The sequence below is a fragment of the Amborella trichopoda genome, chromosome 1 (genome assembly GCF_054954075.1).
Source record: "Amborella trichopoda isolate Santa Cruz 75 chromosome 1, AtrichopodaSantaCruz75HAP2 v2.0, whole genome shotgun sequence".
Taxonomy (NCBI): domain Eukaryota; kingdom Viridiplantae; phylum Streptophyta; class Magnoliopsida; order Amborellales; family Amborellaceae; genus Amborella; species Amborella trichopoda.
The window spans coordinates 27,079,145-27,367,502 of record NC_142336.1 but is presented as its reverse complement, the minus strand read 5'-3'; the positions used below and the strand labels follow the sequence as shown (position 1 = coordinate 27,367,502).

The window sequence follows — 288,358 nt, the reverse complement described above, 5'->3', positions numbered from 1 at the left end:
TACACGTCCGTAGTTCACGGATGGGTGCGAGCTTCCGTGTGGATGGGGTCACTTGTGCGGAAGTGGAAGGATGAGAGAGAGAGAGAGATAGAGAAGGAATGACTCAGTTTCGGAGAAATGGGATGACCCACGCGATTGGGATGTCCGCAGGACCTCACACTCAGGGGTACCCTCCTTCTTTGGCGCAAGGGCACTGTACCGAGGTCACTAGGCTAGAGGCTTTATTTTTCGGCACAATCTTGGCCTGCGAGTGTTTCGTGAACCCGTGAGACCTGACTATTGCCAGCTTTCTCCTTATTCGCATGGGCTCATGGAGGTACGTCAAAAATGATGTACAACAATGTCATCTATAAAGGCCACCACAAAATCTTCCAGAAAGGGTCTAAAATCTCTATTCATTACGTCCATGAAGATAGCCGAAGCATTAGTCAACCCAAACGACATTACTAAGAACTCATAGTGGCTATATCGGGTCTTGAATGCAGTATTAGGGACATCTTCTTCCTTGACCCGCAGTTGATGATAGCTCGATCGGAGATCAATCTTGGAAAATACTTGAAGCTAGTAAAAAAGGTCGTCAATTCTAGGCAGGGGTACTTGGTCTTTATCGTGACCTGATTCAGCTGTCTATAATCTATACAAAGCCTTAAAGATCCATCTTTCTTTTTCACAAATAAGACCGGTGCACCCCAAGGTGACAAACTGGGTCGGATGAACCCTTTCTCCAACAATTCATGTAATTTCTCTTTCAACTCCTTTAATTCAGCTGGGGCCTTTTGTAAGGGGCTTTGGAAATGGGAGCAGTACCTAGGACCACATATATCTCAAATTCTATCTCCCTGAGTAGAGGCAAGGAGGTCAACTCCTCAGGGAAGACTTATGGGTATTCTCTTACCACTGGTATCTCCTCTAACTTGGACTGGACGTCCCGATTCTCTACAACATAGGCCAAGTACCCAACACATCTTTTGGTTAGCAGATGGGAAGCTCGAAGGATAGAGATAAGGTGTAGAGGGAGAACATCCTTAATGTCAACAAAGTTCAACTCAGGCTGGTTTGGGTGTCTAAACATTACAGTTTTATCATAATAATTTACTGTAGCATGATGTGTGGACAACCAGTCCATGCCCAAAATAACATCAACATCTTGAATGTCTAAAAGTATCAAGTCTATAGGTAGAACACACCCTTCAAGCAGAACCCCATAGTGTTTATAAACCATATCAGTTTCTATAGATTCCCCCATACGTGTGCATACTACCAATGTCCAGTTAAAAAGTGCAGGTCTAGCATTCATGTGGCATGTAAAGCGAGGGGCAACAAAAAAGTGAGAAGATCTAGGGTCAATCAGAATTTTAGCTTCCATGCTACAAAAAAAGAGCGTACCTCGGATTATAGAGGCAAACGCCTTGGCTTCTTGTTCTGTGAGCACAAAGACCCGATCTTGAGCCTTTGATCGATTTTCTGGCCCCTTTACCCGACAGTCTTTGACCAAGTGGCCAGGCTTGCCACATCAGAAACAGGACTTTGTCTTCTTATAGCACTCAATGACGAGTTGCTTAACCCACAGTAAGGGCAAGCCAGGCCTCGATTATCCCTTATGTCGCTTGGGAAGGTCTTCTGAATCTTCATATTTCCCTAATTGTTTCTTCCCCCAAAACGTCTCCTTGGGGGTGGTCGAACCTTCCTCTCAAGCTTCCTAGATTGAGTTAGCCCCATGCTTCCCTCTTTCCTGAACCGTGACTCTTCACAGTTCCTCTCAATCTTCATGGCAAGGTCTACTAAAGGGGAGAAGGTCTTGAGGTTTGCTGATATTATTCTTCCCCTTATATCGGGCTTGGGGTCTCTCTTTAACTTGTTTGCCTTTCACGCCTCTGTGTTGATGATGTGCGGTGCATAACGTGAAGGCTCAGCAAACTTTACTACATACTGTTCTACTGATAATCTTCCTTGCTGTAGCTCAATAAATTCTACCTCCATCTATCGCATTGAGTCAGGGAAATACTTCTCATTAAATGCTTCTAAAAAATTCTCCCAAGTTGCTACTGTCCTCGACTCTTCCCAAGATTGCTTTACTGATCCCCACCCGTGCTCAGCATCCCCTTCTAACATGAAGGTTACCAACCTAACCATCTATTCATCTGTACAATGCGGAACATCGAATATCTTTTCCACCTGTCTCCTCCACCGCTCAGCTTTCTCCACTCTAACCTCTTAAATCTTTCTATTTGCCCACTATCAGTCTGATTTGAGGCAGGGGTATCTGGGGCTGGCATGTTATCCTTCATCATCTAAGTCATGGCCCCTAAAGTCTTGAAAAATTCACCGAGGGCCTCTGTATGCTCATTGCTGGAACTCGCATTATTGGCACGAGTCCTCGTCATCTGTGGCCAAAAAACAGGAGTACTCAGTTACCGGCCTATTCAAAACAATTCTAGAGACACTCCTACGACTCTCTAGGCCAAGAATCCTATCATGGCTGCTCTGATACCATAACTGTCATGACCTTGCCCCCTGCTGTACTTGGCAGAGGCTGATAGAGTGTGGGATCACGACAGAAGGTGGCCAATGCCACTCAAGTGGGAGTGGTTCAACGCGTTTAGAAATACAAAATCAAAGAAATCCACGAAAGAAAATAAAATGCATTCATCAAGCTCCACAAAATTGAATAGATTATAAAACCATAAAACCATTTTATATAGATACATTCTTCAAAAACATTCTTTTACAATTACGTTCAAGGCACTACAGGCCTGAAAACAAGATTACAACACTTCATTAAGACAACTCTGTGGCACTGCCACCAAACACCTACTATCAAAAAGTTCCTTTATCCAACACTGAGCTTCAGTCGCCTGCCACAAATGTTCAACTGCTCGGTCTCAAGAGTCGGAGGTTATCACTCTACATAGATGAAAATAAAAGGGATGAGCTAAAAGCCCAGTAAGGACATCTACACTAATGCATTCCGGCCTATATGTAATGACATTTATAGACATTTCCCCCAATTATACAATAGTCACAACGTGGAGTCATGAATCACAAATCTTTAGTACTATACGAAGAAGTATAATTCAGATATTAGGTCATCACATATTGCATAATCTCGTCTTTACTACATCTCTTATCACGATAACGAAATAAAAACTCAGACGAAATGCACAATGCACATAGGCAAAGACTATAGTTGCTTACTCCCTAAGTAGAAGTCCTATCGATCAGGCCAAGCTAGTCTTGTAACTTGGAACCTCTACCCTCACTCAGGAGGGAGAACAATAACAAATGGGAGTCCCATTTCGTAATGTCCTCACACACACACACAATCCCCAACATGCTTTGGGGTTTTCAAAAGGCAGTTGCAAGGAGCAAATTTCACGCAGCTATGGAAATAACTAATCTAGCTATAGTTTCTGGCCGCACTGACCGAGTCAACCAATGGTTGACGGCCTCGATGATAGGTTTGTAACTTTGCCTTACATTTTCCCTTTCTTCTTTTGATTGGTTAGCGCACTCCTACACATCTCCACCACACGCATGGCATAGGTTTGTAGCCGATCAGGACCATGAAATTTGAGGTCACGTTGTGCATGGGACTAGCCTTGAGCTGAACTAGTCAAACAATTCTAATCGCCTTGTCGATCGGTTTTTGCCAACTGAGTACTAAATGCGGGCAACATCCAACCATTCCCTTTGAAACCGATCCTAGTTTTCTACATTCTCATTTCATCCCCAATTTGGAAATCTAAATTTTTGATATTTTCAAATCGTAACTCGCCACCTTTCCTTTATTTATTTGACTTTTATTCAATAAACGGGTATGGGTCCATGTAAAACCCCTCACCCCCTCTGGGTGGCTGAATCAGCTTCGTTCAAACCCATATTGTGACTAGCATTTGCCACTGCAGAATAAACCAATTTGAAAATGGGATAACATACTCCATAAGACACGACCCTCTCCGTATGCCTTTCAGAATAGAGGGCGTTACACTACCATAGGGTAACCCAGTGCGTAGTGCCCATATAGATTAGGGGGGCACGACTCTCCCAAATATTCACATTCACATCTCGACCTATGGGGGTCAAGGTAAGATCTCAGTTGTTGGCATTGATTCCTAGTCATAACAGTACATATCACACCACCAACCGGTGACCCGTTGCATAGTGCCTCATATCGGAAGTTTCACAGTATTATACCACACTATCAATGGGTGTCCCATTGTGTAGCGGTCCATATCTCAATCGCATCATAACAGTATACCATTATTAATGGGTGTCCCATTGTGTAGTGGTCTATATAACAGTCACATCATAACCGTATCCCACGACTAATGGGTATCCCATTACGTAGAGGCTTATATCACATCACATCATAACAATATCACACTACCAATGGGTGTCTCATTGCATAGTGGTCCATATCATGGTCATATCATAACAGTATCTCACTACTAATGGGTGTCCCATTATGTAGTGGTCCATATCACAGTCACATCATAACAGTATCCCACTACGAATGGGTGTCTCACTGCGTAGCGGTCCATATCACAGTCACATCATAATAGTATCCCACTACCAATGGGTGTCCCATTGCATAGTGGTCTATATCATAGTCACATTATAACAGTATCCCACTACCAATGGGTGTCCCATTGTGTAGTGGTCCATATCACAGTCACATCATAATAGTATCCCACTGTCAATGGGTATCCCATTACGTAGTGGTCCTTATCACAGTCACATCATACCTAATTGCAACTGTGTACATGCATACTCAAGCATTCATTCACTCATGCTTTGCTATTTTTCAGGAATTCAAGAGCTTTCACAATATCATAAGCATGCATGTTCAGTGCCTCATGATAGATGATTTCAATATCTTTATGAAGGGTTTAATCTTTATTCAGAAACATATAAAGCAGTGCACCACTTTTCATGAATCATACAACAATTTGGGATCCACTATCATTTCCATCGGTGATACACATATACAAAAGAAAGCATGGTATCCAATTCATAAGAAATTTCAACTCAATTTCGACATCAACTTGAAATAAATATATATATCTTTCAATCAAGGGTAATTTGAGCATCATTTGATCAGTCAAGACCTCAATGCAAAATGGACTACAGTTCTGAAATTTATGCAATTCCTTACAGTAACATGTACCCACTAACCAGGGGATAACTCCCAATTTAGGAGGAAGTTTTATATGGTTTCAAAACGAACTTCTAAGTAAACACATATCTATTTCAATTGGAGTGGCTTGAAAGCATTTGGACCCAGTTTGACCAGTCAAAAGCTCAGTACAATAGGAATGACATTTTTGAAATCTGTTGTAATCTGATAACAGTGACATGTCCCCATAAACAGAGACTGAACTTCTAATCTATAACAAATTTTGGGATGATTTAAAAAACAAAGTTTAATTAAAAACACATATCTTTCAAATAAAAGTTATTTGAAGCCATTTGGATATCATTTAGTCAAACGTTCATTACTAGAACATGTAAGTTCCCCAGAAATTCACAGTATGGTCGTGGCATACCTTAAGAACAATCAATAACTTCTAATTTATGATAGATATTTACATGAGACCTCTTTCATCTTAAATTAGACTCACATAAATATCATTTCGCAAATTTTCATGGTCGACAAGAGGAATTCTAGTGCCCAAATTATCATGCAAATGAAGTCCTAATTTCCTGGAAAAACATGACATATCCAAGGATACATGCAACCTTTCCTCTTCATAATTCATACTAGCTCTTGCTTAATTTCATACTTTCATAACTAAAAACATACAAGGTGCTTGATCCACTTACTTTTGTGCACTAGTGCCCCCAAAATCCCTCACATAGTCCACTTCAAGCTCTTCAATAGTGGGCACATAAAGGGGCTGAGAACTCTAAGTGTTTTGCTTCTCAAGAGTAAGAGAATGAACATGGCGTGAGGGAAAGAGAGAGAGGCTTATGTGTCTCAAAAATGGGAGGTGGCAGATTGGGTTCGCCAAGTGGCAGTCTCAGTGGAATGCTGCTTGACAGGTGGAATTCATGACAACATGCAACAGGCAGGTGGCACCCTGGGTCATGTGCAGGCTCAGCAGTGTCACGTGTGGCGGCATCGCGCACGACAGGATCACTCTCGGCAGTGCCCTCGTCATGCACGGTGACTTCCTCATGCACGCACGTCAGCTTTCCCATACATGCATGGCAGCTTTCTCCTTGCACGCACGATAGCATTCCCATGCACGCACGAAGACTGACCCTGTTTCACGCATGGCGGCTTTCTCTCTCTTTTCTTCTCCCTGCCGCCGCACACATTCTTCTTCTTACCATCCTTCTTTCGCCGTGCACTTCACTATGCCGGGAAAATCTTGGTCCTTGCATTTTTCTTTTCCATGGCGATCTTCTCTCTTCTATTTCTCTCAGCTTAGGCTACGTCATTAGGCAAGCCATACATCAAAACAGTTGGGCCGACGAGACGAATATCCTCTCAAAGTTTGGGCTCATTCTGACTCAGGATGAGGGAGATACGATCATGGAAAGTTAAGCCCGAAATTGGAAACATAGTTTCCATAAGTGGAAGCTGGTTCTCTGAGGGTGCACCACGTGCGGCCTACCCATTTTTAGTAAGTTGGCCGCAGATGGGTCTACGAGCATCCGAATGACTCAAAACTTGGTCCTCGCGAGTTTTCAAACTTTCTGAATCCAATGGACACGATTCAGTGATCATTTGAAGCTTGTAAAACTAGGGCTGTAGTTGTAGGGTCTCTTTTTAACATGATAGAGGCTGAATTCTGAAAACGGATTTAGCATCTGATCCACCTTAATCTCTCCAAATTGTGATGAGACTTAGCGAACATTCTTAAGGGACCCTTAGACATGTTTTTTATCTTTTTGGGGCCATTCTGGGACCATCAGGAATTATACTCAAAATCATGGCTTATTGGTCTACTGCTTCCGTAGTCCACATGCATTTTTGTTCATGTGGTCTTAGATCATAAACTGATCTCTCCTTATGCGAATTGAGGATAACAAGTGTTGAAAAATACACTTCAATAGTGTCCAATGTCTTGAGAGCTGCATGGGCAGTAGCAGGTTTGGGGAGAATGGTGTGGTGGTAACTGATGCATTTATTGTGTGTCTGTGTTGGTTAGTGCAAAGGGTTAGATTTGTTTGGTCGGGGTCTAATTTTTGCTTCAGTCCTCACACTGGTTGGGAGGTGCACGTGGGGGAGAAAATCCTCTCTCAAACAACCGGGGAGGGTCCATGTGCATCACACGGTCGTGGGAAAACAAGCGTGACGCCTCTATTTGAGTGATAAATGATCCGCCCTTTCACTTGTAAAAGGGCGGATTATTCATCACTCAAATAGAGGCATCACACTTGTTTTCACCCAGCTGGTTTAAACAAGTGATTTAAGCTTGTTTATATAGAGAATTCACCAAACAGGGGTGAATGCTAAAAAACTACGCTTAATTACAATTAAAAGAAATTAAAATAAAATCCCAAAATTAAGTATAATGACCAAAACGCTCCTAAAACCTTTTGTGTTAATGATAAAACCATCCCTCTCTGAGAGGCCTCACACCATTGTCAAATCTTAGAAGCTTCTTCAAAAAATTACAGCTATGGTTCAAATGATTTGCCATTATATCTTCAATGCTTGTTCAATTGTGAGCATTTTGATGCCCTTTAAGAGTGCTGAGGCTGCCATTTTCCACAGGGTAGGAGTCTGGCAAGATTCATGAACTTTGGTCACCAATGTTATTCTACCTATGATGCTCTGAGTCTTTATTTTATTTGCAGATGAAAGAGGCTTGCATCAAGTTTGGTTTGTTTTTCTCTTCATTTGCAGCATTTCCTAATTTGGGAGGTCACCAGAAAAAGGGATTCCGGCGACTAAGTGGACCTGCTTTTCTTGTAACCTTGATATTTGTGCTTATTGGACCTTGGATCAAGTACATCAGTTGATACCAGTTTGAAGCTCTTTGCTAGGTGGTTGCATTCAACTCGTTTTTGTGATGATCCGATGCACGGATCTGGAGCTGTGCTTCACTAGGTTCAAGGTGTCTTCTTCTCGAAACCCTGATTTTTATGGTTTCATGCTCACCTTCTTTCTAGCAAAGATTGGACTTTGGGTCACGCCATGATGCATGCCCTAAGTCAAAATGACAGGGTCGTCATGATCTATAATATATCCAAGTTTGAGCTTTTTCTAATTCCAGACGAAGGTTCTGCAAGTCATTGAAGTCCATCTCGAAACGTGAAGTTGCAGTCTCCATATTTGGGGTCTGGTTCAGTGAGGCCGCATCGTGACAATGTAAAAACTACTTATTTTGAGGTAATTTGGGCATAAAGCCCTTTTGGATGGTCCGATTGTGCCTAAATTTAGTGATTATGTTTTGAATGCAACAACAGTAGTATGATATTGTTCTGAAGCCACTGGTGAAGGGATACATTTGTAAGGTCTTTTCTTAGCATGATAGTACTCTTCCCAGGTTGTTCAGATCGAGGCTTATTTCGCAACACAACTTTGGTCTGGCAGTGTCATGAGTACCAGCAGGACCGGGTCGTCACTGGCTCTCTCCTTGTTCGTGTGAGGGATGTAAGTACATAAAAAATGACGTACAACATTGTTATTAGTGAAATTTTGATTTTTACCTCCCCCTGAGGTATGATCCTGAGTTTCACCATGGTGCTTAAGTAGACTCACTTTTTACGGCATTTGAGATCATGTATGAGAAATTGGTGAGGTTAGAAGCTTTGAAATGAATGGAGATTTCCTTCTTCATGTTTCTAATGCCTGTTTGTACAAAATCAATCTCAGGCATGGGGTTACTCTGGTACACTGCGAGATCCGTCCATCTCTAGATGTATTCGTTTACTGGTTCATTCACCCCTTGAGTCATAGTGAGAAGTTCTATAGCTTGAACTTCTCGCTGACTTCATAAACACTCTTATAAAACAAGTGTTCCATTTCTTCTTAGGAGTGAACAAAATTAGGAGGTAAAAATGCATACCATTTGAAGGCGACTAGTGTTTCCACAAACTATCGAAAAAGAAGTTTGGTATTGAAAGATGATTCTTGACATGCTGACACAAAGTGTGCCACATGTTGTTGGGGTGATCCAGTGCCATTAAAGACATACAGTCTTTAGTTTTGGTAGCCCAGGGAAAAGGGACTTGATCAATGAAAGGCGGGTATGACTTCTTATAATAAGCATTTTCATGGGCCTTTAAAACTTGTAAACCCTGAATGCTTTGATTGATCATGTTTTGAATGTCTTCCTGGGTATCTGCTAAGAAAATAGCTTGAGAAGTTAAATTGTGTTGACCATCAGGGAAGACTGGGGGACTGGGAGGTCGTGAACTCTGAGCTATAAGAGGAAGTGGAGGCTTTTTCTTCAAACCAAGGATCAAGAGGAGAATTCGCTTCCTGGTGTGAAGATAATTGGATTGGTTGACCATTTTCTAGCTCTTTAAGCCTATCCAAGATATGTTTCAGGGTTTCATTGAAGCGAGTCATCGGGTCTTCTGGACCATCATCGTCTTGACTGACTACCATCACATCACCTCATTTTTCAAAGTTAAGTGATTCAGAGGTCAGAGTAGTCCTGGTCCGCTTCGTGCCCCAATCTGGCAATCCAAGCAACATGGGTTCAGACTGCTCTGACTGGATCTAAGATTTCCTTGAGGATCGGAAAATTACTGGCTCTTGACGGCCTTGAGGCTGTAGTTCGGGCATATATGGCCCGAGATGACCTTGGGGACATGGCTCGATTCGGATAGGCTCATGACGGCCTTGGGACCATATTTCCTTTTGTTGTGGCTGAAGATGGCCTTGGGGCTGTGATTCAGACGAACTTTCTCAAACTTCAACAACTGAGCATTGAACGGTGCTACTCATTTTAGGTTCCATTGTAGTTCCAATGGGTAAAACATGTGCTTCTTTAGTAAGTCTTCTATAGTTGAAGACTCGGAATTTTTTTCTTATGAGTGGCACTTTTATGCCTTTCTGCTATTTGATTCGTAAACTCCAATAAATCCGCTCTCAGAAATGAAAATGGGTATGGCACCCTAATTAATTGATCTGTCTCAAGGAGACCAGAGCGAAGTCAATCAATTCAGGTAAGGTATGGTGCTCCGGGGGTATGGAGCTCGGGGTCGAACTTGGAAGCTTAGTTTTGTTTGAAGAAGGGAGGGGTTGCTCCATTGGCTCTGGGGACGTAAACTTTCCCCGAGTCCAACCTCGAGGGCCGATTCATGCATATGAAGAAGAGGGAGTGGACTCGAAGGGAAATTCTTCATATGCATGGGTTTTAGGGTAGAAGGAAGTATGTGTTGTTAGCCATTCCCCTTGAAGCCAACGAATTTGACTTGCATGTGTGTGCACGGTCCATAGAAGTGTTGGGGATGACTTGGGAGCCAACCCTTAGAGAAGTGAAAGATCTGGTATTTGGAATGTTGACCTTTGCAGTTGAAGTGACTTTGGACTACTTTGGTTTGAGGGCATGTGCATAGTTGTTCGTGACCTTTGACAGAGTCATGGGTCGTGTGCTCTCTTAGGTGCGGTATTTAGACTGCCTCGATATTGGTGAGTATTATGAAATGCACAAGTGGCTTGAGAACCACTTTTAGTGGGTTCGAGTCCCAAGAGATGCAAAGCAGGTGAGGTGGTCAGGCGTAGCTATTGCTTGCCTCGATTCATCACAGTGATGGCTGACCCATTTGTTGTGACATGTGTAACTATGTGTTGAATGGCTTTGTAGCTACTCGAATTAGATGGCCTGCAGCTGATGTGTGTCAGGTAACATACCAGTACGAGTAGTGCTCATGTGAAGTTGAGATGGGGTGACCTTAGGATTATACCCACTAGAGCAATGGTTTTAGAAGAACCAGTTGCGAGAGAAGAGGGAGTGGTCTTAGTACCACTCTTGAGCTTATAACTAGTGGAGAGTCAATCATTAGCATAGTGATCATGAAGGGTGGCAGTTTTAGAACTGCTCATGCAATTGACACCAATAAACTTGGCTTCGATGCCAGTAGAGAGGGAACAAGGGGTTTGAGTACCCCTTCCCAAGTTGACCTGGGCTTGAGCCCGATTGTTAAGGTCGAAAAGACCATTCAAGAGATAAATGGGAATAGTAGATTGTCGAACCTTACTTCCCATACGTACATTCACGAATATGGGGATGATGAAATCCCCAATCCGGATAAGAAAGGAGTAATTGGACTCCATAGTAGTTTTTAAGAAAAGTGAGATGAGATACGGGTTTGACATCAAACCTAACCTACCTTGTTTGGGCTCCATAATAATTGGTTAGGCCTGAATCTACCTCGTTTGGGCTCCCTCGGGGACTTGAGTTCGATTGACCCCCTCTCGAACAACCACTTGACCTCTCGAGCACGTGTGCAACCCGTGTGTCATATGCGGATAGGTATGTCCAACTATGAGAGGATTCTAAAGCAATGACAATATGGACTCGAGCACCTACCTCACCGTAGTTTGAGTTCGTGGGATAAGCTCAAGCTATTACCCTCTTAGATCAATGAACAAAAGTCCATCAGATTTTCAGTAGCTTGGTTTGAATTCAACTCCCTTTGTATACTCAACACCTCACTTGTACTCTCACTTGAAAACTACTAACAAAATCAAAATATAATAACCTCCTCTTTGATGTGCTTTTTAGGTTAATTGTTTTAGTTTTGGGGGTAGAGTGGTAAGAGCATTAGGTAAGAATGAGAAGCAAGAAGTGAATGAGAATGAGTTGATGATTAAAACTTAGTTTAGAAGTGAGAAGAAAAGGAAGATGAAGTAAAAGATGTGAAGGGATGACCCAAAGAAAATTGTGCAGCCTCTCGGCATAACGTCTTCTACTTTGAGGATTTGGAAAGGGGAGTTACATGACTGATCCTATAACTATGTCACTGAACCAGAGAGCCCACTAAAAGTGATCAAGGGAGAGAAGAAAGGTGAAAGAGAGAGAGAGAGAGAGAGAGAGAGAGAGAGAGAGAGAGAGAGAGAGAGAGAGAGAGAGAGAAAGAGAGATGAAAGCGCCTCTCACAACCCAAGAATTGTGTGAATCAGTGGTTAGAGTTAGAGTAGTAAAAGGTTAAAACTCTAAAGAAAGCTGACACATGATGACCCCAACTTGAGTGACCGAGTGTAAGAGAAAGGGGAGGGGGGGCGACGGGGGGAGGAAGGCAAGGGCTCGGACCCACCTTGGGTCTGAGAGAGGGAGAGACAGATAGGGAAAGAGAGAGGGAAGAGAGAAAGAGAAAAAGAGAGAGGGGGAAGCGAGGGCTCAGACCCACCTTGGGTCTGAATAGGAGAGAGAGAGAGGGAAAGAGAGAGAGGGAAGACAAATTGAGAAGAGAGAAGAGAGAATGAGAGAGAAGAAGAGAAAGAAAGGAAGAGAGAAAGAGGGGAAGAAGAGAGAGAAAGAACAGAAGATGAGAGAGGAATAGAAAAGAAAAGAAGATAGAGGGAGAGTGTTTGAACGTATTTTTTAGCACCTTGGTCCCTGATAGGAAATAGGTCAATAGAGTCTACAAAACAGTGGAAAGTCCTGACATTCTTAGAATGGCCCCAGAATTGGTCAGGATCTTCATTATCACTTTAAAAGACCACTTGTCGAGTTTCATCATAATCAGACATGTCTAAGGTAGTGAACACAAAGAAGCAATTTTAGCAAAATTAGTCTCTTGCAAATTGAAATGGACGCCGTAACTAGAGCTATACTTTTAGTGCATCAAATAGCTATGACACCAATGCCATTAGATCCAGCACGATCGAAAACCCTTATGAGTCAAGTTTCAGCTTAATCGGGCACTCTAGAACAAAGTTATGGGTAAAAGACTAAAAACGGGTAGGCTGCACACTATTCCCATGTGGCCACACTGCACCAAAACACCATTATAGGTGGCTATTTTTACAGTCACGGGCAGTCATTTTGAGGCCTATATCTCACTCGTTCCAAGTCGGATCGATCCCAAATTTTGTAAGCATGTTCATCTCATCAAGAAAAACAATTTGATATGTGGTATGCCCAGTGACGACACCCGAGCGGAGAGAAAACCTAAATAAAAGTTGCTGATCTATGAAGGAAGTTACAGAAAAGTCAGCAGCAGCATGCCTCGTTTGAGCAGCCAGATCACGATGCTTACGTACCCGATCGGCACGAAACCAATTGCATTATGTGCGTGAGGTTCGAGGCTATCTCTTGTCCGAACCTCACATATAATGAACAGTTTTATTTCACACATGAAGGCGTCAAAGCTGCTGTAAATTCTGGCCATCAGATTTCAAGATTCCAGCAAAAAACTCAAGACGAAAAAATCTTCATCTAGACACAAAATCAAGCTACGTTCATTGCAACATAATCGTGACGACATGCTCAACGTGATTTAATGAAGAAATCACGAAGAAACATCAAGGAACGAGCATGCAATCTATCCGATGTTTTCAAGATTCATCAAAGATTCAAGTCTTATGATCATGCCTCAAAAACATGATTCCTGGCTCGAAGTTGGTATCAAAATGATTGTCATGACGAGACCTACAAGAAAACAATAATTTTTCGATGAAACAGCCATCAGAATGACCTCGGGTCAGCCATGGAAGATCACGCAAGTTATCAGGCAGCAGCAGAGACTGTTCTGAATTTTCACACATTGTTAGGTAGGGGCAAAACAATCCTTTTGCACCCATTTTTAAAATTTCTTTCATGTCAATTAAATTGTAATTATCTTCAATTCTAACTAGTTTTTGAGCGTACATCCACGTTTTAGCCCAATTTTATATAAACATGCAAAGCTATATTGTAATGGCAGCGGTTCATTTTTTGATTGATTCAATAAATTTCCATTCCTGCTTGAGTTTATGAGTACGTCTTGAAGAGGGAGAGAGAAGATAGAAGAAAAGGGCTGGTACCCTTTGAGCAGGTAACTTTCTCTCTCCTCCCCTCTTTCTCTCTTGTCTCCTCTTTCTCTTTTTTCTTTCTCTCTCCTCTTTTCTCATCTTTATCTCTTTCTCTCTCTTTTTTCTTTACCTCTCTTCTCATCTCTATCTCTTTCTCTCTCATCCCCTCTTTCTCTCTCTTATGTCTCTCTCCTCTCTTCTCATCTCTATCTCTTTCCCTCTCCTCCTCCCTCCTCATCACTATCTCCTTCTCATCTCTATCTCTTTCCCTCTCCTCCTCCCTCCTCATCACTATCTCCTTCTCATCTCTATCTCTTTCTCTCTCTTCTTCTCATCCCTATCTCCATCTGTCCTCTTCTAATGCAAACGGTGAGGCCCAACGCAGGTTCATTTTCTCCTTTTGTTACGACTGACCAGGCTTAGGGCCAGTTGGTTTTCTCCTGTCACAACTGATGAGGCTTAACGTCAGTTGGTTTTCTCCTGTCACAGCTGATGAGGCTTACCACCGGTTGGTTTTCTCCTTCCTTCATCAGTTGATGAAACCTGGTGCCGACTAGTTTTCTCTCCCTTCCCTTGTAAGTCGGTGAGACCTAGCATTGACTAGTTTTGTCTCTCTTCCTCTGTCAGTCGACGAGACCTAACGCTGACTGGTTTTGTCTGTTTTCCCCTATTAGTCGGCAAGACCTAGTGTCGATCGAGTTTTTCTCTCTTTCGCTATCAGTCGATGAGATTTAATGTCGACAAGTTTTCTATCTCTTCTTCTGTCAGTCAGCGAGACCTAGCACTGATATGTTTCCTCTCTCTTCCTCTTTTAGTCGGTGAGACCTAATGCTAACTGATTTTCTCTCTCTTCTTCGATCTGTCGGTGAGACCTAACCTCGACTAGTTTTCTCTCTCTTCCTCTGTCAATCGGTGAGACCTAACGCCGACTGGTTTTTTTCTCTCTTCTTCTATCCGTCGGTAAGACCTAACGTCAATTGATTTTCTCTCTCTTTTTTTATCAATCGGTGAGACCTAACGCTGACTGGTTTTCTCTCTCTTCCCCTGTTAGTCGGTGAGACCTAGCGCCGACTGGTTTTCTCTCTCGTCCTCTGTCAATTAGTGAGACCTAACATCGACTGGGTTTCTCTCTCTTCCTCTATCAGTCAGTGAGATCTATCATCGACTGGTTTTTTCTCTCTTCTCTTGCTAGTCAGTGAAACCTAGAACCGACTGTATTTTTTCCTCTTCCTTCTAAACACAGTCGGTAATGCTTAACCCCGACTGTGCCTTCCTTCCCTCTCTCTCCTTTATTCCCTTGTCTTTCATACTATTCTCTTATTTTCTTCTCCCTCCTTCTTTCTTTCCCTTCTTCTCTTCTTATTCTCTCCTCATAGCCTTAATTCTGCTACTCTTTCGTTCGACTAAGAGGGATTGGGATTAGCCTCTCATAGTAGTCCTGTTGTCTAGCTGTAATGTTGTTGTGCCAAGGTTACTTGGCCCGTGTTATTGCCACGACATACTGATCATTGTGCCTCGCTAGTCGGTATTAGTAACGACGTCTAGTAGTAATCCTATAAGCCGGTCTTAGTTACCGCGCCCGTTTTACTACCACGTTAGGCCAATTGTCCATCAGCCTAGCCACCGCTCTGATCCTCTTGCTTAGTCGAATTCTTCTCTCCCCCTGTCTTTTTTTTCTTCTTCTTTTTGAATGCGCATGCTTGTGTACGTTCATCAAAGAGGAAAGGGTGAGGTCTGATCCACCTATTTTATAACCTTTGCCATATATGTGTGTGATTGCAGAAAAGCAAAGAACAAGAAGAATACAATCCAAGGGAGGCGATTTCGAACCAGTTTTATTACTGAGGGGCTTTCTTCATGATCTAAGAGGGCGCCCACGTGACTCAGCTCGAGTAAGTCTCGAACCCACCTTCAAATTCCTCTCTCACTGGTTAGTAACACTTACCCCCATTTTCGAATGGGGCTTCCGAGAGAGCGATTACAAAAACATCCCAGGCCTTCTCTTGAAACCAGAGGCGAGTGTCGCCTGATCCCAAAAGGATTCGAAGGGCCAGATTGAGGCACCTAACTAGCTTGGCGACTTCACTGGGGATTGACTACCCCTTAGTCAGATCGTTCTTGTTTGGCTAGTTTCTTCTTTTATTATCTGCTTTCATTGTCTTTACACACTTTATTATGGCTTGCGAGTTCTGTAACCCATTTATCCAGATCGGGGATTTTCTTATCCCCGTATTCGAGAGTGTTCTTAGGGAACAAGTTCCTTCAACTTTGTTCCCAACCATCCTCTTAAGCAAAGACCCCTTGTCTAGCTCCCTGGTCTTAACCTGGACCCTTGTGAGGTGGGACCTAAAAATCCCTGACTCCCCATCTCCTCGCTCTGGCGAAAACTCTACCAAGGCACCTTGCCTCGGTAGCCCTTCTGTTGCCCCACATAGCATGCACCCAGCCATTGGCAAGTTACTTGCCGGTTGTGTTTCTGAGTTTTGCCGGAAGGATGCCCAGTTCCTTTCTGTAAAAGGCAAAAAAGTTGTCATTGCTTCTATGGGTCGCCATAGGGCTACCCCTTACATTTCTGTGCCATCGCTCTCTATCCCTAGAGGCTCATCATGCTGAGGTGGAAACCCCACGATCTCCACCCCTCACACACATCACAAGGCTCAAGGGTAACCCACTCGAGCCACACCTTGGGGCAACACTCCTGTTACCTCGAGACTGCGTCCAAGATCGAACCTTTTAAGGCCAGATCCTGCGCATGCTATTCATATGCATTGCACTGCTTGGGGCACTGCCATTGTCATGCCAACCTGAGTACATAGGAGACGACATTCTCGTCCTCCTACTCTGCACACACAAGCGTACCCTGTAAAGGGCAGGCATCTACCTGTTCCCTTGCAGACACTTGCTTGAGCCTGGGTTGACCCCCAGGTCTCCTGTAACCCTTCTTCAAGGGGCACACACGTGTCGCCATCATAGATGCCCTCTCGCCCTCGACTCAGGTCTCCTCATGAGTCAACCCTACTTTGGCCTGCTCCTTCTTCATCGAGCAAGCCTTTTCAACCTTGGTACTCGCAGGTTTTCCCTAAGAGTACCATCTTGAACTAGCCTTGTTACTTTGGTCATGTCTCTAGAGCCCACAAGAGACCTGGGGCATCGACCTGATGGAAGATTGAGTCCTTCATCCTCCTCGGCCCAAGATGATTCCAGTTCTTGGCCCTCATCTATTACTGCACCTGATAGAGACAGATCTCTCCTGTGCAAGAAGAGCTGACTAGCCGTGATCGAGATTACAGTTTTATCAAAAGGTCCATCAGAACCTCAAGACTAAACACGATAAGGGTCTGCAAATTTTGACCAGGGAGGTGACTAAGGCAGTCAAAACAAACAATTCTGATGACCCTCTTCGCTTGAATCCCTTCTACCCCCTGCAGGCAATGAAGCCCGAAGAAGAGCTCCATGAGCCCTGTTCTGTGGTTACTGTTGTAGAAAAATACCCAACCGCTCAGCAACCACAGTCCCAAGACCGTCGAGAATCGATCCAAACACGATCAGCATACAAGAATCGAGTTCAGTCAGGCCATGCTGAGCCGCTACTGACTGACCTACCACATACAACTAGTCAGGTTCGCAAGCCCTCTGTTGCCTTTAACATTGACCTCCATAGTGGAACAGTCAACGTAATGGTTGTAAGCGAGCCCGGTGATATGCAAGAAGAGCGCATGAACAAGTTCAAGGATATGGTGTGTGATGATGGAAAAGATCGATCGTATCGACGCTGCACGATAGTTGGCTAACCATGAGGTCAATTTTCATCACTCTGATGGTGCACCTCCAAGGCAGCCCCCTCCTTTTATCTCACAGGACAATTCTGTCCCCCATCCCGTCTCTCAGATAGACATTGACGTTATGGTCACCCATAGCCTAAAGAATAGACAAATCCGGGGCATATAGGGCCATACCCGTTGTATATTGATTAGATCCCATTTCCCTGAGATTATAAGAAAGGGAAGTTTCCTTTATTCAACAGAATCATGTCCCTGAATCAACATATTGCCCACTTCTAGGCAGCATGTCTAGAAACAACAGCTGATGGGAGACTTCTTCTCCGGCAGTTCGTTAAGACCCTCGATGGCCTAGCATTTCAATGGTATGTCCGACTCCCTCCGAACTCAGTCCATACATGGGAGGAGATGGAGAAGCTGTTCTATCAACACTTCTATGAGGTCGAGGGAGAGGTTTAGACCATCAAACTTCTCGCCCTGACTCAAGACCTCGATGAGCCCGTGGACCAGTTCATATCAACATGGAGAAACTTGGCTTCCCGCCATCCTAACCCTATGTTTGAGAAGGAAGCAGTTCAAACTTGCGTGCGGAATATGCGACCGAAAATTGCTCTACATATTGAGGCCTCTAATTTGACCTCCTTGTCAGAGTTGATCTCTAAATCAGTCTGCATAGAAAGTCTATCACGCCACCATGTTGCGACACGATAACCATCTACAAGTTTAGCAAACAACTGGGGCAATGGTAACTCTCAGAATAACACAAGGGGCATCCAACAAAAAGGAGTAATCAGTGCGGCCGTCATGATTACTGATTCAAAGAAGGCTCCCTCTCAAACTTTGGACCTCTCTAAAGGGGTAAGCACAATAAAGGTAGCACCCCAGGCTGGCAAGCAACAACAATCGTACAATCGGGTACCCCCACCACAACCTTGATCGGAGTGATTATTTCACAAGGCACAGGAACAAGGTTTACCCCTTTGAGAAGGAATAGGTCCCTATGCTATTCCAATTATTATTGGAGCAGAATATGATCCAGCTTCTAGAAACCAAATTCCCCTAGCAGCCTGGCCTTAACACTCTAGCGAATTATTGTGCCTACCATCGGAGGATCAATCATCCTACAGATGACTGTTGCACGCTGAATGATATTATCGAGGCCCTGATTCTGAAGGGTCAGATAAAGCTTTCAGACTTAACGAGAGCCTTCAGGGCAGCTGAGGCCTCTCATGTCGTAACCATCCAAGAGGAAGATGAAATGCTCGATATCATTTACGCCTTCTTCATTATAATGCTTCAGGAAGGCATAATCACACTGAAGCGAACAAGGCAGCCTCGTCGCCTTGCTAAGGGGACTGAAGATCGTTGGTGCCCATACCATTAGATAAGAGGCCATTATCTAACAGAGTGCACAAGCTTCCTTGATATATTAGCAAAGAAAATACGGTAGTGTCAGGAGTTCACCAATCTCCCTATAAGTGATCCCCAATTCATTCCCCTATCGGGGCAAGAAGGTCTCGCAGTGCAAGACCTTCCTATCAATGACTCGAACTCTACAGTACCCTCTATTCCCCAGCCATGGATAGTCTACCATGGCAGAAGCAGACTCAAGTCCTTAAGGCGAGAAGCAGTTTGCCAAGCTAGGGTTGCTCGCCAGCCCAACGAGATGATTCAAACATCACCTCAGAAAACCAAAAAAAGATGTGCACCAAGGGCTACTCACCGAAGAAACAGGACAACTCAACCCATAAGTGAATAGGAATTTCTCAGGCCCCTTTCGCCACTACCAACTTTACTGGACTTCTTCCCTGGCACGATCCTTCCTCCTTTTTCATCCTATCAAGAAAACATCCTGTTCCATCTCCAACTCAACATACGTCCAATGAGGGTGACGACGTTAAAAGCAATCCCCAACGGTCTAAGCAAGGGAAAGACCAACCCTGGTGATGGAGAAAAAAGCTGCTCAGATCGGTCTGATGAGGGGAACGACCTTAAAAGTCCCCCACCTTTTAACCCTTCTCCTGCTTTTCATTCTCCCTCTTTTGTCTCTTCTACAGGTACAACCCATATATGCCCGGACTTCGAGGCTCTGGACTGGGAACTTGCAGGAACTAATATAAGCAGGACACAGCAAAAATGACTGAGAAAGACCCTGGCACAGGCAGCAGGATTCTTAACAGTTACCGATGCCTTGGCAGCTAAAGCCAAGGTAGAGCCACCTTCTCTAAAGAAGCACAAAAATTCGAAGCCAAAGAAACCCCAGTGGCCCCCTGAGCTCGACTTTGAGCAGAGGGTGAAAAATCGAGGGGGCAAAGTTTTTATTCTCAAGAGGCTTGCCATATGGTACATGTCTATGAAGCACAAGTCACTGTGGAGCAAGCACTACACACATCTGCGCAAGGGCCGTGTGATTCATACGGCGACACTACCCCCAACCTTTGCTGAACCACAAAACAAGCTCTGGCAGCCTGATTGGCTTCCCATGTTTGAGGTTGGCCCTTCTGTCCCTCGTTTCGATAAAGGCGCAAAAATCATGACATGCACTAGAACCCTGTTGAAAGCAGAGATGTCAGAGTCATGGTCTTTGCGCTTGAGGTTGATGAAAATACCTCTGAAAATTATGATGAAGAGTTCCAAGAGGCCTCAGAAGAATGAGAAGAAGGTGGTCAAGCCACAATTGACAAACTCGAAGAAATAAATCTTGGAGACGAAGCAGACCCTAAACTCACTTTCATTGCAGTGAAACTGACTTCAGAAGAGAAAGAGCATTTCACTACCTTCTTGCAAGCAAACTGTGATGTCTTTGCTTGGCAATATCATCAGATGCCCAGCTTAGACCCTCAAGTAGCTGTTCACCATCTCGACATTGATCCGATTATCAAACCCATCAAACATAAATCGAGAAGGTTCAGGCCTGACCTCAAGATATAAATAGACGTCGAGCTGACCAAACTCAAATAAGCAGGCTTTATTCGCGAAGTCAAGTACCTGAAATAGCTAGCAAATGTTGTTCCGGTCAAGAAGAAAAATGGAAAAATTAGGGTGTGTATTGACTTTCGTTAGTTGAATACTTCATGTCCTAAGGATGACTTCCCATTGCCATTCACCGAGATGCTCATCGAATCTACCACTCACTGTCAATTCTTTTCCTTCGTGGACTGATACTCCGGCTATAATCAGATAAGGATGGCACCTGAAGATGAAGAGGCCACTACATTCTTAACTCCAAAAGGGGTCTTCTGTTACGCAATGATGCCTTTTGGATTAAAGAATGTTGACGCCGAATATCAGAGAGCAATGACGACCATTTTCAAAGACATGATGCACAAAGAAGTGGAATGCTATGTAGATGATTTGGTGGTAAAATCTAAAGAGGCGGATGCTCACATGAGAGACCTTGAGGAGGTATTCGAGCATTCGTGTCTTCACCAACTTAAAATGAACCCGTTGGAATGCACTTTCGCCTGGCTCTCCGAAAACTTCTTGGGGTACATCGTTAGCCATCGAGTGCTTGAAGTCGAGCCAGTTAAGATAAAAGCGATCCAAGAAATGCCGTCACTGACGACGCTTTGAGAACTGCGCTCCCTCCAAGGGCAACTGATAGACATTCACAGGTTCATCTTCAACCTCTCAGGTGGTTGTAAACCCTTTACACACCTGCTAAAGAAAGATACCCCATTCATCTGGGATGAAGCATGTCAGGCAGCCCATGACGACATCAAGCATTATTTACTCAATCCTCCAGTACTCTTGACACCAATATTGGGAATACCCCTCATTCTATAGGTGACTACTTTAGACGAGTCCCTCAAAGCATTATTGGCACAAAACAATGAAGAAGGAAAAGAAACCGCGTTATATTACCTCAGTCGCAGGATGCAAGGGGCCGAGAATAATTATCCCCCTATTGAGAAGATGTGTCTGGCCTTGATCTTCGCAGTACAAAAACTCCGCCATTACTCGCTCGGTCATGAAGTGAAACTTATATCGAAAGCTGATTCTGTAGAGTTTCTCATGACACGCCCATGCTTGTTGGGACACCTGGCTAAGTGGGCACTATTGTTGATGGAGTTTGACATCACGTATACATCAAGGGCCAGGCCTTGGCCGACTTTCTCGCAGCACACCCTATACCGGCGGAATCTCCTCTATCAAGCGACCTCCCTGATTAAGAAGTATTATGTGCTGACCTTGCTCTTGTGTGGGAATTGTACTTTGACAGAGCCTTCCAATCAGATCGAGAAGGCACCAGAGTAGTATTCTTGATCCCGAGAGGAGGAATATTGTCAATTTCTTTCTCTCTCGCTCATGCTGGTTCTCATAATGAGGAAGAATATCATGCCCTTATAATCGGACTGGAGATAGCCTTCGACCTTGACTTGGAGCAGCTCAAGATCTATGGTGACTCTGAGTTGGTTATCAAACAGCTCAAAGGGATTTATGATGTGAGAAAAGACACTCTCAAACCTTATCTCGTTATTGCAAAATCGTATATGCCTCAGTTTGAGGACGTATCCCTGAGTCACATCCCCAGAAGGCTAAACTCGTAGGCTGACGTACTTGCGAAACTCGGTGTTACAATTCAATTATCCTCATCAGGGCCCACACTTGTCTGGGTGGCAGAATGGAGACACATCAAACTAAGAACTGAGGTCGATGCGAATGACGAGAGAAATATCTTCCCCGAGTGCCCTCCTTATCCATTTAGAGTGCTTCTGTCTGACGAATAAGTAATCAAGACTGAACAAGAAATAACACAGAGTCAAGCTGCTAAGGGTCAAAACTAAGAACCAAAATTCTTTGACGCAATGTGTGCAGAAATTGAGCAGGTAGAAGATTGGAGAGGACCCATCACCAGTTTCCCAAAGCATGGCAGGCTCCCGAAAGATCGTACCGAATGCAACAGTAGACGTCGAATGTCTACCAAGCATACCCTCCTCAAAGGAGACGCTCTCTTCAGACGGTCGTTTGATTCTTCTTAGATGCGTCGATATCCAAGAGGTAAATAAGGTGTTAGAAGAAGTCCACTCAGGCATTTGTGGACTACATCAGTCTGGTCCTAAGCTCTATGAACGAATACCTAGGTTGGGATACTATTGGAATTCCATGATCGTCGATTCCTTAAACTATTCTAAAAAGTGTTAAGTATGTCGGATACACTCCAGCCTGGTTCACCAGCCTCTAGACCCCTTACACCCTACGGTTGCATCGTGGCCCTTCTCACAATGGGGTATGGATATCGTAAGGCCTATTGACCCTCCTTCCGCAACTGGTCATGTTTTTATCTTAGTTGCAATATATTATTTCTCTAAGTGGGCTGAAGCAGTCCCCCTTTAGCAGGTTCTTGAGACAACAGTGACCTACTTTGTTCGACATCATATCATATATCGCTTCAGGCTCCCCGACCGGATTATATTTGACAATGGTCCTTTGGATTCATCACATCGATTGCTTAGTTAACAAATTCGATTTCGAATGGAGGTACTCGACTATGTACCGCCCTCAGGCAAATGGATTAGCTGAGGCTTTCAAGAAGACTCTATGCAACATTATAAGAAAGTCAGTATAAAAAACAAGGAAGAACTAACATGAGAAGCTTCCTGAAGCACTATGGGCTTATCGTATTACTACATGAAATGCTATTGATTCCACTCCTTATTCTTTGGTTTATGGGGTTGAAGCAGTTTTACCTCTTGAAATACAAATCCCTTTACTGCGAGCGGCTATCCACCAAGGAATAACCGAAGATGAGAGAGCTAAGCTCCGGCATCAAGAATTGGACGCACTCGATGGAAAGAGGTTAGAGGTTTGGCAGAGCCTTGATTTCAATCAAGGGAGAATGAAGAGGGCTTTCGAGAAATCTGTCAAAGTCCGCTCATTCACCTGTGGTGATCTAGTCTTGTTGTCAAAAGGCCTATTGTTATGCACGGCTGGTGTAAAGGGAAGTTTGAGCCCAAGTGGGAAGGTCCCTTTATAATAAAAAAGGTCTTGCTCAATGAAGCCTTTATACTGACACGTCCTGATGGAGACGAGGCGATGCCTCCTATGAATGGACTATACTTAAAGAAGTACTATCCGTAATGCGTATTCAAAGTAAAGAGACCCAACCAAAAATAAGCAAGATAGTCCAAACAAAATTTTAACTCTTTTTATTGTAGTAAAAACGAGTTACAAAAAGCCCATTACTAGGGAGGTTACAAGTCCCTTGCATCTGAGGATAAGAGAACAGTTACAAACCAAAAGTGATACTTTCACTTTTGCATCGGAGGATACAAGAACGGTTACAGGCTAAAACAAATGCCTGCCCCATGAAGAAGAAGCAAACCCGCGAAAGAAAGGCTTTCCTCATGAAGAAGAAGCGAAACCACTTGGGGAGTTAGTTTTAATTCATCTGACGAGTAAGATGATGGTTACAGGCTAGAAGACAAAGCAGAGCCACTCCAAGGAGCTAGCCTCAGTCCACCCGACGTGTATGTCAAACATACAAGTCAGGTATCTCACTCGACCTATACATCAAATATACAATGAAGGATTCATTCGACGTGTGTATCAAACATACAAAGCGGGCTGCCCTGGCAAGGAACTGGCTTAAGATGGAAAGTGTACTCTGTTCACAGTGGATGTCCTCCCACAGAACAACATGGACCTCACTGTTGTGTCGAAGGATTTGGCTTCCAACAGGAACCACAAGCCACGTCATACCATCATTCATTACTTTTGCTCTGCCCATGAACATCGTCGTATGTAGCTTGTCGCCGAGAACCTCAAATCCCGCACGTAACTTATTGTCATAAATGAGCATCACTCTTCACACCATGATAAGCCACATGTGCTGATGAGCACTGGCTGTGTCCTCCAAAGGTCAGCGTCGGTTGTGCTCCTTACCCCTACCATCGGTTGCCTTTCTTGAGGTTCAGCACCGGTTGAATCAGCACTCCAAAGGCTAGCACCGGTTGCGCTCCTTACCCCTAGCGCCGGTTTCCTTTCTTGAGGTCCAGCGCCAATTGAGTCAGCACCCCAAACCATCAGTGTCAGTTGCTCTGGCGCCGGCTGCACTTTTGTTAACGTCGGCCCGGTCGTACTGTTCGCTTCAAAGCCAAAGTTTTCACACCTACTTAATGGTCGCATGGTTTTAGGAGGTAACTGTATGCCTCCCCTGTGATCATTCAGCTCCATGATGGTTCACCTCTTGCAAACTGTACACCTTCCACGATGGTCCACCTCCTGTAACTGTTCGTCTCCCACCGAAACTTCTGCTACACGGCCGAAAACCCTACTGAAAAACTTTCCCATCTATCTTTTTAGCATGGACAACACCAATACCTCACAGAAAGTTTTTGCAAATTTCTTTAAGCTCCCAAAAAACTCTGCAACACCATTAATAGTGTCGAAAAGTGGCAACAATCCCCTGGAAACTACTTAAACACTCTTCAGAAAACTCTCAAAACACGTTGAAATGATTATAGTTTCACTTCCCACCTTTTCTACAAAAAACCACTGCAGTAGGAACCTCTTCCCCTCATCGAAAAATTCCCTGTGCTAAAACTCTCTTGCCGCAACTTCACCAAATTCTTGGCAAAAACTTCGCCAAGAACCTTCCCTATAAAAACTGCCTGGAATCCCACTATTAGCCGAAACCTTCCATAAAGAACTTTTTCTGAAGTCTCACTGCTGGCTGGAACTTCAACTGAACACTCTCTCCTCACAGTTAAGGAAAACTTGTGCTTAAGGTTTTTTACCCGTTGTGAAAAATGAGGGAAAACGAGATTTTACCCCCCTTATATAGCTTCCACTACCCTCGATGCCCCTCACAAACTGGGAATTCAAGTCGCATCTAAGGGAAGCCAAGCGATAATGAGCTGGGTCGGGCTTTGGCTCGAGGCCCGAGGTAACTCTCATCAACTCAACCCTAGCACTGGTTGACTTAGCACCGGATGCGTTTTCAAAACAACCCTAGCTCCAGTGGACGTAGTGCCGGGTGAATTTTCAAAACAACCCTAGCGTCAGTTGACTTAAAGCTGGGTACATTTTCAAAGCAACCCTAGCACCAGTTGACTTAACACCGGGTGCATTTTCAAAACAACCTTAGCACTGGTTGACTTAACACCGGATGTGTTTCCAAACGATGCCAGCGACAGTTAACTTAGTGCTGGTCGTCTTTAATGAAATCACAGGTTGTTCATAGCAACAGCTCAGTCGTTAACAACCTAGTATCGGTTGTGTTTTTGAGAACTTAGCACTAGTTGAAAATTTAAAAGACATCACTAGTGCTCCACCTGACACCGGTCATATATCTAGTAGCCTATTGTTACCTACTCCATGTGGAAGTCTTGTGCATTCTACTACTTCTCCTTAGTGGGGTTGCACCCAAGCCGTTACCCGTCATCCCCAAGTTGTTGCACCCAAACTGTGACCTATCTTCCCTAATGGACTTAGGAGCTATCCCTCATCCCCATAGGAGTCACACCCATACTACAGCCCAATATCCCCATTGAAGTTAAGGTCATTCTCACTTCTTCAATTCTCGACGGGTCTATTTCACACCAAGCTATCTTAACCCCAGGGAGTAAGCTTGCGCCCCTAAGCCTTAGTGAAGACCGCCTCTGTTGACCATCCTTCATCAAGTCACCATTTCGAGCCCTCTGCTTGTGTACGACGTTAACCATTTTATCCTCAGAGAGTCGGATTGCCATCCATAGACTTATTCCCCATAGAGCTCCACCTTCATGGTGACCCACATTGTGGTTTAGTTGCACGACCTTAAACTGCATAGCCATAGTCCAAACTATATGACCTTAAACTGTAGCGAAGGTCTTGTTGCATGACCTTAAACTGCATGGTCTTAGTTGTATGAATTTAAACTGCATGACAACGGTCAAGTTGTATGACCTTAAACCATAGTGCACGTCCTAGCTACATGACGTTGAAAGGCTCAGTACCATGGTCCAAACTATATGACCTTAAACTATAGCGGAGGTTTAGTTGCACGACCTTAAAAACTGCACAGTCCTAGTTGTATGACTTTAAACTGCATTACCATAGTCCAACTGTATGAACTTAAACCATAGTGTGTGCCTTGGCCGCAAGACGATAAACTGCTTTGCACAGGTCCAGGAGGAATGATCATAAAATTGCCCCCACATATGCGTACATGCCTTTACGTGCACTTTCACACACCCCTTCCCTAACCTACTTGTTAGTGTGCTCACACTACCTTCATTACCTCCCCAGTGAGTTCATTCACTTCATCACCACACCTCATTCCTCAGTGAGTCACACTTGCACTCACGAAATGGCGAACCATCCCACCATCCATATTCGTTGTAAGTTAGTGGGTCATCATCATCCAATCACACTTCATACATCATAAGTAGCTCATGCCATTTCCCCAAGTGAGTCAAACCACCATTATACTCACTTCAGGGACTCCACAGACTGCCATCCATCTCCATTGTGGTCTTAATTGCATGACCCTAAACTGCACAGCCCTGGTTCAAACTATATGACGTTAAATTGTAGTGGAGGTCTAACTGCACGACCTTAAACTGCAGGGTACTAGTTGTATGACTTTAAACAGCATAACCACGATCCAGCTGTATGACCTTAAACCATAGTGAACGTCTAGTCCGCGTAACGTTAAACTCTTCAGCACAGGTCCCAAAGGCATGACCTTAAACATGCCTTCACATAAAAAAAACAATGAAAAAATTACAAGCATGGTGTATACCTGAACAAGGGAACGACATGAGTAAAATCGATGGACGTGCTCACGAAACCATAAGTAAAAGAGTTCCATGAATAAAAACTGGGCATGGTGAAAACCTGAAAGGGTATCGTGAGCAAAAATAGATGAAAAGGGTAGATATAGCCAAAAGGTTATGGGTAAAAGAGGCCCATAACCTTTTATTAGTCAAGTGAAAATCCACAAAGGACGCTTGGACTAATAAACGAGTTGATGCAGCACTTGTCTCAACAGGCGGCTTCAGCCCTCCCTCAAAAGAAAAAAATTCTTGGTGTCCAAAATGCCAGGACTACAAAACAATGAGCTTCAAGGAAAATATTATGACAGCTTGAGTCCAGTTACAAAAGGACTTGAAAGACAGAAGACTCTCCAAGACAGCAAGACCAGTCTCATGTGGAAGAACATTATTCCCATGAGGTCACTCTAGAAACAAATACTCCAAAAGGAAGAAATTGACAAAGCAAGGGGAGAACCTGCAAGAGATGTCAGCTTGTCTAATCGGCATGACCAGACCTTGGGATTGGCTAATAGAACTTGCCCATAATGGACTTGGTAGATGAGACTCATAGTGATACGTTGAATGTCGAGAGAAAACATGGTGTAGCAGTAAACAATGCATACCAACGAAAACTAATGAACCCAGACTAAATGGGAACGATGCCCTTCTACATGACACTCAATTGCCAGACGGGGCCTGACTCTGACTTATGAGCTCCGTACAAAATCCTCAGCTTTAGAATCACAAACAGTCCATACGACGGTGAGGACTTCGAACAGATCCCTAAAAGAAGTCTCTTCTCCCCTAAAGTCTCCACAGACAGAACCACAAACAATGCATCCCTACGTCTGAGCAGCTTAGTCACACCATTACGTGAATCTCCTCGGCGTTCACGTCGTCCTGTTGCTACGAAGAAAAAATGTAAGAGTCAAAGGAAATTTTTCAAATGATTGTCCTTCTCGCTACTCTTGAAGCACAACATTCGATGAGGCAAGTTGTTTGAATGTATTTTTCAGCACCTTGGTCCCTGGTAGAAAACAGGTCAATAAAGTCTACAAAATAGTGGAAATTCCTGACAGTCGTAGAATGGCCTCAGAACTGGTCAGGATCTATATCAGCACTTCAAAGGACCACCTGTGGAGTTTCATGGTAATCAGACATGTTTAAGGTAGTGAAAACAAAGAAACAATTTCAACAACATCGATCTCTAGCACTTTGAAATGGACCCCGTAACTAAAACTATCCTTCTGATATGTTAAACAACTATGGGACTACCACCATTAGATCTGGCATGGTTGAAAACCTATATGAGTCAAGTTTCAGCTTAATCGGGCACTCCAAGACAAAGTTATGGGTAAAAGACTAAAAGCATGTAGGACACACACTATTCCCATGTGGCTGTTTTTACAGTCATAGGCAGTCACTTTCGGGGCCTATATCTCACTCGTTGCAAGTTGGATCACTCCCAAATTTGGTAAGCATGTTCCTCTCATCAAGATGAACAATTCGATAAGTGATACGCCCCTTGACAACACCCAAGCAGAGAGAAAAACTAAATAAAAGTCGTTGATCTGTGAAGGAAGTTGCAGTAAATTCAGCAGCAGCATGCCTCGCTTGAGCAGCCAGATCACGACGCTCACATACCCGATCGGCATGAAACCAATTGAATTATGTGCGTGAGGTGCAAGGTTATCTCTAATCCAAACGTCGCATACAATGAATGGTTGGATTTTACACACGAAGGAGTCAAATCTACAGTAAATTTCTGCCAAAAACTCAAGACGACAAAATCTTCATCCGAACACAAAATCAAGCTACGTTCGTTGCAACATGATCGTGACAGCATGCTTAGTGTGGTTCAATGAAGAAATCATGAAGAAAAATCAATGAAAGAGCACACAATTGATCCAAAGTTTTCAAGTTTCATCTAAGATTCAAGTCTCATGATCATGCCTCAAACATTATTGATGGCTCGAAATTGGTATCAAAATGATCTCCATGTCGAGCCCTACAAGAAAACAATAATCTTTCGATCAAACGGACATCAAAAGGACGAGTCGCTCCCTCTCTTCTTTGTACTCCCGCATGAATGATCTCTTCTTCTCCAGCCTCTCTTGTAGGGAAGCTAGCGCGTGTCAAGGACCTTCTACGTGGCAATTCCATTGAAGATGGTTGCTAAGCCCCAATTAGTGAAATCCCATAGTAACTCTTTCAGCTGGCTAAAGACCCCTAGTCTGGGGTGCACAATCTCTCAGCCAGCTGCGCAGGTTTTAACAACCTCAAGCTCTATCTTGAGGTCAAAATGGAGACACTCGCCACAACACCAGGAGACCCGCCCGGACCATGCATTCCATGATCAACTCTTCAGAATTCGATAATGAAGGAGCTAGGGCAATGGGACCCGCATATGAAGAAGGTTGAGTGTCAGACGTCGCCTCTACATTGACAAGGGTCTACATAACCCTCGAGCAAGGACTCCCCCAAAATGCTTCGAAGTCGGGTGGCACCTGTGCAGTTGCTAGGGGAGGCGACAAGGCTGATAAATCTTCTCCCTTAAGATGCTTCGCTACACAAGTTCTCGAGCAGCAGCAAGGACTGTTCTTAAATTTCATACATTGTTAGGTAGGGGCAAAACAATCCTTTTGCACCCTTTTTTAAAATTTCTTTAAATTCAATTAAATTGTAATTATCTTCAATTCTAGCTAGTTTTTTGACATACACCCACGTTTTAGCCCAATTCTATATAAACATACAAAGCTAAATTGTAAGGGTAGCGGTTCATTTTTGGATTGATTCAATAAAATTTCCATTCCTACTTGAGTTTGTGAGTACGTCTTGAAGAGGGAGAGAGGAGAGAGAAGAAAGGGATGGTACCCTTCGTCTAGGTAACTTCTCTCTCCTCCCCTCTTTCTCTCTCATCCTGTTTTTCTCTCTCTTCTTTCTCTCTTCTCTCTTTTCATCTCTATCTCTTTCTCTTTGCTCCCTTCTTTCTCTCTCCTCTCTTCTCATATTTATCTCTTTCTATCTCCTCTCTTCTCATCTTTATCTCTTTCTATCTCCTCCCCTCTTTCTCTCTCTTATTTATCTCTCCTCTCTTCTCATCTCTATCTCTTTCCCTCTCCTCCTCCCTTGTCATCTCTATCTCCTTCTCATATCTATCTCTTTCTCTTTCTTCTTCTCATCTCTATCTCCATCTTCCATCTTCTAATGCAAACGGTGATGCCCAATGTTGGTTGGTTTTCTCTTTCTATCACAATTGACGAGGCTTAGCACCGGTTGATTTTCTCTTGTCACAACTGAAGATGCTTAGCGTTGATTGGTTTTCTCTTTCCTTTATCAGTTGGTAAAACCTAGTGCTGACTCGTTTTCTCTTTCCCCTGTCAGTCGACGAGACCTAATGTTGACGATTTTTCTCTCTCTTCCTCTATCAGTCGATGGGACCTAGCATCGACTGACTTTCTCTCTCTTCCCTTATCAGTTGGCCAGACCTAGTGCCTATTATTTTTCTCTCTCTTCCCCTATCAATCGATGAGACATAGTGCCTATCAATTTTCTCTCTCTTCTTCTATCAGTCGATGAGACGTAGCGTCGATTGATTTCCTCTCTCTTCGTATGCTAGTTGGTGAAACCTAGCACCGACTGATTTTCTCTCTCTTCTTCTATCAGTCAGTGAGACCTAATGCTGACTGGTTTTCTCTCTCTTCCTCTGTCAGTCGACGAGACTTAACGTCGATTGGTTTTCTCTCTTCTTCTATCAGTCGGCAAGACATAGCATCGATTGATTTTCTCTCTCTTCTTTTATCAATCAACGAGATTGAGCGTCGACTGATTTTCTCTCTCTTCTCCTATAATCTAATGAGACCTAACACCGATTGGTTTTCTCTCTCTTCTTATGTCAGTCACAAGACCTAACACTAACTAGTTTTCTCTCTCTTCCTCTGTCAGTCAGTGAGACCTAGAACTGACTGGTTTTCTCTCTCTTCTCCTGTCAATCAACGAAGCCTAATGCTTATTGAATTTCTCTCTTCCTTCTAAACACAGTCGGCAATGCTTAACCCCAACTACACCTTCCTTCCCTCTCTCTCCTTTGTTATCTCTCCTGTCATACTCTTTTCTTCCTTTCTTCTCCCTACTTCTTTCTTTCCCTTATTCTCTTCTTATTCTCTCCTCATAGCCTTAATTTTGCTACTCTTTCTTTCGACTAAGAGGGATTGGGATTAGCCTCTCATGGTAGTCTTGTCGTCTAGCCGTAATGTTGTTGTGCCAGGGTTACTTGGCTCGAGTTATTGCCACGATAGACTGGCCATCATGCTTAGTTAGTCGGTATTGGCAACGATGTTTAGTACTAATCTTGTGAACCGATCTTAGTTACTGAGCCCGTTTACTACTACATCAGGCCAATTATCCATCAGCCTAGTCACTGCTCTGATCCTCTCGCTTAGTCGAATTCTTCCCTCCCCCTGTCTTTCTTCTCTTCTTCTTTTTGAATGCACATGCTTGTGTACGTTCATCAAAGAGGAAAAGGGTGAGGTCTAACCCACCTGTTTTATAACCTTTGCCATATATGTGTGTGATTGCAGAAAAGTAGAACATAAGAAGAATACAAGCCAAGGGAGGCGATTCTGAACCAGTTTTATTATTTGGGGGCTTTCTTCATGAACTAAGAGGGCGCCCACGCGAGTCAGCCCGAGTAAGTCCCGAACCCACCTTTAAATTCCTCTTTCATTGGTTGGTAACACCTGCCCCCTTTTTTCGAATGGGGCTCCCGAGAGAGCGATCACAAAAATGTCTCGGGGTCTTCTCTCGAACCAGAGACGCGTGCCGGTTGATCCTAAAAGGATCCAGAGGGCAAGATCGAGGCACCTAACTAGAGAGGAGAGAGAAAGAACCTAGAATGAGCTTGAGCCTAGGTGCAACTTCATTGGTCCTTTTGCATGGACATGAGAGAGAAAGATGTCCTAGTCTTGGGTCAAGGTTAGGGTCTAAGATCTAGGTGTCTAGCTTATGTGGGTTAGGTTGATACTATGGTGTATGGTGCCATATTTTGTATGGTTTAGGGTAGGGTGTAGGCTAGCTTGGGTAGGGTGTAGGGTGTATGGAGTAGCATTGGAAGCTAGGGGTTTTAAGGTGTATGGAAGCTAGGAGTTCTAAGGAGTTTGGGATTGAGAGTTAGATATCCTCAGGGAGTTGGAACTTTGGGATTCTAGGGAGTGTAGAGTTCTTATGATATTTTCTCTGTCCCGACCTCGCCCTCGACTTCTATTCTATACTTAACGAAGGGTAACCGACTGTGGGTTCGTGATCTCAAGGTAGCGCGCATCACTCAAGTTAGAGTTGACTCAATGCTGTTATAACGATAATTATAGAAAGCCATGGCAAATAAACTAATCAAAAACTCTAAGTGCAACTAAATATTTAAAATTGGAAGGATCCATAAAATAATAAATAGTAGTAAATCAAATTCTTCGCAAAAACTTGCACTTGAGTTTGGTGCACCAGGGCCCAATATTACATTTTCCAAAATAAACAAATTTCAAGCTGAACTGCCCAACGACATACAAGATCTGAGTTTCTTCTCCCATGAGTAAGACTTCAACTCCCAATTGCAAATCACGAGTTTATGGTCCTCGACCTGGCGTTATCAATCTACAATAGGGGAGATATAGGGGGATGAGCTATAAAGCCCAGTAAGTAGATTTAGGTGTTACGCATCAATAATGAGTCTATTTATGAATCATAAGTAGTTCTTCCAATTATAAGAAGTCATGAGGCAGCAATCAGATAAATGCATCATATTCAAATGTATGTTATCATTCAATCATTACAATCATTAATATTCATATTCACTATTCGAATATTACCCACTCACTGCTTAGCTCACCTACTCTCGAAGTAGAGGCCCTATCCATTAGGTTAAGTCAATCCCATTGCTTAGGACATTTACCGTACCTCAAGAGGGAGGGCAATGACAAGTGAGTAAATCTACTTCGTAATTCCCTCATACTCACGTACACGGTCTTAAGCACACATTGGGGTTTTCGATAGGCACTTACCATGCAAGGCATCACTCACTAATCTCATCATATAAATTTTGGGGGGTGCAACCGTCCCATTCCATTTTCACCTAACCCCATCCCATCATTCAGCAAGTTATGGAATATTGTCGACATCACTTTTCTTAGTGTAATAGTATCCACTACCACTGGGTGTCCCATTGCGTTGTGGTCTATATTAGTATAATATTATCCGTTGCCAATGGGTGCCCCATTGCGTAGTGACCAGTATCACAGTTTCATAATAGAACAACACCCACTACCCATGGGTGTCCCATTGCATTGTGGTCATTATTATGACATCATATCATTCTCAAGCACTTAAATTCATTCATGTTAAATCAGTGCCTTATGATAGATAATTCAAATCTTCATCATGTAAAGTTTGAGTCTTACTCAAAACCATCCTGCAGTTACATAAAATTATGACATTTAGCATAAAACACCCATTATATGAGAGCTATAGCAGTGTAAAGCATTACGGAATTAGCATTACGATACTTGTCATGTAACATCCGTCATGGAAGTATCACAGTAGCATGGTATTTATCAATTTTCGCATATCGCATATCTGCATAGCATCATTCACATAATACTACGGCATTCAGTATCCATCACATGAAAACCATCACATTACATTCACACTTATCAATTATCAAGGATGACACTTTGCCACTTGAGTTGATCAGTGAGTAATTCAGTAGAAGATAACACAATTTCATTACATCCCTAACCATGTCACCCACATAAAATAATGAGCACCATTCTCAAACCGCGAGGAGTTTTGGAATGGTTTCAAAATAAATTTTGAATTAAACTCACTCATGGTTCATATAAAAGTGATTGGAACACTTTTGGCCTGGGTTTCAGCATAAATAACCTGTTTCCAAGACAAACATAGAACTGAAATTCTCGGTGACGAGTAACAGTGACATACCTCTCTTCTAGAAGGCATAACTCCCAATCTAGAGAGAATTTCAAAAAGGCTTAACTATGAAACCTTCATTTCACAAATAGGTCTTTAAAAAAAGGTGGTTTGAAGGTGTTTTGACGACACTTGATAGGTTGAAATCTTGGCACAAAAGGAGTGACAGTATTAGTACCTCTTGCTACTGTGAACAGTGACATACCCTCATTTTTTGGAGCATAACTCTTAATCTATAGGAACTTTCGAAATGAGGTTAACATGAAACTTTAAGCTCTTTCATATATCTTTCAAATAATAGTTTTTTGGAAGTGATTGGATATCATTTGATAGGTCAAAAGCTTGATGCAATATAGGTGACAGTTGATCAAAATTCCAGCAACTGTGGGTAGTGACATACCATATCATTTTGGGGCATATCTCTTGATTTATATGAAATTTTAACATGGTAAAAAAAGAAACATCATAGTAGACAAGAAAAGCCTTCATTCCAGACCAATTTGAGCCCATTTGGACATTGTTTAGTTACTGAAAGATTCGATACAAAAACCCTCACAGTTCTTGAAAATTTACTTTTTTCAAGTTTGGCATGATTTAATTAAAATACAACATTTCATAAGTCAAGATAAACTTTGGTGTAAAAATTCATTCATGTTAAACTAAATTTGCAAGTGAGATACTTCATAAACTTAACAAGTTTATTTGTAATACTTAATCAATCATTCAATCTCGTTTTAATTCAACTCCATCCATACTCTTTATTCTATCATTTTCCTCATCTTTATACCTTGACATCTATTACTACCAAATTAATTGATGCGTAAGCTCTAAACCTACTTACTTGATGCTCATGGTGTCTTCAAACCTCCAATCGTGGGCCTCCTCAAGCTCCAAAGAAGGGCTTCTCCAAGGGCTCCACTCTCACTTTGCTTCTTATAGAGAGAGTATGAGACAAGTGAGGGAAACAACGTTGGAAGAGGAGGAGAGACGGCTTAAGTAGCCACGGTAGGTGGGATCCACTGTAGCTAACATGTACGACACTAAAACGAGGGGCACTGAGACGTACAATACTGACAAGTGCGACGGTGGCAGCAGTTACAACGTCTCATTATACCTGTGGCAGAGACACGTGCAGTGCTACCCATTCTTCACCTTCAAGCGCGGTGTTACTCCATTTCATGCGCGGCGTTACCCCTCAAATTCACAAGTGGTGATGCCTCTTACACGCGCGGTGATACCAGGACAATACTCCTTACGCGGGGGGCAATACCTCTGATGTGCGCGGTGATACCTCTTACACACACGATGCTACTCATTTCACGCGCGACATTACTCATCAAATTCACATGCGGCGATATCTCTTACACGCGTGGCAATTGTCCTTTACATGCACGACATTGCTCTTCCTCCTCTCTCTTCTATGCACACGACGCTGGGCCTCTTCTACTACACTATTACTGTGTGCCTCATGATTGGGAAAATTTGTGGTCCTTACATCATCCCCCCTTAAAAAGAATTTTGTACTCAAAATCATATTGATGTTAATAAAAGAGGTGGGGGTACTTCTCTCGAATTTCATTCTCCTGTTTCCAGGTTGATTCTTCTATTGAATAATATTGCCTTTGTACCCACACCGGGGGGATTTATTTACAGCGCAAAACCTGTACTCTCCTGTTTAATATCTCAATTGGTCGTTCAACATAGGTCAAGTCTTTTCTAATCGGGATTGGTTCGTACTCCAAAACATGGGACGGGTTAGGTTGATATTTTCTTAGCAGCGCTACATGAAAAACATTGTCAATGTTGGCCAATTCAGGCAGCAGGGCAAAGTCGGTATGCCATTTTCCCAACTCTTCCCAAAATCTCAAAAGGCCCAATAAATCGCAGGCTCAATTTTCCTTTTTTGCCAAATCTCATTATGCCCTTAGTTGGTGATACTTTTAGGAAGACCCGATCACCCACTTCGTACTTGAGGTCTCTCTTGCAATTGTCGGCATAAATCTTTTGCTGACTTTGGGTTGTATTGAGCAGTTCTTGAATCAAGGCTATCTTCTCAAAAATTATTTGAATGATTTTGGGCCCCACTAATTTCCTTTCGCCCACCTCATCCCAGCATATGGGTGATCTACACTTTTTTCCATATAGGGCCTCATAAGGCGCCATCAAAATACTGGCTTGGAAGTTGTTGTTGTAAGAAAATTCTATTAGAGGAACATGGTCTTCCCAGCTTCCGTTAAAATCAGTGACACACGCCCTTAGCATGTCTTCCAAAGTTTGAATGGTCCTCTCTGATTGCCATCTGTTTGGGGGTGAAAGGCAGTGCTCAAGGTAAGTCTGGTCCCCAAAGCTGACTGCAAACTTGCCCAAAACCTAGAGGTGAATCTGGTGTCCCTGTCTGACACAATGTTGATAGGTACATAGTGCAGTCTCACAATTTCTTTGATGTATAATTGTGCCTTCTTATCCAAGGTATAGGTTGTGCGGATCGGTAATAAATGAGCAACTTTAGCTAATCAGTCCACCACGACCCAAATACTATCGTGCCCCGCACTCGACCTTGGCAATCCAGAAACAAAGTCCATCGTTATGTGTTCCCACTTCCATTCCGGTATGGGCAGTGGCTGTAACAGTCCGTCGAGTTTCTGGTGTTCCGCCTTCACTTGCTGACACATGAAGCACTTAGCGACAAATTGTGCCACCTCCCTCTTCATGTTGTTCCACTAGAAGATATTTTTCAGATCCTGGTACATCTTTGTACTCTCTGGTTGTACTGTGTAGTCGGAGTGGTGTGCTTCTTCTAGAACAACCCTCTTCACATTTTCATCATTAGGAACACATACTCGACCTTTAAACCTTAACAAACATCATTGCTCACAGTGAAATCCTCTTTTTCTTCCACTTGTTTTGCTACTCGGATTTGTTGAAAGAGCTGGGGCTTTACCCCCATACACGAAAACATTCTGACCCCCCCTCATCAATAAGGGAAGAGTTGGGTGCCATTCCACTGCATGCTCTAGCAATCTCATCTCTCGAACCATCAGGTCTGCCACTGAGAGTACGGATTTTCGGCTTAGAGCGTCGGCTACCACGTTAGTCTTGCCTGAGTGCAATCAATTGTACATTCATAAGTATTCAGTAAGTCCATCCATCTTCTTTGCCTCATATTCAACTCCTTTTGGGAAAATATGTACTTGAGGCTCTTGAGATCCGTGAACACCTTAAATTGGGCCCCATAGAGGTAGTGTCTCTAGATCTTCAACTAAAACACTACGGCCGCAAGCTCCAAGTCATGAGTTGGATAGTTTTGCTCATACAGCTTCAACTGTCTGGAGGCATAAGCAATGCCCTTACCTCTCTGCATGAGTACACATTCGAACCCTTTATGGGATGCATCGGTATAAACCACAAAATCATCATTTCCTTCAGGCAAGGCAATATTGGGGTTGTGGTTAGTCTCTTCTTATGTTCCTGAAAGATTCTCTCACAGTCCTCTGACCACATAAATCTCACAATCTTCTGGGTCAACCGAGTAAGGGGACGTACCATCTTTGAGAATCCCTCAACAAGGCGTCGGTAGTATCTGACTAACCCTAGAAAACTACGAACTTTGGTCACATTCATTGTCTTTCCAATTTAAATACAGCTTCAATCTTAGAGGGGTCGACAGTGATCCCATCCTTAGAAATGATGTGACCCAGGAAGGCTACGCTAGCGAGCCAAAATTCACTCTTGCTTAATTTAGCATATAGTCTTTCTGACTTCAAAGTTTGCAAAACCGTTCACAGATGCTTCTCATGTAGTTCCCAGTTTTTCGAATATACCAAAATATCATCAATGAAGACAACTACAAAATCATCCAGGAAGGGTCGGAACACTCTATTCATCAAATCCATGAACATGGCAGGGGCATTGGCTAACGCGAACGACATTACAAGGAACTCATAGTGACCATATCGAGTTCTGAAAGAGGTCTTTAGGATGTCTCCTTCCCTGACTCGTAGTTGGTGATAACCCGATAGAAGATCAATCTTTGAAAACACTTGGGCCCCTTGGAGCTGGTCAAAAAGGTCGTCAATTTTAGGTAGGGGATACCTATTCTTCACTGTTACTTGGTTGAACTGCCTATAGTCAATACACAGCCTCAAGGACCGAACTTTCTTCTTCAAAAACAGGACTGGTGCACCCTAGGGTGACACAGTAGGTCGGATGAATCCCTTATCCAATAGTTCTTACAACTGTTCTTTCAACTCCAACTCTGCAGGAGCCATTCTATACGGAGTTTTAGAAATAGGAACAGTGTCAGGGACTACATCTATCTCAAATTCAATCTCCCTCATTGGAGGCAGGGATGGCAACTCTTCTGGGAATACCTTGGGGTACTCTCTTACTACCGGTATCCCTTCTAGCTGGGACTGAACATCTCGATTCACTATTACATAGGCTAGATACCCCTCACATCTCATAGCCAGGAGGCGAGAGGCCTAAAGAGCAGAAATAAAGTGCAGCGGGGGAGTATCCTTAGTGCCCTCAAAGTGTAGCTTAGTTTGGTCAGGGCGTTTAAAGGTCACCATCTTTTCATGGCAATTGAAGGTGACATGGTGTGTATTCAACCAATCCATGCCCCAGAATAACATCAAAATCCTGAATATCTAGGAAGATCAAGTCCATAGGTAGGTCACACCCATCAATTGTAATTCCACATTATCTATACACTCTATCAGTTTCCATAGAATCCCCCACAGGTGTGCATACTACTATGGTAAAATCAAGACATGCGGGCTCAACATTTAGATAGCAAGCAAAATGGGGTGCAACCAAAGATGAGGGGAACCAGGGTCAATCAAAGCTTTAGCTTTAACACCACAAATAGAAAGTGTACCTTTGATCACAGAGGTAGATGCCTTAGCTTCTTGCTCAGTGAGGGAAAATACTTGTCCTTGCATCTTTGGTCAGTCCTCTATCTTTGCTATAGGGTAATTGTTAACCCAATGGCCAAGCTTGCCACACCAAAGGCGCACGTTATTCTTCCTGTAACATTAAGCAGCAGTGTGGTTGTCCTTCCCGTAATGAGGGCAAACTGGGCGTCGATCATTCTCTCTGTTGCTTGAGAAATTCTTCTGGGCCCTCTGGTGACGCTGGTAAGTCCCTCCTCCAACATCCCTTCGTGGAAATTGTTGGGGCTTCATCCCAAAGTTTCTAGACAACGCAGGCTTCATCTTTCCTTTCTTTCTTGATAGATGGTCCTCGCAATCTCTCTCAATCTTCAAAGCAAGGTTTACTAATGGGGCGTATGACTTATGGTTGGCCAACAGTATACTCCCTAAGGAAGTCCAGCAGAAGGCCCCTCTCAAATTTAACCACCTTTCGCACCTCGGTGTTAATAATGTGAGGCGCATACCTAGAAATCTCCATAAATTTAGTGATGTACTGTTCCATATGCCCGCTTGATGAAGCTCAATGAACTCTATTTCCTTTCTCTCCCTGACGGAATCTGGGAAGTACTTCTTGTCAAATGCTGTCAGGAAGTTATCTCAAGTGGTCTTAGTTGCTAACTCTCTTCAAGATTTATTTATCGAGTTCCACCAATATTCGGCCTCTCCTTTCAACATAAAGGCTCCCAAATTGACTTTCTGCTCATCCGAGCAGTGCAGCACTTCTAGGATCTTTTTTATCTGTCTCTTCCACCTCTTAGCTTTCTCTACCCCTCCTTGCCCCAAAAAGGTTGGGGTGCCAGTTTTTTGAATCTTTCTATCAGGCTACTGTCATTTTTCTATAGGGTGGGGGTAGACTGGGCTAGCATCGACTCCTTCATCATTTGGGTCATGGCACCTAGAGTTCTGAAAAATGAACTGAGCATCTCGGTGTTCTCATTACTGAAACTCGCATTGTTGGCATGAGCCATCGGCATCTTCAACCTTGCACAGGAGAACCCAGTCATTAATCTATCCTAAAACTATTCAAAGGACTCTTCTAAAACAACATAGGCCAAGAATCATATCCTGGCTGCTCAAATACCATAACTATCACAACCCCGCCCCCAACCCCTATTCCGTACTTGATGGAGGGTGACCGAGTGTAGGTTTGTGATCCTAAGGTAGCACGCGTCACTCAAGTTAGAGTTGACTCAACGTCGTTATAACGTTAATCAAAGAAAACCATGGAAAATAACTAAATAAAAAACTTTAAGTGCAAATAAATATTTAAAATTGGAAGGATCCATACACCAATAAAACGTATTGCATCAAATTCTTCCAAAACTCTTGGACTCAAGTCTGGGGCACCAGGGCCCAATATTACATTTTCCAAAATAAACAAAATTCAGGAGGAACCGCCTAACTACAAACAAGATCTGAGTTTCTTCTCCTGTGAATAAGACTTCAATTCCCAACTGCAAATCACGAGTTTCTGGTCCTCGACCTGGTGTTATCAATCTACAATAGGGGAGATACAGGGGGATGAGCTATAAAGCCCAATAAATAGATTTAGGTTCTATGCATCAATAATGCGTCTATTCATGCATCACAAGCAGTTCTTCCAATTATAAGAAGTCATGAGGTAGCAATCATGTAAATCAGAAATCTGATAAATGCATCAATTACTGGCATCATATTCAAAAGTTAGTTATCATTCAATCATTACAATCATCAGTATTCACATTCACTTTTGTATATTACCCACTCACTCCTTAGCTCACCTACTCTTGAAGTAGAGGCCCTATCCATTAGGCTAAGCCAATCCAATTACTTAGGACCTCTACTGTACCTCAGGAGGGAAGGCAATGACAAGTGGTTAAATCCACTTTGTAATGCCCTCATACTCACGCACACAATCCCAAGCACACATTGGGGTTTTCGATAGGCACTTACCTTGAAAGGCATCACTCACTAATCTCATTATATAAATTTTGGGGGGGTGCAACCCTCCCATTCCATTTTCATCTAACCCCATCCTATCATTCAGCGAGTTAAGGAATATTATTGGTATCACTTTTCTTAGTGTAACAATATCCACTACCAATGGGTGTCCCAGTGCGTAGTGGTCTGTATTAGTATAATAGTATCTGCTACCGATGGGTGCCCCATCGCATAGTGGCCAATATCAAATATGATAACATAACAGTACCCACTACCAATGGGTGTACCATTGCGTAGTGGTCATTATCACGACATCATATCATTCTCAAGAATTTAAAATCATTCATGCTAAATTAGTGCCTTATGACAGATACTTCAAATCTTCATCATGTAAAGTTTGAGTCTTACTCAAAACCATCCTGCAATAACATAACCTGATGACATGTAGCATAAAACACCAATTATATGAGAGCTGTAGCATTTTATTTATGTTTAGAAATTAGCATTAGCATTACAGAACTTTTCATGTAACATTCGTCATGGAACTATCACAGTAGTATGCCATTTATCAATTTTCGCATATCGGATAGCTGCATAGCTTCATTCACATAATACTATGGCATTCAGTATCCATCACATGAAAAAAATTCACATTGCACTCATGCTTATCAATTATCAAGGATGACTGTTTGCAACTTGAGTTGATCAGTGAGTAATTCAGTAGAAGATAACACAATTTCATCTCATCCCTAACCATGACACCCAAATAAAAAAAGGAGCGCCATTCTCAAACCGTGGGGATGTTTGGTATGGTTCCAAAATAAATTTCGAATTAGACTCACTCATAGTCCATATAAAAGTGATTGGAACAGTTTTAGTAGCCTGTTTCCATGAAGAACACTGAACTGAAATATTCGGTGACAAGTAATAGTGATGTACCTCTCTTCTAGGCGGCATAACTCCCAATCTAGGGAGAATTTCGAAAAGATTTAAACATGAAACCTTCAGTTCACACATAGATCTTAAAAATGGCTGTGGTTTGAAGGTTCTTGGACGACACTTGATAGGCCAGAATATTGGCACAAAGGGAGTGACAATACTAGTACTTCCTGCCACTGTGAACAATGGGCATAACTCTCAATCTATGGGGAATTTCAAAATGAGGTTAACATGCAACATTAATCTCATTCATAGTTCTTTCAAAAGGTCATTTTTTGGAAGTTATTGGATGTCGTTTGATAGGTCAAAAGCTCGATGCAAAATAGGTGACAGTTGCAGGAAATTCCAACAACTATGGGTAATTGGGGCATATCTCTTGATTTATGTGAAATTTTAACATGGTGCAAAAAGTAAAATCATAGTAAACAAGCATATCCTTCATTCCAAACCGATTTAAGCCAATTTAGATACCGTTTGGTTACTGAAAAGTTCGATACAAAAACCCTCACAGTTCCTGGAAATTTAGTTTTTGCAAGTCTATCATGCTTTAATTAAAATACAACATTTCAGAAGCCAAGAAAAACTTTGGTGTAAAACCTCATTAATGTTAAAATAAAATTTTAAGTGAGACACTTCATAAACTTAATAATAGTTGCAATACTCAATCAATCATTCAATCTCATTTTAATTTAACTCCATCCATACTCTTTATTATATCATTTTCCTCATCGTTATCCTTTGAAATATATTACTACTAAATTAATTGATGCATAAACTCTAAACATACTTAATTGATGCTCACGATGTATTCAAACCTACCATTCGTGGGCCTCCTCAAGCTCCAAACAAGGGCTTCTCCAAGGGGAGCAGTTCACTCTCACTTTGCTTCTTAGAGAGAGAGTATGAGACAAGTGAGGGAAACGACATTGGAAGAGGAGGGGAGAGGGCTTAAGTAGCCACAGTATGTGGGATCCACCGTAGCTGACATGTACGACACTGACAAAGAGCGACACTAACACGTATGGCACTGATAAGTGCGGTGCTAACAGCAAGCACATCTTCTCTTTACACCCGCGGCAGTGACAAGCGTGATGCTACCCATTCTTCACCTTCACGCACGGTGTAACTCCATTTCACACGCGGCGTTACCCCTCAAATTCACACGTGGCAATATCTCTTACATGTGCAGCGATACTCCTTATGCGCATGGCAATACCTCTTAGGCATGTAGCGATACTCCTTATGAGCGCATCGATACCTCTTATGCGCATGGTGAAACCTCTTACACACACGACACTACTCATTTAACACGTGACATTACTCATCAAATTGTGCGGCGCTAGTCCTTCACACGTACGACGTTGCTCTTCCTCCTCTCTCTTCTACACATGGCGCTAGACCTCTTCTACTACCCTATTGTTGTGCACGTCTCATGACTGGGAAAATTTGTGGTACTTATATTCTCTCTCTAGGGAATGTTTATCTCGCCTCCTATCTTGAATCTTGAACTTGAAAGTAAAGCCAAAGAACAAGAAAAATTCAAGTATTTACAGCAAATGTACAAAAACGCAAGAGTGATTTCAATAGAGATCAAGAGCTTATTTACAAATGACTTGAGTTCCTTATATAGAGTAATCACAAAACAAGGGTGGAGTGCTCAAAAGCTACAAAAATTGTCAAAAAATACATATTTTATGAATTAAAATATTAATCCCTTTTTGGACCAAATGACAAAAATACCCCTAGGCACTTTTCAAAATATTATAAAATCATCCCTTCCATTGCTAGGCCTCAGGCACTTTTTCAAATGCTTACAACGGTAATTTGGGTGATTAAATGTTGTAGAACAGAGAGTTGAACTATTGTGTACATTTTGATACCCTTTGATCGTCTTGAAATGGATTTTTAAGGAAAAACCCAAAATCCGACCAAGTTTAATAAACTTGTGATTTTTCGACAATCAATCAGGCATGATCTATCAAGTTTTGAGTTCATTTTGATCAAAAATTGAAGAGGATACTATCACGATCATTTGTTGATAAATTTCGTCCATTTTAGTCTCCGTTTGAGCATGTTACAATTTTGGGAAGTCACCGGAAAATGGAATTCCGGTGACCAGAAAAGTATGACCTCTTCGACTTAACAATTGGTATCATTCGGCATCCAATCGTTAACAAAAATTATATCAAACTGTATCTCCTCAAAGCACGGTCGCAACGGACCCATACTTGCGACGATCTGATGTCAGGATCTTGAACTATGGCCTCTCAAAGAATTGGTTGTTCTTTTTAAAATCTGAATTTTTATGTTTCGAGCTCATCTTCTCTCTAGAAATTCTCTCATTTTAGGCCACGCCATGTGTGTGCCATATTTCAAAATGAGAAAGTGGTCAAGATTTAGCTTGTGTCCAAATTTAAGCTTAATTGGACTCAAAACGAGCAAGTTACGAGCATTTGAAAATCATCCCAAAGTGAAAAAATATAGTTTCCATAAATGGAAATTGGTTCATCGAGGCTGCACTGCAATAGTGTAAAACCCAGCCTTTTATGGTAAGTTAGGCCCAAAATGGTTCTAGAGGGTCCGATTGAGCCGAAATTTGGTACCTAGGAGGTTTTTTGACATTCCAGATCCAATGGAAATGGTTTGATATTGTTTTGAGACCCATGAAATAGGTCTATAGTTATAAGGTCCAATTTCAGCAAGATATAAATTGCATTTGAAAACCAAGTTTCGTTAAGTTTTGATCATATCAAAACTTGTCAGAATGCAACAAAAATTTACGAGTGTCCTTAGTATATCCTAAGTTACCCTCTCATGATATTTGAGGCCATTCTGGCACTTCATCAAAGGTCGCCTAATATTAAGCTTATTCTTACGGTGTTCCCATGGTCTGACGACGTCTTTGGCACCGACAGGACCAGGTTACTACCAGCTCTCTCCTTATACACCCCGAGGATACAAGTATGTAAAAAATGACGTATAACATCTGGAAGATGATGGGGGCTAAGCCAGTTGAGTAGCATGTCCCTTAGAACTGGAGTTTGCCCATGATTGCGCAGCATCTCCTAGAAGTTGAGGTCCTGGTTTCCCTTCGTGCGAGGAGGCAGAGACACTCTCTCGAAAAACCGCAGAGGTCCGGCTCGTGATGCACGCGTGGGCCCTCATGATAGCAAATAGGAGGCCGACAGTGAGAGAGATTTTTGTGACTGGAGCGCGGACGTCCTTACGCCACTTTGAGGGTTCAAGAATACGCCCGGGCAGATGGCCCTCTTAGAGCAATTACGTAGCCCTTCGATTGTTTGTCAGAACAGTTTGGATGGGAGCCCTCTTCAAGTTACAACCTCTCTCCTCTCACTCTCTCTATGCTTTTGGGGTGGGCTTTGAATGTCCCAAGAGACGAGACCCGTGGGCTCGCTTGTGTCCGTGGGTTCACTGGTGGACACAAGTTGTCACACGGACTAGGGTCTTATGTGTAGAGGCGAGAGAGAGAGAGAGAGAGAGAGAGAGAGAGAGAGAGAGAGAGAGAGAGAGAGAGAGAGAGAGAGAGAGATAGAGAGAGAGAGAGAGAGAGAGAGAGGAAACAACTTGGCTTAGGAAAGGTGGGGGGAACCCGTGCTACAGGGGTGCCCATAGGACCGCACACTCATGGGTATCCCCTTTCCCTCAAAAATTTCTCTCTCTCCCTCTCCTCTCCCTCAGGGGCTCACAAAGAAAGGCAAATTAACAAACAAAATCTAGCCTTCATTCTTCTCAGCCTTTAGGGGTAATGGGACTTGAAAGGAGGGGATTGTGTCTCGAAAGCCCTCTTTCGAGAGAAGGTTTTCGGTCCTCTTTAACAAGTGAGCTAAGCTTGCTTATATAGAGGATTCACCAAACATGGGTGAGTGCTCAAAATTTAACCTTAATTATAATTAAAAAAATTCAAAATAAATCAAGGAGGAAACACAGTGTGTCCCGTAGTTCAAAATGAAGGGATTGACATGATTTGGAACATATCAACGTTTGAGCTATGTCTGGTTTCATAGGAAGACGCCGTGGGTTGGCGAAGTTATTGTCAAAAAACATCATAGCGGTCCCCATTTATGGGGCTGGTTTAGTGAAGCCGCACCGCGCTATGGTAAAACGCCTAAGTTGCGAGGCCGCATGAGCATAGACCCCTCTAGGGAGGTCCTATTGAGCCCAAATTTGGTCCCCTAGGGATTTTTGATGTTTTGAGCTCAATGGCAGTAGTTTAGTCCCCTATTGCAGCCGTTAGCATGGGGCTACAGTGAAGGGTCCTTCTTTGGTGCGGGGAACCACACTCAGGTCGCCAAGCTGGAGGCTTTATTTTCAGCACAATCTTAGTCTAAGGGTGTTTCGTGAACTCGCTAGACCAGACTATTGCCAGCTCTCTCCTTATTTGCATGGGCTCATGGAAGTACGTCAAAAAAGATGTGCAACAACCTGCCCCGCAGGATGTTGCGCTTCGAGAGAAGCGAGAAGTGTAACATTCAGAAAAGTTTAACGTCGTAGCTCCTCTGACGAATCCTTGGCAAGACATGTTTGTTGTCTCTCGATTAATATTTTTTCTCTTGATCACCGGCACAGTGCAATCCTCGAGAGGTAGACCTTGCTGAGCTTTTCCCTTAATCGGGGGGTGACCAAAGTGGCTTCTAGTGGTCCGGTGCCTTATTGAGGGGCTTTCTACGGGTCCCGTCAGAATTTGTTTTTTTCTTTTGGGAGATCACGCTGATATTCTGCCGTTGGTGGGCTTACGACTTCTCAATGTGAACTCCTGATTTTCTAGCCCGTGGGGGCCCTTCTTGTGAGCTTTATCCCATTCTGGTCGGTGAGGTCCAGACGTTCTAGTTGGTAAGGTCCCTTCTTGTGAGCTTTCTCCCTATCCAGGAGAAAACAAGGTTACTCTTGGCTTATGTCCTACAAGTCCAGTTGGGGGTCTCCCCAATTAGCCAGACATAAAAGGACGATGGCCTTTGAGGTGGTCCCATTTTAAGGGACTTCATCATGGATGCTTGAAGGTTGGTAGAGGAAGAAAAGGCAGGCAAGGTACCTCTCTGGCTTACGTCCTACTGACCTGGTTCGGGGTTTCACAGCGCGTCCCAAATTGCTCAGGCGTGATAGGAGGATGGCCTCTGAGGCGGTCCCATTTTAGGGGACTTCACCCTGGATGCTAGAGTTCGATGAGAAGAACAGTAGGTAAGGTACCTCTTTGGCTTACCTCCTATTGGCCTGGTTGGGGGTTTCATAGCATTTCTCGAATTGCCCAGGCTTGATAAGAGGATGGCCTTTGAGGCAGTCCCATTTTAGAGGACTTCACCCTAGCTGGAAGAGATTGATGGAAGAGAAGAGGAGGAGAGGATTTTTTTTTTGTGGCGGCACTAAGGCCCAGGATAAAAGGGTGGCACTAGAGCACTAAGGCTTTGGTACCAAAAAAAAGAAGGCGACACTGAGGCCCGAGATAAAAGAAGATGGCACTGGGGCTGAAAATGTTTTTGAAGGCAGTGGGGCGGGAATTTTTTTTTTTTTAAGGCCCTGGGGCTGGAGTTTTTTTTTTTTTGGGGAGGTCAAGGGGCTAGAAGTTTTTTTTTTTGAGGCACTAGGGCTGGAGGTTGTTTTTTTGGAAGGCTTTAGGGCCGGATTTTTTTTGGAGGCTCTGAGGTTGGAAGTTTTTTTTGGAGGCATTAGGGCCAGAGGTTTTTATTAGAAGACTCTTGGGCCAGAGTTGTTTTTTTGAGGCATAGGGGTTGAGGTGTTTTTTTGGAGGCACTGGGCCAAAAGTTTTTTTTTTCTTGGGAGGCACTGAGGAAGGAGGATTTTTTTTTTTTTTGGAGGCACAGGGGTCGAAGGTCGGAAGAAGGAGGCTTGGTCCAAGTCCCCTTTGTGGCTTTGCACCTGGACCAAAGGGACATAGCGTCAGTAGAGTGGTTTTCACCATACGCTTTGTTGGGGAGTTTTTAATCGTGACTTCAAGGGCATGTCGACCCGTTGACTTTTGCTCTTACTCATGGCGGCCTTTACAGGTATTCGCCATGCCCGGTTTTTTTTTCAAGACTCTTTTACTCATGGTTTCGTGGCCATGCCTGCTTGTCATTTTTACTCATGGTAGCCTTTTCAGGTTTTCACCATGCCCCTTTTTTTTTTTTGGGTGATTTTACCCATAGCCTTTTTGGTTATGTCTGCCTGAAGCTCTTTTACTTTTACTTGCAATAGTTCCATCATGCCCGGCTTCTTTCTCTTTCTTTTTTTTTAAGGGAAAAAGGGGTCACTAGTGTAGTGAGCCTTGGCAGAGGAGTCTTGAGGTTGTGGCCCCGCCCTGGGTCGATTGTAGTGGCTGGTAGCCGAGGCAGGAGGTCTTCTCCTCTTTTTAGGGTATAGCGTCGAACAATAGCTTTATTGTGACCCTTCCAGTTTGTGCCCACATGGGGTTGATGATGGTGGTGTCCGCAGGAGGTGTCAAATGGTGCCTGTGGTGGTGAGATGTTGGAAGCACCCGCAGGGAGGTGGAATGATGGAGACACGCGCGGGGCGGGGGGTGGAATGAAGGTACCCTTATAGGGGGGGGAGTGAAGAGGCACCCACAGTAGGGTAGTGTGAAGAAGGTACCTGTCGGTGGTGCTGTGAAGAAGGTACCCACAGGGGGTGGCGTGAAGAAGGTAGCAACGGGGGGTAGAGTGAAGGTATCCATGCGGGGTGGCATGAAGAAGGTACCCGCGGGCACTAGAGTGAAGGTACCCACGGGGGGTGGTGTGAAGAGGCACCCACAGGGGATGGAATGAAGAAGGTATCTGTGGGTGATAGAATGATGGAGGAACGCATAGGGGGGGAGGGAGGTGGTATGAAGAAGGTAATCGCGGGGAGTGGAATGAAGGGCTGCCCCGAAGAAAGCATGCTTAAAGAGGCGGTGCTTAATTAATGAGGTGCCTGCGTGCTAGGGCGAGGTCAGATTGAGAGTGCCACGTGAATAGCGATAGTAGTTTGGCACGAGTTTTAACTGTGACGCTTTGTGAGCAAGGCATTGTTGGTGAGGAGTGAGAAGGTTTAAATGTCACAGTCAACAAGGCACCAATGTGGTGACACGTGGCCGAGCAGCTAGGTGGCATGTTGCTCGGGAAGCAACAAGCTTTGATGATCTTAGGCCCTTTAAAAGGTGGCAAGGTAGGGGAGCATGAGGGCAGACTTTTTCCCTTTTTTATGTTAAAGCCCCTTTTCTTTATGCTCCTTTGTGTGGAGGCAGCGCGGAGACTTCGTTTTCTTTGAAGGACTTGGCCGGTGAGCGATGCCCGCTGCGGGGGTTGACTGCTTGACACCGGCCATCAGGGTGTGCACGGGTGTTGGGCGTCCTTGTGAAGGTGTTCATCCGCTAGGAGGCAATGATGGACTCGTGACAGAGGGTGAGCTTGTTGCTCTTGGGATCCTCTGTTTGTATGGAACCCATGGCATGAGGCCCATGGCCATGTATGAGGCGCTGGGGGCATGTCATCCTCATTGGAGGATGAGTTGAAGGGGGAGGTTCTCCATATGTTCTTGAAGTCCTACTTGAAGAAATGGACGCAACCTCTTGAAAGTCACCACCGCTGTGAGAAAGTGGTGGGCCCTTGAATGGGAGGGGGCTTATTCTGGAACTGATGTACTTCCTTGTAGTTATCGGTTTGATGTAACCACAATTCTATAATATTTTTATTCACATAACAAAAACACTCCGTCGCATTAATATCTCCTTCATTGCCTTGTGCAGCTGTGCGTTGCTCTCTATTTTTGTGTGGGTCGGTGCAGTCCTTATCCCTGCTGATGATGGGGATAAGGAATGGCCGATGAAGTTCCCGTTGTGCCTGTGGGGAAGCCGTTGTTTCCCGTGTGATGGTCGGGATGCCCTTGCAGGTTTTCAACCCAACCCTTTGGGAATGCATCGTTGCTGATTTTTGCAGACGCTGCATTTTTTCTTTTTGGGGACCGCAGAGGGTCCCACATGTGGGCGAGACAAGGAATGAGGTTCGCTTGCCCGTAAAGGAGAATTGTGTAGGGGCGTCCCCCGGGCGCTCTGAGTGGGCCCGTGTTGTAGGCAAGCTTGGTGGGGTTGGATTGCATGCATGGTTGGTGCTTGGACGATGATGGAGAAATTAATGCTGGGCGAGAGAGGCGGTGTCGATGATGTATGACGATTCAATTACGTGCCCTTAGTGCTTCCTCTGGACTGAGCGTAATCTTCGTAGGTGTGACATGTCTCTTCGTGTGCCATTTGTATGACCGTATCTTTGGGGCGTGTGGTGCTTGCTCGTGTGACACTTTGACTCGTACGCTGACGGTGCTTTTACTGTCCGACCTTCGATGCTTTGCTTCGCGTGCTGCCGGTATTCTTCTGCAATTGGACGGCAGGTTCCCATCAATTGGCTTTCCTACTACTGGACTTTATAAAAGGAGGGGTGTTTGCTTTTTGCTTTTACCTTGGGCCTGCAGCTCAAGTAAGTGCAAACACCCGTTGTGCCTTTTGCGCCGGCCTCCTTTTCAGTGTTCGCCTCTTTCCAAAGAAGCACTTTTCGAGCAGGGACCATGGCCAGCATGAGTCCACCCTCTCCTCAAGGTAATGTTGCTTACTTGGGTCTGGTCACATGGCTGGTGTGTCATTTTCTTTTGACCTGACCCTCTTGGCTTTATTTTTTTCTCAGCAGCGAAACAGATGAGGTTTGCTGCTGATGAGACCTTAGCTTTGTCTCCCAAGGCATCTGTCCCTGCCGATGTCGAAAGTCAGTGGGTAGCTAGTGAGCCCTCTTTAGAGCCTCTAGTTGCTCCCTCTGAGTCTCTAGCCCTTATGGTCAGGGGGCCTGTACTTGACGTACCCCCACATGCTTCTGTGAGTTCCCCAGTTTTGGCCTCAACGAGGTTGGGCTTTAGAGTGCGGACCGTGCGATGGATACTCCAGATAGGATTGGAGGGTTTGAACGAATGCCTCCTTTCTGACCTTCAGGAGGGGATCGATGGGGTGAGGGCTTGTGCGGCTTATCTGTGAGTTGCGGATTTGGATGCGGAGTCCTCCAGCCGGTTGGAAGAACTATTGCGGAACCTTGAGTAGTAAGGAGCTGCAACCCTCTTGGCAGAGGCCTTAGTTAGATGGCTCAACGAGTCCTATTTAGCTCCACTAAGGGCCGAGCTGGCTGCTCAAGAAACTCTTATGGAAGACTACGAGCAGGGGAGACGAAAAATCGCTTCTCATTGCGCCCAGCTCATGGAGGAGGAGCATGAGACAAAGCAGGAGATTCAGAGGATTGAAGACAAGATCGTAGGGTTGCAGACCCATGCCGACACTTTAAAGGGGCACCGAGAGCATCTTCAGGAAGTGTAGTAGGCAACTCTTGGCATCTGAAGCAAATAAACATGGAGATGAAGCCGACCACTACCCTCTCTGAGTCGACAGCCGCAGATGTCATCCGTGGGGAGGAGCGAGTGCAAGCTACATTGAGTGAGGTGGGGAAGATGAAGTCAAGGGTACGGGAGGCATTTGACTGCTTTTAACACACACTCTCCTCATTGTGAATGGGTCGTTGACCCACCTAGATCTTGTAAGCTTGTTTGTATATGAATAAGACAACCATTGCTTGTTCTTATTCTTTTACGTCTGATGCATTTGAGGTTTCTCTTTCCTTTGGGCCTTTTTACTTTGCATTTCGCCTTCCGCCCTCTTTATGATAGGGAAAGTAATGGCGAGAATTCAGACGCTTATCGAGAGGATATTTGCTTTCCTTCTCAGGATGCCACGGACTCCTGCTAATGCATGGTCGTGCGTTTGGGAGGTAGTTTTAGAGTCGTACCCCCACGATTGCAGTAAGGCTTACATAAAGTCCCTCCCTTGCGACTGGCAATAGAAAGTGTCTTTAGGTCCTTGCGCACGCGTAGGGAGAATCCTGAGGGATCCTTGTGCTGGAACGCTGACTTTCCTCGGTGAAAAGGACTTGCCTCGGGAAGAAATTGCGTAGGGTAGGTTGAAGGGGTAAGAGCTCCGCCTCGTCTGGGTGTAGGGGAGACTGAGCACCTCGGCTTGGCGCGACTGGCTTCTCCTGATCGTGTCTCTCTTTTTCGAATGGGCGTGGGACTTGTGCATGGAGTGTAAGCATCGTGCCCGCACAATGAGCCATGTTGCCGCTGGTGTTCTTCGGCCTTCGATGGGCATGATACACCTGCCATGGTGCCGAAGCATCGGAGGTAGAAGACTCAAAAGCATCAGTAACATGGCTTTGAGCCCGCTCTATTCTTGGATTGGGGTAAGGACATTGATGGGGTATTCTGCTCCGGGACTGAGCTTGTTCATCAATCAAGGCTGTCCATCTATCTTGGACGTATCCTTGAAGGATGTCCCGGAACCCGTAGCAGTGATACAAGTAGTGACCCCTCAGCTAGTGGTAAGGGCCCCACGGACCTTGGCCTTCGTCGACCCTTCATCTCAATGCCTTGAGGGCATGGGGCACGATCATCTCGTGCTGCACCATCGCTTCGAAAAGAGTAGGGAGCTAGCAAGGCTATGGCTCAGCCTTAAGAGCTTCATCGTCCAGGTCTTCGTGGATGGTGACCACATGACATCAGGTGTCTTGAAAGCCTTCTTGAGGTCCTCCAAATTGATTTTCCCCTTTTGGATCAGGGCTTCAATATAGTCTTTGAGTTGGATGCAGTCGTCCATGGGGTGCCCTAGCATTTTGTGAAATGCACAATAGTTGGGATGATCAATCCATTCTGTGTGGTTCGACCGTTTGCTAGGAGGGAGGGCCATAATGTCTTGCTCAATCAACATGATGAGGAGGGTCGGCACCTATGCCTTGTTGAAGCTGTACTGTTGATTGAGTTTTTCGCCTGAACCCCTAAGTTCGCTGGTAGCTGGGCGGCGGCGGTACCCTGTTGTAGTCCCACTTTTGAGGGGGCTGCTGTTGTTCCGACCCTTGAATTTGTGGCTGTAGGTCCTTGGAAGTGTCCAACATCTGTAAGGGGGCAGCATAGGGTTTGGCTTGGGAAGCAGTCATAACCGTCGCACTGATCAGATTCTTGGGCTGACCAGCACAGGGTTTAGTTTTGCTGCCTCGGAATTGGCCCCTTACTGAGGTTTGGGCCAAGTCTCCGCCATGATGCTTCAACAAGCTTTCGATTTTAGCTGCCTTAGTGATCTTTTTTGAGAAGGTGGTGGGGTTCGAAACCTCAACTTGTAGGGAGATTTCTCTCCTCATGTTTCTGATGCATGTCTGGATGGCTGCCACCTCATTCATGGGGTTGATTTGGCACATTGTGAGGTCTTTCCACCTCTGGATATATTGGCCCACCGATTCGTCGGGGTTTTGGGCCATGGTGAGGAGTTCTATGGCCTGCACATCTAGCTCTGCTTCATTGAAGCGTTTGTAGAAGAGTTGTTCCATTTCCCGCCATGAGTGGACCAAGTTGGTCGACAGGTGGGCACACCATTTGAAAGTAGGCCCGACCAGGTCTTCATGAACTATCAAAGCAACAATCTGGAGTCTAAGGCCAACTCCTGACAGACAGAAGGTGAGCTGAGCTTGTGCCATCAAAGGTGAGGTGAGCTTGTGCCATCAAAGGTTGGTAACCTTCCCTTTTAGTATCCAACAGGGAAGGGAACTTCATCAATGGAAGGCAGGTAAGGCTTTTGGTACACGAGACTGTCCCATGCCCTTCGCAGCTGTAGCTCCTAGATGCTTCTATTGATCATCAGTTGCACATCCTCAAGCGTTAATACCGACGGTGCAGCTTGGGGAGCTGCGTCGGGTCGGACCTCAGAAGAGGGAGAGAGGATTGGGAGGCCTCGATGATGGTGCCAGCAGGGGAGGTTGAGGCCTTTCCTCCTCTCGATGTGGCAGTTCGGGGGGAAAGTCGGTCTCTTGGTGGGAGGAGACCATTGGCAATGCTTCCTAGAGCCCTTTGAGCCTGTCAGAGATGTTGTTTAGGAGCTTCTCGAAGCGAGTTGTCGAGTTTACAGGCTCTTCTCCATCCTGGCTTACTACCATGACCTTGACAGGTCAGTCTGAGTCAGGTAGCTCGGAGGGAGGGGTGACTCTGGTTCTCTTCGTACTTCGGTTGGGGACCATCGAGAGCAGGGGCGATAGTTACCTCGTCTGGGCTTGGGCTAGTTTGAATGCCCTGGTGTGTACCGGATTCGGATGACCTCGTGGTCGGGTTGTCGTCAGACTTGGCGCTTGAAGGCCTTGGGGCCCTTCTTCAATGGTCAACTCTTGATGGTCTTAGGTTCGAAGATCGGGCGAGACGGGGTTGTCTTCTTGTGCCCCGACAACATTGGAATGGGCAACGTTGTTGTCTTCGGGCTCCTCTGTGTCTTGCAGAAGTTGAAACCGGTTATGGTTGGCAAGACCCTTCTCGGCAGAAGATGTTGTCTTTCGCTAGAGGTGGGAAACCTCCATCTCCCTGGCCTGCTTGAGCCGTAGGCCTCGGTAGACTTTCTCCCAAAATTGAAATCAAGTCCAATCGTCCTCCCTGCAGGCCCGCTCCACCGACGCACAGGAGCAGTCAACATACTGGGGTAGAGTGAGACACCTAGGAAGGAGGAACTTCGTGGGTCGTAGTGGAGTTTGGAGGCCAATGACAGGGAAAGTGGTGTGAATGGTAGGCTTGGAGGGAATTTCTTTGAGTACCATGTGGTGGGTGGTACAGGTGTGATGGTCGGAATGATGGGCATTTGGACTTTCCGCAGACGAGAATTTCCTTGGACCTGCATGTGTGTGCACAATCCACAATGGTATTTGGGGTGGCAATAGGGCCAATCCCTTGTGTGGTGAGGGGTGAAGCTCGTGTGACAATCGCCCATTTAGCCAGTGAGGCCATCGGGTCCCCAGAGTGCATGTGCGCTTGTTTGGTGGACTTTTGATTGTCTCAAGAGTGGCGTGGCGGTCGGGGGTCGGTTCTCTAGTTGCCTCGAGCCGTGGAGCTGACATGCATGGGGTGGGTAGCATGAGAGCCACCAGCGCCACGTCCAGGTCGAGAGCGACCTGAAGCAGTTTGAGGGACTGGGGTAGCTAGGGAGTTTGTAGACATCGATATGCATGGTAGAGTATCCGCACAAGCTAGCATGGTGGTTGCCAGTGGGTGAAGTGTGCGCGGGGTCGACATTGGCGATGCCCCTTATGATGCAAGCGGGGTAGCCCTTTGGCTGTCCGCGGTGACGGCGGTCCCATTTGACCGACCGAGTGAGAAGGAGGGGTGGCACAGAGGCCGCTTTGGGACTAGTGGTTGGCGGGCTGCCATCAGTAATAGCGCTCATTAGTGAGGGGTTGACAGTAGAGTCGCCTATGCAGTGGGGATAGAGGGGTCTCCCCTCGACACCAGAAGAGGCGGGGCGAAGGCCTGAGGGTCGTGCCTCGAACATCCTCGGCCGAGGCCGAGATGGCTAAGCCTACTGATTAGGTGTCTCGATCTCGCCCTACGGATTCTAGAGGATCAGGTGGTGTGCGTCTCGGGTTTCAGGGTAGACCCAGGACGTTTATGAGATAGCCCTCTCGGGAACCTCGTTCGAAAATGGGGGCAGGTGTTACCAACCGGTGAGAGAGAAATTTTAATGGTGGGTTCGGGACTTACTCGAGCTGACTCGCATGAGCGCCATCTTAGATCATGAAGAAAGCCCCCCAGTAATGAAACTGGTTAGGAATCGCCTCCCTTGGTTCATATTCTTCTTATTTTCTGCTTTTCTATAATCACACATGTATATGGAAAAGGTTAGGGGACAGGTGAGTCAGACCTCTCCCTTTTCCTCTCTGATGAACGTACATAAGCATGTGCATTCAAAAAGAAGAAAGAAAGACGGGGGGAGAGAAGAATTCGACCAATCGAGAGGATCAAAGAAGTGACTACGCTGGTTGGCGCGGTAACGAAGACCGGCTCATAGCATCACCACTAGACATTATTACCAATATCTACTAGCCAAGCATGATGGTCAATCTATCGTGGTAGTAAAGCGGGACAAGCGATCCTGCCACAACAACATTACGGCTAGATGACAAGACTGCCATGAGATGCTAACCTCAATCCCTCTTGGTCAAACGTAAGAGTAGCAGAGGAATGGTTGAAGAGAAGAAGGGAATGGACATAAGTAGAAAGAAGAGGGAAGAGAGGAGGGAGAAGAAGGGAGGAAGCTGTCGGCACTAAGTCTCACCAACTGATAGAAGAGGACAGAGAAAAAACCAATCGGTGCTATGTCTCACCGACTGACAAATAAAGAGAGAGAAAACCAGTTGACACTAAGTCTCGTCGATTGACAGAGGAAGAGAGAGAAAACTATTGGTGCTAGGTCTCACCGACTGACAGTGGAAGATAGAGAAACCCAGTCGGTGTTAAGTCTCGCCGATTGATAGAAGACGCGAGAGAAGACCAACCGGTACTAGGTCTCATCGATTCACAGAGGAAGATAGAGAAAATCACTCGATGCTTAGTCTCACCGATTGATAGAAGAAGAGAGAGAAGACCAATCGACGCTAGGTCTCACCGATGGATAGAGGAAGAGAGAAGGTCCAGTCGATGCTAGGTATTGTCGACAAACAAAGGAAGAGAGAGAAAACCAGTCGGCATTAGATCTCATTGATTGATAAAAGAAGAGAGAAAACCTGTCGGTGCTAGGTCTCATTGACTGATAGAAGAAGAGAGAGAAGTCTCAATCGGTGTTAGGTCTCGTCGACTGATAGAGAGAGAGAGGAGATCAACCGGTGCTAAGCCTCGCTGGTTGCATCAGAAGGGGGCAAATGGAGATAGAGATGAGAAGAAAAGAAGATAGAGAAGAGAGAAAGAGAGAGAAAGAGAGAAGATAGAGAAAGAGAGAGAAGAGAGAGAAAGAGAGAAAGAGAGAGAAGAGATAGAAAGAGACAAAAGAGAGAGAAGAGAGGGAAGAGAGCAAGAGAGTGAAGAGAAGGAGGAGACAGAAAGTTGCTTGCTCGAAGGGTACCAACCCGTTTCTTCTCTCCTCTCTCTCTCTCCAAGATGTAGTCACAGGCTTAAGCAAGGAATCAAAATTTTTATGCAGTCTTCAAACAATCAACTGAAGGCCCAAGGGTCCCATTTACAATGAGGCAGTACCTGTTTTATATAGAACTGTGCCCAAACATGGGTGGATTGATCAAAATTATACCTAATTGCTAGAAATTAAGATTTAATTGAATTAAAATAAATTCTAAAAATGGTTGCAACAGGACTGTTTTGCGCCTGCATAACAATGTGTGGAATTTCAAAACAGTCCCTGCTGCTGTTCGAGAACTTGTGTGATCGTCCGTGGCTGACCCGGGGTTACTTTGATGCCTGTTTGATCGAAAGATTATTTTTTTCTTATAGGGCTTGACATGATGATCGTTTTGATACCAACTTCAAGTCATGAATCATGTTTTTGAGCTATGATGACGAGACTTGAAATTTGTTTGAATCTTGAAAAATTTGGATCGATAGTGCGCTTGTTCCATAATGTTTTTCTATAATTTTTTCCTCGTAGTGTACTAAACATGCTGTTACAATCGCGTGGCAACAAACAGAACGCCATTTGGAGCCCGAATGAAGATTTCACAACTTTTGAGTTTTGGTCGGAATCTAGAATTCGGCAGCCAAAATTTCAGTTACTTCGTCGGCTTGGAGCATGAAATCTGGCCTTCCATCATGTACAAGGTTCATACCAATGATAGCCCTGGACCTTACGTTAACAATGGAATTGGTTTCGCATTGATTCGTTGTGTGAGCGTCGTGATTTAGTCCATCGAGGGAGGCGTGTCACTGTTGAATTTTCTGCAATTTCTTCATGGATCGGCAACTTCTCTGTAGCTTTTCTCCCTGCTCGGACATTGTCACGGGACGTACCGCATATTGAATTGTTCGTCTTGATGAGACGAATACGCTCATCATATTTGGGAGCAGCCAGACTTGGAACGAGTGAGTTACGGGCCTCAAAATTGACTACACGTGATTGTAAAAATAACCACCTGTAATGGTGTTTTGGTGCAGTGAGGCCACACGGGAATAGTGTATGACCCCTCCTGTTTCAATGTTTTATTCATATCTTTGTTCTAGAGTCCGATTAAGTCGAAACTTTGCTCATAAGGGTTTTTTACTATGTTGGATCTAATCGGAGTGGTCCTACAGTGATTTGAGACACCGAAAATGTAGTTCCAGTTGTAGCATCAATTTTAGGGTGTTAGAGACCGATTTTGCTGAAATTGTTTCGTTGTGTTCACTGCCTTAAACATGTCTGATCGTGATGAAATTTGGCAGGTGGTCTTTTAAAGTGTTGATGACAATCTTGACCAATTTTGGTGTCATTCTGAGACTGTCCAGAATTTTCACATTTTTGTAGGCTTTATTGACCTGTTTCCTACCAAGGACCAAGGTACTGAAAAAATATGTTCAAACAGCTTGCCCCGCCGAATGTTGTTCTTCAAGAGAAGTGAGAAGGACAATCATTTGGAAAGTTTCCTTTGGCTTTTAATTTTTTACTTCTTAGCTACAGGACCAAGTGAATGCCGAGGAGATTCGCGTAATGGTGTAACTAGGCTGCTCAGACGTAGCGATGCATTGTTCGCGGGTCATTTGGTTGAGACTTTAGGGGGAGAAGAGACTTTTTTGAGGGATCTTGTCGAATTCCTCACCCTCGTATGGACTATTTGTGATTCTGAATCTGAATGATTTTGTACTGACTTGGTCCGTCAGAATCGGGCCCATCTAACAATTGAGTGCCGTGGCGAAGGGCATTGTGCCCATTTGTTCTGGATTCATTGGTTTGCTTTGGTAGATGTTGTTTGCCGCTACACCAGGTTTACTGTTGAAGTTCAAAGTACCACTTTGGGTCTCGACTATCGGGTCCAATCGGGGGTAGTATTAGCCGGTCTCGAATGTTTGGGCATGTCGGCTAGGCGAGTTGAAGTCTTTGGCAGGTTCTCCCCTTGCTTCATTAGTTTCTTGCCTTTGTATAGTTTGTTTCTTAAAGTGTAATTGTGACCTCGTGAGAATAATGTTCTTCCTAATGAGACTTGTTGTGCCGTCTTGGCGAGTCTTCTGTCTTTTGAGTCCTTTTGCAACTGGACTCAGACTGTTGGATTCTTTTCCTTGAAGTTCATAGTTTTGGATTCCTAATATTATGACACTAGGGATTTTTCTTCTTTTGAGTGAGGGCTGAAGCCCCCTGTTGAGACGAGTGCTGCGTCAACCAGTTTATTGATTCAAGCGTCCTTTGTGGATTTTTGCTTGAACTTGGGAAATGGCACTGTAGAGACGGTTTTCACCAATTTCTTTTTATTTGGGGCTCCTTTACCCATGACCTTTTGGCCATGTCCACCCTTTTCATCCATTTTTACTCACGATTGCCTTTCGGGATTTCACTGTGCCCGATTTTTTTATTCACGGAACTCTTTTACTCATGGTTTCATGACCATGCCCTCCCGTCATTTTTACTCATAGTGTTCCCTTATTCAAGTATACACTATGCTCGCTATTCTTTTCTCTTTTTCTTTGTGAAGGCGTGTTTAAGGTCATGCCTCCTGGACCTGTGTGAAATGGTTTAACGTCATGCGGCCTAGACGTGCACTATGGTTGAAGGTCATACAGCTGGACCGTGATGGTGATTGATGATAGTCTATGAAGGCCATGAAATGAGTGTGGTGGAGGTTTGGCTCACTTGGGGAGATGGCTCGGGGCTAGTTATGAGTGATGAACAATGTATGAAATGTGAGTCGACGATGGTGACCCACTAACTTACAACGAGTATGGATGGAGGGATGGTTTACCATTTTGGGAGCATGGGTGAGATTCATTGGGGAACGAGGTATGGTGATGAATTGAATGAACTCACTGGGGAGGTAATGAAGGTGGTGTGTGCACACTATCAGGTAGATTAGGAAAGGCATGCATTAAAGTGCACATAAAGGTGCATGCACGTATGAGGGGGTGAGTTTATGATCATGCCTCCATGACCTAGGAAAAGCAGTTTACTGTCATGCCAACAAGAAGTGCACTATGGTTTAAGGTCGTACAACTAGACCGTGGTTGCTGAGCCTTTTATTGTCATGCAGTGAACTGGTGCTATGCTCTAAGGTCACACAATTAGATCGTGATTATGTAGTTTAAATTCATACGACTAGAACCATATTGTTTAAGGTCGTGCAACTAAACCTCTGCTGTAGTTTAAAGTCATATAGTTTGGACCATGGTGTTGTGCAGTTTAAGGTCATGCAGCATGGACCACCACTACAGTTTCAGGTCCTATAGTTTGGACCATGGTGATGTGTAGTTTAAGGTCATGCAGCACGGACCGAGGCTGTGCAGTTTTGGGGTCGTGCAGCACGGACCGAGGCTCTACAATTTAGGGTTGTTCAGCACGGAATGAGGAAGTGAAGTTTAGGGTCGTGCAGCACGGACCGAGGCTGTGTAATATAGGGTCATGTAGCACAGACCGAGGCTGTGCTGTTTAGGTCGTGCAACATAGACCGAGGCTGTGCGGTTTAGGGTCATGCAGAACGGACCGAGGCTGTGAAGTTTAGGGTCATGCAACATGGATCGAGGCTGTGCAGTTTAGGCTCATGCAGCATGAATTGAGGTTGCAAAGTTTAGGGTCGTGCAGCGCGGACCGAGGTTGTGCATTTTACGGTTGTGTAGTGTGGAGCAAGGTTGTGCAGTTTTGGGTCATGCAGCATGAACCGAGGTTGTGCAGTTTAGGGTCATGCAGTACGAACCAAGGTTATGCCGTTTACGTAGTGTAGGGACTGAGATTGTGCAGTTTAGGGTTGTGCAGTGCAGACCGAGGCTGTGCAGTTTAGGGTCATGCAGCGCGGACCGAGGCTGTGCAGTTTAGGTTCATGCAGCATGCACCGAGGCTGTGTAGTTTAAGGTCATGCAGCACGAACCGAGGTTGTGCAAATTAGGGTCGTGTAGCACAGACCGAGGCTGTGCAGTTTAGAGTCATGCAGCATGGACCTAGGCTGTGTAGTTTAGGTCCGTACTGCACGGACTGAGGCTGTGCAGTTTAGGGTCCTGCAGCACGGACTGAGGCCGTGCAGTTTAGGGTCATGCAGCATGGACCGAGGCAATGCAGTTTAGGCTCGTGCAGAATGGACCTAGGTTGTGGAGTTTAAGGTCGTGCAACACAGACCAAGGCTATGCAATTTATGACCATGCAGCACAGACCAAGGCTGTGCTGTTTAGGGTCATACAGCATGGATCGAGGCTCTACAATTTAGGGTCATGGTTCGTTGATCGAGGCCATGCTGTTAAGGGTCATGCAGCATGGACCGAGGTTGTGCAGTTTAGGGCCGTGCAGCATGGACCGAGGCTGTGCAGTTTAGGGTCATGCAACATGGATCGAGGCTATGCAGTTTAGGATTGTGCAGCACGGACCTAGGCAGTACAGTTTTTGGTCGTGCTGCATAGACTGAGGCTATGTAGTTTTGGGTCGTGCAGGACGAACTGAGGCTGTGTAGTATAGGGTCATGCAACACGGACCGAGGCTAAGCAGTTTAGGGTCGTGCAGCATGAACTGAGGCTGTGCAGTTTAGGGTCCTGCAGCACGGACCGAGGCTGGGCAGTTTAGGGTCGTGCAGCATGGACCGAGGCTGTGTAGTTTAGGGTCATGCAGCTTTAACTGAAGCTCTGTAGTTTTGGGTAGTGCAGCACGGACCGGGGATGTGCAGTTTAGGTTGGTGCAGCACAGACCGAGGCTGTGCAGTTTAAAGTCATGCTGCACAGACCGAGGCTGTGTAATTTAGGCTCGTGCAGCACAGACCAAGGCTATGCAGTTTAAGGTCATGCAGCACGGATCAAGGCTATGCAGTTTATGGTCGTGCATCACGGACTGAGGTTGTGCAGTTTAGGGTCGTGCAGCACTGACCGAGGTAGTGCAGTTTAGGGTCATGCAGCACGGACTGAGGCTGTTAAGTTTAGAGTCGTGCAGCTGAACCGAGGATGGATCGCCATGTAGGTGGAGCTCTATGGGGAATATATCTATGGATGTCGATTCGACTCGCTGGGGATAATGGTTAAGGCCATTCACAAACTGAAGGCTTAGATGGAAATGGTGACTTGATGAAGGTTAGTCATTAGAGGCTGATTTCACTAGGGTTTAAAGGAGGTAAGCATACTCTTTGGAGAATTTGCTTATGAAGATAACCCGATTCCCTGAGGATAAGATAGCTTGGGGTGAAATAGATCCACCAGAAATTGAAGAGGTAAGAATGACCCTAATCTCACTCGGGATAATGGGCTGCATTATGGTTGTGATTCCTACTGGGGGATGAGGGACAGCTCTTGACTTCATTTGAGAAGTCGCAGTTTGAGTGCAATGGCCCGTGTGTAACTCCACTAGGGATGACATATCATGGCTTGGGTGCAACTTCACTAGGGATATTGTAGGGCATACACTACTTGAAATTCGGCACCATGTGTAGCGCTAATGATCTCTTACGAATATTCAACCGGCGTTGAGTTCTCAAAACATAACTGGCACCGGGTTGTTAAAGATTCAGCTGGCGTTGTGAATGACTCGTGAAGTCATCTGAAGTCAACTGGTGCTGAGTTAACTGGCACTAGGGTCGTTTTTAGAAACACACCTGGCGTAAAGTCAACCGGCGCTAGGGTTGTATTTGGAAACTCACCCGGTGCTCGGGTCATTTTGAAATTTACAACCGGCACTAAGTCAATTGGTGCTGGGGATGAGAGTTACCTCGGGTCGAGACCCGACCTTGCTCATCGTTGCTTGGCTTCCCTTTGACACAACTAGAATTTCGAGTTTGTGAGGGGCATTTGAGGGCAGCGCAGTCTATGTAAGGGGCTAAAATCTTGTTTTCCCTTATTTTTCATCAAGGGTAAAAACTTAAGCAATAGTTTTCTACAACAGTGAGGAGAGGGTGTGCCCGGTTGAAGTTCCGGCAAGCAGTAAGACTTCAGCAGGAGTTTTGCAGGGAAGATTCTTTGGTAAACAACAGGATTTTGGCAAGGGTCTTGCAGAGAAAACCTTCGGCGTGTGGACTTTGTCCAGAATTGGTGAAGTTGCAAAGAGAGTAGCAGGGAAAGGAGAATCCTCCGGGAAGTTTTCCGTGAAAGAGAAAAAATTCCAGGTGCAGTTTTCCTTTCCGTTAGGGATTTTTAGGGGTTCCCGATGATTATGGAAGTTTTTCGGCACTGCTTGTGGTGTTGCAGAAGTTTTCGAGAACTTAGGGGAAGTTTGCAGGAGTTTTTCGGTGAGGTTCTGGTGACACTCAAGCCAACAACACAAGCGGGAAAGTTCTTTAGTAGGTTTCTGGCCGTACAGGAAAAGTTCTAGCGGCAGACGAACGGTCACAGGAGGTGGGCCATACGATTGCAGGAGGTGAACCGTCATGGGGAAGGCATACGGTTGGTGACAGTTTGGCGTTCATCCTTGGAAATTGTGTGACCATCAAGGAGGTGCACAAACTTAAGTTTTGAAAAATGAGGAGTCTCGAGAGGCCAACAGTCGCAACAGAGTCGACACTAATAGAAGTGCAATTCGCATTGAGGCAACCGACACGGATGGTTTGGAGTGCTGACACAACTGGTGCTGAACCTCAAGAAAGGCAATCAGCGCTAAGGGTTGGGAGCATAACCGGCACTGGCCCTTAGAGCACACCACTGACGCTGGCTTCAGTCGACACTCATCAGCACATGTGGCTTATCACGATGCAAAGAAAGACGCACGCATATGGCGGTAAGTCACGTGCGACGTTCGCGGTGCTAAGCGATGAGCTACATACGACATTGTTCTTGGGCCAGCAAAAAGTGGCGAAGGATGGGGCGTGTCTTGTGGTACCTGTTGGAAGCCAAATCCTCCAGAACATCAGTGAGGTCGATGTTGTTCTGTGGAAGGGCATCCACTATGAATGGGGCATGCTTTTCGTCATAGGATAGGTCCTTGCCAGGGCAGCCCCTCTTGTATGCTCGATATACACGTCGAATGGATCCTACAGCGTATGTTCTACATGCACGTCAGATGAGGTATCTAGCTTGTATGTTTGACATACACGTCAGATGGACTGAGGCTAACTTTTTGGAGTTCCTTTACTTTGTCTTCTAGCCTGTAATCATTCTCTTAGTCATTGAATGAATTAAAGCTTACTCCCCAAGTGGTTTCGCTTCTCCTTCGTGAGGAGGGTCTTTCTTTGGTGGGTTTGCTTCTTCTTCATGAGAAGGGCCTTCCTTTCATGGGACAGGCATTTGTTTTGACCTGTAATCGTCTTCTTACTCTTAGATGTAAGAGCAAGACTACAACTTTTGGTTTGTAACTATCCTCTTAACCTTAGACGCAAGAGACTTGTAACCTACCTAATAATGGGTTCTTGTAACTCATTTTTACTGCAATAAAAAAAAAGTTAGCATTTTGTTTGGACTATCGTACTTGTTTTCACATTGAGTCCCTTTCTTTTGAATACACATGACGGATAATACTTCTTTAGGTATTGCCCGTTGATAGGGGGCATCGCCTCGTTTCCATAAAAATGTGCCAATATGTAGGCTCCGTTGGGAGAGACCTTTTGACTATAAAGGGGCCTTCCCACTTAGGCTTGAACTTCCTTTTACACCGGCCATGCATAACAATAGGCCTCTTAACATCTAAGACTAGATCACCACAAGTGAATGAGTGGATCTTGACAGACTTGTCAAAAGCCCTCTTCATTCTCCCATGGTTGAGTTCAAGGTTTTGCTGAGCCTCTAGCCTCTTTCCATTGAGTGCATCCAATTCGTGATACCGGAGCTTGACTCTCTCATCTTCGGTTATTCCTTGGTGAATAGTGACTCGCAGTGAAGGGATTTGTATTTCGAGAGGTAAAACTGCTTCACCCCCATAGACTAGAGAATAAGAAGTGGAATCGATAGCATTTCGTGTTGTACTACGATAATCGCACAGGGCTTGGGGAAGCTTCTCTTGCCAGTTCTTCCTTGTTTTTGATACTGACTTTCTTAAGACATTGCATAGAGTCTTCTTGAAAGCCTCAACTAATCCATTCGCTCGAGGGTGGTACATAGTTGAGTACCTCCATTTGAAACAGAATTGGTTAACTAAGCAATCAATGTGATAACTCCTAAATTGAGGGTTGTTGTCAGATATGATCCGATCGGGCCCGAAGTGATATATGATATGATGTCGAACGGAGTAGGCTACCGTTGTCTCAGGAACCTGCTTAAGAGGGACCGCTTCAGCCCACTTAGAGAATTAATTTGTTGCAGCTAGGATAAAAACATGGCCCATTGTGGAAGGGGGGTCAATAGGCCCTACGATAACCATACCCCATTGTGGGAAGGGCCATGATACAACCGTTGGGTGTAAGGGCTCTGGACGCTGGTGAACCAGGCTGGAGTGTATTTGGCATACTTGGCACTTTTTAGCATAGCTTAAGGAATCAGCTATCATGGAAGGCTAATAGTATCCCAACCTGCGTATTCGTTCATAGATTTTAAGACCGGACTGGTGTAGTCCACAGATGCCTGAGTGGACTTCTTCTAGCACTTTATTTGCTCCTTGGATGTCGACACACCTAAGAAGAATGTAGTCAAACGACCTTCTGAAGAGGGCATCTCGTTCAAGGAGGGTATACTTGGTAGACATTCAACGTATGCTATTGCATTCAGTACAATCTTCTGGGAACCTACCATGTTTTAGGAAACTTGAGATGGGCTCTTTCCAATCTTCTACCTGCTCAATTTCTGCACACATTGGGTCAAAGAATTCTGGTTCTTGGTTTCTACCCTTAGCTGCTTGACTCTGGGTTATTTCTTATTTAGTCTTGATTACTTCTTTGGCTAACAGAAGTGCTCCAAATGGATAACGAGGGAACTTGGGGAAAATATTTCTCTCGTCATCCGCATCGACCTCAGTTCTTAGTTCGATGTGTCTCCATTGTGCCCCAGACAAGCGTGGGCCCTGATGAGGATAATTGAATTGTAGCACCTAGTTTTGCAAGTGCCTGCGAGTTTGGCCTTCTGGGATACGTCCTCCAACTAAGCCATATACGATTTCGCAGTATCGTGATAAGGCTTGAGAGTATCTTTTCTCACATCATAAATCCCATTGAGCTGTCGGATAACCAACTCAGAGTCGCCATAGATCTTGAGTTGCTCCAAGTCGAGGTCAAAGGCTATCTCTAGTCCGATTATAAGGGCCTAATATTCTACCTCATTATGAGAACTGGCTTGAGCAAGAGAGAAAGAAAGTGGCAATATTCCTCCTCTCAGGCTCAGGAATACTACTCTGACGCCTCCTTGATTTGATTGGAAGGCTACGTCGAAGTACAATTCCCACACAAGAGCATGGTCAACACATAATACTTCTTCATCAGGGAAGTCGCTTGATAGAGGAGATTCTGCCAGTACAGGGTTTGCTGTGAGAAAGTCAGCCAAGGCCTGACCCTTGATAGTCTTTTGTGGGACATACGTGATGTCGAACTCCATTAGCAATAATGCTCACTAAGCCAGGCATCCCGATAAGCATGGGGGTGTCATGAGAAACTTTACAGGATCAACTTTCGATATAAGTTTCACTTCATGATCGAGCAAGTAATGGCGGAGTTTTTGTACTGCGAAGATAGGGGCAAGACACATCTTCTCAATAGGGGTATAATTCTTCTCGACCGCTTGCATCCTACGACTGAAGTAATATAACGCAGTTTCTTTTCCTTCTTCATTGTTTTGTGCCAATAATGCTCTGAGGGAATTGTCTAAAAAATTCACATATAGAATGAGGGGTTATCCCAATACTGGTGTCGAGAGCATTAGAGGATTGAATAAATAATGCTTGATGTCGTCAAGGGCTGCCTGACTTGCTTCATCTAAAATGAATGGGGTATCTTTCTTTAGCAAGTGTGTAAAGGGTTTATAGCAACCTAAGAGGTTGAAGATGAACCTGTGAATATAGGCTTGTTGCCCTCTGAGGGAGCGCAATTCTCGAAGCATCATCGATGATGGCATTTCTTGGATTGCTTTGATCTTGACTGGCTCGACTTCAAGCCCTCGATGTCTGACAATGAACCCCAAGAATTTTCCGAAGCACACGCTGAAAGCTCATTTCAATAGGTTCATTTTAAGTTGATAAAGACGTAAACACTCGAATACCTTCTCAAGGTCTCTCCGCCTCTACATATTTTACCACAAAATCGTCTACATAGCATTCCACTTCTTTGTGCATCATGTCTTTGAAAATGGTCGTCATTGCTCTCTGGTTTGTGGCGTCAGCATTCTCTAATCCAAAAGGCATCAATGTGAAACAGAAGACCCCTTTTGGAGTTAAGAATGCAGTGGCCTCTTCATCTTCAGGCACTATCCTTATCTGATTATAGCCGGATATCCATCCATGAAGGAAAAGATTTGACAGTGAGCTATAGAATCGCTAAGCATCTCAGTGAATGGCAATGGGAAGTCATCCTTGAGACAGGCGGTATTCAAATCACAAAAGTCAATACACACCCTGATTTGACCATTCTTCTTCTTGACCGAAACAACATATGCTAGCCATTTCGGGTACTTGACTTTGTGTATAAAGCCTACTTGTTTGAGTTTGGTCACCTTGATGTCTATCTGCATCTTGAGGTCAGGCCTGAAACTTCTCGATTTCTATTTGATGGGTTTGATAGTCAGATCGATGCCGATGGTGAACAACAACTTGAGGGTCTAACCCCGGCATCTTGTGATAATTCCAAGCAAAGACGTCACAGTTTGCTAGCAAGAAGGTAGTGAAATGCTCTTTCCATTTTGAAGAAATATTCGCTGAAATGAAAGTGGGTCAGGGATCTGCTTCGTCTCCAAAATTTATTTCTTCGAGTTCGTCTGCTGTGGCCTGACCTCCTTCTTCCCATTCTTCTAGGGCCTCTTGGAATTCTCCATCATTATTTTCAGAGGTCTTTTCATCCATCTCAAGCACAGAGACCCATGACCCTGACATCTCTGCTTCCAATAGGGTTCCAGAGCATGAGTTCTGCGCCTTTCTAAGATCGAGGGACAGAAGGGTCAACTTCAAACATGGGAAGCCAATCAGGCTGCAGAAGCTTGTTTTGGGGTTCAACAAAGGTTGGGCGTGAAGTTTCCTCGTATGAATCACACGGCCCTTGTGTTGATGTGTGTAGTTCTTGCTCCGCAGTGACTTGCGCTTCATAGACTTGTACCATATGGCAAGCCTCTTCAGAATATAAACTTTGCCCCCTTAATTCTCTTAGCCTTTGCTCGAAGTCGGGCTCAGGGGGCCACTGGGGTTTCTTTGGCTTCGACTTCTTGTGCTTTTTTGAAGAGTCTTTCTCAATTTCTTTTATTGTGTCTTAGTTATGTTCAATCCCTCAAGTTCTCTAACGAGAGCATCAAAGCCCGAACATATCAAGGTTGTACTTGTAGGAGGATAGACAAGGAAGAATGAGAAGTAGAAGAAGAAGGAGGAGTAGGGTTAGAAGGTGGGGGACTTTTACGGTCATTCCCCTCATTAGACCTATCTGGGCAGCTTTTTACGTCATCGTCAGAGTTGGACGGGTGCAGGGGATCTTTTAGGTCTTTCCCTTGCTTAGACCGTTGGGGAGTGCTTTTAATGTCGTCACCCTCATTGGACATGTGCTGAGTGGGAGATGAGACAGAAGCATCCTCTTGATAGGATGAAGAAGGAAAAAGGATTGTGTCAAGGATGAAGTCCAGAAAGGTTGGCAAAGGGGGAAGGGGCCTTAGAAATTCCTACTCGACTATGGGTTGAGTGGTCTTGTTTCTTCAGCGAGCAGCCCTTGGTGCCCGTCTCTTTCTGGTTTTCTGAAGTGATGTCTGATTCGTCTCACTGGGGTGGCAAACCTCTCTAGCTTGACAAATTGTTTCTCGTCTTAAGGACTTGAGTATGCTTCTGCCATGATAGGTTATCCATGGTTGGGAATCTAAGGGTTCCACAGAGTTTGAGTCATTGATAGAAAGGTCCTGGTTTGTGAGATCTTCTTGCCCCGATGGAGAAGTGATTTGGGAATCAGTTACAGGGATATTGTAAAATTCTTGATGCTCCCCCATCTTCTCTACGAATGTATCAAGGAAAGGTGTGCATTCTGACGAATAATGACCTCTTATTTGATGGAATGGGCACCAACGATCTTCAGTCCCCATAGCAAGGCGGCGGGGCTACATTGCCTGCTTCAGTGTGATTATGCCTTCCTAAAACATTATTATGAAGACAGCGTGGAGGATATTGGGCATTTCATCTTCCGCTTGAATGGTTACAGCATGGGAGGCCTCAGCTGCTCCAAAGGCCTTCCTCAAATCTTCAAGCTTTTTCTGGCAGTTCAGATTGAGGGCCTCAATGATATCCTTTAGCGTGTAGCAGTCATCTATGGGATGATTGATCCTCCAATGGTAGGCACAATAATTCATCTGAGTGTCAAGGCCAGACAGCCCAGGGAACTTGGTTTCTGGAAGCTAGATCATATTCTGCCCCAATAGTAACCGGAACAATGTAGGGACCCATTCCTTCTCGAAGGGATAGACCTTGTTCCTATGTCTGGCAAAATAATCAACCTGATCGAGGTTGACTGGTGGAGGTACCCAATTGTACGACGGTTGTTGCTTGCCAGTCTGGGGTGTTACTATTGTCGGGGTTACCCCTTTAGAGAGGTCCAAAGTTTGGGGGGGAGCCTTCTTTGAGTCAATGACCATTACGGTTGCACTAATTACCCCCTTTTGTTGGTTGCATCATGTGTTATTCGGAGAGCTACCATTTCCCCGATTGTTTGCTGAACTTGTACATGGTTGTCGTGTCCTACCATGGTGGCATGATAAACTTTCTATGCGAACTGATTTAGCGATCAACTCTGACATGGAGGTCGGATTGGAGGCCTCCACATGTACAGCGATTTCAGATTGCATGTTCCTCATGCAAGTATGGACTACTTCCTTCTCAGGCATAGGATTAGGATGGCGAGAAACCAAGTTTCTCCATCTTGATAAGAATTGATCCACGATTTCATCAGGTTCTTGAGTAGAGGTGAGAAGTTCGATAGTTTGAACCTCTCTCTCGACCTCAAAGAAGCGTTGATAGAACAATTTCTCCATTTCCTCCCGTGTATGCACCGAGTTTGGAGAAAGTCGGGCATACCATTGGAATGTTGGGCCATCGAGGGTCTCAACGAACTATCAGAGAAGAAGTCTCCCATCAACCGTTGTTTCCCGACATGCCGCCTAGAAGTGGGCAATATGCTGGTTCGGGGAGGTGGTTCACTGAATAAGGGAAACTTCCCTTTCTTATAGTTTGAGGGGAACGAGATCTGATCAATATAGGAGGGGTAAGGTCTTTGATAAGGTGTCGCATCCTGTATCCCTAGAATTTGTCTGTTCTTTAATCTTTGGGTGACCATAGCGTCAATATCTAACTGAGAGACCATATGAGAGACGGAATTGTCCTGTGGGTAGATGGAGGGGCCTGCCGTGGAGGTGCACCATCAGAGTGATGGGAATTGACCTCATGGTTAGCCGATTGGCGTGCCACATCAATATGATCGATCTTTTCCAACACCGTGTGCACCATGTCCTAAAAATTGTTCATACGATCCTCATGCGCATCACCAGGCTCGCTTACGACCATTACGTTGACCGTTTCTCTAAGGAGGTCAACGTTAGTAACAAATGAAGGCTGGCGAGCTTGATGGGTCTTACGTGGTAGGTTAGTCAGTAAGAGGTCAGCATGCCCTGATTAAACTCGACTCCTGTATGCGAATTGCATTTGGACCGGTTCTCGACGGTCTTGAGGCTGTGGCTGCTGAGTGGTCAGACATTCTTCTGCAACAGTAACCACATCACAGGGCTCATGGAGCTCTTCTTTAGGTTCCATTGTCTTAAGGGGATAGAAGGGATTCAGGTGAAGAGGGACATCAAAATTTGCTATTTTGATTGCCTTGGTCATCTCCCTAGTAAAAATTCACATACCTCCATCGCATTTAGCCTTGAGGTTTTGATGAACCTCGTGCCAAAATTGTGATCTAGGTCGAGGGAGGTCAACTCTTCTCTCACAGGAGAGAGCTGTCTTTATCAGATGCGGCAATGGATGAGGGCTAGAAACTGGAGTCATCTTGGGCCAGGGAGGATGAAGGACTCGATCTTTCATGAGGTCCATGCCCTGAGCTCTCTTATAAGCTCTAAAGACATGACTTAAGTGATAGGGCTGGTTCAGGATGGTACACTTGAGGAAAACCTTTGAGTACCAAGGCTGAAGGTGCTTGCTTGATGAAGGAGTAAGCAGGAGCAAGGTTGGCTCATGAGGAGGCATGAGTTGAGGGTGAGGGAAAGCTTGAGATGGCGATGCGTGTGCACCCTTCAGATAAGGATCTCGGGGGACCTAGGGCTCCACCCGGGCTCAAACAGGTGATCTGGCCTTAGGAGGCTGAGAACTACGAGTAGGTGTCTGTAAGAGAATGGGTGCAGGCCTACCCTTTACAGGGTGCGCTTGTGTGTGCATAGTAGGAGGACGAAGGGGTCGTCTCCTGTGTACTCGGGTTGGTACAATAACGGTGTTGCCTCAAGCAGTAAGATGCATATGAGCAGCGTGCACATGACTTGGCCTTAGAAAGTTCGATCTTGGACACGGGCTCGAGGTAAAAGAAGGGTTGCCTCGAGGTGTGGCTCGAGTGGGTGACCCACAAGCCTTGTGGTGGGTGTGAGGGATGGAGAGCGTGGGGTTTCCATCTCGAAGTGTTGAGCCTCTAAGGATAGAGACCAATGGTGCAGAAATGTGGGGGGTAGCCTTATGGCGACCCACAGAAGCAATGGAAACTTGCTCGCCTTTTGCAAAAAGGGATTGGGTAGCCTTTCGGTGTACCTTAGGAACTCGACCGGCAAGTGACTTGCCGGTGGCTGGCTGTATGTTGTGTGGGGCAACATAAGTTCTACCCATGCAGGGCGCCTTGGTGGAGTTTCCACTCGGAGCGAAGAGATGGGGAGTGCAGGACCTTCAAGTCCCTCCTCACATCGGTCCAGGTTAAGACTTGAGAGCTAGACAAGGGGTCTTTGCTCAAGAGGATGGTCATGACCGAAGTCGAAGGACCTTGTTCCCTGGGGACATTCTCGAAAAAGGGGATAAGAAAATCCCAGATTAGAATAAATCGATTATAGAACCCAGCAGCCATAAGTGAATATGAAAAGAGGATGAAAGCAGCTAATAAAAGAAAAGACTGGCTAAGCAAAAACGATCTAACAAACGGGAAGTTAGTCCCCAGTAGAGTCGCAAAGCTGGTTAGGTGCCTTGATCTTGCCCTCCAGATCTTGGAGGATCGGGTGGCGCACGTCGTGGGTTTGGGGGGTGCCCAGGCCATTTATGAGATCGCTCTCTTGGAAACCTCTTTCGAAAAAGGGGGCAGGTGTTACCAACCAATGAGAGAGGAATTTTAAAAGTGGGTTCGGGACTTACTCGGGCTGACTCGTGTGGGCGCCCTCTTAGATCACAAAAAAAGCCCCCCAGTAATGAAACTGGTTTGGAATCGCCTCCCTTGGCTTGTATTCTTCTTATTTTCTGCAATCACACACATATATGGAAAAGGTTATGGGACAGGTGGATCGGACCTCACCCTTTTCCTCTCTGATGAATGTACACAAGCATGCACATTCAAATTGAAGAAAGAAAGATAGGGGGAGAGAAGAATTCGACCAAGCGAGAGGATCAGAGCAGTGACTAGGCTGGTTGATAAATGGCGTCACATGGTAGAAAAACAGGCTCGGAAATGAAGACCGGCTCACGGGATCACCACTACACATTATTATCAAGATCTACTAACCAAGCACAATGGTTGGTCTGTTGTGGCAGTAAAGCAAGCCAAGCGATCCTGACACAACAACATTATGGCTAGACGACAAGACTGTCATGAGATGCTAACCTCAATCCCTCTTGGTCGAACGCAAGAGTAGCAGAGGAATGATTGAAGAGAAGAAGGGAATAGACAGAAGAATAGAGAAGAAGGAAGAGAGGAGGGAGAAGAAGGCGAGAAGTTGTCATCGCTAAGTCTCACCAACTGACAGAAGAAGAGAGAGAGAAAACCAATCGGTTGTAGTCTCACCGATTAACAAAGGAAGAGAAAGAAAGCCAGTCGGCACTAAGTCTCGCCAACTAACAGAGAAAGAGAGAGAAAACCAGTCAGAGCTAGGCCTCACCGACTGACAGAGGAAGAGAGCGAAACCTAGTCAGTGTTAGGTCTCACCAACTGATAGAAGAAGAGAGTGAAGACCAATCGATGCTAGGTCTCACCAACTGATGGAGGAAGAGAGAGAAAACCAATCGACGCTAGATCTCGATGCTTAATAAAAGAAGAGAGAAGACCAACCGCTGCTAGGTCTCACTGACTGACAGAGGAAGAAAGAGAAGGCTCAGTTGGCGTTAGGTCTCACCAGTTGACAAAGGAAGAGAAAGAAGGCCCAATCGGCGCTGGGTCTTGCCGACTAATAGAAGAAGAGAGAGAAGGCCCAGTCGACGAGACTTAACGTCGACTGATAGAGAGAGAAAGGAGACCAACCGGCACTAAGCCTCGTAAGTTGTATCAGAAGGGGGCAATTGAAGATAGAGTTGAGAAGAGAAGATGAGTGAGAAGAGAGAAGAGAGAAAGAGAGAAAGATAGAGAAGGAGGGAGAGAAGAGAGAGAAAGAGAGGCAAGAGAGAAAAAGAGAGAAAAAGAGAAAAAAGAGAGAGAAAGAGAGAAAGAGAGGGAAGAGAGAGAAGAGAAAGAGAGAGGGAGGAGACAGAAAGTTGCCTACCTGAAAGGTACCGACCCTTCTCTTCTCTCTCGTCTCTCTCTCTCTAAGACATATTCACAGGCTCAAGCAAGGAATCAAAATTTTTATTCAATCTTCAAACAATCAACTGAAGACCGAGAGGTCTTGTTTACAATGAGGCAGTGCCTGTTTTTATAGAATTGTGCCCAAACATGGGTGGATTGATCAAAATTTGACCTAATTGCTAGAAAATAAGATTTAATTGAATTATAAGAAATTCTAAAAATGGGTGCAAAAGGATTGTTTTGCCCCTGCTTAACAATGTGTGGAATTACAAAACTTGCATGATCTTTAGTGGCTCACCCGGGGGTTGCTCTGATGCCCATTTGTTCAAAAGATTGTTGTTTTCTTGTAGGGCTCGACATGGCGCTCGTTTTGATACCAACTTCGAGCCATGAATCATGTTTTTTAGCCATGATCATGAGACTTGAAATTTGTTTGAATCTTGAAAACTTCGGATCAATAGTGCACTTGTTCCTAGATGTTTTTCTATAATTTTTTCATTGTAGTACACTAAGAATGTCGTCACAATCGCGTGGCAACAAATGGGACGCGATTTCGAGCTCGAACGAAGATTTCACAACTTTTGAGTTTGAGCCAGAATTTAAAATTCGGCAGCCAAAATTTTAGTACTTCGTCAGCTTCCTGCATGAAATCTGACCATCCATCATGTAAGGGGTTCGGACCAATGATAGCCCTAAACCTTACACACATAATGGAATTGGTTTCACATTGATCCGTTCTGCGAGCGTCGTGATTTTGTCAATCGAGGGAGGCGTGTCGCTGCTGAATTTTCTACAATTTCTTCACAAATCGGCAACTTCTCTCTAGCTTTTCTCCCTGCTCGAACATTTTCACTAGGGGTACAACATATTGAATGGTTCGTCTTGATGAGATGAATACACTAACCAAATTTAGGAGTGATCCGACATGGAACAAGTGAGTTACGGGCCAAAAAGTGACTGCCTATGACTGTAAAAACAGCCACCTTTAATGGTATTTTGGTGCAGTGAGGCCATACGAGAATAGTGTGCGGCCCCTCCTGTTTCAATGTTTTGCTCATATCTTTGTTTTGGAGTGTCTGATTAAGCTAAACGTGGGCCATAGGGGTTTTCGACCGCACCGGATCTAATAGCAGTGGTCCCATAGTGATTTGAGATACCAAAAATGTAGTTCTAGTTGTAGGATCCATTTTCGGGTATTAGAGACTGATTTTGCTGAAATTGTTTCTTTGTGTTCCCTGCCTTAGACATGTCTGATCGTGATGAAATTTGAGAGGTGGTATTTTGAAGTGTTGATGACGATCTTGACCAATTCTGGTGCCACTTCAAAATTGTTAGGAATTTTCAATGTTTTGTAGGCTTTATTGACCTGCTTCCTACCAGGGACCAAGGTGCTGAAAAGATACGTTCAAACACCCGCATTGCCGAATAGAGGGCACACACAAGAGGGAGGACCAAACGGTCGAACCTCTCCGTGTGTAGCCGCAGGTATGGGGATGTTGAACTCTCCAATCAGAGGAAAGAGCGATAAGCAGATCCCATAGCAAAAGTGAAAAATGGAGAAAGATAGGTTGGTACCCTAAAGGAGGCTTGAGCCAACTATAGGGTGATGTGTTCCTAGTGAAGTCACCAGTTGATATCGGGGGTCCTGGTTTCCCTCTGCGTGGGGAGGCGAAAGCCCTCTCTCGAACAACCGCAGAGGTCTGACGCATGACGCATGTGTGAGCCCTCATGCTAACGTATAGGAGGCCAACGATGAGAGAGATTTTTGCGAGTAGAGGGTTGACGCCCTTATGCTTCTTTGAGGCTTCAAGGACACGCTCGGGAGGATAGCCCTCTTAAAGCAATTACGTAGCCATCCGGCTGTTTGTCAATCCAATTTGGACGGGAGCGCTCTTCAAGCTTACAACCTCTCTCCTCTCTCTCTCTACGCTTTTCGGGTGAGATCTGAATGTCCCTTCTCCTTGGCCACCCTTTCGGTGGGGGGTCTGGTAACTAAAGGGGATGTAGAGAAACCCTAGAGACGAGGCCTGCAGGCTCGCTCGTGTTTGCGGGTTCGTGGGTGGACAAAGACTGTCATGCAGATGGGGATCACCCATGCAGAGGCAAGAGCAAGAGAGAGAGAGAGGAAATGACTCGACTTAGAAAATTTGGGGCGAACCCTTACGACCAGGGTGCCCGAAGGACCTCGCACTCAAGGGTATCCCCTTTCTCTCAAAATTTTTCTCTCTCCCTCTCCTCTCCCTCAAGTGCTCATGAAGAAAGACAAATTAACAAATAGAATCTATCCTAGATTCTTCCCAGCCTTTAGGGGTAATGGGACTTGAAAGGAGGTGATTGTCTCTCCAAAGCAATCTTTCGAGAGAAGGTTTTCGGTCCTCTTTTACAAGTGAGCTAAGGTTGCATATATAGAGGATTCACCAAACAAGGGTGAATACTCAAAAGTCAAGATTAATTAAAATTAAACAAATTAAAAGAAAATCCAAAAATTAGGCACAAATGATCAAAATGCCCTTATGATCTTTTGCTTGAATGACGAGACCGTCTCTGCATACAAGTTGCTCCACCATGGGAAGACCTTGGAAGTTGGTTATGCAACTTGTGGCAATTGTTTGGCTGTTTCAGCAATATGTCTTCGTTTCTTCTCCCGATTGTGAGAATTTTGATTCCCTCCAATCGTGATGTGGTGGCTTTTTTCCCCAGGGTGAATGTCCAAACGTGTTTGCGAACTTCTCGCCAATGCATCTTTGAGCTCGTTTTGGCTCCTGACTCTGCTTACATGTCAGAGAGGAGGCTGCTGCAGTCATTTTGCACCAAGTTTGGGCTGATTTGGTGTCGATTTGTGCATTTCCCTAATTTCGAAGGTTGCCGAAGAAAGGGATACTAGCAAACCTACTGTATTTGCTTCTTTGGTGACCTTAGGACTTGTATTCAACGAACCATGGATTGAATGCAAGAGTTGTACCAGAATGTAGCTCTTTGTGAGGGGATTCTGTTGAACTCCTCCTCGCGCTTTTCCATTGCTTAGATCTTGAGTTGTGCTTCATTGAATCTAGAGCTTGCTGAACTCTGTTTTCTCCTTAGTTTCTCAGGTCACTTTCCTCTTCAGAGCAATGGGTGTTCTCGGTCACTCCACAATGTGTCCCGTAGGTCAAAATGATGGGACAGGCATGATCTGGAATATATCAAGCCATGGGTTGGCGAAGTTATTGCCAAAAAACATCATAGTGGTCCCCATTTCTGGGACTGGTTTGGTGAAGCCGCACCGCGTTACGGTAAAACCCATAAGTTGCGAGGCCATATGAGTGTAGACCCCTCTAGGGAGGTCCGATTGAACCCCAATTTGTTCCTCTGGGGTTTTCTGAAGTTCTGAGCACAATGGCGGTGGTTCTGTCCCCTGTTGCAGTTGTTAGCATGGGGCTATAGTGAAGGGTCCTTCTTTGGTGTGGAGGAACTGCACCCAGCTCACCAGGCTGGAGGCTTTATTTTCCGCACAATCTTGATTTGCAGGTGTTTCATGAACTCGCGACACAAGACTATCGCTGACTCTCTCCTTATTCGCATGGGCTCGTGGAAATATGTCAAAAATGACGTACAACACTCCCTTAGACCTAGAACTAATAGATGAAGATGGGATCAACCCTGGTTATTTAGCCTTGAGTCGAACACCTTGACTATTGACGGTCGCCTCTAGCCATATAGATCTGTTGGACTACACGACTTTGTTGAATTACAAATGGGTTAGCTATGCTTAACTCTAGGTGTGGGATAATGGATCCAATGGAACCTGATCTTGACTGACCTGAGACAAGGTAGGCTCTGGGAACTGAGCCAGAAAGTCCTATGGGTCTAATCATCCTAAGAGGCATAGATGGTGCAATAGACTCATTATGTGCGTCACCACGAACTACGGACCTGACTAGAAGATTATGTAACAAATTTTTTATTTAAATTTTTTTTTTATTCTTTTTTTTTTTTTTTAATTTTAAGAAAGAAGATAAATATGTATTTCAAAAATGCGATAAAGATGCTTTCTAAGAAGATAAGGATGATTGAAAGAAGATAAAAATTGATTCTAAAGAAGATAAAAGATTCTCTAAAAAAGATAAAAGATACTTTTAAAGAAAATAAAATATGCTTCGAAAGAAGTTAAAGATGCCTCAAAACATGATAAATAATGCTCCAAAGAAGATAAAGATGATAAAGAATGCTCTAAAGAAAATAAAAATATTCTAAAAAAGAAAAATATGATCTAAAAGATGATAAATAATGCTTTAAAGAAGAAAAATACAATCTAAAGAAGAAAAAGAAGATCTAAAGATGATGAACATGAATGAAAAAATATCTAAAAAGATGATATAAAAGATGATCAAGATGGATATAAAGATGTTCTAAAAAAAAAAAGATGATAAAGATGATCTAAAATATGGATCTAAAAGATGATGTAAAAGATGAATATAAAAAAAGATCTAAAGATAAAGATAATCAAGATGGATCTAAATAAAGATAATCTAAAAGAGATGATAAAGATTGATATTAAAGATGAATATGAAGAAGATGATCTAAAAATAAGATAAAAAATGACCTAAAAGATGACAAAGATTGATCTAAATGATCATATAGATTGAGAGAAAAAAAGGTCCTACATTTTTTATGGAGAGAGAAAAGAAAAGAACTAGAAAGAAAAGATACAATCTAATAAAAGGAAATACTTTCTCTATCTTGTCTTTCTTCTTTTTATTCTTTTTATTTTTTATTTTTTCCAAAAAATAAATGAGGAAAAAAGAAGAAGCTTTTGTAATTCAAAATACGGATCTGAAGCTCAAGACCTTCACGGTGGGCGCCAAACTATTTACTCTCCAATCTGCACCGATATCTGGGATAAGATTTGTCAAATATTAGAAAAACTTAGTTAATTTTGAAAAAAAGTAGAGAAAGTAGGGGTCACTTAAATTATGGGCTTAAAAAAATCCCTGATCTATACAGATCTGGTCTTTTTCTGATTCCATTGGCCGCTCTAGCTCCAAATCAGTATTTTGACCTAAAAAAGACTTCTAAATTTAATTAAATCTAACAATAAAATAATTTTCAGAAAAAATAACATAAAAAAGAGAATCAAATGAAGGAAAACAAATTAAATTAAGCAAATAAAGATAGACTTACCTTTAAGGACCCAAAACACAGAGTTTCAGGCTTGGATCAGGTCGCTCTTCTGATTTACGCCACCGTCTCCTTTTCTGGAAGCCGTTGCTTGTTGGAATTGGTAGATCTAATATTCTTTTACCTAAATCTAGGGTTGCTAAGGTGAAGGAAAGGATTTAAAATTTTAAGTAGGATCTACCTAGACTTTTATGAGGGTTTAAGAGGGATTTTCCTGAGTTTCCTAAGGGTTTTAAGAGCTCTTAAGATTAAATCTGAATTCTAGGGATTTTTGGGAATTTTTGGGAATTTGTTTTTAATTTTGTAGAAATTTTCTAGGACTTTTTTTTTCTTCTTCTTATTTTGGGTAGTTTTAGGCTATTTTCCTAATTTAAAAAATTGTGTCATATTTTTTAATGATTTCTAGGGGATTTCTCATCTCTCTTTTTGGGTTTTGGAGGGTGCTATTTATAGGCTTCAATTATTTTTTTTCTTGATTTTTTTTTTGATTTTTATTTATTTTTTTGAATTTATCTTTATCTTTGGGCTTCAATTAGATTTTCTCGCTCTGAGACTCGGCCCTTGGGCATCATACGAACCAAATTGTCATTTTCTGGATCATTTTAACTATGTTCCGATTTGGGCGATTATTTGACTGTTGAAAATCTTTTGGGAACTACTTCAACTTGGGATTGATTTTGGACAGGTTTCGGTCAATTACATTGAGTCTAGGTTGCCTATGATTTACTAAGGTTTGTGTGGTCCTTTAGACTCAAAATCGAGGTTTTTAAGAGTTCCCTTAATTAGAATTTCATGTCTACAATTATCTACTTAAAACTGTGGAAATTGGATTGGATAATTGCTTTATTACATGGTGACTTAAAAATAACAAATTTTTATGACCCAACTTGAGGGTTTTATTGAGGAAGGAAAAGAGAACTTTGTTTGTAGGCTTAAGAAATCATTGTATTGGTTGAAACATATGCTGAGGTATTGGTGCAAGCAATTTGATTCTTTCATAATGAGCTTGAATTTTCATAGATGTAAAGCTAACAATTGTGCTTATTATGATGGTTATGGTGACAAGATTTATTATCTTGTTATTATATGTCGATATGATTGTTGCAAGACCTAATAAAAAGAACATTGCAATAGTTAAAACTAAACTATGGAGGATGAAAGGTTTTGGAGCCGCTAATAGAAATCTTGAGATGAATATTTTTAAAGATAAGAATAATAGGAAAAAAATTTAACTTGTAAGAGTTTAGAGTGGGTTATGCCCATTTCCTTTACATATGAAGTTGTTTTCGAAGCAACGTCCTAGCACTGAAGCTGAGAAGACATAGGTATCTCACGTACCATATTCATCAACAGCAGGGAGCCTCATGTTTGCTATGATTACCACAGGATATGCCACAACACAAATGATTGGAGTTGTGAACAGATACACGACACATATTGGACATGAGCACTAGACCGGTGTGAAGTGGAACCATCATTATTTGAAGGAAACTTGTAATGTTGGTAGTTGTTACAATGGAATGGATTTGAAGTGATTTTGTTTTCTATAGAAGCTGAGTTTATGTCACTTACTCATGCATCTAAACAAGCAATTTCGTTAAACCAGTTGCTTTCGGAGTTCCGAGTTGTGGGATAAGGTATACTACTTCATTGTGATAATCAGAGTGCCAGGGGTAGCAATTGTAGGGTTGGGCCTTGATCTTCCTCGACTGGACATGTAAGGACCACAATTTTCTCCCAGTCCAGAGATGCGCACGGCGATGAAGGGTGAGACAAAGGCCTAGCGCCGGTTGGAGTATCGTTGCACGAATATAAGACCTTAGCGCCGTGTGTGATGAAGGGGCAAAAGAGAGAGAAAGAAGACGCAATCATCGCGCGTGTAAAGGGTAGTGCCACACGCATAAGGGGCAGCACCGAGCGTGAACGTGGGCAGCGCCATTTGCGCATTGCCGCATGTGTTGGTGGTAACATCACGTGCGCCTGGACCATCACCGTTTGTGTAAGGAGACCTAGTGGCGTCTTTGACGCAGCGCCGTCTGAGACCCAGCGTTGTCTGTGACCCAGCGCCGTCTGTGAATTGAAGAAGAGAGAGAGAGAGTTAGTGTCGCGCGTGAAGATAGGAGTGTGCATCGCCGTCTGTAGAAGAGGCCTAACGCTGGCTGTGAAAAGAGAGAGCAACATCGCGAAAGAAAATTTTGATCATCGCCACGCGTGTAGGTGGTTATCGCCGCCCGTGAAGGCAGAAAATGAGAAACACCGTGCATGAGCTGGGAGTAGTGCCGTGAGTGAAAAGGGAAGATGTGTTTGCTACAAGCGCCGCACTTGTCAGTGCCATATGTGTTAGTGCCACACTTGTCAGTACCGTACATGTCAGCTAAGGTGACCTTCACCTACCAAGTCAGCAACAGTGGATCTCACTTACCGTGGGTAATTAATCCCTCTCCCCTCCCCTTTCATTGATGTTTTTCCCTCACTTGCCTCATACTCTCTCTGGAGGGAGCTTATTGCAACCAGTGGAATGGAGCCCTTTGTGAAGCACGTGAAGCCTGAGAAGGAAGTGAGTGGGATTGAAGACACCGTGCAGAACATGTTAGTGGGTTTAGTGTCATGCATCATTTCATTTCATAGGATTTAAATTTAAGTTGATATGAAGAGCAAGATGATAGAATGAGGTGTATGAATATAAATGAATAAAAAGGGGCTTGAATGAGTAATTGAGCATTGAGTAATGAACTTGATAAATTTATAAAGTAGTTTCCTTGTAAAACTTGCTTAATTTGCTTGACATGAACAACGATTGTGTTGGGTTTTACTTTGGTTTGTGAAATGGTGTGTGTTATTTGGATAGCATGTTAAAACGTGGGATAGAGGGATTTTCCAGCCACTGATAGGGCCTTAGGCTTTTCGGTTACCAAACGGCATCCAAATAGGCCCAAATCGGTCTTGAATGAAAGATATGCATGTCCATTTTATGTTTTCTTTTATACTATGCTAAAATTTGGTATGGATCAAAAATTCTGCCCCAAAATGTTGGGGCACGTTACTGCCCACAGTCGTGGTGAATTCCAGCAATTGTGACTCTTTTTGTGCCTCACTTTTGGCTTACCAACTAGTGTCCAAACGTCTTCATTAATTCCACCATTTGAAAGATCAGTGCATAATATTAAAGTTGCACGTTTTGATAATTTAGCAATTCCCTGTAAATTTAGAGTTATGCCCCAAAATGCATGGGTACGTCACTGTCCACTGTTTTTGGAAATTTCCAGCAACTTTCAATCGTTTTGAGCCGGGCTTTTGACCTATCAGAAGTCATTCAAATTCCTTCAAATCATTGAAATTTTAAAGCCCCGGGCATGAACTTAATGTGGCATAGTTAAAGTATTTCAAAATTCTCCCTATATTGGGAATTACGCCCCAAGAAGAGGGGTATGTCACTGTTGCGCCTCACAAAAATAGTGTTATGTTCGTCTTCTACCACCTTTCTCAAAATTACCCATTAAGCTATTCAAGTAGCTATGTAAAATCTTTGATAAGTGATAAATGTGAGTATTATGTGATGTTTCATGCGAATGCGATAGTCTTATGTGGATGGTGCTACACAACCATGTGCTATGTGATAAATGGGTAAGTGAAAAGCAAATGTGATTTTTCTACGATGAATGTTACATGATAAGTGTCGAATTGCTACCGATGACGTCTAAGCGTAAATGCTATGTGATAGCCCATGCAATTGATGCTTCATGAGAAATGTTATAATGTTTTGTGAATGCTGGATGATTTTGAGTAAGACTTCGTTCATGCATGATGAAATTTGATTTATCTGTTATAATGCACTAATTTAGCATGAATAAAATTAAATTCTTGAGCATGATAAGAGGCCACAATAATGACCACTATCCAATGGGACACCCATTGGTAGTGGGCATTGTTCTATGATAATACTGTGATACTGGCCATTGTTTCACTGATACAGCTCGCTACGTGATGGGGCACCCATCAGTAGCAAGGATTGTTATATTGAGGAAAGTGATGCCGACTATATCCCCTAACTTGCTGAATGATAGGATGCAGTTAGGAGAAAGGTGAAATGGGAGGATCGCATCCCCCGAGATTTACTGAGATGAGACTAATAACTGACGCCTTGCAAGGTAAGTGCCTATCGAACCCCCAATGCGCGCTGAGGGCCGTGAGTGTGAGTATGAGGGCCTTACGAAATGGATTTCCTCACTTGTTATTGCTCTCCCTCCAGGGAGATGATAGAGGTCTTAACAAGGGGATTGGCTTTGCCCGATGGATACGGTCTCTACTGAGGGAGTAGGTGAGCCAGGGAGTGAGTGGGTAATGATTGAATAGTGATTATGAACGCCGATGATTGAATCGATTGAATGATACTTGCTATATGAATAGAATGCTTATAATTGATGCAGTGATCTGATAACTGATTCTTATGACTGCTGCATTGAAATTTTGTATAGTTAAATTAATTGTTTATGATTCATGAGTAGGATTATTATTGATGCATAACGATTAGACCTACTTACTAGGCTGTATAGCTCATCCCATTTCTCCTTCCCCTCCTTGCAGACTGATAACAATAGGTCAAGAGCTGGAACGGCAGGGATTCTTAAAGGAAGTTGAAGCCAAACTTATTGGAGGCGGGATCTAAATCTTGTATGTGGTTGGGAAGTCTAGCCCTGAATTTTGTTTATTGCAGGAACCTGTAAATTTTGGGCCCTGTAGCCATAGACTTAAATGTAATATTTTGGAAGAATGTTATATAAAGTCCTTTTGTTAATGTATGGAGCTTCGAATTATATATATTTACCCTACATTTAGAATTACTGATGTATTTATCTTTCCATAGTTTGCTTTGATTACCGAAATAATGGCGTTGAGTTCACCCCGACCTAATTGACAAATGCTACTTTGGGTTCACAAACCCGCACTCGGTCACCCTCCGTCACTTATGGTAAAGGGGCTGGGGGTGCGGTCGTGACAGATATGGTATCAGAGTAGTCAAGATAGGATTCTTGTCCTATGGAGTTTAGGAGAGTCCTTAGAATAGTTTTCGGATAGATTAGTAACTGGGTGCTTCTGTGCTAGGTTAAAGATGTCGAGGGCTCGTGCCAATAATGCGAGCTCCAGCAATGAGAGATGCTCGATGAGTTTTATAAGACTATGGGGGAAATGACCCGGATGATGAAAGAGTCAATGAAAGCTCAATTTACCCCTACCCTGGAGCAGAATGACAGTAGCCTTGTAGAGAGGTTTAGAAGGCTGGCATCCCCAACCTTTTTGAGGCAAGGCGGAGTAGAAAAGGCCGAGAGGTGGAAGAGACAAATAGAAAAGATTCTAGAAGTTCTGTACTGCTCGAATGGGTAGAAAAGTCAAGTTAGGAGCCTTCATGTTGGAGGGAGAAGCCGAGCACTGGTGGGACTCGGTGCAGCAATCTTGGAGGCAGTTAGGAACTGAGACCACATGGGAAAACTTCCTGACAGCCTTCGATGAGAAGTATTTTTCAGATTCTATCCGGGAGAGAAAAGAGGTGGATTTTATTGAACTCGGCAAGGGGGTATGACGGTGGAGCAGTATGCCGCCAAATTTGCAAAGCTCTCTAGTTACGCGCCCCACATTATTAACACCAAGGCGCGGAAGACTGCTAAATTTGAGAGGGGCCTTTGACCGAATATTAGAGGGAGAGTGATGTCAGCCAACCTGAAGTCATACGTTGCATTGGTGGACCTTGCCTTAAAGATTGAGAGTGACTACGAGGACCATAGATCGAGGAAGGAAGGAAAGATGAAGGCCGTGCCACCGGGGAGGTTTGAAAAGAGGCCTTGACAATTTCTAAGGAAGGATATTAGAAGAAGGCCCTACCAGCTTAATCAGAAGGACCACAATAATCACCCAAGTAATATGGAAAGTGATCAACGCCCGATATGCTCTCATTGTGGAAAAGACAACCACACTACCGTCAAATGCTACAGGAAGCGGAACGTGTGCCTAAAGTGTGGCATGCCTGATCACTGGGTTAGGAATTGTCCCATGGAAAAGACTGAGGACCGACAGAAGACACAAGGATGAGTATTTGCTTTCACTGAGCAAGAAGCCAAGACATCCATCTCGGTGATTAGAGGAACGCTCTCTATCTGCGGTGTTAGAGCCAAAGCCTTAATTGATCCTAGTTCCTCTCATCCTTTTGTTGCACTCCTTTTTGCTTGTCATTTGAATGTTACACTTGCATGTCTCAATTATACTTTAGTAGTTTGCACACCTGTGGGAGATTCTATGGAAATTGATAGAGTATATAGACATTGTAGGATTACAATTGATGGGTGTGACCTGTCAGTAGACTTGATTCATCTAGATATTCAAGACTTTGACGTTATTTTGGGCATGGATTGGTTGTATACCCACCATGCCACCAACAATTGCCATGAAAAGATGGTAACCTTTAAACGTCCTGACCAAGCAGAGTTATACTTTGAGGGCACTAAGGATACTTCCCCTCTGCACTTTATTTTTCTCTTCGGACCTCACCTCCTGGCTAAGAAATGTGAAGGGTATCTATCCTATGTAGTTGAAAACTAGGGTATTCAGGCCCAGCTAGAAGAGATACAAGTCGTAAGAGAGTACCCTGAGGTATTTCTAGAAGAGTTACCATCCTTACCTCCAGAGAGGGAGATTGAGTTTGAGATAGATGTAGTCCCTGCATTGTTCCCATCCCTAAGGCCCCGTATAAGATGGCTTCAGCAGACTTGAAGGAGTTGAAAGAACAATTACAAGAATCGTTGGATAAGGGATTCGTTCGACCCAACATGTCACCCTCGCATGCACGATCAACCCTTCTAAGATTGAAGTCGTACTTAAGTGGGAGAGACCAACGAATGTGATTGAAGTTCATGGCTTTCTGGGATTAGCAAGATATTACAAACACTTTGTAGAGGGATTCTCAAAGAGAGCACTTCCCTTTATTCGGCTGACCTAGAAGAATATGATATTTCAGGAACTTAAGAAGAGACTAACCACAGCCCCAATACCAGCCTTGCCCGAAAGGAATGAAGAGTTTGTGGTTTATACCAATGCATCCCATGAAGGACTCATGGGTGTAGTCATGCAGAGAGGCAAGGTCATTGCATATGCCTTCAGACAATTGAAACCTTATGAGCAGAATTATCCAACATATGACTTGAAGCTTGCAGTTGTAGTGTTTGCATTAAAGATCTGGAGGCACTATCTCTATGGGGCCCGATTTAAGGTGTTTACGGATCATAAGAGCCTCAAGTACCTATTTTCCCAGAAGGAATTGAATATGAGGCAAAGAAGATGGATGGACTTATTCAATGATTATGATTGTACAATTGATTACCATCTAGACAAGACTAACGTAGTAGCCGATGCCCTTAACAGGAAAGCCCTCACTGGCACATCTGATGGTTCAAGAGATGAAGCTATTATGAGATGTGGTGGAGTGGCACCCATCTCGGCCCCTCAGTAAGGGGTGGGGAATGCTTTCGTGTTTGAGGATGGAGCCTCAATTATTTCAACGAATCCAAGTGGCTTAAAAGGGAGATCCTCAACTTGTAAAGATTCTAAAAGAACTGAAGATGGATGGAAAAGAGGATTTCTCTATGAGCGGTGATGACTTGTTAAGGTTTAAGGATCGAGTATATGTTCCTAATGACGAAAGTATAAAAAAGGTTGTTCAAGAGGAAGCACACCACTCCCACTACACGGTACACCTTGAGAATATAAAGATGTACCAGGATTTGAAAAAGACCTTCTGATGGAACATGAAGAGAGATGTGGCTCAATTTGTCGCAAGTGAAGGCAGAACATCAGAAACCCATATGACTGTTGCAGCCCTTACCCATATCAGAGTGGAAGTGGGAACACATTATAATGGATTTTGTTTCTGGATTGCCCAAGTCAAGTGCTGGACATGATAACATCTTGGTCATTGTGGACCATTTAACTAAAGCCGCTCATTTCTTACCGATCCGCACGACTTATACCCTGGATAAGCTGGCCCAGTTGTACATTAGAGATATTGTAAGATTACACGGGGGTTACCCTTCAGCATTGTGTCCAACAGAAACACTAAGTTTACCTCTAGATTCTGGGCTGGCCTACAATCGGCTTTGGGGACCGAACTTACCTTCAACACCGCCTTTCATCCCCAGACAGATGGGAAATCATAAAGGACCATTAAAACACTGAAAGATATGCTAAGGGTGTGTCGTTGATTTGAAAGGAAGCTGGGAGGACCATCTACCCCTGATAGAGTGTGCCTACAATAATAGCTTCCAAGTCAGCATCCAGATGGCACCGTATGAGGCCCTATATGGGAGGAAGTGTAGATCGCCCATCTTCTGGAATGAGGTGGGCGAGTGCCAATTACTGGGGAAAGAAATAGTCTAGATAACTTCTATGAAAATTGTCTTAATTAGAGAGCGGCTTAAGACAACCCAAAGTCGGCTGCCGATAATTGCAAGAGAGACCTCGAATTTGAAGTAGGTGATTGACAATTCTTGAAGATATCACCGACCAAGGGTATTACGAGATTTGACAAAAAGGGAAAGTTGAGCCCGCGGTATATTGGGCCTTTCAAAATTCTGGAAAGAGTTGGGAACATGGCGTACCGACTTGTCTTGCCACCTGAACTGGCGAATATTCACAATGTCTTTCATGTATCATTGCTGAGGAAATATCAACTTGACCCACCAATTGGGATATTATACCGAAGAATATAGATGTAACACAATAAAGAAATTCCCCTGGTCCGAGTGCAATGGCAGTATCACTCAAGAGCAGAATCAACATGGGAACGAGAGGACGAAATTCGTGAGAAATACCCCCAACTTCGTGATTGACACGAATGTGATTTTGGGGAAAAAATACTTTTAAGGGGGGATGATGTAAGGACCACAATTTTTCCTAGTCTAGAGATGCGCATGGTGATGAAGGGTGAAACAGAGGCCTAGTGCCGGTTGGAGAATCGCCGCGCATGTATAAGATCTTAGCGTTGTCTGTGATGAAGAAGCAGAAGAGAGAGAAAGAAGACGCAATCGCTGCATGGGTAAAGGGCAGCGCCGCATGCACAAGGGGCAGCACCATGCATGAACATGGGTAGCACCGTTTGTGCATCGCCACACATGCTGGTGGTAACGTCACGTGCGTGAGGAACATCGTGGTTTGTGTAAGGACACCCAACACCGTCTATGACCCAACGCCGTCTGAGACCAAGCGCCGTCTGTGACCTAGTGCCACCTGTGAATTGAAGAAGAGAGAGAGAGAGAGTCAGCGCCGTGTGTGAAAATAAGAGTATGCATCGCTGTCTGTAAAAGATGCCTAACGCTGACTGTGAAAAGAGAGAGCAATGCCACGAGTGAAAAATTTGATCATCGTCGTCCGCATAAGTAGCAATCGCCTCCTGTGCAGGCAACAAATGAGCAACGCCATGCAAGAGCTGAGAGTAGCGTCGTGAGTGAAAATGGAAGATGTGACTGCTGCCAGCGCCGTACTTATCAGTGTCGTAAGTGTCAGCGCTGCACTTGTCAGTGCCATACATGTCAGCTACAGTGACCTTCACCTACCCAGTCAGCAACAGTGGATCCCACCTACCGTGGGTACTTAATCCCTCTCCCCTCCCCTTTCAATGCCATTTTTCCCTCACTTGCCTCATACTCTCTCTGGAGGGAGCTTATTGCCACCAGCGGAAGGGAGCCCCTCGTGAAGCTCATGAAGCCTGAGAAGGAAGTGAGTAGGGTTGAAGACACTGTGAGGAACATGTAAGTGGGTTTAGTGACGTGCATCATTTCATTTCATAGGATTTAAATTTAAGTTGATATGAAGAGCAAGATGATGGAATGAGGTGTATAAATATAAATGAATAAAAAGGAGCTTGAATGAGTGATTGAGCATTGAGTAATGAACTTGATAAATTTATAGAGTAGTTTCCTCGTAAAACTTGCTTAATTTGCTTGACATGAACAAGGATTGTGCTACTTCGGTTTGTGAAATGGTGTGTATCATTTGGATAGCATGTTAAAATATGGAATAGAGGGATTTTCCAGGTAAGTGCCTATCGAACCCCCAATGCGCGCTGGGGGTCGTGTGTGTGAGTATGAGGGCCTTACGAAGTGGATTTCTCCACTTGTCATTGCTCTCCCTCCTAGGAGATGGTAGGGGTCCTAAGCAATGGGTTTGGCTTAGCCCGATTGATGGGGCCTCTATTGAGGGGAGTAAGTGAGCTAGGGAGTGAGTGGGTAATGGTTGAATAGTGATTGTGAACGCCGATGATTGAATCGATTGAGTGATACTTGCTATATGGATAGAATGATTATAATTGATGCACTGATTTGATCGCTTATTCTTATGAATGCTGCATTGAAATTTCATGTAGTTAAATAAATTGTTTATGATTCATGAGTAGGATCATTATTGATGCATAGCATTTAGACCTACTTACTAAGCTATATAGCTCATCCCATTTCTCCTTGCCCTCCTTGTAGACTGATAACAACAGGTCAAGAGGTGGAACGGTGGGGATTCCTGAAGGAAGTTGAAGACAGACTTATTGGAGGTGGGATCTAAAACTTGTATGTGGTTGGGAAGTCTAGCCTTGAATTTTGTTTATTGCACGAACCTGTAAATTTTGGGCTCTATAGCCATAGACTCAAATGTAATATTTTGGAAGAATGCTATGTAAAGCCCTTTTGTTAATGTATGGAGCTTCGAATTATATATAGTTGCCCCTGTATTTAGAATTACTGATGTATTTATTTCCATGGTTTGCTTTGATTACCGAAATAATGGCATGGAGTTCACCTCGACCTAATTGACAAACGCTTCTTTGGGATCACGAACTTGCACTCGGTCAACCTCCATCACGTATGGTTAGGGGGTCGGGGGTGGGGTCGTGACAGGACCCGACCCAAGTAGGTTTCGCTCGGACTTAGTCCCAACCTAGACCCAGGTCAGGTCCAAGCGAGTAGGATGCGTAAAGTCATTTGGACCGGGAGCCAACCCGGAGCTGGGTCTAGAAATTAAAAGAACCAAAATAATATTTTATATGTTTTATCTTTTATACAGGGTTAGGGGTTAGGTCGAGTCGACCCGAACCGAACCTGATTTGACCCGATAAGGTCCTTGCTAGACTCGAACGTAACCCGGGTTGGGTCCAAGTGATTTGGACCTAGACAAAATGGACTTGACACGTTGGATCCAAACCACCACTCTAGACCCAAACCTAGTTTAGCTCGACTTGCCCGGTTGGCGGGTTGAGTTGACTGGATTATGTCCCTTGCAGGGTGCCTCATTTTTAGTATAGAATCTAGCCTACCATGACTAGAACTAAGCATATTGATGTTCATCACTTTGTTCACAAGGCGGTAGAAGATGAAATATTTTTACTGCATAAAATTCATTTTAATGACGATCTGGCAGATTTATTGACTAAGCCTATTAGGAAGGAAAAGTTCACAGGGGGCAAAATTTCCTTGATGCTTATTATTACTTGATGATTAGTATCTAGTAGGCAGCAATTTCTTGTACAAAACTAATCAGATTGGAAACATATCTTTATGTGAGATAATATTGGATACGTGAAGCTTGTTTAAAAGGATTTAAGTGAATCCGTGTTTCCTTGATTTAAGGGATGATATCCTTTTTTTACCCAGTAATATCCATAGACTTAGGCATATTATAGAGGAAAGGAAATTTACGCGAATTGTTTTGAGGCCAAATAGGAGTCCCAAACTAAATCCCATGGGCTAAGAAATCCAATTAAAATTAGGAATTGGAGACAGATGGATCATATGTATCGTTTTTGGATTTCTCTTTTGTAGAGAGAGAGTAAATGCAAAGAAAAATAAAGAGAAAAGGGTAAATTTCCTTTAGTACATGGGTGGGTGTACTAGAAAGAGAATGATCATATTTTGGGGTTTCTGGGATACAACTTATAAACCTTTGATTTCTCCATGCTTGCATGATGTTTTTTATTTAAGGAAAGAAAATCTTAATCTCTAATAGATATAGGCAAATTTGCTTAAGCACATAAATCTTAATGTTTTGTTTCTTTTATTTTATGTATTTTTTTGTTTTTCCCTTTGTTATTTTTCCCCAACACCTTTCTTTTATCCTCTACAATAAGGAGGTCATCGCTGGAGGCTTATTGTCTTGTTTTTCATTCGGGAAACTAATAATTTACATTCAAATCCCATTTTTTAAAAGTATATATAGTATTTTGAATTTTACGTTTTTTTATGGCATTGTATTGAACTCAAATTTGGTATATGTATACTTCTCACTATCATACATATATAAAAGTTTTTAAAAAATAAATTTAAATAAAAATATCCATGAATACTATAGATTTATTTTGGATATGCATTAACTAAAACTACTTCTTAAATGTTTTTTTGATGTATAATAATGAGAAGTTATTGAAATGCAAATTTTGATTTCAATCCGAACAAACCAAATTTCAAAAACTGAATTTTTTAAATATCTATATTATGTATGCCAAAATATTTAAACTTGGGGTTGAATTGACTTTTTTGTTATCATGCATGCCTCTACACTTTCACGGCAAGGGTTCGACTCCCCCCATACAAAATTTATTTTTTTTCAAAAATTACATAAACCCCCCAAAAAGAGACTTTCTAGACATCCTACCCCTAAAAATGTTTTTTATAACAACTTTTACCCCAAATTGAACGTTTTTAGCAAATATCCCCCAAGTAAAAAAAGTCATATTTTTTAAAAAAAAATGCCCATAGTGCTGGACGGTCCCCATTTTGTGCTGGACAACATGCCTAAAGTACCCCTATTTTGTGTCAGACCACATGCTTTCCAAAAGCCCAAAGTGTCGGACCAAGCCCATTATGTTTCGGACCGTACGCCCAAAGTACCAAACTGCCCCTATTTTGTGCCGGACCGCATGCCCAAAGTGTTAGACTGCCATTATTTTGTGTAGGATTGCATGCCCAAAATATCAGACTGCCACTATTTTGTGCTGGATCGCATGCTTTCAAGAAGCAAAGTGCTGGACCGCTTCCATTTTATGCTGGACCACATACTTTCTAGAGGGTATTTCGATAGTCATTTTACTTTTTTATAAAAGTTAAATTTGGAGTAAAAAGTGAGAAAATTTTTTTTGGTTGGGGTAGGTTGCATAGGAAGCATATTCTTGGGGGTTATCTGTAATTTTCTCTAAATGTTTTCAATAAAAAATGGATGTTTGTTTTTATTTTAATAAAAAGCAAAAAAACGGCCCACCATGGAATGGCATGGCTTTTCGGTCATCATGCATGCCCCTACACTTTCACGTCAAGGATTCGAGCTCCCCAATACACAATCTAATTTTTTTCAATAAAAAATAGATTTTTTAATTCTATTAAAAAGTAAAAAAAAAGCCCCATCGTGGAATGGGCGTGGCTTTACGGTTATCATGCGTGCCTTTACACTTTCACGTCAAGATCTAATATTTTCAATAAAAAGTGGATGTTTTTTATTTTATTAAAAAGCAAAAAAAAAGCCCCATCATGGAATGGACATGATTTTGTACCAAAACCTATTTTCATTTATTTTTTTTATATGCCTAGTTACAAACAGTAAAATTCGGTTTTCAAAAACCAAAATTTAAAATTTCAGTTTTTGAGAAACATAAAATTAAAAAAAATCGGTTTTTCTAAAACCCAAAATGGGAAGGTTTGTCTTTTTTTTTATGAAAGTGTTATAAAGTTGAAAAAACCGACATATGGGTAATAACATAAAGTTTCAAATATTTTTGTAATAACAAGGAATATAACAGATATTTAAGTAATTTTCCCTTAAAATAATGGAAATAAGGGATAACGTTAAAAAAAAAAAGGCAATATTTGGCCAGAAAAAATTATCAAAGTACCTATAACTCACGAGCATTTTCTTTCTAGGGGTAGTTTGAAATATAACAAAAAAAACTATGAGTAAGATGTAAAATAGTTCAGTATTTGAACTAGATAAACTAACTTGCAGAACGTATTATCTCTTTGTTTTGGCTATCCAGAAAGCGATTAGTAGTCTTTTATAAATAGCTTTTGGCTACTCATTGTCTTTCAATGTCGGGGGTGAACTACCAAAAGCGGATTTTCTTATGTTGGGGGTGACTGAAAAAGGGGTTACTTGGGGATCTAGACTGTGTGGGTGTGTGCGGTTATTAAAAGAAGTGCTGTGAAATATTAGTCCCCTTTCAAAGAACAAAAGAACCCTATCCACTCTTCTTTCAAAAATGGTCTCCATTCTTTTCAGAGGACATGTGACAGCCATGCTACCATTTTGGAAGTCCACAAATTTTTAATATAAACTATGATTCCCATTTTGTCTCATGAATTTCAAGGATTAATTGAAAGTATCAACTTATCATTAAATAGAAAAGAAAAAGGCACAGCTATTTTGTACAAAATTAGTAACTATAGTGGGAATTGTAGTGGATGTACTATAGATATTTCCTGAATTTCGAAACCAATATAACTGCCATAATTCTTTTGTTTATTTTTTCCAAGGTTTTGTATGACGCGTTCTTTTTGGGAAAAAAAAAAAGTTTCCCAACCAAGTTCTCAAATTAATTTCCAAATCTCTTTTGTTTAAAATTAGGGTGTGGTTTGCATAAGGTTGATGCTCTAACAAATCAAAGTAAGGTGTATCTTTAAATAGTGTCGAAAGACGATTTTTTCAGTAGTAAAAATATTTGTAATGGCCTGAAATTTATTTTCATATAATTATAAAATTTAAAGCTTCAATAATAGTGCAGATCAAGCAGATCTATGAACACTTGAAAATATTGAAAATTGACAGCTTAAATAAAGCTTTACAAGATGCACAATTTCCTAGACTTGAAATCCATATTTTTCACGTCTATTCATCTCGAGGTCGAGATGATTGATTTGAGGGCTTTCAATGACAAAACAACCTCTTCAAGTGAATTTTTGAGGCGGCCGTTGATTTGATTGTTTAAGGCTTCAACCTTATACAAACATTTTCCTTTAAATATTGGAATATCTGATTTGTCTCCTTGTAATTTTATGCTACATTGGCACAATTGGTTTCGAGTCGGGTTATTGTTTTGCAACACGAATAATAATATTATGGTAGTTCTCCTCATTTCTATGATATCTACCCACTTCCACGCCCATTCACTTCCCAAAGTGAAATATATAGAGGGGGAAATGTATTGTGTTTGGATGCTTTAACTGCATTATTAAGAGAAACTTTCCACTTCTACAGTATAGCCCATTGGAAGTTTTGTCGGGCCCATTGTTATATGGATTGAAAGTGTTTTGTAACCATCAATAATTTAATAGCTAATAGTGATAGTGGCCTTGCTATCTTTTATCAAATAGTTAAAGTGGTAGAATTGCTATCTTTTATCAAATAGTCAAAGTGGTAGAAGGGGATTATTCATTGTTTTATGTTCATCCTGATTATTTTCTCTTACAACTTCCCCTTTGTGAAGCTGCTTTGATGGTTTTGTCTGGCCCATTATTTTATGGATTGAAGGTGTACTATAACGGTCAACATTCAATTGCTTTAGTGGCCTTAATATATTTTGTCAAATAGTGGCAAAAAGGGATTACTCACTATTTTATGTTCATCCTGATTATTCTCTCTTACGGCTTTTCATTTGTAAAAACTGTTTTGTTTTTTTTTATTGGGTGTAATGGACATCTTGAGGAAAACGGAATTCTGACCCACTTTATGCATAAGGAATATTTAGGTCTTATAGTCTAGTATTTGCCCATCTTGTGGACCACCATTTTGAGAAGTGAGTCAAATGGGTCCTATTGTTCTTGGATTCAAGAATGAAACATCATATCGTGGTTTTCCCCATGTTCTCCCCTTTGAAATGAATGTGCAAATTATTGCTTTACACATGTGGACTGGGTTAGCGGAGGGGCTACCATTTACTGTTACCTACTCCAATTAATTCATTCCACTAAAAGCGAAATGAAACAAATCAAAGGTGGCGTAAAATTAGAGATTGAACCAAATAAGGATACTAACACACTAATATAAAACTCATGGTGACAACGTTTAAAGATATAACTAGGCTTTATTTTATGAAATTATATATAATGAGACTATTTACTTTTAATATAGAGAGGTCACATTTATCATTGATTGTTAGATTTGAAATCAGATGGTTAATGATGTTCCATTGCTTGAGCACAATGTCCAAAATAAAAATTATATTCTATTTCATATCTAATAGGCAAAAATGATTGTGACTTCTTTGTATAAAAAATAAGAGTAATGATCCTATGAGAAAGTCCCACACTCATACATGTAGGACCCCAAAGGATCACTATTAAATTTAGCACAGATCTCTAAAAAAGTCAAGTCCCACACCCATGTGATAACTTTTCTAGAGATCTATACCAAATTTAATGGCGATCTTTTGGAGTCCTACACATATGGGTGTAGGAGGGTCTCATAGGATCATTACTCAAAAAATAAATGGTTTCATAGTACATAATCCCTTATTTTATAAAGATGACTGCCAAAGTACATTCCTAGCATCCCACGGTTGTAATGCTATTGCTTTTTCCCTCAAACATTGCGAATAATTTTAAATTAAGCCAAAAACATGCATTTAGATGTAAATCATCTTTAGCTAATTAGTAGACATACTAGCTACCAAGGTCTTGCTTTGACATATCGTGTTTTTTTTCGGAAACATGTATGATAACATCTAATCTTTTTAGTTCATGAAGGCCAAAATCACTTTTAGAATATATAGAATATTCTATTGAGTGCTTTCAAAGTCAGGTTAATTTTTTTCAAACTCTGCAACAAAAGTCCAATCACTTGATTTCACATTTGACCGTAAAGAGCAATTATGATAATTTTGTACAATAAGTAAATAGTTTGTACACAACCTTATTTCCTTATGTTTTTTATGAATAAGTTGATATTGGAGCGTAGAGATAATTTGAGTTTAGAGCATGGACTTGAGACTTCAGGAAGGCAAAATCGAAGTCAAGATCCCCAATAATAGCAAGGGGATTGGTATTACTTATCCCATGTACTTTTTATCCCAAAAGGCCCCACCAATACTGCAATGTCTTTTTTCTCATGATAGAGAACTGACTGCACCCCTTATCTTCAAAAAGTTATAGGAAAGAAAGAGGTCGGCACTAAGGATGGCTACCCATGGGACCAGCTCAGGCCCGGCCCGGTTAAAAAGAAATGAAAAAAAAAGAACAAATAAAATAATGACTGCGCTAGTACTGATTCTAGATTGGCCCTCAGACTATAGGTTGTTGCTCAAGACTTTGTTTTTTTGGGTGCGGTTTGTATAGAGCCGAGGCTCTAAACAAATAAAATAGAGAGCACCTTCAAATAGTATCAAGAAATGTGGTTTTAATATTGGAAATCTTTGTGGTAGCCTTAAAATAAAATTATAAAATTTAAAGCTTCAAATATAGTGTAGATCCAGCATACCTAAGAAAATGTTGAAAATTGACGGTCCAAAAATGTGTTACAAGATGTACTATTTTCAAAAAGTGAATACCATTTTTTCTCATGCCCATACATCTTGATGTCTAGATGATTAATTTGATGATATAAGGACATTAAAACAAGCTCTTCTAGTAAATTTTTTAAGGTGGGTTCTAATTTGAATGCTTAGAGTCTAGGCTCTATATAAACTTTTGTCCTTTTTTTAGGTCTGGGCCAATTGGGTTGGCGCCGGGCCAAGCCGGGCCACCCTGGCCATTGCCAACCCTAGTCGGCAGCACATATCCTTTTTTGTTGGGTAAAGGGTCGCACTTGGGAGCTCCGTGAGAGTTAGGTCCGTGTATATTCCAGGGCGATGAATGAATGAGAAGTAGGCCTCATGATACCAACACGTGACTCTCTCCGACCATCTTGTGCACCATGCACGTATAATCCTATTAATGTTTTTGACCTTTTCGGCGCCTTCTTTACGTTGATGTCCATGATGCAATATATATGATTTTCAAGTTTTGAAAATTTTTTCTCCCTTCACCCTCTCATCTAAAGCCTAATTTAGGAGGACTCTTAGGCTTGCGGATATAACATCGTGAACCTTTAAAATAACATTAAAAGGAAGAACAAAAAGAATAAAGCACTTAAAAGGGTTGAAATCATGAGGTTAACTATGACATCCAATTTCTGGACAGCTAGATCCAAGTAATTAAGAAGGACCCAGTTTCTATGTGGCCAAGCCCGCATTTCTACATATGCGGGCTTGTTAATAAATCTATTTTTTGAGATGGATTTTAAGACTTAATTTTTAAAGACATGTAATCTCTGACATAGAGATCATGAATAAGAATAAATAAATAAATTTTAAAAAATAAAAATAATAATTTTAGTAAGAAAACATTTGGACCGTTAGATTCCAATGTTTTAGGATGGAACACCTACTTATATCAATCTTAAAGATGGATGCTTTACACTTATTGAACCGCATATGTACAAATGCAATCCAGCCCGCATAAAACAATTTTCCAGTACGAATTTAATCATTTCAAAATAATAATTGTTTCGTGATTCTTAAGTAGATCTCAAAATTTCACATAAAAAAAATACATAACCTCGAGGAATTATGTTTTTATAATGCTCCCACGTGGCACACCACACGTGCTCAGGTATAAATACATGGGAAGAGCAATATGTAGCAAATAAAACGTTAGTTGAGAGTTCAGATATCGTGCATGGGTTTGTTTTCTCAATCTGGACCTTCGTGGGCTGAGAAAAGCAGATCACGAGATGAATGCCTACTTTTATAAAGTTTTTGCATTTGTCCTTGTCCTTGTTTTTTTTGAGTTGTATTAAGAAACTATTGTTATTGGGGTGGTTTCGGATTGACCCTTCATCAGTTGAAAGGCATCTTAGTGCCCTATCAACACCAATGGGACAATGCACTTCAAGAGAAGAACATCCAAGTTTGTTTGATATGGAGGATAAGTCACTTACCCAAACGTTCCTCTCACTCTCCCCCACTATTTTTAATAACTCTCTACACCAAATTCATGCGGTTTCAGAGGTATGGGGGCCTTTAATATCTTGGTTTTTAGTCTCCCTAAGAAACAAACCGTCCTCTCTCTCTCTCTCTCTCTCTCTCTCTCACACAGTTAGTATGCTTCACACAAAATTCGAGTTGCCTTCATAATATGGATATGCATAAATATGTATGCATCTTTTATAAAAAGGATTTTATAAACTGGTGCAACTGCCCAATTTTAGGGTTGTACGATGAATTGTAATTTTTTTTATTTTAATTAATAAAAAATAGGGTAGGGGCCTTATTCCCCACCGACTTACCAAAGAAAACAAAAACTTTTAAGAAGGGATTTGTGGTTGTCTTTCTCTCTATATGATAGAATGTGTATATACCTTCTCTTTGTCTTTTTTCTTGAAAAGTAATTGGTCTCACTCTCTTTTAGATAATTTTCTAACCACCAATATAGCCTCTGGTGACTTCTTTCTTTTCTAACACCCACAAAATTCATTCTCTAAGTATGCTATTGTATATGTTCTAAATCAATAAAGACCATGTGGAGGTCTTTTCTCTTTCACCCTAAACTTCTCAATCAGTTGCCTAAGTAGGAAAATACTTTAATAATTGACCTCCTCGGCATAAAATCGATTGATTTTTTAATACACTTCATTCTCACCTTAGTCGTTGCTCAACTACTCTCTTACAACTTCATATTGTGGCTCATATAATCCATTGATAGTTCATATTACTATGTATGTCTCTTTTGTTCTTGTGAATAGATACCGCAATATTGTTTTGCTATTTGTTTGATATTTTCTTAGTTCTTAACGCCTTGTTGAATAACTTGGTATGCTATTATATGCCTATCTCCCTCGTGCACTTCCAAACCTCTATGAGGATACCATTTGGTCCTAAAGATTTTCCTATCTTCATCTTTCTTAAAGCTTATTTCACTTTAGATATCCTATTCATGCGGATATAATTATTACCGCCATTCTCATTTATATCAAAAGTTCCTTCTAATGTTATGTTCCCATAGTGTTTGTTTTTAACAATTTTGAAAATGAATTCTCCACCTTTCGTTGACATTGTCATCTTATACTAGGATCTTTAGATCCTCACTCTTAATGCCGCCAATATGATATAGATCCCTACACTTGTTATCTCTCATTTTTACTAGTTTGAAGAAATGGTTTTTACCTTCTCTTGTCCTCGGTTTATTGTATAGATTATCATATATTTTAAGTTTAGTCTTACTATTTTGTTTGCATTTTTTGTAGCTTTTTTATAGTCTTCTAAGTTTGACTATTTCTATTACATTGTCAAGCTTTGTAACATGAATGTTTTTTGCTAATAGCATGCTGAACCTCTTAACTCCACCACCAGGTTTCTTCATCCAAATTTCTTTTCCCTCTAGTTTCTCCTAAAACTTCTTGCGCCACTAATATAGTCGACCATCTTATTCCACGTAAACTTATCTTTATTTTTATAATTGCATTTGTGTTCTTTTATCTATTTATCCCTAAATAATTCTATGTTTTCTTTTTTTAAATCCCACGACATAGCTCTTTTACATCCATTAGTTTCATTCTTTCACCTCCATCTCTTTAGGAAGACATCCATAACTATGAGCCTATATTGTGTTGTAAAACTCTCTCCTAGGATAACCTATTAATTTGACTCTTTCTCTTCACATAATGGTCGATCTACCTTCATGACGAGGTTGAAGTCCATCTGGCTTTTACATAATTCACTCTTATAAGTATCAAATGTTCATCTTTGTTTTCAATGTAGGCATTTTCTATTGTTAGGTTGTAAGCCATAGAAAAATTTGGATAACTTCATTCATCTCATTTCTTTCCTAAAACTATATCCCCCATGTATCCCTTCATATCATCCACTATCTTTTCCTAAATGACTATTTAAATTCCATCTTAGAAAGGTACTCTCCATTTGGTATTTCTTGGACTAGTCCATCCACGTCATCCATAATTATCACTTCTTTCTATCCTCTAGTCATATCTGTGGCTCATAAACATTAATTACATTAATTATCTCTTCCCCTAACACAAGTTTGATCAATAGGAGCCTAGCACCTACTCTCTTGACAATAAGCACATTATCTTTTAAATCTATATACTATCATGTCTATGCCATTACTTCTTTTCCTCTATACCAAAGTTAATATACATAATTTTCTTTGATTTTTTGCCCTTTCAACTTAATTTATTGTACACAAGCTATATTAACTCTTTTGCATCTCATTGTAACATTCCTACATTCCATGTGGCTTGAAAGATCCTACTCTCTTGAACTATCATCTTTGCCTGCGCTCTTCTAGAAGCCTATCACAAGTTTGATCAATAGGAGCCTATCACCTACTCTCTTGACAATAACCACATTATCTTTTAAATCTTTATATACTATCATGTCTATGCCATTACTTCTTTTCCTCTATACCAAAGTTAATATAGAATAATTTCCTTTGATTTTTTGCCCTTTCAACTTAATTTATTGTACACAAGCTATGTTAACTCTTTTGCATCTCATTGTAACATTCCTACATTCCATGTGGCTTGAAAGATCCTACTCTCTTGAACTATCATCTTTGCCTGCGCTCTTCTAAAATTACATAGGAACCCTCTCTTATCACCATAGTCGAGCGTTGCTGCAGCCATCGTTTCCAGGGAATGCTCTAGCTAACTCTTTGCATATTTCTCACTGCAATTGGGTACCGATACAACGTGTCGCTTCGAGGGAATGCCCTAACTTAGGCTTTCTTATTTCTCACTGCGCTTGGGTAGTGTCGTGCATCGCTTAAGGGGAACGCCATAGCATGAGTATATAATATAGGTTTAGGAATCATGATAGCTATGGAAATTTTTTTACATTGGCTGCTTACCTAACATAATCTACCCCTTTTACCTAGGCTTGGGACATGTTAAGGAAAAGTTTAAGGTCCTCTCCTTGTTAGACCTATTTCTCACCTAATGGATATAATTCCCTTTTAATCATGTTTGCTTATATTTTAGAAAATATATTAATCACAAAAATGGATTTTTAAAGTGCATTACACATTTTATTTTTAAATGAGAAATTTTAATAAAAATTAATGTATTTTCAGCATTAAAAAGTTTAAGAGTCATTTTAAAATACTTAGAGGTGATAAAAATAGTCATTTAGGTATTAAAAAATGGGAATTGTATACTGTGAGACCATTTATGTTTCTTATGGGGAGGTCACGATCACTTTTAGCCATTGAATGTAAAATCCAACAAGTGAATGTGTGACACAACATTCGAGAAATTTTATTTTAGATTTTGTGTCTAAACAATGACACATCCTCAACTACTTGATTTCAAATCTCACTATCAATGATGAATGTGATTTCTTTGTATCAAAACTAAATAGTCTCATTGTACACATTTTCTTTTTGATCCACGTGTGACCCAATAACCAAGGGCCCATATATGGGGAGGATCACTTAGTTTGTGCCTAATAGGGTTACTTGGCCCACATGCCCATCTCCTTCCTTTTTCTTTCCAATTAGTTGACAAAGTAAAATTTGGTGGTCATTTTTGGATAATGTTTCGAAAAGATAGGAAGGCGTTTTAGAAGTCTTGGAAAGCAACTGGTTGGTTTATGATATGTTTGAATAAGATATTTCAGATATAAGATATATTATTGTTTATAGAAAAATCAGGGAAGATCTTGGGATGAATTCATCTATGGTTTTTTCTTTAAACTATGCAATTAAAATTATTGATAGAAAGTAGAAGCTCCCATCAAATTATAGTTAATGAGAAGATGATAAGCGAGAATAGATCTCTCTTCATAAACTCTTGTCAGTGCCTGCTTGAAATCTCACAAAAACCAAAAAAGAACCAAGAAAAAAATAAAATAAATGAAATGAATTTAAAATTAACAAAAATAAAAGAAATAAAAATTACCTAGACCAGGCCAATTGGCCCAGGACATCGATAGACATGGAGTTGCAACCCATATCTAATCATGGGTTGATTTACCCATTTGTTTTTTGTTTCCTTGAAGAATTTACTTAGTTGTAAAAGTGGAATTTTCTTCCTTGGATTTTGAGGCGTAGGGCATCTTCATCCTAATGCTATTTTGAAATTACAAAGAATCGGGGTTTGACTTAGGGTTGACTCACCTAGGGTGTTCTAGGGTTTCTAAGATCTAGGGTTTCTAAGCTCTAAGGTTTCTAAGATTTTCTCTAAGGAATTTTCTCTAATTTTTATAGAATTTCTAAAGATTTATGGGCTAAAGGTCTGAATTTTAAAGACCTTAGACAATGATTTGACTTCTAATTTTATGAGAGTCAATTAGGATTAGGACTTCTAGATTTATCTTTAGACTTGATGATAAAATATGACTAGATGATTGGTCAAAGAATTCAATCTTCTACATGTTCTAAGATTCTAGAAAATTCCTGAAAACTAGCTTCTAGAACTAGAACCAGAGATCAAGTATATTAAGAAATGTATTTATTTAGAGTGAACGGGGCTTCTAGAAAAATTTGAGCCCCATTTAGGGTAGTGATGTTTGAGATTCGGCCTAAATTTACTCGGGATGTGTCAGACCTCCTTCTGACCCCTTTGGCAGCGGTCTTATCTTATTTGATATACTTAGAGGGTTTTGATTTGGATTTTCTTGAGGCTTCTGTGCTGTCCTAAATAAGTCTAGATTAATCAGGATATCCTCTGATTGATTTGGTTAGATTTATGTTAATTTACCTAAAATTAGGAATATTTTCTGGTTTTCCAAGGGATTATGAATATTGTTAGGATGTACTATTTGAAGACATTTTTCAGCAGCATGGATTTCTGATGCAGAATAAAAAGAGAAGTCGGTCAATAAAGCTTGACAGACAGTGGAAATTTCAATAGTTTCAGAATGGCCCCAGAACAGGTCAAAATCTTCATAAGGACACCAAAAACTCTTTTGCCAAGTTTTGTCACATTCCGCATCTCTAAAGCAGTGCAGACTGAGAAACAGTACCGGCAGAATTAATCTTTATCACCCTAAAACGAACCCCTATGACTACAACCCTACTTTTAGAACATCAAATGGACCTGAGACTACTGCCATTGTATTCGGCATGGTTGAAAACCCTTAGAGATCAAATTACACCTTAAACAGACACTCCAGGAAGAAGTTATGTGTAAAAGATCAAAACAAGAGGAGCCGCACACTATACTTGAACGGCCACCCTGCAACTAAACTTCATTAAAGGGATAGTGACAAATAGTGACTTGCAATGCTCATATCTTGCTTGTCCAAGGTTGAATCTCGCTCAAACTTATTGGAACGTGTTCGTCTCGTCCAGACGAGCTTTTCGATATGTGGCACGCCTCGTGACGACGGTCGAGCAAGGAGAAAAACCAAAGAGAATTGCTGATCCATAAAGTAAGTTGCAGGAAAATCAGCAGCGACATGCCTCGCTCGCACAGCCAAATCATGGCGATCGCGTACCCGATTGACATGAAACTAGTTGTATCACGTGCATAAGGTCCATGGCTATCAGTGGTTCGAATCTTGCGCATGATAAACGGTCGGATTTCACACACAAAGCTGATGAATTAGATGTAAATTTCGGTATAGAAATTCCAAATTCTGACCAAAACTCAAAAGTTACAAAATCCTTGTTCGGGCATGAAATCGAGCTCCATTTGTTGCCACGTGACCGTGACAGCATGCTCAGTGTGATCCAGTGAAGAAATCACAGAAAAACAACAAGAAACAAGCACACTATTGATCCGAAATTTGTAAGATTCATCCAAATTTCAAGTCGCATGATCGTGGCTTAAAAGCACGATCCATGACTCGAAGTTTGTATCAAATCGATCTCCATGCCGAGACCTACAAGAATACAATCATATTTCGGACAAATGGGCATCAGAGCAACCCCAGATCATCCATGAAAGATCACGCATGTTCTAAGGTAACAGCATAGACTATTCTGGAATTTCCCCAATTGATTGGAAGAGGCAAATCAGTCATTTTGTACCCTATTTTCTTATTTTATTTAATTCAATTAAATCTTAATTTTCAGTAATTAGGTTTAATTTTAATCAATCTACCCATGTTTGAGAAAAACTCTATATATATCACGTACTATCATTGTACATAGACCGAACTTTGCTTAATAAAAATTTCCATCTCTTCTTATCGTTGGGTCAAGTTTCGAGAGAGACAGGAAGGAAAGAGAAACCTTTAGGTCGGTACCCCTGGGCTTAAGGTAAATCTCTTTCTCTCTCTTCTCTTCTTTCCTCTCTTCTTCTCTCTTTTCTTCTTTCTCTTCTCTTTCGTCTGAGTTTTTCTCAGAGGCCATGCACGATAATGGATGTGTCGTGCATGCCTCTTGCTTTCTTTCCTTTCCTACGGTTTCACAGGTCATGCATGGCGATGGTAGCACCATGCATGAGTTTCTTTCCCCCTCTCTTCATTCTTCTATATCTCTCAATGAAGTTTGTAGACGGCGCTGCTCATAGCTGTCCGCAGGCGTATCCTCGGCATCCCGCGTAAGTGCAGATGGCAATGCCTATTGCCGCTTGCAGAGGTCTCATCCTGTTGTGAGTCTATTACAAATGGCGATGCCTATCGCTACCCGTGAAGGATTGCGGCAATACCTTTCACCGTCAGCAGGCTTCTCTTACGTCTTGCACCTATCACAGATGGCGATGCCTATCATCGCCCGGGAAGGGTCATGATGATGCCTATCGTCGTTTGCGAGCTTCTCTCTTACACCTTGTGCCTATCGCAAATGGTGAGGCCTATCGCCACCAGTGAAGGGTCGCGGCGATGCCAATCGCCGTCTGCAGGCTTCTTTTGTGCGCTCGGTGCCTATCGTCGTCTGTGACCTTCTTTCGTGTGTTCCGTGCCTATAGCTTCTCTTGCGTCTCTCGCTTATCGCAGACGGCAACGCATATCGCCACCCATGAAGGGTTGCGGCGATGCCTATCGCTGTCCGCAGGCTTCTTTCTTGTGCATGATGCCTATCGCCCTTCGCATACTTCTCTCACGTCCCTCACCTATTGCCATGCATTTCGCAAGAAGTTATCGCCGCTTGTGGAGGGATGTGCTACCCTCTCGTGTTGCCAACGGTGAGGCCTATCGCTGTCTAAAGTTCGCTGCTTCCCCCTTTCGCCATGAGTAGCAACGTCTAATGTCATCCAGGGGTCACGACAGTGTTACCCCATGGCCGCGGGTGGCGATCTTAATGCCATCGGGACCCTCCCTCTCCGTTATCTCGCGCCTTCTCTTCGTTCTCTTTACTCCTCATTCTTGCTTGATTAAAGTCCAAACTTAATCTAGCACTATCATAGCGATCTGGCTGTCGACCAGTGTTGCTGTCGTACTGGTCCAGAGTACCATGCTCGTCTTGCTGCCACACCAGATTAGGACAATCATATCGACCTTGGTTCCGAGTAGTATTGCTGTCACGTCGGTCTGAGTTACCGTGCGCATCTTGCTACAACTCTGAGTCTGTCACTGTACTAGTCCAACTATCATGCTGGTCTCGTCCCTATATCAAGTCCCCTTCTCTTTTCTTTATTTATTCAAACCTTCTTCTTCATCACCATAACTTTCTTCTCTATGAATGTGTATTGCCCTAAGACAAGGGTGGGTCCTCCGGCCTACTTATCTTGCAAGTTAACCATGATAGTGTTGTGCAGAAAACAAGGAGATTGCAAGTCAAGGGAGACGACTTCGAACCAGTTAAAGCAGGTGGGGGGCTTTCCTTCATGATCTATGAGGGGGCCTGTGCGAGTCAGCCCGAGTAAGTCACGGACCTAGGTGAGGTTGGTTCCCACAATAAAAGTCCTCTCTCACTAATTTAGCACGTACCCTTGTTCTGTGAACAAGGTTCCCGCGAGAGCGATCTCAGATCCTGGGTCTTCTGAACCCGAGACACGTGTCACCCGATCACTTAAATCCGAGGGGTGAGATAAGGCATCCGACCAGTTTGGCGACTCCATTGGAGACTTATTACTTGCACGATCACATCACCTTTTACTTTCATCACTATATTTCATGGCATCTGGGTTATTCAACCTGTTCATCCGAGTTGGGGATTTTCTGAACTCGCACTCGTGATCGTCCCTAGGAAGCGAGCTTCTCAAGCCTCGTTCCTTACACTCTTCTTGAGTCAGGACTCACACTCCGGCTCCCAAGTTCTCTCCTAGATTGGTGTGAGAAGGTACTTGAAGGTCCCTAACTCCCCGCTTCCTAGCCCTGGTGGACCCTCCACCAAGGCCCATCTTATTGGTGGCACACATGCCACCACACACAGCATGCACCCTGCTACTGGTAAGTCCCTTCCCAATCACATTGCTAAGGTACGCCAAAAAGCTGCCCTGTCCACTTTCACAAAAGGCAAGCAGGTTGCCGCAAGGCCACCTCCCATACTCCTTCATCACCCCAAACCTCTATGCTTAGATGCTTGACACACCGAGGGGGAGATCCTAGGGCCTCCACCTCTCACACGCACCTAAAGACTTGTGGTCCATCCACTGCCACACCTCAGGGAAACTTTTATGCTGCCTTGAGTTTGCATTCAAGACTAGACCGAACCCTGCACGCGCCATGCATCTGCATCCCACAGCTCGGGGCAATGCCAACTCGAGCACATGAGGGTCGACCACTTTGTCCTCCCTCTCAGCACGCACAGCTTCACCCTGTGAGAGATAAGCTCTTACCCGTTACCTCATAGACACGAGCTCATAGGTTTCGGCCTCCGAAGGTTGAACCAGCTGGCTGAACCCAAGCTGACCTCAAGTCACCAGGATGGTTACCTCCAAAGGTTAACACACACCAATTTCACAAGTTCCTCCTCGATCCCGACTCAGGGGGAGTCATGAGTCAGTTCCTTCTTATGTTACTCTTTCTTCGACATGCAAACACTTAGAGACCTGGTACTCAAAGGTTTTCCCTAAGAGTACCATCTTGAGTTAGCCACCCCAGGTCAGCTATGCACCCGGACCTCACAAGGGAATTTGGGGCAAAGGCCTTATGGTAGATAGAAGCCTACAGACTCCAAGGCAGCAGCCTGGATTGCCCTCTATCCTAGGACCTCATTCTCTGCTCTAGCTGATAGACACCGCCCTCGCATGCTCAAGAAAGACGGGGTAATCCAAGTCTCAAGCTTGATTCTAGAGTGAAATTTATTGCAGTCTCAGGCAATTGAAGTTACCACTCTTGATGACCTCCTCTCTCACAATCCCTTCTTCCCTCTTTGGATTCCAGAACCTAATCAATAATTCCAAGATTTCTCGGTAGTTATCATCGTAGGAAAAGATCGAGCTGCCAATAAGTCACAGTCCCAAGACTGTCAAGAACCGGTCCTCACAAGGTCGGCGTATAAGGCTGAAGTCCAGTTGGGGCATGCTGCGCCCCTACGGACCGACTTGCCACGTACGACTCGCCAGCCCTGACAGTCCATGACTCCACCTGGCTCTGACCTTCCAAAAGAAATGGTTAGTATCACAGTGATCAACATGTCGGATGACGCCCAAGAAGAGCGGATGAACAGGTTTGAGGTGATGATGCCATCCATTATCAAAAAGATGGATCGCCTCGAGGCCTCCAAGTCACCTGCTTCCCTTCCTCACCATAAGGCCGACTACCAGCCTGAAGGACACAGCTGCCGGGCAAACACCCCCACTGACCTCTCAAGACAGCTCTGCTCTCTGCAGGGTTTCGCAAACTGACATAGATTCCATGGTGACCCACAGTCTTAAGACTAAAGTCCCGGGCATGCAAGGGGTGCCGCTTTACCAAAGATCGAACCCCCCATTTATTGATCAGGTGACGTTTCCCCCAAACTATCATATGGGGAAGCTCCCCTTGTTCAATGGTACTACCTCCCCGCACTAGCATACCGCTCACTTTCAAGTGGCTTGTTGAGAGACGGCAAGCGACGGGCGACTCCCCCTTCATCAGTTCATCAAGACTCTCGAAGGGCCAGCCTTCCAGTGGTATTCTCGGCTACCTTTAAGCTTGGTGCACGCATGGCAAGATATGGAGCAGTTTTTTTACCAACGCTTCTATGAAGTCTAGAGAAATGTGGAAACCATCGAGCTCCTCACTCTGACTCAATACCCTAGTGAGCCAGTCGATAAGTTCATCACCCGATGGAGAGAGTTGGCAACCTATCATGCCACTCCATGACTGAAAGAGAAGCAGTTCAAACCTGCACATGAAATTTGGTGCCTGAGATCGCCCTGCATGTTGAGGCCTCCAATCCACCCTCCATGTCAAAGCTCATCTCTAAAGTAGTTCGTATAGAAGGTCTGTCCAAGCACCATGGTGGATCTCATTCTTGGGAAATGGTCGGGGCAATGGCAATTCTTGCCACAGCAATCGGGGCAACCAGCAAAAAGCGGTGATTAGTGCAGCTGTCACCATGACTGAAACTATGAAAGCCGCCTCTCAAACCTTAGACCTCTCCAAGGCACAAACACCTCAGCCTAAAGGCAAGCAACAACAGTCCTATAACAAAGTCCTGCCCCTTAAAAATATAAATCAAAGTGATTACTGAATCCAGCACCAGAACAAGGTGTACTCCTTCGAAAAGGAGTGGGTTCCTGTGCTACTTCGATTACTACTGGAACAAAACATGATCCAGTTGCTGGAGGTCAACACCCCAGAACATGAGAGGTACTGTGCTTATCACAGGAGACTTGGCCACCCCACTACAGAGTGTTATATGCTCAAAGACATTATCGAAGCCCTTATTACCAAGGGCCAGATAATGCTCGAAGAGCTAAAGAAAGCATTCGGGACAACTGAGGCTTCCTACAGTGACAATCCAAGAGGATGACGGGGCACCCGCTGTCCTCCGTGCACTATTCTCCATAATGCTCGAAGAAGGTCTCATCACGCTAAAGCCGACAAGGTAGCCCAAGTTCCTGCATCTAGGAGCTGAGAAACTCTGGTGTCCATATCATCTAATACAAGGCCATGAATTGAGCGAATGCATTGGCTTCCACTAGCTCTTGGCAAAGAAGATGTAGCAACACCAAGAAGTTCATGGTAACCCAGAAGGACACCCTCGAGTCCCTGCTCTACCAGTGCAAGAAGACCTCCTACCACAAGCCTAAGGAATTGCTGAGTTAAACCCTTTGCAGGCCCTCTTCAAGGCGATTCTCCAACAGTGTCTCATCACTCCCAAGACCACCAGGCAACCTAGGTGTCTTACTCAAGGTACAAAAAATCTCTAGTGCCCATATCACTAGGTATGGGGCCATGAGCTCGCAGAATGCTCTGGGTTCGAAGCTATAGTCTCAAAGAAGGTACAGGAGGACCACATTATTTGTGCTATTCTACTAGAACGCTTCCAAGCCAACACTCCTGTCCAAGAGAAAATCCCACTCTAGGTCCCCTACGAGGATATCTCAGACCCTTCAGAACCCTTGACTTCTCAACCTTGGGAAGTCTACCATGGACGAAGTAGGCTCAATTTCCTAAAGCGTGAGGCAGTCCACTAAGCTAGGGCTACTCATCAAGTTGATACAACAAACCGAGCACCTCCCGAGGGCTCCAAAAGGAGATGAGAACCTAGGTCAACGCACCGTAGGAACCACATTCCTCAACCACCAGTTGAGAAAGAATATCTCAGGCCTCTTCCTCCACTGCCGACCTTACGGGACTTCATTCCAGGCGCAACTTGCCTTATCCCTTCGTCCAATCAGGTGGACGTCCCTGAGTCATCAACTTCTCGGGACTCATCCAATATGGGTGACGACACTAAAAGCGCCCCCCAAAGGTCAGAGCTGGGGCAAGACCTAAAACACCCCCTGCACATGTCCAATTCTAGCGACAACGTAAAAATCAGCCCAAAACATTTTAACTCTGTTGTTTCATCTTCTCCTCCTCCCTCCTCTTCTATCTCTGTCACAAGTGTACTTCGGAAATGCCCAAACTTCGACACTCTGGACAGAGAGCTCAAAGGAACCAACATCAGCAGATCACACGAAAGGCGTCTAAGAAAGATGCTGGCCCAGGTGACTAGATTCTTGTTAGTCGTCGATGCCCTGGAAACCCAAGCCAAGTTCGAGCCATTTTCAAATTCCTGTTTCGAGGAGGCCTCCCATATGTTGCAGATCTTAGAAGTACCATCCAACACGGTGCAAATGAACCTAAGATCAGGGAAGAAGCTACAGCCCACACCTCAGAAGCTCAAGGCCCTCAAGTTTCATGATCCTTCACTTTTCCCTAAACCTCAACCTCAACCTCCACATACCTAATACAAATCCTTATTACCTCCCCATCAACCCAGACTGCACCAGCCGAACAACAAAGTTAGCTAGTGTCACAAACCAAAACTCAACCAAAACCTGCTCCTAAACCTACCCTACCACCCAAACCAGCGACTGGATCTAGAACAAAGAAGGCTAATGAGGATAAGGTGAAATATGACGTAATTGGGCATTTGAAAAAGGTTCCAGCCCTTTTAAGCATCTATGACGCCCTTATGTTGTCCAAAGACTACCGTATGGCCCTGATTCAAGCCCTTTCTAACTCGAAAGTCTACAAGACTGAAGTGAGTGCTTGACAATCACATTTTCCAAGATGACCTGCAGTTTTGACGAAAATTTCACCATCACCCCTCTTCATGAATGGTGAATTCCATGCCTGCCCTATCCACCGGTTTATGTTGGATGGAGGGTCAGCAGTCAACCTGATCCCAAGAAGGAACCTCGTCTCGTGAGGATGTTGAAGACTTTGGGTGAATGATTACAGATATGTTCAAAGAAGAGGAAAGACAAGGCAAGATCCTCCCCTTGACTCGTATCTACCGAAGTATACCTTGACACCTCTCCGAAGTCATGGTGTCATCTCCCGAAGATGAAGCCTCTACCTCTACTTCTAATTCACCAAAACAAAATGATGAGCTGGAAGCAAATCCTAAGACTGAGGAAGCCCTAGAGGTAGACCTTCTAGCACCGAGGGTCACCTATACGTCAGACCAACAAAAGGTCCTGCATGTCCCCATTTCTCTTCTAGAAGCAGAACTGACATACCAATCACCAAGGAAGGTACTCGAAATCTTGTCCTCCTTGAACAAGGAGATCACCAGCAATCAAAATAAGGTTTTACACTTCTCAGAGGCTCTTGGTGAAGTACAAGTGGACAAGAGTCAGCCCTCCAACTCTCAGAAACAAGACCCCATGGCAAAGCTGAGAAGTGAGGTTCGCAGCCTCCAGAATCAGTTGGAGGTTATGCGCATCGCTTCAAAGCACTTGAAGAAGTTTGTCCCTGAGACTAAGACATATGACGAGCTCAAAAGCAATGCACCTTGAATCAAAGCCAAGGCTCCCCCAGATTGGAGTTTTTACAGCGAACAGGCTCACCAAATCATGAGAGCCATGGATTATGAACCCCTATCGAATCAAACACTAAGGGGAGAGGAAGCAATTGCGCCTCATTTCGAGGTCATTGAATCCACAGTAAGCTGTCATAAGACAAGGCAAGGAGCGAGCTATTCTTTTTCGGGCAATAATAAGGACTGTTCTGAAATTCCACTCATTGTTAGCTGGGGCGAAACAGTTCTTTCGCACCAAATTTTAGAATTTCTTTTAATTCAATTAAATTGTAATTATCTTCAATTATAGGTAGTTTTTGGGCATCCACCCATGTTTGGGTCCAATTCTATATAAGCATGTAAAGCCAAATTGTAAAATCCCCTTGGGTTCATTCTTAAAGATTCAATAACGACTTCATTTTTTTTTAAGCTCATGGATGCGTCCTGGAGAGAGAGAGGAGAGAGAAAAAAGGGTCGGTATCCTTCAATAAGATAACATTCTCTCTCCTCCCCTTTTTCTCACTCCTCCCCTCTTTCTCTCCTCCCGTCTTTCTCTATCCTCCCCTCTTTCTCTCTCTTTATCTCTCTTCTTCTCTTATTTATCTCTCTTTCTCTCTCTTCTTCTCATCTCTATCTCTCTTTCTCTCTTCTTCTCATATCTATCTCTCTTTCTCTCTCTTCTTCTCATCTCTATCTCTCTTTCTCTCTCTTCTTCTCGTCTCTATCTCTCTTTCTCTCCCTTATTCTTCTTTTTATCTCTCTTTCTCTCTCTTCTTCTCATCCCTATCTCTTTTCTAGTCTTCTTCTTAAAACATAGCCGACAATGGTTAGTGTCGACTGTGTTTTTCTCTCTCCGCTCTTCTTAAAACACAATCGGTAATGCCTAGTGCTGACTGTGTCTTTCTCTCTTTGCTCTTCTTAAAACACAACCAGTAATACCGAGCACCGACTGTATCTTTCTCTCTCCTATCATCTGAAAAAATACAGCCGACGATGCCTAACGTCGACTGTATCCTTCTTGTCCCCTCTCTCTCTAACACAACTAGTGATACCTAGTGCCGACTGTATCCTCCCTCTCTCCTTCTTGCCCCATCTCCCTCTAACACAACCGATGATACCTAATGCCGACGTGTCCTCTCTCTCTTCTTCTTCTAACACAATCGGCGATGCCTAGAGTCAACTTAAGATTTAATTGAATTAAAAGAAATTCTAAAAATGGGTGCAAAAAGATTGTTTTGCCCTTGCTTAACAATGAGTGGAATTCTAGAACAGTCTTAGCTACTACCTGAGAACTTACGTGATCTTTCGTGGCTGACCCGAGGTTGCTCTGATGCCCGTTTGATCGAAAGATTATTCTTTTCTTGTAGGGCTTGACATGGCGATTATTTTGATACCAACTTCGAGCCATGAATCATATTTTTTAGCCATCATCATGAGACTTGATAGTTGTTTGGATCTTGGAAACTTCTGATCGATAGTGTGCTCGGTCCTTGATGTTTTTCTATAATTTTTTTATCGAAGTGTACTAAGCATGCCGTCACGATCGCATGGCAACAAACGGAACTAGATTTGGAGCCGAACGAAGATTTCACAACTTTTGAGTTTTGGTCGGAATAAAGAATCTGGTGAACGAAATTTCAGTTATTTCATCGGCTTCGTGCATGTAATCTGACCATCCATCATGTACGGGTTTCAGATCAATGATAGCCCTAGATCTTATGCAAGCAATGGAATTGGTTTTGCGTCGATCCATGGCATGAGCATCGTGATTTGGTCTATCGAGCAAGGCATGTCGCTGCTGAATTTTATACAGATTCTTCATGGATCGGCAACTTCTCTCTAGCTTTTCTCCTTGCTCAGACATCATCTCAGGGAGTGCCCTATATCGAATTGTTCATCTTGCTGACACGAATAATTTTACCAAATTTGAGAGCGATCCGACTTGGAACAAGTGAGTTATGGGCCCCGAAAGTGACTGCCCATGACTGTAAAATCCGCCACCTTTAATGGTGTTTTGGTGTAGTGAAGCCACACATGAATAGTGTGCGGTCCCTCTTGTTTCAATGTTTTTCTCATATCTTTGTTTTGGAGTGTCTGATTAAGCCGGAACATGGCCCATTTCAACGTACTAGATCTAATGGCGATGGTGCCACAGTGATTTGAGATTCCAAAAATGTAGTTCTAGTTGTAGGGTCTGTTTCAGAGTGCTAGATTCTATTTTTCTAAAAACTGTTCCTTTGTGTTTATTGCCTTAGACATGTGGTAATGTGACGAAACTTGGCAGGTGGTCTTTTGGAGTGCTGAGGACGAAGTTGACCAGTTTTGGTGCCATTTTGAAACTGTCAAGTATTTTCCCTGATTTGTAGGCTTTATTGACTTGATTCCAACCAGGGACCAAGGTGCTAAAAAATACGTTCAAACATCGACCTCTTCACCCCTTGGAAGCTTCTTTACGTTAGGAATTCGGTAAGAAGGACCAGCCATTATAAAGGGCTCCATGATTCAAATAATAAAATGTTAAGGCACTAGATCAGCACTGGTTGTGCCCTCAAACCTTAGCGTCGACTACTTCTGCTAACCCTTAGCACCGGTTGAGTCAGCCAAAGCTTAGCACCTGCTGTGTCTACTAATGCTTAGTGTTGATTGTGTCTGATAACGCTTAGCAGTGACCAGGTTTGCTAAAATTTAAGCGCCAGCTATGTTTGCCAACGTCTAGCACCAACTGTGTTTAGATCTCTCGCACGTGCCACAGATTCTATGTGTGACACCTCGAGCCCCGCTATGGTGACCTGACAATCATCGTCACGACACATGAGTGAATGACAACCGTCGCCATGTCCTTCTATGCCGCCTAACACACGAGCAAATGACAACCGTTTGCCTTCCCCGAGATGGTCCACCTTTGGTGACCTTTGTGTTCCCTGCCCCTTCGAATTCTCTCCTGAATTGCTCCTATACAGCTGGAAAGTCACCAAAGACACCAGGAAACTACCTAAGCCCCCATAAAAACTCCCAAAACAAGCGGAAATGCCCACTGATGCACTGCCCGCCTCTCCAACCCTTAAAACCACAGCTGGGATTCACTGTTTCCTAGGCAAAACCCCTTGCTCTCACTAAGAAATTGCTGAAAACCATCGAAAAAATCCTGGGTAGCTCTTTTCTCTTCCCTAAATCACAGGCAGAGTTCACTGATTCCCATGTGAGCTCCCCTTTCTCCATTGATTCCCAGGAAAAACAACTCCATGTTTACTCCGTTTTCTCGCTTTTCTCCAGCAAACTTCACCAATCCCTGGCAGACTTCGTCTTGTTGAAACCTTCCCTGTAAAAACCTTGCTAGAATCCTTGGTTGCTTGTTAGAGCTCCCACCACAGACTCTGCTCATTGTTAAAAAAAAAAAATTGTTTAAGTTTTTACCTTCAGTAAAAAATGGGGAAAATGGGGTTCTACCCCATTATATAGCCAATGCTCTTCCGAAAATGCCCCTCACAAATTGGGAATCCCAGCCACATCTAGAAGATCAAATGACAATGCGTCAGGATCGGGTCAGGCTCAAGTCAAAGCCCAAACACAAACCCATGCCCTACATCAGCTGTGTGTTCAGAGACTTCAGTGCCTCTTATTTTGATTGTGACTTCAGTGCCAACTATGTGCTTGAAGCCCCAGCGCTGGCTGCTTTCTCTGTAAACCCAGCGCTGGCTGTGTGTTCAAACACTCAGCGCCGCCTGCCTTTCAACAACCCTAGCACTAGCTGTGTGCTCGGCAGCTTAGCGCCGGCTGTGTTCATGCAATAGCACAGACCGTCCTTAGCACCGGTTGTATTTTAAGGAGCCTAGGCTGAAGCCATGTGTGTCCTATTGCTATCTCCAGTGAGGTTGCACCTTGACTCTGACGTATTGAACCTAGGTCGATCAAAATCAGGTCATGACTTCTCTTCCCGAATAGGAGAGCCATACTCGTACTATAGCCTATTATCCCCAGTGGAGTTAGAGTTTTTTTTACTGCTGCATCCCTCAGTGGTGCCTCACACTTATTTATTTTGTCCTCAAGGATGTAAAAGACCCACATTTGTCTCCTAATCCCCAATGAAGTTTGTTTCCATTCTCCATCCCTCGTTGGGCCACCATCTCCATTTGAGCCCTCTGCTTGTGAATGGCCTTAGCCGTTTTCTCCCCAGGGACTCAGATTGCCATCCACAGACTTATTTCCCATGAAGCTCCACCTACATGGCGACCCACACAATGGTCTAGATGCACGACCCTAAACTGCATGGTCCAAACTATATGACCTTAAATTGCATCGGAGGTCTAGTTGCATGACCTTAAACTATATGATCCTGGCTGCATGACTATAAAACTGCATAGCTATGGTCTAGATGCATGACCCTAAACTGTAAATGATGTGTAGTTGTACGACCTTAAACTGCATAGTCCCAGTTGCATGACTTTAAAACTGCATAGCTTTGGTCTAGTTGTATGACCCTAAAACTATAGTACATGTGTTAGCCACATGATGTTAAAAGGCTCAACACCATGGTCCAAACTATATGACCTTAAACTGTAGCGGAGTTCTAGTTACAAGACCTTAAATTGTATGGTCATGGCTGCCTAACTTTAAAACTGCATAGTTATGGTCCAGCTGTATGATCCTAAAACTATAGTACACGTCCTAGCCGCATGATGTTAAAAGGCTGAGAACCACGGTCTAAACTATACGACTGTAAACTATAGCGGAGGTCTAGATGCACGACCTTAAACCGCATGGTCCTAGTTGCATGACTTTAAAACTGCATAACCACGGTCCAAGCTATATGAACCTAAACCATAGTGCACGTCTTGGCCGCATGATGATAACTGCTTTGCATAGGTCCCAGAGGTATGACCATAAACTCGCCCTCACATACGCGCACACACCTTTTTACGTACATCTTCATGCACGTCTTCCTTAACCAACCCATGCGTGTGCACTACCTCCTCAATGAGTCCATTTACTTCATCATCCTTCATCATTCCCCAGTGAATCTCACCCGTGCTCACAAATCGGCGAACCATCCCGCCACCTATACTCGTTGCAAGCTAATGGTTCACCATTTTTCACACGCCTTTCATACCTCATCCATCTTTCATAGGTAGCTTCCTAGCATCTTCCTAAAAGTGAGCTAAAACAATTATCATACTCACTCCATGGCCTCTACCAATTGCAATCCATCTCCATTATGGTCTAGCTGTATGACCTTAAACTGTAGTGCATGTCCTGACCTCATGATGTTAAAAGGCTTCACATAGGTCTCGAAGGCATGACCTTAAACACGCGTTCACAAAAAAAAAATGAAATAATGGGCATGATGTATACCTTAATAAGGGAACGCCATGAAAAAAAATGACGGATGGGCATGGTCACGAAACCATGACTAAAAGAGTTACGTGAATAAAACCAGGGAACGGTGAAAACCTAATAGAGCATCGTGAGTAAAAATGGAGGAATAAGGGTGAACATGGGCATAAGGTCACGGGTAAATGAGCCCTAAATAAATGGAAGTTGGTGAAAACCGTCTCTACGGCACCGCTTCCCAAGTTCAAGTGAAAATCCACATAGGACGCTTGGACAAATAAACAGGTTGATGCAGCACTCGCCTCAATAGGCGGCTTTAGCCCTCACTCAAAAAAAAAAAAAAAAAAATCCCTGTTGTTACAATACCACGGGTCCAAAAATACGAGCTGTAAAGAAAAGATTCTGACAGCCTGAGTCCAGTTGCAAAAAAGACTTGAAGGACATAATACTTGCCAAGATGGCAAGACAAGTCTCATGTGAAAGAGCATCATTCTCAGGAGGCTATGAAACACACTTCCAGATGCCGGAGACGCCTTGAGAAGGCTAAGTCAACCATGACTTTGGAGCGGCAATCAAATGATTGTCGTAGCTGCAAAGCAGTGGGTAGGAGTGGTTGTACTCAAAGCTGGTCACCTCGATAAACTGAGGTACCCTACCCATGCACGACGCAAATGAGCGTCAACAAAAGGATCTTCAACACAATAAACAAATGAGAAAGTTACTCCGACAAACCAAAGATGCTCCAAGAAGGCTAAGTCAACCATGACTTTGGAGTAGCAATCAGATGATTGTCGTAGCTGCAAAGCAGTGGGTAAAGGTGGTTATGCCCAAAGTTGGCTATCTCGATAAACTGAAGTACCCTACTTGCCAAGGAACAACTGGTACATTACATAGATGAGCGCCAACTAAAGGCTCTTTTGTTGTCTATCTAAGAAAAAGAAACCAAGGACAATTGGAACAATGCCCTTCGACATGGCACTCAATGTCCAAACGGGCCTAATTTTGACTGATGAGGTCCGTACAAAATCCTCAGCTTCAGAATCGTAAACAGTCCATATGTGGGTGAGGACTCCCTAAAAAACTCTATCCTCTCCCTAAAGTCTCCATGGACGGACTTGCGAATAATGCATCCCTACGTCTGAGCATCGTAGTTACACCATTGTGCGAATTTCCTCGACGTTCACGTGGTCCAGTGTTTAAGAAGCAAAAAAGTAATAAAGACGAAGAAAATTTTCCTAATGATGTCCTTCTCACTTCTCTCGAAGCACAACATTTGATGGGGTAAGTTGCTTGAACACAATTGTGAACACCTTGGTCCCTGATGCGAAATAAAGAGGAAGCAGGTCAATAAAGCCTACAAAATAGTGGAAATTTAACAGTCTTATAATGGCCCCATAATCAGTCAAGATCTTCATCAACACTCCAAAAGGCCACCTGCCAAGTTTTATCTCTATTAGACATGTCTAAGGCAGTGAACACAAAGAAACAATTTCAAATAAATTGGCCTCTAGCACCATGAAATGGACCCCGTAATGAGAACTATATTTTTGGTGTCTCAAACGGCTGTGGGACTGCAGCCATTGGATCCAGCACAGTTGAAAACTCCTATGGGTCATGTTTCGGCTTAATCGGGCACTCCAGGACAAAGTTATGGGTAAAATACAAAAAAGGGCAGGCCGCATACTATTCATGTGTGGCCATCCTGCACCAAAACGCCATTAAAGGTGCATGTTTTTATAGTCACAGGTAGTGACTTTCGGGGCATATATCTCACTTGATCCAAGTCGGATCGTGCTCAAATTTGGTGAGCGTGTTTGTATTGTCAAGACGAGCGTTTTGAAATGTGGTACACCCTGTAACGATGCCCGAGTAGGGAGAAAAACTAGAGAGAAGTTGTTGAGCTATGAAGAAAATTGTGAAAAATTAAGCAGCAGCACGCCGCACTCCGATGGCTAAATCACGACGCTCACATACCTGATCGGCATGAAATCAGTTGCATTATGTGTAAGGTCTGTGGCTATCGCTGGTTCGAACCTCGCATACGATGAACGGTTGGGTTTTACACACGGAGGTGTCGAAGCTGCTGTAAATTTTGGCCGTCAGATTTCAAGATTCCGGCAAAAAACTCAAGACGATAAAATCTTCATCCGGACATGAAATTGAGCTACATTTGTTGCAACGTGATTATAACAGCATGCTCATTGTGATTCAACGAATAAATGAAAGAAAAAACATTAAGAAAAAAGCGCACAATCGATCCACAGTTTTCAAGATTCAAGCAAATTTCAAGTTTCATGATCATGGCTTAAAAACATGATTCATGGCTCGAAGTTGGTATCAAATCGATCGCCATGCCAAGCCCCACAAGAAAACAATCATCTTTCAATCAAACGGGCATCAGAACAACCTCGAATCAGTCATGGAAGATCACGCAAGTTCTCAAGCAGCAGTAGGGATTGTTCTGAAATTCCACACATTTTTAGGCCGGGGCAAAATAATCCATTTGCACCCATTTTTATAGATTCTTTTAATTCAATGAAATTGTAATTATCTTCAATTCTAGATAATTTTTGGGTGTCCACCCATGTTTGGACCCTATTCTATATAAGAATGTAAAACCAAATTGTAAAATCTCTTGGGGTTCATTCTTAAATATTCAATAAAGACTTCATTTTTGCTTAAGCACGTGGGTGCATCTTCGAGAGAGAGAGAGGAGAGAAGAAAAGGGTATGTACCCATTGGTAAGGCAACTTTCTCTCTCCTCCCTCTTTTTATTTCCTCCCCTCTTTCTCTCTCCTCCCCTCTTTCTCTCTTCTTCTCATCTCTATCTCTCTTTCTCTCTCTTCTTCTCACCTCTATCTCCCTTTCTCTCTCTTCTTCTCACCTCTACCTCTCTTTCTCTCTCTTCTTCTCATCTCTATCTCTCTCTCTCCTCTTCTTATCCGTGTCTTCTTTTTATTCTATTTCTTAAAACACAGCCAGCAATGCCTAGGGCCGACTGTGTCTTTCTCTCTCCGCTCTTCTTAAAATACAGACAACAATGCTTAGTACCGATTGTCTTTCTCTCTCTATTCTTCTTAAAACACCATCGATAATGCTTAGCACTGACTGTGTCTTTCTCTCTCCTCTATCCTTAAGAAAATACAGTCGGTGATGCCTAGTGCCAATTGTGTCCTTCTTGCCCCCTCTCTCTTTAACACAGTCAGCGATACCTAGTGCTGACTGTGTCCCCTCTCTCTTCTTCTTCTAAACACAGTCGATGATGCCTAGCACCGACTGTCTTCTTTCTCTTCTTCTTCCAACACAGCCAGCGATGCTTAGCGTCGATTGTGTCCTTCTCCCTCTCTTCTCACACACTCTTCTCCTTCTTTCCTTGCCTTCCTCTCTTTCTTTCTCTTCTCCTCTTTATTCTCTTACTTCTCTCCTTTATTCTCTTACTTCTCTCTTTATGATTTTATGGCTTCTGTTATCCTTTCGTTTGACTACGAGGGGTTGAGATTAGCCTCTTATGGTAGTCTTGTCGTTTAGGCGAAATGTTGTTGTGTCTGAATTATTGTGCCCACTTTATTGCCACTACAGATCGCGTCTAGCTAGTCAGTATCAGTATTGACATCTAGTAGTAACTTTGTTGAGCCGATCTGAGTTACCGAGCTCATTTTACTGTCATGTCAGACTAATTACTTGCCAGCTTAGTCACTGTGCTGATCTCCTCGCCTAGTCAAATTCTTCTCTCCCCCATCTTCCTTCTCTTATTCTTCTCTTCTTCTTATGAATGTGCACGGTTGTGTACGTTCACCAAAGAGGCAAGGTGAGGTAAGTTGACCCACTTGTCTTATAACATTTGCCATATATGTGTGATTGCAGAAAACATGGGAATACAAGCCAAGGGAGGCGATTTCGAACCAGTTTTACGACTGGGGGGATTTCTTCGTGATCTAAGAGGGTGCATGCAAGCCAGTTTGAGTAAGTCCCGAACCCACCTTAAATTCCTCTCTCATCGGCTGGTAATACCTAACCTTGTTCTCGAATAAGGTTCTCGAAAGAGCGATCTCAAATCGTCCCAGGTCTCCCCTAAAACTCAGATGCGTGCCGCATGATCATCCATATCCGGAGGAGGAGATCGAGGCACCTAACCAACAACCTGTGTGGTCAATTGTGTGATGAATGGAATGATGTATGGAACATGGTATGAATGTAGCGAGTGCTACATGGTTTCTTGGGCATGCTTTGAGCATACTACCTGACCCTAGTTGATATTGTGATTGTGATAATTAGGCGCTTGCTTTGAGTGTATTGCAGGGCCTGGCTTTGTGATTTGTTAAGGGCCTACTTTGAGTGTATTGTAGGACCTAACTATGTGATTGATAGCAGCGAGGTGCCTGCTTTGAATGTATTGCAGGACCTGGCTTTGTGATTTGTTAGGTGCCTACTTTGAGCGTATTGTAGAGCCTGACCTTGTGATAGTTAGGTGCCTGCTTTGAACGTATTGCAAGGCCTGACTTTGTAATGATGGTAAGGTGCTTACTTTGATCGTATTTTAGGGCCCGGCCTTGTGATAGTTAGGTTCCTGCTTTGAGCATATTGCAGGGCCTAACTTTGTGATGATGGTAAGGTGCTTACTTTGGGAGTATTGTAGGGCCTGACATTGTGATTCGGTGGTGCATGCTTTGAGCGTATTGCATGACCATGACCGAGATTGTAAGGTGCCTGCTTTGAGCGTTTCGTAGGACCTGATATTGTGATTGTATCATGGTGCCTACTTTGAGGGTATTGTAGAGCCCGGCTTTATGATTCTATGGTGCATGCTTTAAGCGTATTGCATAACCATGATTGATATTGATAGGGTGCCTACTTTCAACGTATTGTAAGACTAGACTATTGTGAATGATACTGACGGAAAGCTTACTCTGAGCATGTAGTAGGGCATGACATTACGATTGATTGTAGTGAGGCGCCTGCTTTGAGTGTATTTCAGGGCCTAGTGTTGGGACTTTGTGTTTCTATGGTGCGTGCCACGAGTGCATCGCACTATTGATATTGTTAAGGTGCCGCTTTGTGAGTATTGTTGGACCTAATTACAGACTGATACTGATCGTCAGTTAGTAGTGGCTGAACTGATGAAATTGCTTAGAGTTGAATGGCTTGGCCTATTGTCATGACCCCGCTTCCGACGGCCTAACCCTTTTAGATGGAGGGCGACCAAGTGTGCGTTCACGATCTCAATGTAGCATTTGTCACTCAGGTAAGAGTAGGTTCAATGCCTTTTCTCGGTAATCAAGCAAACCAAGGAAAGTAGAGGCTTACGAAAGTCTAGAATTTAAAAATTGGCCAAACCATACACCAAAAAGATGTTACATTACATTTCATCCAAAGAGTAATACTAAAGAGTTCAGGGCTCTAGGGCCCATAGTTACATAGTTCCAAGAAAAAAATACGAACAGGGCTAAGAGCCGAGCTATCTGCAAGGTCAAACAGTCCTTCCCAGGGTGGCCGCCTCGGTCTTCAGCTGTGGCCCACAATCCTTGCTCTGAACCTGCTACTCTCAGTCTACAGGGAGGGAAAAAATAATGGAATGAGCTTTGAAGCTCAGTAAGTAGATTTAATGTTATGCATTAGCAATGAATCTACTCATGTGCAATAAACAATTCATTTGATTATAATCGGTGGCAGTGCAATGGCTACGTATTTGGTCATCTGATCCGTGTATCGAATACAGACATAATATCCAAATAATGGTGCATCAATTTAGAACAATATCATGCATAAATTATAGTTAATATCAATATCATGCAGTCATTATGGATAAAGGAATTCACATCCACAATTCATTCATCACACACTCACTCTCTAGTTCACCTACTCCTGCCAGTAGATACCCTATTCATCAGGCCAAGCCAATTTCGTTGTTTAGGACTTCTACCATCCCACAGGAGGGATGGTAATGACAAGCGGGTTAATCCACTTCGTAATACCCTCAACTCACGCACACGGTCCCCAACGCACATTGGGGGTTAGACAAGCCTTTACCTTGCAAGGAATCCATCAATCACATATCTCACCTCATGATTCACAGGGAGCGACCTTCTTTCTCCCCTAACCAGTTCCTGTCCTTATGCAAGTTAGGGAATGTGCTGGCATAACCTTCTCGGTGTATCGATCTCTACTACCGATGGGTGCTCCATTGCGCAGTGGCCAGTATCAGTAAACAGTGGCCAGTATTCTCATCGTTGTAACAATACAATACTCATTACCAATGGGTTGCATAGTGGTTATCGTTAAGGCCTCTTTCCATTCTCGAGCATTCAATTCATTCATGCCAATTCAATGCTTCATAACAAATGAATCACATTCTCATCATAACAGTATGGCAACTAACATGAAGCATTCCTTACATGAATATTAGAATATCATTTATACATGACTTTCATCAACATCATCTTGGTACTTATCATGAAGCTTTCATCATGGCACTAATCAAATTTCACATAGAGTATAGCCGCATAGTACCATTCGCAAAACAATATGGTTTTTAGTGTTCATCACATGAAGATGGTCGCATGACACTCAGACGGTAGTGACGCGCGCTATGTGCACAGTGCTACTCACATGGCGCTACACACACAACATTACATACCTGGCATTGCGCGCATGGCGTTGTGTGCATGGCGTTATGCATGGTGCTACGTGTGCGTTGTTGCGCGTGCGGCATTATGCACGGTACTACCCGCGTGGCTTTACACACATGTAGTTTTCACAGACGGCAATGGTCAAACACTGGCCGCAATGTACATGCAGTTTTCACAGACGGCGATGGTCCAACATAGGCGGTAATGCACATGTAATTTTCACAGACGGTACTGGCCAAACACATGCGGCAATGCACATGCAGGTTTCACAGACGACGATGTCAAACACATGCAACAATGCACATGCAATTTTCCATGATGGTTTTCGCTGTGAACAGTGACATATTCATGTATTTTAAAGCATAACTCAAAATTTATAGCATATTTCAATAAATCTCAAAACATGCAAATCTAAGTCTATTCACAGGGCTATCCAATGGTGGCGATTTGAGGACGTTTGGTCGCCGTTTGCCTGGCCGAAAGGAGTCATCGTTGCTGAAATTTATAGCGACTGTTAGTAGTGACATGTCTCTCATTTTAAGCCATATCTTTTGATCCATGTGACATTTTAGCATGATACAAAAAGAAAACTTTAACTAATCATGTATATCTTTCTTTTAGAATTAATTTTGGGCCCATTCAAGATTCATTTGGTCAGCGAAAAGCACAGGGCAAAAACCCTCACAGTAGCTGGAAAAACATCCTTCCTTCAAGCATTAACATGTCAACACCATATTATCACCGTTTTATAAATCAACTTAATTCATAAATTTTTGGTCTTAATCGTATCAAGTAAACTTGTAAGTTTGGCAAAGAAATAACTCTATGATTTTCTCAAAGGTCATAAGCCATGTTCAACATTCGTTCTACTTCATTTGTCTTTCATTCTACCTTCATTTGTTCTATCATACATAGTACTAAATCCACTTACGTGGTTACGGTGCTCCTAAACTCCCCCGTGCAGTCTGCTCATCGCCCCTTGCTCCCTTCCACTGCAGCTGCACTCTTAAAGCCTCACGTGCAAGTCGCCTGCTCCTGCCAGCCGTTGCACTCCACGCTAAGTGCTAGAGAGAGAGAGAGTTTGAAAAGCAACGACGGTGGGGGAAGGGCGACATTTATAGATGTGGGGGTTGGTGCAAACCACTATGGCTGATGCCGTGGCAGGTGGGAAAAAGGCTATAGCTGGCATCACTCGTGCGGCACGGTGTTGACAACTTCTGCACGACACTGATAGATACATCACGGCGTTGACACTGCTGACAGCTGCACACTTGACTGACCGCGTACGGTGTTACCCCAGGCGGCGATACCCACGTGGAGATGCTTCTTACGCCCTTCGCGCATGGCGATACACCTCTCACGCTCGTTGCGATACCCCTTGTTTGCTCGTGGCGTTACCATTGCTTCACCCTTACACGCAGCGTTAGCTTTCACCCAGACGGCGCTAACCTTCGCCCTCGTCGTCGGGCGTGTGCTTCTGTTTTTCTCGACTTCCTTCTCTCTCCCCCTTAAAAATTATTTTTTCCCCAAAATCATAACACAAAGAGGTGGGGGTATTTCTCCCCAATTTCATCCTCCTGCTCCCATGTTGATTCTTCCCTTGCGTGATATTGCCACTGTACTCAGACCAGGGGGATTCTTTATTGCGCAATCCTTGCACTCTCCGGTCCAATATCTCGATTGGTCATTCAACGTAAGTTAGGTCTTCCCTGAGTGAGATTGGTTAGTACTCCAAAACATGGGACGGGTCAGGTTGATACTTCCTTAGCAGGGATATATGAAAGACATTGTGAATGCTGGCCAATTTAGGTGGCAAGGCCAGTCAGTAGGGATGAAATAGGAGAGAGAAAATAACTGAGGCCCGAAATAGTCCAAATGACCTCTGAAAAGGTTTCCCTAATCAAAGAGCGGCTCCAAACAGCCCAAAGTCGACAAAAGAGTTATACCGACAATCGCACGAGAGACGTCGAATTTGAGGTCGGAGACCAGGTCTTCCTAAAGGTATCACCGACCAAGGGTGTTACGAGATTTGGTACGAAAGGGAAACTAAGCCCACGATTCATTGGGCCTTTTGAGATTCTGGAAAGAATTGGGAACATGAAAGTGTAAAAACGACAATTCTAAAGGAAGCACACCAATCTCGCTACACAGTACACCTTAGGGGAACAAAAATGTATCAGAATCTGAAAAGAGCTTTCTGGTGGAACAACATGAAGCGCGACGTGGCGCAGTTTGTAGCTAAATGTCTAATGTGCCAACTAGTGAAGGCCGAACATCAGAAACCTGCTAAACTATTACAACCCCTGCTCATACCAGAAAGCTCAGTCCCTACGGATGATTGTAAACTTGACCAAAATTTAGAAGTAAACCTGAGGTCCCTATCCGACACAATGCTGATAAGAATCCCGTGAATTTTCACAATTTCTCTAATGTACAACTGAGCCAACTTGTCCAATGTATAGGTCGTGCAAACCGATAAGAAGTGAGTAGCCTTATTCAGATACTATCATGCCCAGCATTCGATCTCGACAACCTAGAGACAAAGTCCATCGCGATGCGTTCCCATTTCCATTCTGGTATGAGCATTTCCATTCTGGTATGAGCAGGGGTTGTAATAGTCTAGCAGGTTTTTGATGTTGGGCCTTCACTAGTTGGCACATTAGACATTTAGCTACAAACTGCACCATGTCGCACTTCATGTTGTTCCACCAAAAAGCTCTTTTCAGATCCTGACACATTTTTGTTCTCCCAAGATGTACTGTGTAGCGAGATTGGTGTGCTTCCTTTAGAATGGTCCTTTTTACATTTTCATCATCGGGGACACATATTCAGCCCTTAAACCTTAATAGTCCATCACTGCCTATGGAGAAGTCCCCTTTTCCCCCTATCTTCAGTTCTTCGAGGTTTCTCATCAGTTGGGGATCTTTCCTTTGAGCCACTCGGACTTGTTGGAAGAGTTGGGGCTCCAACCTAAGACCTGACAGTATTTTACTCTCTTTACTGAGAGGTTGCTTTGGGTGCCACTCCACCACATCCTCCAACAACTTTATTTCTCACACCATCAGTTATGCTAGCGAGACCACGGCTTTCCGACTTACGGCGTCAGCTACAATATTAGTCTTTCCTGGATGGTATTCGATTGTGCAGTCATAGTCATTCAGTAAGTCTATCCATCTCGTTTTCCTCATGTTCGACTCCTTTTGGAAAAACAAGTACTTGAGGCTTTGGTGGTCCGTGAACACCTTAAACTAGGCTCCATAGAGGTAGTGCCCCCAAATTTTTAATGCAAATACTACTACCGTGAGTTCCAAATCATGAGTGGGATAGTTCTGCTCGTGCGGCTTTAGTTGCTTAGAGGTATATGCAATAACTTTACCTCACTGCATTAGTACACCCCTGAGCCCTCTATGGGATGCATCAATATAAATCATGAAATCTTCATTTCCCTCAAGTAATGCCAGGATCAGGGAGGTGGTTAGTCTCTTCTTGAGTTCTTGGAAACTTCTCTCACAATCTTCTGACCACATAAACTTTACGTTCTTCTGGGTCAGCCGAATTAAGGGAAGCGCTATCTTTGGGAATCCGTCTACGAAGCACTGTAGTATCCGACTAACGCCAAGAAACTACGAACTTCGGTCTCATTTGCTGGTCTCTCCCAGTTAAGCATGGCTTCAATCTTGGAAGGGTCGACCGTGATCCCATCCCTAGAATAATGTGACCCAGGAAGGTCACACTGGGAAGCAAAAACTCACTCTTACTTATTTTGGCATACAACTTTTCTAACTAAGGTTTGCAAAACTGATCTTAGATGCTGGTCATGTAACTCTCAACTTTTTGAGTATACTAGAATATCATAAATGAAAACCACCATGATATCGTATAGAAAAGGTCTGAATGCCTTATTCATTAGATTCATGAATGCAGCAGGGGCATTGGTTAATCCGATCGGCATCACAAGGAACTTGTAATGACCATATTGAGTTCTAAAGGACGTCTTCGGGATGTCTCCTTCTTTCACCCTTAGTTGGTGATATCCTGATCGGAGATCGATCTTAAAAAACACTTGGGCTCCTTGGAGATTATCAAAGAGGTCATCGACTCTAAGCAAAGGATACTAATTCTTCACTGTTTCTTTGGAGATGGGCGCAGTGCTCGGGCCTACATCTAACTCAAAATCAATTTCCCTTACAGGAGGCAAGGAGTACAACTCTTTTGGAAACACCTCAGGATACTCCTTTACCATTGGTTTTCCTCCTAGTTGGGACTAAACACCCCGATTCTCTACTACATAGGCCAAATATCCTACACATATCTTAGCCAGGAGGTGAGAGGCTCGGAGGGCAGAGTAAAATGCAAGGCAGAAGTATCTCTAATGCCCCTAAAGTGTAATTCCATTTGATCAGGAAATTTAAAGGTTACCATCTTTTCATGACAGTCAACGGTGGCACGGTACGTATACAGCCAATCCATGCCCAGAATGACATCAAATTCTTGAATATCTAAATGAATTAGGTATACTGGCAGGTCACAACCTTCAATTGAAACCTTACACTACTTATACACTCAACCTGTTTCCATAGAGCCTCCCATTGGTCTGAATACTACCTGAGTGTAGTTGAGGTGTGCAGGTGCAACATTCAAATGGTGGGGTGCAACAAACAAGTGAGAAAATCCAGGGTCAATTAAGGCTGTAGCTTTAGTATCACATATTGAGAGCGTACCTCGGATCACTGAGTTGGACTCCTTGACCTCTTGCTCCATGAGTGTGAACACTCATTTCTGAGTCTTTAGGCGGTCCTCGATCTTCATCATGGGGCAGTCCCTAGCCCAATGACTGGGCTTGCCACATCATAGGCACACATTCTTCTTCCGATAACAATCTTTGGTAGTGTGGTTGTCTTTCCCACAGTGAGTACAAGTCGGACGTCTATCATTGCTCATGCTTCCCGGAAGATTCTTCTGAGTCCTTGCATTCGGCTGGTATGGCCTCCTTCTCCCATCTCTTCTTGGAACTTGTCGGGCTATCTTCCCAAGCCTTCCTGATGACGTAGTCTTCAACCTTCCTTCCTTGATCGGTGGTCCTCGCAGTTTTTCTCAATCTTCAGGGCGAGGTCTACCAACGGGGTGTACGAATTTAAGTTGGTCGACATTACTCTACCCCTTATATCCGGCCATAGACCCCTTTCAAATTTGGCTACCAGAACGTGCTCCCAGGTGCGTTCGGTTCCTAACTCCCTCCAGGTTTACCTTACTAAGCCCCACCAGTGTTCAGCTTCTACCCCTAGCATAAATGTCCCAAGTCTAACCTTCTGCTCATCAGAGCAGTGCAATACTTTTAAAATCTTTTCTGTCTGTCTCTTCCATTTTTCATCCATATCGACTCCTCCTTGCCCTCGGAAGGTTGAGGGCACAAGCCTTCTGAACCTTTCTACCAAGATACTATCACTCTGCTATGGGGTAGGGGTGGACTGGGCTGACATCGACTCTTTCATCGTCTGGGTCATGGGCACCAAAGGCCTATAGAATTCACTAAGTGCCTCAGTGTTCTCGTTGCTTGAACTCGTGTTGTGCGTGCAAGCTCTCGGTATCTTCAACCTAAAAACAGGAGCACCCAGTCACTTGATTACCCTAAAGCTATTCGGCCAAGAACCCTATCCCGGCTGCTTTGATACCATAATTGTCACGACCCCACCCCCAACTGCCCAACCCTTCTAGATAGAGGGCGACCGAGCGCGGGTTCATGATCTCAATGTAGTGTTTGTCTCTCAGGTAAGAGTAGATTCAATGCCTTTTCTCAATAATCAAGCAAACCAGGGAAAGTAAAAGCTTACAAAAGTCTAGAATTTAAAACTTGGCAAAACCATACACCAAAAAGATGTTACATTACATTTCATCCCAAGAGTACTACAAAAGAGTTCAGAGTCCCAGGGCGCATAGTTCTAAGAAAATAATACAAACAGGGCTAAGAGCCCAGCAACATACATGGTCAAAAAGTCCTTCCCAGGGTGGCCGCCTCGGTCTTCAGCGACGGCCCATACTCCTAGCTCATAACCAGCTACTCTCCGTCTACAAGGAGGAAAAAAATAATGGAATGAGCTTTGATGCTCCGTAAGAAGATTTAATGTTATGCATTAGCAACAAATCTACTCATGTGCAATAAACAATTCATTTGATCATAATCGGTGGCAGTGCAGTGGCTACGTATTTGGTCATCTGATCCATGTATCAAATATGGACATAATATCCAAATAACGGTGCATCAATTTAGAACAATAGCATGCATCAATTATAGCTAGTATCAATATCATGCAGTCATTACGACTAAAGGAATTCACATCCACAATTCATTCATAACACACTCACTCCCTTGTTCACCTACTCCTGTCAATAGATGCCCTATTCATCAGGCCAAGCCAATCCTAGTGCTAATGACCTCTACCATCCCACAGGAGGGAGGGTAATTACAAGTGGGTTAATCCACTTCGTAATACCATCAACTCACGCACACGGTCCTCAGTGCGCATTGGGGGATAGACAGGCCTTTACCTGGCAAGGCATCTATCGATCACATATCTCATCTCATGATTCACAGGGAGTGGCCCTTCTTTCTCCCTAACTAGTCCTATCATTGTGCAGGTTAGGGAATGTGCCAGCATCACCTTCTCAGTTTAACAATCTCCATTACAGATGGGTGCTCCATCGTGTAATGGCCAGTATCAGTAAACAGTGACTAGTATTCTCATCTTTGTAATAGTACAAGACTCACTACCAATGGGTGTCCCATTGCGTAGTTGTCATAGTTAAGGTCTCTTTCCATACTCGAGCATTCAATTCATTCATGCTAATTCAATGCTTCATAACAGATGAATCACATTCCCATCTAACAGTGTGGCAATTAACACAAAGCATTCATTACATGAAACTTAGCATAGCATTTATAAATCAATATCATCAACGGCATCTTGGTACTTATCATGAAGCTTTCATCATCGCACTTATCAAATTTCACATTGTAGACATCCCATTTTAAATCTGGCAAATTCTGTGGTTTTCTGAACCCTTAGGATCACACTTAACCAAGTAAACCCATTTTTTTATATAAGTACATGTAGGTTATGTGAGTATATCCTCCCCAACGGATTTTGGCCCCTATAAATCCTTTTTTCGTGGTCATTTGGACAAAGGACGGAGAGAGACTAAACCCTAGGAAAGAATAGATAGAGACTAAAAATCTGAGAGACCAGAACCCTAGGGAAGAGAACAGATAGAGATCAGAGAGAAAAAAAATAGAGAGAGTTACACGAGAGAGAAAAAAAAAAAACACTGAGAGTTACACGAGAGAAGAGAAAACCCTAGAAACTACTTCAAGAACCCGAGCCTCTTGAGAGAAAACCTAAACCTAGGGCACAACCACCATAGATCTACCCTTAGGACACAACTACCCTTCTTCAACCAGAGACTTTTTGGTGAACATCCAACTCAGAGAGACAAAAGAGGACCGGTTCTGATACGGGTGTGCCTTAGAAGGTTCGGGAGTCCCGAGCCATCCGACCCGGTTCGGTATTGTTTCTTACTCTTTTATTATTTATTTTTTTGTTTTACTTCATTTTAATTAGATTTGATTAGTTTTTATTGCTTTTTATTTCGTGTTTCATATTCATATCAAGGTTGGCGCTGCCACTGATCTGAAAACATATCCGCTCATTTTAGGCGGATCTGGCCTCAAATCAGAATTCGAGTTTCCCCACATTCTCTATCATCTGTTTTTAAAATAAGTTTATGGTGTTCAGATCTGAGTGATCTTCCTCTGAAAATCTATTTGATTTTGTACTATAAACAATTTGGCGCCCACCATGGGGCATTTCGAGCTTGATCCGTGTACGAAAAAAATAAAAAAATAAAACAACCCCCGATCTCCTTTTGAGGACCGTTTTATAAAGAAAAAAGGAAAAAAAAAAGAATCTTTCCCATAGGAAAACCTTGCTTTGGTTCCAACCTATAATTTAGTATTTCTTTTCTTTATTTATCTGCTCAAAAATAAAAAATAAAGTAAAATAATTCATTCAAATATCTCTTTGTCACCATTTGCGCACCATAAATCTTTGGGTTTATCTTCTGCATAAAGGTTTGAGTCTCATTTATCTTATGCTCCTAAGGGAATTGGATACAAGTTGGGTCTCACGTCCACTTTAAAGTAACCTAAATAAATAATAGTAAGAGACAGCAAATGCGAGTTTTCCCTGCTGCCATCAGATCCGGCCCCTGGAAACTTGCCCTTGCGCGTGTGCGCAACCGAGTATAGCAGTTACAACTTCTCCCTTGGATCACGAAATTTTTGGTTTTTATTTGTTATTTTTAATTTTTTTTACTACCTTGGTAGTTTTTAGGACTTTTTTGATCTTTAGAAAAAACCAAATTGTTCTAAGGCCCCTTCTGCTTCAAAAAAACAACAAAGGTTTTAAAATTGTTTTGCTCTTTTATTATTATAATTTTTAAAAAAAAACTTTTAGGGCCTTTTGTTTCAAAAAAAATAAAAAAAATAAAAAAAATTAACGTTGTTGTGAAATTTTAGTTTTTGTAAGGCCATTCTATCTCCAAAAAAAAAATAAAAAATAAAAACTTTTACTAAAAGAAAAACTTTCTTTTTTCAAAAAAAAAAAAAAGGCCTCTTTATTCTTTTCTCTTTTTTTTCCCTTTTACAACCACTCTATCTCCCAAGAAAAAAAAATGTGTGACATCTTTTTTATGTATAAAAAAAATAGCCAAAAAGAAAAAGAAAATTACACATTTAGCCATTTAAAAAACAAAATCAGCACTTTTGTTAGGTATCTTTGTGTCAAAAGAAAAAAATTGTTAAAAATAGCTTCTTCTTTTTTAATCCACTTTATTTTCTTTTTTTTTAAAAAAAAAAATAGTAGATTAAGTTGTCAAATAACTTATCTATAGCTTTATCCTTATATGTGAATAGATTAGGTGTTAAATTCTTTATCTCTTATTTTAATAGCGAGATTAGATTTTTAATTCGATACTTTTTGCTTTCATCCCTATCTTGGATATGCTTTCTGGATTATCTATTTAGAAGTAGATCACAAAAATAAATAAATAAATAAATAATCACTTTCTCGCCCTCCAAAAAAAACAAAAAAATTAAATAAATAAAAATAAAAAATTTCCGCACTTTTTTTTAGGCCTCTTTGTTTTTAAAAGGAAAAATAAATTACCTCTCAAGCCTCTCTCTAGTTTAAAAAAAATCTAAGGTCACCTACACTCTATCTCAAATTGTGCCCTGATCTAGTTACCCTCGGCTCGGAGCGCGCTCAACTAGGCATAGGCTGGACCCGGTTCCACTTTCATTTACTGTATACCTTCTTAAGGGTTGCTTATCCCCACATCTGAACTTTTTTTTTGGTCAGTCAAAAACCCGACCCCGAAGCACACCTCACTTGGCACGATCTGTGCCAAGTGCTCATATTTTTCTTGCATTGTATGCTTGCTTGCTTGCTATTTTTTCTTTTCACTTGCTTGCTTCTTTACACACTCCAACACACACCAAACTAGGAATGCCCAAGAAACCAACGAACAAATATTTTGAAAACCCCCAAAATCCGCGTTAACGGGGTGAGGGGAACCTAGCTTTGAGAGTCAAAGCCGTTGGGATTCGCGTAACTTTAACTGTGAGCGTCCCTCCGTAATCCTTTGCCTCAAAGGAACTCCGCATATAGTAGGACTTGTTGAACATCCTATAACAGGAGACCAGGACCTATGTCGGGACCTATATCAGCCTAGCCGCATTTCAATAGTTAGGAACCCACTCTCAAGCCAAGCCTACTTATAATCTAGGACAAAAGTTTTCGTGTGCTATGCTTGTTTATTTCAGTTGGTTAATCTTAGATCTCAGTCGGGATCCCCTTTTTGTCCGAGCTAAACTCTCTAGGTGCAAGTTCAGGTTTATACACAGCCTAGCCTAGGTCCGAACCAGGTTCACACCCGGGTCCGAACCTTAGCCCCCTTTTGGTCCAAGCCAAGGGCTTGTGCTTAAACCAACCTTGCACCCAGCTCAGTCTAGGTCCAAACCAGGCTCACACCCAGGTCTGAACCAAACTCACTCTTGGTCCGAGACGAGACTCGTACCCATCTAGTCTAGGTCTTATTCTAAGTTCTAGCATAGGTGTGAGCCTAGAGTTGCCTCTAGAGCTAGACTAGGCTTACCCTAGTTCAGGGTTCAAACAAAAACCCATCAAGTCTAGCAGGTTTCATCCAGTCTAGTCCTAGCCTAGATCTTAGTTATTTTGTCCTAGAGTCAGACTAGGTCTACCCTAAGGCATCAAGTCTAGATCTCATCGAGTTTAGGAATCATGACCCAGGATCATAGCAGAGTAAGGTCCAACCCCATGGCTCCAGCTCCGTTTTGATCTAGAGAACCTAGTCAGTCCGAGAGGCACCATCACAGTGCTCCCTCACAAATCATTTATAGCACTCGTGTCATGAGCCGACTCTCGACCCACATGAAACAAAACCTAGCCGTCCAAGCCGTCTTCAAGGCCACCATTAGGAAATCACAAGCCAACAGGCTGATAAGGTTTGTAACACCTTGAACAGTCAAAGGGTCACGCTGGGGCAATCCTCCAAGACATAGGGGTTAACCTCAATCCAATCAGCACAATAAGAATAAGGCCCCGGCCTAAAGCTCTGAGTTAGCCGATCTCAACCATGTGAACCCCGATGGTCAATTAACAGCCCAACATACCAGTCTTGGCAACCAGCCAGTTAGTGGGTGAATGGGTTCACATACAACTAGGGAAAGTCTACCCAAGCAACCCATCACCAGTAAAGATCAGGGTTTTGACCTAACTCTATATAAAGACAATCCTAAGGTGCATGCTTACTTTCAAGACTTGCTCAATAGAGAATACACCATCCAACGCACTCAATCTAGGAAAGTCAGGTCAAAAGCTCCATAGGCCAAACCCAACATTTTGGCTCAAACCAGGATAATCATAGGGTTGTTAGCCTGCCAATCCAACCCACTATGGGCCAAGGGTCTAGTTCTAATCATCACTTGAGCTCAAGACTACTTAGAGAGCAGACTCTCTCTAACAGTAGTTATGACATTCCTTGACTCTTTCAGTCCAGTGCTGGGGCAAGAGAGTACCCTAACTCTAGGGATAGATCATCCAATCAAGGTCAGGGTCATGTAGACCTAGCCGCCCAAGGTCAAAGGTCTAGTCATCATAGAAACTTGAATCGTCTATCCCAGTTAAGTGGTGAATCTATCATGTAGGCCTCCTTACATGTCCAAGTTGTGCAACCTCCGAGTAATGGGTATATTCTGACCCAATTCAACTCGGGTGAGTCTACAAGCCGACAACTGGCACATCAAGTTCCACACATTCCTCAGGCTCAGTCCTTGGGGCAACCCACTACATGGGCCCAGCACCTAAGTCATACTAGTCACATACCACAAAATCAGGTTCAATAAACCATACAACCGAGCCAGCTCACAGCTACAATGACGACTCAATTCACTCGTATAAAACACCTCCAAGACTCTTTAGAAAAAATGGGAATACGGGATTTCTCAACTCCTAACGATTATGTACAACAAGTTCTAGGACATCTAGAAGATCTACCAGTGAGATTTGTGATGCCACAGTTCAGAAACAGATTTTCAGGAAAAGGGGATCCTGAGGCACACATCAACGCCTACTTATTGATGGTCCACACACTGCGAGATCGACCCAATCAATTTAAGGTCATGTTCTCGCATAGCTTATCAGAAGAACCCTTGATGTAGCATCGAAGATTCATGAAGGATAATCCTCAAGAAACTCCTGACAAAATGTTCAGGGAATTTTCCTCCCGCTATAGGGGAGGAAGGCCAAGACCTGTCATCTTGGTGAGTTAACTTCCATCAAACAGAAGTTGGGCGAGTCTCCTTCCATGTGTATAACCAGATTCAGAGAGGCCGTTATGCAAGTCATTGAAACTCCACTCCTTGAAGCCGTGAAGGTAAGCATAGCATTAGAGAACATGAATCCAGATAATCTCACATTCTTCAGTATGGGGGCAGTCCCTTAATCATTTGATGATATGCTTGAAAGAATATCATGATATGAGCGAACCAAGGAAGATAAAGCCTCAGATGAAAAACCTTCTCAAGAGGAAGAGGTGAACATGATCAAGAAAAACAGCCTTTTTGCTTTAGTCCTTTGGAGATGATCCCAAGCAACTTTGTTCAAGTAAAGGCTTCCATTGTTCTTAATTCGTTTAGCTGTTGAAGTTTTGGCTGATTCTTACGAAGGAAAAGAGTTTGCTAGATGGCAATAATTGAGGATCCTTGGTTTGTGATGCTTTAGTTTATGGTTTTTGAATTTTAAGTGGCTTTTCTGATTAGACTGGGCAGTATAGCTGCCGCAAATTTTTTGTTACAAATATCGTATTGGAGAGAAGTCGACTCCAAATAATTGAGATAAAGCTTGCATGATAATCATAATAAATGATGATATTGATAATGATGCGTTTAAGAGAGAGAGTAAATTAAATCAATAATTTATGATTATGAAAATGCTATGGATGAGGTATAACAAAAAGAATCTAATTTAAAATAAGAAAATAAATATCTGATTAATGGATTCTATAATTAGGTAATGAACGGTTACAATAGGCCGATTCCTATCTTAATGATGATACTCTAGATATTTTGGGAAAGAGACTAGGGTCATGGTAGTAGCACACTACACTTTAATTGCTACATTGTGGTTTTCATTCTCACCACTAACTCCACCCACTAACGCTTTCAAAAAGTTAAGTCCTAATCTTCTTGAAAAAACAGGTATGGCTTTTCTTCCCCACTGAACTACCTAAAGAAAAACTCAAGATATTCAGCCTTTAAAATTTTAGTTTTGTTTTCCTCATGCACTCATCTTGTCAAGCCTGAATATTATGTTATTTTTATTTTTTTATTTAATTTCATCTCTATTTATGCTTTGTTCCCATTTTCCACAACTTTGAGCACTTTTCAAGAACTTGTTAAGTTCGACGATTGAAGTTTTTCTTGACTAAAATATCATGTTTCAAGGAGTTTCTAAGGAAATATATTCCACTTATTTTCATGAGGGCCTTGGATTATTTCGTCAAACCTCTATGCCGACAATAAATGGACTTGTAAAAGTCCGACGTGAGATACCATGCCGACCATAAATGGACTTTTCAATGACTTGTTACGTTGTTGATGGGCGTGGTTCAGGGCCGCCCCCCCCCCCCACACTCGATCCCATCCTAAAGCCATCATCCAAGGCAGATTTAAGGACTGACCGAATAGGCCGTGCCCAGGCCACAGCCGTTAACATTTGGCCTGGGCTCGGCCCCAAAGACTGCTGACCAGGTTATGCCTATCAACTACCCTAGTTGATACGAACCAATCACCTTTATAATGTGCGACCTGTTTGTCGTAAACAAATGTTAGTAGTGTCTAGTAATGAAAATTGTTACTAATAATCATCCATTGAGTATGAAGAAACGTCAAAGTTCAAATTTAAACACTATTTTAGAACCATCATTTTATCCCTGATGGAAGAAATTGTACTGTGGCCAGGCAGGAACCCATTAATGCCCGTTTGGGAAGGAGGAATCCTACCCCTGGATTTTGAAATTCCAAAATTTGTTAACTTTTCAAATTTTAGAATTCCAAAAGAAATCGTGCATCCATCACAATAAATTTGCTAAGAAATCCATGCGCCTGTATGTGTCAAAGAAAGAAAGAATCTATGCTTTGGGTTCATCCAAATACTAATTTGCTTATCTCCGAACAGTAATATCATACTTTGAGGTCAATTTAATAATGGCTTAACAAGTCTATAAGGTGGAATATGATATCTCAAAGATGAGTACCTAGCAGTTAATATTCTTCATTTCTTGTCGTCCTTTGTTATGTACAATTACTCCAACATTACTGCTCCAGCACTAAAAAATATTGTGCTGTAATCATTGAAATGGGGGTTTAGTCTCTTAGATGGGAATTCTTTATAATATGCATTAGATAACCTTTTTCCGCATGGTGTCTCTTTAAGGCCCATTTGGTTCTTTGGATTCAGATTTTTATGAGTCACTTTTTCTGGAAAAGTAGGGCCAATCGTGTTTTGTTTACTTAGAATTGACATTTTCATTGGAACTGAGAGTTCCATGGGATTCCCGAGTACTCATGCCTAAATATTGGAAATCTCAATTCCACCAAAATAGCTGGAATTGATATTTCATGGAAATGACATTTTTGATGAAGAACAAAAAAAATATCAAAATTTTAGGAAGAGAAACTATATCAAATTTTAGAGAGAGAAAACATATTAAAATTTTAGAAAGGAAAACTACATCAAATTTTAGAAAGAAAAAGCATACGAAGTTTTTTAGAGAGAGAAAATATAAAATTTTTTTTAGAGACAAGCAATCTCAAATTTACAGTTTTAGAGAGCCTATATTAAAAGTTTAGAGAGAGAAACTATCTCAAATCTTAAGTTTTAGAGAGACAAACGTATCTTAAAATTTTAGCGTGAAACTACAATTTTAGAGAGAGACTCTACATAAAATATTTTAGAGAGAAATATCTCAAAATATTGAGAGAGAGAAATTATCTCAAATTTTAAGTTTTAGAGAGAGAGAGCATATTAAAATTTTAAAAATTAGAAACTATATCAAATTTTAGATAGAAAAACTACTTGAAAGTTTTCGAGAGAGAAATTATCACATATTTTAATTTTTAGAGAGAGAAATTATCTCATATTTTAATTTTTAGAGAGAAAATATCTTAAAACTTTAGAGAGAGAAACTATATCATGTTTTAATTAGAGAAAGTATCTGAAATATTTAGAGAGATATACTATTTAAAAAATTTAGATAGAGAAATTATCTCAAATTTTTAGTTTTAGTAGAGAGAAAGTATATTAAAACTTTAGAGAGATAAAATAATAAAAAAATTTAGAGAGAAACTAGAGAAAATTACAAATAACCTTCAAGACTAGACTTTATGTACAAGACCCCCAACCAAACTTTTTTTCTTACTTTTTTTTTCAAGATATGCTTTTCTAGCAAATACCCCCCCTCCCCCCCAAGTTAAAAAAATATACATTTTTTTTATGAAAATAACCTTTCTCGTACACAAAAATTTAATTTTGGCCAGACATACAGTTGGGCTTACATGCGCTCCTTTACCGCTCTTTGATATTGTCGAACCCCACTAAACTAAAAAAAGTGTCGGACAACTCTTTGACATTGCCGGACCGCACTTTGGGCATGTTGCCGGACTGCATAGGCTTGTTGTCGAACCGTATGGACTTGTTGCTGGACCACATGGGTCTATTGTCAGACCGCTCTTTAGTAATGCCAGACCACATGGGCCTATTACCGAACCGCTCTTTGTCAGTGCCGGACCGCCACTTGTACAATTGGACCGCCACTATTATTTACGGGACTGACATTACACTATCGGACCACACTAAGAATATGCCTGAACTACTTTTTGTGGGAAAGAGGACAGGGAGGCCAGGGTAAAAGTAAGGGAAGGTAGTTTAGATTTTTTATTTTTTTTTAGTTGGGGGTATTTGCTAAGAAAGTCTATTTTGGGGTAAAAAATGAGAAAAACATTTGCTTGGGGGTAACTTGCATAGAAAGTATAGTATTGGGGCTTATTTGTAATTTTTCCGAGAAACTATATCAAATTTAAATTTTAGAGAAAGTAAGTATATTAAAATTTTAAATAAAAAAACAACTTGAAAATTTTAGAGAGAGAAACTATCTCAAAATTTAAGTTTTAGAGATAGAAAGCATCTAAAAATTTTAGAGAGAGTAACTATATCAAATTTTAGAGTGAGAAAGTACCTAAAATTTCTTAGAGAGAGAACCTATCTTAAAATTTTTAGAAAGAAACTATCTCAAATTTTAAGTTTTAGATAGAGAAAGTACTTAATATTTTTAGAGAGAAACTATATCATATTTTAGAGAGAGAAACTACTTGTAATTGTTTAGAGAGATAAACTATCTCAAATTTTAAGTTTTAGAGAGAGAATGTATCTCAAAATTTTATGGAGAGAAACTATATCAAATTTTAGAAAGAGAAAGTGTATAAATTTTTTAGAGAGAGAAGCTATCGCAAATTTTTTAGAGAAAAACTATTTCAAATTTTAGTTTTTGAAAGAGAGTGTATTAAAATTTTAGAGAGAGAGAAACTATCTCAAAAGTTTATATATATATAGAGAGAGAGGATTTGCATTTCCAAGCAATCTAAACAGAGAATTTGCATTTTCTTGATTTCTACCAGAGGCGATCCAAACAACATACATCATATTCTAGAAATGTTAATTCCAGTAAATCTCAATACCAAGATTGACTTTTCCCAAGTTTGAAAATTCTAGGGATCCAAACGGCCCCTATATAATTACTCATGCAAGGGCCTTACTTCCTCAAGCTACTTTGGAGGACTTCTTTAATCTAAAATTTTGGGATCTACTTTAGAATCAATAGATGAATATTTCCATGAAAAAGCAAAAGATTTTGAGCTCCTAAAAGCTTAGATATGATGGTCCAAAAAATTGAGCTCTTATTCTTATCAATGAAAAACTGGTAAGGAGTCTTTTCCCCTATTGACTTATCAAAAAAAAAAGAAAAGAGGTCAAAAAATTGGACGCTTATGTTCAATCTTAGGACTTAGGTTTATTTCAAAAAGATGTTAGAGTCCAAATGATTTTTCTAATATTTGTTTTGTTATTGCTGGTTTTTGGTGGGTGAGACGGTAATTTGAAAATTTAAAAGTTTTTACTAATGAGATAAGAAGAAATTAAAATAGAAAAATATTTTAGATAACTATAAAATCCAAAATATCTTTGAAGTTGTTAACTTTTAGATAAGTCATAACCACTTGAATAAGGAAACCACTTTTACAAAACGGGGGTGAAGAGAGAGAGAGATAGGTCAGAGGTTCCTCACATGACTCTCTCTCTCTCTATTTGTATTCTCTCACCCTCCTATAATGTAATTTTTCTCAGTTTAATAAGTCCCAATGTACCTCCATACACCATCATATGTTCACTCGAGCCACCTTCATCTGATGGTTTGTGGGACTTGAGCTGTGTAAGTAGTACTTTCAGTTCTAGAATTGAAAGTCGGTTCAGGATTGCAACATTGAACTCTTGAATGTTCAAAAGAGATACGGCGAAAATGAAGAAAACTGAAAAAAAGAGCATTAATCGTATGAGAGATATCAAATCTTGAAAAAGTATATGATTTCGATTTGATCCACTTTATTTTTTTTGTGTTTTCAGAGTTTCTAGGATTACCCATTTGGCATAAGAGCTGTTGCCTTCGGATTTGAAGATCAGTGTGGTGGATGCACGAAAAAACATAAAATTGTATATTTTGAAGGCCTTTGGGTTCCTTTTTGTGCTTTCTAAAGCTTTTTAAGTTGTTCTTAGGCCCATGCTAGAGTCAGGGTTGGTTCAGGAACGTGCTATACATACACAGGCATGAGAATCACATGCTAGGGTTGCACGGGTGAGCCAAATCGTGCACCAAGCACACTCTAGCCTCCCAAGTCCCTCGGGGGTGCACCGCAAGGAACCATTACGCATGTCCACGCGGCCTCTTGTAGATGGTGCCGTCCTGTGCATGCATGGGCAGGCGTGGACAATCGCTAGCCTCGTGGTTCCAGTGGACCTATGCATGCCGTTAGGTGTGGATGCAGGACTATATGCTGACCTACAGGTCAAGTTTGGGAGTGTATCGATGCCCGTGCAGTGGACCAGCGAGGTGTACCTTAGTAGCCACTTGCACGTGGTGCTCACATGTGTGACATCTACATGTGTGGAATGTGTGAGGCTCACGTGCCACACTTGCGGCATTTGTATTTTTTGCTCTACCATATGAGCTGTCCGAATGCACGTGCAGCCGCAGATGTATGATTACAGTATGGCTTTGGCCACCTATGGCACAGGCAATGAATGCGTTCAAAGTCACATATTGGTTTTCTACGGCTTCATCGCTGTTCCCTTAGGCCGCACCATGTATAGTGAGACCACAGTCTCGCCACTTTCTTGTGTGGTCTCGACCCCTTCCCTTGAGGCTACACATGTTTGTGTGCATAGCTGAATGGTGTTTTGTGCTACAACAGTCTCACCCAAGAGCACTTTCTACTGCACTCGTAGAAGCACACTATTATAGTGATGACTCATGCTTCTGAGGGGCATAACTTTGCATCCATATGTTCATTTTTGGGAAACATATGTTTTTAGTCCACCTCGAAAAGCTGGATGCAACTAGCAAGGTCTCATTTGCTGATTGTGCCTTAAAAACCATGTTTTGGCCCTAAAACCATATTTTGAGCCCATTTTTCGGTTTCTTGGGGTCCTTCGAAGCCGGTAAAGCCTAGGCAATCTGATTGCAAGTGATGTTGGACCATAGACTACAATCATTTACCTTTCTTGATATGGGAATTTGCATTTGGGATATATCCACTTCCTTGATAATGCGGATTAGATCCTTGCTCTCCATATCTAATTCGATTTTGATTACCAACCCTCGCCGCTATTTGGTTGTGCGAAATTTTTTATTCAAGTCGCTTTGGAAGTAGGACTTTTTGATCATTTGACGACTTGAGGAAGTGTTAAAACCAATGATAACTTTTGTGAATGGGAAACTGTGTGTGAACAAACTCATCTATCCATGTTATTCATTTATTATGTTTTCTTTTCCATATTCACAGTCATTTATTGCTAGGGAATTTCCATGTTTGGATTGTCTTCGTCCCCAAAGGGAAAATACTTGATGGTGGGAGCCATTTGATATCAGTGTTTTTCTAATACACGTTTTATGAGTGTTGGGGTGATTTTAAGCTGACATGTGTGAAGAGCACAAGATAAACTCAAAAGTATTTCAACAACCACTCTGTCAACGCATATTCATAAGTAGAGATTTATTTTATTTCTCGTGATTGAATAGTTCTAAGTTATTCATGGGTGCTTTGTTAATTACATTTACTCTCCTACAATGGAGATGTGAAAAACCTATGTTTAATCAATCGCCAATGAATTCGTCGAGCAAAGAAACATATAAGAGTTAACAAGTAAGTCTTGTCATTGCAGATTCTTGTATGAACGCGTTCATACAATGACACTCCTCATAAGTATTTGAATATGTCCGTTATCATTCAATGACTATGTTTCTTCAACCTCTCTCTAGTTCTTTTTGGCTGAGCTAATTATAATCGTTGAACATTTTGATTAGTGGTTCTCGTTAATGAATGACAGTTGCGATATACGTATGGTGGTCATTGTATCTTACTCTGATGATGACATGTGGTTCTGCACAATTATTTGTGGGTTTTGAAATCTTTGTCACTTCTTAAATGTTTGTTGTGTCATCTGAATCATAGTATGTTGTTCTAGAAGGATGTAGTGTGTTCTATTAGTATTGACTTGGATGAAAGGTTTTATGTCACAACCCCGCCCCTGACCCCTGCCATACCCGTCGGAGGGCAACAAGGTGCGGGACCGTGATCACAAAGGTAGCGAATGCCACTCAGGTCGGAGTGCAGGCATCGCTTCATAAAGTCGGAATCAAAGCAAACCACAAAATAAAACAAAAACTTCCAATACAAAAACTTCCAATACAACCATACAATTACTGAACCAAAAATTATTATGATTGAGTTCCAGGGCACCAAAAGCCCAACAACAAAATATATAACTCAACATAAAAAACAACATCGCCCACGGCCATATAACACCTACAGCCAAAAAAGCCTCTTTGTCAAGTGCAGTCCTGCAGCCACCAAAACGGTCACCTCAACTGACCGTCCTTGTCATGTGAACTACCACTCTACTTAGAAGAAAGTTAAAAGGATGAGCTGTAAATCCCAGTAAGCAGATCAAGCATCAAGCATTCTTGCCTCAACATAGTTATTTCCATTTATTCACCAGATTCATACAGGTGTCATAACGTGGAACCATCTATCATAACTCTTTTGCAATTATGAAACAAGGGCATATCAGATATCATCGCATAAGCTAGCAGTCTATCAAAATCTTTCTATCAAGATAACAGTTTAATAATTCAAGTAGGTATATAAACAATTACAGATAAACAATTACAAGCAATCTTGACACTGCTTACTCTCGAAGTAGAAGCCCTATCCATCAGGCTAAGCCAATCTTGTTATTTAGAACTTCTACCCTTCGTCAGGAGGGAAGGCAATGACAAATAGATTACCCATTTCGTAATGCCTTCATACACACACACACAATCCCCAACGCACATTGGGGCTTTTAATAGGCTGTAGCCTTGCAAGACATGGCCCTCTCCTTATGCCCTTCTGGTGAGAGAGCGTTACACTAGTACTGGATGGCCCAATGCGTAGTGCCCATATAGATTCGGGGGGCACGACTCTCCCAAATATTCACATTCACTTCCAAACTCCCGTCTTATCATAGGGAGTAAGGAAAAGATCACAGCTACCTGCACCATCATATTGGAGTCATATCTTATTACAACCATGGACTCATATCACATAGGCATGTCTTATTACAACCATGCACATTCATATCTCTTAGGCATGGTCTTATTACAACCTTGCACATTCATATCACATAAGCACGTCTTATTACAACTACGCACACTCACATCACATAGGCATGTCGTATTACAACCACGCACATTCATATCAGATATGCATGTCTTATTCCAACCATGCACATTTAATGGTTCATAAGCATGCACAAGCATTCACGAGTATTCTCTAGTTCATAAGCATTATCCATTTCATAAGCATGTTTCATTACAACCATGCCTTATATAACAATGTATGAGCATTCATAAACATTATCCATTTTATAAGCATGTCTTATTACAACTATGCCTTATACAACAATTCATGAGCATTCATAAACATTATCCATTTCATCAGCATGTCTTATTACAACCATGTCTTAAACAACAATTCATGAGTATTAATAAACATTATTCATTTCATAAGTATGTCTTATTACAACCATGTCTTATACAACAAATCAAAAGTATTCATAAACATTATCCATTTCTTAAGCATGTCTTATTAGAACCATATCTTATACAACAATTCATGAGAATTTATCAATTCATAAGTATTTTCCATATTAAGTCAATTATTTCATAAAAGAATAGGCACTTCGTCGTAACAGTCTCCTAGAAAATCGAGAAAAACTCCCCGTCCACAGAGAATTTGGTCATGGTTCCAAAACCAATTTAAAACTAGACTCACTCATCTTTCATTTAAAATTGATTTGGGCTCAATCAGAGACATTTGATTCAACCAACAGATCATTACGAGAAAGTGTAAGGTTCTAGAAATTCCTGCAAATACGATGATGACATACTCTTAGAACTAGGGATGAAATTTCCAGTCCCTGAGGAATTTCGGCCTGCCATATAAACTATTTTCGAAATTAACACAACCATCTTTCATTTAAAATTGATTTGGGTTCATTTGGACATGTTTTGGTCAGTGAAATGCTCATCACAAAAATGTACATAGTTCCTGGAATTTCATTTCCAAATTTTGGCATATTTCAAAGAATGAATGATATCTTCCAAACCAAAATAGGCATCAATACAATACCTTTTTCACATTAAACTAGACTCACAAGGGTACTTTTCCACCAATTTTTATAACTAACAGAAATATCTACAATGCTCCATTTATCATGAAATTAAGAGTTACAGTTCTGGAAATTCAGGCTCATTCTAGTACAATCACATACATTCACCCCATTTTATCATTTCACATATTTTCATGCTTGAATTCCATACTACATAATCAAACAAGATCAGGGAAGCATAGATGCTAAATCCACTTACCTGCTCCAAAGAGTTCGTAGTTTCTCCCACACGGTTTTGCTCCAAGGGCCAAGCTCAAGGTTCTTAAGGCTCTAAGAGGAAAACGTGGGTAAGAGTGAGAGAGAGAGTGAAACTCTTGAGAGGGGTGTGTGAAGAGGTACTTACAAGAAAAGTGAGGATAGGGCAGCATGCACACTCCAAGTGGCACTCATGCAAAAGCTAAGTGGAATTTGGTGGCATCCAAGTGGTACACATGCAATTGCAGGTAAAGAGGTTCCCCTGGCATAGAATGCTCACGGCGGCTAACACATGCACGGCGGTAACACTTACACGCAGAGCGGTGATAGTTCACTCACGGCGGCTGCCTCGGTCTTCTTCACACATGATGGCTGACTTAAGCTCTTCACTTGCACTCGCGGCAGCTACACACGTGACACCCACGGTGGCTGTTTTTGGTCTTCTTCACACACGCCGGCTGACTGAAGCTCTGTACTTACACTCATGGAGCCTACACACGCGACACCCATGACCGCTGCTCTTGGTCTTTTTCACACACAGTGGCTAAACACAGTTCACATGCGGTGGCTGACATTTACACGTACGGCCGCATTTTCTTAAACTCTGCCGCTCACAGCGGCACATGCTCTCAGCCGTGCTCGGCGGCATACTCTTACTCCGAAAAAGTCTGGGTCCTCACATCTTCCACCCTTTTAAAAAGGAATTTGTCCTCAAAATCATATCTTATTGATCAAATAAATGGGGGTATCTATTCCTAATCTCATCTTCTCGTTCCCAAGTCGACTCTTCCCATAAATGATATTGCCACAATCCTCGGACCAGAAGGATCTCCTTATTACGTAACACCTGCACCCTTCTATCTAGTATCTCAACTGGTTGCTTGATGAAGGTCAGGTCTTCTCTGATCAAAACCAGTTCGTAACTCAGAACGTGCAGTGGGTCAGGCTGGTACTTCTTCAATGGAGATAAAGACATTATGGATGTTAGCCAACTCGGGTGGTAGGGCAAGTCGGTATGCCATACTTCTAACTTTTTCTAAAATCTCAAACGGTCCAATATAACGTGTGCTCAACTTTCCTTTCATACAGAATCTCATAACACCCTTAGTTGGTGACACCTTCAAGAAAACCTGATCACCCACCTCGAACTCGAAATCTCTTCGCCGGTTATCGACATAACTCTTCTACCGAATCTGAGCCTTTCTCGATTCAAAGCAATCTTCTCATAGGTCACTTGAGCAATTTCTAGCCCTAATAGTCTCATTTCATCAATTTCATCCCAACAGATAGGTGACCTACACTTCTTTTCATAAAGGGCCTCGAAAGGCACCAGCTGAATATTAGCTTGGAAGCTGTTGTTTTAAGTAAATTCTATCAGAGGCAAATGATCATCCCAGCTTCCCTTAAAGTCAGTGACACATACCCTTAGCATATCTTCCAGGGTCTAAATGGTTCTCTCTGACTGCCCATCGGTCTAGGGGTGAAAGGCAGTGCTAAGGGTAAGTCCTGTCCTTAAGGCTGATTGTAGATTAGCCCAAAATCTAAAAGTGACTCTAGTGTCCCTGTCGGACACGATGCTGACTGATGTTCCATGTAACCTCACTATCTCCTTTATGTATAATTGGGTTAGTTTGTCTAAGGTGTAGGTTGTGCGGATCGACAAGAAGTGGGTGGCTTTGGTCAGTCGGTCCACAATGACCCAGATGTTGTCATGCATAAAACTTGTTCTTAGCAACTCAGAGATAAAATCCATAGCAATGTTCTCCCATTTCCATTCCGGCACGGGTAAGGGTTGCAACACTCCGACGGGTTTTTGATGTTCAGCCTTCACTTGCTGGCAGGCCAAGCACTTAGAGACAAACAGTGCCACATCCTTTTTCATGTCATTCTACCTGAAAGTTTTCTTCATGTCCTGGTACATCTTATTACTACCTGGGTGTATTGTATAACGAGAGCAGTGAGCTTCCTCCAAAATAGCCCTCTTCACATTCTCATCATCTGGGATACATACCTGATTTTTTAACCTCAACAAGTCATCACTGCTCATGGAAAAGTCTTCTCTCTTTCCTAGCTTTATCTCTTCCAAAATTTTCATGATTTGGGGATCCTTCTTTTGTGCTAGTCGGATCTGTTGAAAAAGCTAGGGCACCATTCTTATGTAAGCCATCTTATCTACCCCATAACCAAGGGGCATAGTCGGGTGCCATTCCACTGCATCTTCTAATAATTTCATCTTTCTCACAGTTGTCTGAGCACACAAATTTCACATTCTTCTGGGTTAGACGAGTCAGGGTTAGAGATATATTCGAGAATCCTTCTACGAAGCACGTATAATATCATATTAACCCCATAAAACTACAGACTTCAATCACATTTGTCGGTGTCCCCCACTGGAGTACGGCTTCAACCTTAGAAGGGTCAACCGCGACCCATCCTTAGAACTAATGTGCCCGAGGAAGGCCACACTAGGAAGCCAAAACTCACTCTTTCTCAACTTAGCATACAACTTCTCCGACTTTAGAGTTTGAAGGATTATTCTCAGGTGTTGCTCATGTTGTTCTATGCTTTTTGAGTACACTACAATGTCATCAATAAAGACCACAAAGAAATGATCCAAAAAGAGTCTGAACATTCTATTCATCAAATCCATGAAAACAGTTAGGGCATTAGTCAAACAAAATGGCATCACTAGAAACACATAGTGGTTGTATTAGGTTTTGAATGCGGTCTTGGGAACATCTCCCTCCTTTACCCGTAGTTCGTGATAATCCGATCGAAGATCAATTTTTGAAAACAGTTGAGCTCCATGAAACTGGTCAAAGAGGTCATCAATCCTAGGCAGGGGATACTTTTTTTTCACTGTTACTTGATTCAATTGCTTATAGTCAATACAAGCCTCAAGGACCCATCCTTCTTTTTCACAAACAAGACTGGTGCACCCTAGGGTGACACATTGGGTCGAACAAACCCTTTGTCCAACAATTCATGTAATTGCTCCTTCAACTCTTTCAATTCTATCGGGGCCATTCTATAAGGGATTTTAGAGATGGGAATAGTACCAGGGACCACATCTACCTCAAATTCCATCTCCCTTACTGAGGGTAAGGATGACAACTCTTTGGGAAATGCCTCCAGGTAATCTCTTACCACTAGTATCTCGTCTAACTTAGAATGGACATCTTGGTTCTCTACCACATAAGCCAAGTATCCAACACACTTTTTTGTCAAAAGATGGTGACCCTGAAGGGCCAATAAAATGTAAAGGGGAAGTGTCTCTGGTACCAACAAAATGTAATTCCGGTCCATTAGGGTGCCTAAGAGTCACAGTTTTATCATAACAGTTAACAGTAGAATAATGTGTGGACAACCAGTCCATGCCCAAAATGACATCAAAGTCCCGAATATCCTAAAGTATCAAATCTATGGGCACGACACACCCTTCAAGAAAAACCCACATTGTCTATAGACCATATCAGTATCCATAGAAGCCCCCATGGGTGTGCATACTACTAAAGTCCAGTCAAATAGTGAAGGTTCAATGATCATATGACATGCAAAGTGAGGTGCAACAAAGGAATGAGAGGACCCAAGGTCAATCAAAATTCTAGCTTCTTTACCAAAGGTAGAGAGCGTACCTTGGATCACTGCGGTAGATGCCGTAGCTTCCTATTTCGTGAGTGCAAACACCCGACCCTGAGTCTTTGATCGGTTCTCCAGCCTTTCTGCTGAATGGTCCTTGATTAAGTGGCCAAACTTACCACAACCAAAACACGTTTTTGACCACCTGTAACACTCAGCAGTAGAGTGGTTATTCATTCTTCAGTGGGAGCAGGTCAGGCCTCGATTATCCCTCACGTCACCTGGAAGGGTCCTTTGAATTTTCAGGTTACCCTGATAGGTCCTTGCTTTGAAGTCTCTTCTAAGAGGTGGCTGAGTCTTCTGCCCAACAATCCTAGATGGTGCAGTCTTTACTCTTCCTTCCTTTCTTAACCAAAATTCCTCGCAATCTTCCTCAATCTTCATAGGGAGGTCTACCAATGGGGAGAACAACTTAAGGTTGGCTGATATTAGTTTCCCTCTGATATCCGGCCGGAAGCCCCTCTCGAACTTGCTTTCCTTATGCGCCTCTATATTGATAATGTGGGGCGCGTACCGAGAGAGCTCTGCGAATTTAGCGTCATATTGCTCTACTGTTAGTCGCCCTTGATGGAGCTCAATGAACGCTACTTCCTTCATCTCCCTGACAGAATCAAGGAAGTATTTCTCATCAAATGCCATTAGGAAGTTCTCCCAAGTGACCTCAGTCCCTGTCTCGCTCCAGGACTGCTTTATCAATTCCACCAATGTTCAGCTTCTCCTTCCAGCATGAAAGCTCTCAATCTGGCTTTATGCTCACATGAGTAGTTTAGCACATTCATATTCTTCTCCACTTGCCTCTTTCACCTTTCGGCTTTTTCCACTCCCCCATGCCTCGAGAATGCGGGGGGTGCCGTCTTCCTAAATTTCTCAATTAGACCACTATATGCCTGGTCCGAAGCAGGGGTAGCTGAGGTCGACATATTGTCTTTCATAATATGGGTCATGGTCCCAAGTGCTTTGAAAAACTCTCCAAAGGCATCAGTGTTCTATTTACTGGAACTCTCATTGTTAGCACGAGTCTTCGTTATCTTCGACCTATCACAGGAACACCCAATAACGAGCATATTCAAAAACCCTCTTATGGACTCTTCTAAGACTCTCTAAGCTAATAATCCTATCCTGGCTGCTCTTATACCATAATTGTCACGACCTTGCCCGTTGACCACTGTCGTACTCGACGGAGGGCAATAAGGTGTGGGACCGTGATTACAAGAGTAGCGAATGCCACTCAGGTCAGAGTGCAGGCATCGCTTTATAAAGTCGGAATCAAAGCAAGCCACGAAATAAAACAAAAACTTCCTATACAACCATACAATTACTGAACCAATAAAAACCAATTACATATATATATACTCCAAAGTTATTACAATTGTGTTCCAGGGCGCCAAAGGCCAAACAACAAAATACATAGCTTAACATAAACAACAACATGGCCCACAATCATCTAACACCTACAACCAAAAAGCCTCTTTGTCAAGTGCAGTCGTGCAGCCACCAAAACGTTCACCTCAGCTGACCGTCATTGTCTTGTGAACTATCACTATACATGAAAGAAATTCAAAGAGATGAGCAGTAAAGCCCAATAAATAGATCAAGCATCAAGCATCAAGCATTCTGGCCTAAACAAAGTTATTCCCATTCATTCACAAGATTCCAACAGGTGTCATAACATGGAACCATCTATCATAACTCTTATGCAATTATGACACAAGGGCTTATCAAATATCACCACATAAGCTAGCAGTCTATCAAAATCTTTCTATCAAGATAACAGGTTAATAATTGAAGCAGGTATATAAAGAATTACAGATAAACAATTACAAGCAATCTAAACACTACTTACTCTTGAAGTAGAAGCCTTATCCATAAGGCTAAGCCAGTCTTATTACTTAGGACTTCTACCCTCTCTTAGGAGGGAAGGCAATGACAAATGGAAGATCCATTTAGTAATGCCTTCATACACACATGCACAATCCCCAGTGCGTATTGGGGCCTTTGATAGGCTAAGGCCTTGCAAGACATGGCCCTCTCCTTATACCCTTTTGACGAGAGAGTGTTACACTACTACTAGATGACCTAATGCGTAGTACCCATATAGATTTGGGGGGCGCGACCCTCCCAAATATTTACATTCACTTCCTAACTCCCGTCCTATCATGGGGAGTCAGGGAAAGATCGTAGCTGCCGGCACCATCATATTGGAGTCATGTCTTATTACAACCATGTACACGTATCACATAGGCATGTCTTATTACAAGCATGCACATTCATATTAGATAGGCATACCTTATTACATCCATACACATTCATATTAGATAGGCATACCTTATTACAATCATGCACATTCATATCACATAGGCATGTCTTATTACAACCATGCACATTCACATTACATAAGCATGTCTTATTACAACCATGCATATTCATATCATATAGGCATGTCTTATTCCAATCATGCACATTCAGTGGTTCATAAGCATTCACGAGTATTCGCTAGCTCATATGTATTATCCATTTCATAAGCATATCTTCTTACAACCATGCCTTATACAACAATTCATGAGCATTCATAAACATTATCCATTACATAAGCAGGTCTTATTACAACCATTCCTTATACAACAATTCATGAGCATTCATAAATATTATGCATTTCATAAGCATGTCTTATTACAACCATGTCTTATACAACAATTCATGAATATTCATAAATATTATCCATTTCATAAGTATGTCTTATTACAACCATGTCTTATACAACAATTCATGAGTATTCATAAACATTATCCATTTCATAAGCATGTCTTATTACAACCATGTCTTATACAACAATTCATGAGTATTCATAAATATTATCCATTTCATAAGCATGTCTTATTACAACCATCTCTTATACAACAATTCATGAGCATTTATCAATTCATAAGCATTTTCCATACTTAAGTCAATTATTCATAAAAGAACAGGAACTTCGTTATGACAGTCCCCTAGAAAATCGGGGATAACTCCCCGTCCATAGAGAATTTGGTCATGATTCCATACCAATTTAAAACTAGACTCGCTCATCCTTCATTTAAGACTAGTTTGGGCTAAATCAGAGACATTTTGGTGTACCAACATATCATTAAAAAAAAGTGTAAGGTTCTGGAAATTCCTGCAACTATGATGATGACATACTCCTAGAAAAAAGGATGCAATTTCCATTCCATTAGGAATTTGGGCCTGCTATCAGGTTTACTTTGGAAGTAAACATAACCATATTTCATTTACAAGTGGTTTGGGTTCATTTGAATATGTTTTGGTCAGTGGCAAGTTCATCACAAAAACATGTACAGTTCCTGGAATTTTATTTCAAAATTTTGGCATACTTTAAAGAATGCGTCATATCTTCCAAACCAAAATAGCCATTAATACAAGAACTTTTTCATCTTAAACTAGACTCACAAGGGTGCGTTTCCACCAATATTCATAACCAACAAAAATATCTACAATGCTCCATTTGTCATGAAATCAAGAGTTACAGTTCTAGAAATTCAGGCTTATTCTAGTACAATCACATACATTCACCCCATTTGATCAATTCACATATTTTCATGCTTGAATCCCATACTACATAATCAAACAAGATCAGGGAGGCATAGATGCTAAATCCACTTATCTGCACCAATGAGTTCCTAGTTTCTCCCACATGGTTTTGCTTCAAGGGCCATGCTCAAAATTCTTAAGGGCTCTAAAGGGAAAACGTGGGTGAGAGTGAGAGTGAGAGAGAGTGAAACTCTTGGGAGGGTTGTGTGAAGGGGTACTTATCATCAAAGTGAGGATAGGGCAGCGTACACATGCCACGTGGCACTCATGCAAGAGCTAAGTGGCATCCAAGTGGCATACATGCAATGGCAGGAAAAGAGGTTCCCCTGGCATAGAACACTCATGGCGGCTAGCACATGCGCGGCGGTAACACCTACATGCACGGTGGTGACAGTTCACTCACGGCGGCTGCCTCGGTCTTCTTCACACAAGGTGGCTGACTGAAGCTCTTCACTTACTCTCACGGTGGCTATACACGTGACACCCACGGTAGCTGCTCTTGGTCTTCTTCACACACGGCGGCTAACTGAAGCTCTTCACTTACACTCGGGGCAGCTGCACACGCGACACCCACGGCAGCTGCTCTTGGTCTTTTTCACACACGGCGGATACACGCTTCACGCGCGGCGGCTGGAATTTACACGCATGGTGGCATCATCTCTCAGCCGTGCTTGGCGGCACACTCTTACTCCGGAAAAGTCTGGGTGCTCACAGTTTATCCTTTCCACAAGTTTAGCATTTGTAATCTTCCGGAATGTATTCACAAATATTCGAACCTCTTGGCTTTAAAAGATGTGGGTAACAATTCAGGGTATCTAGTCAATAAGAATCTTCGAGAGGTAAATGAATGTATTCAAAATTGTGAAGTAGAATAAAGTTGTTTTCATATACATTAGAGCATTGGCAGAATGAGGGATCAATTCATCAGAAAGTCTAATTGGTACAAATTCACCGGAGAGTTTCATAATAGGGAAAATCATGGTTAATGCATATTTTGAAACTATATTTAAACTAGGGGGTCATATATTAGACTTGGTACTCGGTGCTTTATGAGCACACCAAAGTATTAACACAACTCATGAGCTTAACACTTTAGTCCAGATGCAGTATCCATTATATGTATAAAAGTGTAATAGAAGATAAGATTTTCTTAAGGATATATTAAGGAAAAATTAGGGTAAGTCAAAATTATACTAATATAGTTACCTCCCTAAATGATGCACATGAATTAAAAATGAGGTCAAATCAATGCTTCACATGATTTCAAGAGAGATTCTCCATGCTGAAGTGCATGTCCTCCAACACTACCTACGGAGGCGGGAGAGGAAAATAAAGGAGTTGGCCCGGAGGCTTCATTTGGTCAACATGAGGTTGGACCACATGGAAACTTTACATTGTCGTGGCCGAGTGTGTGTAGGGTCTCCTGGATTAGATGGGAGGTTCGTTTTTTCAATGTGTAACTAAACTTTTGGGGTTTTATGTATGGATAGCCCCATAGCTTTCGTCAATGGTTTAAAAAATGGATCGATGCCTTGGATCGGGCACTTAAAAAAGCCATCAGGATCAGTGAATCAGTGATCAGGATCAAGAATCGACCGAATCAGTCGAATTAAGCCTTAAAAAAAATAAAAAAAAAATTATTAAAATTCATTATAAATGTTGTCTTTTAGGAATCCAATAAGAAATGAGGGTACTACAATATTAACTTTCATTTTTTTCATCAATTTATGAGTATTGAGATGTTCTGTTCCTGTATAAACTTATGTTAACCATTAAATTTACATCACACAAAAGAAAAATCATAGAATTATCATGGATAAAGTATATAATCATACATGGACTTCAATAAAGAGTAAACTAGATCGATAAACAAATGGCCACTAAAATCTCGAATTGGCAGAAAATCTTAATCCACTAAAAAAACTAAAATTATTACAACCAAACTAACTATAATCTAAAATTATTACAACTTAACTTACTATAATATTATATACTAAAATTAAAAATGTCGGTTTACATTTTATAATTATTTTATTATACAAAGAGTAACAAATCTAAAAAAATTTATAATATCGTCTAATTTAAAATGTATTATTGACAACTGTATGAAAAATCGTATATTACATGATTTATAATGTAAAAATTAATAAATAAAATAAAAGATTGAGTTATCAATGTAGAAATTATTGTAATGCATACTAATTTTCGAAATAGCATTTTAACTTTTCAAAAATTTAATTTTTTGGCTTTCTATAATAAATTTAGTTAAAGAGATTGTTAGTAGAAAGAGAGAGATTTCAAATGGTCTCATTGTATGAATCCTGTCTTTACATTAATATTCCTAAATTTATGTTAAAGATCATCACGTTATAAAAATAAAAAATATAATTGGACCATTTATTCCTAGATTGTAATAAGAAATACTTGTTGTATTAAGAAATACCTTTTATTTTTTTTGACAAGAAATACTTGTTGTATTACTTTTTATTTTTTTGACGAGAAAAATATGATACTTGTTCTATTATCTTTTATTTTTTTGACAAAAAAAATAAAAAGATGTTCTACTACATTTTTTTTTGCTTGTTTTATTACCTTCTACTTTTTCTTTTACAAGAGAAATAAAAAAATGATGCTACCAAGGTACTTTTTTTTTATGCCTTTTGTTTATTTTTTGACAAGTTGTTATATTACATTATATTATTTTTTTTGGACAAGAAAAATAAGAAAATGCTGTATTTTTTTTTTTTCTTGAAAAAATTTTTATTTTTATTTTTTTTTGACAACTTTATTTTCTGCCTTTTAATTTTTTTTTACAACAAAAATAAAATAGATAGCGCCCAGGCTGGAATTCAAACTTGAGACGTCCACGAAGAAAGTAGAAGTGATAACCAATAACGCCATGTCGCAGCATGTAACTTTACTTTCCATATTAATAATATATATTCACGTTTTGTCTTAATTTAATGTACGCACACTGTTTGTAGGAATTATCCGGCATCCAAGGATTAGTGTCACATTTTTCTCTATAAATGGCTATGTAATAAACAGTCAGGTGCACGCCTGAAAGCGTGGGGGCAGCCCAATATTTGAGAGGAGGTGCCACACGTAGCCGTGATGCCGGCGGGTTTGAGGTTGCCATGTGGTAGCTAACACAAGTTTGGGATGCCATGTGGCCTCCGTAAGGAGGCCACATGTAACTAATTGTGTCACTCTGTCCACTTGCTCGATTCACTGTAACATATCGCTGACAACCGGCAATTTTTCTCTAGACACGCCTGACTTCCAATATTATATAGGAATCGGCACAAGGTACTCGATTACCATGTCGACCCTCCCGATTCCAGGTCGACTCGCCGGTTTTTCAACCCCTGGTTTTCATATAATAGAATCAGTTTTCCTTCAAGTGTCTTTTGTAATGAGCTGTACCCCGGGATTTTAAGTTTCCAGAACTTTGTAACCTTTTCAATGTTTAGAATTCATCAAATCTTGGACTTTGAAGATTTCGTCCTACACAAAAGGGCCCTAAGATGTCATGGAATTTATGAAGTCCAAAAGAAATGGCGCATCCATCACAATAAATTTGCTAAGCCATCTATGCATTGGGTTCCCAAATAGTAATAGGCTTTTTCTCCAAGTAGTAATATTATGCTGTGAGCTCAATTTAATTATGGTGTAAACAAGCTTATACGGTGCTACTCCAGCACTTCAAAAACACATTTGCTGTAAATAATTGCCATGGAGGTTTAGTCTCCCAGATGTTCTAGAAACCTTGGGACCTTTTATGGATTGAGATACGAGTTGGAGACTCTCCCCAAAGGCTACTGTTCTCAAAATGCATGATAGCTTTGTCATTACTAGAACATGTGTTTCTAGGCTCGGTTGAGGTTACTCGGACTTAGTTAACTTACTCGGCCTTATCCCATGGGCGACGTGAGTTTTTCTCAAGTTGGTTTTACATCATGTATGTATCGGTTATCTATAAAACATGTGAAGTTTGATGTCGCATTAGTTCAATTGCTTGTTGGGTAAATTGTGTGGTTATTGCTCGTCATGTTGTGGATTCCAATCTCTACGTGAGACACTGCTCGTTTTGTTGAACGATCCACTCCCCGCATGAACACCCCCTGAGTAAAGAGCTGTAGGCTTTAGGTAATTAGCTCGTGTTTCATTGTTTAAGGCATCGATTTCAAAATCCGTTGGTCGACTTGCCCTGTTTAACATGGGACTTGTCAGGAAACAATCTAAGTCTTGGAAGCACAGGCTCAATCCGATTCTCAAGGTTTTCAATTCTCCTGTAATTTTTAAGTATGTACATTGATCTAAATTGCGAATCAGCGACTCAAATCGGTCGAATGGGCCCTAATAATTTAGGGCACCTATCTGGTTTTTGAAATACTAAGTGATGGTGTTAGTGATATGGAAAGTACATCCCAAGTTTGATTCCTACGGCCGAAGAGCCCCAAACAAAAAGGGAGTTGTAGATCATCACCCCATTTGTGGATGCTGGCAACTTTGGTGTGTTGGTCTTGTGGGAAACTCATCCTATAATGTGAGTGCATATTGAACTAGCACACAAAGTGCCAATGCGTTGGTGCACAAGGTCATTGCTCCTTGGGAACCTTTTTGGATGGACAAAAGTTCCACAAATAGTTTCATGCTAGTTCCAGGACTCACACTTCTATCATTCCATGCTACAACACTTGTAGTAGCTGCTTTCTCATGGTTGGGCACTTATCTCCTGCCGGTTAGTCAATGCTTGTCGGATTAATAGCCTTCGTGTATGAGTTCATGGATTATTTCACATGTCGACACAATCAAGTTTATCTCAGAGAAATTAATCTCCCAGGTGGATTTGGAAGCAATGTCCAAATGTAATGTAAGGAAAAATAATAACAGTACCATAAAATAAAAATAAAAAAGATTTTTTAGAGATTATATCTTTTTTTTGGGTCTGCAAGGCAGTCCATCCTAGGATCTTTTCACAATGCCAACTTTTTACTCAATCCCTAATTATCTTCATTTACATAGAAGGGACATCTCCCTTTTAAATACACTTAGAAGAAAATAAATAAAAAATAAAAACGTACAAAAAATAAACTCTCACTAAAACTCACATACTACTTTCCAACCCACCATTATCTATCTCTAACTTCATATCTTGTAAAAACAAAGTTTGATATCTTTTCCAACTCTCCCTTATCTCTTTCTCTCTTTTCTTTTTTTATTTTATTTTATTTTTTTATAATGCTTATGAATCCATTAAGAGATAATAAACTCAATCCCCACAAAAATAGAAACCAAATCTTTATAAAAATCTATCGTAACCAACTCCCCTTAGAGAATGTACTACTGCACCCTTTAAATCTCTACAACTAAAGAAGACCATATTAATCTTGAAGAAAACTAAAATCTCAAATAACGCTTTTTCTAAAATTAAAAAATTTCAAGATAAAAAATTAAAAAACCTTATTTTTATTTGCATTAAAACATCTAGGTATACTTTCTCTAAATTTAGAGGGACTTCCCCCAGCCAAAGCCAAACAATTGTCCCAATTGCCTCCTTTGTGGATGGCTACTTAGTAGGTGCTTTAAGCCCTAGCATCTTGTTTGGGATTACCAAACTTCACCTGATGTTGAGTGCCTCAAAAGAGTCCCAACTCATCAATCAATCACTAGGAAGTCCGAAAGTGTACGTTAGGGAGCAATTTTATGGAGCAAGAAAAGCCCAAACAGTTGTAACTAAGCATGACTTTAGTGAGCACCAAAAGGAGGGCATGTAGTAAGAAGAGTCTCGCTTCTTGTAACGGAAACAGATCAGTTCTTCTTGTAACCTAAACAGATCAGTTCAAAGAAAAACTTGTCTGCCATTTCCATATTCATGGCACATAAACAACCATTATAGAAGTTTCTGTATTGGGTATCTGATTGGTAATAGGTTGTATCAAGCTTTTACGTTGGTGGTTTTCGACCAATAACCACCAGCATGAAAAAGTTTATCATCTCCAACTACTCTTTTTGCTTTCTAACAAACAAACCAAAAAGAGCAAAGTTTATCCTTTCCAAAGAAGAAGGATTGAAGGAAGACAAAAAGAAGAAAACCGAAGACATTAGAGAAGGTTTCTCAAAGTAAGAATCAAGCATGAGAATAACTACACGAAAGAAGAAAAACTAAATATGGTTTTGTCCCAAATCTCTTTCCACGACCAAGAGAGAACCTTCCATATTTGTAGCCAGCCTACTCTCGAATTTTGCCTTTATGCGAGCAATTCAGCCTTTCTTTTAAGACTAGTGACACGTGAGAAGGCAAAGTGCCTTTGATATTAAACAAGGTGAACACTTTGATTATTGAGTAGTGTAAGTTTTACATTTGGGCTGATTTGACGGTCAAGATCGCACTTTGTACATGAATTTTATTTTAATTTTTATTGAATATTTATTGTATCTTAGTAATAGTTTTATTTTTTTTAGTATTTATTGTTATGCTCTTTATATTATAGTCATTTATATTAGTAAAATTAGAATACTATTTGTATGTATTTAATTTATTGAATTTAATAGTAATTAGTTTCATTTTACTAGTTAAATGTTTACTCGTAATAAGTATAGGCATATCAAGCTCTAATATGACTAGAATTCTCTCTTTTTGAGATGCTCTCCATTTCCGTAACAAAAAAAGAGAAAAGGATTTAATCCGATTCATCAAAGTTAGAATAGTATAGTTTTAGTTTAGAAATGGAATTATTTCTAATTTAGAATAGTGTTGTATGTGGTACAAAGTCCAGGTGTTTTTATCTTGGAATTTCTATTGCATAGTTCGCCTCCATCTCTCAGCCTCTAGGGTTATATATAAAGAAGGGAAGTAGACGGCTAGTGTGTCATCGGGCCGTCGTGCACACCTTTCGTAGTCCTCCTCTGGTGACATAATAAAAATGAAATTAAAATTTGGGAAAATTACTAATACCCCTTTAAAATGAGTTTTTTAGAGCTTCCACCCCTATCCTAATCTTTCTTTACTCCTTTTTTTAAAAAACCAAATTTCCTTACTAAAACCCCCCCAACTGAAAAAGATTTATTTTTTTTGCCAAAAATACCCCATCCCGTACCTTGAACTTGCGATCAAATCCTGTGGACAAACCCCAATTTTCATTAATACCAGACCGCGATTATTATTCGCCGGAGTTCTTATGAGAAAACAATATGCCGGATCGAATATCTAAAACGCCGGACTGAAGTTCCTGTGTATCCAGGAAACATATCGCCGGAGTGATATTATGAATCGCTGGACTGAAAAATTTCTAGGGAGGAAACGACCGGTTCGATGTTCTTCACATGCCGGATAACCCATGATTCCAGTGACGTTTTCGTCGGACCGAGGCAGACAAACGCCTGAGTGGCTGCGATTCCAGGAAGCAAACGGCCGGTCTGCTTTCGTCATATGCCGGAGTGCCCGTGATTCCAGTGATCTATTCCCTAGAATGAGGTAGTAAATTGCCGGATTGGCCTTTCGTCAAGGAAGCTAAGTGTCGGACTGATATGAATGAAGCGCCGGAGTGGCTTCATCATAGGCCGAACTGTTACATAGACCTGTTTTCTGGAGTGCTTTCCACATGTGTCAGAGTGTCAATTTTAGTCAACTATTCACGAAGCAAGTTCATCAATTGGCAGAGTGTTTTCCAAATATGTCGGAGCACGTTTTACGGATGCCGGACTGCCTATTTAACAGTGAAGGATTCTCCGGAGTGATCTTCACAAGTGCCGGACTGCACTATTGTACAGTAAACAATTTGTCGTCGCGAGCTCATGAAATGCCGGTGTGTTTTCTAAATATGCCGAAGTGAGTTTTACAAATGTCGGACTTCATATTACTAGTGAATAATCACCAGAGTACTTTGCAAAAAATGCCAGAGTGCTTCTAGTTTGCTGGAGTGCATTTTATAGATGCCAGAGTACTTATTTAACAGTGAACATTCTCCGAAGTGCATTCAGAAAACGCCGGAGTGCTTCTCAGTTTTGTAGGTGAATGTTTTTTAGATTCCGGACTGGCTATTAACAGTGAATCAATCTTCGAAGTGGGTTCAAGAAAGTCCAGAGTGCCTTTTAGTTCAGCCGGCGTGCTTTTTACAGATGCCGGACTGCTTTTTTATAGTGGACTAATCTCCGGAGTGCCTTCAGCAAATGCCGGAGTGCTTTCCAATGTTGCCGGAGTTCATTTTGCATATGCAAGAGTGCTTATTTAACAGTGAACATTCTCCGGAGTGCATTCAGAAAATGCAAGAGTACTTCTTAGTTTTGCCAGTGCGCGTTTTTTTTATTCCAGATTGGCTATTAACAGTGAATCAATCTCCGGAGTGGGTTCAAGAAAGGCCGGAGTGCCTTTTGGTTTTGTCAGGGTGCTTTTTACAGATGCCGGGCTGCTTTTTTACAGTGAACTAATCTCCGGAGTGCCTTTAACAAATGCCAAAGTGCTTTCTAATGTTGCTGGAGTTCATTTTACAGATGTCGGAGTGATTATTTAACAGTGAACATTCTCCAGAGTGCATTCAGAAAACGCCGGAGTGCGTCTTAGTTTTGTCGATGCGCCTTTTTTAGATTTCGAACTACCTATTAATAGTGAATCAATCTCTAGAGTGGATTCAAGAAACGCCGAAGTGAGTTGTAATTTTGCCGGAGTGCTTTTTACTGGTACCGGACTGCTTTTTTACAGTGAACTAATTGTTGGAGTGATTTCAGAAAATGTCGGAGTGATTTTCAGTTTTGCCAAAGCGCGTTTCATAAATGCCGGATCCATAAAAAATGCTCCAAGTTCTTGGTTCGTTCTTTCATTCTTTGTTTGCTATAAATACTGGTTTTCTTTCACCAAACAACGTTCTTTCTCTCTCTAGAAAACATTTGTGCTGTGTGAACTCTCTCTCTCTAAAATACCTCTGTGTGAAATCTCCATCTTTCTCTCTCTAGAGTACTTCTATTGTACAAAATCTCCATCTCTCTTTCTCTTTCTCTCTCTCTATTGTGCCATTTCAGTATCTTATAACAGAACTTCAATCATCTTGCAAACGAATCAATCCATGTTCAACATATCTATGCATAGTAGATGTATGATCTACACAACAACTAAGAATTCATTGTAATTCGTATCAGAAATATGCATGTGCAAGGTGAGACATGACATCCAACTTATGAGGAAAATTTACTTCATTTCAATTGCTCTTTCAGAGTGGGTATGAGCCTCCCTCAATCACAGAAAGTATGAAGCTGAATTGAGCATGACCAATTCAGGGTTAATATAGAATCTTAAGATTCTGAAATATCATATTGGGGTATGTTTCATAAGCAGGGATATAAACATCAATTTTATACGGAATTTCAATATAACTCCAAAACAAAATTTCAAGTTAACATTTTTAGCTTTCATGTGATAGTAATTTGAGAGCATTTGGACCCCATTTGGTCTGTCAAAAGCTTAAGGTAACAGAAGCAATAGTTCTGGAAATTACTGAGTTTGGTCATCACTGACATATTCTCATAATTTGATGTATAACTCTTGATTTAGAAATAATTTCAAAATTCTTTCAACATGTGAATTCAAAAGGACACCTAGAAATTTCAAATGACAGTGGTTTGAAGGAAATTGAACTCCATTTGATCATTTAAAACTCATGAAAACAGGAACAAAAATTCTGAGTTTTTTGCAATCTGTCAACAGTGACATATCCACATACTTTGAAACACAAATCTTATATTATACAGAATTTGGATAAGGTTAAAGCATTAAACTCATAGTAAACTCATGTATCTTTCAAATGGCTATTGTTATCAGTCATTTGGACTTCATTTGGTCAAACAAAACCTCAGTGCAACTATAGTGATATTTCTAAAAATGTACACAGTCTGTCAACAGTGACATAGGTGCATAAAATGAAGTATAACTTTCAAATTATTCAGAATTTCAATTGGACCCAAACATGAAGATTAAAATAGACTCAGAGGCCTTTCTAATGGTAGTAATTTGAAGCAATTCAGGTACCATTTTATAGGTTACAAAATGATACAAACTCCCTGGAGTTTCATATCACAGTCATAGCATGCCCTAAAGATTTATTCATAGCTTCCAACTTTCATTAGAAATCAGCATGCAATCCTTTTAACACATAATAGATACCCCTTAATTCACAAGTTTCTCCCTTAATTAGGAAAAAGAAAAAAAAACATGAACCCATTAAAGCAAAAAACATAATGAAAATTTCATATATAATAATATAACCTTCTTTGATCTTCTCTAGAGCAGCCAAGAGAGCCTTTCTCCTCGTCCTCTGCAACCACTACACAACATAGGGAAAAAAAAAATAGAAGCAAGAGATATAATCAAAGGAACAAGAGTAAGATATAACTCTTACCAAGCCAGGGGGAAGTCATGTCAAGGGGCCAATGAAGCCAATTCAGATATAACTCTTACCACTCTAACAGGAGAGACCCCCACAGTCGAGGTTGCTATGTGCTCAAATGCAAAGGCCAAAAGGCAGTAAAACTTGATCAAGATGAAGTTGAAGTGCTTATGCAATGTTCCAAGAAAGAATACATTGGCATATGCTTATGCAAATATAAAATGCTTATGCAATCATATCAATTTTTATAAACTCATTCATAAAGAATATATTGGCATATGCTTGACCAAGTTTCAAAGCAGTTTTCATTAACATAATAACAACAAAAATAACGTAAAAGGGTATTGATTTCATTAACATAATGACAACAAAAAGAACTTAAAAGGGTATTGATTCCATTAACATAATGACAACAAAAAGACTGAACATTTCATTAATTGGCTACTATGATAGAGTAGCTTCAATTGTACAAAAATAACTTAACATCAGTTTCAATCCTGATACTCAACTTCTGTCTCAAAAAATGTTCATACTTTTAAATTTACATTTGTTACAAAAAAATACATCGGTGTTCACTTTCTTATCCTCAACCATTTCTTTTGCCAATGTACAATACCCTTGTCGTTATCATTTTTACTCTTTGTTCTCATTTCATTTTCCTCATAAATCTCGATCTCTCTTTCCTTATCATTTTTTCTCTTCGTTCTCCTCTCATCTTCCTCATCAATCTCGCTATCTCTTTCCCCATCTCCACCATCTCCCTCTTTAGTCTTGCTTTCCTCATCAGTCTCGCTCTCGTTATCATTATCTTCACCATCTGTCTCCTCGCCCTCACATCCACCATCTCCCTCCACCATCTCCTCAACATTATCTATAAGAGTGTGTTGCACTAACAAATCGTGGGTCGTCTGTACCAAACGTCTCGATTCCCCTGCTAATACTTCACCACCAAATGCTGCTTGTAGCATCCCTATACAGGTTAATCACTACAAGTTGACAATAAAAATAATATAAATAACTGCTTTGAATAGATAATTAATTTAAATCAATAAAAGCTAAAATATATTACTGAAATAATATACCAATCTCCTCTTGTCATCATGGCCAGTGAAGGGGGGCACATTTGATTGTGACTGTGAGGAGGGGCACATGGGAGTATTTTCATATCTATGAGTGAATATGTTGTACCAGGGCATATAATCCTTTGTAAGCACTCCACCATATTTATCTGTGACTGCCTTGACAACATTGCATTCTCATTGCTGCCAGTTGCTTAGCTCGCTAGCCAACTCATCACCGCAACTAGTGGGGTGTAGACCCCCCTTCTCCCTCCTCTTCCACTTGGGAGGCCCCATGGGAATAACTTGCGACTTCTTAAATTGCCGCAGCACATGATCCGGCATATAATACTCTGCAATGTGAAAACTTATCAGATATGACCGGCATAACGCATTCTCTTTACTGAGCGTATCTAGTGGGGTGTACTCCGCATATGGTTGCCAATTCACCTACTACAATAATATAACACAACTCCATTAATGGGTCTTTACATTAAACACTATCAATTGAGATGTCTTAACACTAACCATGTCACTTACAACAAAAACATATCACTAACCATATCAATTGAGATGTCCTCAATTGCTGCTAATGGGTCTTTGCAACGTGGATTTTTTTTCCACTTGCAAGCTTTAGGCATTTCTATGGCGATAGTTTTAGGTTTGGTGCCTATAGCTGGGAAATGCTTATAGACCCAACACTGCAGAAAAAAAAAGTAGAAGTATTAGTTTTTCTAGCCAAAAAGACTCTAAATATATAAATATTGACTCAAATATGTAAATATGTAAAAAAAAGTGGAAGTATTACCCGTAGTAGTGTTGTTGACCCACTAAAATGTGTATCCCCGTCCACGACCTTATACAATGAATGTCAGAGGAAGACAAGTGCTGCTGCACCCCATGCAGACTTCCCAACCTCATCGAGATCTCAGAATAGTTGTAGGTAGCTTGTAAGGGTGGACCCTTGAGATGCGTCAGCAAATATCATTGTGCCGACTAAATATAGGAGATATGTTCGGGTGTGTTGAAGGAGTTTTAATTTGGTAGGCGTTTTTGATAGTTGACCAAATTTCTTCCTCAACCAAGTATGTTTAAGACGGAATAAGTTATCGCCTTTAGGGCAATCTCCCAAATACTGCATGAGGAAAGCCTTGTAGTCTGTAGGTCTAATGCCGGTTACAGGCTCTCCTGTCATAGGTATCCTCAATATATTCTACACGTCATACAAAGTTAGAGTCATCTCACCAATAGTCAAACGTGTAGTATTTGTCACTTTGCACCATTTCCCCATGAAGGCCCTCAATAAACTACAATCGATACTGGAGACCCCAATGTCAATCAAAGAGCTCAATTTGGTCTTCTCGACCAAAGGTACCTGTTGTGGATCTAGCTCCCATTTTCCTAGGTCTTAGTTGATTCATTAATACGGACATTTTTTTTCATCTCAAATGAAGTTCAACAAGAAATGGCATACAGTAGTTATAAACAATATAAGAGTTATCTAATAAATGTAAATCATGAAGTATAGTAAATAGAATATCGTACTGTTTCCATTTGATCAAACGAAGTAGATGGGTCCCTTGTTCCTCTTGACAGTTCGGGTCTTGCATTGTTAAATCTATTCATATTATCAGAGTTTTACATGTGCACATCACATCAATTAAGAAGATATGATGGTTGATGCCAAATCTTGATGCAACAATAAGAAGTATATCAACAATAAGAATTCTATCAACAATAGGATGGCTGACACCAAATCTTGATCCAACAATACAAAGTCTATCAAAAATAAGAAGTCTATTAACAATAGGATGGTTGATGCCAAGTCATTAGGCCACAAGCCATATGTCCTTCCAACCCAAATCAGCAATCAATAAAGAGCCTTTGTGTATGCAAACTCCTTTAACTATAGATAGGAAGAAAAAACAAACAAGGAACCATTTCCTAGATAAATTGATAAAATAATAGCTCATGAATCAAGTCACATGGTATAAGACATACCCACTCATGAAAAACTACTTATACACACACTTTTCCTTTAATTCAGCACATTTCATTCATATGGACAAACCTTGAGAGTATACATTCAAGGCTGCAATCCAAACTCATTCTTCATATAGAAAGAAAGAAAACACCCCATGACAAGAAAGAAAACACCCCATGACACTTACAAGAGAGATAGAGAGAGAAGCACACTCAAAAGCAATAAAGAAAGAAAAAAGAATATAAAAGCTTGGTACTGAAAGGAAACACACCAAACAGCAACACACACCAAAGCAATTTGATGCACTTGCCATTGTATAATAAATGGTAGATTAAGCAATTATATACTAAAATTTTCAGTCTCTCTGTTGCTCAACCTTTTGAATTAATGTAATATTGTTAAACATGGATAGATAATAATATACATAAAATTTTCTTTGATCCTATAATGTAGAAAATGATATTAAAAGAAAAACAATTCACAAACCATCATGTCCTTATCCAACCTTCCCTATCCAACCTTGAAATATGTATATATATATATATATATATATATATATATATATATATATATATATATATATATATATATATATATATATATATATATATATATATATATATATATATGCATATATATAATAAATGTGCCCCAAATGCGTAAAACAGATAATAATGAATGTAATATATGTGCCCCACAAGCGCAAAATTTACATAAATAGAACAAATTTCAATATTTCCCACAAAATGGTTACTACAAACTAAAAAAGACCCAAAAAAAAAAAAAATGTACAGGCAAATTCCTTCAAGTGGGTGCTTTACATGTTGTCATGTTATGACCAGTTCCTTTGCAACACTACAGTGCATAGGTCGCACTGGTACTTCTTGTGACTCGATGCGCTTCTTTTTAGGTCGGTCAGGGGGCGTCTTGAGTGAGGTGGAAGCACTCTTACTTCTTTTGGAGGAAGCTGTCCACATAACCTACACCCAGACAAGTCGATCAAGGTAACTGGCATGATAGCTACAGAATATGTTTCACGAAATTTTGCAACTGTGAAATATTCTTGACAATAGTCAACAGGATCCCTATTCATTACTTGAAAGGCTTTACAAGCATGCTTACAAGGAAAATCTGTTATTTGCCAACCCCGGCATTCTCATTCTTGTGCAATAATATTTATTATATAATTCATACGATCACCCCTTGCTTCATACACTGCTCTATTTGATGTCATAGTTACCCTCACAGAAAGCGATTCCTTAATAATTTTTTTTAATTCGTTTTGAGCTTTCGGTGTAAGTGTTTTACTCCAGGTTTCAGCTTTCAAACTGCGTGTGGCCATTAGTTCCATGATTTGTCTCGTAATCAATTCAACACACTGGAGACTTGGTATATCTCTTGCTTCTAGAATCCACTTATTATATGACTTAACAACATTGGTTGTTACTTGGTCATATCGATTACCTCTGAACTGTGATATGGCCCAATGATTTGGTGACGCTTCCATGAACCACTTGAATGCATCCTCAAAAGGTGATCTAATTTCCACCATCTTATCAAAATACTCTTGCTACGTATATACTCTACATGCTCTGATAAAGTTACATACAACTGCCTTCTTAAGGTCATTATGTATGTGTTTGGATTCCTTCTTGAAATTCTCCGCTAAATGACGCTCACAAAAAGCATGATGAGCATTATCAAAAACTTGACAAACTGTATCAACTAATCTATGGTGTCTATTTGAAGAAAAAAGTGATTTCACGATCCGTCCCAATGGCAATTTTTAGAGATTTTATAAACCATAACCAGTTATCGGTACTTTCGACATCCACAATTGCGAATGCAACGAGAAACATTTGACCATCCCCATCGAGTGAGTTTACAGCAAGTAGAGTCCCTAGGTATCGTGCCTTCAGTGATGTCCCATCGAGAAATAAAAGTGGAGGACATCCATTTTTAAAGCCATGTATTGACCCATGAAAGCTTAAGAACAATCGGCGAAGTCTACCTCCTGAACATACTTGTCCTATCGCATAACTATCAAGATTCATCTCTATCACGCGGTTTACATATGCTGGTAACTGGTTGTATGTCTCCTCTTGCGAACCATGTATGTCTTTGATGGCTGTTGCTTTTCCTCACCAGGCCCTCCAATAGGGTGCTTCTAACCCATAATCTCGAGAAAAATCACTCATGATTTCTCTAGCCTTGTAATGTGCAGGGTGACTTAATTTATCCTTGATTAAGGATGCAACAAAATTTTGTGACGCTCTTCTCTGTACATCATTGCTTGTCCCTAAATTGCATGAGTGATATTTTGTCTATGTTTTGATTTAAAAAACATTCATCCTACCAAACTTCGCACAATATATCTCCCATTTGCATCCATCACCCTTGCATTTTGCCCTTATGCGATACCTCTCATTTTTAACAAGACAGTATGTGAAATGGTTTGCTATAGCAAACTTGCTAAGGGCTTTTTGAAAATATTCTAATGATTCGAACTATTGTTCTACCCCAACAAATGCATCCTCCCCTGTGCTAAGCAACATTGGTGCATTGCTTTGTTTAGAGCTAGATACTAAAACATTAGAGGGTTCTGGGGGTCTGACCTCTTTGACTGCCATAGTATTATTTGAAGTACTTCCACCTCTACGTTCACTCTCATGAAATACATGCACGAGCACTTGATTCTCGCCTTCATAGGCATTCAACATCCTGACAATATCATCATCAATAAATAGGTTGACCATAAATTTTCTATTTCCCAGGACAAAATGCCTTAGTGATATCAAGTGCATGTTAAGTGAGAAACGTTCTGCTACTTATTTTCGCATGTCATCTAACTTAGTTCTACAATCAATGAAAAAAGTAAATGCATCACCACCGATATAATCTAAAGTCTCATCGCCATTTGTTCGGAGTTCTCTACCAAAAATGCAATAAATTAATCTGCTATCACCCAGTTTCTTTTGTCCTGCACAATATTTGTAGTAACTTCACCACCAATATACTAGCCTTGAACTTGCCCTATGCTTATTCAGAAAGATTTTTGTAACAAGAATTGGTACTAAATTTTAACAAACAAAAGATGATGAGTCATCATTTACAAGTTCAACAAAATACAGTAAAAATAACCTAAAAATTATTACTATCAATGACATCCATATGTTAAAAATTGTTTTTTAAAAATAGCTCGACAAATTTTTAGAATGCTTTCTGTAACAAGAATTTGTACTAAATTTTAACAAAATAAAGATGATAGATGATCATATACAAATCAACAAAATACAGTAAAAATAAGGAAAACATTATTACCATCAATCACATCCATACCTTAAAATGACAAATACAGATACAACGACAATATCCATAATAAATTAAGAACAAAAATCAATACATCTTAAGCCATTATCAATCCATTCCTTCAATTCTTATTGACAAATTAAATTTTAACGAGAGCTACGCAAATAAAAGATTATTGTAAAAAAGAATTGCTACTAAATTTCAACCAAAGGAATAGTATGCATCAACATCTATAAGATCGACAAAATACAGTAAAAAAAAAAAAAAACCCAAAAAATGAGTACCACCAATAACATTCATAACTTAAAATGACAATAGAGACACTGACAATATCCATAACAATTTTAAAAAAAATTAATACATCTTAAGAATTACCTATCAATTCCTTCAATTGTATAACAAATTAAATACAGACAATGTGGCTTTCTTTAACCCCAAACTTGAAGTTACAACATTAATATTAGATAAAAAATATTTCTAAATATTTAATTGAAATATATTTTCATACCTGGGCTTCAAAAATCAAGCTCGACCTGTGATGAGGCTCGTTTCAAGATAGATGTGCTCTGTGGGACCTTTGTAGATACTTGTAGGCCTTCAATTGTAGAGAGAGAGGGACAGAAAAATTTCGTATAGACAGTGAAGTCTTTGATTGTAGAGAAAGAGCGATAAAAAATGGGTTTTTTGTGGGAGAGAGTGAGTGAGTGGGCCTTCGTAGAGTGAGTGATTGAGAAAAAAATAGGTAGAAAGTAGTAAGTGGGGCCTTGGTAGGTCGTGAGAGAGGGAGAGTGGGCCTCGAGGAGTGGGGACTCTTTCACCGTAATGGAGGAGATAATGCAAGCAAGGGATTTTTTCACCGTGATGAAGAATATGCTGCAGATAGGAAAGGGGCGTGAGGGGAGATAGACGAGAGAAAATGGGAAATCACCGTAGGAGAGGGAAAGGGGCCGTAGGGTAAAAAAGCGTGAGATGTAAAAAAAAGGTAAAATAGGAGGAGATAATTAATGTAAAAGTTCTCATGTGCCATAAGTAGGACTAGAAGATGCCATTAAAAGAATTTATAGAGAATATGGATGGACAAGTCCAAGGAATACCAAATAGCAGAATGACCTTTTTAGCAGGGACATAAATGATCATTTAGGAAAAGATAGCAAAATATATGAGAGGATACATGAAGGACATAGATTTGAAGAAAGAAATGAGATTGGTGATTTCTTAATTTTGCTATGGCTAAAGACGTAGCAATATCAAATACCTGCGTTAAAATGTGAGAAGAACCTTTAGTAACTTTCAAAAGTGGATCATATAAAAACTAGATAAAATTATGTCTAATTAAGAAAGCATATCAAACATCATGTAAAGATTGTATCGTTATCCCAGGAGAACTTTGACTAGACAACATAGATTCATGGTCATGGATGATTGCATAAAGACATGGAAGAGACGCAATAAAATTAATAGTTGTATACGAACTAGGTAGTGGAATTTTGAAAGGAGAAAATGGATCTTACTTAGGAATAAATTGAAAAATAAGAAAAATAGAATTCTGAGGATAAATTTAGTGCTATGCAGAATGAAATGAATAATTCTATTACGAAAGTGGAAGAATAAGTTTTAGGAGAATCTAGAGGGAAATAAAAATTAGTGGTAGAGTAATGAGATTCAAAAGGCTTTTAGTGAAAAACAATTATGTAACAAAGCTTGGCAATGGAATTTTAATGATCAAAACTTTGAAGAACATAAAAATGCCAAGAAGAATGATAATGAAATAGTAAGTAAGATTAAGATTAAAGCATATGAAAATCGATATAATAAGACGAGAAGGTATAAAAGATATCTTCAAACTAGCAAAAATGTGAAGGGAAAAGTTAGGGATCTAAACCATATCAACTACATTAAGAGTGAGGATCATAGAATTTTAGTTAAGGATAATGAGGTCAATGAAAAGTGGAGAATTGGTTTTTGAAAATTGTTAAATCACAAATGTTATGGGAGCACAACATTAGGAAGAACCTTTGACATAAATGAGGTGGGAGGTCATAGTTACATTCAAAAGGTTAAGATATCTGAAGTCACATAAGTTTTGAGAAAGATGAAGATAGGAAAGGTTTTAGGACCAGAAGATATCACAATAGTGATTTGAAAGTGCATAGAGGAGATTGATATATTCTGCTTGACCAAGTTGCTCACCAAGATTTTGAAAATAAAGAAACTACCAGACAAATAGAGAAAAAGTATTTTGACACCTATTTACAAGAGCAAAAGAGACATACAAAATTGCTCGAACTATTTAGGTATCAAACTTATAAGCCACACCATGAAGTTGTGGAAAAGAGTTAATGAGCAATGACTACAGCATGAAATGAGTGGACAAAAAATCGATTTGGTTTTATGCTAGGGAGGTCAACAATTGAGATGATTTTCCTATTTAGACAATTCATTGAGAAGTTTAAGGATGGGAGAAAAGGCCTCCACATATTCTTCATTGATTTTTAGAAACATACAATAAGGTACTTAAAGAATTAATTTGGTGGATGTTGGAAAAGAAATAAGTCTTTAGATGATATATTGACATGGTAAGATATATGTGCGAGGGATCGCTAACTAGTATAGGACAACTAGTGGAGAAACAAGTTAGTTTTTAGTGTCAGTAGGCCGACAATAGGGATGAGTGTTGATCCCATGTCTCTTTGTTTTCATTATGGACGAATTAACTAAGCATCTATAGGATGAGGTATCATAGTCTATGTTGTTTGCAAATGACATAGGGAGAAGAGATATAGTGACTTATGATTCGACTGAGGTTGTGGCCCTTGATAAAGCGCAACGACCAAACATGAATTGAACGAACGTACCCCAAATAGCGTAGATAAGGCCCGAGTGATAATGATGATCATGATGATATGTTAAGGTCAACAAAATTAGTTGGAGGGCTTTTTCTAATTTCAAAATAATCCTTTACAATGTAATTTTAAGGTGTCTTATTTCAACGCCAGAAGGTGGACACCTTCTGTAAACTTTTTCCTTAGGGTGTGTGTGTACTAGTGTTCGTAAAACCAGCCGGTTTGAATCGGAACTGGCCGGTTAGATCAAAACCGCCATGGTTTCGACTCCGGTTAGGACCGGTTTTGGGGTACAAATTCGTAGACCCATCTCTCACAAAAATTTCGAGTCCAAAACCGGCCGTTTTGGGTTCGAACCGGCCATATTTATGTCTAACTAACCAGTTTTGATCTAACATGACCGGTTTTCCATTAAAACGACGTTCTTGGGCAAAAAAACAGGCAAAACAAAATAACGGCCTTTTTTTGAAATAGAGCCCGTTATTTGCAGCAAGATCTATAAATCAGATTTTCTTGCTTTCATTATTCAATTTCCTTGCCATTTTTTGGAGTTTTTTATGCTTTAGTGTTGTAAAACATTATTTATTGTCTACACAATAACAAAATTCGAATCAAAGATAAAAAAAACAATAGTTCTTGTAGATTGTTGTGGCAGATTTTCTACTTTACCATTTCATTAATTTCTTCTTCAATAGGTAACGATTATTTATTAAATTTATGATTTTTGAAACACAATAGAATTGGCTACCATATACATGTTTCAATTTGCTCAAAAAAGAATATATAATGTGTTGAATTTGGCCCGAAACTTTGCTCGAAGAACCTATGTTCAAGCTGCTGGAAGAACCCTAATTTGATCCACCATTTTGTTAATTTCATCTTTAATAGGTAACTATTATTGATGAAATGTGAGGGTTTTGAATAATAATTTAATTAGTTACCATATCCATGTTTCAATTTGTTTAAAAAACAACATATAGGGGTTGATTTTGGCTTGAAAATTTGCTCGAAGAACTTGTGTTCAAGCTACTCGAAGAACCCTAATTCCACTATTTCCTTAATTTCATCTTTAATAGGTAACGATTTTTGGTGAAAGTTGAGGGTTTTGAATTATAATCGAATTGATTACCATATCCATGCTTTAATTTATTCAAAAAACAAGATATTTGGGGTTGATTTTGGCCTCAAAATTTGTTGTGCGAAGAACTTGTCTTCAAAATTAGTTACCATATCCATGTTTCAATTTGTTTAGAAAACAACATATAGGGGTTGATTTTGGCTTGAAAATTTGCTCGAAGAACTTGTGTTCAAGCTACTCGAAGAACCCTAATTCCACTATTTCCTTAATTTCATCTTTAATAGGCAACGATTTTTGGTAAAAGTTGAGGGTTTTGAATTATAATCGAATTGATTACCATATCCATGCTTTAATTTATTCAAAAAACAAGATATTTGGGGTTGATTTTGGCCTCAAAATTTGTTGTGCGAAGAACTTGTCTTCAATCCAATACAACAGATTTTTTATCAATTAATTGGTCTTTTTTATCAAATTGATTTATGGAGTTTGATCATCAAGGCTTCATCTCTCATATAAAATAATATGTTGATTTATAATTGAGAAAAAAAAATTATATGAATTTATTTCTTGCTTGATGTCATGAAAGTTTCATTGGTCTAAATTTTCTGCAATTTTTTAAACTAAATAAAAAATACAAAAAAAAAAAATTATAAGATTTGGTGCATGTGAAAGATGATGGAAGCCTTTACAAAGGTTTTTGTATTGATTTATTCGATTTTTTTAACATTGACGGTCGCTTTTGCTTGAAATATTGCTCGATTTTTTGGGTTTTTGAGAAATCGATTTTTTTTAAAAGAATAATTTTACTTAATATTATTAAGTCAATAGAATTATTTTTTATGATGAATATGGCAAGTGTTTCATTATTTTATTTACTAAAATTATATTTTTTGATAAAATTATGTTTTTATGATGGAAATATTTTTGTTTTATGAATATGACAAAAAATCGATTCTTCTTTTTAAAATGTTATAGTTTTTATAACAAACAAAAAAATAAGTGCATTATAATGTAGGTCTTACTTTTGCCCTTCTTTTTTTTTTTTTTTTCGACTTTTTTTTTTTGAAGTGTATGATGTAGTTATATTTGTAATAATTGAAATGGTATTATAATTGTAATTGTTGTAATAATGGAATTGAGATTGTAATTGTGTAATGAAAATGGGATTATAATTGTGTGGGCAGAGGCATTCACAATTTCAAACTTTTTTATTATCAAAAAAATTTGATCTTGCTTTTAAATAACTGTTTTGGATTTTGAAATTTATTTAGGATCAATAATGCTCAGTTCCTTCTTAGTACTTTCTTTTTAGTTTGTGTTTTTATTTGATTTAATAGCATCAAGCTAGTTTTGTTATTTACAAAAAAGTGCATAAACATTCATTCCTAATGTGAGCGATTTTTGTACAAAAGAAACTAGAAAGATTTTCATGTAAGGTTTGGGATGAATATGTTAATTCTTGGAAGAAGATGTTCCATGAGAAAAATATCTTCAAAGAATATCCTAATCTAGATAACAAAAATATTTATGTGACCTGTATGGGATCATGCACAGGACCATAGTATTCAAATAGTAATTTATAAAAATTTGTTTCAATTTTTATTGTAAGACAAATGCATGTAATAAGATATTATACACTTAATCTAAGTTTTTCTCGTTTTTTTTTTTTTTTTTTTTTTTTTTTTTTTTTTGGGGGGGAGGGGGGGGTTTTGGACCCATTTTAAATAAAAAAAATCTACTTGACAGGTTAACCACCCCGGTAGTCTGGTTCCAGATCAAACCGATCCCAACCCCATATCTGATTAACCATTTCAATTCGATTTTACGAACACTGGTAGCACATGTGAGAATAGAGAATGTGGCAGTCAGTGGACCACCCCAACGAGGAGTGCAAGTGACGTTAGAGCAGGGTTCTCATTAAAGGGCCCTACAAAGTCATAGTTTTAAGGTAACAACATCCGATTCGAATTCAATCATCATCTCTTTTTCTCGTAATGAATGTATAATTTGCCTCTTAGAAAAAAAGCAAGTTACCACTTTCTAATACTTGAAATTTGTAATTTATAAGTCAAATAAATTCGAAAGCCATTTGTGAAGTTTATAAGGCTTGATAATTATCAAAATCTGCTCATATTTACCTTAGTTAAAAATGTTCATATTCACCTACCTGAAAATCTTTATGACAGTAAGATTTTCTAATGAATTGTATTTTTTTAATTGTACAGAATATTTTAATTGATCATTATAGTCTCTTGTCACATATTTCTAAAGGAATATGGACGCTATTTCACTCAAATCCATCCCCTTTATTCTATTTTGAAGACAAGCAAAGCTTGAGAAAATCGAAGTTCCCTTATATGCAGTGATTGTAACATGCATTGATTGATTCCCAGACAACGAAGACTCTAAGAGCTACAACCGATAAAGATGAAGAACAGCATATCTTAGGTGCTCGAAACCACGTTATAGACATGTCCGATGCTACAGCTATCGCCTGCGATTAGCCTATTGATATCATTGTTTACAACAGCAATCTTGCTATGGGTCGTCTTTGTGACTCGCTGAGATCTCGCCTTAAACTGTCCGAATCCTACGGTAGATAAGGAGTCCTATCAAATTATGGTCCAAAGAGAGGTCAATTCTGTAATGGAATGGACCTAGCCATTCCACCTAATCGGAGTACGAAGGAGGAATGGAAACATAAAATGGGAGTCAAAACTCAAAAAGAAAACATCTGAAATACTAAACACATGAAGGAAAGAAAACAATTACAACTCATAGAAAGCCAGGCCTAACAGCCGGGCATCCAAAATCAGGGACCGGATCAGACTATTACGTGCAGAATCACAAGGTTTCGATCCAAGTAACACTGCTGTGTTGATCTTAAGGTTCTCAACTAGGTTTTGAGATTATGAACTCAAGGTTTGGATCTAAATGGAGCATCGATGGGTTCTCCAGTCTTCAAGCTGTAAAATAGGAAGCTTAAAGATTATAGAAAGAAGGAAACATGGCCACGAGTCTAAAATAGACCAAAGGGGATAAAAAATGGCTAAGAGAGAGTACAAAAGAGCCAAAATATCCCAGAGTCCCTTGAAACATTTAAAACTCCCCCTCCCATCTGCACTAATGGCTTATATAGAGTTGGGAGGCAATTGGACTGTGAGACACATCATGAGTCGTGCACACCGGCTTCACCTTTTACATGGTGGATAGTTGTTTAACTGCATCTGGGCAGTTTTTTGGGCCAAAAAGCGGGGGTTGACGTGTGCAATGCATCATGAGTCGCACAATGTTATCTTCCTGATTTCATGTCGAATGGTTTATGACTGGATCTAGGTAGTTTCTAGGTCACAATAATGGATTTGACTTATGCGACGCATGATGAATCACACGTGCAATGCATCATGAGTCGAGCACTGGTTTTCATATGGGTGACTATGGGTTTGTTTTGCAATGTGCATGTGATTTGTGTGTCCTTGGGTTTCTATCTAGTAAAAAATGGGGTGTCTATCGTTGCCCCTCTTCGACACTAATTGTTCCCTAGAACAACAGAATGGCAAAGTAGTACACAGCAGATACACGAGAGTTGGGCTTAAATGGTCATAGAAATCAAGGTCATCGTCTGCCATCCCATTCAGCGTATACTACTTGGGTATCTCTATCGAAAGTTGACATGAGCATCTCTTTAATGTTCTCACCATAGGATGTGTCGGGCTTGTTTCCTGGTTTCCATCATTCCATCGAATTTTGTTTTCAATTACCAAATGTCCCAATTGGTTGGTTTACCTAAATTTGTGGTTCCTACTAGTTCAGCCCGTTGATATGATTCCATCGTTTTCGAAATCAGTTTTTTAAACTTTTTGGAAAACAAGGAGAGGTTTTCTTGAAACAAGAATCGTCCCAGGTTACGATTTAAACCAAAGAAATTAAGGTTATTGAAATACTGAACATACAGTCTTTGAAAGCATCCAAATGAAGTTGCCCCTGCATTTGAAGTTTGAAACAAAAGTAAAAATGAAGAAGTAGGTGATTAAGAAAAAAAAACTTTTGGGTAAATGTGATTAAGAAATTGAAATTAAGAAAGTAGAAATTAAGAATTCAGAAATTAAAAGAAATTTGAAGAGTCGAGATTTTTTAAAAGGAGATAGTCAGCAGTTTAAGCTCATGTAACTATAGAGCCCTCTAAGAAGTTTAACATCATGTTATGATGGACGAAACTGTGCAGTTTAACTTCATGTCGAGGACCGTATCACACAGTTTAACGTCATGCAAAGGACATGATTGTGTAATTTAGTGTCATGCAGAGGACGAGGTCACGCAGTTTAACGTCATGCCTAAGATGAAATTGCACAGTTTCACATCATGTCGAGGACGTCATCGTGCAGTTTAATGTCATACAGAAGACGACGTCGCATAGTTTAATGTCATGTCGAGGATGAATCCCACAATTTAACATCATGTCAAGGATTATGTATTATGGTGACCGAAATACCATTTCCTGGGAATTAGGACTTTGATATTTGTGAAGCTAGGCTGAGTTCCAGAATTCTTGGGAAAATCCGTTTGTGCATATTACGAGTTGCACAGTGTGACGCATGATGAGTCGCACAGTGCGACGCATGATGAGTCGCACAGTGCGACGCATGATGAGTCACTGCTTCTTCTTCTTCCCATCTTCCTTCTATGACTCAGGGTCTTAATGGAGGGAGTGGTGAAAGACCTAGGAATTTTCCATGGTGAGGGGGACTCTGACGTAGAGTTGATAAGGGAGTGGTCAAGACATCAGAGGGGATAAAGGAGAGCATGGGATTTAAGGATGCTCACTTCAGTGATGTGACGAATGAGGAGGAGGTTAATTGGGAAGAGCACGGAGCTATAGCTGCCACTGATAATGAAGGATTTGCAGAGAGGTATTGATCGCCTTCTCCCCCACTTCACAGAGGTTGTAAACAACCTTTATTGAGGAATCCGGTAGTGATGATGAAATATTTTACGGCTTAAGAGACCTTCCTGAGAGACAACCTTCTCCCCCTTCTAATCCTTTTAGAGGTTGGACCATGGCATTGGACTAAACCCTAAATTTTTTTGAGTTGTTTTCCCTTTCAGAGAACCTTGAACAAAGGCCTTCATGTCTTCGAAACATGTATGTAGAATATATTTTGATGATTGAAGTCCTACAAATGAAGTTGTTGAGAGGGATCTCATAATTAATTAGAAGGTCGAGGAAGTAAACCGTTTGTCTGCAAAGGTCCAGACGCTGTGCATGGGGCACACATTAGGACCTAGTCGCTCTTTTGATATTTTTTAGGGTGGGTGGTTAGATGCCTCGTTCTTGCCCCCAGGTTGTGATGACCTGGTGGCACATGTCTTCGATTTCAGGGGAACCGGGGACTTGAGACCGCTCTCTCGGGAACCTTGTTAAGAAACAAGGGTAGGTATACCAACCGATGAGAGAGGATTTTTAATGTAAGGCAGGACACACCTCACCTGGATCCGTGACTCACTCAAGATGACTCCCTCTTAGATCACATCGGAAAGCCCCCCAATGCTACCACTGGTTCGGAATCGCCTCCCTTGACCTGTACTCTCCTGTTTCTGCACTCGATCAACACCGATCAGCCTGACACAATGGCTAATCTGTCGTGGCAGCAAGACGGGCACGGTAACTCAGACCGGTACGATGGCAATACTGCTCGACGACGGGACTACCATGGCAGTGCTAGTCTTAGCGTCCCTTGGTCAAACGAAAGAGGAAGAAAGGAAGAAGAGAGAGGAGAAAGAAGGAGGAAGACAGAGAAAAAAAAAAAGAAGAGAGAGAAAAGAGAAGAGAGAAGAGAGAAAAGAGAAGAGAGAAGAGAGAAAAGAGAGATGAGAGGGAAGAGAGGGAAGAGAGAAAGAAGGAAGAGAGAGAACAGAGAGAGGAAAAAGAGGAGGAGAAAGAAAAGAGAAATGAGAACGAAGAGAGATTGGAGGAAGAGAGAGAAGAAAGAGAAGGAAGAAAAGGAAAAAAGAGAGAAAAGGGAAGAAGAGAGAGAAAGAAAAGAGAGGAAGGAAGAAAGAGAATGAAGGAGAGGAAAGAAGAGAGAAAGGAAAGAAGAGAGAGAAAGAAAAGAGAGGAAGGACAGACAAAAGAGAGATTGAAGGAAGAGGGAAGAGAGAAGAAAGAAGAAAAAGAGAGGAGGAAAGAAGGAAGACAAGGAAGAAGAGAGAAGGGCAAGAAGCATGGATGGTGATGGGGTTCTGTCGTCCACGACAGAGGATAGAGAAGAAAGACAGAAACATAGACGGCGATGGGGTTCCATCATCCATGACAGAGGAGAGAGAAAGACGACGATGGGGTTCCACCATCCATGACAGAGGGGAGAAGCGTGGACAGTGATGAGGTCCTGCCATCCATGACAGAGGAGAGAGAGGAAAAGAAAGAACATGAACGATGATAGGTTCTACAGTCCATGACAGGAGAGAGAGAAAGATTGACCATGGATGGCGATAGGTTTCGTCGTTCATGATGAGAGAGAGAGAGAGAGTAAACATGGATGGTGATAGGTCCCACCATCCACGACAGGAGAGTGAGAAAGAGAGAACATGAACGATGATAGGTTCCACCGTCCATGACAGGAGAGAGAAAGAGAGAACATGGACGGTGATAGGTTCGGCTATCCATGACAAGAGGAAGAAGGAAAGAGAACACATAGACAGCGTTAGGTTTCATTGTCCATGGCGAGAGAGAGAGAGACAAAAGAGAGAAAAGAAAAGACATGCACGGTGATAGGCGTTGCCATGTGTGTCAAAAAGGACTTAGACATGACTCGGCCAGCCACTCGAGAAAGGGTTCGATTCAATGTCCTTGTCAAGGAATAGGGGAAGAAATGTTGCGTGCGGTAATGGACAACGCCGTGCACGATAGGAGAGAGAAGGAACTCAGACAGAGGCTCAACCCGCCACTCAGGTTAAGGCCCGGATCACTGTGTATGTTACAGAGATAAGAAAGGAAGGTGGACGTCATGCTCGGCAATGAGCATCGTCGTTCATGACAAGAGGGAGAAGGAACTCAGACAGGGGCCCAACCCGCCACTCGGGTTAAGGCCCAGCTCACTATGCATGTTCCAAAGATAAGAAAAGAAGGTGAATGTCATGCTCGACGATGGGCATCGTCGTTCATAACTAGAGAGGAGAGAGAAAGGAAAGAATAAAGATAAAGAAGGAAAGACAGAGAAGAGATAGAAAGGGACACAGAGAAGAAGAAAGAAATAAAGAGGATGAAAGGGAAAGAAGAAGATTGGGAAAGAGAGGGGATGAGAGAAGAAAGAGAGCAGAGTGAAAAGAAGAAAGTAGGAAAAGAGAGACATGCACTGCAGTGCTTACTGCCGTGTAAGTTGGGAGTGAAGACAGAGGTAGAAAGAGAAGGATAGAAGAAGAGAGAAAGAGAGAGAGAGGCACACACGACGATGGTTACTGCCGTGTATGTTTGAGATAAGGAGAGAGATAGAGAGAAGAAAAAGAAGAGAGAGAAAGAAAGAAGAGGAGAGGAGAGAGAATAAAAAAGAGGAGAGAGAGAAGAGGAGAGAGAAGAGAGGGGGAGAGAGAAAGTTACCTTCACTGAGGGGTACCGGCCTTTTCTTCTCTCTCCCCTCTCTCTCTTGGATGTGACCCTCAATCAAAGCTAACTCTCAATTTTTATTAATCAGAATCAAGGTCCTTTACAATAAGGTATATCGTTGTATTATAGACTTGGGCCCAAAAAATGGGTGGATGATCAAAATCTGACCTAATTGATGATAATTACAATTTATTTGAATTAAAATAAAATCTAAAAATAGGGACAAAATGATAGTTTTTCCCTTGCCCAGCAATTTGCAAAATTTTAAACCAGTCCCTGCTGCTGCTCTAAAACATGCGTGGTCTTCCATGGATGATTCAGGGTTGCTCTGACACCCATTTTACAAAAAGATGATTATTTTCTCATTGGGCTCGTCATGACTAACAATTTGGTTCCAACTTCAAGCCACGGATCGTGTTTTTAGGTTATGATCACGTGACTTGAAATTTGCACGAATCTTGGAAACATTCGATCCATAGTGCACTCATTTCTTGATGTATTCTCATGATTTATTTGTTGAATTGCACTAAGCATGCCGTCACTATTGCGTTGCAATAAACGCAGCTCGATTTCATGCCCTGATGAAGATTTTTCCATCTTGGGTTTTTTGTCGAAATCTAGAATCCGACAGTTAGAATTTACAACAACTTTATCGGCTTCACGCATGAAATTTGGTCGTTCATCATGTGTGAGGTTCGTCCCAGATGTAGCCTTAGACCTCACGTACGCAATGGAACTGGTAACACGTCAATCCATTGTGCAAGAGTCGTGACATGGCTGCTCAAGCGAGACGCATCGCTGATGAATTTCCTGCAATTTTTGCAGCGAATCGTCATCTTCTCTCTAGATTTTCTCCCTACTCGAGCATCATCAAGGGACGTGCCACATATCAAGATGCTCGTCTTAACGAGACGAACACGCTCGCAAAATTTGAGTGCGATCCGACTCAAAACGCGCGAGATAAGAGTCTTCAAAGTTATTGCTCGTGATTGTGCGAACCAGTCTCCTTTAATGGAGATTGGTTCAGGGAGGCCACATGGGAATAGCGTGTGGCCTACCCCTTTTTAATGTTTCACCCATAACTTTTTCTTGGAACATCCGTTTAAGCCAAAACTTGACCCATAAGGTTTTCGACCGTGCCAAATCCAATGATGGTTGTCCCACTACCATTTGACGCATCAAAAATAGTGTTCTAGTTACGGGGTCCATTTCAAGATGCTTGAGGCCGATTTTTTTGAATCTGTTCTTTTGTCTACTCTGCCTTAAACATGTCATATTGTGATTGGTAGGTGGCCTTTTGAAATCCTTAGGAACATTTTTACCCATTATGGGGCAATTCTAAGACTGTCAGGAATTCTACTGTAACTAAGGCTTTATTGATTGGCTTCTCTTTTATTCCACATCGAGGACCCAAGGTGCTGAAAAATGTGTTCAAACAACTTGCCACACCGAATGTTGTGCTTCAAGAGAAGCAAGAAGGACAACATTCAAAAAATTTCCTTCGGCTTTATTTCTTTTTTCTTCCTAGCCACAGGACCACGTGAACGTCGAGGAGATATCCATGCAATGCTGTAACTAAGATGCTCAAACGTTTGGATGCATTTGTCGCAGGTCCATCGGTGGAGACTTTTGGGGAGAAGAGACTTGACCTACTGGTGGGGGACATCTCATGGAATGCTCATCATCCATGTTAGGAGCTCTTCTTGGGTTCTGACAGTTGGGGGCTTTCAAAAGCTTGTAGACCTAGTTGGTCAAAATTTAGGCTTGTCTGGCAGTCGGGTGCCTTGCTTAAGGGCTTTCTTCCCAATCAATTAAGGTTTTTGTGCCTTGTGGTGGTAGTCTACGTTTGAGGTTGTGTTTTGGATAGACAACTAAGGAGCCCTTGGTGGGCATGTGTGCTAATACACCAGGTTTGCTTTGACAAGCAGGGTACCTCTATGGGCCCTATCCTGTCGAGTCCAGTCGGGGGCCTTTTGTTGGCCTGTCTCGAAGGTCTGGGCGCATCAGCTAGGGAGGGGTTTGGCGAGGCGGCCTCTTGGCAAGGCATCACCCTGAAGTCTTGAGCCTGACTTGACAGTTATGGCCCTTTGGGGGCATCATTGGTTTTCCATTGTGATTTTCTTCTTTTTGGTTGACTTCTTGGAAATGTGGTCCTTTAGCATGGGACCTTGACCTGCCATTTTGGTGATTCTTCTGACTCCTGGTTCCTTTCGTGAACAAACTCAAACTGTTAGATTCTTCTTGAAGCTCATTTTTTGGGGTCCTGATATCAAAGAAATTCTAACACCAGGGATTTTTCTTTTGTATGCTGGCTGAAGCCGTTCATGAGGCGTGTGCTGCATTAACCTGCTTATTGGTCAAAGCGCCCCAGTTCTATTCATGGAGACTTTAGGGAGAGAAGAGATTAGTTTGAGGGATCCTATCAAAGTCTTCACCCTCGCATGGACAGTTAGTGATTCTGACAGTTGAGGATTTTGTATGGACCTCATTGGTCAGAATCTGGCCCGTCTGGCAGTCGAGTGTCATATTGAAGGGCATTTTTCCCATTTAGTCTTGGTTTTTTTATCCTCTGGTGTTGATCCAAGTTTCGAGGATTTTGTTTTTGTTTGTTCTACATGGTCTGTTGAAGGGCCTTTGGTTGGCGTCCATTTGCTTTGCACACCAGATATTTCTTAGTGGGCAGGGTACCTCAGTTTATCGAGGTGACCTGCTTTGAGTATAACCCCTGCCCACTGCTAGCAATTTCAACAATCAAGATACCTCTCTTCTTTATCCGAGGTTACCCCTAAGGATTCAATCCTAATTGCCGCATAACAGGTCTAAAGTCAGGCTGACCAAGATTTCTTGGGATTTCTTCAACATCTTTGAAGTGTGTTAGCGACCTTGTGGGAATAGTGCTCTTCTTCATGAGACTTGTCTTGCCTTTTTGGCGAGTTTTTGTCCTTTGAATCCTTTTTGCGAATGGACTTAAGTTGTCGGAATGTTTTCTTTGAAGCTCGTATTTTTTGGGGTCCGGGTAGTGTGACACCAGGGATTTTCCTCTTTGAGTGTGGGCTGAAGCTGCCTCTTGAGGCGAGCGCTGCATCAACCTATTTATTGGTCCTAGCACCCTTTGTGGATTTTCACTTGGACTTGGGAAGCGGTACTGTAGAGACGGTTTTCGTCAACTTTCTTTTATTTGGGGCTCTTTTACCCATAACCTTCCGGCCATGTCCACCCTTATTTTTCCATTTTTACTCACGGTGTCTTTTTGGGGTTTTCACTGTGCCCAAGTTTTTATTTTCACGGAACTCTTTTGCTCAGGTTTTCGTGACTATGCCCGTTCGTCATTTTTACTCATGGCATTCCCTTGTTTAGGTATGCACCATGCCTGTTTTTTTTTTTTGTGAAGGAGTGTTTAGGGTCATGCCTTCGGGACTTGTGCAAAGCCTTTTAACATCATGCGTCCAAGACGTGCACTACAATTTAAGGTCATACAGTTAGACCATGGTGGTGATGAATGACAGTATGTGGAGGCCATGGAGTGAGTATAGTGGTGGTTTGACTCACTTTTGTGGAGATGGCACGAGGCTACCTATGCAAGATGGATGATGTCCAAATGGTGGGTGAAAAGTGGCGACCCACTGGCTGACGGTGCATATGGATGGCAGGATGACTCACCGTTTTGTGAGCATGGGTGAGACTCATTGAGGAATGATGAAGGGTAACAAAAGGATTCACTGGAGAATTATGAAAGTGGAGTGCGCGCACACAAATGGGTTAGTTAGGGAAGACGTGTGTGAAGATGCACATAAACGGCGTGTGCACGTGTGTGAGGGTGTGTTTAAGGTCATGCCTCTGAACTTGTGCAAAGCAGTTTATCGTGATGCGGTCAAGACGTGCACTATGGTTTAGGATTATATAGCTTGGACCGTAGTTATGCAGTTTAGAGTCATGCAACTAGGATCATGCAGTTTAAGGTCATGCAAATAGATCTCCGCTACAGTTTAAGGTCATATAGTTTGGACCATGGTGCTTAGCCTTTTAACCTCATGTGGTCAGGACGTGCACTATAGTTATAAGGTTATACAGTTGGACCGTGACTGTGCAGTTTAAAGACATACAGCTAGAACCATGGAGTTTAAGGTCATGCAACTAGACCTCCACTACAGTTTAAGGTGATATAGTTTGGACCATGGAGTTTAGGATCATGCATCTAGACCGTGGCTGTGTAGTTTAGGGTCATGCAGCACGAACCATGGCTGTGCAGTTTAAGGTCATACAGCATGGACCATGGCTGTGCAGTTTAAGGTCATGCAGCACGGATCATGGCTGTGCAGTTTAAGGTCATGCAGCACGGACTATGGCTGTGAAGTTTAAGGTCATGCAGGATGGACCACGGCTGTGCAATTTAAGGTCATGCAGCATGGACCGTGGCTGTGCAGTTTAAGTTCATGCAATACGGACCATGGCTGTACAGTTTAAGGTCATGCAGCAAGGACCATGGCTGTGCAATTTAAGGTCATGCAGCACGGACCATTGTGTGGGTTGCCAAGAGCTCCTTGGGCAATAGATATGTGAATAGTAACTTGTCTCCCTAGGGGTAAAATGATAGCAGGGGTTGTAAATGGGCAGCAGACTTCACTCGGGGAGTTAGGGGACAAATATGACTCCCTAAGATGAAAGATGAAACTCCATGGGGAATAAGCTCATTGAAGGTAACTCGCCTCCTGGGGATAACACAGCTTGGTGCGAGATTGACCCATAGGTGATTAAAGGGGCAAGCATGATCTTAACTTTACTGGGGATCAATGGAGTATAGTATGGGTGTAGTTCCTACTGAGGTGAGGAACACTAGCTTGCTCCTGACTCCATTGAGGATGACCAGTCGTGGTCTAGATGGAACGGCCTAGATGCAACTCAACTAGGAAACATGAGTCACAGCCTGGGTGCAACTCCACGAGGGATAGTGGCAGGACACACATAGTAGTGACTAAGTTTTAGCACGCACAATGCTAGAACATGCGTGGAACTAACATGAGCAGTGTAACACACACGGCAGTAGGCTTGAGGAGTAGAAGCATTAACACATACGACATTTTAGCATGGGTAGAGACAACACACGTGGCGCTAGCGCTCGCAGTGGCAACACACGTGGCGCTAGCGTTCGCAATGGCAATAAACTTAAGAGGCCGGCGCTATGCTTTGAAAATGCAGCCAGTGCTAGGCTATTGAAAACACAGTCGGCGCTGAGTCATTGAGAACACAGCCGGTGCTGGTTCATTGAGAACACAGCCGGTGTTGTGTCTTTTAAAACACATTCGGTGCTCAGTACGTGCTCGTGTTCGGTCCTCGGGTTCAATCTCGAACCGATCCTGGTTCCTGTTGCTTAAATTTCATGGGCGGCAGTAAACCTTTATTCAAGCCTCTGGTCCGAGCCTGACCCGGTCCGAACCATCATTGTTTGGCCTCCAAGGACCAGGTTGGCATTCCTGGCTTACAAGGGACACTTCAAGGAAGCTCTGCCTATATAAAGGGGGTAAACCCCATTTTTACGTTTTATCAAAGGTAAAACAGTTAAAGCAAGTTGTTTTATTCAGTGAGAGGGAGTTTCTGGCAAGGACTCTGGCGAGCATGCAAAGTACTCAAGTGAGGTTTGCAGGAGTTTGCCGACAAGCAGGGGAAGGTTCCGGCTGAGAAAGGAGAACATCGGAGGGAACGGAAAGACATTCGTTACAGAAGTCTATCAAAAAGGGTAGCGAGGAAAGCATGGATTTTTTCGGGGAGCTTTAGAGACTCTGGCCATGGTTTTGGGGGTCCCAGAGAAGGGGAAAAAGGGCGGAAGTTGCAGCAGAGGGCTGCTTGGGGACTTTTGCTGATTTTTGGTGATCTTCATGCAGGGTTCAGGAAGGGGAAAGGTTTCTCAGTCGGTTTTCGACAGGAGAGGGGGAGTTTTTTTGTGGGAAACCGAGAGGTCGCGGGGTAAACGGAGGGTCACCAGGAGGTGATTAGTCACGGGGAGACGAAGGGCGCGTTGGGAATTCGATTCGTTGCATGAAGACAAGGAGTCTCGGGAAGGTGCACACTCATCGAGGAGACGAAGAGTCTTAGGCAACCGAAGGACCACGAGAGGTGAAGAAGCGTAGGGGAACGAACGGCCACCGGGAGGTGAACAGTCACGGTGGCGAGGGGCCTTGAAAACATAGTCGGCGCTAGCCTTAGGATATGCAACCGGTGCTGTGCCTCAGAAACACAGCCAGCACTAGCCTAAAGAAACACAGCCGGTGCTGTGCCTCAGAAACACAGTCGGCGCTAGCCTTAAGATACGCAGCCGGCGCTGGGTCTCTGAAACATAGCCGGCGCTAGCCTTAGGATGCGCAGCAGGCGCTAGGCCTTAGAAACACAGTCGATGCTAGTCAAGCGCAGTGCTAGTCAGTGCCTTGGTCGCACGTGGCTGACAATATGATGTGTCTAGCTTTAATTATGAGTGCCTTTTGCTTGCTCGATGGTTTGATAAAAGGTGGAAAATCGTGTTATGCTGTGATCATGCACGGTGATGACTGGTGTTGGCAAACGGCGGTAACCAATGGTGAGGCGTGGCTTGCGACGCCTGTTGGAAGCCAAGTCTTCCAGCAAAATTGTGAACTCCATGTTGTTTTGTGGAAGGGCCCTCATTGTGAGCAGGATATGCTCTCCATCATAGGCCAGTTCCTTGTTAGAGAAATCTGCTTTGTATGTCTGGTATACCCCATCAAAGCGCTTCCACTTTTCCTATTGTGAAGGTCACTTTTGGCTTGTAATCGTCCTCTCTCCCTCAAAGGCAAGAGCAACATTTCTGATGGTGAGAGAGACTTTTGACCTGTAACTGTCCTCTTCTCATATGCAAGAGCCATGCTGGGGTCAGCCATCTTCTTTTCCTCGGATGCAAGAGTAACGCTTGGGATCAACCGTCTTCTTTTCCTCAGATGCAAGAGCGATATTCTACTGCAACTATTCTCTTTTGCGAGTAACGATACTACATGATGGATTTGTAACCTCCCTAATAATGGAATTTTTGGCTTGTAACTCCTTCTTATGCAATAAAAGAGTTAAACCTTGTTTGAATTGTCATGCTTGTCTTCTTCTTCTTTTTTTTTCTAATTTTATTGCATGACTTCATTCTTCTTTTACTTTGCTGCACCTCATTTGCTCTTTTTGGGTCTGAGAGCCTCGCAAAATGTTTATTGTCTCAAAGGGCCAAGGCAGAATACCCTAGGCCTTGTTTTGTCTTGTGACAAGCTGTTTTGGCTTCAATGACCTCGAATGGGCAAGAAATTGCTTCTTCTCCCCTTAACATTTGATTGGACAAAGGCTCATAATCCATTTTTCTCATTATTTGATGAGCCTACTTAATGTAAATTGTCCAATCAGGAGGGGCTTTGGCCTTCATTCGAGGTGCATTAACTTCAAGCTCGTCATAGCTCTTAGTCTCAGGCACGAACTCCTTGAGATATTTTGAAGCGATACGCATAACCTCCAATTGGCTCTGGCGACTGCGAACTTCACTTCTTAACTCTGCTAGGGGATCCTGTTCCCGAGGGCGAGAAGGTTGTCCTTCCTCAAACTACTCTCCTCCCACCAAATCAGTGAAGTGTAGAACTTGTGGGTGACAACTGGTCTGAACTGACCCTGAGGTGGGACGAGGAGTATCCTCTATGCTTATAGCAACCGGGTTTTGAAAAATCTTCTGCAGGGGTTGGCCCTCCACTTCTACTTTCAAGAGTGCAATAAGGACATGTAGGCCTTTTTTATGATCCGACATGTAGGTGACCTTTGGATCCAGAAATTCTATCCCCTTGACTTCCTCCATTTCAGGAGTGACATCTGGTTCATCTTTTTGCAAAGGTGACTCTGGATTGGAAGCAGAAGGGGAAGCTTCAACCTTAGGCGAAGATAAAGCTTCTTCTTCAGGGGTAGTGAATAACATGCTAGGATGAAGGGGTGTTAAAGGGAGAATTTTGCCTTATCTTTCCTCTTCTTTGAATATATCCTCCAGTGTTCCCCTGATGTCCTCAACATCTTCATGGGACGAAGGTCCTATCATTCTTACTCACTTGTATTCACCATCATTTGGCTTTTGGGATGACACCGAATCTGTTAAGTAATACTTGATGTAAGCATAGTGAGCTATGGCTACAGGAAACGGTCTTTTATCGGCATAGACCGTATGTTGACTCCCATCTCAACTATACTTGAAGCACTGGTGTAATGTGGATGGAACCAACCCCTGATCATGGAGCCATAAGCGGCCAAGAAGGATGTTGTAAGAGGTGTCTGTGTCGATTACATGAAACTGAGCATAATCGTTCAATTGACCAATCTTAAGATGAAGGTAAATAGTGACAACCGGCTTCTCTCCTGACTGGTTGAATCCCTGGATTGTGATATGCATGGTTAGATGCCTCGATCTCGCCCTTCGAATCTGGATGATCGGGCGGTAAGCATCTCGAGTTTCAGGGGAACTCAAAACTTTGAGATTGCTCTCTCGGGAACCTTGCTCAAGAGCAGGGGTAGGTGGACCAACCAATGAGATAGGAATTTAAGATGGGTTTGGCACTTACTCGGGCCGGCTTGGGTGACCGTCCTCTTAGATCACGAAGAGAGCCCCCACAGTGGTAAAACTGGTTTGGAATCACCTCTTTTGGTCTGTATTCTCCTATTTTTGCAATCACACATATATGGCAAATGTTATAAGACAAGTGGGTCAAGGGACCCCACCTTGCCTTTGGGGAATGTACACAGGTGTGCACATTCAAAAAGAGGAAGAGAAGAATGAGGGAAAAAAGATTGAGGTTAAAAGAATTTGACCAGATGGGGAGACCGACACAGCGACTAAACTAGAAGTTAGTTGACCCAGTGTGGCAGTACAACGGTCTCGATAACTCAAACCAGCTCAATAGAATTACTACTAGATGACAGTGCCAATACCGACTAGCTAGTCACAATGGTTAGTCAGTCATGGCGATAAAGCGGGCACATTAACTCTGACCAGCACAACGACATTATGGCTAGACAACAGGACTATCATGGAAGACTAATCTCGACTCTTCTTAATCAAACGAAAGAGTCAAAGAGAGAAAAAAAAAAAGAACAGAAAGAAAGAGAAGAGATGAAGGAAAAGAGAATAGAAAGAATGGGAGAAAGAGAATGAGGGGAGAAGGGGAGAAAGAGAATGAGGGGAGAAGAAGAGCATGAGAGAGGATAAAGGAAAAAGGAGAGGGTAAGGACAGACACAGATGGCAATGGAAGAAGGAGGGAGAAAACTCAGATGGCAATGGGTTCCACGGGCTTTGACATGAGAGAAGAAAGAGAGAAACATAGGTAGCGATAGGTTTGCACCGTCTGTGATAAAATAGAGGAAAGAGAGGGAACATAGGCAGCAATAGATTAGCGTTCTCTATGACAGAAGAGAAGAGAGAGAAGGAACACATACGGCGATAGGCTAGTGCCACCTGTGACAGAAGAGAAGAAAGAGTTAACGCCGTCTGTTTATAACAGAAGAGAAGAAAGAGAGAGAACACATGCGGTGATAGGTTAGCATCGTCTATGATAGAAAAGAAGAAAGAGAGAGAACACAGGCAGCGATAGGTTAGTGTCGTCTGTGACAGAAGAGAAGAAAGAGAGAGAACACAGGTGGCTATAGGCTAGCGTCATCTATGACATGAGAGAAGAAAGAGAGAGAATACAAGCAGCGATAGGTTAGCGCCGTCTATGATTTAGGAGAAAAAAGAAGAGAGAAGAGATAAGGGAGAGAACTTTTGACAGAGACCGAGCCCGTCATCCCGCTTAAGGCTCAGCCCACTGTTCATGTCTCATGAACAGGAAGGCATCACACAAGAAGATAGGCCCACCATGCGTGAATGGAAAAAGAGAAACAGAGAAAGAGGAACATGATAGGCCAGAGGAGGAAGAGAGAGAAAGAGATAAAGATGAAAGAAGCAGACAAAAGGGGAGAAAGAAAAAGGGAAATAGAGATGAGAAAATAGGAGAGAGAAAGAGAGATAGAGATGAGAAAAGAGGAGAGAGAATGAGAGATAGAAGGAGAGAGAAAAGAGGAGAGAGAAAAGAGGATAAAGAAAAGAGGAGAGAGAAAGTTACCTTATCGAGGGGTACCAACCCTATTCTTCTCTCTGCTCTCTCTCTCTCCAAGATGTACCTCCAACTTCGGTAAGAATTTGAATCTTTATTGAATGAATCGAAGTTGACCTGAAGGTTTTTTTACAATTAGCCATTGCATGTTTATATAGAATTCGGCCCAAACATGAGTGGATACCCAAAAACTACCTAAAATTGAAGAAAATTACAATTTAATTGAATTAAAAGAAATTCTAAAAATGGGTGCAAAAGGATTGTTTTGCCCCTACCTAACAATGTGTGGAATTTCATAACAGTCCCTGCTGTTGCTTGAGAACTTGTGTGATCTTCTATGATTGATCTGAGGTTGTTCTAATGCCCGTTTGATCAAAAGAATATTGTTTTCTTATAAGGCTCAGCTTGGCGATCGATTTGATACGAACTTCGAGCCATGATTCATGTTTTTAGGCCATGATCATGAGACTTTAAGTTTGGATGAATCTTGAAAACTTTGGATCGATAGTGTGCTCGTTCCTTGAAGTTTTTCTTCTGTTTCTTTGCTGAATAGCACTAAGCATGCCGTCACGATTGCGTTGCAACAAACATAGCTTGATTTCATGTCCGGATGAAGATTTTGTCGTCTTAAGTTTTTTGTCTGAATCTTGGAATCCAATCGCCAAAATTTACATTAGCTTCGATGCCTCCATGTGTGAAATCCAACCGTTCATTGTGCACAAGGTTCGGACCAAAGATAGCCTCAGACCTTACACACATAATACAATTGCCTTCACATCAATCAAGTATGAGAGCGTCATGATTTGGCCGCCGAAGTGAGGCGTGCTACTGCTGAATTTTCTGTAGCTTTCTTCACAGATCAACAACTTCTCTCTAGTTTTTCTCCTTGCTCGAGCATCGTCATGAGGTGTACCACCTATTGAAACACTCGTCCTGACGAGAGAAACACGCTCACAAAATTTGAGTGCGTCTGTCTCGGAACGAGTGAGATATGGGCGTCAAAAGTGACTACCCGTGACTGTGAAAATAGCCACCTGTAATGGTGTTTTGGTGCAGGGTGGCCACACGGGAATAGTATGCGGCCCACCCCTTTTCTGTATTTTACTCATAACTTTGTCTTAGAGTGCCTGATTAAGCCGAAACTTGACCCATAGGGGTTTTTGACCGTGCTGGACCCAATAACGGTGGTGCCAAAGCTATTTGACGCACCAAATTATAGCTCTAGTTACGGGATCCATTTCAGGTTGCTAGAGGCCGATTTTTTCAAAATTGTTTCTTTGTATCGACTGCCTTAGATATGTCTAATTGTGATGAAACTTGGTAGGTCGCCTTTTGGAATGCTTATGAAGATCTGGACTTAGTTTTAGGGCCATTCTGATACTGTCAAAATTTCAATTGTATGCTGAGGCGTGATTGACCGCCATCCTCTTTATTCCGCATCAAGGACCAAGGTGCTGAAAAATGTGTTCAAACAGCTTGGCCCGCCGAATATTATGCTTCAAGAGAAGCGAGAAGGACAACATTCTAAAAATTTCCTTCGGCTTTATTAATTTTTTCTTCCTAGCCACAGGACCACGTGAACGCCGAGGAGATTCACGCAACTAGGATGCTGCAACTAGGATGCTCATATGTTTGGATGCAATGTACGGGTCCATCTATTGAGACTTTAGGGGGAGAAGTGACCCTTTGTATAAGGATCTTGTTAAAGTCATCACCCTCGTTCGGATTGTTCGTGATTCTGAAGCTGAGGATTTTATACAAACCTCATTAGTCAGAATCAGGCTCGTCTGCCAACTGAGTGCCTTGTCGAAGGGCATTGTTCCCATTTGGTCTGGGTTTATTTGTATCCTCTGGTGTTGAGCCACGTTTCGAGGATTTTATTTGTGGTGTGTTGAAGGGCCTTCTATCAGTGCCATTTTTTTTGTGCCCCAGTTATTCCTTGTCTAGTAGGGTACCTCAGTTTATCGAGGTGACCGGCTTTGGGTATAACCCCTACCAAATTTCGATAATCAAGATACCTATCTTCTTTTTTCAAGGCTGTCCCGGAGGACTCAATCCTGATTACCGTACCAAAGTCATGGCTTACTTAGCTTTCTTGGGGCATCTTCAATATTTTGGAAATGTGTTAGCGACCTCTTGAGAATGTTGTTGCTCTTCATAAGACTTGTTTTTCCTTCTTAGCGAGTCTTTTGTCTTTCGAGTCCTTTTCATAAACGGACTCAGGCTATCGAAATCTTTTCCTTGAAGCTTGTATTTTTAGATCCTGGTATTATGACACCAGGGATTTTTACACTGAGCACAATCGGTGCTAATTCTTGAGAACACAGTTGGTGCTGCGTCTTTGAGAACACAATCGGTGCTGAGCATTTGAGAACATAGTCATCGCTAGGCTATTGAGGACACAGTCGGCACTGAGCCATTGAGGACACAGCCGACGCTGAACCATTGAGAACACAGCCGGCACTGAGCCATTAAGAACACAGCCACGTGTGTTCTCACTATGCACGCTAGTGCCGTGTGTGTTACCTCCACCCATGCTAAGTGTCGTACGTGTCAATGTTTCAACTTCTCAAGCTCACCATCATGTGTGTTATGCTCCCCATGTTAGCGCCACGTATATTCTAGCGCCACACGTGCTAGAACCAGGTCACCGTTGTGTGTGTCCTATCATTGCCCCTAGTGGAGTTGCACCCAGGTCGTGACTCGGGTTCCCCTATGGAGTTGTACCCATGCTGATGCACCTAAGTCATGACTTGTCATCCCCAGTAGGAGTCACACCAGTATTGCACTCATTATCCTCAGTGGAATTAGGAACATTTTTACCACTTCAGCCCCCAGTGGGTCTATTTCACACCAAGCTATCTTACCCCCAAAGATTGAGTCTCATCTTTTACCCTTGGGAGTCACACTTATACCCTAATCCCCAACGAAGTCGGCTTCCGATAGACACTCCTTGTAGGGCCACCATCTTCATCCTCTCCTTGTGTATGGCCTTCACTTTATCCCCACGGAGTCAGATTACCATCCACAGACCTATTCCCCATGGAGCTCCACCTATGTGGTGACCCACACCACGGTCTGTGCTCCATGACCCTAAACTACACAGCTATGGTCCGAACTATATGACCTTAAACTGCAGTAGAGGTCTAGTTGCACAGCCTTAAACTGTACGGTCCTAGCTGCATGACTTTAAACCCCACAACCACTAAGGTCCAATTGTATGGCCTTAAACTGTAGTACACGTCCTGACCGCATGACGTTAAAAGGCTTAGCACCATGGTCCAAACTATATGACCTTAAACTGTAAAGGAGGTTTAGTTGCACGACCCAAAACTACATGGTCCTTGTTGCATGACTCTAAACTGTATAACCATAGTCCAAGTTGTATGACCTTAAACCATAGTGCACATCCTGGCTACATGATGATAAACTGCTTTGCACAGGTCCTAGAGGCACGACCTTAAACTTACCCCACACACACGCACACACCCTTTACTTCCATTTTCAAACACGTCTTCCCTAACCGACCTGCCCATGTGCGCACACCACCTTCATGATTCCCTAATGATTCCCTTCATTACCGTTTATCACTCCTCACTGAGTTTCACCCATTCTCACAAAACGGAGAGCCATCCCGCCATCCATACTTGCCGTCAGCTAGTGGGTTACCACTTTTCACCCATTATTCATACATCTTCCATCTTTTATAGGTAGCCTCGTGCCATCTCCCCAAATTGAGTCAAAACCCCTACCATACTCACTCCATGGCCTCCACATACTGCCATTCATCACCATTATGGTCCCGCTGTAGGACCTTAAATTATAGTGCACGTCCAGACCGCATGACGTTAAATGGCTTCGCACAGGTCCCGAAGGTATGACCTTTTAAACATGCCTTCACAAAAAAAAAAAAAACGGGCATGGTGTATACCTGGATAGGGGAACGACATTAGTAAAAATGACGGACGGGTATGGTCATGAAACTATAAGTAAAAGAGTTTTGTGAATATAAAAACCCGGGCATGGTAAAAGCCCCAAAGGGTGCCGTGAGTAAAAATGGAAGAAAATGGTGGACATGGCCGAAATGTCATGAGTAAAAGAGCCCCGAATAAAAAAGAAGTTGGTGAAAACCGTCTTTACGGTGCCACTTCCCAAGTCCAAGTGAAAATCTGCAAAGGACGCTTGGACCAATAAATAGGTTGATACAGTACTCGCCTCAGCAGGCGGCTTCAGCCCACATTTAAAGAGAAAAACCCCTGATGTCACAATACCAGGACCCAAAAATACAAGCTTCAAGGGAAAAATTCTAACAGCCTGAGTCCATTCGCAAAAAGGACTCAAAAGACAGAAGACTCGCGAAGAAGGCAAGACAAGTCTCATGGAGAAGAGCATTATTCCCATGAGGTCACTAACGCACTCCAACATACTGAAGGTTCCCAAAGAAGGCTAAGTAAGCCATAACCATGGACCTGTGATGCAGCAATTAGGATTGAATCCTCAAGGGTCACCTCGGACAAAGAAGAGAGTTATCTTGATTGTTGAAACTACTAACAGTGATCAGGGGTTATACCCAAAGCCGGTCACCTCAATAAATTGAGGTACCCTGCCCGCCAAGGAATATCTGGTGCACAACGCAAACGGATGCCAACTAAAGGCCCTCCAGCAGACCATCCAGAACAAATAACAAAACAAAATTCTCGAAACGTGGATCAACATTAGAGGATGCAAAAACCCTAACTAAATGGGAAAAATACCCTTCAATATGACACTTCACCGCCAGACGGGTCTGATTCACCAACGAGGTCCGTACAAAATCCTCAGCTGTCAGAATCACAAACAGTCCATGCGAGGGTGAGGACTTTGATAGGATCCCTCAAAATAGAGTCTTCTCCCCCTAAAGTCTCCATGGATGGACCTGTACATTGCATCCAAATGGTTGAGCATTCCAGTTACAGCATTGTGTGGATCTCGTCGGCATTCACGTAGTCTTGTGGCTAGAAAGAAAAAAGTAATAAAGCAAAAGGAAATTTTTCGAATGTTGTCCTTCTCGCTTCTCTTGAAGCACAACATTCGGCAGGGCAAGCGGTTTGAATACATTTTTCAGTACCTTGGGTCCCTGATGCAGAATAAAAATAAGAGAGAAGCCAGTCGATAAAGCCTTGACATACAGTGAAATTCTCGACAGCCTCAAAATTTCCATAGAACTGGTCAGAATCTTCCTAAACACTTCAAAAGGCCACCTCTCAAGTTTCGTTGTAATTCGACATGTCTAAGGCAATGCCTACAAATAAACAATTTCGAAAAAAGTAGCCTTTAGCACCCCGAAACGGACCACATAACTAAAACTCTACTTTCAATGTGTCAAACAGCTGTGAGATGACACCATTAGATCCGGCACGATCGAAAACCCCTGTTGGTCAAGTTTTGGCTAAGTCGAACACTCCAAGACAAAGTTATAGGTAAAAGACAAAAAATAGGTAGGTCGCACACTATTCCTACACCAAATCATCATTAAAGGTGCCTATTTTCATAGTCACAAGCAGCAAATTTGAAGACCCATATCTCACTCAGTCCAAATTGAATCGTGCTCAAATTTCGTGAGCGCGTTCGTCTTGTCAAGATGAGCGTTTTGATATATGGCATGACCCGTGACGATACCCGAGCAGGAAAAAAAATTAGAGAAAATTTGGCGATTCATGAAGATAGTCGCAGAAAATTCAACAGTGACATGCCTCGCTCGAGCGGCCATATTACGGCTCTCGCATACCCGATCAACGCGAAACCAATTTCATTACTTATGTAAGGTCCAATGCTATGTCGGGTCCGAACCCCATGTACGATGAATAGTTGGATTTTTCACATGAAGGTGTTAAAGTTGTTACAGATTCTGACCGTCGGATTTCTAGATTCTGGCCAAAAACCCAAGACGATGAAATTTCGTCTAAACACAAAATCAAGATGCGTTTGTTTCAATGTGATCGTGAGGTCATGCTCAGTGCAATTCAATGAAAAAAACCAAAGAAAAACATCAAGAAACAAGCGCACTATCGATCAGAAGTTTTCACGATCAATGCAAATTTCGAGTTGTAAGATCGTGGTCCAAAAATGCTATCCATGATTTGAAGTTGGTATCAAATCGATCGTCATGCCTAGCTCGACAAGAAAGCAATCATCTTTCAGACAAATGAACACTGGAGGAACACCAAATCATCCATGGAAGATCACGCAAGTTCTAGAGCAGCAGTAGGGACTATTTTGGAATTTCATCTATTGTTAGGTAGGGGCAAAACAGTCCTTTTGCACCCATTTTTAGAATTTCTTTTAATTCAATTAAATTATAATTATCCTCAATTTAGGTAGTTTTTAGCGTACACCCATTTTTGGCCCAATTCTATAAATATATGTTAAACCTAATTGGCATGGGACTTTTGACTTTTCAATCTCATCAATAAAATTTGGGAGTTTTCATGTTGAAATTGTGGGCACGTCTTGGAGAGAGAGAGAGGAGAGAGAAGAAAATGTTTGGTACCCTTTGATGAAGGTAATATTCTCTCTCTTACTCTCATCTCTCTCTTTCTCTCTCCTCCTCTCATCTCTCTTTCTCTCTCCTCCCTTCGTTTATCTCTTTCTCTCTCCTCCCCTCTTTTATCTCTTTCTCTCTCCTCCCCTCTTTTATCTCTTTCTCTCTCCTCCCCTCTTTTATCTCTTTCTCTCTCCTCCCCTCATCTATCTCATTCTCTCCTCCATTCATTTATCTCTTTCTCTCTCCTTCCCTCATTTATCTCTTTCTCTCTCCTCCCTTCATTTATGTCTTTCTCTCTCCTCCCGTTTATCCTCTCTTTCCTCTTTCTCCCCCAATCTTCTTTATTCACTTTCCTTCTCTCTCCTACCTTTCCTTTCTTTTTCTTCTCTTTCCTTCTTTCTCCCTATTCTCTTCACTCTCTTCTCTATTCATGCATGGCGGAGCCTATCGCTGGGTGTGATGTCTTCCTACTTCTGGGATATAAACAGTGAGTCGGGCGTTAACCCGAGTAGCAAGCTGGGCCCTTGTCAAAGTTTACTTGTCTTCCCCTTTTGTCATGGACGGCGGAAGCTCATCGTTGTCCATGCTTTCTCTCTCCTCTTTATTCTATGTCATAGACAGCGGAAGCTCATCACCATCCCTATTTTCTCTCTCCTCTTAATTTTGTGTCATGGACAGCGGAAGCTCATCGTCGTCCATATTTTCTCTCTCCTCTTGATCATGTGTCATAAACGGCAGAAGCTCATAGTCGTCCATGTTTTCATTCTCTTCTTAATCATCTGTCATGGACAGCGGAAGCTTTTTTGTCGTCCATATCTCTCTCTCCTCTCACTCTTCTATCATGGACAGTGGAAGCTCATCATCGTCTATATTTTCTCTCTCCTCTCACTCTTCTATCATGGACGGTGGAAGCATATCGTCGCTCATATTTTCTCTCTCCTCTGACTCTTCTGTCATGGACGGTGGAAGCTCATCGTCGTCCATATTTTCTCTCTCTTCTTACTTTTCTGTCATGGACGGTGGAAGCTCATCACCGTGTATTCGTTCTCTCCTTTTAATCCTCTGTCATGGACGGTGGAAGCTCATCACCGTCTATTTTTTCTCTCTCCTCTTAATCTTCTATCATGGATGGCAGAAGCTCATAGCCATCCATATTTTCTCTCTCTTCTCTCTCCTCTGCCATGTATGGTAGAAGCTCATTGTCGTCCATGTTCCCCTTCTCTCTTCTCTCTCTCCCTTTCTCCCTTCTTTCTTTCTTCTTCCCCCTTTTCTCTTCTTCCTCATTGCTTCTCTCTTCTTCTTTTCCTCTCCCTCTCTCTCTTTCCACTCTTCTTCTCACATGCACGACATCGGTAGTATTGTGCATATCTCCCTTTCTCTTTCTTCTCTCTCTTCTTCTTCTTTCCCTCTCATTTGATCAAGGGAGGCTAAGTCAAGCCCTGTCATGGTAGTCTCATCGTCTAGCAGTATAGTCATTGTGTCGGTTTTAGTTACTGTGCCCGCCTTACTATCACGATAGGCTAGCCATCGTGCCAGGCTAGTCGGTGATCGTTCTGTCGTCTAGTAGTATTGTTGTTGTGTCGGTCTAGTCACCATGTCCATCTTGCTGCCACGCCGGGTCAATCACTTACTAGTCTAACTACTGTGTTAATCTAGCCACCTAGTCAAATTCCTATTTCCATCATTCCTCTATTCTATCTCTTTCTTTTTCTTTCATCTACCCTCTTACCCTTTTTTCTTCTTTTGAATGTGCATTCGCCCAAAGACAAAGAGGGGTCACTTGGCCCACTTGTCTTGTAAATTAATCGTATGTGTGTGATTACAGAAACAGGAGACTACTGGCCAAGGGTAGCGATTTCGGACCAGTTGTTAGACTGGGGGGCTTTTTGTCGTGATTTAAGAGAGTGCCCGCGTGAGACAGCCTGAGTGAGTTACGGATCCAGGTGAGGTGTGTCCCGCCTCACATTAAAATTCTTCTCTCATCGGTTGGTATACCTACCCTTGTTTCCTAACATGGTTCCTGAGAGAGCGATTTCAAGTTCTGAGTTCCTCTGAGACCCGAGACATGCGCCACTAGGTCATCCCTACCTGAAGGGCGAGATCGAGGCACCTTACCATCTTCTCTTGTTACTTACCCCGCGCAGTAAACCGTGCCAACAGAGAACGCACAACCTTGTCTCTTCCTCCTCTCGTGTAGCCACAATGAGATTGAGATGTCGTATAGTGCCCTGCTAATTGACATACGCTCGACCTAATACCTTTCAGAGTCAACCTAAGGATTCCATCAGATCATCGCTCTAACTTCCTCTCAGTACAGTTGAGTTGAATTGTGAGAGATGCATACGCTCTCGCCCTTAGTCACTCGGGAGGAGTCTTTCTGAGCCGATAAGTCTAGACAGTTTTAATCCTTCGATTGCTCTGATCACTAGAGCATATATCATTTGCACGGAGAGGGGAATCCTTATCACCTTTCTCCCTTACCTCTTATTTTCGTCAGTCAGCCCTCGTTCGAGCAAGCAACTATAAAGGAGTACAATCGAGTGCATATTGTACTTTCCAACACGAGAGAACGAAGCAATGAGTTGAAAAGTTTAAGGAGAGTCTGAGTCCAAACTGCACTGGCAGACAGCTGGAGGGCTTCGTAATTGATCGAAAAGGGCAAACTGCCTGGGTGTGTCCCGAACCCCAAAACGACAAGGTAAGCACCTAAACGTACCCTTGTCTTAAAATCTTTCTCTTTGTTGGTTCCTATCCGTACGTAAGAGAGCACGCATGCAATGCGCGCGGATCCTTCGTGATTGTTTGAGAGAGGATTTTTCCCACCGTCCACGTGAAGAAAAATCAAGTCCGACCAATGCCACCTCCTTGAAATATAAGAGAAATCTGAGGTCTACAAGGAAGAAATCAAGTCATAAGGAGGTTCATATCACAATTAGCTGACAAATGTGAACCATTCAACAAACTATTGAAAAAAGATATGTCGTTTGTGTGGGATGAAAAATGTCAAGAAGCCTTTGAGCGCATCACATAATATTTGAAAAATCCACCACTATTATGCCCACCTGCTCCTAACAAACCCATGTTCTTGCACCTTTATGTGAAAGACAAGACCATAAGGGCTATGTTAGGGCAATATGACGACCAAGAAATATAGATAAACATTTACTATCTTAGTAGAACCTTAGTCGACTATGAAACCAAATACATGAATGTCGAAAAACCTTGTCTGGCACTCGATTAGGCAACTCGGAAATTGAGGCATTATGTTTTGTCACATACCGTTAAACTCATCTCAAGGATGGACCCACTAAATAAATTATCGAAAAGTCGATCCTCAACAGACGGCTAGCTAAGTGGTGCATGCTCCTAAGAAAATTTTTTATCGACTATGTCACCCAAAAATCAGTCAAGGGGCAAATGACCATGGATCACTTAGTGGAACATGCTATTCTTGGTGACGCGCTTATCAACACAGACCTACTTGATGAAGACCGCTTCAATATAGAGGATCCGACTTGGGAACTCCACTTTGATGGCACTTGAAACGAATATGGGGCCAGCATAGTTATCATGATATGCTCTCCAGAAAGGGTTTCAATGCCCACAACTACGAGGCTCAATTTCCCATGCATGAATAACTTCACAAAATATGAGGCCTTAATAAAAGGTCTCGAGAGTGCCACTAAATTTTGAATCGAAAGGGTACGAGTCATTGGTGAATCCCTTTTGGTAATAAGCCAAATTCAAGGGGCATGGAAGGTGTGGGAATAAAAACTGACTCCCTACCATAAAAAAGTAGGGCGTCTGATAAGAAACTTCAAAGAAATCATCTTTCAACGCATGGTTAGGCTAACAACATATTTGCAAATACCCTAGCTACTCTGGCCTCAACAGTCAACATCCCACCTAAAGTAGATGTCAAGCCTTTCTACATTAGGCACAAGCATGACCTCTCTCTCCCAATGGCAAAATAAACTAGAAGACAATCGACAAAGGAAAAAAAGAAGTGGGAGGGGTATTCTCCATAAATACTCAAGGTCAGGTAGAAGCAAGCCATGGTACAGTGAAGTGTTGGATCTACTAGAAAACACCGAATATGCAAAACACGAAATGCAATGAAGCCTTAAGAAGATTCTCAATGAACTTTGTTATCTTGGGTGACCAAGTCTATAAGAAATCCTTTGAAGGAATTCTCCTAAGATGCATCGATCACCTAGAAATTGATCGAATCCTCAAAGAAGCACATAATGAGGGGGGACATCTCAAGGCAGTGGCCCTCGCTCAAAAAATTAGGCACCAAGGATATCACTGGACCACGATGGTAGAGGATTGTTGGAAGCACACAAAAAGTTAGAAGCACACAAAAAGTTGTCTCATCCACATGCCATCCATGCCCTTAAATTCAACACCACCAATATGGCCCTTTACTAGATGGGCCCTTGATGTCATAGGAATGATAACCCCAAAGGCATCAATGGACAAATGTCCCTCTTAATTGCTAGTGAGTATTTCACTAAATGGGTTGAAGCTATCTCCTTCACCAAAATTGAGGGACGACGTGTAGCCCTGTTCATTAAGAACAACATAATCTTCAGGTTCAAAATCCCGAAAACAATTGTATTAATAACGATATGAACTTTAAGAATGATATTATACCTCGGGTATGCAAATAATTTGATATAACCCAGAAGTTCTTAACACCATACTATCTACAACGAAATGGCTAAGGCGACCAACAAATCCCTTCTCAAAATCATCGACAAGATCGTAGAGAATGGGAGAGATTGGCATGAGTGGCTACAAGACATCTTATGGGCCTATGGAACCAATGAAAAGAAACCGATGGGCATGATACTGATATACGACACTGAGGCAGTAGCGCCTATCGAAATTGACATACCTTCCTTTAGGATACTCTCTCACCATGCCTCAAGCGTTAAAGAACAATATGAGACTCGCCTAGCCTCCTTCATCAAAAAGGTAGCTTTGAGCCTCAAACACATGAAGCTATCTTCAATGGGTTAAACAAGCTTTCCAAGACAATTTGAGATAGGCAATATGGAATTAAAGAAGATATTCCATTCATCTTCCTATCCGCAACTATTGGAAAAATTTAAACCGAATTGGGTAGAACCGTTCGTGGTAACAAAGGTACATCCTGGAAACTCTTACAGGCTAAAAAACCAAGAAGGGTAAAAAATGAACGACTCTATTAAAATTATGTACCTCATAAGATACTACCTATAGGGGAACAAAGAAAGAAAGAAAAAAGAGAGAAATAAAAAGAAAAAGAAAAATGGTAGACATGGTGAAAACCCGAGCAAATGTGCCATAGGAAAGAAAGGAAATGACAGACATGGTAGAGACAATGGGCAAAAAAAGTCACAATAAATTATGGGGAATAGTGAAAGTCTTAAAAGGGTATTATTACCGATAAAAACAACAAAGTGGTGTCTAAGGCACCATTTTCATCTCCACAAGGAAAAGATTAGACCACCCAAGACCCACGACAGATCCAATAATCATGACCTCCTTGATGCATTTGGGAATCCAATGGAAGTTTGAAGAGCTAAGGGCGACAACCTTTATCCTCTAAAAGCATGACTTGAAGAGAAGCCAAAGGAAATTTGTTGGTATGCGAAGAGTTGGAGCAAGGTCCCCAAGGTGAGAGGTACTTGAGAATTCCGAGTCCCCTTGATTTAACCAAAACAGGCCTAAACTCTAATAAAAACTTTTCAACCTAATGAGAAAATATTATTTTTTAAGAGAATTTCACTTGGGGAAAAATATGTTCCAAAATTAGGATTTAAAACTAATTTTTTAATTAGTTAAACATTAAAACGCACTTATTCTTGTCCTCACAGAAGGGACCACAAGCGACTAAATCATAAGGCCTACCTCCTATTTCGAAGAAAAGTTTTGAACAGTTACCATGCATGACTATTTAAAAAAATGGGATCTATAGTCCATAATTGCATGACTCTGAGCTGCTAACTATCACATTGTGGAAACGTTATTTCCCTGCCAAAGATGAGGCTGACCAGTATGACGAGCTCCCTCTCTCACGCACGTTCCTAAGGAAAAAATGGGTAACTCATTTTCCATGTACGTGTGCATCACTAAAACTACAATGCAAAACGCTAAAATTGTCCTATAAGGGTCACGACCCATCACTCGCCCATAAGAGTGTGCATATGACCTTTGAAATAAGCAACCAGCTCCAGAGGGCATAATCCACCCAAGCACAGACTGTATGCAATCATTGGATGTTCCATACGATATGTATACAAATCAATACCTCTTAATGGCGAGTACGATCGACAGGTGCCATTTGATTCCTACAGGACCCATCAGTCTAGATCGGAATAAATTCAACCAAATAAGATGATTCCCTTGGGCTCAGGATCAACAAAATGACCAAAATACCTTTGATGGTTCAAGGGGTGTTCTGAATGCCTTTGGCAAATGCGCCAGACATTAAACCTCCCAAGTGACCCAGATCTAAATTGGATGGATGTGGGACACTCGGAATGAAGAAATTATTGGCCCAAGTCCAATAATAAACCTCCCCAATAGGATTTTGGAGATGGCTATTCGGGGCAACTAGCCCACAATGTCGATCGCCACACGGTGTTAAAATGTTCAGTTGGCTCTATGATCGCATGAGCATAAACTGCGAACCACCTCTATTTAAATAAACAATTTCTTTAAAAACCTATTTTCTTCTAAAAACTCGACACTGGGGCAACAATCCAGGGATTTCATCAAAAACTCTTTGTCTATGTGATTTTAAAATTTTTAATTTATTTGGTTCAAATCGTAACCTGACATTATTAACATGTGTTTAAAAATTATCTCCCCTAATTTCAAACATCTCCCAATTTTTTTTTCAAAAAGCGAAGGAGTCAAAACACCCCCAGTAATAATGATCATAATGCACATATGGTCACTTGGTCAAAGAGGACGGGATACTGGCACACTGGCCTTCAACCTACAAACAGAGGGCTAATATCTGTGACCGCCCCGAACAATGGGCTAGCTAACCCCTAAATCCCTCGTGTGACCACATACACCATAGCCAAACAATGTCAAACTTCGAAGGAACACCGTTGTTTCAATTCCTCATCACCCAATTCTATATCTCAAGAATCTACTTCTTTGTCGCCCTATGTCTCGCGGCTTAAGTGCGACACAAGCGTCAAAGAGGGGTAACTGTAGACACCCCTATCCCGATCGACAAAGCTATGGAATACCAAATTACCCTAGGAAAACCACCCCGATACTTGAACTACTCACACTCATCTTGACCCATCTATAAATTGGCCCCCATAAGCCCCAAATCACTTGGCAGATCCCAAAGCACTAAAGAAGATCAAGATATGGCAAATCAGGACCTAGGACTACCAATTTAAGGCAATTCTGAGGTAAAAGTTGTGGCGCCACTGGCAGTGTTGCCGACACAGCTCTCAATGGCTACACTTTGAAGAAGACACAAATGCAACACGAATGGAGAGGTATGGGCCTGTTCATTGCAGCCCCTTAGACCTACGTCAGGCACCTAACAATCAAAGCGAGAAACAACCTTGACATATGGTATCTTGCATGTCAGTACAGACTGACGCGTGTCGGTGGGTATTGACATGTCAGATGTCAGTATGGAAGGGGCTGTCGACCTCAGATTTGTTGAGGAAACATCAAATCAATAGTCGATCGTACGATGAAGTCCAAATGGTTGACTGACACCGTCATGATTCATAATGGTGTCAAAGAAAGTCAGAAATGCAATGGATTTTGATTAGTTCATAGATTATACAAAAGAATGCTTAGAAGACATGTGGCCAATTTTGTTGTGAAGCAGCTCCAACTAGCGCCAATGCCATTGTCAGTGGAGTCGGGCCAATAAACTTGTACTTGGTTCAAGTTATGTGATTAGAGAGAATTTAATTCTGTTGACCACATTTAATGGTAATTAACGCGAGTCTAGCGCCAAAGCACTTGCAAACAACGACAAAATTTGAAGGGCCCAGATTGCACAAAACATGATCCAATAATGGCCCCAAGAATATTTGGCTTATAAATAAGGCATTTGACCTTGATTGTAGAGGCTGATATTTTTACCAAAGTGTGAGACCTCTGTCAAGCTGAATATATACCTAGATCGAACCTCATCCAACCTTCAAACCCGAACTATTATACTATTAAAACTAAACTTTAATATGAAGGTAGACTGGAAAATCAGACTTTTTGAGCCCTGTTCCTCTTATATTCACTTGCCCGTTGAAACCCGAAGGACCGAGATCGACTGTGCAACAATCAACTCTGAACCGGCACCGACTCTGGCCATAAAGCTTAAGCCTAGGGGCCCGGCTTCAAGTATCATTTTCTTTCTTACTTGTGTCTTCATTATTTCCATTCAATATCATTGTTGCATATTTATTAGTCTTTTTTTTTGCTTCATTTCTTTCTTTCTTTGACTTCTCTCTTTCTTAAAATTCCTTCATTAAATCACTCCCTCTCTTCACTAAACACTTCAAAATCTTCTTTGAGCTCCAAGGTTAAGGCGTGTGGGAAGCCGGCTTTGTTGGCACTTCGAGCAGGAGAAGGCCTTGTGGCCCCTCACGCCCAAAACGTGATCTGATGGTACCCTTTCTCTATCAATTTTTTTGATAAGTTTGCACCCAAAACCAAAGCGGGACCTAGTTCCTTACTCACATTTTCGATTACAAACACTTTCTAAATATTTTCTTTGATTTTTTGTGACTTTTAGTTCATGCAACCATGGTTCACAAAAAAGAGGTCATTTCAATCGATATTCTGTGGATTATTATTCGATGGAACCTTATAATTTACCCATTGATTTACAGCTTTAAACACAAATTAAGGTGGAGGTACCTCTTGCCTCTCATGCAAAATTTGAATGTAAACGCCTTGCATTAACTAACTTATCCTTGGAATTCATCTTGCTTTTGTGCCCAATGCTCTCATAAAGAGCTCTTGTTCTAAGTAAGCTCACCCTCTCCAAACATCATGACATTATCAACAGATTATGGTTAGTTGGTCATGACCCATCAGATGAGGCTCTCATGCTAGAAGAGAAATGTTGCACAAATGCATTGCAACAACTATTAGCCCATGAAGAGACTATGTGGAGGCAAAAGTCGTGTCAAACATGGTTAAAGGAATGGAGATTCCAATGCAACATTTTTTATCTTTCGACCTTTCTTAGAAGGAGAAATGGCAGGTTCACACTTCTCAAAGACCATAATGGAGTTCAAGATTTTATTGAAACGACAATTGAACAACATATGACTGGTTATTTTGAGGATCTTCATGCACATGAGAGTGATATTGACCTTCACTTTGTTGGTGATTGCTTACCACCTTCATTGCTCAACTCGAATCATCAAAAACATCATATTGAGGATGAGGAAACAAAGGCTTGTATATGGGAAAAGTAAGAGTGCGCCAGGTCTGGATGGTTTTACTATTGAGTTCTATAAATTCAGCTAGGAAGTAATTAAGATGGACCTTTATACAGCATTAAATTATTTCTTTAAGAAAGGTAAATTTCTCAAGCAAATTAATTTCTACCTTCATTTGTTTTATCCCTAAAGCTAACTCTCCTAGTATTCTGAAAAACTTTAGACCAATTAGTTTATGCAATGTTCTAGATAAAATCATTAGCAAAATCATTTCAAATTGCCTGAGGCAGGTCATCGATACACTTATTGATCCTAGACAAACAGCTTTTCTGAAGGAGAGACTTATCATAGATAATAATATGATGGCAAATGAACTCATCTCTCTATGTCTTAAGAACTCCTCTAGACCTAAGATGTGCCTACATTTAGATCTCATACCCAGAATTTAAATATAACTAAGAGAAAGGTTTTTTTATTTGGAGTGTCTCAAAGCTCTAAACAGATAATCTTAGAGGAATTGGGTTTTAGTGAAGGAACTCTACCGGTAAGTTACTTAGGTTTGCCTCTTTTTCATTAGAATTTGAAGCACAATGGTTACCATAGTTTGATTGGAAAAATCATTGGTAAGATAGCGTCATGGCAGGCTCTATCCTTATCTTATGTAGGTTGTTTGCAGTTGTTGAAATCAGCACTCAGCTCTTCGGTTATTTTATGGATTTTATCCTTTATATTTTCCAAGCGTACATGCAATATGGTTGAGAAGCTGGCAGTGCAATTTTTTATGAGTAGGCTCTGGGTAAGAAAGGAATTCATCTAATCAAGTGGAAGAATGTTTATCTCACTATGGAAGAAGGGGGGTTAGGAACCATGATATCTTTGAGGTCAATAGTCTAGCCATGATGAAATTGGCATCGAGAGTCCTGACTAACCCTTCATCTTTAATAGCACAATTTTTTAAGCACATGTATTTTAAGAATTCATCTATATGGGAAGTTTATAAGAAAATGTGCTCTTATGCTTGGAAGGGCATACATATGGGCCTATGTTTTTTATGCCATAATGTTAGATGGATTATTGGGGATGACAAATCGATTGATTTCTGAGCTGATATATGGTTATCAGTGAAGTCTATTATGGAATCTTATGCTATTCAGATGCATAGAGATCTAGGGCTACTTGCTAAACATAGGGTTTTAAATTATATGCATTGGTCTCCACATATTTGACATCTACCTTCTCGTGCATCTGACCCTCTACTATGAGCATGGAAAGAGGTGGAGGCATTTGGTGCCATAACAAGACTTTCTTATATGAAACCATTCCTTAAATGAGATATTTTCAATTAAGGAGGCATGGAAGTTCATTTGACATAGAGGCTGCCCCCAACCCATTTTCATAGCATTATGGTCTTCAAAGTGCCACCCTAAAAAAAAATAGTTTTCTTGCTTGGCCCTACATCGCCAACTTCCGACATACTCTCTTTTGCATAAAGAGGGATTCACCAGCTTTCGTGTGCCCCTTTTTTCCATTCTAATGGTGACAACACATGTCACCTATTGCTTAATTGTGCTCTCTCGCAGGGAATATGGATCTCGATTGCATGGAGATTTGATCAGAATCTAGGGGTAGCAAGTTGTGGGGGAGACATCAGAAGGGACAGTAGTTCTTTCTTTGTTGCTTTTTCCATTCCCTTTGGTATTGCATCAAATAATTATATAGAGTTATGTTCTTTGCAAGTAGGAGTTGATTTGGCTATCCAGATGGAATGTTTTCCCTTTACAAATTGAAGGCAATTCCTCACTTATTATTCAAGTCATTCGTGGTAGCTGCAAATCTCCATCGACGCTCCATACAATAGTTGCAAATTGCCAATATAAACTTACAAATCATTCATGGTCGATTTGTCATGTCTACTATGAGGCTAATATGGTAGTTGATGTACTTGCTAAAAAAGATACAATCTTTTCAACTGCAACCATTTGACGATCTAGGCCTTCAGACTTTATTTCTTTTCCTTTATTTCATGATGTTGTACAACTGCCCTATTATAGGGTTGTAAAATAATACACTGTAAATTGTTTCTTTCTATTAATGAAAAACGGGTTGGGAGCCTTGGGATGAGAAGCCAACTGGTGTTAGGCAAGTGCAAAGCTCCCACTCTATGTAGACTTCTTCATGGCCTTCTTTTTAGTGGCCTTCACCTTGTTGCAACTTGCAAGTCATCACTACTACAGAGCACAATGGACCGTAATTAGAATAGGCAATGAGTTCATCATATTCCCCCACAACCTGCTATCGTTCACCATGAACCGTAATTATTAGTTACATGGGAATCTTCGTATCAAATGTTTGATTCGTAATGGTAGATGCATCTAAGATAAGATTCTAGATGGATAAATGATCTAGTGATATTCCCTTATGCAAGATTTTCTCTAATATATTAGAACTTGTCAGAAATCAAGAACAATTAACTTAAAGATGCCCTTCCCTGAGCTAAAACCAAGCAAATATCCTTTCTATAATTTATTATGACTGATATATTTGAATTTGGGCCCCAACAACTAAGCGATTGTGATGTACTTTCTCTTGATGTGTTGTATCAATTGTTATAGTTCTTTAGAGGTCAGACCAACCGTCAAACTCTCCCAATTTGGAGACTATGCCCTGAGGGTAGTGCTAGGGTAGTCCTAGGTTAGGGTAGTGCTAAATTAGCAACAAATACATTTTGGAATTGTCATGTCTCACACAAGATATAGGCTAGGGGTAGTGCTAAATTAACAACAAATACATTTTGGAATTGTCATGTCTCACACAAGATATAGGTCTTTGGTCGACTCACATTGCTCCTAACAATTGATAAACTTTTAAAAAAGTGGAGTGATTGCTGTGGATCTTTTTATACTCTACAAATAAGAGGGGAAAATAGTTACTTCCCCCCTAATACACTGTGCCTTTATAACCCATGTTTGGCTTTGCTCCGTATACCTTTTTCGAGCTATAATTTATCTAGGCAGCCTAGTTCATGCCATTCTTAAACTAATGTGGTCCCATCCCCTTCCCCAGCATACCTCCATCCTCTAGGAAACAATGGTGATGGTAATTATTTGGTTATGATGACTACAACAAAATAAAAGAGTCTTCAAGGATAGAGCAAAGAAGTGTGGCAATCCTCATAGATGGAACTCTCATAATAATCGTTGAATGGGTAAATCATCCTACTTTTGTGGTTATAGGTTTCCTATAAATCTTTCGGGTGCTTGTTGAACCACAACTCCATTAGAGCAGATGGTCTACTCCTCCTTTAGAAGCAATAAAAGTTAAATTCCAGTGAGAGTTTTGGAGGAAACTTGAGTGACCTGAGAAGAGCAGGTCTTAGAGGACTTCGCAAAGATGCAATTAATGAGATCCAAATCTCATATTTAGGGCCATTAATAGCTGTTCTATGGAGGAGACTGAGACTGGGGCGCTCTTGAAAAGGCTCCATTTGTACTATCTTAGTTGGAAGAAGAGATTCACATTATCATTAGCATCATAGTCATTTCCCAACTATTTGGGGTTGGCTAGTAGATTAACATCACGTCATAGCTAATGTTCGAAACACAATTCATACCATGGTATTTTAACAGTATCATCAATGAAATTTTGGAAATATTGAACACTTTGAATGTATCAATTTTTTGATGTTAACTAAAATTTAGTACTATAGAAATCTGTACAACAGGAGGGCGTATAGCAACAAAATAGAACAAGAAGAAATCATCCATAATAGAATAAGAAGTCCAAAAACAAATAAACAAAAGTGGAGAGGGAAAAGGATAACTAAGTGATGCAAACAAAAATTGGAGTTTATTTATTTTTTATTTATTTTAATTAGGAATAGGGAGAGCTAGGATAATGATAAAGTTAAGGAAGAGGGAGGATTTTTTATATGTGATTTATTTTGGGAAGGTCTATCTTTTTTAGGGAATAAAATATAGATAAGGTAAAGAAATTTTGATTTAGGAAATAATTAGTGGTAGTTATCTTTTACTCTTAGAAGGGCTAATGTGGGAATTAGAAAGAGAGAAAAGAGAGATGGAACATGAGAGAGAGAAAAGGTAAGAGAGAAAACATAGAGGAGAGATAAAATAGGAAAGGTACTAACTTTTTTTAGAGAGAGAGACTTTATTTTATTTTGGTTCTTTTTTAGTTATTTACTTATTTATTTTATTTGAAGTCTATTTAAAAGGAAGATGTCCCTCCTTGTAAGCAGATCAGATAATGATCAAAGAGAGTTGAATAACATTGATCTTGTGATAAGATCTTTTTATGGCAGATTCCCTTGCATACGTTAGTTTTGGGTGGATTCCCTTGTAGACCTTGTTTTTGGGATGGATTCCTTTGATGACCTTGAGATATGGTTTATTCTCTCAACGATTTTTTTTATTTTATTGTTATGATTGTTATTTTCTCCCTACATCAATTGGTATCAGAGCAAGTAAGATCCAACACTTATGATGTCTTCAAATCCTGTTCTTACGTTCGAGGATATATTATCGCAACTCATGGATTATATCGATCAGTAAATTCATGAGAGCTTGAATACAATATTGGAGGCTATCTGACAAGAAATAAGTGAAACGAATTAGAGGTTGCAACGATTGGAGGATATCATTCATCAAGAAGGGGGTGCTGCAACCTCAACATGACACCAATTCTCATCGTTGAGACAAATTCCCGACCGATCTGAGCTGCTGAACCAAAGCGTTAAGAAGAAATTTGCAGATGAGATCTGCATCATGTAGACCAACTACTAGATTTCGGTATTAAAATCGATCTCCCGAAAATTCATGGTAAGCTCCACATTGAAGCATTTATTTATTAGTTAAGTTTATTAGAGAATTATTTTGAATGGGGTAAATTGCTAGAGAAACATAAGGTTAAACTTGCTGCTACCAAGCTTTGTGGGTATGATGCAGCCTGGTGGGAGCAAGTTCAACAATCCCGACTTCATAGTGGGAAAGAAAAATTATTGACTAGCAAAAGATGAAAAAGAAATTGAAAGATTATTGCGAACCATGAGCAAATTTTCTTTTAAAAACTCTAATATCATCGACAGAGTGAGAAAAAAGAGGAAGATTATACATGAGAGTTTTATCAATTAGTTGCTCGAAATAATCTCCATGAAATAGCAAGACAAAAGGCTGCTCGATTTGTAAATGGCCTTCAACCAACCATTAGGGACAATATTTTTCTACATCGGCCATGGACTTTAAGTGAAGCTTTTCAAGTTGCTTTAGGAGTAGAAACTAAATATCAAGGGAGTAGCGATAAGCGATTTTATACCCAAAATGAGGTTTTGCGCTAACCAAAATTTAATGAAGAGAAAAGGGATAGTGCAAAGTTCACCTGTTATATATGCAACGAGCCAAGCACCGTGCATTTGAATACCCAAAAAAAATGGAGGTACACTTAGCTAAAGAAGTGGACAAAGTTCCACAAGAAAATCGAGTTCAGGAGATAGTCTTACATGGTGACGAAGGGGATCCGCTTCGAATCAAGCTCGAGGTCTAGCGTCTCCCAACTCGGGGAGAATGATGCAAATAAAAATTGGATTTTATTTATTATTTATTTATATTATTTAAGAGAGAGCTAGGATAAGGATAAAGTCAAGGAGGAGGAAGCATTTTTTATGTGTGATTTGGTTTGGGAAGATTGATCTTTTTAATTTAAGGAATAACATATAGATAAGGTAAAGATCTTTTGGTTTAGGAAATAATTAGTGGTAGTTATTTTTTACGCTTAGAAAGGCTAATGTGGAAGTTAGAAAGAGAGAAATTAGAGATGGAACATGAGAGAGAGAAAAGGTAAGAGAGAAAATATGGGGGAGAGTCAAAATAGGGAAGCTACAAATCGTTTTTAGATAGATAGACTTTATTTTATTTTGGTTCTTTTATAATTATTTATTGATTTATTTTATTTGAAGTCTATTTAAAGGGAATATGTCCTTTATTGTAAATAGATCAGAGAATGGTGAGAGAGAGTTGAATAAAGTTGATCTTGTGATAAGATCTTTCTAGAGTGGATTCCCTTGCCAACTTTGTTTTTGGGGTAAATTCTCTTACCAACCTTATTTTTTAAGTGGTTTCCCTTACAACGATTTTTTTTTTTTTGTTTTTTTATTGTTCTTCTTCTTATTTTCTCCTACATCACTAATAAGGGAGGACCCACGATACATATGTCCCTTTGAAGATAACATTACAATCTCTTCTCATAATACATAGAACCAAACTCAATGTATCCATTGCAAAAGCGTGGAACAGCCAACTTCTGTGCCAAATTGGAACTGTAGAGGGCTGCTCTATTCAAAAATCTATACCCATACTCAACTCTAAGTACCATGTGAATAACGACACTAATACATGAATAAATTATGAATATGTCAATAACATACGAGACGACATTTACAATTTATTAATGAAATATTGTCGATAAAATACATTGAAAAGTTTATGCTAATACCCTTTTAAATTATCATTATTATAGAGATTCCCCTTAAAAGTTTGATCTTGCATATATACCCTTTTTTCAATTATTTTTATTTTTCTTAAAATGCCCCTACTTCGTACCTTGAAAGTAGAGAGTTTCATATTTTTTTAGTTAACTTATTTCGAAGGTGAAGGTCTAAAATTGTTCCAAAAACCAGTACTAGAGAGCTTTTAGAGCAAAAACCAACGAAAGCTCTAAAACATCAACTTCTTGGCGATTCGAAGTTGATATCCAGATTAAAATTTGAATATTGAATGTCCAAATTAATATTTGTGAACACAAAAACCAGCAGCGTATCTCGAAGATCCAAAATTTCTATTTACAACAACTTTGGACTCTCACGGTCCAAAGCAGTGATTTAAAAAATGGATCGGTACCCAAAAAATCGGGCCAAATTGGTGAATCGGCAATCCAGATCATTGTTTTACTGTGCAGAAAAAAAAATAGTGAACCGGCAAAAAAACATGTGGAAAAATAATGAACCAGCAAAACATCAGCCTTGATTAGTGAATTGGCAGTCTAGATTGCCATTTTACTATAGAGAATCATCGTTTTACTGTGTGGAGTTGTTGGTTCCCTTCTAGACTCAATTGGTTTCCAATATATGTGCAAAACTGAAAGGGAGTGACCGATTCAAGGGTCGGACCGGTGGATTGTGTGCCGACCTGGCATTTTCTAAATCATTGGCCCAAAGTAAGTAAAGAAAAACTGATTAAACTGAGTGCCTTCAAGGTATGAAGTAGGACGAATTTAAAAAATAAAATAAAATAAAATGCACAAAAGTAAAATTAGACTTTTTAAAATATTTATTAAATAATGATTAATTTATGGGGACATCAAAATAAATTTCTCAAATGAATTATCAACAAAAAAAAAAGGCTCCATTAGATTAAATCTTGTCGATTCCGTGGAGACCCATAATTTTTTAAATCATTAATCCAAAGTAAGTGAACCAAAAATGATTAAACTCTATGCCTTCAAGATCTGAAGTAGAGACAATTTAAAAAAAAATTGAAAAAAAAAAAAAAACGCAAAAGTAGAATCAGACTTTTTAAAATATTTCTTAAATAACGATTAATTTATGACAAATGAATTCTCAACCAAAAAAAAAAAAAAGGCTTCATCATATTAAATCCCCATAAAATCTCCTCTTAACGATAGTTGTGACTGACTTTGCCCTATAGCGTTGAACAAGTGAGGAAGGGTCAAGTCATGAAAGGTTAACTTTATTGAAAGATGTTTTACGTCGGTCACATCAAATAACTACTCCATAACATTAATTATAATTGTGATTAAAGTTGCACCATAGCGTTGAACAATTGAAGAAGAGTAAGTCATGAAAAGTTAAATTTTATATATATATATATATATATATATATATATATATATATATATATATATATATATATATATATATATATATATATATATGTGAGAGATAACCTAAACTTCACAACGTTTCATGTGAAAACAGTGATTTCACCTAACCTTATTACCGTAAATAATTCATAGTACGGTCACAATTGTCTGAAAGTATTTGAATTTTTATTTTATTTTTTTTATAAATTAGAATGACTTGAAATTTAAAATGTGTGTACATCTTAGTGAGACACATTTAATAAAAATATAAAAATAATAATTTGAAAAATATAAATTGACCAAAATACCCCCAAAACATTTTGGGGGTATTTTGATTAATTTTTTTATTGTAAAATATTATTTTGATATTTTTTGTAGATTCGCCTATTTTTTATGAACACTCACTCCAAATTTCAAGACATTCTGATTTGTAAAAAAAATGAAAAATAAAAAACTACTGGACAATCATCACTGTGCGATGAACTTTGGACGGTGATGAGGGTAGCCGAAATCACTGTTTATTTTCGCCTATAGGCGTTTTGTAGTATCTTCCATATATATATATATATATATATATATATATATATATATATATATATATATATATATATATATATATATATAAGAAAAAGCTAGGATTAGCCCACTGGTACATATGAATATATGAGCCTAACGGTTCAAATTGAATCTGGATCGCTCTGACGATCACAAATGTCCGATAGTGTTTGAATTTTAATGTTTTTTCTACAAATCAAAATCATTTGAAATTTTAGAAGTGTGTTCATCAAAAATAGTTGAATCTTCAAATAATATCAAAAAAATATTTTACATGAAATAAATTGACCAAAATACCCCCAAAAATTTCGGGGGTATTTTGGTCCCTTTTTTGTAAATAATTTTTTTATATTATTATTAGGTGCACCTCGATGAGAAGAACACACGCCTAAAATATCAAAAGATTTGGATTTGTAGAAACAAAAAATTAAAATTCAAACACAAAATGAGGTCGTAACTGTCAGATCAATCTAGATTCAATATGGGTCGTTGGGCTCATATATTCATATGTGCTAGTGGGCTAATCTCAGCTTTTATATATATATATGGGCAAGCTTTCTATGTTTCCCCTACAGCATAGAAGTTCTATCTTCCCCCTTATCCAACCGTCCATTCTAAATGAAGGGCTAAGATTGCCCCAATCACAATGTCACGTCTTTACACTATTTTATTTTTAATTTTTTTTATAAATTATTTTGACACCAAATTTTGAACGTCCATTTCTCTATTAAACTCTCACTAGTGAAAAATATAAAAAAAAAAATATTTTCAATAAAATAAAATGCCCAAAATACCCCTAAAAATTTTAAGGGGTATTTTGATCATTATATTTCTCGAAAAAATATTTTTAATAATTTTTATAAGTGCGCCCTAATGAGAAGATGGCACGTAATAGATTTTATAGTCATACGATTTGTATAAAAAAAAACTAAAAATAAAATACTCTGAGACGTCGGATCTACGATCAAACGGTGAGTGACTTTCTTGATCAAAATTAGACGGCTGGATGCTAGGGTGAGGATAGAACTTCTATGAAGCATAGAAACCTCTCCCTATATATATATATATATATATATATATATATATATATATATATATATATATATATATATATATATATATATATATATATATATGTTTGTCTAGAGTTAACAGCTCCTTAAAATACAAATTTAAAGTTAGAAGGAGTTGTGATGGGTGCATATATTAAAAAGATCATTATTTTTTGTTTAAAAATTATTTTAATATGTAACTTAACTATAAATCAAGGAAAAATTTGAAATTTTTATCAAAGTACAATGGCATTTTGGAAGTTACTGTCATGAAATTTTATTTGTAGAGTGTCCTTATCTTTTAGTAAAAATTTCAACTTTACCCTTTATGGATATAACAAAAGTATCCCTTGCTCTGTAGTAATATTTATAAAATTGCCCCTACTTAATGATGAAGATATCGCAAAAAATAACTTTTTAAAAAAAAATAGACTACAAAATTAGTAAATCCGCCATTCAAAACTCTCTCTATATTTAACTTTTATAATTTGAAGGGTTGTGAAGTTTAGATTATCCCTATTTGAAGGGTTGTGAAGTTACAAAGGTTCAAGATAGAGAGAGCTGTAAAGGGTAGATTTATTAATTTTGTTGTCTATTTTTTAAAAAAAAGTTACTTTTGTGGGGCCAATTTGTAAATATTACTACAAGACAAAGGGCATTTTTGTCATCTCTATGAGGGATAAAATTGAAATTTTAACTAAAGGACAATGACACTCTACAAATAAAGTTTTAGGACGCTAACTTCTAAAATGACAATGTACTTTTGTGAAATTTCAAATTTGCCCTTGCTTAGTGGTAGATTTACCTATTTAAATAAATTTTTAATGAAAAAGTAATGATTGTTTTGATAAATACACGCATCACAACCACTTCTAACTTGACGTTGTGATGAGTGTATTTATCAAAACAATCATTACTTTTTCATTAAAAAATTATTTAAATAGGTAAATCTACCACTAAGCAAGGGCAAATTTGAAATTTCACAAAAGGACATTGGCATTTTGGAAGTTAGTGTCGTGAAACTTTATTTGTAGAGTGTCATTGTCCTTTAGTTAAAATTCCAATTTTATCCTTTATAAAGATGACAAAAATGCCCTTTGTCTTGTAGTAATATTTACAAATTTGCCCCACAAAAGTAACATTTTTAAAAAATAAACTACGCAATTAATAAATCCACCCTTCACAACTCTCTCTATCTTGAACCGTTCTAATTTGAAGGGTTGTAAAGTTTAGGATTCTACCGCATACCGATGACATAGAACTCCTATAGATCACCATTAGATCTAATTCCCAATCTTAAAATTCTGATGAAGGCTGACAAGTCAAATGTATTGAAAAATGTTTAATGCCAACTGACACGCCTGTGTACGTTTTAAGTGTCACCCTTTTGCTCTCTCTTGCCCCATTCCTTCTCTCTCTCTATAATTTGCCCCTCTCTCTCTCTCTTGCCCCATTCCCCTCTCTCTCCCATTCTTTCTCTCTCTCGTCGGAAATTCACTGGTTGCGCATGAACAACAAAAAATCGTTTACCTAAGAAATTGAAAAACTGCTATACAATAACAAAACAGGTTGGTTGTTTCCATTTCATATAACAACCATTATTAATAAAAAAATGTTTACCTGAGGACTCACAATTTGATCAAGTTCTCTGAACTACCTCGAAATCTATAGGAACAAAGTCTCTGGCCAACTTCTGGCCAATCTTGGTCAAAATTCCGACTTGGTAATCCTTGACGTTCTTGGAAACTTACTTGAAGGGAACCTCCCTCCTTATCTTTGTCGTTGGAATAAGCTTGAAACCCTAATAAGTACATGCAACAAATCTACAGTGGCTGAATCTCACTGGAAATGGGTTCTTAGACAAGATCCCAGACGGCATGCGATCTTGGGCATCAATGGTGATGCTCAAATGTCCAATAACAATTTTAGTGGTTCGATTCTTCCAAACTTGAGTTATCTTCCATGGCTGAACTATGTCAACCTCTAGCTAAATTCATTTACTGGTTCTATAACATAAGAATTGGGTCATCTTCCATTGCAGTTCATCAATGTTTCTTATAACAATTTTTTTTGGAAAGTTTCTAAATCCTTTGATGACACTGGTTTTCTCCGTAGCTATATGGGTAACTCCAATCTATGCAACCTTGGTCTAAAGCCATTACCCACCTGTAAAAGAACATGAAAGAACGATTGTGGGTTTCTCTAGTTTGGATGAGAGATAGAGATAGAGAGAGAGAGAGATGGTTATGGGTGTGCCTGAGGTGGGTTAGCAAATACAACCCATTGGATGAAAGAGGAGAGAGAGAAGAAATGGAGCATAAGAGAGGGGAATAGAGCAAGAGAGAGAAAAAGGGTGGGAGTATACAAGCGTGTTAGACGTAATTATTTGGCCATACAGGTTGACAGTCAACTATTATCTTAATCTTGGGAATGGAAATTAGATCTAACAATGATCTATAAGAGTCCTATGCTATTGGGATGTGGCAGGGTCCTATAGGATCATGATTATATATATATATATATATATATATATATATATATATATATATATATATGGAAAGATTCTAAGGTGAGCCCACTAGCTCACAAGAAAAAATGAGCCCATTGGCTCCGATTGAATCTGGGCTGATTTGACGATCATGGATGTCTAGTAATATTTGAATTTTAATGTTTTTTCTACAAATCCTAATCACTTGAAATTTGAAACGTGTGTACATCAAAAATAGATGAATCTTCGAAAAATATCAAAACAATATTTTACATGAAATAAATTGACCAAAATACCCTAAAAAGTTTCAAGGGTATTTGGATCAATTTGTTTTATGAATTTTTTTTTTATTTTTTAGGTGTGTCTTGAAGAGAAGAATACACGCCTAAAATTTTAAGTAATTTGGATTTGTAAAAAAAAAAACTAAAATTTAAATACTACTAGACATCTGTGTTTGTCGGATCGACCCGGATTCAATCTAGACCGTTGGGCTTATACTATTCCATGAGTTAGTGTGGTCACCCAAGCTTTTTCATATATATATATATATATATATATATATATATGGTATGTGTGTGTGTGTGTGTAGAAAAGTCTTTCGAACGCCTATAGGTGAAAATGAACAGTGATTTCACCTACCCTCATCACCGTCCAAAGTTCATCGTACGATCAAGATTGTCCAATAGTATTTTATTTTTTATTTTGTTTCTATAAATCAAAATGAACTGAAATATGAAAAGTGTGTACGTATTAGTAAGGTGCACCTAATAAAAATAGATAAAAAATAATAATTCATGAAACAAATGATCAAAATACCCCTAAAACTTTATGGGGGCATTTTGGTCAATTATTTGCATGTAAAATATTTTTTTGATATTTTTCGTAGATTTGCCTTTTTTTTATAAACATATGCTCCAATTTTCCAGTTATTTTAATTTGTAGAAAAACAATTACAAATAAAATACTACCAAACAATCGAGACCGAGCGATGAACTTTGAACAATGAAGAAGGTAGACGAAATCACTGTTCATTTTCGCCTATAGGCGTTTTGTAGTATCTTCATATATATATATATATATGAAAAAATTTTATCTAAAGTTGCAACCTTAAAATGTAGGATTACAGATGCACCTCAAAAATCCACCATAAAAAGTTGTTTTAACGTTGAAAAAACATTTAATTGATCATCCAGACCATCCATTTTCAAGATTTTCATATGTTTATAGATCTACTTGCTTTTTACCATTTTTTGCAGTTTAAAATTTTATAATTAGATATGAAAATAGATTTTAAGATAATCCTAAGAACTTTTGTCAATAAAATTACATCTTATGATAAATTTGGAGGTGCGCCTTAATTGGATTGTTTAAGGTTGCAACCTTCAAAAAAACCACACCATATATATATATATATATATATATATATATATATATATATAATTGTTTAACAGTATGGTACTGTAACAGTACCGTTACTCTATAACATGTTTTAATATGTTACTATCTGTGGAAATTTTAATCTACACTATTATATGTCTAGAAGATCTTTTTTGTTTGGGACATATAATGGTGTGGATTAACTACTAATATGTCTAACGTTAATAGGCAAATGGATAATCTGTGTTTAAAGGAGGCAAGAAATAATTGTATTTAACATGTTATCTAATTATTGTAAATAACTGTAGTCAAGATAACGAAAGATTTCAGAATAATTGTGTTAGAAACAATTTCAGGATAGCGGAAGATGGCATTTAAACACTGATATATTAAGATGGGTTAGAAAATTATCCTGACATATAATAGTTCAGGATATGTAACTATCTGTAAACAATATCTAACACACTTTAGACAGGGTTAAACTATCTGTCTATATTGTTTAACAGTACGGTACTGTAACATGTTTAAAGTACCATTATACCCTATTAGTTTCTAGTTATAAAAACAATGTTATATAATAGTTTTATATATATATATATATATATATATATATATATATATATATATATATATATATATATATATATATATATATATATATATGGGTTTGTCTAGAGTTAGTAACCCCGTAAAATACAAAGGTTAAAATTATAAGGGGTTGTACTGAGTGTATTTATCAATAAGATCATTACTTTTTGTTTAAAAAATTATTTTAATAGGTAACTTAACCATTAAACAATGACAATTTTGAAATTTTTATAAAAGTACAATGACATTTTAAAAGTTAGTGTCCTGAAATTTTATTTGTAAAATGCCTTTATCTTTTAGTAAAAATTTCAACTTTACCATTTATGAAGATGACAAAAGTACCTATTGTTTTGTAGTAATATTTATAAAAATGCCCTTACTTAATGATAAGAATATCACAAAAAAGTAATTTTTTAAAGAAAAATAAATTATAAAATTAATAAATCCACCCTTCACAACTCTCTCTATCTTTAACCTTTTGCAATTTGAAAGGTTATAAAGTTTAGATTATATATATATATATATATATATAGATATAATTGGGGCAAGCCGCAAGAGAGAGAGAGGGTGAGAAAGAGGTGGGGCAAGTCCCTACCCAACAATGAGAAAGAGACATTGAGGTACGTAAGCAAGAGAGAGAAGTTAGAGCAGCCCCACTGGTTGATGGAATAGTATAAGCCCAATGGTCCACTGGTTGATGGAATAGTATAAGCCCAATGGCCCACTGGTTGATGGAATAGTATAAGCCCAATGGTCGATATTGAATCAAAGCTGATTTAACGGCTAGGACAGTATTTCAATAATATAATTTTAATAATTTTATATAAATTCAAATTTAGAGCATCAACTCATCAACGCGCATCTATTAAAATATTAAAAAAATAATTCACAAAAAATAAATTGACTACATGTCACACCCCAAGAATTTATAATACTGATATTCCTGAGATGTGACAGTCAACACATATATACATCTCTTTATAGGACAAATTTACACTGACGAATTCTTACAAAGTAACAAAAAAGAGCTTAGACACAACTACAATATCTTCCAAAGTTGCCCTTGACGAGTACTTAAAATGAAACCGTAGTTATCCTGAAAAATATTTACCATAGTTTGATGAGTTTGGCTACTCAGTAAGTGATCATCATAATCCTAAAAATAATCATGGTTGAAAGATATCAATATTTTTCCAAAATGAGATATATTAACAGAAATGCATCAACCGTTTCACTTTCAATAATTGCATAATTAAGTATAATCCGAGTAATTGAAATGCTTATAACACTTTTAACGGCAGTACATAATTCAAAGGATTTCACAAAATACCTTACTGGCATCCCAAGTAGGTCACCTATATACCCCATCAGCGTCCTGATGGGTCCACTTAATCCCTATAGGCGTCCCAAATAGGTCCACTTAATCCCTGCAGGTCCACTTATACCTCACCGGCGTACCGGATGAGTCCACTTAATCCCTACCGGCGTCCCAGATAGGTCCACTTATACCTCACCCGCGAACCGGATGAGTCCACTTGCATACTTAAATTATTTCTAAATCTCTTTAAACATTCGAAAGCAGCAATATCATGTACTCAACATATCACTAAAATCATTAATATGAATTTCACTTAAACCATTAATAACAGTCACTCTCTATAACATTTCAAAAATAACCAATCAAATATTTTGGGCTCAAATTTAGAAAGGTAGCAGTTTGTAAAGGCATTCTAGCATAATTGCCAATTTAATATGTATAGAAAAACTCTTATAAAAATTCAAGAATACGGAATTATCACAATTTATGGGGTATCAATCCACAAATAAACATTTCACAACAATACTATAATCAATTGCAAAAATGTCAATTTTTTAAATAATAAGGCAGTCATTCGCACATGAATTTTACAATGTCTAAATATTCAAAACAGTAGAAAGAAATATCACAATTTTACTAAAAGCAGAAATATCACATTTATTTCTAACAATAAACAAGAAAAATAAATAAATTTATTTTTTTCTAATTTATAGCATTCAAAATTTCTAACATAGATAAAATATCACAATTTTTATTAAAAAGATTATTTTTCAAGATAATGAGGTCACGTGCGCATAAAATTTATCTCACCTAAAATTCATGATAATAAGCAGAAATATTTATTTTATTTCATTTTTAAAAAAAATGGATTATTTTTCGAGACAATGGGGTCACTTACACACAAAACTTATAAAATAAAGATCCTGGACGGAAATATCACTATTTATTAAAAACAGACTATTTTTCAGGAAGAAGATGTCACTTACACACAAAACTTATAAAATAATATCACTATTTATTAAAAATAGACTATTTTTCAGAAAGACAATGTCACTTACACACAAAACTTATAAAATAAAGATCCTGGACGGAAATATCGCTATTTATTAAAAATAGACTATTTTTCAGGAAGACGATGTCACTTACCCACAAATATTTGAGAGGGAACTTCGATAAAATTCGGCTAGAGAGAGATCTCAAAATTTTCTAGGGTAGGAGTGCTCACCTCCCCTATTTAAATTCTTAGAACGTATTATTATAATATTTTATTACGGTCTACCTCATACTTGAGGTGTCGCGTTAAGCGTCTACTTTTAACATACGAAAACCACGTCCGCTAAAGGATGTGGCCAGCTGCAAGCAGCAGGAGGCAAAAGCAAAATTAAAGGCAAAGGCAAAGGCAAAAACTTTTGAAAATAGTGATGGTCCCCAAGGACCATCATACTCAAACAGACCATCACCTATTTAAAAGCATATTTTCTCCTTTTTTTTTTTGTTGAAATTTTAGGATTGTTACACTACATTACCTTTGAAACTTTTCAGGGGTATTTTGGTCAAATTATTATTTTTGAATTATTATTTTGATATTTTTATTAGATTCCACTATTTTTAAAGAACAGACGCTTCAAATTTCAAGTAATTTAGATTTGTAGAAAACAAATTAAAATTCAATTATGCAATACAACTGTGATCATTAGATTGGCCCAGATTCAATATAAGTCGTTGAGCTTACACTATTCCATTAGCCTATGGGCTGATGGTAGTTTTTTCCTTACTTAAAATATTGGTAAACAAAAAGTTACTACACTATAGGATAAGGGTATCTAAGTGTCCAACAATATTGAAAACTTTAAAGGTATACACCACCAAGTGGTGTAGCCCAACAAAACCCTATATATATATATATATATATATATATATATATATATATATATATATATATATAAAAAAAAAAACTCTTTTCAACGCCTATAGGCGAAAATGAATAGTAATTTTCCCTACCTTCATCACCATACAACTTCATCACACAGTCACTGTTGTTTAATAGTGCTTCAATTTTCATTTTTTTTTTACAAATCGAAATTACTTGAAATTTGGAGTGTGTGTACATCTTAGTGAGGCGTACCTAATAAAAATATGTAAAAAATAATTCGCAAGATATAAATTGATCAAAATACCCTAAAAAATTTATAGGAGTATTTTGGTCAATTTATATTTTGTGAATTATTTTTTTCATATTTTTATTAGGTGCACCTCACTTAGATATATCGATGCTCCAAATTTCAGATCATTTCGATTAATTAAAAAAAATGAAAATTTAAATACTACCAGATAACTGTGACCGTACGACGAAGTTTGAATGGCGATGAGGGTAGGCAAAATCATTTTTCATTTTTGCCTATCTATCTATATATATATATATATATATATATATATATATATATATATATATATATATATATATATATATATATATATATATATATATATGAGAAAATATCATGTACGCCTAAGTACGTACTGCTACAGTAAACGTTCATGGCCCAAATTGAATCTGGGCTGATCTGACGTTCACGAATGTCTGATAGTGTTTTATATTTAATTGTTTTTCTCACAAATCCAAATCACTTGAAATTTTATGCACGTGTTCTTAAAAAATAGGAAAATATACAAAAAATATCAAAATAAATTTTTACATGAAATAAATATATCAAAACATCCCCAAAAAACTTTAGGGGGTATTTTGGTCAATTTTATTTTCACAAATTTTTTTTTTTATATTTCTATTAGGTGCATCTTGATGAGAAGAAAACACATCTAAAATTTCTAGTAATTTGGATTTATAGAAAACAAACTAAAATTCAAATACTATCAGACATCCGTGAGCGTCAGATTGGCCATAAAATGGCCTAAATTCAATCCGGGTCATTCACGCATGGGCGTATAGCAGTGACTCTATATATATATATATATATATATATATATATATATATATATATATATATATATATATATATATATATATATATATATATATATATATATATATATATATATATATATATATGTGTGTGTGTGTGTGTGTGTGTGTGTGTGTGTGTGTGTGTGTGTATAGAAAAAGTAGGGGTTAGCCTACTAGCTCATATGAACATGAGCCCAACGACCCAAATTGAATCTGGGCCGATCTGACGTTCATAGATGTTTGGTAGTATTTGAGTTTTATTTTTTTCTACAAATCCAAATCATTGGAAATTTTAATTGTGTGTTCATCAACAATAGGTGAATCTTTCAAAAAGATCAAAAAATTATTTTACATGAAATAAATTGATCAAAATTCCTCCGAAAAGTTTTGGGAGGTATTTTGATCATTTTTCTTTTTGCTGATACTTTTTTTTTATATATTTTTATTAGGTATGCCTTGATGAGAAGAATACGTACCTAAAATTTCAAGTGATTTGAATTTGTAGAAAAAATTAAAATTCAAGCACATCGGACATCCGTGATCATCAGATCGGCCCAGATTCAATCTAGGCCTGTTCATATGAGCTAGTGGGCTAACCCCAGCTTTTTCTTTTATATATATATATATATATATATATATATATATATATATATATATATATATATATATATATAGGGTTTGTCTACGGTTAACAACCCCTCAAAATACAAAAGGTTAAAGTTAGAAGGAGTCGTGATGGATGAATTTACCAAAAAGACCATTACTTTTTGTTTAAATTATTTTAATGGGTAACTTAACAATTAAACAAAAGCAAATTTGAAATTTTTACAAAAGTACGCATTTTGAAAGTTAATCTCTTGGAATTTTATTTGTAGAGTGCACTTGTCTTTTAGTAAAAATGTCAACTTTACCCTTTTGGAGATGACAAAAGTACCCCTTGTCTTGTAATAATATTTATAAAATTACCTTAAAGATGAAGATAACTTTTTTTAAAAAATAAACTACAAAATTTGTAAATCCACTATTCACAACTCTCTTTATCTTTAACCATTTGTAATTTGAAGGGTTGTTAAGTTTAGATTATCCCATATATATATATATATATATATATATATATATATATATATATATATATATATATATATATATATATATATATATATATATATATAGTGCCATGATGGATATTGTGTCTTAGAAACCTAATATTTGTTTTGAATAAAGTAATCTTTCTTGCAGATACAACTAATCCAGCATTCTGGACTGCATGAATAAAAGTATTAATATGTTTAATATGTTCATCTATGGATTCAGAAAAGATCAAGACGTCATCGATATAAACTATCATGAATTGATAATAAGCATTAAATACATCATTCATTATTTTTTGAAATTCTTATGGAGCATTTTTGAGGCTAAATGGCATTACATTACATTCGTATTGTCCAAAAGGTACATTAAATGCTGTTTTATATTTATCTTTTTCTTGAATTTGTATTTTCCAATATCTTGATTTCATGTCAAATTTGGAAAAGAAACAAGCATTGGCTACTCTATCTAGTAAATCCTGAGAATAGGATATCTAATCCATTGTAACACTTTATTTAGAGGTTTATAATTAACGACTAATCTAGGAACTCCTCGTTCTTTTTCAGCATTTTTATTGACATAGAAAGCTGCACAACTCCATAGTGATGCGCTTGGTCTTATTAACTTTTTTGTTTGGAGGTCACTAATTTCTTTTCTACACAGGTCTAATAAAGTCGTATTCATTTGTATTGGTCTAGCTTTAGTAGGGATTTGTTTTTCATCAAATCCAGGTTTATATGATCGACTAATACTATGTTTTTTCCTTTCCCAAAAAGCATTGGGATGTTCACTACATATAAAAGTTTCTATTTGTTGTTGAATGGATTGAATCTTTTGTTGGAAAAGATTCTGTATTTGTTCTTCCACATATTTGTATTTAATTTCTGGTTTTAAAGTACAAAGAAATTTTTCTTTATTTTGTAATTGACTTTTGACATTATTGATTTCTTTTAATTTTGGTTTATAAATAAAATCAAAATGTATTGGTACATTTTGTTAATAAGAAGATATTTCTGTTTGATCTATTGATAAGGGATAGAGTAATGTAAGGAATGAGACTCCAAGAATAACAACTTGGCTTAGTCCTTTGACCATGATAAATGGTGTTGATACATTGTTGATTATTACAAAAAGAAGCATTGGATAATTTATAATTAATTAAGAGTCTACTGCCATCGGCAGTATTTAGGATTTGAGTTGTTTTGTCAAAATATTTTGTTGGTATTAATCCTTCATTGATGCAATTAAGGTCGGCACCTGAGTCTATTAAGGCTAATGTTTGAAAGCGATAATCTTCAGCTACTATAATAGTGACTTGAACAAACCATTTTTAAATCATAATTTTAACTATCAGATTTACAGAAGAAGTTGTGATAAAAAGTGGTTTAGCTTCTGAGGTTTCTGGTATATCTTCTGGTGAATCAGGACTATATGTTGTGACAAGATGATTGAATTCTATTTCATCCGTATCTGAATTTTGTTGAGATAAATTTTGTAATTCTAGGGTTTTAATTCTATTTTTTAAATGATGAACCTCTTTTTAATTTATACTGAAAGTGATGCAGTAAACACCTTAATATATACTATTACATTACATTTTGTAGGAAGTACAGCCCTATTAGCAGCAAGATCGGAAGATCTGCTATCCAACCTCCGTTGTTCTACATTATCCCATTATAAATGGTACAAGCATGTCTTTTTCTCAAGATTACTAATACGAGAAGATTGCTAGTTAGGCCATTGGAAAGAAAAATTTATTGTTGGTCTACCATACTTATTTGCAGAAAAAGTCAAAGAGAGACTAAGAAAGAAACATAATGGAGTTATAGTATATTCTGCATATACACTTGGAGAACTATCAGCAGAAATACGTGTTGAAGGATTAGCTGTATGTACTGATCTGAAACTCAAAAGACAACTTGATAAACTGCAAATTACCAAGCGTAAAGAACTTGGTGATTTTTTTAAGCAATTCGGTTATCATTTAGATAGAAAAAATAAACCTGAAAAGTTATATAAGAAAAAGAAAAAATACAAAAAATACAAAAAAGAAAAATATAGATCTAATAAAGTACATAACAAATATAAGAAGTCTAAACAAAAGTTTATAAAAAAGTTTTCTCGAAACACTAAAAATAAAAAGAAACTACCAGTATGTTATAAATGGGGAAAAGATGGCCATTACAAACACCAATGCAAATTAAAAAAGAAAATAGAAGCATTACATCTAGATGAATCAATCAAATCAAAATTATTTAACATAATCAATTATGATACCACTTCTTTAGATTCTACTGAATCACATATAGAAAATATCCAAGATGACGACCTATTATGGACAGAGTCATCTGGTTCTTCAGATTCTTCTACTGATACAGAATCATCTCATCAAATGGAAGAATCCAATTGCATCTGTCCTATACCCACACATAATCTTCATATGCTTACCCAAGAAGATAATTTAATATTAGATCTCATCGAAAAAATTACAAATCCAGAAGAAAAAAGATCTGTAATCACCAAATTTATTCTGTAGAAACCTACTTAAATTTACATCTAAGAAAGTTGGTCCGAGAGTTAAGGCAAGAGACGAAAGGAAAAGTTTAAACAAAGTACCCGCCAAGGCCAGGAAGAGCCGCTTAGGGGAACACGCTGGACCCTTGATTGTCTAGATTGTCATTATCCGCAACCTACAGATGGCAAATTTAATTAGGAATCTTAAAGGTAATACTGCAACTCAATCTCAAACCTTAAGAGTTAAAAATAAAGAAGTGATCATCATCAATGATATTGAATATCACATCCAAAATTAAAATATTCCAAAAGTACCAATAAAAGATATTTATCAGAATGGATCATTCAAATTCAAATGAGGTTATGTTATAAAAACAGTAGAGGAAAGTCTATCAATCACTCCAAACCAAGAAGACTTTCAACTACTATCAAGAAAAATTATTGAATAACATAAGGAAAATAATTATAAATATTTACAAATTGGATTAATACAAATAGCCATTAAACCTTTAACCCGTCTAGGGTTAAACACTTCAGTGCTTGTATGCCGAAGAGATACAAGACACAATAAGTTCTCAGATTCACTCCTAGGCATGTTGGAATCCAGCCTATGTAGTGGACCCATATATTTTAATTGCTTTTCAAAATTTTCAATTTCATTAACGGACCCAAATATATTAGATATATTAACTATAAATTTGAAAACTCATGGATTTAAGTCATATGGTTCTTAGAATTTAGCAATAGTATACAAAATTTATTACAAAGTAATGAATACTCTCTGTCTTAATATTATGCAAGTTGATTAAAAAGATCAAGCTATATTATTCCAAACTAATATAGAAAAATCAAATACGATTATACCAAAAGTCATTACTCGGTCCGATATTATTCTACCTCAATCATGGGCATTGCAAAATGCAAACCAACTCAAGGAAGTACTTGTGAATAATATTTCAAATCAAATAATAGAACATCAAGATGGTAATATTGAAATAAAATTTCGACAGCCTATAGTAAAGGATGATATAAATATTAATAGGAAAAGAAATAAAACCCCATTAATACCTGCTAAAAAATCTTGTCATACTACTCCCGATGTTATAGTACTTCCTTCTCCATTAATACTTACAAAATCTTCAGACATCCAATTACAAGGAGTCAAAAGAACAGCTGATCATGTAATCATTCCCACGTATACATCTGAACCTGACATAGCTGAATTTCAAATACTTACATTACAAGTAGAATATGAAGATGATATTCAAGATAATGATACATATCTAGATGATATAAATGATGCATATTTAGAAGCATACTTAGCTGCTAAATTAGAAAGAAAAAAGTATAATACTAAAAAGTGCAATAACCCCGTTAAGCAAAGGAGAACCACCACAATCCCTATACGATATTATTGCTACACCATATAAAGTTCTACCAAAAGAAGTAGGTAAAAAACAAGAACTAATACCTCATATAGTGGAACAAAACAATTATACCAATTTATATATGCAATCTTTAAGAAAACAAACAGAACGTATAGAAAGAATAGTTACTCCCCAAGCTAAGGGAGTAATTCCTTCTATTCCCACTGTAGTTTTGTTCGAACCTCTTCCACATTTAAATAAAAATAAATTCCATATCGGAGAAAATAATAAAACACTAATGGACCAGTTAATATCTAAATTAGCCCAATTAGATATCAAAGGAATCCCTTCTCCTAAACTCAGTATTCCTATACCAATACCTAGTATTCCTGTACCTTTACCAACCATCCCAGAATCTTCAAATAGAGGAAAAATAAAAATACAGGAGCATGAAACTATGATGCTCCAAGAAGAGGAACCAGTTATAAAAGATACTATACAAAACCAAGAATCGGCTTTTATGGATACTTCACCTATTGATTTAAATAGAATAGCATATGGTAAAACATAGAAACCAATCGCAGCTTTACCATACTATAACAGACCTATACCTGTCGATGTACAACTTGAAGAAGATGCCATACAACAAGCTGTTTCCTATTCAAGAAGATCAATAGTCAATTGGACAATAGATGGTTTATTTGAACTAAAAATATTAGATGTCATGAGACATATGACAATGTTTGTGTCAGCAAACAAAATGGCAGGCAATCCAGACCAAGAAGTCGCCAAAGCAATAGTAAATGGATTCACTAGTTGGTTAAGAGGCTGGTGGGATTTCTATGTTGATGATGAAACCAAAAATAGAATCCTCACCAATACAAGATAATGGTCCGCCTGGGTTGGATTCCAAGCTTTAGAGGTATACCTGAGTAGTTGTTCATGACCATCGATGCGTTGTTTGAGGATACCCCCTAATCCCAATTCTGAGGCGTCACATTCAATTATTTTGAAAGCAGTAGGATGAAGAAGAGAAAGGAAAACTAGGGTTTTGACTTTTTGTTTGATTAGTTGAACTGCTTTAGTGTGAATATCCGTCCAAGGTGGATGATTCTTTTTTAATCTATTATGTAAAGGCTTAGCATCTATAGCAAGATTGGGATAAAAATCACTAACATAGTTTAAGCATCCTAAGAACCTTTGGAATTCTTTTTTATCTAGTATTTGATCAGAAAATTTATCAGCAAATTGTATGGATCGATCTATAGGAATAATAGTGCCATGATGGATATTGTGTCCTAGAAACCTAATATTTGTTTTGAATAAAGTAATCTTTCTTGTAGATACAACTAATCCAGCATTCTGGATTGCATGAATAAAAGTATTAATATATTTAATATGTTCATCAATGGATTCAGAAAAGATCAAGACGTCATCGATATAAACTATCATGAATTGATAATAAGCATTAAATACATCATTCATTATTTTCTAAAATTCTGATGTTGCATTTTTTAGGCCAAATGGCATTACATTCCATTCGTATTGCCCAAAAGATACAAACATTAGCTACTCTATCTAGTAAATCCTTTTTATTGGGAATAAGATATCTAACCCATTGTAACACTTTATTTAGAGGTTTATAATTAATGACTAATTTAGGAACTCCTCGTTCTTTTTCAGCATTTTTATTGACATAGAAAGCTGTACAACTCCATGGTGATGCGCTTGGTCTTATTAACTTTTTTGTTTGGAGGTCAGTAATTTCTTTTCTACACATGTTTAATAGAGTAGTATTCATTTGTATTGGTCTAGTTTTAGTAGGGATTTGTTTTTCATCAAATCCAGGTTCATATGGTAGACTAATACTATGTTTTTTCTTTTCCCAAAAAGTATTCGGATGTTCACTACATATAGAAGTTTCTATTTGTTGTTGAATGGATTAAATCTTTTGTTGGATCAAAGGATTCTATATTTGTTCTTCCACATATTTGTATTTAATTTCTGGTTTTAAAGTACAAAGAAATTTTTCTTTATTTTGTAATTGACTTTTGACATTATTGATTTCTTTTAATTTTGGTTTATGAATAAAATTAAAATGTATTGGTACATTTTGATAATTAGAAGATATTTCTGTTTGATCTATTGATAAGGGATAGAGTAATGTAAGGAATGAGACTCCAAGAATAACAGCTTGGCTTAGTCCTTTGACCGTGATAAATGGTGTGTTGATACATTGTTGATTACTACAAACAGATGCATTGGATAATTTATAATTAATAAAGCGTCTACTGCCATCGGCAGTATTTAGGATTTGAGTTGTTTTGTCAAAATATTTTGTTGGTACTAATCCTTCATTGATGCAATTAAGGTCAGCACTTGAGGCTATTAAGGCTGATGTTTGAAAGCGATAATCTTCGGTTACTATAATAGTGACTTGAACAAACCATTTTTTATCGTAATTTTATCTATTAGATTTACAGAAGAAGTTGTGATCAAAAGTGGTTTAGCTTCTGAGGTTTTTGGTACATCTTATGGTGGATCAGGACTATATGTTGTGACAAGATGATTGAAAACTGTAGATCCCGGCGCGTTTTGGTATCAGGGCCATCCAGTAAAAACAGTGAACTGTTAAGAGTTAAAAGTTACAATATTACTTTAGAAACCTACTTAAATTTACATCTAAGAAAGTTGGTCCGAGAGTTAAGGCAAGAGACGAAATGAAAAGTCCAGGCAAAATACCCATCAAGGCCTGGAAGAGCCGCTTAGGGGAACACGCTGGACCCTTGATCATCCAAATTGTCATTATCCGCAACCTACAGATGGCAAATTTAATGAGGAATCTTAAAGGTAATACTGCAACTCAATCTCAAACCTTAAGAGTTAAAAATAAAGAAGTGATCATCATCAATGATATTGAACATCACATCCAAAATTGGAATATTCCAAAAGTACCAATAAAAGATATTTATCAAAAAGGATCATTCAAATTCAAATTAGGTTATGTTATAAAAACAGTAGAGAAAAGTCTATTTATAACTCAAAACCAGGAAGACTTTCAACTACTATCAAGAAAAATTATTGAAAAACATAAGGAAAATAATTATAAATATGTGCACATTAGATTAATACAGATAGTCATTAAATCTTTAACCCGTCTAGAGTTAAACACTTCAATGCTTGTATGCTTAAGAGAGACAAGACACAATAAGTTCTCAGATTCACTCCTAGGCATGGTGGAATCCAGCCTATGTAGTGGACCCATATATTTTAATTGCATTCCAAATTTTTCTGTTTCATTAACAGACCCAAATATATTAGATATATTAACTGTAAATTTGAAAACTCATGGATTTAATATGTCACATGGTTCTCAGAATTTAGCAATAGTATACAGAATTTATTATAAAGTAATGAATACTCTCTGTCCTAATATTATGCAAGTTGATAAGAAGGATCAAACTATATTATTCCAAACTAATATAGAAAAATCAAATACGATTATACCAAAAACCATTACTTGGTCCGATATTATTCTACCTTAATCATGGGCATTGCAAAATGCAAACCAACCCAGGGAAGTACCTGTGAATAATATTCCAAACCAAATAATAGAACATCAAGATAGAAAAATTGAAATAAAATTCCAACAGCCTATAGTACAGGATGATATAAATATTAATAGGAAAAGAAATAAAACCCCATTAATACCTGCTAGAAAATCTTGTCATACTACTCCCGATGTTATAATACTTCCTTCTCCATTAATACCTACAACATCTTCAGAATTCCAATTACAAGGAGTCAAAAGAACAGTTGATCATGTAATCATTCCCACGTACACATCTGAACCTGACATAGCTGAATTTCAAATACTTACATTACAAGTAGAAGATGAAGATGATATTCAAGATAATGATATATATCTAGATGATATAAATGATGCATATTTAGAAGCATACTTAGCAGCTAAATAAGAAAGAAAAAAGAGACAAATAGATATTAATTATATCAAACAAGATTATCTTGCTCTAGAAAATCCGAAAATTAGGGAAAGGTATCTTAAAACCTTCCAACCCAAGTTTGTAGAATTATTCCATAAAAAATATAATAAATTCTTAAAAAAAGAAAGAGAAACCAAAGGATTTTTTATATGGTTACAAGAAATATGTACTCAATATAAAATAAACGTTCCTCAATTTAATACTCTTCAAACCATAGAAGAAAAAACATACATTAGTACAGATATGTACTACTACAGCTAGCACACACCCTCAAGAAAAAAATATAATACTAAAAGGTGTAATAACCCCGTTAACAAAGGAGAACCACCACAGTCCTTATGAGATATTATTGCTACACCATATAAAGTTCTACCAAAAGAAGTAGGTAAAAAACAAGAACTAATACCTCATATAGTGGAACAAAACAATTATACCAATTTATATATGCAATCTTTAGGAAAACGAACAGAACGTATAGAAAGATTAATTACTCCCCAAGCTAAGGTAATAACTCTTTCTATTCCTAAAGCAGTTTTGTTCAAACCTCCTCCAAAATTAAATAAAAATAAATTCCATATCGGAGAAAATAATAAAACACTAATGGACCAGTTAATATCTAAATTAGCCCAATTAGATATCAAAGGAATCCCTTTTCCTAAACTCAGTATTCCTATACCAATACCTAGTATTCCTGTACCGTTACCAACAATCCCAGAATCTTCAGATAGAGGAAAAACAAAAATACCAGAGCGTGAAACTATGATGCTCCAAGAACAGGAACCAGTTATAGAAGATACTATACAAAACCAAGAATCGGCTTTTATGGATACTTCACCTATTGATTTAAATAGAGAAGATACTATACAAAACCAAGAATCGGCTTTTATGGATACTTCACCTATTGATTTAAGAAGAATAGCATATGGTAAAACATGGAAACGAATCACAGCTTTACCATACTATAAGAGACCTACACCTGTCGATGTACAACTTGAAGAAGATGCCATAAAACAAGCTGTTTCCTATTCAGGAATATCAATAGTCAATTGGACAATAAATGGTTTATCTGAACTAAAAATATTAGATGTCATGAGACATATGACAATGTTTGCGTCAGCAAACAAAATGGCAGGCAATCCAGACAAAGAAGTTGCCAAAGCAATAGTAAATGGATTCACTGGCTGGTTAAGAGGCTGTTGGAATTTCTATGTTGATGATGAAACCAAAAATAGAATCCTCACCAATACAAGATAATGGACCGTCAGAAATGATCAAAATCAAGAAATAATTTATACTGAAAGTGATGCAGTAAACACCTTAATATATACTATTACATTACATTTTGTAGGAAGTACAGCCCTATTAGCAGCAAGATCGGAAAATCTGCTATCCAACCTTCGCTGTCCTACATTATCCCATTATAAATAGTACAAGGATGTCTTTTTCTCAATATTACTAATACGAGAAGATTGCCAGTTACACCATTGAAAAGAAAAATTTATTGCTGGTCTACCATACTTATTTGCAGAAAAAGTCAAAGAGAGACTAAGAAAGAAACATAATGGAGTAATAGTATACTCTGCATATACACTTGGAGAACTATCAGCAGAAATATGTGCTGAAGGACTAGCTTTATGTACTGATCTGAAACTCAAAAGACAACTTGATAAACAGCAAATTACCAAGAGTAAAGAACTTGGTGATTTTTGTGAGCAATTCGGTTATCATTTAGATAGAAAACATAAACCTGAAAAGTTATATAAGAAAAATAAAAAATACAAAATAGAAAAATATACATCCAATAAAGTACATAACAAATATAAAAAGTCTAAACAAAAGTTTATAAAAAAGTTTTCTCCAAATACTAAAACTAAAAAGAAACTATCAGTATGTTATAAATGTGGAAAAGTTGGCCATTACAAACACCAATGCAAATTAAAAAAGAAAATAGAAGCATTACATCTAGATGAATTAATCAAATCAAAATTATATAACATAATCAATTATGATACCGCTTCTTCAAATTCTACTGAATCACATATAGGAAATATCCAAGATGACGACCTATTATGGACAGAGTCATCTGGTTCTTCAAATTCTTCTACTGATACAGAATCATCTCATCAAATGGAAGAATCCAATTGCACCTGTCCTATACCCACACATAATCTTCATATGCTTACCCAAGAAGATAATTTAATTTTAGATCTCATCGAAAAAATTACAGATCCCGAAGAAAAAAGATCTGTAATCACCAAATTTATTACTTTAGCTAAAACAAAAGCAAAAACACCTCCTATTGGTAAAACACCTGATGAATATAATTTTGCCTCTATTATGAAAAGAGTTAGTGAACAACATATTACTAAACAAAAAGAACCTTCTATTTTCGAACTTAAACATGAAATTAAAGAAGTTAAAAAAGAGGTTCAGCATTTAAAAAATAGAATTAAAACCCTAGAATTACAAAATTTATCTCATCAAAATTCAGATACGGATGAAATAGAATTCAATCATCTTGTTACAACATATAGTCCCGATCCACCAGAAGATATACCAGAAACCTCAGAAGCTAAACCACTTTTGATCACAACTTCTTCTGTAAATCTGATAGATAAAATTATGATTAAAAAATGGTTTGTTAAAGTCACTATTATAGTAGCCGAAGATTATCGCTTTCAAACATCAGCCTTAATAGATTCAGGTGCTGACCTTAATTGCATCTATGAAGGATTAGTACCAACAAAATATTTTGACAAAACAACTCAAATCCTCAATACTGCAGATGGCAGTAGACTCTTTATTAATTATAAATTATCCAATGCTTCTGTTTGTAATAATCAACAATGTATCAACACATCATTTATCATGGTCAAAGGACTAAGCCAAGCTGTTATTCTTGGAGTCCCATTCCTTACCTTACTCTATCTCTTATCAATAGATCAAACAAGAATATCTTCTAATTATCAAAATGTACCAATACATTTTGATTTTATTCATAAACCAAAATTAAAAGAAATCAATAATGTCAAAAGTCAATTACAAAATAAAGAAAAATTTATTTGTACTTTAAAACAAGAAATTAAATAAATATGTAGAAGAACAAATACAGAATCCTTTGATCCAACAAAAGATTCAATCCATTCAACAACAAATAGAAACTTCTATATGTAGTGAACATCCCAATGCTTTTAGGGAAAGGAAAAAACATAGTATTAGTCTACCATATGAACCTGGATTTGATGAAAAACAAATCCCTACTAAAATTAGACCAATATAAATGAATACTACTTTATTAGACATGTGTAGAATAGAAATTACTAACCTCCAAACAAAAAAGTTAATAAGACCAAGCGCATCACCATGGAGTTGTGCAGTTTCTATGTCAATAAAAATGCTTAAAAGGAACGAGGAGCTCTTAGATTAGTCATTAATTATAAACCTTTAAATAAAGTGTTACAATGGATTAGATATCCTATTCTCAATAAAAAGGATTTACTAGATAGAGTAGCCAATGCTTGTATCTTTTCCAAATTTGACATGAAATCAGGATATTGGCAAATACAAATTCAAGAAAAAGATAAATATAAAACAGCATTTAATGTACCTTTTGGACAATACGAATGGAATGTAATGCCATTTGGCCTAAAAAATGCTCCATTGGAATTTCAAAAAGTAATGAATGATGTATTTAATGCTTATTATCAATTCATGATAGTTTATATCGATGACATCTTGATCTTTTCTGAATCCATAGATGAACATATTAAACATATTAATACTTTTATTCATGCATTCCAGAATGCTGGATTAGTTGCATCTGCAAGAAAGATTACTTTATTCAAAACAAATATTAGGTTTCTAGGACACAATATCTATCATGGCACTATTATTCCTATAGATCGATCCATACAATTTGCTGATAAATTTCCTGATCAAATACTAGATAAAAAAGAACTCCAAAGGTTCTTAGGATGCTTAAACTATGTTAGTGATTTTTATCCCAATCTTGCTATAGATGCTAAGCCTTTACGTAATAGATTAAAAAAGAATCCTCCACCTTGGACGGATATTCATATTAAAGCAGTTCAACTAATCAAACAAAAAGTCAAAACTTAGTTTGCCTTTCTCTTCCTCATCCTACTGCTTTCAAAATAATTGAATGTGACGCCTCAGAAATGGGATTAGGGGGTATCCTCAAACAACGTATCAATGGTCATGAACAATTACTCAGGTATACCTTTAAAGCTTGGAATCCAACCCAACAAAACTATTCTATGGTCAAAAAGGAATTACTTACAATAGTCCATTGCGTTACCAAATTTCAAAGTGATATTCTCAATCAACAGTTTCTTATTCGAACTGATTGTAAAGCCGTCAAAGATATTCTGCAAAAAGATGTTCAAAACCTTGTTGCCAAACAAATATTTGCTCGATGGCAGGGTATACTTTCTGCCTTTGATTTTACTATTAATTACCTTCTCAGGTCTTCTAATTCTCTTCCTGATTTTTTAACCCGTGAATTTTTGCAGGGGAGGCAACACTGACGCCAACGACGATTCACCACTATCACTTGCACTACAGCTCTTTGCAGCTAATAATAATAACACTCTATCCAATCCACCTACAATCATGGGCTCTCGTAGCAATTCCTCTCGCAATGAGAAACGCCCGTTGACAATAATACCATTTGAAGGTGAGAACCCGCCTTTGACAACCCTTTCACCTTCCATTTCTCCTGTTCACCAAATCACTTATCCAGACACTAATACATCCACTCCCGCCTATACTCCAGCTCAATCAAAACCAAACCAAAGGACTAATGTTCCGCGCTCTGCATATATTGAACGAGCATATCTTATGGATATTGCAATTGATGACCACCATACTAATATGGACCCTATCAAACTTGCTCCACTATACCTTATAAACCATTTGAATCCAACCAATGGAGTCAAAACTCGTGAGTATTATGAAGCCATTCTTATGGAAACATGATCCATTTCTGTTGTCCACTACTATCAGTAAAATACCAGAGTAATTGCATATTCAAAAATCCAAATCTAGAAATTGCTTTCTTATGATGAGTGGGGTTGCAATCCTGCTCAAGGCAAAAAATTACATAATCCTGATTTTTCATACAAATATTACAAGTATGCCAAGTACATAGAAGCATGGCATAAAATGTTTTATTACCAAAATCCAAACAACACTCATAGTTGGTATATTCATTTTCGTTTACCCATTTTCGAAAGATTCCCCAACTGGTTTAAAAATTGGTTTTTAGTTTGGGGATCAACTACTGCAATTTTACCTCCTGCTTTCCAAAAAGTGCAGGAACAATTCGTTATATTCAATAATAGTAATGATAATACAGACAATCACCTATACTTTGTGGCATTATACTAACTCCTATGGATTATGAAATGAGAATACTCAATCTCTGTCAATAATACAGCCGACCCTACTTATATCCCACGTTTGGGAAAAACCATTTCAATAAAGTGGTAGGACATCTTCAATATTGATCCCACAACTATAATTCCCAAACGCATACCTCCACAAAAACCCATATATAACCCCAGTCCAAGTGGACATAGTACAACCAATACTTCCTTTGACTTCCCCAAATATTTAAGAAATATGCTCCAAACAAATCCTAATGCTTCCAAAGAAACTTTGGAACAGCAAATGAAGGAAATCTTTGCAGAAGCAGAAAGAAAGCCGGTCTCATCAGATGAGACCATACAGTCATCACCAACTCACAACAATAGATACTTTCCCCTGGACGAAACAGACCCTGAAGAAGAAGAAGATCTCGATGAATTCAGTCAGAGACCATGATATCACTGTGTCAAGATGCTCTCCACCAGTATACGACAATCCAAGACTGTATCAAGATGCTCTCCACCAGTATGCGACAAACCAAGACTGTATCCAGATGCTCTCCACCGACACAAAAAGACAAACGATTACTATTCAAGGAAACCATTAATGTAGCACCGACATAAAAGACAAAGTTGCATACTATTCACTGATGCCTTTTTTGTCCACAAGCGCCGACAACGACAAAATACTTTTTACTTTTTGCTTGTCCATTTTGTTTTCTTCCGCCGACAGCATCTTCTCTATGTCACGTTCTTTTTGCTTTATGCTTTCCCTTTTCCTTCCTTCGCAACGAAGGCATTAGATATTGTCTACAATAAGTATGTGAATATTAAGCTGTTATATTTTAGTATTTCTTGTAAAATTCTGTAAAAGTTTAAACATAATAGAATTATGCAAATAAAAGGTATAATTGATATATCTATGACTAACCACTGTGTGTGGTTGAGATTACCTATTTTGATACTAAACACTATTTTGAATTGCATAACATCACATTACATTCTTATAAAAATTTGTACAGATATATCGAAAAGGAAAACAAACAGTAAACTTACAAGTTACAAACAAACTATAACAAACTGTATACAAAATGTTACAAACTGAAAATCAAACTAACTGTAAACAAATTATAAAACAAACTTACTGTTTACATATGCAATAACTGGAAAAGAGTTTCCAGTGTTGAGGGCAATATGAAGGGAGAGAACGAAGATTACAATCACACATGCTAGGAATATGAAAAGGAGGAAAAGATAGAACCTGGAACTTAAGGTGAATTATGTGACCTGGTATTCATGAGCTATGAGGTCAAGATAGCTGTTGTAGGAGATAGAGCAGGTAGAGGGCAAAAGAGTATCTTCTGAGAGAGAGAGAGAAATGAGAGAAATGCAGAGAAGAGAGAAGTGCAGAGAAGAGATGAGAGAACCAAAGAGGAAGAGAGGAGAGGAGAGCGTTTGAGGAAGAGCTCTTGAGTGACCTGCCTCTTCTGAGGAATGAGAGGCCCTTATATAGAGGGAAAGGGGGTACCTTCATTGCGAAGGAAGGAAAAGGAAAAGCATAAAGCAAAAAGGACGTGACATAAAGAAGATGCTGTCGGCGGAAGAAAATAAAATGGAAAAGATAAAAGTAAAAAGTCTTTTGTCGTTGTCGGCGCTTGTGGACAAAAAAGGCATCAGTGAATAGTATGCAACTTTGTCTTTTATGTTGGTGCTACAGTAATGGTTTCCTTGAATAGTAATCGTTTGTCTTTTTGTGTCCGTGGAGAGCATCTGGATACAGTCTTGGTTTGTCGTATACTAGTGGAGAACATCTTGATACAGTCTTGGTTTGTCGTATACTGGTGGAGAGCATCTTGACACAGTGATATCATGGTCTCTGACTGAATTCGTCTGGATCTTCTTCTTCTTCAGGGTTTGTTTCGTCCAGGAGAAAGTATCTATTGTTGTGAGTTGGTGATGACTGTACGGTCTCATCTGATGAGACCGGCTTTCTTCTTGCTTCTGCAAAGATTTCCTTCATTTGCTGTTCCAAGGTTTCTTTGGAAGCATTAGGATTTGTTTGGAGCATATTTCTTAAATATGTGGGGAAGTTAAAGGAAGTATTGGCTGTATTATGTCCACTTGGACTGAGGTTATATATGGGTTTTTTTGGAGGTATGTGTTTGGGAATTGTGGGATCCATATTGAAGATGTCCTACCACTTTACTGAAATGGTTTTTCCCAAACGTAGAATATAAGTATGGTCGGCTGTATTATTGACAGAGATTGAGTATTCCCATTTCATAATCCATGAGAGTTGGTATAATGCCACAAAGTATAAGTGATTGTCTGTATTATCATCACTATTATTGAATATAACGAATTGTTCCTGCACTTTTTGGAAAGTAGGAGGTAAAATTGCAGTAGTTGATCCCCAAACTAAAAACCAATTTTTAAACCAGTTGGGGAATCTTTCGAAAATGGGTAAACGAAACTGAATATACCAACTATGAGTGTTGTTTTGATTTTGGTAATAAAACATTTTGTGTCATGCTTCTATGTACTCGGCATACTTGTAATATTTGTATGAAAAATCAGGATTATGTAATTTTTTACCTTGAGCAGGATTGCAACCCCACTCATTACAAGAAAGCAATTTCTTGATCTGGATTTTATAATATGCAATTACTCTGGTATTTTGCTGGTAGTAATGGACAACAGAAATGGATCCTGTTTCCATAAGAATGACTTCATAATACTCACGAGTTTTGACTCCATTGGTTGGATTCAAATGGTTTATAAGGTATAGTGGAGCAAGTTTGATAGGGTCCATATTAGTATGGTGGTCATCAATTGTAATATCCATAAGATATGCTCGTTCAATATATGCAGAGCGAGGAACATTAGGCCTTTGGTTTGATTTTGATTGAGCTGGAAAATACGCGGGAGTGGATGTATTATTGTCTGGATAAGTGATTTGGTGAACAGGAGAAATGGAAGGTGAAAGGGTTGCCAAAGGCGGGTTCTCACTTTCAAATGGTAATATTGTAACTTTTAACTCTTAACAGTTTACTGTTTTTACTGGATGGCTCTGATACCAAAACGCGTCGGGATCTATAGTAAAAACATTAGATATTGTTTACAATAAGTATGTGAATATTAAGCTGTTATATTTTAGTATTTCTTGTAAAATTTTGTAAAAGTTTAAACAGAATAGAATTATGCAAATAAAAGGTATAATTGATATATCTATGACTAACCACTGTGTGTGGTTGTGATTACTTATTTTGATACTAAACACTATTTTGAATTGCATAATATCACATTACATTCTTATAAAAATTTGTACAGATACATCGAAAAGGAAAACAAATTGTAAACTTACAAGTTACAAACAAACTATAACAAACTGTATACAAAATGTTACAAACTGAAAATCAAACTATCTGTAAACAAATTGTAAAACAAACTTACTGTTTACATATGCAATAACTGGAAAAGAGTTTCCAGTGTTGAAGCCAATATGAAGGGAGAGAACGAAGATTACAATCACACATGCTAGAAATATGAAAAGGAGGAAAAGATAGAACGTGGAACTTAAGGTAAATTATGTGACCTGGTATTCATGAGCTATGAGGTCAAGATAGCTGTTGCAGGAGATGGAGCAGGTAGAGGGCAGAAGAGTATCTTTTGAGAGAGAGAGAAATGCAGAGAAGAGAGAAGTGCAGAGAAGAGATGAGAGAAGCAAAGAGGAAGAGATGAGAGGAGAGCGTCTGAGGAAGAGCTCCTGAGTGACCTGCCTCTTCTGAGGAATGAGAGGCCCTTATATAGAGGGAAAATGGGTGCCTTCGTTGCGAAGGAAGGAAAAGGGAAAGCATAAAGCAAAAAGGACGTGACATAAAGAAGATGCTGTCGGCGGAAGAAGAAAACAAAATGGAAAAGCAAAAAGTAAAAAGTCTTTTGTCGTTGTCGGCGCTTGTGGACAAAAAAGGCATCAGTGAATAGTATGCAACTTTGTCTTTTATGTCGGTGCTACAGTAATAGTTTCCTTGAATAGTAATTGTTTGTCTTTTTGTGTCGGTGGAGAGCATCTGGATACAGTCTTGGTTTGTCGTATACTGGTGGAGAGCATCTTGATACAGTCTTGGTTTGTCGTATACTGGTGGAGAGCATCTTGACACAGTGATATCATGGTCTTTGATTGAATTCGTCTGGATCTTCTTCTTCTTCAGGGTTTGTTTCGTCCAGGGGAAACTATCTATTGTTGTGGGTTGGTGATGACTGTACGGTCTCATCTGATGAGACCGGCTTTCTTCTTGCTTTTGCAAAGATTTCCTTCATTTGTTGTTCCAAGGTTTCTTTGGAAGCATTAAGATTTGTTTGGAGCATATTTCTTAAATATGTGGGGAAGTCAAAGGAAGTATTGGTTGTATTATGTCCACTTGGATTGGGGTTATACATGGGTTTCTGTGGAGGTATGCGTTTGGGAATTATGGTTGTGGGATCCATATTAAAGATGTCCCACCACTTTACTGAAATGACTTTTCCCAAACGTGGGATATAAGTATGGTCGGCTGTATTATTGACAGAGATTGAGTATTTCCATTTCATAATCCATGGGAGTTGGTATAATGCCACAAAGTAAAGGTGATTGTCTGTATTATCATCACTATTATTGAATATAACGAATTGTTCCTACTCTTTTTGGAAAAGCAGGAGGTAAAATTGCAATAGTTGATCCCCAAACTAAAAACCAATTTTAAACCAATTGGGGAATCTTTCGAAAATGGGTAAACGAAACTGAATATACCAACTATGAGTGTTGTTTGGATTTTGGAAATAAAACATTTTATGCCATGCTTCTATGTACTCGGCATACTTATAATATTTGTATGAAAAATCAGGATTATGTAATTTTTTACCTTGAACAGGATTGCAACCCCACTCATCATAAGAAAGCAATTTCTTGATCTGTATTTTTGAATATGCAATTACTCTGGTATTTTGCTGGTAGTAATGGACAATAGAAATGGATCCTATTTCCATAAGAATGGCTTCATAATACTCACGAGTTTTGACTCCATTGGTTGGATTCAAATGGTTTATAACGTATAGTGGAGCAAGTTTGATAGGGTCCATATTAGTATGGTGGTCATCAATTGTAATATCCATAAGATATGCTCGTTCAATATATGTAGAGCGAGAAACATTAGGCCTTTGGTTTGGTTTTGATTGAGCTGGAGTATAGGCGGGAGTGGATGTATTATTGTCTGGATAAGTGATTTGGTGAACAGGAGTAATGGAAGGTGAAAGGGTTGTCAAAGGCGGGTTCTCACCTTCAAAGGGTATTATTGTCAACGAACGTTTCTCATTGCGAGAGGAATTGCTACGAGAGCCCATGAGAGTAGGTGGATTGGACAGAGTATTATTATTATTAGCTGCAAAGAGTTGTAGTGCAAGTGATAGTGGTGAATCGTCGTTGGCGTCAGTGTTGCCCCCCCTGCAAAAATTCACGGGTTAAAAAATCAGGAAGAGAATTAGAAGACCCGGGAAGGTGTTCAATAGTAAAATCAAAGGCAGAAGGTATATCCTGCCATCGAGCAAATATTTGTTTGGCAATAAGGTTTTGAACATCTTTTTACAGATGATCTTTGGCGGCTTTGCAATCAGTTCGAATAAGAAACTGTTGATTGAGAATATCACTTTGAAATTTGGTAACGCAATGGACTATTGCAAGTAATTCCTTTTTTACCATAGAATAGTTTTGTTGGGTTGGATTCCAAGCTTTAGAGGTATACCTGAGTAGTTGTTCATGACCATCGATGCGTTGTTTGAGGATACCCCCTAATCTCAACTCTGAGGCGTCACATTCAATTATTTTAAAAGCAGTAGGATGAGGAAGAGAAAGGCAAACTAGGGTTTTGACTTTTTGTTTGATTAGTTGAACTACTTTAGTATGAATATCCGTCCAAGGTGGAGGATTCTTTTTTAATCTATTATGTAAAGGCTTAACATCTATAGCAAGATTGGAATAAAAATCACTAACATAGTTTAAGCATCCTAAGAACCTTTGGAGTTCTTTTTTATCTAGTATTTGATCAGGAAATTTATCAGCAAATTGTATGGATCGATCTATAGGAATAATAGTGCCATGATGAATATTGTGTCCTAAAAACCTAATATTTGTTTTGAATAAAGTAATCTTTCTTGCAGATACAACTAATCCAGTATTCTGGACTGCATGAATAAAAGTATTAATATGTTTAATATGTTCATCAATGGATTCAGAAAAGATCAAGACGTCATCGATATAAACTATCATGAATTGATAATAAGCATTAAATACATCATTCATTATTTTCTGAAATTTCGATAGAACATTTTTTAGGCCAAATGGCATTACATTCCATTTGTATTGTCCAAAAGGTACATTAAATGTTGTTTTATATTTATCTTTTTCTTGAATTTGTATTTGCCAATATCCTGATTTCGTGTCAAATTTGGAAAAGATACAAGCATTGGCTACTCTATCTAGTAAATCTTTTTTATTGGGAATAGAATATCTAATCCATTGTAACACTTTATTTAGAGGTTTATAATTAATGACTAATCTAAGAACTCCTTGTTCCTTTTAAGCATTTTTATTGATATAAAAAGTTGTACAACTCCATGGTGATGCGTTTGGTCTTATTAACGTTTTTGTTTGGAGGTCAGTAATTTCTTTTCTACACATGTCTAATAAAGTAGTACTCATTTATATTGGTCTAGCTTTAGTAGGGATTTGTTTTTCATCAAATCCAGGTTCATATGGTAGACTAATACTTTGTTTTTTCCTTTCCCAAAAAGCATTGGGATGTTCACTACATATAGAAGTTTCTATTTGTTGTTGAATGGATTGAATCTTTTGTTGGATCAAAGGATTCTGTATTTGTTCTTCCACATATTTGTATTTAATTTCTTGTTTTAAAGTACAAATAAATTTTTCTTTATTTTGTAATTGACTTTTGACATTATTGATTTCTTTTAATTTTGGTTTATGAATAAAATCAAAATGTATTGGTACATTTTGATAATTAGAAGATATTCTTGTTTGATCTATTGATAAGGGATAGAGTAATGTAAGGAATGGGACTCCAAGAATAACAGCTTGGCTTAGTCCTTTGACCATGATAAATGATGTGTTGATACATTGTTGATTATTACAAACAGAAGCATTGGATAATTTATATTTAATAAAGAGTCTACTGCCATCGGCAATATTTAGGATTTGAGTTGTTTTGTCAAAATATTTTGTTGGTACTAATCCTTCATAGATGCAATTAAGGCCAGCACCTGAATCTATTAAGGCTGATATTTGAAAGCGATAATCTTCGGCTACTATAATAGTGACTTGAACAAACCATGTTTGAATCATAATTTTATCTATCAGATTTACAGAAGAAGTTGTGATCAAAAGTGGTTTAGCTTCTGAGGTTTCTGGTATATCTTCTGGTGGATCAGGACTATATGTTGTAACAAGATGATTGAATTCTATTTCATCCGTATCTGAATTTTGATGAGATAAAATTTGTAATTCTAGGGTTTTAATTTTATTGTTTAAATGATGAACTTCTTTTTTAACTTCTTTAATTTCATGTTTAAGTTCGAAAATAGAAGGTTCTTTTTGTTCAGTAATATGTTGTTCACTAATATGTTGTTCACTAACTCTTTTCATAATAGAGGCAAAATTTTATTCATCAGGTGTTTTACTAATAAGATGTGTTTTTGCTTTTGTTTTAGCTAAAGTAATAAATTTTGTGATTACAGATCTTGTTTCTTCTGGATCTGTAATTTTTTCGATGAGATCTAATATTAAATTATCTTCTTGGGTAAGCATATGAAGATTATGTGTGGGTATAGGACAGGTGCAATTGGATTCTTCCATTTGATGAGATGATTTTGTATCAGTAGAAGAATCTGAAGAACCAGATGACTATGTCCATAATAGGTCGTCATCTTGGATATTTCCTATATGTGATTCAGTAGAATCTGAAGAAGTGGTATCATAATTGATTATGTTATATAATTTTGATTTGATTGATTTATCTAGATGTAATGCTTCTATTTTCTTTTTTAATTTGCATTGGTGTTTGTAATGGCCAACTTTTCCACATTTATAACATACTGGTAGTTTCTTTTTATTTTTAGTATTTGGAGAAAACTTTTTTATAAACTTTTGTTTAGACTTTTTATATTTTTTATGTACTTTATTGGATCTATATTTTTCTTTTTTGTATTTTTTATTTTTCTTATATAACTTTTCAGGTTTATTTTTTTTATCTAAATGATAACCGAATTGCTCACAAAAATCACCAAGTTCTTTACTCTTGATAATTTGTTGTTTATCAAGTTGTCTTTTGAGTTTCAGATCAGTACATAAAGTTAATCCTTCAGCACGTATTTTCTGCTGATAGTTCTCCAAGTGTATATGCAGAGTATACTATAACTCCATTATGTTTCTTTCTTAGTCTCTCTTTGACTTTTTCTGTAAATAAGTATGGTAGACCAACAATAAATTTTTCTTTCCAATGGTCTAACTGGCAATCTTCTCGTATTAGTAATCTTGAGAAAAAGACATCCTTGTACCATTTATAATGGGATAATATAGGACAGCGAAGGTTGGATAGCTGATCTTTTGATCTTGCTGCTAATAGGGCTATACTTCCTACGAAATGTAATGTAATAGTATATATTAAGATGTTTACTGCATCACTTTCAGTATAAATTATTTCTTGATTTTGTTCATTTCTGGCGGTCCATTGTCTTGTATTGGTGAGGATTCTATTTTTGGTTTCATCATCAACATAAAAATCCCACCAGCCTCTTAACCAGCCAGTGAATCCATTTACTATTGCTTTGACGACTTCTTGGTCTGGATTACCTACCATTTTGTTTGCTGACGAATACATTGTCATATGTCTCATGACATCTAATATTTTTAGTTCAGATAAACCATCTATAGTCCAATTGACTATTGATCTTCCTGAATAGGAAAGAGCTTGTTGTATGGCATCGTCTTCAAGTTGTACATCGACAGGTGTAGGTCTCTTATAGTATAGTAAAGCTGTGATTGGTTTCCATGTTTTACCATATGCTATTCTATTTAAATCAATAGGTGAAGTATCTATAAAAGCCGATTTTTGGTTTTGTATAGTATCTTCTCTATTTAAATCAATAGGTGAAGTATCCATAAAAGCCGATTCTTGGTTTTGTATAGTATCTTCTATAATTGGTTTCTCTTCTTGGAGCATCATAGTTTCATGCTCCGGTATTTTTGTTTTTCCTCTATCTGAAGATTTTGGGATAGTTGGTAAAGGTACAGGAATACTAGGTATTGGTATAGGAATACTGAGTTTAGGAGAAGGGATTCCTTTGATATCTAATTGGGCTAATTTAGATATTAACTGGTCCATTAGTGTTTTATTATTTTTTCCGATATGGAATTTGTTTTTATTTAATTCTGGAGTAGGTTTGAACAAATCTGCTTTAGGAATAGAAGGAGTTATTCCCTTAGCTTGGGGAGTAACTAATCTTTCTATACGTTCTGTTTGTTTTCCTAAAGATTGCATATATAAATTGGTATAATTGTTTTGTTCCACTATATGAGGTATTAGTTCTTGTTTTTTACCTACTTCTTTTGGTAAAACTTTATATGGTGTAACAATAATATCGTATAGGGATTGTGGTGGTTCTCCTTTGCTTAACGGGGTTATTGCACCTTTTAGTATTATACTTTTTTCAGGAGGGTGTGTGCTAGCAGTAGTAGTACCATCTGTACTAATGTATGTTTTTTCTTCTATGGTTTGAAGAGTATTAAATTGAGAACAGATTTCTTGTAACTATATAAAAAATCATTTTGTTTCTCTTTCTTTTTTCAAGAATTTATTATATTTTTTATGGAATAATTCTATCAACCTGGGTTGGAAGGTTTTAAGATACCATTCCCTAATTCCCGGATTTTCTGGAGCAAGATAATCTTGTTTGATATAATTAATATCTATTTTTCTCTTTTTTCTTTCTAATTTAGCAGCTAAGTATGCTTCTAAATATGCATCATTTATATCATCTAGATATGTATCATTATCTTGAATATCATCTTCATCTTCTACTTGTAATGTAAGTATTTGAAATTCAGCTAGGTCAGGTTCAGATGTATACGTGGGAATGATTACATGATCAGCTGTTCTTTTGACTCCTTGTAATTGGAAGTCTTAAGATGTTGTAGGTATTGATAGAGAAGAAAGTATTATAACATCGGGAGTAGTATGACAAAATTTTTTAGCAGGTATTAATGGGGTTTTATTTCTTTTCCTATTAATATTTATATCATCTTATACTATAGGCTGTTGAAATTTTATTTCAATATTTCCATCTTGATGTTCTATTATTTGGTTTGGAATATTATTCACAGGTACTTCCTTGGGTTGGTTTGCATTTTGCAATGCCCATGATTGAGGTAGAATAATATCGGACCAAGTAATGGTTTTTGGTATATACGTATTTGATTTTTCTATATTAGTTTGGAATAATATAGTTTGATCCTTCTTATCAACATGCATAATATTAGGACAGAGAGTGTTCATTACTTTATAATAAATTATGTATACTGTTGCTAAATTCTGAGAACCATGTGACATATTAAATCCATGAGTTTTCAAATTTATAGTTAATATATCTAATATATTTGGGTCCGTTAATGAAATTGAAAATTTTGAAAAGCAATTAAAATATATGGGTCCACTACATAAGCTGGATTCCACCATGCCTAGGAGTGAATCTGAGAACTTATTGTGTCTTGTATCTCTTAGGCATACAAGCACTGAAGTGTTTAACCCTAGACGGGTTAAAGGTTTAATGGCTATCTGTATTAATCCAATGTGTAAATATTTATAATTATTTTCCTTATGTTTTTCAATAATTTTTCTTGATAGTAGTTGAAAGTCTTCCTGGTTTTGAGTTACTGATAGACTTTCCTCTACTGTTTTTATAGCATAACCTAATTTGAATTTCAATGATCCTTTCTGATAAATATCTTTTATTGGTACTTTTGGAATATTCCAATTTTGGATGTGATGTTCAATATCATTGATGATGATCTCTTCTTTATTTTTAACTTTTAAGGTTTGAGATTGAGTTGCAGTATTACCTTTAAGATTTCTAATTAAATTTGTCATCTGTAGATTGCGGATAATGACAATCTGGACGATCAAGGATCCAGCGTGTTCCCCTAAGCGGCTCTTCCTGGCCTTGGCGGGTACTTTGCCTAGACTTTTCCTTTCGTCTATTGCCTTAACTCTAGGACCAACTTTCTTAGATATAAATTTAAGTAGGTTTCTACAGTAATATATATATATATATATATATATATATATATATATATATATATATATATATATATATATATATGGAAAAGTCTTTCCAACGCTTATAAGTGAAAATGAATAGTGATTTCACCTACCCTTATCACCGTACAAATCGAAATGATTTGAAATTTGAAGAGTATGTACATCTTACTGAGGCACATCTAATAAAAATATAAAAAAAATTATCCGTGAAAAATAAATTGACCAAAATACCCCCAAAACATTTCAGGGGTATTTTGGTTAATGTTTTTCATGTAAACTATTTTTTTAGAATTTTAGAATATTCCTTTATTTTTGATTAATACAAGCTCCAAATTTCAGATCATTCTGATTTGTAGAAAAAAATAAAAAAATAAAATACTACCGGACAATCGTGATCGCACGATGAAATTTGGATGGTGATAGGTGTAGGCAAAATCACTGCTTATTTTTACTTATAGGCGTTGCGTAGTGTTTTCATATATATATATATATATATATATATATCACACGAGAAAGAGAGAGAGGTTTAACTTTCAAAAAAAAAAAAAAAAAGGAGAAGGGTTGGGGCACACAACCACAACGAGTGAGAGAAATACAGCCACAACCACGGATAGAGAGATGGGTCTCTTTGCCCCAATCTTAGAGAGAGAGGTGGAGAGAGAATTACTGTGGGAAAGAAAGAGAAAGAGAAAGAGAAGACTTGTTGCTATTGCATAAAGCTTTAGAACAAATTATCGTTTAATGTACAAATCGGCTTAGTTTTATAATAAATCGGCTGATTAATGCACTATATGAAAATATATAATCAATAGAATCGAGTAAACTCGCGATACCGACACAGAGATAGTTGGCCGAGATTTTGAAAAATGATTTTATCTTAGTCGCATCAAATAACTGCTCAAGAACCTCAAGTCATCCCTTCATTCAGCCCACGAGAATAGCAAACCAAAAAAGGCAGTCAACTCTACAATTTTAGAGTTTGCAATGTATTGCCCATCTTCATTAATTTCATAAATAAAGGACAACTGGGGACGTCGACGTGGGGAGTCGAATCGGCGTTTCAGGGTCAAGGCTGTCGACATTTTCTCCTCAAGGTACGAGTGTAAATTGGGCATCCTTTTAGGGGCATTTAAATCTTTTCCAATAGATTGAAAAAGACAAGCTAAAAGATTTCTTACTCCACCTGTACTATTTGTTTACGCCCTCAAATGAAATTGGGATACTTTTTAGATCTTAAACTCAACGTGTCACACGGTTCCTATGAGTCCACGGCATCATTCCTATGTAGAAATACGGGCTTCTTAATAATTTATTTTAAAAATGAATTTTAATCTTAATTTTTAGAGATTATATAATATTTAAAATTGTTATTCTGTAAAAATAAATAAACTTTAAAAACAAAAAAAAAAATTTAAAAAAAAAATCTTGAACAGTTGATTTTACTTTTGAGGCCCGGTGGACGGCGTAGATAAGCCCGCATAGTAACCGGTGCGAGCTTGGGCGCACCGAACAATTTTTTCATAAACTAGTCCCAATAAAAAGTTCTCAAATAAAGTCTCTATATGCTAACTATGCTCCAACAGGATGTTTGTTGTGCATATACTCCCTCTCACAAAACACCTATTTAAGAAAAAAACAATTTAGTTTAAATTTTTTACAACCACATAAGAATTACTGGAATACTTTAAAAAGAAAAGTATCTCCAAAATTTGAGATCTAAACAAAATCCGCATGGGTTTTGCCTGAGGCAGTAAATTGATAGTGTACTCCCTAGGGAGTAGTGAACCTCTTAGGTAATAGAAAAACCGAATGACTCAAGATTGAATAGAGATGATCAAAATTTTCAAAGGATAGATCTAAATTTCATGAAACTTAAAATTCATTTTTTTTTTGTTTTCTTTGCCTAAGGTGTTCTCGGTGAGGGAGTAAATACACAGTATACTCCCACAAGAACATAGAAAAATCCTTTTTATTAATACATCACCATTCTTTCATAAAATAATTAAAACAAGATCGCTATAGTCAAATTTATTTTTAAAAAAAACTATCTCAAACTTTTAAAATAATGTTATATATAACCCCACTATTTTCTTTCTTGGCAATCCCTGAAATTTTTATACCACGTACCAATCACAATATTGTTTTTTTTTTTTCAACCACCCAGTTTAGTGCAAAAGTTATGCCCAAATTATCCTCTTTTTGGTGCTGTTTCCACTTTCTTTCTGTAAGCTAGATGGGTTAAAATGAAGAGTATTTTGTTTAAAAACATAAACTTTTTTTTACTTGCAGTTGGTTGTAATGAAAAATAACATTGGGGTTAATAGTGTGGTATCAATAATGTTTGATAAAAATGTGTAAAATGTACAAATTAGGGGTTGCTTATAATATTTTCAAATTTTTATAGAGAAACTCTATCAAAATTTTTAGAGCTAGAAACCATATCAATTTTTGAGTTTTTAGAGGGGGAAATCTCTTAAATTTTTGGATTCCTTGAGAGAGAGAAGGGATGGAAAAGAATGGAGTATTTTAGTTATGAAAAACATAATATTTAAAAAAGGGTGCGGTTTGTACATAGCCAAGGCTCTAAACAATTCAAATAACGCCCACTTTCAAATAGTATCGAGAAATGTGGATTTAATATTGGAAATCTCTGTGATAGCCTTAAACTATATTTTCATCTTTAATTATAAAATTTAAAGCTTAAAAAATATTTTAGATCGAACATATCTATTAAAACTTGAAACTATTGAAAATTGACAGTAAAAAAATAAGTTACAAGATGCATTATTTCCAAAACTTGAAATTCATTTTTTCTCATGTCCATGCATCTTGATGTCGAGGTTGATCAATTTGAAGATATTTGGGGGTCAAAACAATATCTTCTAGTTTAATTTTTGAGGTGGGCTCTAATTTAATTGTTTACAGCCTTGGCTCTTCATAAAATTTTTTTCTTAAAAAAAATACTATCTCACTTGGAGGGTGGATGCAAAAATAAATAATATTTACTTTTAGTGGAATTTTCGTGGGCTCTAATTTAATTGTTTAGAGCCTCGGCTCAATATAAATTTTTTTATCTTAAAAAGAAATTATCTGACTTGAATGCCAAAAAAAATAATAGTAGACTCAACAGTTTGGTTTAAAAAAGCATGACATATATTGGAAGTTCGATATCTACGATACTTTCCATTTACTACTTTCTAGATATCCAATCACCACCCTCCAATATAGGGGTATTTTCGTCAATTGATGTAGAAAAATGCTAGCTTTCCGTCCAGTTCCAAAACTACGAGAAGCCATTTTCACCGGCCACTTATAAAAGGAAACCGGGGGCATTTTAGTAAAATATCCCATTCAGTCCCGGTCTTCAAACTCATCGCCAATTTCCTAGGGCCCCGGCCCCGTCGTATTTTCCGCCTATAAATTCACAGCACCCAACGTTTCGGTGTTGTATTCCAGGAATCTCTCCATCTTACTTTTTTTTCCATCCCATTTTTTTCTCTCTAGTCATTTAAGCTTATATCACTCTATTTATTTTATGATGACTCGCCCACTGTTTCTCTATTTATTTATAACCACTCTTTCTTTCGTTTCTCTTTCTACTTGAGTCGGTATTTTTACAGTATCTTTATTTTTTTCCCTTACGAACAGGTTTTTTTTTTCTATTCTTGTTCGTCTGTAAATTCTTTTCCCAAGGTCCGACACGGAGATCTACTGCATGTCAACCTGCTTAAATTTTTGCCAGCGGTGCATCGGTGAAGGTGATCTTCTCGCTCCACTTTATCTTCTATTTATATTCTCTTCTATTTCCAAAGTTCCAGAGAGATGACTTGGTGTTTCAAATGCAGGGTTCCCTGTGCATAAGTTTTCTCTTGAATTGGCGTGATTCTTTTCCTTCTGCTGTGTTTTTAGGTCGAGTTCAGTCATTAACTTTCTTTAACTTCTCTGTTGTTGTCGTTTCGATTGTGCTGGAGATCGATTCAATTTTCATTCGAACTTGTTTTGCTTCTCTTATTTTGTAAAATCTCTGAAGAAGTGCTTAGAAGCTTTGATCTCTATTGGAAGTTCCATTGAATTCGAGCTGGCTTTTCTACTGATTCGGAAGCTCTTTCGATTTTTCATTAGAGCTGTTCTTTTGCCCAACAAATGATCACGAGGTGTTTTTACATTCTGTTAATTCAAGAATTTGAAAATTAGATCCATTCCCACTTATTTTCCTTCCCAAATGTTGAGTTTTGATGTTTCAATGAATTTGAATAGCTTCATTTTTTTTTTTCTCTCCCCCTATTTGCTTGTTCCTAGTACAATTTTATTAGCAAAACAATTTTTTGTCAGTTCACTAAAACAGAGAAAAGCAATTTATCTTTGAGTGGTTTTACATGCAGTGTATTTAGCCTTGCTAGTAGCAGGCTTTTGTCATACTTTTCCCTGTCAAAAAGCCTTTGATTGTTTCCTTTTTTGAAAAAAAAGAAAAAAAGCTATTGAATCCAATTATTACCATCAGGTAAATCCCTTTCCCCCCTTTGCTTTATTTTGCCATGAACATGTCTCTTTTATTCCATACATTATCTGTCAATGAAAATAAATAATATTTCTTTAACTCATGGTTCTATTTCTCGAAGTACCCATTTCTCTTTCGAAAGTGCTTTATTTTCTGTTCAATTGATATCCTAATATTAGGAAATGTATCTGCTGTACTTTCATCATGGGTGATGTCCTAAGGCCTTCTGTTTTTGTTTCTTTCTTGTGTTTTTGGAGGAGCAAATTGGTGTTTTGCAAAGCGAAAGTTTGATCATAGGAACATTTCTTTTTGGAAATCTGTTTGACTGGTTCTAGTCAATGTCTCAGCCGTTTCGTGTGAACAGATGCTTGATTTTGAATACCTCTTGCTACTTCTTGTTACGTGTTTGTGTATAACATTTCCTTCTTTTCCCTGTACTTTTTTCTTTATATTTTACTTTGTATAACTCCTTTTTTCCCTTTATTTTTATTTTATTTTTCTCTTTTTTTTTTTTTTAAACAAGCACACATATAAATTTCCTCCCTTTATTTGTATTTTATTTTACTTTTTTTTTTTTTTTGTGAAACAAGCATTCCTGCTACGTTTGCCCGAGAAATTTGGAAAATAATAGAAGGTTTATGTTTTGACTTACCTTAGCTTCCACTCAATCTGAAATTCATTAAAATATTTTGTTTTCTGTTAAAGGTGGCTTCCATACTTTTTGTCTTTTTAATTTTTCTCAATTTTTTGCCAACTCGAAGTAGTTGGGAAAAGGCGATGATGGATTTTTCTAAATTTTTAGTAATTAATATGTTTGTGGTACCTGCCTGTGGTTTGACTGCAAGTTTGCTAAATATTCTAGTAGTGAATCTCAGAAGATACTTTCTATTTGAAATTTCTATCTTGAAAATTCTATTGTTCTATGGTTCAGACTTTAGAGGGATTTTTCAGGTTTCTACTTTGTCCTTGCTTTCCTGAATCTCCGGTATTTCTTGATTTGAAATTGTCTTTCTTGATTTGGAATTATTTTCTTCTTTTTGTTTTTTTCGAAGGCTTTGCTGGGAATATCAGAAGTTGATTTCTTCATGTATTTGCTTTTAATTTTGCTTTGTGTTTTTTTTGTTTTTCTTTATGTGTGTATATAGTCATGTCTTCTGTAATTTTCATTAAAATTTTCTCAAGAGCTGCTTGCAGATTTGATCTTTTTTCTGAAATACTTCACAATTAGCCATTTCTGTTTTCTAAAGTGCTTGTAATTTGAATTTTATTGTGTTTCCTTTTTCATTTATTTCCTCCTCTCCATAAGAGTTTGCTTTCTCTATAGCAAAACTGAAAATTTGATTCCTGAGATATGTTCTATTTGTTGGGACCACTAGAATATTGACTCACGTTTGTCATAGTTGTCTATAGGGGTGGTGAGGTGCTGGTCGCTGTATCCTGAAAATCAGTTCGTGTGAAGTATTCAGAACCTTGTGGTGGTCTCTTTCATTTAAACATAAAAGTGAGAAGGCAATCATGCCTGCACAGATGGCAGAATTTGACTGTGAGAGTGTTATAGAAGCATTTGAAGTGGCTACAAAAGATGCGGAAAGGGTCCAGAGAGAGACTCTGAGGAGGATTCTTGAGGAGAATGGTGAAACAGAGTACTTGCAGGAATGGGGTCTCAGAGGAAGGACAGATCCTGAGAGTTTTAAGGCTTGTATTCCTTTGGCAACGCATCAGGATCTAGAGCAGTATATCCATAGAATTGTAGATGGGGATACCAGGCCTATACTTACCGGAAAAACTGTGACAACCATATCATTAAGGTAACTTATCAGATCAATTTATTTAGTTGCATGTAAAATCTGAATAGAAATATTGGAGATTTTTTAAAAGGGGAAATACTGTCTCCAGAGTAAATGAAGAAAACCTGATATTTGGAAAATTTAGGGTTGTTTAATATCCTTTCTTTTGTGTTTGGCGAATTTTGATTCTCAGTTGTTTCTTGCAGTTCTGGGACTACTCAAGGAAAACCCAAGTTTGTACCTTTCAATGAGGAATTGCTTGAGAACACAATGCAGGTGTTTCAGACTGCATTTGCTTTCAGGAATAGGTATGCGAATTCTGATCTGTATGTATGCATAATTGTGTATAGGTATATGTATAAGAGTTTAGGTACGTGTTAACAATTAGTCCTAAATGAAAGATTATTTAGCCTGGGGCCAATATCCAAGTGAGTGCTTTGAGTGATCCTGACTTTATTCCATTGATATAGTTCTTTTATAAAACTTCTCCTCTGAAGATTATTATTATTATTGTTATTATTATTAGTTTTAACTCTCCGACTCTCCAGGTTTGTCAATTTTAGTTATTAGTTATCATTTAATATCTGATGAGAGTCCTTTGTGAGATTTTGAGTGCCTTGTGCCTTGTGGCTACTAAATCATATCACGTATTCATGCCGCACCAGCTTCTAGTGTTTTTTCTTTAGTCGTTTCAGTTATCTATTGCATACTGCCTGATTCATATGGACCAAATGACTTCCTACATATGTAATTGACTGATTCATATTAATTCAAGCTTTAATTTTACAGAGAATTCCCAGTCACGAATGGGAAAGCCCTGCAATTTATCTACAGCAGCAAGCAGTTCAAAACCAAGGGGGGCCTTGCAGCTGGAACTGCCACAACAAATGTGTTTCGGAGCGAACGTTTCAAGAAAACAATGAATGCCATTCAGTCCCAATGTTGTAGCCCTGATGAAGTCATATTTGGACCTGATTTCCAACAAGCTCTCTATTGTCATTTACTTTGTGGCCTAGTCTTCTCTAACGAGATACAGTATGTGGCTTCCACATTTGCCCACAGCCTCGTGCATGCTTTTCGAACTTTTGAACAACTATGGGAAGAGTTATGCATGGATATAAGGGAAGGAGAGATCAGCAATAGAATTACTGTTCCTTCCATTAGAACAGCTGTTAGTAAATTACTAAAAGCTGACCCCCAATTGGCCAATTCCATTTATGACAAGTGCAGTAAGTTGAAATCCAATGACTGGTATGGACTAATTCCTGAGCTTTGGCCAAATGCTAAGTATTTGTACGGGATCATGACTGGGGCCATGGAGCCTTATCTTAAAAAGTTGAGGCACTATGCTGGTAGCTTGCCCTTAGTGAGTTCAGATTTTGGGTCTTCCGAGGGGTGGATTGGTGTAAATGTCGACTCGAGATTGCCCCCTGAAAAGGTTACATTTACTGTGCTTCCTGATATTGGGTACTTTGAATTTATCCCTCTCAAGAAAGAAGAGGTTGAGGACCAGGTCTTTGAACAAAATGCAGCCAATGCCCATTACTTGGAAATTGAGCCTATTGGTCTCACAGAAGTGAAGGTTGGGGAAGAGTATGAGATCATCCTCACTAATTTTGCAGGTAACGGCCTTTTGGCTCGCTTCCCCATCACATTTAAATTCAATGTTTTTATTCGTGGTGTTGCTGTTATATTATTGCTTTTGTTTCTTCGTCATTTCAGGTCCACTTTTAGAACTATTAGTTCTTGAGTATGTGTGTGTGTGTTTTAGACATAGAGAGGGAGGGAGAACACTAAGCATGTAATCATAGGTATATAAAATCAGTTTCCAGTCAGAATTTAGACTTTAGGAAAATCAGTTTCTATTGAAGTTGTTCTAATTTCTTTAGATAATCTTAGATTATCGAAGTTCTCTACGTCAAGAAAATTGATTTCCATTGGAAATCTTGGTTCCTTATCTCTTAAGGAGTTTATTAGCTTCCCAGCACTGCATATAATCTTACAGTTTAGTGAGGCTGTGCATCAGAAAACATATACACACAGCGCTTTATAATAGAGTATGGATTGGTTGCGACTTAGAATTAGCATTCATTTTTAAATCGAACAGAGATAAAAACTGGCAAATAGAGTTTAGCTTTATTTCTAAGCTATTTTCTGTAACGAACTGGCAAATAGAAATTGGCACTTATTTCCAAGTCAATTTTTGTAAACAACCGGCCGATAAAGTTTGCATTCATATTTAAGTTGATCTGAGTAAACAAGTTGCGAATATCTGGAAGGTGGGGTTGGTTATTTTGAGTATTCAAAGTTAAGATTCTGCAGAGATCCTTAGAGTAGTGTTGTCGTCCCATGGATTCCCACCTCAAAAAGAAGAGATCCAGTGCTGCTACAACAATTAGCACTAATTTGTTTTTACTTCTCTTCTATCTGTTATAGTCGTCCATGCACACACTTTGGCAGCAACATTTTTCACCCTAAACCGCTGTATAGACTAGTTTACACGTCGGCCAACTCGGGTTTCGATTTATCTGAATGGACGGCTTGGAGATTGGGCAGGTTAGGTCACCACATGTCTAACCCTACCATTAAGGATCTAATATGATAATGTATGTAATAGTGATGATGATCATGTCAATGGCTTTGTAAATTGAACAAAATGTCAATTGTTAGATCATTATTTATTTGAGATAGACCATAACTTGCCTGGACTATTAGCCTTTAAAGTAGGACCCATCCATGACTCTGCGTCACGATTGGGCCGATATTACAGCTATTCAAGCTTCTTTTCAAATGTTTTGGGCCTGCATGAACATTGTGATTGGTTAAAGTTTGAGAGGGTCTATGCCAATTTGGAAAATCTGTGCTTTGGAACCATATGTTAGGTATGAGATTGACAATTATTAAATGGAAAAAGTTCAAACCATGAGCTAAGTATGTGAATATAAAAACTTGCATATTTTTACTACTTTGATAGGAGTGCTTGGTATAATACTAATATCACAACAGGTCCCAGCAAAACATTTAAAAAATCCAAAGGGAAGATATTTCAGATTTAGCCAAGGATATTCTTAATTGATCCACTAATGCAAAATTAAAACAAATGAATGGAGACTTCTGATTAAAAAGCTCTAGTTTTGTGAATGATGTGCACTTGAAGAGAGGCTCTTTTGTGGCGTTCTTTTCACCTTTTGTTCCAATGAGATTGGGCTTTCCTTTTTTGCATGCAATGAAGCCCAACTTTGGCATATTTGTTGGTAATATTTGGGTCAAGCCATCTCCATGTGTGACATTGTTTTTGAGTGGTTTGTCCCCTTAGGCTCTTCTCCTGCTTTCTCATTCAAGTGAACCTCTTTTCTTTGTTGTACTTTTACCTGCCACCCTTTTCAGTAGTTTATAAGGTAAAAATTGCTGACTTGACTTTAGAAAGAAAAATAAAAGGAAATATATAATAAGTGTATATCCTATGCTCCTACGGGCACAAACTGTGTATCTACTCCCTCACACAAAACACTTAGAAAAAAAATTTGTCTAAAATTTTGGGAACCACATCTAGATGATTATTTTCAAAAGAAAGAAAATTTGAGTTTTGTGATACTTAGATGTAGCCCTTTAAAAAATGAACGGTCCCTATTTACTGAGATTAGCATATGGGATAATCCCCAAAATATGATATCTAAAAAGAACCCTACTATGTACTATACCCCTGGGGGTAACAGGTAAACAGATAGTATACTCCAGTGGGAATAGGAAATCTGTAAATAGATAGTATACTCCAGTGGGACTAGGAAATCTTTTGTCCCCAAAATATGATATCTAAAAAATACCCTACTATGTACTATACCCCAGGGGGTAACAGGTCAATAGATAGTATACTCCAGTGGGAGTGGGAAATCTTTTGGCTTATATGATTGCCTCTAGACACTTGGAGGTGGTAATAATTAGATGGAAAAGTAGGGTTAAGAGAGAATATTAGCTGGAGCCCAATAAGGGCACAAATAATGATGATATTATAAAGTTGGGTTAGGTTTTGCGGCGTAATTGTGCTTATCGCTTGCTACTTTGTTATAGGGGTGAACAGAGGGATTAGTTAGCTTTAGGTTTATTTTATTGAAATTTAAAACTGTTTATTACCTGCACAATGCTACTTAGTGGGCAGTAAAAGCAGGTGTATGAAAGTGGGGTCACTACTTTTGAAAACCAAGTACACACTTGTAGCAGTATATGTTTTGTTATTGGGTGTGCATGACACAGAGGCACATGCATGCGTGTCTCCCAACGATGACCAAAATAATAAATGAAAATAAAGAGGATAATGGGGACCATTCTTGCCTAAATGGCTCTATGCATTTTTAAGAGATTCTTACAAAAAGTCATTTTTCTTTTTTAAATTAATGCATTGTTTAATATTTGGAAAAAGTTTATATCTTATGGGTATTTTGAAAGGGAAAAGTTTATATAGAGCCGTGGCTCTAAACAATCAAATTTGAGCCTATCTCAAAAATTTCACTAGAAGAGGATGTTTTGATGTTCAAATATCTTCAAATTGATCATCCCGACAACAAGAAGCATGGACACGAGAAAAAAATGGATTCAAGTTTTGGAAATAGTGTATTTTGTAATGCATTTTTGGATCGTCAATTTGATTGTTTAAAGCTTAAGCTTTATACAAACCGCACGCACCCATTTGGAAATGGCTCTAATTTGATTGTTTAGAGCTTAGGCTCTATACAAACCGCACCCATTTGGAAATGGGTAGGTATTGTGTCCCTGTGCTGTAGATTTTTAATAGTTCGGATTGAACCGTCCTCATCCAAGGGCTAAAAATAAATTTTATTTTTTATTTGAAAATATATTAATTTGAAATTTAGGTTGTGGCCTTGTTTAGGGGTGGTTTGGTTATTTTTTATTTAACATATATTTTAATTATTTTTATTTAATTCTATTTATAAAAATAAACGTACAACCTACAATTCAGATAAATATTTTATCTAAATAAAATTACAAATAAAAAATAAAATATGAAATCAATTATTGGCCATTGCCGCCTTTGAAATCTCCACCCGTCCACATCATGTGTGGATACTTTTGCATAAATAAAATCAAAAGTTCCATGTGAAGTATTAAAAGTGTTCATCTGGTTAGTTTGATAAAATTTCTGCTTTTTTTATTTTTATTTTTTCTAGTGCTATGCCATTTCTCCTTCTTTTTGCTTATTTTGCTTCATCCCTTGTGAAAATCGTTAGTCTTCGGTATAGGTGTAATTGTGTAAGATTAGGGAAACTTAAATACAATTGGAGCAATAATAAATTTATTAAAAAAAGGAGGGCATCAGGAAAATAATTCTTATTTTCCTTTTGTATATTATCATTTTCCATTTTTATATAGTTATTGTTTCCCAATAACTACCCGAGTATTTCCCATAAGAAAAAGAAAATTATTTAAAATCTCCCTTTAAAATATGTGGACTGAAAACATTTTCTAAACACTATTTTTCAACTCTTATCTACTTTTTAAGTAGTACTATAACGACGCGTGATTGTCGATCGAAACACTGGCAAAAGTTACAGTGGAAAGAGTCACGGCATCATTATTATAGTAAATAATAATGGCTTTCAACGCCACCCCCTTTTTGGCATTGCATGCGGGGGATCCCGCTAAAGGCCCTACCGTCCTTATTAAATTTCTCTCTCTCTCTCTCTCTCTCTCTATATGTCTCTCTCTTGAACATAATCCTCTCTCTCTCATACTTCTTTAATTTTAATTTCTTCTCCCCACTTTAATACATAAGCATTTTAAAAAAAAAAAAACTTTATATCCTCTATTTTTAGGTTTCATTTATGGATAAACTTAAGGTTTCATTTTAACTCGTAATTTCTTCTCCCTATTTTAATACATAAGCACTTAAAAAAAAAAAAATTTATATCCTCTATTTTTAGATTTCATTTATAGATAAACTTAAGGTTTCAAAACATATCTTCTAACTTCTTGCCACTTTAAATTTATTTTTTAACTTAAACAAATGTGAGAAAGATATGTTCTTTTTAAACTCAATCATTTATCTCTCTGCACTGATATATATCCCAAACTTATATATATCCCAAACTTTTATCTTTTTCCTTTTTTTCCTGTGTCTTTCACTCTCCTTTGGTGTTTCTCCAAATACCTCTCTCTCTCCTTCCGGTAACCTCTCATCTCCATGAAGCTTTTATTTCTCTCTAGAAGTTCGGGATGATGGATTTTAGAAAAGGCATGTCTTTTTAGATTTGTTTGGCCTAAAAAAACAAGTTTAAATTAGCGCACGGGGTTAAAAGAAATAAAATCTACAATTTTTATACCCCAAAATATCTTTTAAAACTTTGGGTCGATTGTGACATTAAACCTAAAAATAAAAGGTATGGAGATATTTTCCCGTTTAAAAAACCAAATGTTTTGAGTAGCTAAACACTTAGATTTGACCATTCAAACGACTGGACAATTTTTATGCAACCACAGGTAAAGGTGTCAATGGACCCGGACCCGACCCAGGACCCAAGGGGCAGACTTGATTCGAGTCCGGGTATGGTCCAAAAAATGGAAGCGATCCGGGTTTGGGTCCAAATCTTGGACCTGAATGCTATTCGGGTCCGAGTTTGGGTATAGGTCAAGTCTGGTAAAATTTTCAGGTCCCAATAAATATATATTAAAATATAATGAAATACATTGATATTTTAATTTTTGGATTGGGTCCAATGGGGTCCAAGTCTGGGCCCAACCAGACCTGATGCCATCCCTAACCTCAGGACATGATATTTCCATGTAGTTCCAAGATGTGCATTGAAATTTCACTTTTAGGTTGGTGTTGACTAGGTCGGATCTTAAAGTCCTAATGATACTCCGAGCTGGGGTTTTGCTGGCGAGAGCTATTATAGTTTTGATTTCAGTGGACCATATAACCTTTCAGATTTTGTTAATCCAAAGGTACACAAAGTTTTTGGTTTTTTAACGGCCCTAATTTAGGGACAGTTGCTTGGGACCATGACCACCCCTAGGATGTTTGGGTACTTGGTTGGGAACAATGCGATCACTATAATTGTCTCCCGCTCGCTTTTCCTGTTGGATGGTGATGGCAATGATCCCAAACCAAGTAGCTAGACATCTTCCCTAAATTATCGCCGTTAAATACTAGGAAAAAGCAGGCCTTATGAATCATAGGAAAAGCTCATTGAAAACGTGAGGAGAATATGATGGTGGTGGTGAGGTAGAAGACGACATTTTAGATTTATCACACAAATCTTGAAGATTCCTCATTTCTCATCTCATTACATTGTCTATCCAATGTAGACACGTAGTTGCAGTAATACACAATTGATTCTGAGAACTAATTCTCTGAGTTGAAACACGCTATTGCAGGGTTGTACAGGTACAGGCTAGGAGACATTGTCAAGGTGATGGGCTTCCACAACAGGTCTCCTAAGCTCCAATTCGTGTGTCGGCGAAGCCTCCTCCTCACAATAAATCTCGACAAGAACACGGAAAAAGACCTTCAGCTTGCTGTGGAGGAGGCCACAAGGCTACTAACCCCATATCGTGTTGAGCTCGTTGATTTCACAAGCTTTGTTGACATGTCCTCTGATCCTGGCCACTATGTCATATTTTGGGAGCTTAATGCTGTCGAAGTTGGGGCCACTCTGCTAGAGTCATGTTGTAGTTCCATGGATCGAGCATTTGTTGATGCAGGCTATGTAAGCTCTCGCAAGGCCGGCCTTATTGGCGCATTAGAGCTGCGGGTGCTCAAAAGGGGCACTTTCCAAAAGATATTGGATCACTATTTGAGCATGGGTGCGGCCGTTAGCCAGTTCAAGATGCCTCGTTGTGTTGGGAGCTCCCACCAGGCAGTGCTGCAGATATTGAACAACAATGTTGTCGAGAATTATTTAAGCACTGCTTTTTAAGTTGGTTTTTAATGGAATGCTTGTCTAGAAGTAGGTTTTCCCAATTCTTTCTTTCTTTTCTTAAGAACAAGAGGGTAGCTTTCATGTATCTACAAGTATAGGAATCAAGATTTGAAGTGTGTTTTTTGTTCCAGCGATACTTTTCATAGTAGGATAATGGTGCTTCTAGACATTTCACATGCTACGAAAGGCGAAACTTCTTCAGAATCAGATTGGTGAGTCAGGTTGGCCACCCATTGGTTCCTAGCCGGATCACCGGTTCTCCACAATTGTTACCTACTAAAAATAAGAAAACATCAAATACCCCTGAAAACCCGTAGGAACATCAGCAATTCGAAGCTGGCTCAATAATTTTAAAACAATACTACTATGAGAGCACAATTTAGAAGAGGCATCGCAATTTGAGTGGGATTGTCTTTCTTGTACCAAACGATTTCATGTAAGATTTGTTAGTGTTACATATCTAAAATTCTTTTGTATTTCTTCATGGCTTATAATGGTGTTAACAAAAAGAGAGTGACGATGTTCTTCGAGTGGGATCAAGCTCAATCTCAACATGAAAGATGAGTTACTAATGAACATCGTATGGAGTTGTTATAGCACTAGTGAAATGGATTATCATATGAGCTCAATTTTAGCATTAAATTAATTAACATTGAATTACATTGATATACTGACAAATATCTCTTCTTTCGAAGTCGGTAATGACTCTCAACACTCCCCATCAGCATCACTTCACTATTAACACCAACCTGTACAAAGCCTCTCTCTTTCACAATACTCACCTTTGATGAGTTAAGTCTCTGATTGACAATATTCACTTTTCATGAGTCTGGTGTGTTACTCTCAATTAGGTATATAAAATTTTTCGTGAGTCTAGTGTGTTACTCTCAATTAGGTATAAAATTGGAAAATTTGGAGTTTCAAATCAACCGAAATAAAGTTTTAGAGTGTTTGGTTTTGAAAAAGAAATTTGAAGTATTTCTATTCTTAGCAACACAAAACATTGTTTGGGTCAATCTTTCTGTTCACAAGTGAGATAGGACAATCTTGAATTGCTTAAATTTAACACACCTAAAGCTCACTCAGAATAGCTGCAATGACTATATTTGCCTTATTCTCTTTCAAATTGAAGCAGGGTCACCGACCTTTCACTCTGGTTAGGCTGCCTAACCCAATCTATTTTGTACTTCTTTTATCTTTTCAAACCACTTCCACTCACTTCATCATAGCTATAGCAGATGAACATTAACTTCATCACTATGAAACACCTTTATTGGATTTAAAATTTCGATGATAAATTTTATCGAAGACGTGAAAGTCTGCTCCAACAAGATTTCGCAACTGAAAATAAATGAGATTTCTTAATTTTTTTTGAGAGATTTGTTCTGTATGACCTCATTTGCCGACCTTATCAGTTTCAATGAAAACTTTAGATCAGCCATGTGCTTTATAGTCCCCAAAATGCTCTAAAGAGAGTGGATTTCTGAGAGGTCTTTAGCAGGTGCTTCACGCGCTAAGTTCTATGCTGGGAGTATAATCAGTTAAGACACGGTTGTTTCACAAAGAGGTTACGTGTCAAGGGAGTCTAATACTTTGAGGGCAATACGAGCAACTCATTGTTGGCTTAAGTGTTTTTCTCCATTGTTTTTTCTTTTTATTTTCTAGTACTTATTTTTAATAACCAAAATGCTCTTAACCTAATTATATTGTGTTGCATTAAATCCTTTTTGCCATGTCTTTGAAAGAAAAAAAAAAATCCATTTTCCAATTTTCACCAATTGGAATATTGTATCCTTAAAAACGAATGGGTTAGATGAGAGATATGGCGTTTTACTCTCTCTCACTACCCAATATTCCTCTCTCTGCAAATTTCCAGAGGTGTCTTGATCATAAGAGAGCACCCAAAAGCCTTGCAAGTTCACTCTAAGAAAAGCTCTTATACAATTGCCCATTACTTTCTCTCTCTAACCCAAAATCCTTGAGGCGCTTTATGTGCAGGAAACTTAGCTAATTTCCGGCAAACTTTTCTTGTAGTTGTGTGTTCATGTTGAGTTGCAATAAAAGAAATGGTGATGAAAGAGAGATTAACAACTCACATATGTGGCTCAGCAATAGTGCTTACGTTCACGGAGGCTAAACCAATATTTCATTCTTGGGGATTACTTTGGTTTAGAAGATATTTATAGAGTTACAATTCTTGTCTTTTAGGAAAAAAATTTCATACAATTGTAATCCCATAAAATATGAAACTTAATATCTTGTTATATACAAGATATGAAACTCAATATTTGGTTGTTGTAACTATCAAAACTCCCTTTCAAGTTGGTGCGTTTATATCTAAGGATCCCATCTTGGACAATATTGATGGAACTTTGTCTTTGCAATAGCTTTGGTAAATATATATGTAAGTTGGTCTTTACTTCAAAAATAAGGAAAACTAATAATTTTTTACTGAACATTTTCTCTCAAAAAGTGACAATCAACTTCTATATGATTGGTTCTTTAATGAAAAACTAGATTTGAGCATATATGCATAGCTGCTTGATTATTACAGAACATCTCTATTGGATTGACCGTTAGGAAGTCTATATCTCGAAGTAGGTATTTTAATCATATCAATTCATTTGTAGTTGAAGTCACAGCTTTATATTCGGCCTCGACACTGGATTGAGCAACTACATTTTGTTTTTTATTTTTCCAAGTAACTAAGTTTCCTTCGATCAATGTACAATAGTCAGTATTGGACCTCTTGTTAATTGGGCTACCTGCCCAGTTAGTATCAGAATAACCAATAATATTAGTGTTACCATTCGGTTTTATCCAAACACCTTTGCCAGGTGTTGACTTAAGATATATGAGAATCTTATTAAGAACCTCCATATGACCTGATCTAGGAGCATGCATAGATTGGTTCCTAAGGTTAACTGCATATATTATATCTGGACGAGTCACAGTCAAATAAATTAATTGGCCCACAAGTCTCTGAAAATGACCTACATCTTCAAGAGGTTTTCCATTTGTTAAATTACTATTCCAATTAATATCAACAGGGGTGTCAGCGGGTTTGTCTGCCAGTTTCTTTCAACAAGTCTAAACATATTTCTTTTGAGAAATGAAGAGTTTATTTTTTGAATGTGCTACTTCAATGCCTGGAAAATATTTTAGTTGACTAAGGTCCTAGATGTTGAATTTCTTGTGAAAATAATTTTTAAGCCTCAAGATTCTTTCTTTATCATTACGTATAACGATAATATCATCAACATAAATGGGTACCGATATTGTACCTGAAGTTCCCCCTTTTATGAATATCGAAGAATCAACTGAACTTCTAAGAAACCTGACATTCATCAAAGCTGAGCAGAGTTTGGTATATCATACCCGATGTGATTGTTTAAGTCCATACAATGTATTATTTAATTTGCATACAACATCTTTCTCCTTGACTTTAGAATGACTTGGAGGAAGACTCATATAGACTTCTTCTTCAAGGTCACCATGTAAGAATACTTTTTTTACATCCATATGATGCAAAAGACCACCCATAATTAATTGGGATAAACAAAAGAATACGAACGTTATTCATCTTAGCAACAAGAGCAAAAGTGTCTTTATAGTCGACTCTATAAATTTGGGTAAATCTTTTTGCCACCAACCTGGCCTTATGTCTCTCAACAGACCCATCACTATTATATTTGATTTTAAAAATTCACCTACATGGAACTGTTTTCTTCCATTTAGGTAATTTGACAATGTCCCAAGCATGGTTCTTGTCAAGTGCTTGAAGTTCTGTTTTCATGGCCTTCCTCTACACAGGTTGAGAAATGACACCTTGGAAATTAGTTGGCTCAGTATTATTAGAGATAAAATTCAGAAAAACAAAATGGTCAGGAGATAAATTTTCAGAGGAAATATGATTTTGAATAGGATAAGAAACTGCATGGTAGGTATAAAAATCTTGAAGTCTAGGGAAAGGTTGTGAGATACGAGAATACCTACGTAAGGGGGATCAGGTGGGGCAACGACATAGTGTTTTTCTTCTAAACCAGCTTGGTTAGTTTCAGTGGTATCTTCAACTTCGGCTTGATCAACATGACTTTGTTCAACTATGGCTTGATCATCATGACTATGGCTTGATCATCATGACTTGTGCTATATACATCACTGGTACTAATATTATACAAAGGCACACGACCTCTTGAACACTCCCCCTGAGTTCTATTTTTCAAACCAGTCTCCAATGTATCATGAAAATATGACTCTATTTCAACAAATTGAATATTTATAAAAATATGCATTTTTCTGGTTGTGGAATCATAATATTTGTATCCCTTTTGTGCAGGGGAGTATCCAAGGAATATACATCTACTAGAACGTTTACCAAGTTTATCCCGGTTGTGCTTAGCTACATGAACACAAGATATGCATCCAAATACACTCAAAAGGAACAAATCAATTTTTCGATTTTACAAAACTTCAAGGAGAGATTTATCTTTAAGAATTTTACTCAGAAGTCTGTTAATCAGATAGCAAGCAGTTAAAACAAGTTTAGATCGATAAATTTTTGCACATGCATTTGAAACATTAAAGACTTTGTAGCTTTCAAAAGGTGGCTATTTTTCCTTTTAGCAACTCTGTTATGCTGAGGTGTTCCAACACATGATGTTTTGAGTATAATACCAAGATTATATAAATACTTGGAAAAAGCTTTGTTCACATACTCTGTGCCATTATCCGTTCGTAAAATTCTAATCTTGCCATAAACTTGAGTGCAAATCAGTTTGAAAAATTCTTTGGACACAGGAAAAACTTCTGTTTTTTATTTCAATAAGTATACTAAAGTAGCACAAGACCAATCACCAATAAAAGTAACAAAATATTTAAAGCCTGCATAGGAATCAACAGGGGTTGGTCCTCACACATTAGAATGTATTAAATAAATGGTTCCTTCAAAACAAGCATAGAAGATTAAAAAGGAACTCGTATGTTTTGAGAATTTACAACCTTCACAAGAATGAGAGTTTAAAGATAGAAATTGTATTAAGATTTTCAAAACTTTATCTGAAGGGCATCCAAATATCTAATGCCACAATTTATTAATATCATAATTATCTTGACTGGCAACGAAAACCTTATTCTCCTAATTGAATAAATATAGCTCGTGAGACAATCTTCCTTCACCAATCTTTCTCCTCGTGGCCTGGTCTTGAAAAGTCATAAAGTTTGGCGAAAAATAACATTTTAATTCATGCTTTGAGTAATTTTACTAACATATATCAAGTTAGAGAAAAATGATGGTATAAAAAGAACTTTAGAGTTGAAACTCGGAGAAGAACTTGGTCTTACCAACACTAAGGATAGGAATCAATGAACTATTAACAAACGACACATGGTTCATATTTTTATTATTTTTAAGGTTGGATAGACACTATAAGTTACCAGTCATATGATCTGTGACCCTTGAGTCTATTATCCAAAGAAAAATGTTACAGGAAGACATGAAAGCATAAGAGTTGTCTATGTCTGGGAATGAAGATGAAGGATCATGTATAGAGGAAGAACCATTGTTGTTACTTGGTTGCTGATAATGATTACAATTGCAGTAATGTGTTTGAATAATTGCGGTCAGAGCAGTAGATCTGTCTGTTGTCCCGTTATTAATGGGCCTAAAGTGTGGGTATAATACCCAACACCTATCATTCATATGTCCTATATTGTTGTAGTGATCACATCTAGCGCACCTTTTATTATTACGACCCCTTCCACTATCGCGACAATTGTTAGGGCCTCTACCTCCACCACTATTTTGATGCCTTTTTGTTTCATATTTCTCATTATTAGCAATTATATAATATTTCTCAACACTTTCTTTAGAGGTTTTAAAATCAAGATAGCTGATTTTCTTCCTAGTTATGGGTCAAAGTTTAGATTTTTCTATAGCGAGAACAAGAAACAGCTTTTGACCAAGCTAGATTATATATTCAAATGAATAATAGTAAGTTTTATGCTAGAGTTATTTTCTAAATCTGCCACTACAAAGGAATAACAAAAAATGTAAGATGGACCTGATCGATAGCAAGGGCGATTAAAAAATAGAAGACCTGTCAATCAAAATCGACCGAAGATCCCAATGAAAATATCAGTTTCTTTCTCTAGAAATAGCCGAGGGCGCATCAACATCACAGTCAACTTGCCCAAAAGAAATACACAGTTTGCAAAATCTGTTTGCTTCGTATGTATGGGGAGAAGCTTTTGCAAAAGCTTTCATGTATGCAAACAACACAAGCTTGCCAAAAAAATTGATGCCTTGCAAAATCAAATTGACGAGGTCAATAGGAAAGCTTCCATATTTGCAAACAGCACAAGCTTCCAAAAAGAATTGACGCCTTGCAAAATCAAATTGATGAGGGGAATAGGGATGGCTTTGCCTAAAAAAATTTAACGGTCTTTTGCAAAAGCTTCAATGTATGCCAACAACACGACACATGGACGGCTTGCAAAAATAAAATCGATACAATCCCGGTGAACAATGGATCTCTACTAATAGATCGGCTTGCTCTGATACCATGTAGAATTTGCAACAAAAGAAATGGTGATGAGAGAGAGAAGGATCAACAAATCATGTACGTGGCTCAACAATGATGCCTATGTCCGTGAAGGGTAAACCAGTATTTCATTTATGGAGATTACTCTGGTTTACCAGATATTTATATAGTTACAATTCTTGTTTTTTAGGAAACAAATCTCATACAACTGTAATCCCACAAAATAAGAAACTAAATATAAAAAATTTAATATCTTGTAATATACAAGATAGAAAACTCAACATTTGTTTGCTATAATTGTCAAAAAGTCATTTTCATGCTTCTTTCTTAACGAATTTAGCGTTGAGAAGCTTCTTTTTTTGCCCTTTTTCTTTATATTTTATCAATATAAGTTTAAGGTAAAATTAGCAAGGAGAAGGAAGTACATATTTGAGCATGCTGTTCTAGTTTGGGAGCCCATTTAGATTTTATTTGCATGCTAGATTTGTTATTATTTAGTGTATTGGGTAGACGCAGGCCCTCTGTTTATTGGAATGTCTAAGTGCTTCTAACTAGATAGACCTCAAAAAACATTTTGGTTGCTGAATTTTCTATTAGTAGCATTTCCATAACAATCCTAACTTTTGGCATTAGAACATTGGTTATTTCAAATGGCTACTGTAAAAACTATTCTTTTAGAATTGGTGATGATAGAGAAATTAGATAGCTTCAACTATTTTATTTGGAAAAATTAAATTTTTTTGTTTTTTTGCTTCATACCATAGAATTGCTCTATGTGATTAATGAAGAAAAATCAGTTTAATCTAATGACGATACAACTCTTAGAGATAGACAAAGGTTTATTAGGTGGAAAAATGATGATTTTACATGAAGAGGTATTATTATAAATTGTCTTAATGGAAAACTACATAAAGTATTTGAATGTTATGATAATACTAAAGATTTATGGGCCGCTATTGAAAAAAGGCACATCGATGATAGTTATGTAGCCAAGTATGAATTATATGAAAAATATAATATATATAAGACGAAAGAAAATCAATCGGTACTTGAATAGTTTGTTATAATTAACCAACTAGTTGGTTTTGGTGAATCTATTAGTGAACATTGTTGGAAGACATATTTCATCATCATGGGTCCCGATGAGGAATAAAAGGGAGAAGTCAGTCAATAAAGCCTAACATACAATGGAAATTTCGACAATCTCAGAATGGCCGTAGAACTAGTCAAGACCTTCATAAAGACTCTTAAAAGTTTCATGCCAAGTTTCATCGCATTCCAACATGTCTAAGGCAGTGCAGACTGAGGAACAGTTTCGACAGAATCAACCTCTAGCACCCTGAAATGGACCCTATAACTAGAACTACATTTTTGATGTGTCAAATTGTTGTGGGACCATAGCCATTGGATCCGGCACGGTTGAAAACCCCTAGGGGTCAAATTTCAGTTTAATCGGATATTTCAGGAAGAAGTTATAGGCAAAATACAGAAATGGGGTAGGTAGCACACTATTCCCGTGCGACCACCCTGCAACTAAACTCCATTACAAGGGCCGTCACGAACAATGAATTTCAACGCTCATATCTCACTTGTCTCGAGTCGGATCGCACTTAACTTTTGTGAGTGTGTTCGTCTCATCAAGACGAGTATTTCGATAAGTGGTACGCCTCGTGACAACGCCCGAGCGCGAAGAAACGCTAGAGAGAAGTTACCAATCCATGAAGAAAGTTGCAGAAAAATCAGCAGCATCATGCCTCGCTCCGATCGACGTGAAACTAGTTACATCACGTGTGTAGCGTCCATGGCTATCACTGGTTCAAACCCCGTACATGATGAATGGTCGGATTCCGCACATGAAGCCAATGAAGTAACTACAACCGAAATTTCAGATTTTGGGCAAAACTCCAAAGTTGCAAAATCCTCTTCCAGACACGAAATCGAGTTGCGATTGGTGCCACGCAACCTTGACAGCATGCTCAATATGATCCAGTGAAGAAATCATAGAAAAACATCAAGAAGCGAGCACACTATCGATCCAAAGTTTTAAGATTCATCCAAATTTCAAGTTGAATAATCGTGGCTTAAAAACACGATCCATGTCTCGAAGTAGGTATCAATCGATCGCCATGCCGAGCCCTACAAGAAAACAATAATCTTTCGATCAAACAAGCATCAGAACAACCTTGGATCGTCCATGAAAGATCACACGCATTCTAGGGTAGCACATTGACTGTTTTAGAATTCCACAAATTGTTAAGAAGGGAAAATTAGTCATTTTGCACCCTATTTTCCAATTTCTTTTAATTAAGTTAAATTTTAATTTGTAGCAATTAGGTTTAATTTTGATCAATCCACCCATATTTGGGCACAACTCTATATAAATCACGTACTGCCATTGTACGCAGACACTTCGCCAAAGAGAACTTTGCTTAATAAAATTTCTCTTTCTTCTTATTGTTGAGTCACATTTTGAGAGAGAAAGGAAGGAGAGAGAAACTTTTAGATCGGTACCACTAGGCTCAAAATAAATCTTTCTCTCTCTCCTTTTCTTTTCTTCTTCTCTTTCTTCTTCTTCTTCTTCGTCTGAACATGTCTCAGAGGCCATGCACTACAGTGGCAGTGCCGTGCATGCCTCTTTCTTTCGTTCCCCCTTTAGTGGCTTCACAGGTCATGCATGTCAATGGCAGCGCCATGTGCTAGTTGCTTCCTCTTCCTCTTCATTCGTCTCTGCCTCTTTGAGAGAAGCACAAACGACAATGTCTATTGCCGCCCGCAGGGGTCTTCCTTTGTTGCACGCCGATCGCAGACGGCGATGTCTATCGCCGCTCGCGAAGGGTCATGGCAACACCTATCGCCGCTCGCGAAGGGTCATGGAAACACCTATTGCTGTCGGCAAGCTCCTTTTGTGCGCTCGGTGTCTATCGTTGTTTGTGAGCTTCCTTCATGCGCTCGGTGCCTATCGCCGTCCGTGAGCTTCCTTCGTGCGCTCGGTGCCTATCACCGTCCGCAAGCCTCTTTCATGCGCTCGGTGCCTATCGCCGTCTGCAGATTTCTCTTACGTCCCACACCCATCACCATGTACCTCAGAAGGAATTATCGCCGCACGCTTCACAAATGGCTTTCGCAGCGTGCTTTACAAGAGGTTATCATCGCTCGCGAAGGGGTGTGCTACCTTCGTGTATTGCTAATGGCGATGCCTAGCGCCGTCTCTAGTTCAATGCTCACCCTCTGACCGCAAGCAATGGTGTCCAGCGCCGTCCAAGGGCCACGACATTGCTCACTCTCTAGTTCAATTCTCTTCTCACTTGACTGAGGGTAGAATCAGTCTAGCACTGTCATAGAGGTCGGGCTGTCGAGCAGGATTGCTGTTGTGCTGGTCTTGAGTACCATGTCCGTCTTACTGCCACACTAGATTAAGACAGCCATATTGGCCTTGGTTTTGAGTAGTATTGTCGCCGTACTAGTCCTGAGTATCATGTCCGTCTTGCTACCACTCCATGTCGATCACTGTCTGGCTAGCATGCTAGTCTCGTCCCTTCATCAAGTTCTCTTCTCCTTTCTACCTTTATTCGAACCTTCCACTTCATCACCCTCACTTATGAATGTGCATTGCCCTAAGACAAGGGTTGTTCCTTCATCCTACTTGTCTTGCAAGTTAACCATGATAATGTTGTGCAGAAAACAAGGGGATTGCAGGTCAATGGAGGCGATTCCGAACCAACTGAAGCAGCTGAGGGACTTTCCATCGTGATCTAAGAGGGCGCTCGTGCGAGTCAGCCCGAGTAAGTCATGAACCCAAGTGAGGTTGGTCCCCACCTCACGTTAAAGTTCTTATCTCACTAGTTGGACACCTGCCCTTGTTCTTGAACGAGGTTCCCGAGAGAGCGATCTCAGGTCTCGAGTCTTCCAAACCCGAGACACGTGTCACCTGATCACCTAGATCCGAGGAGGCGAGATCGAGTCACTTAACCAAACATCAATAGATCAAAATAAGACTATCTGTACTTTAGATGACCTAAGAGGACACTTGTAAGGGCCACAATTTTCTCCCAAGCCAGTATCGCCACGTGAGAAGAAAGACGTAATGTCGAGCGAGAAGGCGTTAGAAATCTTGCCACACTAGAAGAAAGATGTAATGTCAAGAGAGAAAGCATAAGGATTTTCACCTCGCACGAAAAGCGTGAGGAGTATTGCCGTCTGAGGCATTGCCGCGCATGTTTAAAGAGTAAGAGCTAGACATGTTAAGTGTATATTTGTTGAGTATTTAGATGATTCCAAGGGATATAGATTTTATATTAAACAAACTAAAGAAATGATTAAGATTAGAGAAACCCACTTCTTTGAAGCATTCAAAAACCTAAAATTAAGTAAGTTAGAATTTTAGAAGAAAGTGAACAAGATAAATCACCAAAGCTTAGTATAACTGATATTCGAAGCTCTTCTAAAGCTGACATGATGCTTAAGTATTTTATGAGCTTAGGAGTATGAAGGAAATTAAGAGACCTAATTATTTAGATAGTTAGGTGAGAGTATGTTTGGTGCCATGTGAGATGGTGCCCCACTGTGGATAATGAAGGTTCGGGTGAGGCTAATTGCGGTGATGGTCAGATGGGGGTGACCATTCAAGGGTTTGAATGGTACCTAAGGTGAGGTGAAGAATCCTTGAGGATTGTGATTGACGCACCTTGTTGGGGAGTTGGTGAGTGAGTGGCTTCGGGGTGGCTTTGGACGAAGCAACTCATTGTGGGGTGAGAAGATTCACTTGTGATAGAGCAACCGCCCCATGGATTTTATGGTGAGCAAGGGTGTACATGCATGAGTGAGATAGTGAAATAGTGAGGATTAGAGAGAAGGAAAGTGTGAGAGAGAAGAGTTACTGGTGGTTATGAGAGGAGAGAGAAGGGAGAGATATGAGAGAGAGATGGGAGAAAGAAATGGGATGAAATAAGAAATGAGAAGGAAATGAGAGAGAGATGAGAGGAAAGGGGCTTGAGTAGGTGGTGAGAGAGAGAGAGAAAGGAGAGATAAGGGAAGAAGGAGTGGCCCATGACTAGAGTGAAAGATGAGAGGGGGAGAAGAGAAAGAGGAGAGAGGAGAGTGGTCATGTGGCTTAACCACGAGCTCGAGTGTGTGAGAGTGAGAGAGAGTCAGTGAGAGAGAAAAGTGAGAGGGAGAGTGACGGGCCCACTGGCCAGAGCAAGGGGGAAGAGAATAGAGAGAAAAGAGATAGAGTGGGGAAGAGAGAGACGAGAGAAAGAGTGACGGTATGGGCCGGGACCCAATTTTGATTGTGCTGGACCTAAGCTCTGCAACAGGTCAGGCCTTTCCTCATTCTGACACCGTTTGAGGCGTTTTTCCTATTTTATCCTTGGGGGTTTTTATCCTCAAGATTTATGCAAGGGTAGGGGTAGTCTTTTTGCATTTTCTTTGGCCATGAGCCCCTTGTCCTTTTCCAAAAATGACACTTTTTTCTTTGTGGACCATTGTAAAATTGCCCCTTTGCGAGGAGATATGGGGAAAACCCATATTTTCACATTTTTCACCCATGCATAAAAAGGAAAAGGGTCACTCATTTTCATCACTCTTTCTCATTTTCCTACTTTTTAGAGAGAGAAAATAAAGGGGAGACCATTTTAGAGTGAGAAAGTGGTGTTTTGGGAGAGAGGCTTTGAAGTGTGGAGGTCATGACAAGCTCTTCTCAATCCCATAAGCAAAGTAAGAATTTCCATCTCCTTTTTTTAGTAGTTTCCAATGCTTTTGATGACTTTGATGCTTTTTGTATGTCTCATTTTTCCATCTTTTCCATACTTTCTCATTTTTATGTATAAATAACTATCTTTATACATAGTGTAGCTCTCTTATACATAGTTTGACATTCTTGTTATACATTTTTTAGTATAGTCATGCTTCTTGAGCATAGTCATGCATCTTTGAGCATAGTTATGCACTTTTTAGCATAGTCTTGTATCATCTAGGCATCTTTTTGGCATCTTCTTGTACTTCCATGTATTCTCATGCATTTTTAAGACAGTCTTGCATTTCTGAGCATGATCGTGCTAGTTATGCATGTTTTAGCATAATTGTGCATAGTTTGACACTTGTATGCATAGTCAAGCATTTCTATCCATGTTTTGGCATTTTTGCATGCTAGAAAAGGGGGCTCTTCGGTGTCATATTCTTGTTGGGCTTGACCCATGGACTCATGATTTCTTGAATACCCCGGGTGACTTGGACTAACAAAGAACGTTTTTGTACATCTCCAGTTTTAGGAGAGATGCTGCCAAATTTTTCTCAAATTCTAGATTCCATTTCTTTCCCATTGTAGCATGAGATTTCTTGAACTTCTTTCCTTGCTTATGTCTTACCTTTTTAATTTGCACCTCTTACACAAGGGAAGTTCTTGATATGAAGAATCTACCATGACCCGGGGATTAGGAATCGATGGTTATATTGGTGAATTCTTTACCAAAAGCTCATCTCTTAGAACTCTTGAGAGCGTTTGTGACCTGAGGTGGCCCTGAAGCATCACTTTTGTGGGTGAAGATGCTCGATTTCACCTTCATGAAGCTGAAGATGGTGAATCACTAGTGCAAGACAATGGTATTCTTATATTTCATTCTCTCCACCGTAATTATGATTCACATTTGGACCTCCCCACTTTAGCGAAGAGAATGATGAAGAACAAAGGCTTAACCTGGTCTTCTCAAGGCCTTCAATTAGAAGGCGAGCACCAATACATGCAACGATACAACACTTGAAATTTTCCTATCCTGCAATATCACTCCAAAGTACTCAAGTCATATTCTCTAGCTTTGGCTTGCCAATGTTCAGCTGGGTATTACGACTGATGCCCCAACACCAAGCGAGCGCATTCTAGAAACTTGGAGCTATGTGAGCAATAGCTGGCTTTTTTATCATGGTGAAGGAGGAATGTCCCTTCTTGACATGCATTTCATAGGCGGGTTGCCTATGTTAGAAGAAATGTACGAAGAGTTCATACTCAGTAATTGGGACATTTGGAGATCACCTCATACATGGTGAGGCACCTTCCCCGGGCTTCGGGAGCTTTTTGAGATTTATCTGCTGTTACTTTTGAAAGGGATGGGGACTACGTGAACTTTGGCTAATGGAAGGCATTCTTTTATGGGAATTGCAAAGATAAAGAAGATTGACTATAGTGTCAACGGGGGCGATGACACTAAGAAGAAGGGAAATGAGAGTAAAGCACATGTGATTCTTCTCGGAAGGTCTGGGAAGGAATACATATATATGGCGGCTTATCTTACTCTCTTTTTATGCAAATTCATTTTTCCTGCTCAAGAGGTAGTCAGATTTGAGCCAGGTGTTTCTTTGTGGCTTATGAGCTAGCTCAAGGGCATCAGTATGCCCTAGCTCAACCTGTGTTATGCATAATCTACCACATATTCACCGCTGTGTGGGTACTCTGAGAAACTTAATTTTTGAGAAGGAGACATTTGATCACTTCCATAGTCTTATAAATGACCTGGAACGATGGAGAGTCGAGGCTTTGAGGAGTGAGGCTGACTTGTGGGAGCAAAGCAATTCTTGAATGACTGTCTTAAAGGACACACTTGCTCAACATCAGAGTTTGATGGTCAGTTATGCACAAAAGGAGATCATCCTTGTTACTCATCAGACTCATCTGAGGAACCGGGGCACAATACACCTTACTGACTTGAAGGTTCTTCGAGAGGACTTAGAGAAGATGTAGGCCCGTTATAACGAGCTGGAGGCAGAGCTGAACCAATGGAGAGCAGAGGTCCAGGTCAACTCGAAGGAATTAGAGAAGTTAGAGGCCGAGATGGAGGTGGCCAGTGTGTTTTTTGAGCAGCTTGCACTAGCGGTCATGAGTCTTAAATAGCGTGCGAAGACAACCTCGAAGCATTCTTAGGTGGAAATGGTGAGGATTCAAAAAGCCCTTGATAGCTTTTAGGGGTTCCGATTTTCTTGCCATCCCTCTTGTTTATCTTCTTCATTGTGATTGCAAGACTGCAACCACAATTTTTGCAACTCTTTTGCTCATGAAATGAATGCCACTCCCTTTGTCTTTACTTTGCTTGCTTCTCTTGCTTTGTGATTTTTGTATTTCTTTCCTCTTCATGGCCGGCCTTTGTCTCCTCAAAGGGGGAAAAATAAAAAAATCCAAAAGTTAAGAAGGCCTACTATTATATGTCAGTTTTGATGTATTGACATCCCAGACACAAATAAGAAGAGAGCCAGTGACAAGCTAGTCCCGCTGGTGCCCAAGAAGTCGTCAGACTAAGAGAACACTGCAGAATAAGCCTGACTAAGCAACCTTATGAAAAGTACCATCACGCCACAAAGAGACCTTTGTAGACTGCCCATTTTAAATATGGAAACTTCTGTGGTTTTTGAACCTTAAGACCATGCTGACCTAGTAAACCCAAAATCCATAGTTCACACAGCCTACCCTATGACCCGGAACCAATTTGTCTACCCGGAACCCTGCAGAAACCCTATTTTGACCCAAAATCCTGCAAAGCACCCTGTTTTAGCAAAAACATCATTAAAAATAGTAAAAAAATATGTTTTGACCCAAATTTTCTCTGAGAGCTTCAAATGAGGCTGAGGAACACACTTGAAAATAAAAAAGAAAAAAGAAAAAAGAAAATTCAATTTGGACCACTTTTGGTTTGGACGACACTAGCAGTGTCGCCCAACCCAGATTGGGCGACACGAGTGGTGTTGCCCTTACCATTTTGGCCCAGATTGGAAATTTTTCTTCTTGAATTGATTTCTCACCTTTCTGACGTTTTTTATCATTTTATTTGGGCGACACTAGGTGTGTCGCCTGGGCGACACTAGTGGTGTCGCCCAAATCTGTACCCCCAAAAACGATGTTTTTTGGATAGGGATCTATTGGTTACGGAACTATATCCTTTCCAACAGAGCCTTGATCCTTATAAAAGTTATTTTTCGTGGCCTTTGAAAGACATCTCTAGACGGCTTCAAAAGATTGAAACCCTGGGAAAGACTTAACTGAGAAAACCCTAACCCTAACCCTATGCTTGAGAAACCCTAGACCTAGGGCACAACAACCCTAGATCTGAACTATCTTTAGGGCACAACATCCCTTCTACACCAGAGATCTTCTGGTCAATATCGGAATCAGAGAGGCAAAGAGGACATTGGTACTGATACGGGCGAGTTCTCGAAGGGTCGGGAGTCCCGGGCCATTCGGCCCGATTCGGTATCGTTGTCTTCCCTTTTTTATTCTTCTTTTACTGTTTTAATTTTATTTTGATCTTATTTTGATTAGTTTTTTTAAAACTCGTGTTTTTAATGCTTTGGATCATGCTAGCTCTGCCACAGATCTGAGAGCAAATTTGCTCGTTTTCGAGCATATCTGACCTCAGATCAGAATTTGATTTGTCCCACTTTCTCTACCACCTCTTTTCATCAATTTATGGTGTCACGATCTGAGAGATCTTCATCGAAATATCTATTTGATTTTGCATCGTAAATAGTTTGGCGCCCACTGTGGGGCATTTCAAGCATGATCCAAGCTCCAAAATACGATTTTATTTCACTGTTTTTCACTGATTTCACTCACAAAAGGTCCCAAAAATTGGTTGTGACCAGGATCCAGGGTTTCAGTGCTGTGAAAGCCTGTTTGTTCTAGGCGACACTAGTCGTGTCGCTTGGTCACCACCAGTGCTGCCCAAATCCAGGGCGACACTCCCCGTGTCCCCAAATTTAAAAGTTTTAGAATCTTATGAAATGTAGATTTTCTCTAGGATCTCTCTTTTGACTTCTAAAAAATGTTCAGATGAAAATGAAATTTTTAAAAATAACAAAAAAAATATTTTACTTGATACGGATCTGTTATGTCTGTACCGTTCTACTTTTCTCTGTTTTAATTAATTTCATCATAAATATCGTTTTTCCTTCTTTTAAAATTTTATTATAATATTATTTCATCAAAATCCATAAGAAAAAAATAAAAATAAAATAAAAAAATAATTTTTATGGTTCGCCTAGCCTGCAAAGGCGACACTAGTAATGCCCGCTTGGGCGACACCACCCATGTCGCTCAACTGCAAGTGTCCCATAAAATTTTTGGGACCCCACAAGTCTCTTTAAGAGACTCTTGGCTCCTTGTTTACCATGTTTTTTCCTAAAATAAAAATTTTAAAAATATCAAAAAAATTATTTTTCTTAAGTCTGTTATGTTCCTAGTTTTTATTTTATTTTATTTTAGTTTGTTAATTTTGACTGAAATCATGTTTTCCCTAATTTCACCATGCTTAGCTTAACTGTGCTTTATCAAATTTAAAAAGATAAAAAATAATTAAAAAATAAAAAAAATACATTGAAGGTTGCTTGCACCCTCCCTGAGTCGTGTTCTATTCGAGTCACCCTCGACTCGGGCCACACTCGACATAGCACAAACTGTGCTTGGTCTCAATGTTGTGATTGTACCTTCCTAGGGGTTGCTTTCCCCTCCATCTATACTGTACTTCGAGCAAACTTTGCCTCGAAGCATTCACTGCTAAGCGCGATTCGTGCATTGTGTGTTTGTGTTCTTGACTTTATTTTTATTTGCGTGCTTCTTTACACACTCCAGCACACACCAGATCAGGAATGCTCAGGAAACCAGCAAACAAATATTTCAAAAAACCCCAAAATCCACGTTAATGACTTGCGGGGAACTTATCTTTGAGAGTCGAGGGAGTTGGGATTCGTGTAACTTTAATTGTGAGCGCCCCTCCATAATCCTTTGCCTCAAAGAAACTCTGCGTATAGTAGGACCTGGTGAACATCCTATAACAGGAGGCCAGGACTTATGTGGGGACCTATATCAACCTAGCTGCATTTCAATAGTTAGGAACCCACTCTCAAGCCAAGCTTACCTATAATCTAGATCAAAAGTTTTCGTGTGTTGTGCTTGCTTTTTTATGTTGGTTAATCTTAGATCTCAGTCCGGACTCGCCTTGGTCGGAGCTGAACCCTCTGGAATCAAGTCCAGGCTTGTATCCAGCTTAGCCCAGGTCTGAACTAGGTTCCGCTTTGGTCCGAACTTAGGCCCCCTCTTGGTCCGGCCGAAGGCTCGTTCTTAGTTCATCTTTGATCCAGTCTGAGTCCATACCTGGTCTGATCATCAAAATTCTCTAGGTCCAAGTTCAGGCTTATACTTAGCCTAGCCTAGGTCTGAACCAGGTTCACACCCAGGTCTGAACCTAGGCCCCATTTTGGTCCTAGCCTAGGGCTCGTGCCTAGCTCAACTTTGATCCAGTCTGGGTCCATACTCGGTTTGATTATCACAACCCTCTAGGTCCAAGCCTAGGCTTGCACCCAACTCAGTCCAGGTCCGAACCAGGCTAACACCTCGGTCTGAACTTGGACCCACTCTTGGTCTGAGCTGAGACTCGTACCTATCTAGTCTAGGTCTCAGTCTAGGTTCTAACATAGTTCTAAGCTTAGAGTTGCTTCTAGAGCTAGATTAGGCTTACCCTAGTTCAGGGTCTGAACCAAAACCCATTGAGTCTAGATTCTAGTCTAGTATTAGCTTAGGTCTTAGTTGAGGTTTTACCCCTAGAGTCAGGCTAGGTCTGCCCTAAGTCATCGAGTCCAGATCTTACCTAAGTTTAGATATCACCATGTCAGTCACTCAAGGAAACAATGATGATCACTCCACGACCGATTCTAAGCCTAACCTGCCCAAACCTAGGGACCAGTATGCTACGATCCCTTGGGATTATGGACAGACTTCAGGTCAATCCATTATACAACGCCCATGTCTCCAATTAGAGGCAAAGTCCCAAGGGTCCACTCCTAATCCTGAGATCTGTATGGTCTGAAAAGCTAGTTCAATCCAAAAGACTTTGAATAGTCAAGGGGTCCGACTTGGGGCCATCCCGCAAGGGCTCTTAGGCAACCAAAGTAGGAGTTGAGTGAGGGAAGATGTTCATGCAGTATCAAATGCCAATTCTCGTAACTCGAATCAAGATAACCCTGAGGTGCACGATCTCAAAACCAAGACCCACCTAGATCTAGGGGATCCAACCGAACCTCTAGCCACCATAGTACAACTCATGATGTCCTGAACACTGTACAAAGCAAAGGTATCAATCTAGACTAACCCTTCGGTGAAATAGGCGTCCAAGATGCTCTTAAAAGTCTGGTTGACCTAGGTTACACCGTTCATGCCCCAACTTACGGGTTGATCCCAAACCAACTTAGTGGCATAGGTCAACCCTTAGAACAACCGAGTTAGCCGATCCTTCAATCGGTCCCTCTAGTTCAACCGGTCCAACAAACCGTGCAATTTTTACAGCCGATGACGACACTTATCGGTCAGTATGCTCCTCAGGCACAAATGTATCAAACCGCCTTGGTGACTGCGTCTCGTCAATCTCAGGCCCATGCAGGCCAACATGTACCCCAAGTTTCAACTCATCAGTCTATGCGTGGGAACCCACCGACCGGTGGGCCTATTGTCATGCCAAATACTCAACACGAAGGCACCTTGAAAGCAATGCAAGATACGCTTGTAAGAATGGGCATGCATGAAATTCTACCCCCGAAGGCCTATGTTCATGAGACCTTTGGAGGCATGGAAGACCTTCACCTAGAATTTTTCGTCCCAAAATTTAGAAACAAGTTCAATGGGAAGAGTGATCTCGATACTCACGTCAACACATACCTCCTCTCCGTTCGAGCTTTGTGAGACATGCCTAATTAACTGAAAGCCATATTTTCACAAACATTGACTGGCGAGGCCTTGAGCTGGCATCGGAGAACAATGTTTGCTCGACCACACATCATTCCAGATGAAATGTTCAACGTATTTGTCTCTTACTATAGCGGGTTGACACCAAGACCTCTCCTCTTTCCCTAGGTGAGCTTAGTGCAACGAAATAAAACCCAAGAGAATCCTTCAAAGATTTCAACAGTCCATTCCGCGAGGTGGCGATGCGGGTCATAGAATGTCCACTTACAGACCCAGTTAAGATCTCCATAGTCTTAGAAAATGTCGCTCCTAAATACATGACCTTCTTTAGCCAAGGTCTTATCCCCCACTCTTTCGACTCCATGATTGAGTGGGTGGTGTGAAATGAAAGGGCCAGAGGGACACCGCTCAGCACTAGGCCCAACAATAAACCGATAACAAATCCCCAAAATAAGAACAAAAACAATAACAATGGGAATACTTCTGGTCAAGTAAATGAGATTGTCGTTAACGGACCGGCTCAAGGTTCAGCTGCTCAATGCAACAACCAGAACCAATACCGAAGGGGTCAGTCTAGAGCCAACACTCAAAACAATAACCAAAGGCGAGAGGATCATTTCACCCCTCTCAAAGACCCATTAAAAAAGGTGCTAGAATTACTCCTGGCTAGAAATATTGTTTATCTCCCACCACCATTTGAACCACCATTTCAAGTTATGGATAAGAGCAGGTGGTGCAAATGACATCAAAACCATGCTCATGATACTCAAAATTGCTTGTATTTCAAATAGGTGATTAAAGGGTTAATCAATAGGGGGGACATCACTGTTGTACCTAAAAATCAACCTGTCGAAGAACCTAATCAAAACATGAGTATCTTTACAAATCCTCTCCCTAAAAATTTGGTCACAATAGCCAAAACGCCGGGAGCTCAAGACAACTCAAAAGAGAACATCGTCATGCATATGATTGAGAGTGGAGGTGAAGAAGATGATCCCAGTGAATACATATTTGCTTGTGATCATCATTTTCAAGAGCCTGAAGAAGATCTTTTGAGACTTCTCAGAGGAAGCCCTTCATCTCTGAACCTCGATAACCTTCCCAAGTAGGACCGATATGACGAAGATGATACACTAGAGATCGATATGGTCAGGACCAACAAAAAGGGATCATCTTCCAAACAAGGGGCCAACACCCCAAAGTATCCCATTACTCTCGTTAGGGCTGACCCTATCGAGCATCAAGCTGGTGAAGTTGATTCCCTAACCCGAAAAGGCCGAGTGTTAAAACCCATTCAATTGATGGTCGATACTCTCGATGAAAGAATGAGAAACACCTCAAAAGCCAGACAACCAGCAAGGGTCACAGATTAAGAAATTCAAGGATCCGCAACCACCTACGATCTGCAGGCTCATCTCGGGAAGATCCAAGCTCAGATCTCCATTTGGAACTACTCGCCAACTCACCAGCACATAGAGCCCAGATCAAAAAGGTCCTCGCTAAGACACACATCCCGAGCAACACACAGCCGGATGAGTTGTGTGGAATGAATAACCAGCTAATGGCACCAACGCCGATTGTGTTCATGAACGATAACATCCCAGCCAACTTGAACCGCTTTCATGTCCAACCTTTGCACATCACTGTTTTTATGCAAGGATATGAGATATAGAGAGTGCTTGTTGATAATGGGGCTTCCTTACATATATGCCCTATGAAAATAGTGAAGCAGATAGGAAAAAGCCAGGAAGACTTCGAGCCATGTCAACTAACTATCACTGCATACGATGGGACTAAGAGACAAGCCGAAGGCATGTTGCCTCTCACACTCAAGATTGGCCTTATTGTCCAAGTGATAAAGTTTTATGTCTTGGATATAAAACCTTCATTCAACATGCTGTTAGGAAGACTGGGGTTGCATGAAAGCCTCATGGTCACCTCTACACTCCATCAATGCCTCAAAGTTTCGACTAAAAACGGCATCGCGATGGTATGTGCCGAACCCCCTTCTTTTCTCAATCCTAGTATACATAACAGGAAGCTAGCTGTAGGGGTCAGGCTCAGAGAAATCTCGCTCGCTTCCTTCGAGCAAGCTGATTGTGCCACCTTATGCCTATTTCAAAGCCGGATGAAGCCTTCAAGCTATCCCGGCTTTGTATATGGAGGCATTCAAAGGCTCGATCCTCTCGATGCCTGTTCTTGAAAACGGCCAAACATGATCCTCGAATCCCCAACGGGGAATAATTATTCTTCCACATCTCAGTACACATAAGAACTGAGAATTGAAGCCTTTTTGTTGACCTGGATTTGAAGGTATGCACAATCAGCTCTAATACATCCAAGTGTGCTCATCCAATGATACAAACCTAGGAACATAACTAGTCGATCACTCCTCTATCTCGAGAATCGTTGGAAGCATACCACTGAATCCCAGTGCCAAAAAATGGATAGGCGTAGGGTGGCCATCTAACCAACCTGCGTGTCTAGTCCCATAAGGGACGCCTCTTGTGATCGTTAAAATACTATTGAAAATTCAAAACATTATAAAATTGATAATAATGGAAAAGAATTTTAAAAAATAGCGAGCACCCAAGATAGCCCAACAATGGTACATAATACCCAAGACGACGAATTGGACGATAAAGATGAAGATCAATAGAGCCAAGAGTCTAAAGAAATCCCTCAACCTGAGGAACTTACTTCTCATGTTGAGAAATTCAACTAGAGGTTCGATGGTGACCCAACGGCTATCATTGAAGAGACGATCAATGTAAACCTAGGAACTGAGAAGGACTCAAGGTTAACCAAGATTGGAATCTCCCTATCTCCTAAGAAGCGGAAAAATATGATTTCATTTCTCAAGGAATATAGCTATTGTTGGAAGGTATTTTTCATCAACATGGGGCCCCCGCTCAATAAAGGCCTAGCAAGTAGTGAAAATTTTGACAGTCGTAGAACAACCCTAGAACTGGCAAAGATCTTCATGAGGTCTCTCAAGAGTATCCTGCCAGGTTTCGTCCCATTTCGACATGTATAAGGCAGTGCTGACTGAGAAACAGTTTCGGCAGAATCAGCCCCTGACACCTTGAAACGGGCCCCTATAACTAGAGCTACATTTTCAGCATCTCAAATTGTTGTGGGACCACCACTATTAGATCCGGTACGGTTGAAAACCCCAAGGGTCAAGTTTCACCTCAAACGGACATTCTAAGAAGAAGTTATAGGCGAAAGAGTGAAACAAGAGAAGCCGCACGCTATTCCCGTGTGGCCACCCAGTAACACTACACCATTGAAGGAACAGTCATGACCAGTGACTTTCGACGCTCATATCTCACTTGTCCTAAGTTGAATTGTGCTCAAATTTGGTGAGCATGTTCGTCTAGTCAAGAGAGTGATTCGATAAGTGACATGCCCTATGATGATACCCGAGCATGAAGAAAAGCTAGATAGAAGTTGCTGATCCGTGAAGAAAGTGCAAGAAATTCAGTAGCGTCGTGCCTTGCTCGAGTGGCCAAATCACGCCGTTCAAGAGCTCGATCGACGCGAGACCAAATTCATTGTGGGCATAAGGTCACGGGCCATCTCTAACCTGAACCCCGTACATGATTAATGGTCGGATTCTCCACATGAAGCCGATGAACAGACTGCAAATTCCATCGCAAGAATCCTTGATTCCGGCCAAAATTCCAAACTTATAAAATCTTTGTTCGGCCATGGAATTGAGTTGCGTTTGGTGCCCCGTGATCGTAGTGGCATGCTCAGTGTGATTCAGTAAAGAAAACACAGAATAACATCGAGGATCGAACACACTATTGATCCAAAGTTTCAAGATCTACTCAAATTTCAAGCCACATGATCGTGCACCAAAAGCATGATCCATGGCACAATGTTGATATCAAATTGATTTCCATGCTGAGCCCTACAAGAAAACAATCATCGTATGATCAACCAGGTATCAGAATGACCCCGGATTAGCCATGCAAGTTGACACTAGTACTAGGGCAACACATGGACTATTATGGAATTCCACAACTTGTTAGGAAGAGGCAAATTTTTCATTTTGCACCCTATTTTTTAATTTCTTTTAATTCAATGTAATCTTAATTTCAAGCAATTGGGGTTACTTTTGATCTTTCACCGATATTTG

General features: G+C 39.8%; 1 protein-coding gene across 8 annotated transcripts; it reads left to right on the top strand.

Annotated features, from left to right (window-relative positions):
• Nucleotides 1-254,182: 254,182 nt before the first annotated feature.
• On the top strand, nucleotides 254,183-265,084 carry JAR1 (Auxin-responsive GH3 family protein). Of its 8 annotated transcripts, none has more exons than XM_006833437.4 (5): nucleotides 254,183-254,493; nucleotides 256,644-257,041; nucleotides 257,227-257,328; nucleotides 257,810-258,642; nucleotides 264,410-265,084. In XM_006833437.4, the coding sequence occupies exons 2-5, from the start codon at nucleotides 256,749-256,751 to the stop codon at nucleotides 264,949-264,951; spliced, it is 1,770 nt and encodes a 589-aa protein (XP_006833500.1). In that variant the 5' UTR covers nucleotides 254,183-254,493; nucleotides 256,644-256,748; the 3' UTR covers nucleotides 264,952-265,084. The 8 variants fall into 8 exon arrangements, with proteins under 8 accessions (XP_006833500.1, XP_011620631.1, XP_020518378.1 ...); XM_011622329.3 differs by having other exon boundaries at nucleotides 256,634-257,041; XM_020662719.2 differs by having other exon boundaries at nucleotides 254,183-255,236.
• The last annotated feature ends 23,274 nt before the right edge of the window (nucleotides 265,085-288,358 follow it).

Coding starts and splice junctions, on each gene's coding strand:
- JAR1 (XM_006833437.4), top strand. CDS start 256,749: ATGCCTGCACAGATGGCAGAATTTGACTGTGAGAGTGTTATAGAAGCA. Junction 257,042..257,226: donor GTGACAACCATATCATTAAG/GTAACTTATCAG, acceptor TGTTTCTTGCAG/TTCTGGGACTACTCAAGGAA. Junction 257,329..257,809: donor GCATTTGCTTTCAGGAATAG/GTATGCGAATTC, acceptor TTAATTTTACAG/AGAATTCCCAGTCACGAATG.